This window comes from Triturus cristatus, chromosome 8 (assembly GCF_964204655.1).
Source record: "Triturus cristatus chromosome 8, aTriCri1.1, whole genome shotgun sequence".
Lineage (NCBI taxonomy): Eukaryota > Metazoa > Chordata > Amphibia > Caudata > Salamandridae > Triturus > Triturus cristatus.
The window spans coordinates 1,563,874,746-1,564,163,103 of record NC_140591.1 but is presented as its reverse complement, the minus strand read 5'-3'; the positions used below and the strand labels follow the sequence as shown (position 1 = coordinate 1,564,163,103).

Sequence of the window (288,358 nt, the reverse complement as noted above, 5' to 3'; positions counted from 1 at the left end):
CCTACCTGTGAGGATGACAAAGTGAGACTACTTAAATATACATGCTACATGTCACAGAGACACACATTAGAACATTTTGGCTGGTTTGAACAGGGCATAGTATGCAGCAGACTCATTGCACCTTTGTCATAGGGACATTATCCTCTGGGGAAGGCAAAATGCACTACGTGGCATTGAAAGTACACAGGTGGAATGAGGGGTGCGACACAATCAATGATCATGGCTCACACTGTGCATCACAAGCTACACCAAGATTATGTACAGCACCTCACAGCAGTCACATGCCCCAGGCCACTGACGAAACCTCAGCAGAGTACACAGACACACACAGGCACAGGACATTCACCTGCCATTGGCAACTGCGGGTACAAACCTCACTCTGCACATGTGCCACTTGACTGGGGGTGTCACAGGTGTTGGGCTAGCCCAGCACGTCAGACACACAGCACTGCTCCCTGCTCACATCAGATGGGTAGGGTATATGCATCCCTCATGCATCTGGGCTGCAACACTCCACATAGACACTCACCCACATGGCAGGGGACTTACACACGCACCAATGTCCAGGGGACAAACACATCATTTGGACACTCTCACCACAGGTACACTCAACTCACACACATCTGTGGGTACAGTCTCCTGTCACACTGGGGGGGACACAGAATCACATCAGGGCTGTAGAAACAACATTCCCAAGAGGATTAGCCAGGATGAATGTGGCATGCACGATCCAGTGATTGTCACAGTAAGCACTATGCAAGTGAGGAGTGCAGACATGCACTACAGCATGCTCTGCATGGGAGACATGAGGCATTCCCCCCTGGGACCCACTCTAAACAACATTGCATGTCTGTCACACCTGGACACAATGCCAGAAGTGACAGTCACAAAAAAGGGGCAAAGGCTAAGCTAGTGGAGTCAGCACTCACCTGCTCCCCTGGTCTCCCATACAGGCTGGGGTACTGTGGGAGGATGACATCCAGCAATGCCACATTCTCATCCAGGGTGAATGGCTGGGCCCTCTCCAAAGACCTGTACATGGTGCCAGAGGAATCACGAGCAGCAGCAGTGGTGTGGAATGAAAGGTTGTGCAGGCAAGTGCTCTCTCATGGGACCTGGCTGCCTTAGATTTGCCTTGCTGGCCTGTTTCATTTACAGGAGCACAGAGTGATTGGTCAATCTCATTTGCATCCTACGTTTCCTCCAATCCCTTTAAAACTACCCCAGTGAGGGGCTTTGCATGGTTTAAAAATTGAGCATGATGTCAAGTCAACAACCACTTTGCAACATAGTATATTGTCTCCAACCGACTTTTGCTGGCCACCTGCTGAAAATATTTGAACTTGAAACTCGGTCTCCATGACAACCAGCATGCATTTAGGCCCTTATACTTGTCCCTCATGTGTCCCCTATGTAATTTCACTATACACACACAGGTACGGTGCGTTCCACGCCCCTAGGGCACCACTACTCCAGTGATACGGTCCGTACACGCGTGTGTAGGGTCCGTATCACTATGGTAGTATTGCCGTAGGCATACGCCATAGGGATACGGTCTGTACACTAAGGGTGGGCGTAGTTCGCGAAGTAGGGTCCGTATCACTATGGCGTATGCCTACGGCAACACAACTATAGTTATACGGACCCTACACACGCGTGTACGGACCGTATCCCTATGGCGTACACCTACGGCAACACTACCATAGTGATACGGACCCTACACATGCGTGTACGGACCGTATCCCTATGGCGTACGCCTACGGCAACACAACCATAGTGATACGGACCCTACACACGCATGTACGGACCGTATCCCTATGGCGTACGCCTACGGCAACACAACCATAGTGATACGGACCCTACACACGCGTGTACGGACCGTATCCCTATGGCATACGCCTACGGCAACACTACCATAGTGATACGGACCCTACACATGCCCTCAGAGCGTGTGTACGGTGCGTTTCACACCTTACACTAGTGACAGGCGGCACACAGAAAGGAATTGAGCTGTCATACTTGGCCAAGGCTGGACGTCAAGTCGTTGTCAGTGCAGTCCTACATGTCTCAGGCCTAGGTGTGTCAGGCTGTGATGTGGCACATATCTCCTCATGTTTGAACCCAATAGATGTGTGATGAGCTGTGTACACTTGTCATGTGTGATGGTGCACTATGTGCCACACATCCCCTTCACACCTTTGACATGTGTGCATGTAGTACAGACTTGTTGAGCAATGCGTCACTGGCATGGCACAGTCACCAACACCCGCAACTGTCCCTTGATGCCAGGTACACGGATAATTACACCTGACATGTGACTACCGGCGTTGCACGATGTGACTATGTCATGTGTGTGTCATGTGTTCCCATAAGCTTGCTGTTTTTGTTCCGTCAAATGCATCTGCAGTTGCTGCATCCAACATGTGCCTGTGTGTAGATGGGCATGGCACACTATTATGCACACCAGGACACATGTGGAATCAGACGTAACGTGTGTATGTATGCATCGAACATGGACTTGCGAGACAAGGACATATCTGCGTAGTATCAATGTATGTGTGATCAGTCTTGACATGTACCCCTTCATGGCAAGGTGTGTGGTCTGTCCTTTTTTCAGGGACATGTGACCTATGCCTCTAGTGTTCCGCAACCTGTCTGTATGATAAAACATCCTTGTTCTGCACATATGTGGATGTCTGTCACTCCTGTAATGCGTCTGCCTGTTCACTTACACTGGCCCACAGATAGTTTCATGCCATGTCATGTTGAGTTTGAGAATCCACGTTTGTAGCTGGCTCTTGGTAGGAGTGTCACCTGCCTGGCATACGTGTCCAGGATATATTGCACAGACCTGACTCTGTATGTAGCATATGTGTATTGGCTGTTTAACATGTGCTCAGTACATTGACATTGTTGTTGTACTGTACTCACTCTTCGTTGTCCCTTCCAAATTACTGCAGGGCTTCGCCTCTCCCCCGACCAATGCCAGACTTGGCTGCCCTGAGGGAACGTGACTGTATACGCCGCTACCGCTTCACCCAATGGTTGATTGAGAACTTGACAGCAAGGCTGGCACCACACCTCCAACCGCTACACAGGTATCCTACTGCACTGACACCCATGATGAAGGTGATGGCAGCCCTACATTTCTTTGCCACGGGTATGTTTCAATATACCATAGCTCATGTTGGTGGCATGTCCCAGACCATGTTCAGCCGTGTCCTGCATGATTTTTTAGAGGCCATGTTGGTTCACCTGGATGAGTTTATTCATTTGCCAACTCCTGAGCAGTTGACAGGTGTCAAGGGTGACTTTTATGCCCTGGGAGGGATGTCCCATGTCATTGGGTCTATTGATGGGACACATGTGGCTTTGGTACCACCACAGGCACAGGAGGTAGCCTTTCGCAACCGTAAATATTACCACTCCATTAATAGTGCAAAATCTTCCTTGCGTGCTGCATGCTACACAACATGGCAGTGGAGAAAGCTGTGCCATTCATCCTGGATCCGTATGAGCAGGAACATCCACCTGTGGAGGATGAGGGGCTTGGTGACGAGGCAAGTGATGTTGAGGAGGAGGAGGAAGAGGACATCCGGAGTCGGCTCATATGCAACTTCTTTGCTTAGTGGTGAGTTGCAGTGTCTGAGTGTGAATGCATTGAGCCTTGTGTGGCATGTGTTGCAATGTGTGGGTCCATCTGCACGTATGGCAAGTGAGTCAGAGGTGTGTTTGGATGTGTCACTCGAGTGATGGTGTAATAAAAGAATGTCTCTCCTGAGACACTATTTTCACCTAGCATGTTGACAACCTTATACGTGTCGAGTACATGCCCATGCATGCGGATGTGCTTCTTTTGGCTCACTTCTTGTGTGTCTCTCGTCCCCAGGTATTTGCGCATGCTGTCTGCTGGTGGCATTGTTGTGCTCCTGCTATTCCTCATGAATACAGCAACGTGTGCTGAATCAGCGTAACATGCACGGACATGTCGAAAATTCTCCTTAGGGTAAGGGATGCAGCACAGCTTTTTGGGTGTGGTATTTGTTTGGAATGTGTGTGCACTGCTCCTGTTCATGTTTGGTTACTTTGCATACATGTAGAATCACCATGGGGCACATGACATGGAGCTGGATTCACCTGAATTGATAGTCACACTTGGTGACAGTCATCTGTAATGTGATTGTGGATTGTGATGAAGGCATCAATGTGTGTAACACTGTCCTCGGAAACATACGGGATGCACCGGGTTGACATAGTGTGGGACATCCCCATTAGAGGCTCAATGATGAATAGCAGCCTCTCCGTGAGCAGCACGGGGTGTTTGCCTCAAACCCGTCACTTGTGTACCAGTTCTATGGATTTCCTTCATCTGTGGTGCAAAGGGGTTGCCAGTGTAGGTCCCACATGTTCATCCACATGACCTGTGCATCTGTTAATATAGATGCATTTGCCTTCCGGCAAACATGACTAATAAAGGTGTCCCTCAGCCTCCAAGGTGCCTCATCTCTGTCAATGCAGGTCTCTTGCCACTGTGCATGCGGCATGTCTGGCATAGTTATCACAGGTTGTGCATATGAGTCTATGTGTAGAGTAGCAAGATGCAAGCTGTTTGTCAGGGATTATGATATGTATTGTGCATGATGTACATGGCTGTGTAGGTATTTTGGCATCTCAGTCCCCACAACGGCCACTTTGCTGCATGTGCATCCATTGTCTGTGTGTGTGCCATGTTGAACCAGACACTCCTTCCTTATCATACACCTTTTGCAGTAGTCCTTTCTGACATGCTTGTGTTTGTGTGCAACTTGTGGCATGGTTTTCAGGACATGGCGCCTGCTGCTGCAGGCCCTGCAGCAAGGGCACACAGAGTTTCTATATTTGGCCTCACACACACGCCTCTAAGACGCACCCCCCTTCCTCCCTCCACCCATTCATTTTGGTGTAATCTGTTTGTGTGTAACACAGTTGCGGTGGCAAAGGCTGGACCGTCTGCACATGCTACGTGCACATTGCACGTGCCTCATGTCCTTGCATGTGCCACATCACGCTACACCATGATGTTGAGGCCACCCACCAAGCAATGTCCATCCAATACATCTGTTGCATGCAATCAGGCATGCACTCATCGCCCACACAACACCTTTGCATAATGAGTGTGCAACTCCAACTGCCTACACAGCACTGGCACGCCTTCCAGGCCCTGTCACACCAACCAGGTCATGTCCCTCCTACTCCCCGCCGGCTCTGTGCCCCAACAAGGCCATGGCAGTGGTACTCCAGGCCTCTGCATGTAGTATGGTGTCGTTGTGGGACACATGGCACAGGTATCATGTCTCAGCGTGTCAGTCTACAATGTGTCCAGGATCCCCCTCTACACCATGACATGCGCACTGCATCTCATCATCATCTGGTTTCCCATTGACAGCCAGGTGCTCCTCACCCTCCCCAAAGACGCAGTCCTTGCCAGTTCTCATATTGGATAAAACATCGGCCACCTGATGCTGGACTTGTACACGACTGAGGTGTTCATCTGCGGATTGTCCCCTTACAACTGGGTCAACTGCTTGTGTCCCACCCACAAGGGCCCTGCACTGGCACACGGTGTCCACGCACACGAGCTGGTGTGCATCATGGATTGCTTGCTCACATGTGCTATGCTGATCACCAGCATCTGTACCTCAGGCTTCAGCACACTCTGCATTATGCACAAGATCCACAGTTCGATCCACCTCAAGGCAAGACAGACCATCCCCCAGGTCAACTACAACATCCGTGTCTAATCCTCCCCTGCACTCTACGGAGAAGTACGTTACAACTCCCATGATACTTGTCCACATCCAGGGTGCATCTGCACAGCTCTGCTTCAACATCCGGCAACCCAGCCACATCACCGTCCAACAGAGATAGCTGCAATGGATCACTGTCAGCTGCAGGATGACCTTCACAATCCACGCCCACACTCAGGATGCAGCCCACGACCACGACCCCAACACAACCTTGTGGCACTGTCATCCAAGACCCCATTGTGCCATCTCCATGCATCCAACCTTGGCCTGGCCACCATTCTCCACATCCACCTGACTCCAGCATGCAGGACATAGTTCTCCCACCTGGCTACACATACCTCGGACTCCCACCCCAGGACACTCCACATGATCCCTGACCTCTGCGCATGACTGTTGCTCTTCGAAATAGGTCTGTCGGCACAGTTGTGCAGGCACCCCCTCAGCTGGTTGGGCCCATCACGGGTGAGTATGGTGCTCCATGTCTGTATTGGATGATACATTGTGACCCATGTGTGTCCTGTGCCAGACTCAGACCCCAGGGTATGCATGGTTGGAGTTACTTCAAAACTTAGGCATGGTTTGACTTTCCAACACACACATGTTATGGAATAATGCAAAATGACATCATCACCTCGTGATTTTTAAGATTTTTATTAGTGGTGGGGTACGTGTTTGGGGGGATGTAAAGAGGTGCTCGCCGGGTGTCTGTAATCCAAAGTTCACAGGGGGAGTTGGGATCCTTGCCATTGGAAGTCATCAGAGTCCATGCCACAGTCTTTGTCAACATTGGTCAGACAGTGACCAGCAAGTCCATGTGGCAGAGAATGTCATTGGATGAGGTGCTGCTGTTGCGCCAGAGGGCCAGGTGCCAGGCCAGGTGACCTGGGAGATGGTGATGGTCCGCTGACTCTCATGGTCTTTTGCGTGGACGACCCACCTTCCTCCAGGGACCCTCAGAAGTAGGCCGTGACGATGTCGGTGATGCTCCGTCGGACGAATCCTCCTCCTCCTGATCCCTCCCTGTGGCTGGTGGTGATCTTTGCCTGGTGGCACAGGGAGGGTTGCCCATGTTTTCGGCAATCCGACGGAGTGAACGGCTCATGTCCGTTTGCACCGCCACGAGCTCAGCCTGTCTTGCCTCCATCCGTCCTTGGTGTTGCTGTTGACTGGCATATTGCTCGGCCTGCAGGTTCTTAATCTCATTGAGGGTCTCCACTACCTGGCTGATGCCCCTGGTGTCACACCGGTATGTGTCCAGGATGTTGCGGACGTGTGACATAATGGGTTCCTCAGCTGTCTGGTCAGGTTCGCGCCTCCGCCGTCCTCCACTCCCACCACCCCTGCCCACTTGAGCCTGGCCTGCCGTTGTGGGCACATCGGGTCTCCGGGACCCCTGAGGGATGGCATTTGCGGGGTCGCCTGCCTCCTCATGGGTGCCCGGAGTACCTTGTCCCTCCTGGTCAGACTGGCTGCGTTGTTGTGTGCGAGCAGGGCTCCTGTGTGTATCCTGAAATGTGGCAGGAATGGGGGTGGTGGTTGGCACAGTTGTACCTGACGCAGGTGCTGCAGGCGCTTGGGCACCAGAGGGGCCAGGTTGGTCGGGGTCATCCACGGAGTGGTGAGAGTTGTCGCTGCCGGTGGGATCATCGTCACGCCAAGCCTAGTCCTGTGATTCTACCCCCCCAGTGTTGGGGGAAGATCGACGACGTTGCCCTGTGTGTGAGAGAGAGACAATGTTAATGGTGTTTCATGTGACATCCATGTTTCATACATATTCAAGTTGGCACAGTTCCTCTGGGTAGTTGGATATGTCTAGCATTCCTCTCACAGTGCACTTGTGGATGGGTATGTTGCGGGGGACAGATTGATATGTACTCCTGGTTATTTGGCCTGTCTAATGAGTGTTGGGATGCTTATTTGGCTATGGATTGGTCTTGTTGTGTCACATATCCATTGTGGGAGTGCCAATTTGCTTTGGCTGCCCCGGGGGTGTGTGATTGTGTAAGGGGGGGGATGTGACCGGGCATGCTGTTGGGTGTGGTGTGATTTGTCATTGGGTCTACCAGGTGATGTGTCTATCCCCTCATGGTGCATGCTGGCATGACAGTGAATGTGAGTTCCTGTGGTAGGTAGGTGGCATGTGGAGTTGGTGTTTGAGTGTACAGTGGTCACAGGTTTGCCTTGTGCTTTCTACAGCAGGGCCAAGTGTCATCTACCTTGTCTGTACTTGGCAAGTCCCTGTGCATTGTGCATGGTGCATGGGTATGTCCCTTGGCCACAGCTTTCAACACTTTTCCTATGTGTGACACACTCTTTGTTGTTGCATCATTTTTTAACGCAGTAAGCAGTGTAGCGAGCGTGTGTAGCGAGCGATGCAGAATCGGCTTACGTGTTGCACTGTACGTGGGCAAATGGTGCTTTTTCATATCTATTGGAGAATGCAGGTAGGTAACTTATGCATTTGTGACTGGGTTCTAACAAACACAGTGAGTGGGTATACTGGGTGTTAGGTTAGGTTTGTGCCTGCAGCAAGGATCTACTCGTGCACAGTTTGACACATGGCCCAGTGATTTCCAAACGAATAAGGGGTGTTTCACGCACTGCCAGACCTTGTCAACATGCACACAGTCCACCTGCTGACAAGCGGACATGCCCACACCACCCAAGGGTGATTTTGTCTCCCTCTGTCTCCCTCTCTCCCTCCCTCTGTCACCCTCCTCCCTCTGTCTGTCTCCCTCTGTCGCCCTCTGTCGCCCTCTGTCTCCCTCCCTCTCTCTCCCTCTCCCTCTCCCTCCATCTGTCTGTCACCCTCTGTCACCTCAGCCCAGCTTCCTGGGCACACACACTTTGCAGGTCTTTCAAAGGCCATTGGCTTGTTCATGTGGCTTTGTTTAGAATCTCCCGGCCCCCATTGGGCAGAGTGTCTCTGAGTCTGCGCTGCTGCGGCGGTGTGTGCTGACACTCTTTCACAGTGATGCCTCTTCCTTAGCTGCTGTTATGTGCAAATTGGGCCTTCATACCCATGTCATCCTGCGACGCGTCCACCATTTGCAGGCGACACAGTACAGTGTCGGGACACACTGTTTGTACAGCTCTGCCCTAGGCCATATGGGCTGAGGGCATTGGTGTCTGCTTCTGAGTTGCACAATGTTTTTTTGGAGGCCCACCCTCCCGGCATCACGGACATTCTGTCTTGTGTTGGTGTTTTGTGTGGCCTGTGACTTGGCATGGCCTTGCTTGGTGCATGGGGCATGGAGCCGCTAGTGGCATGTGCGTGTTTTTGGAGTGTGGTTGTGCCCGGTGATGGCTTTTGGGTAGTTGCGTTCATTATTGGGAGTTGGGTTATTGATGCGGTTCCCCCCATGTGAGGTGAGTTGTTTGTGTACTCACCAGGCTCGGCGACTCCTTCTACTCCGTGTACTCCCACTGGCGGCAGCTTGCGCATCACCTTCTCCTCCCAGGGATGGTAGTGTACCGGTCTGCGGGGCGGGCCACCTCCAGTGATGTTCCCCTGGTTATATTCGTCTGTCATTTTGCGGCGGACCGTCCTCCGCAGATCGTACCACCTGGCTTGGCATTCATGCCTGGTCCTTCTGATGGGTGCAACAGCATTCACCCTCTCGACGATCCTCTGCCACATGGCTGATTTTGCTGCTACGCTGGTCTGTCTGACCAATGTTCCAAAGAGCTGTGGCTCGACTCTGATGATTTCGTTGACAAGGATCTCCAGCTCCGCCCTTGTGAACTTTGGATTCTTGTCTGTGGGCATGGTGTGGGGTGTGGGTGTGGATGGTTGTGGGTGTGTGGGTGTGGTTGTGAAGGTGTGTGTGTGAATGTGATGAGGGGGTGTTTGTGAAGGTGGTTGTGTGAAGGTGTGCAAGTGTAAGGTGTAGTCAAGGTTCAAGTATGGTGCTGTGGGTTGTCTGTGGGGTCTGGCAGCAGTGGGTCTGTTGCAAAGGCTCATGGTTTGTGTGTGTGGGCCCTTTTTATTGGTCCATTTGTGGGTGTGGCTGTGTTTGAATTTTGGGTGGGTGTGTTATAAGAAGTGGTGGTGTTTTGGGCCTCTATTTACCTGTTTGGCTGTTGCAGGTCAGTGTATTGGATGTATTTGGGCTTGTTGGACGTTTTTTGTGGTGTTGTGCGATTCGAATTGACTCTCCTTGTGGTGTTTTGCAGTGTCCTGGTTCAGTATGTGTGTTTTTGGCGTCTGTAAGGTGCGTACATCGGCCATGTTGTTGTACAGTGCTCACATTTGCTATGGCTTGGTACGACTCGTACATGCGCAATGCTGGGTGAGGGTGCTGGTGTAGGGGCCTGGGGTAGGGTGCGTACAGGCACAGGCAGGGTGTAGGGGCCTGGGGGTACATACCGTACATATGGGAACCGAGGGTACGGCGCGTACATATGGGGGGGCTGGGGGTATGGCGCGTACATACGGGGTGCTGGGGGTATGGTGTGTACCCCCACCCCCGTATGGACGGTGCGCACCCCCACCTCCGTATGGACGGTGCATACCCCCAGCCCCCGTATGTAAGCACCGTCCCCCAGCACATACCCCCAGCCCCCAGTATGTATGCGCAGTACCCCCAGCCCCCCGTATGTATGCACCGTAACCCCAGCCCCCCCGTGTGTACGCGCCGTACCCCCAGCCCCCCGTATGGATGGTGCGTATCCCCACCCCCCGTATGGACGGTGCGTACCCCCACCCCCCCTATGGACGGTGCGTACCCCCACCCCCCCTATGGACGGTGCGTACCCCCACCCCCCTATGGACGGTGCGTACCCCCACCCCATAGGTATGGAGCGTACCCCCACCTCTGTAGGTACGGTGCGGACCCCCAGCGCTACGCGCTGGGGGTCCGCACCGTACATGTGGGGGTGGGGGTACGCTCCGTACCTACGGGGTGGGGTGGGGGTCCGGCGCGTACATGGGGGGGCTGGGGGTACGGCGCGTACTTGGGGGGGTGGGCTGGGGGGGTGTTCGGCGTGTATCCAGGCACATGTTTGGACGTCTCCATGGTTGCTATGGGAGTTCGCTCCGTACGGAGTTTTTTCCATACAGTAGTGCATTCGGACAGACGGGACGGATCGTACTTGCGCGCTCGGACTTCAGTTTACCGATTCGTACCTAAAACTGTCCGGGGACGTGTCAGACACTTTTTCCGACCCGAGGACGTGTCGGGGAATTTTCCCAATGCGATTCGTATGGATTTTTTAACATACGAATCATACTTGCCAGTTTGTACGGGACTTGTACGATTCGTACGTAAAAAAATCCGGATACGATTCGTACGGGGAATATTTTTAACGGATCGGAATCGGCACCTTAGCTGTGCTGAGTATGCTTGGGATGATTTACTTGAATTTCTTCGAGATGCAAATTCCAATATAAAAAATATTGAATACAAGACACCTGGAGAATTGTGCTCTTTGGATCCTGTCAATGTATGCAGATATTTCAATCATAGATTTGAAGCTATGATGTCTTTCATCTGCAATAAAAAGAATCCTCCTCTTGGAGAAGTTGTGGAATTCTTTTGGAGAAAGGAGTATCAAGCAAGAGGTGCTCCTCCCATACATATGATGTTATGGGTCAAGGACGCCCCCAAATTTGGAACAGATTCAGATGAAACTGTTTTGTCTTTCATTGATGATTATGCTACATGTGCTCTTCCAAATAGCAGAGAAGAGAAAAACTTAAAACAACAAGTCTTACGATTTCAGAGCCATAGGTGTGGAAAATACTGTCGACGAAAGTACAAGTCAAAGGATAAGTTCTATACCAAATGTCGCTTTGGATTTCCACGTCCTGTATTAGCCAAAGGAAGAGTGAACAGTTTTATGTCCGCTGTACGACATACCATCACAAGAAAGTCTCCGAAAAACACCTACAACTTAAGAAGAAGCGAAGAATCAAAATACATAAATGACTACAATCCAGTTATTTTATCCATGTGGAATGCTAACATGGATATTCAGTATGTTGCGGACAATTCCATTGCTGTTGCTCGATATGTAACGTCTTACATTACTAAATCAGAAAAGACTGAATTGAAAGAAATGTGGGAAGAGATTTCTCACGAGAAGACTCTAAGTAAGAAATTATACAGTTTCAGTTTGAAGATGTTATCGCATCGTGAAATTGGAGCATATGAATGTTCAGATCGGTTATCATCTGCAAGTCTATATTCCAAAAGTAGAAGAATCATTTGGGTGAGTCTAGGTCTTGCAGGAATGCGAAATCGGGTACTGAAATCTGTTCAAGAAATTTAATATTTAGCAGAAAAGGACCCTCAAAGTACAGATATTTTGAAAACCAATATGTTGGACACATACTATCCAAAGAGAAGTCATCATCTTGAGAACATGTGTCTCTATGAAGTGCTGCAACACTACACTTTTAAACAGAATATTACAGAGAACATCAACAATGGAAAATATGGAGTGATTGGTCCTGAAGGATGTCTGGTGAAACAAAGGAAAGGAAATTTAATTAATCACAGAAAACTGAGTTGCGACACTGCTGACAAAAGGGAATTTTACTATTTAGCCCTTTTGCAAATGTTCAAACCATGGCGTTCTGAACTGGAATTACTTGGAGATTTTCCCAGCTATGAAGATTCATTTAATGCTTGTAAAGATAGCATACAATGCAGTGCTTTCGCAAATTACGTGAAAATGTTGAATGATGAAATTGATCAAGAAGCTACAATTGCAGCTGAGATTGCTAGAGACAGTTCTCAAGACAGTCAAAGTTCTGCTGCACTGAGTCAAGATCCACTAGGACAACCAATTGTTGAAAATGAAGCAGCGATTGCAATGAATGAGGTGGAAACAGCAATGTATCAAGCACAAGAAGATGCAATACAGTTAGGAAACTTGGAAGAGCAACTAAATGTTGAACAGAAACAAATATATCAGCAAGTGAAAGAGCAGATTGACCATGGATTACTTCATGAAAAGAGAGTGTGCTCATGTACATCATTTCAACCTATCCGAATGTATGTGAGTGGTCAAGATGGAACAGGAAAGAGTTTCTTAATTAAAGTAATTACAAGTTATCTGCAAAAAACAACTGAGTCGCATTTGTCTTGTGTTGTCACTGCTCCAACTGGGTTGGCAGCACATAACATTAAAGGAATTACTTTACATCGTTTACTAATGCTGCCAGTAGCGCATGAGAACAAATTGGAATACCACAAGCTATCTGGAGAAGCTTGTTGTGAAGTTTCAAGAGTCCTGAAGAAAATGAAACTTCTCATTATTGATGAGGTGAGCATGGTTTCAAACTTGATGCTTGCCTTTGTGCATTTAAGAATGCAGCAAATTCTTAAAACAGAGTATGACGTGTTATTTGGAGGAAAACACGTCATAGTTTTTGAAGATCTACTGCAACTGACACCGGTAAAAGGACATCCGGTATTTAAAACACTTGCCCATGAAGATACCAGAAAGTCTCTTGGCAGTGTTGGTAATGTGAACATTTGGAGTAATTTTGAATACAAAGAACTGACAACAAATATGCGACAGGCAAATGATGCTGAATATGGAAGTATTCTTCAAGATATAAGAATTGGAATTCTTTCAAAAAAAGGGAAAGAAGCTTTGGAGAGTCGATTACTTTGCAATGTATTTCCAAATGAAAATGCAGTTGCTGCAAAAGTGTAGGTGGAAATTGCTAAAAATAAGTCAGTGATTTGCTTAATGCCGACACTGCGTGAGTGTTCAATATTCAACGAAGAATTATTAAAATTGGAAAATGAAGAAATTGTTAAAATGGAAGCCATCGATAAAATACTACATGAAGGAATCACTATTATTTTGACGGGTAAGTAGAGATCAAAACTAGATTGTTTAGAAAAAAAAATATCTAAAACTGCTGGTTTGGACAAGAGACTGTGGGCCTCATGTAGGAAGCCAAATACCGGTCGGTAACGGCCGAAATTCGGTAAATATCCCCTTACCGACCGGTATTTAGGCATTTGCTATGTAGGGGGCCTATTTCTGGATTCGGTATTTACCGAATCGGAAATTAAGAAATCGGTAAAATACCGATTCGGTAAATACCGAATCCAGAAATGCAATGTAGGGAGCACTCTAAAGAGTGCAAATCAGTATTAAGAATTCGTTATTTACCACCAAATACAGGTTGGTGATAAATAACGAATACCTTGCAAAAAGCAATATTTTGCTGATTTAAGAGTGCCATGTGGCAGACATACATGCCCTTAGGGCATGTATGTGCGCCACATGTGCACCCCTGCAAGATTCAGGGGTGCAACAGGGTGTCAATGTGACACCCTGCCACCCTTGTATATGCTCCCCCCATTACCGAATCGGTATTTACCGAATCGGTAATGAGGCATACCTTCCCATTGATTCCTATGGGCCTCCAGGCCCACAGGAATCAATGGGAAGGTATGCCTCATTACCGAATCGGTAAATACCGATTCATAATTTCAGAATTTTACCGATTCGGTAAACATTACCGAATCATTACCTACATCACATTTACCGATTCCTAAATACCGAATCGGTAAAATTCGGTATTTATGAGTCGGTAAATGTGATGCTGCCTACATATGGCCCTGTATGTGTGTGTAAACTGTCAGGTAATTTTAAGGCGTAATTTGGATGTAGAGAATGGTTTAGTTAATGGTGCAATGGGTAAAGTGGTGTATTTTGTGAATTATCAGAAAAAAAGAAGGAATTGAATTTTTAAAAATTAAATTTGATCAGATTGATGAAGTTAAAGAAATTGGTCGTTGTTCAGTTCGTTTTTTGCTTGTTAAAGATTTATTTGTCCGTAGGAAACAATTTCCATTTTCTCTGGCATATGCAGTGACTATTCATAAATCTCAAGGATTAAGTGTAGACAGTGCATTGGTGAACATTGGATCTACTGTATTTAAAGAGGGTATGGCATATGTTGCTTTGTCGCGAGTCAGAACATTATCTGGTTTGTTTTGATTGATTTTGATGAGACAAAGGTTACTGCAGATGCAAACTGTGTAAAAGAGTATAATAGGTTAAGAAGGGTGTATGCTCCAAATTTAGGTCAATATCCTGTATTTGAAAAGCGTGTGGTTGGTCGAAAAAGAAGGTTAGAGAATATCTGTACTGAAGATGTCAAGAAGGGAAAAGAACAAGATAATGTTGCGATTGCAGGTAAAAAGAAATTGGACACTGTTGAAGAGATTGATGGTTATCAGTTTGAATATAGTTCTGGTGTCAACTGCAATGCTAATGTAGTGGTCAATGTTGTTTTATATCTGGAAGGTTTGCAAGTACAAATTATGCAGAATCGGGAAAAAAGATTTTGTTCTCTGTTGCATTCTGTTTATGAAACATTTACAACAGATAGAAGTAAAATACAATCTGTTTCAGATGTCCGTAAACTTTTGGATGTGTGTTCTGGTTCTATACAATTTACACGAAATATCCAACAAGATGCTCAGGAATTTTTAATGTATATGCTTACAATTTTTGAAAATGAAGGTGCAGAAATAGAAAATATTTTTGGCCTTTCTTACAAATGGGAAAATTATTGTGAAAATTGCATGTATACATGTAGCACCAATGTAGACACTGAGAGATTTCTGTATTTAACATTACCAGACTGTAAATCAGTGTCTTTCAATAAATTAGTGAAAGGTGCAATTCAAAACATGGAGTGTAGCCAATGTAAATCAGAAATGTTATCCACATTATTCTTAACAAAATATGGAAAATACATCATTTTAATGATGCAACGTTGTACAGCTGATTGAAAATTGGATACTTTAATAAAACAGTTTGTAGCAACACAAGTATCAATATCAGGAAGGACTTTTGTAGCAATTGCAATATTTTTCCATGATGGTCCTTCCACCACATCTGGACATTACACTGCCTATCTAAAATGTGACAAAGGCTGGACACTTTGTAATGATGCCCAGTTGGTTTTCAAACAACGTTTGCCTAGGGAATTACAAAATTCCTACCTAATATTTTTAAAGCCAAAGTTCTAGGAAGATAATTCACTCTCTGAGGAATTTAATATTATAATTTAATAGGACTACCATTGGACAATTTACATAAAGAAGAAGTGCAAAAATACCATTTGGCCTCAAGGAAAGGTATATTTTTGAATTATGGACTTTTTGGTGGTCATTTATTCGGTGATTATTTTAATGCGGCAACATTTACAGTTTTTATAAGTTAAAGTTATAAAATGTTGTAATCTGTAAGCATTTCATATATGTATGATTTGTATTTTCTGGTATTTTACTGAGAATAGTATGTTTTGAACAATCTTTCTGATTGTTTTTTTTTTGCCTGCTGTTAAGTGATGAGTACCATTGAAATCACTATTTCTAGTGAAATTCAATATATTCTGAGAACAGCAAAAAAGGCAAACAAATTACTTTGTGGAAATTATGTTGTGTTGTAAAAAATGTATTATTATGGTGTCGATTCCGATCATGTAAAACCCGGGTACGAATCGTCGTACGGAGCGTTTTCTCCGTACGACTAGTACCCGGGAACACCACCGTACAAACCAGCAAGTACGATTCGTACAGAAATACCATTTCTGTACGAATCGTAAAAAACACTGTGCGACTAAAAAATACATAGAAGTCCGATCCGGGACAGCGCGTACGCGACATTCGCACGGACTCAGGCAACGTTTTACGGACCAGCAAGTACGATTCGTACCCACAGCACTCTGCACGGCAATATTTTTATGGGAGCCAAAACGTGCCGGAAAAGCTAAGTACGTCGCGATGCGTGAGGAAAAGGGGGCCCGGTACGCACTGTACCCCCAGCCCTACATGTACACACCGTACCCCCAGCGCTACATGTACGCCCGTACCCCCAGCCCTACATGTACGCACCGTACCCCCAGCCCTACATGTACGCACCGTACCCCCAGCCCCCCACCGCATGTATGCACCGTACCCCCAGCGCTACATGTACGCACCGTACCCGCAGCGCTACATGTAGGCACCGTACCCCCAGCCCTACATGTACGCACCGTACCCCCAGCCCCCCCACCACATTTACGCACCATACCCCCAGTGCTACGCGCTCGGGGTACGGTGCGTACATGCTGTTGGGGGGCTGGGGGTATGGTGCGGTACGCACCGTACCCCCAGCCCTACATGTATGCACTGTACCCCCAGCCCCCCACCGCATGTACGCACCGTACCCCCAGCGCTACGCGCTGGGGGTACGGTGCGTACATGTGGTGGGGGGGCTGGGGGTACGGTGCGTACATGTAGGGCTGGGGGTACGGTGCGTACATGTAGGGCTGGGGGTACGGTGCGTACATGTGGTGGGGGGCTGGGGGTATGGTGCGTACATGTAGGGCTGGGGGTACGGTGCGTACATGCGGTGGGGGGGCTGGGGGTACAGTGCGTACATGTAGCGCTAGGGGTACGGTGCGTACATGTAGGGCTGGGGGTATGGTGCGTAAATGCGGGGGGCTGGGGGTACAGTGCAGTCGTTCGCGGGAGGAGTGGGAGGCTGGGGGCGGCCGTACGACTCGTACCCCTCGCCCAGGTGTACCCGGGATAGGGGTGGTACACAGTTCGCTCCGTACGGGACGTTTTACATACGAATGTGTTTTCGGAACACCGGTACGGATCGTACTTGTGCGCTCGGACTTCAGTTTTACGAATCGTATGTAAAACTGTCCGGGGACGTGTCGTAGACTTTTCCCGAGGTCATTCGTATGTATTTTTCACGTACGAATCGTACTTGGCCGTTTGTACGGGACTTGTACGATTCGTACGTAAAAAAATACGGATACGATTCGTACAGAACTTTTTTTTAACAGATCGGAATCGGCACCAAAGTGTTATAATTTTTTTTTTTTCTTTCACAGATCCAAATTTTAAAATAAGCAATTTTTAACAATTTATATTTGAATGAAAAACAGCAAAAAATGAATACCATTTTTTATTCCCATTACTGTGAAGGTAAGTTTAACTAAGTCTCAATATGCAGAATGAAGAGGCCTGCAAGAAGCTACAAAGTTGAAACACGTTTCTAAAAACACTCTGTTTATGTAGTTTTGAAATCTGACCATAATCAGATATCATGTGACCTGCAAAAAAAGAGATTTGAGGGGTTCATAATATTTCACGTTTTTAGCTGTTGAAGGACCGCAATCATTTCAATCATTCTTCTTTGAACATCTTTGCAGACAAAACTCTGTGCTTACTTTTATCATTCGCAAGGAAATTTAAAAACGGAAATATGTCACTTTTTGTAACATAGTTATTGTGCAAGATACTCTTTTATATTTACAAAGAGAGGAAAAGGCACTCTGTGCACTTTGTATACTCCATGTAAATACAACCTCATCATTTAGACCACTTTGTGTTGAAAGGGTGTTCTATAAGTGTTGTTGTGCATGATTGCACTTAATACTCATAGAACAAGACACATGTCTAGATTTATCAGAAATCATAAATCTCGATATGTGTCTGAATGGTGCACCATTCTACAATTGGTGTAGGAAAGCACAACAAAGAGAATTGTTTTAATTTCTCCACATTTTTATATCTTCAATGCATGCTGAAATGTTCAGCATACATTGAAGGAGAAAAATGCATTTTCTCATTGTTTTTGTGCAGGAAGGTGTGTCTTCCTGTAGAAAAACAAACAGCACATGACACAGATATCCTTGCACTATGGTGCAAGGGTGCCAGTGTCACCACATGGCTGCAGTTTAAGCAGCCGTGCAGACAGAAGCATAGATTTGCAACATATTTATGTACATATGTTGCATTACTGTGCTTCGGAAGTACTACAGCACACTGCAGTTAAAGAGGTTACTGTGTGATGCTGCAGCACTTACTTATAGTGCTGCACTTATACTTTCACCATACGCTACTAATGCATTCATTCGGTCAATTACGTACTACACATACATTCATCTAAACTTTCACACACTAACAAAGAAATTTAGCTCTTTTTTTCAACCAGGAAAGTTAGTTCTTACAAGAACTTTTTTTTTTCTTCTTTTATATTTTTTTTTGGATTTTCTAACAATTTTGTGATTTTTTTGGTTTTTCTGAAAAAAAAAATAAATAAACAAAACAGGAGAAACCAAAGAATGAACTTCAGAGAACAATAAAAAAAAACAAAAAAAAACTAGCAAATATGACTTTCTTGGCGGCGGCAGATCAGATCGATCGACTGCTCGCTATAGCACAAAGTCTTATTGCACTTAGTGCAGAGCACTTTTAAAAATTTAAATTGAGGACGGATGTCCAAGGTTTGGTCTGATGGATGCACTCTTGATGTGCTCGGCTGCGATGAGGTGTATGGCACAGGAGCAGGAGCGTTTCTCATCCTTCGGCACTCTTCTTTTGCAAGATTGTTTGGATAAAGGGTCCTCATGTGCTTCATCATACTTGCCGTGCCGCAAGAGTATTTCTTGTGAGGATCCACTCTCGATAGGACTCTTTTGCAAATCTTGCATGTGACCAAGGTGGCATTGGTTTTATTCTGCCCCTCAGGAAAAGTAAAAAATGTCCATACCACTGAAGAGAAACGTTCTTTGCATGGTAACTCCGGCAAAAATTCATCCTCAGAAGTATGAGGTGATGCAGGTGATGCCTGCTGCCCTGAAGCCATTTTTGGTTGAAAAAAGTTAGAGCTAAGTGTAAACTTAGTCTAAAAAATCTTCTTCTCTCCAAAGAGGTGGTTCTACAAAGAAGCTCAAAGAAGAATGATGGAAATGGGTTGGGTCTTTCAGTAGTTAGAACAGGAAGTGTAATGAACCAATCAAATCTCTTTTTTTGCAGGTCACATGGGATCCGCGCACCGTGCGCATACGCAGCACGCACCTAGCGCGCATCCGCGAAATTGAATTAAAAAGAAATATAGGATTAGATGTCAAAATATATTAGTTTTAAGACTAGTTTAGAGTTTGTCTTCAATTAATATTCACATGAAATACATAAATATGTTTTTTTAAATGTTAAATACTTCGCGGGATCCGCGCACCCACTGCATCATAGACGCAGATGATGCATCACGGAAGCGCGTAAACGTCGCGTTACGTACATCGAACGTGTCGCGTAAGGCTGGGAGTCGCGTACCGGTCGTATTGAAATCGCGCACTAACCACGTACCGATGCATACAATGCGCAGATGCTATCGGGTAGGGATCGAGAACGGTGCGCTTAGGGTGCACGGATCCAAAACATGGAAAAAAAATATATAAAATAAAGTTTTGCACATATAGTTAAAAAAATATTTTGAAAAACATAAAAGAATATGTTTGAAAAACCCATTAAGTTCAAATCATATTTTTTAATTTTTAAAAGAATTAATTGAAAAAATACATTTAAAAATGGTGATAAAAAAGTATTTTTAAAAAAATGTAATTAATGAAATGACACACTGAATTTTAAAAATATAGAAATCCAATCAAAATCATTAAACTTGATATCTTCAGAGATAAGTTATAGATAGGAATTAGCATTTAAAAAACCTTTGAAATTCACTAAAAAAACCATAGGTTTCAGGCCTGATATAGCTAGGAATTAGCATTTAAAAAACCTTTGAAATTCACTGAAAAAACCATAGGTTTCATGCACGTTATATTTAGGAATTGGCATTTAAAAAACCTTTGAAATTCACTGAAAAAACCATAGGTTTCAGGCACGTTATAGTTAGGAATTGGCATTTAAAAAACCTTAAAAATTCACTGAAAAAACCATAGGTTTCAGGGGTGTAATAGTTAGCTGGACATTTCCCTCGTACAAAACCCTAGAAATTCCCCTGTTATAGTTAGTTCAGCTAACTATAACTCGCGCCCCCGCAATGCACTGCTGATGACGTCACATATTACATCACTCATGACATGGTCAGTGACATCACTGATGACATCACTGATGACATCTCAAATGACATCACTGATGACATCACTGATGACGTCATCCATGTGATAAGTTAGTGCATCTTCTCACACCCTAATGTAACCTTTGATACACCGACTCAAAATTTCAGACGGCCATTTTGACAACCATAGATACTCCAATACCAATAACTACTCACCCACTTATTGACTTTTAGGTCTACATACATCTACACTCACTCACCTGTACAGTCACTCATACTTACAGTCACTCTGTGCATTTATACACCTATATAGACACTCACACACCGCCAATCATCCATTGAGGTACTGACACATCCAGTCAGTCATGCAAATAATTAATCACAGTAAAATGTACTCACCTATACAGTTAAAAACACTCAAGTTCACTTACTCATAAAATTACTAACACATTCTGTGTCTTCCTGCAGAAAAACAAACAGCACATGACACAGATATCCTTGCACTATGTTGCATACAGCCACTCCCAAAATCACACACTCTCACATATAGATAGTTATATACTCTTACACACATATACACTGCGTTTCACATATGTAGTTACTGACACATGTACAACTGAGATATACATTCAATCACAAGGCTGGACTACTGCAATGGTTTTTTTCTTAACGCTCAGAAGCAGCACCTGCGAAAACTCCAGATGCTTCAGAACTCAGCAGCTCGTCTCATACTGGATATCCCTAGACACTGCTCAGTCTCTAACGAAATCCGCAATCTTCACTGGCTTCCCGTCTCTCAGCGTATTGATTTTAAAGCCTTGTGCATTGTTTTTAAAGCCTTACATCGCATTTGTCCTTCTTTTTTGCAGGATCATTTTACATGGTATCAACCCACCAGACAGCATCGGTCCATGGGAGCACGAATACTGGCTGTTCCAAGAATTCACAAAGCCTACTGGGGTGGACGCAGTTTTTATCATGGTGCATCTAAACTGTGGAATTCCCTTCCCTTTTTTCTCAGGAATGCCAGTTCCTTTACCATTTTTAGAAAGCAATTAAAAACCTGGCTCTTTCAGCACTAGGGGCAAGGCTGTAGCGGGTCATTGTTGGGTCTAGCGTCAAGACACCTCCGGGTATATGTGCGCTTTTATAAATTCCTGTAACATAACATAACTAACACACCCATACATACACTCACCCAACCATACAGTCCATCACAGATGCACTCTTAAAAACATGCACCAACTGAGTCACCCACTCACACATCTAGTCACAGAGTCACACACACCCTACCCACACAAACACTCAGCCACCCATACAGATACACAGACAACCAATCAATAACCCATATAGACACTCATATAGCTATTCACAAAACCATGCAGCCACTTATACACCAACACACAGACACATACAGACATTCACACAGTTTAGTCACTAGTCTGCAGTAAGATACATTTAATGACTCACTTATAGACTCAGTTACGCACCTAGAAAATCATCCATTCACACACTTGTACACCCACTTATTTTTCAACAGGCCTTTCCCTATATATATTAAACATAATAAAACTGTTTAGAAACACATACTCAATGGATGATGTCATCAGTGATGTCATCAGTGGTGTCATTTGAGATGTCATCAGTGATGTCATCAGTGATGTCAATGACCATGTCATGAGTGATGTAATATGTGACGTCATCAGCAGTGCATTGCGGGGGCGCGAGTTATAGTTAGCTGAACTAACTATAACAGGGGAATTTCTAGGGTTTTGTACGAGGGAAATGTCCAGCTAACTATAACACCCCTGAAACCTATGGTTTTTTCAGTCAATATATATATATATATATATATATATATATATATATATATATATATATATATTATCTACTGGCGGTCGCCAGTAGATAGTTATAGTTAGGACCACGTTTCCATAGGAAATCCGCAACATTCTATTTGGAATAACATTGGCGCCGGTCGACGAATCCTCGCGAAATTCTCAAAATAGGTGGGGCGCTATGCTCCGCTCCTACCCTGAAAGTCTTGGGGGGATTCGTCAAGCGGGGGCTGAGAAAAAGGGGGGGTCCCAAAACGCGTTTTTCCCATGCATTTTTCCATAGGACCTTTAGACACAGCTACAGACCGAACGGCTGAACAGAGTTACTTGAAATTTGGCAGAGAGGTAGTCTACAGGTCAAGGAAGTGCCTTTTGTAGGTTTGGTGTAAATCTGTTCAGTAGATCCTGAGAAAATAGCCTTTAAATCAATATATATATCTGTGGCAGCTTACGGTGCGCTTACCGTGCGCTTACGGTAAGCTTACCGTACGCGTACGGTGCCGTGCGCGAGCGTGATTCTGATTGGCTGTTAGATCTTAGTAAACATTCGAATCGGTCGAAACCAGGAAGCGGCGGCCGCCATTTTCTATCTCGCACTCTGAGGGGGGGAGGAAATACAAAGGCAAAAACCATGTAAAGGGGCTGTTTAGACTTGTAAGGAATCTGAGGTCTTTCTGCAGGAGCGTCAGGAACCAGTAGAGTATGCCTCAATCTTCCCCTGTGGTTCTCCGACTCTATCAAACACTAGAGTGTCGGATGACTCAACAGGGGAAAACAGGGAAACAAGACAAGGGAAGAAGGGGGTCCGATTTATGGATGGTTGAAGAGGACTTCGAGAGATGGCAACACTCCGCTGTAACATAAAGAGTGGGTTAACCATGAACAACATACATCCCCCTCATATCTTCAGGAAATACATTCTGTGTTATTGCCTACCAAAGCACAGGTACTTCTGATGTGGAACAGGATGGGGCAACACTCCGCACAGTCTAGGCACTTCGAATGTCAACCAGGATAAATAGATGGCTTCACTCTGGAACATTCTATATCACAAGCAGCAGAGGATTATTACTAATTCTTCCTAAATGTATGTATTGTCCCTCTTCCCACTCTGCTAAACTCACATGTTCCTTGGAAAGGTTCTCCTAAGAAGGGTGGAGTTATTGTGTGGCTAGTGTTGCATTACGACAGTGGTTTGTAATCCTAGGAAAGAAACATCACAAATTACGTCCCCCTCTTTATCGTCCAAATGAGAATAAAATAAAGCAGCGCACTGCGCTGTTACCGTTTTCCTCTGTCGCTGAAGAGTTTGTGGCACGGTGGTCCATGCTAGATATCCCTTTGGCCAAGGGGCGACAGAACCATGCTAGCAGTAAACTACCAGGAGACAGCGCGGAAGAACAAGCTCCTCCAACTCTACTTCAACCCTCAACAAACTTGACCCGCAAGCATAGGGAAGGATAAGGACTAACTAACATAAACCAGAATAAGGGGAAGATAGGGGTGCTGCCTAAGAGCCGACAAAGAACACAAGACAGGGAACCAAACAAGGAACTAGGTTAAGGTGGATTCTGCAACGACGGAATGGCGCAGATACACTCACTCAGGTGATGGGGATGTGAGTGGATCCACGGTGCAGCAGGAAATACGTGGCAGCGGTGAAACACGGAGATGAGAATCTTGTGACACTGGGGAAACCATGCAGCTCAGGGCACAAGTGAAACGAACTGCAACGGCGTCGCAAACGCCCACAACAAAGCCGCTGAAACTTTTCTCTCTACTCGCTAGAAGAACGATACGGGACTACGACGCCTCCGGGACAGGAAACAGGAAGTCTTAGAATGGAAGTCAGGCAATGGGAGCCAAAGAGGGAAACAGGGCTTGGAGCTAGAACGCTAAGCGCGTTCGTCCGTGTTTCCAGTCCTTATTTACTGGACCTGCGCACCCGTCCGTTCTCCAGGCATGACAGCATACTCCCCCCACAACGGCCCCCTACCCGTTTGGGTTTGTCCGGATGTGTCAAGTGGAAGAGCCGAATCAATTTAGGGGCGTGCACAGCACTTGCAGGTTCCCAGGTACGTTCCACTACACCATACCCTTTCCAATGCAGGAAGTATTGGAGCACGTTCCGTACCACACGAGAGTCCACTATTGCCTCAACTTCGTACTCTTCCGTGTTCTGTAGATGAATCGGAGCTGGTCGCTTCGGGAGTCGAGTGCCAGGTTCTACAGGTTTGACCAGGGAAACATGGAACACTGGGTGAATCTTAAAAGAAGCAGGCAATTCAAGTTGTAGTGCCACGGGGTTGATCACTTTAAGTACTCTATACGGGCCGATGTATTTGGGGCTAAACTTGCGTGAACCACTCAATGCCAGATGTTTAGTGGAAAGCCACACCTTATCCCCCGGTTCATAAATGGGTTCTAATCTTCGGTGTAGATCCGCCCCTTCTTTGTACCGCACTTTAGCAGCTTCCAATGCCTCTAAGGTACTCTTGTGTATCCCCAATAACTTTATTACCAGGTCATTAGCTGCAGGAATAGGGCTTTCTTGGGAAACCCCTGCGGGTAACAACTTGGGCTGAAATCCACTAGAACAATAGAATGGTGAATGGCCTGTGGATGTGTGTGGACTGTTATAGGCACTCTCCGCTAACCACACCCACTTATCCCAATCCCCAGTAGAGTGTAACACTTGTGTTCAGATGTACTGTTCGAAGCATTGATTGACTCTCTCAGTCTGACCATCAGATTGAGGGTGATGACTGGAGGATAATCTAACGTCTATCCCAGTCAGGGAGCATAAGCACCTCCAGAAGCGAGACACGAACTGAGTACCCCTATCTGAAATTAAGACAGAAGGGAACCCATGGAGACGTACCACCTCCCGTAAAAATACTGAAGCTAGAAAAACTGCAGTAGGTAAACCCCCCAAAGGGACAAAGTGGGCGGTTTTTGTGAATAAATCCACCACCACCAGCAAGGTATCATTCTTATTCTCAGTGACTGGTAAGTCCACGATAAAATCAAGGGACACGGTATGCCAAGGACCAGGTGGCGAGGGAAGAGGTAGAAGCAAACCCACTGGATTGTGACGAGGGACTTTGGTCTGAGCACACACATGACAAGTTTTAACATAAGCTGTGATGTTGTGAAGCATATTGGGCCACCAGAACCTGTCTCTTATTGTTTGTATGGTTTTCTTAATCCCAGGATGTCCCGCCACAGCATGGGAATGGTACCACTCTAACACACGGGTTTGTAAGTCCCTGTTGGGCACTACCACACCTCCCTGCACACAAACCAACCCCTCCTGGACAGTGGTCTCTTGGGAACCCACTACCTGATGCATTTCAGCTGAAGCCTGACTCTGTCTGACCTGAGTAAGGAATTCCGCTTCTGTAAGCACCCCACCTATGAAGGCATCTCCAGAGACTATGTTAGGGGATTCCCGGGGACCCTCGGGGAGGTGAAACCCTAAACGAGAGAGGGTATCTGCCTTACCATTCCTTCTTCCAGGACGGTATTGGATAGTAAAATCGTATTCGCAGAAGAATTGTGACCATCGCAATTGGCGCATGGATAAGGCTTTGGCAGATTTCAAATATTGAAGGTTGCGGTGGTCGGTATAGACCGTTGTTTGATGTCGGGCACCCAATAGATACTGCCGCCATTCCTCAAATGCCTTTTTTATGGCAAGAAGTTCTTTTTCTCCTACAGCGTAATTATATTCCGCCGGAGTAAATTTGTGGGAGAAGTAAGCTACAGGATGACTCAACCCGCTAATAGGATCTGTTTGGCTGAGGACACCTCCCACTGCCACTTGAGAGGCATCCACCTCTACAACAAAGGGCAAAGCTGGATCAGGATGGCTGAGGACAGGAGCTCGGGTGAAGGCAAGCCGCAGTTGCTGAAATGCATTTTCTGCCTCTCGAGACCAGGTATATATGATTCCTTTTCTTAGAAGGGCAGTGAGGGGTGAAACCAAGTCTGAAAAGTTCATAATAAACCGCCTGTAAAAGTTGGCAAACCCCAAAAAACTTTGTTATTCTTTAACGGTGCTGGGTGCTGGCCAGGAAAGAACTGCTGCCACCTTACCGGGATCCATCGCCAATCCCCATGGAGACACAACAAAGCCCAGAAAGGGTACTTCTTGTGTGTGGAAGGTGCATTTGTCCAACTTACAGTATAGCCTATTTGCTTGCAGGCGTTCTAACACACTGCGTACATGGAAGGTATGTTCCGTCATAGAGGGAGAAAATATCAGAAGATCGTCAATATACGCTAAGACGTATTCGTCAAGCATGTCCCTCAGTATCTCATTAATGAAGAACTGAAATGCTGCAGGAGCATTACAAAGACCGAAGAGCATTACGAGATATTCATATAGCCCATATTTGGTGCAAAATGCCGTTTTCCTCTCGTCTCCCTCCTTGACCCGTACTAAATGATATGCGCCGCGAAGGTCTAACTTAGTGAAAAACTGCACTCCTCGTACTCTGTCAAGGAGGGAGGTGATGAGTGGTAACGGGTACCTATTCTTGATAGTCACTTGATTTAGTTTCCTGTAATCAATACAACAACGTAGCCCTCCTTCGCGCTTCGGTATAAAAAATAACGAAGAGGAGGCTGGGGAACGAGAAGGTCTAATAAATCCCTTGTCCAGCATGTCATCAAGATATTCCCTAAGGTAGGCGTTTTCTTTTTCTGTAAGAGAATATACTCTACTACAAGGAATTTTAGCTCCTGCCTCTAGGTCTATACGGCAGTCGTATACTCTATGTGGTGGTAAAGTTTCTGCTTCTCTGGGATCAAAAACCGCCTTTAGATCCATATAACAATCGGGCAGTTCTGGTTCGAGTTTTTGGGTGTGAGATATAGGTCTCTCTTGTATGCTTGCTATCATGGTCTCTTGTGTTTGTACAGGCCGGAATTCCAGGGTGGATTTCTCCCAATCAATTAGAGGGTTGTGAAGCTTCAACCATGGGATTCCTAACAGGACTGGAATTTGAGGAGAGTGAATTAAATCAAAAGACAATTCTTCTTGATGCTGAGGTTCTATTTTCAAATGGAGTGGCGAGGTTTGATGAGTGACGGGTCCCGAAATAAGAGGACGGCCGTCAATGGTGGTAACCTTGTTAATTAACTCCTTTTCTTTCACCGGGATCAGATTGGTTTTAGCCCATTCGGAATCCATAAAATTCCCAGACGCCCCGGAATCAATCATGATGTTAATGTGAATTCCATGGTGGGCTAAAGTAATATAAGCAGGGACATAGAGATGTGAGGTGGGAAATGTTTCTGGTGCAACAGAAGAGACCGTGCATCCTGAACAGCCCGAAAGTCCGGTCTCGGAAGACCTCGAGCTTTCTAGTTTCCCTGTTTAGAGCCTTGAACGGGTTTGACAGGACAGATCTCAGAAAGTGGCCTGCTTTACCACGATACATGCATAGTCTCTCTGTCCTTCTCCTCTGTCTTTCTTCCGGAGTTAGTGGGCCTCTCACTACTCCTATCTGCATAGGTTCACTATCATCTAAGTTTCTTGGAGGGTCACTCTTCTTTTCTTTGGGAAACACATATCGGGGTTCCATTCTTCCTCTTTCATGTTTCCACTCTCGGAGTCGGTGTTCAATTTGGACTACCAGATCTATGAGGTCAGAGCAGGATTCAGGTAGGTCTACTATATGGGAGAGAGCATCTTTCAAGTCATCCCTCAATCCCCTATAGAAAAGTGTGCTGCGTTTTTCCTCTGGCCAATTGGCTTCTACTACTAACCTCCTAAAAGAGGTAATGTACTGTACCAAATCGTGATTGCCTTGTCTTAATGACAATAGCTCTGTATCAGCTGCAGTCGTGTAGACATGCCTGTCGAACAATTTACGAAATTCTGTTTTAAAGGCTTCATACCTGTATAACAAAGGGTCATCCCTATCCACCAAGGGTATGGCCCAGTCCGCCGCAGAACCACCAAGATAGGAAATCACGAAGGCCACCCGGGACTGCTCAGAAGGGAAACAATGTGCCTTGCAAGAAAAATGCAACTGGCATTGACTTAGGAACGCAGCGCACCTAGCCGTGTCCCCAGTGAATCGCTCAGGCGGAGCAAGGGGAATGGATGGAGGTGTCGTGACCTGTATCACTGGTGACTGACTTTCGCCACTCCCTCCCATGGACGGCGCCCCCTGTCTAATATGAAGGGCGTTTACTCGAGATGCCAAGGCTTGAGTTTCAGCTTGTATGTTGCCTAACATACCAGCAAGATCTGCTAACGTGACTGTACCTAATTCCATGACGCTCGGGCAGAACACACCACTTAGGGCTTAGCGTTCTGTAAGGAATCTGAGGTCTTTCTGCAGGAGCGTCAGGAACCAGTAGAGTATGCCTCAATCTTCCCCTGTGGTTCTCTGACTCTATCAAACACTAGAGTGTCGGATGACTCAACAGGGGAAAACAGGGAAACAAAACAAGGGAAGAAGGGGGTCCGATTTATGGATGGTTGAAGAGGACTTCGAGAGATGGCAACACTCCGCTGTAACATAAAGAGTGGGTTAACCATGAACAACATAGATCCCCCTCATATCTTCAGGAAATACATTCTGTGTTATTGCCTACCAAAGCACAGGTACTTCTGATGTGGAACAGGATGGGGCAACACTCCGCAAAGTCTAGGCACTTCGAATGTCGACCAGGATTAATAGATGGCTTCACTCTGGAACATTCTATATCACAAGCAGCAGAGGATTATTACTAATTCTTCCTAAATGTATGTATTGTCCCTCTTCCCACTCTGCTAAACTCACATGTTCCTTGGAAAGGTTCTCCTAAGAAGGGTGGAGTTGTTGTGTGGCTAGTGTTGCATTACGACAGTGGTTTGTAATCCTAGGAAAGAAACATCACAAATTACGTCCCCCTCTTTATCGTCCAAATGAGAATAAAATAAAGCAGCGCACAGCGCTGTTACCGTTTTCCTCTGTCGCTGAAGAGTTTGTGGCACGGTGGTTCACGCTAGATATCCCTTTGCCCAAGGGGCGACAGAACCATGCTAGCAGTAAACTACCAGGAGACAGCGCGGAAGAACGAGCTCCTCCAACTCTACTTCAACCCTCAACAAACTTGACCCGCAAGCATAGGGAAGGATAAGGACTAACTAACATAAACCAGAATAAGGGGAAGATAGGGGTGCTGCCTAAGAGCCGACAAAGAACACAAGACAGGGAACCAAACAAGGAACTAGGTTAAGGTGGATTCTGCAACGACGGAATGGCGCAGATACACTCACTCAGGTGATGGGGATGTGAGTGGATCCACGGTGCAGCAGGAAATACGTGGCAGCGGTGAAACACGGAGATGAGAATCTTGTGACACTGGGGAAACCATGCAGCTCAAGGCACAAGTGAAATGAACTGCAACGGCGTCGCAAATGCCCACAACAAAGCCGCTGAAACTTTTCTCTCTACTCGCTAGAAGAACGATACGGGACTACGACGCCTCCGGGACAGGAAACAGGAAGTCTTAGAACGGAAGTCAGGCAATGGGAGCCAAAGACGGAAACAGGGCTTGGAGCTAGAACGCTAAGCGCGTTCGTCCGTGTTTCCAGTCCTTATATACTGGACCTGCGCACCCGTCCGTTCTCCAGGCATGACAAGACTGCTCCCAACCACCTAGCCTTGATGAAGGTGTCCCCAAAGAACCCCCAAGGCCAAAAATTCAATTTTATTTTTTTTTTAAAAATCGCCGTTTACCCTTTTGCGCATGGCATATGTATAATCATAATTAATCCAACATTACCTTTCACAACGAAGCGCATAATATGTCCTCCATTTGCGCACGGTGCGCGAAGCGCATCGTGCGTACATGGCCCATCCAGCGTAACGTGGGCACGCGGTGCGCGTAGCGCACCGCGTGCCCACCGTGCGTGCACGGCACTAACTGCGTAAAGTGGGCGCGCGGTGCGCAAAGCGCACCGCGTGCTCACTGTGCGCGCACACGGTGCGCGAAGTGCACCGTGCGCGCACGGAACGAACTGCGTTAAGTGGGCGCGCACGCCACGAATGGCGTAAAGTAACTTAGCATTTAAAAAACCGTACAAATTCACTGAAAAAACTGCGTTAAGTGGGCGCGCACGCCACGAATGGCGTAAAGTAACTTAGCATTTAAAAAAACGTACAAATTCACTGAAAAAACCATAGGTTTCACACACGTTATAGTTAGGAATTAGCATTTAAAAAACCTTGCAAATTCACTGAAAAAACCATAGGTTTCACACATGTTATAGTTAGCTGGACATTTTACTGATAAAAAACCAATGAAATTCCCCCGTTATAGTTAGTGCAGGCAACTATAACTCACGCGACCGCAATCCTCTGCTGATGCTAATACCGTATTTAGACACTTATTTGCCCATGTCTTCTTCCATTAAATTTTAGCTATACATATATTACAAATTTTTTTCATAAAGACACATATGTCATCAGCAGAGGATTGCGGTCGCGTGAGTTATAGTTGCCTGCACTAACTATAACGGGGGAATTTCATTGGTTTTTTATCAGTAAAATGTCCAGCTAACTATAACATGTGTGAAACCTATGGTTTTTTCAGTGAATATATATATACACATATATATTTCAACTTTTAAAAAATTCACATTCATTTAATGTAGTGTTTAATAAATACCCAATATTCCTTGTAAAATATTTGTAATTATTTTTCAATTTGAAAAAATATCACTTTTGTTTTTGAAAAAAAGAAATACATTACTTTAAATTAATTCTACAAATTTCGATAACTTCTAATACATAATTGCTATGTATAAATATTTTACTGCAGGTAGTAGTAAGTATATATTTATCAAATACTTAAAAAATATATTTACATTAGTTAATTATTTAATTTAACAGTAGTGATGCATCACTTCTAATGTTGATATACATTTAAAATACAAATATAGAACTATTATATAACATCAAAAATGTTAGTGATGGTTTAAAAGTTTAATTACCTTTTTACAATTTGCCTATATTGTAGTATAGCGATATCTCCACCCGGCCCACTCTTCCAGGGGCAGAGACTCCCACCTTTCTCTGTCTACGTGTAATGTGTCCCCTATAAGTAGTTTTACAGCCACAAATTAGACTCCTTCTTCCCCAAATTTACACTTTGAATAACCTTACTTCTTTTGTTTATTCTCAAAATATAAGTGTGGAACTCACCTGGAGTTACCGCAGAAACAAGGTGGAAGGACCAATGCTGGATCCCAAATTCCCTCACCCACCAGATCAGCCCAACAGAGTCAAAGCCAATGAGGTGAATGTAGGGAAGCGGGGAAAACAAAACAAGGAAAGGGAGAAGGAGTCGATCAAGATGGCACATCTGGCACAATGTCCTTATGGAGTTGAGTGCATACATTTCCTATGTGAAATAACATACAGTAAGTGTTTTTCATATATATATGAGGGTGGTAGTTAATAATAATGTGACACATACTTAGGAGTAGTATACCTGATAAACATCCCTCTTCCAATTCAATTGCAGATATGCAGGAACTGAATTAAAACTGTTGTGTCTACATGAATAGAAAATAATGGGCATTAAAGTTAGGCATGCGGAACAAGATATTTAATTACAAATATAGTGAACAATCCTAACCTTAATGAATGCCACAGTATATTCAAATATCCCCAAAAATAATATAGATCCTAATACTACTAGGAAAAAAAAATACATTTTCTGAAACAGGATATAACAAAAAAAGTTACACAAAAAGGCGCTGGGTCATATTAGACTAGGTGATTCCTAAGGGTTCAGGAAACTAACCTATCACTATTTTCTCTTTTAGCCAAGCTCTTGAAAAATGCAGAAAAACTAAAGAAGAAGCTAGTATCCAGTCTTCGTGGAATCCAGGAATTCAGATACATAATCTATTCACAGCATACTTAATGTCACCATCCTACAGTAACATCAGGAGGCTTGAATTCTTAAAATAAATTATTGCAGGTTTGGAAAGACAAAAAAAAACTCCAGGAGCGTTAGAGTGGTTGATCATCAGCGAACTGCCGGTGAGGGAAAGCCAAGACAGCTGAAGACCCGGAAAAGGAAAGTATGACTCAGGAAGAGAAGGCTCCTCCTGTCGCCACAGGAACGTGTCAGAGGCATCCCTCCAGGCCCTATGGCTTGAAGCAACTGGGAGCAAGGCAGGTAAGGGAAGAAACCAGGAGAGCGGGAGAGGCTAGGCGGATATCTGTGACGGAATGCAAAGATCGTTCCATTCACACACCGCCCCTTTTATCTGCACTTGGCGCCACCCTGCATGCAGACTGCAGTCGGCAAGCAGGGTCACTTAACAATAAGTGTAAGTTACTTAGAAAAGTAGTAAGTACCACACATGGCCAACCACTGGGATTGCAACAACCTCCACAGAAAATAATTAAGGTAGGGAATTCAAATAATACCACATAGGAATTAATCTTAAAATAATTTAAATGATTAAAAAATACAAATAAAATAATATAAAGTAAAAATATACATATCAATAGTACACATATATTATTGATTTATAGAACATTATTATACTCTATTTCTAATTGAAATACAATTGTAACAATATTTATATTACAATACAACCACATTAATTTTAATGAATTGCTTATTTCATTTACAATTAATGAATTATGACAAATATATTTTCTTTAGGTAGGCAGTTATTTTTTCTTTAGGTAGGCAGTTATTTTTCAATTTAATATTCTGAATAATAATTGCAATTTAATTTCATATATCATATATTCCATTAAAGATTCATTTCAAAGTAAGTTCATAATGCTGTAGCCTTAATTGTTCTACATGTAAAATAAATATATAGAAAGAATGCACATAATTCATCAACATAAAAATATATTAATATTTATTAACAAGTTAGATAAACTTTTTTTTATTTTTCCCCTTTTTTTAACCATATGGAGATCTCTGCCAAACCAACTAGAAAATAAGCATCAAAATGATGGTGCGGAAGTTACTACAGTTTTACTTTTTTAGTAGGAACTTACTGTCAAGTTACCAATCAACTGAAAACTAGGTTGTTCTTTTGGAGAGATGAGACGTTAATTCCCAAAAACTCCCAAAAGTCTATGCCAGCTCAACCATAATTAAAATACAACTGAGCATGAATAGAACCCTAGGGGAAGGGGGATTGGAGTAGAAAAAGAAAGAAAGACAAAACACACTTCCGTCTTCAGATTGTAGTACTTCTGTGGTACTCGTGTATGCAATCTTAGGCGATCTTCTATACTAGTCACGAACTGTGGAACTCTGCTTGTTTGATTGTGCAATATAATGATTATATAAAGAAATAACATTAACAATAACCCTTATTCGTTCTCAACTGTTCATATAGGAGTAGAACTCTTTATCAATGTCTTTTTCGCAATCAGTTAAAGTTTTCTTCACTTTATGTATTTCATCCTACGAACAATGATTGTGCGCATATGTTAGTCATTCGGGCCTGATTCACAGAACTAACGTAAGACAAAATCATAAACTTACTACCATTTTGGTATTCACAGAAGGCACTTACTCATTTTGGTATTCACAGAAGGCACTTACTCATTTCGATATTCACAGAAGTTAGGAGTCTTAATTTTAGGACTCCTAAATGCCTTCTGTGAATACCCAAAGTCTTAGTTTAGGAGTAGTAAAGTTAGGACTCCTAACTTTAGGACTCCTAAACTGAGAAAAACCCTAACTTTAAGACTTTCGGTATTCACAGAAGGCATTTAGGAGTCCTAAAGTTAGGAGTCCTAAATTTACTACTCCTAAACTGAGAAAAATCCTAACTTTAAGACTTTCGGTATTCACAGAAGGCATTTAGGAGTCCTAAAGTTAGGATTCCTAACTTCTGTGAATACCGAAATGAGTAAATACCTTCTGTGAATACCAAAATGGTAGTAAGTTTAGGATTTTGTCTTAAATTAGTTCTGTGAATCGGGCCCATCAACACTTATTCATACATATATATTGTCCTCGAAATATTTTACTGGCCCTTCCTTTCCTAGATATGACTTACTAAAATAAATGATTCCTTGCATTTTGTATTGGGATTCAATAACTAATTGTTACAGAGTTATTGTTGTCCGAAAGTCATGGGTTAAAGAACTGTTCACTCGAAAGCGTTCATAACGAAAATGCAAGTGATCCGTAAATCAAAGTCATAAAATTGTCAAAGCAGCTTTTCAAAATTCAAAAGGTACCTGTTCAAGTTCTTACGATGCTGCCTTCACCAGACGCGAAGGGCAGGAAATACCTTTTAACTTGTTTTTGTTTCTTTTCAGGTCTGCAATCATGAAGAGGAATCTCCAAAAGTGACGCAGGGCTTCAGCGTCGCCAGGACAACACAGGATTGCTGGAAGAGATGAGGCGTGGCCGAAGAGAGAAGATGATGGATCTGAAAGGCAGCGTTCACAGCATCTGGCATCAGGCAAGTGAAAACGGAGCGACGAGGCCAAGCGTACGCTGTCGTTTCTGGGTTCTATTTATGGGACCCAAGAGGGTGGGGTGACACGTGAAGTTGTTCGAACAACAAGCACACGGCAGACATGTACAACACTGCTTGTAGGTGCACAGGAATTAAGAAGTGGCAGTCATGTGCAACGCATGTTTTAACAGTTTACATGTTGCACAAATGTAAAGAAATAGTTTTTTTGTGCAACACAGCATTGAGTAACCCGCAAATGTACAGCAGCATATAACATCGTTTAAAATAAACAAATGTTTTTAGATGGAATTGACGGACTAGTTTGGGGGCATGGACAAAGGAAGCTTGTTCCCATGAGTTTTCACTGTTATCATAATCCTTCCAGGCTATTAGAAAATGTAAACAACCCTGAATTCTCTTTGAATCAAGAATATGTCATACTTCCTATTCTAAATGACCATCAATGGGAATAGCTGGTGGTGAAGGTTCTTTTCTTGTTTCTGGATTATGCATTTTTAATAATGATACATGAAAAGTGGGGTGTACAGGGTATTCAGGAGGTAAATCTAATTGAATTGTGACAGGGTTAATAATCTTTTTTACTAGAAAAGAACCAACATAATGAGGCTGAGGTTTTCTTGGACCTACTATGTTTAAATGCTTTGTGGACAGCCAAGCTTCATCTCCTACTTTATGGACCGGTGTGACATCTCTAGGTTTATCAGCTTGTTTCTTCATGTTTTCTTTATACTTGTTTAGATGAATTTTTGCCTCTTCTTGAATATCTAATATTTATTGTAATCGGTCTGTGACTGCAGGTATCAGGGAAGATTCAATTGAAACGGGTAACGCTTTAGCGTGATATCCAGTTAAGAAATAAAAGGTAGTACAATGTGTGGCAGAATGGACACTATTTTTATAAATGAATTCCGTTAAAGGTAAAGCCTTGTCCCATTCACTAGAGATAGTGGATATTGGACGACGTATAGACTGAAGGAGCGTTTAATTTGCCCTTTCTGTTTATCCATCTGTTTCTGGATGAAAAGCCGTAGATAAAGCTACTTCCATTTTTAAATGTTTACATAGCTCTTTCCAAAATTTAGACGTGAATTGACTGTCACGGTCGGATAGAATTTTGGATGGCAAGCCATGTAATCTGACCACGTGGTTTCCGAAGATGGTACTAAACTCTAGTGTAGTTGGTACTTTGTGTAGTGGAACAAAATGTACCATTTTAAATAAATATTCTACAACTTCGAGAATAGCAGTATACCCATTAGTTGTTGGTAAATTAGTAATACAGACTAACCTAATGGTATGCCACGGAGTTGGAGGAGTAGACATTGGTTGCAATAAACCTGCTGGAGCTTTATGTGAAGTTTTATTTCTTGCACAAGTGGGACAAGTTGCTACATACGTTTGCACATCTTTAGTTAGTGAGGGCCACCAAAATAGTTTTTTACAATTTTCCAAAGTTTTTTAAAATCCAGAATGCCCTGCCAATGCTGAATCATGGTTCCATAATAAAATGTGTCTTTGTAATTGAAGTGGGTATAAATAAAAGAGTGTCATGATATAGTAAGCCTTCTTTAATGGTGTTTTTGAACATGAGAACCATTCTTGTATGTTTTGCTTAAGATGCTCTTCCCGAACTAATGACAAAAATTCTTGTTGTACAATAGATGCCACAATTTTATTAGGAGGGATAATTGGAGGACTTGACATCTCTTGCTTGGACTCTGCTGTATGGCCATGCAGTAAAAGTATATCTGACTGGATTTGTTTTGAACCTGGTCGACAAGTAATCACAAAATTAAATCCACTGAATAAATTCAACCATCTCATTTGACGAGGTGTTAAAGCTTTTACTGAACTGAAGAATTCTAGGTTTCTGTGATCAGTAAAAATGGTCACAGAATGCTTTGACCCCATTAGATGATGTCGCCATTCATGAAGACTAATTTAATTGCTAACAATTCCCTCTCTGCCACCGTGTAATTGTGCTCGGCAGGAAATAACTTTTTTGAATAAAAAGCAACAGGATGCAACTGTACATTATTTGGATATCTTTGAGAGAGAACTCCTCCTACAGCAACCTGAGACGCATCTGCTTCCACAAAAAAGGGAAGATCAGGATCAGGATGCTTTAATAATGGTGCTGAGGTAAATTTGAGTTTCAAGTTTTTAAAAGCTTGAGCTGCTTCTTCTGTCCAATGAAAAGACTGACCCTTCTTTAACAATTTAATAATTGGTGAGACTGGGGCTGATTCACAGAACTAATCTGAGACAAAATCCTAAACTTACTACTTTTGGTATTCACAGAAGGAATTTAGTAGTAGTAAAGTTAGGACTACTAACTTTACTACTAACTAAGCCAAAATCATAAACTTACTACTTTTGGAATTCACAGAAGGCATTTAGTAGTAGTAAAGTTAGTAGTCCTAACTTTACTACTACTAAATGCCTTCTGTGAATGGAGGTGGAGATGGGCCACTACAGTGGTGATGTGGCATGAGGGCTGCAACAAATTATAACAGCAATGGAGACACTGCAAACTAACATGTTTGCTAGCGGGGGAGCAACAGAGGGCACTGATAGCGAAGTTTTCAGCCGCAGTAGTATGTCTGCTGCAGACACACCAATGCTGTGGAGGATCAGTAGCTGCCAGGCTGGAATTCCAAGTGACAGCTCTACCTATGCTGGACATAGAGGCAAGAAGTGACTTGTGAACACTTGCATGCCACTCATTGGCCCAAATGTTTTGCACATCTTGTGGTGCTGTAAACACATGACATTTATTCTTTTGTCCATTTCTGCGCTTGGAGATGGACAGGTTGTCCAGATTTTGTTTGTGCCAGCTTGCACAAAAAAGGTAAAGAATCATAGTTGAAATCACATTTTGTATTGTCTTTCGTAGAAGGTGGTGTGTCATTGGTTTGAACGTACCTTGCTGTAGAGCTTCCCTCCGTTTGCTGTTGGGCAGGTGGTCCTGGGTCATCAGGTTCTGATTCAGACATATGCATGGACAACCCACCCCTGAAAGGCCATGTTGTGGAGCATGGCACATGTTGCCACTATTTTTCAGACAGTCTCAGGTGCTTTCTGCAAGGCTCCACCACTCTTGGAAGGCACCTGAAGCATGATTTTAGAATGCCAAATGTGCACTCAGTCACGGACCTGGTGCGCCTATGTGCTATGTTGTACCATCTTTCATTTGGGTTGTTGGGTGACAAGTACAGTGTAAGTATCCATGGCCCCAGGGCATATGCGCTGTCACCTGGTAAGGTAAATATGATGGTGAGACAACATGCAGATAGACATGAAAGTGCCAATACATTTCAGTGTGGACATGAAATATGAGTACCTCTTAGGTATCCTTCATCAAAGTCACCTCTTTGTAATTTAGAAATGTTGTCTACTTTTCTGATATCACATCAATTTCTATCGCTAACTGAAAGGAGGTTGAAAGAACAAAAATAGGAAAAATAGGTTATGTCCCATTAAAATGCCAAAACTGTGTAGAACATTTTGGTTTTCTTACAATAGTATGCCTGTTCCTGAAAGCTGGAAAGATGGTGACTTTAGCACTGCAAATACTTTGTTGATACCATTTGCAGGGAAAAAACAGATGCTTTCTTCTTTAGCACGTTTTTCCAATTTATCCTCAGACGCCCCACATTTAGCTGTATTTTGGCTAATTTCTCGATCCCCTCCAGGAGAATACACAAACCCTGGGTTCTTTTAGAATCTCCAGGATGTTGGAAAAAGAGGACGCAAATTTGGCATGGATAGTTTATGTGGAAAAAAAGTGATGAAGCCTTAAGCATAAACTACCCCAAATAGCCAAAAAAGAGCCCATGCACTGGGGGTAAAACGCCCAACAGTTAAGGGGTTAAACATGGCCATCCTATGTGGTGCCACCTTGGTGACCATCCCCTTAAACAGCTCTACCCGGAAGCCATTGGGCCTGGGAGTCTTCCCAGACTGGAGGTCTCTTATTGCCAGTACTAGTGCTGCTTCAGTGAGTTCTGCCTCCAAAGATTGCTTTTGGTCGGTAGTTAGCATAGGAAGGGGTAAATCCTGCAAAAGGTACGTGCAGTCTGTGAAGGACAGAAAGCTGGCAGATCTATATAATTCCTCATAAAATTCTGCAAAGGCTTCAGACCCAGTGGTCCGAGCCCTGTCCAATCTAGCCCTAAGTTCATGCACCCAGGAGCGCTCCCTGTCTCGCTTCTCAAGCTGCCTTGTCCCCAACATCGTACAACAATTATAGCGCTGCCAGGGTATATTTCAGCACCTTCTGTTTCGCCAGTACTCTCAAGTCACATTGCCTCAGCCTCAGCTGATGCTTTAGTGCTGTTCCTCTCTCATTCACCACCCGTGCCGCCAGTTGAGCTATTTCCTCTTCCAGCATCAAACTAGCCTGTCGGCGTTCCTTTCTAACCCCACCGATAAGTGCCTGCATCAGACCCCAGAGAACTGTCCTGAAGGCTTCCCACAGCATGCACGGCAACTTCACTGACTGGAATTCTCCACAAAGTAGAATCCTGCCTCCTCCCGGAGTCTCTGTCTAATGTTCACGCCTTTTCAATGCCATGCATCCATCTTTGGGGGCAATGAGTTGTCTTTAGTGGTCCCTCCAGTGTTACCAGACTGGTGAGTGATCAGAGATACCTCTCAGATAGGGCCGAGCTGCCCAAAACGTACTAGCACTACCTATGTGGCTGCAGAGGTAGTCCAGCTGAGAAAAGCTACAGTGAGCGGCTGAAAAGTATATATACTGTTGCAGGTGTGGATACTGCAGATGCAACAAGTCTACCATACCCAGAGCCTCCAGAAAGGAACGCAATGCGTTGAGGTCAGGTCCCAATCTTGCAACAGTCTGCCTACCCAGAGCAGGGTCTAGCATTGAATCCATGTCTCCTCCCAGGACCCAGATCCCCTCTGGCAGCTCCAGAAGCAGTGCACTCACTTCTGGAAACTTTACTGCATGGTGACACGGTGGCACTAACATGGAATATTTTTTTAGGGTAAGCTCCTCCCACACCCCTGCGATAACTACAAAGCAGCCCCCGGGATCGTGTCACGTCCAGTGAACCACCAATGGCACCGACTGGTTTAATAGTATCCCCACCCCTCTGGAGTCCGTTGTGAACCCTGCATGGCCGATCAATTTATACCCAAATCTTTTTAGGGCCTTATGCTGGTTGCCCCCTGAGATGTCTTTCCTAAAGTAGTAGGAGATCTTGGGAATGTTTATATAAATTTGAAGCACTAGCATTTGTTTTATCTTATTCCCCAGACCATTGACATTTCAGGGCCATATATCCAGCCCAGCCTGTTCACCCCTACCCATGGATGAAGAGGTTGTACACACAGGGCTCTGGGTCCCTGTTCTGCCCAATGCTCACAATCATTCTTCCTAAATATAGACCAATGTGCCCTAGGACCCGCATTCCTTCTGCATATGAGCCAAAAACTTCTATTTGAAATCCAATTGGTGTAAACTGAGAACATAATGATGTGGAAGATTTAATTGAGTTCTGTCTTAAATGTCTGTCCCGGCTGTCTGGTTCTAATATCATGGAAGTTTGAGTGTTGTTCCTCAAGTCTCAACCTTTCTTCCTTCAACTAAATCCAGTTTCTCCCACTCTGATGAGTCTGATAGGGGAAAGTGAACGTGTGATGGTCTCACAGGTTTTAGAATTGGTCCCATCCACTATAACGCTTTTGTGCATCCTTCCGCTTCTCACCATTTGCTCCCAGGGCAGGTGGGTTAAGATGTTTAAATTGATGGACTCATTTGACACTTTGTGTAAGAAAAATACCCTCTGTCAGACAGGCTGTTTCCAACCATATATTGCTGTTTTTATAGGAAGGGTTTGATACAGGTTGGTCAACTTCAAAACAAAGTCTACAGTGGGCATCTATTAAAGCTTTTCACTCCCCTTGGGTGGCCTTGTCGGAGGTGGAAGGCTGGGTTTCAAGATTGTATAAGAGATTTGACACTTCAAGGTTGTGAGAAAGTGGATTAATTGTTGAGGCAGGTAGTAGTCCAAGACAAGTAATAATGTAGCTATTCTTGTTAATTTGAGTCAAGGTTTCAGTAATTTAAACCATAGCTCAACCCCTGGTAGCTGTGGCACATACCAGACAGGCTTAATGTAAGAATATGTATAAATAATTTAGGAGTACCAAAACAATTAAAAAGATGAAAACACTACAAAGTAAAAATCCCCTCCAGTTTCTAAACATGGAGAAAATTGTATTGAACAAAATGGCACTCTAACAACTAGAATCCAATAAGTGCAACAGGAGGTATCGTTTTGTAAAGTTGTAAATGAAAATTGCACCAAAAAGCGTTAAGCGACACGTTTTTCTGGTACATAGGCACGATTTAAGGCTGACTCCAATGGAGCTTAGGTCAGATACTAACAATAGATTGTCCCATTAGGAAATGTTAACCTTCTGACTTAGGGCCTGATTTAGGACTTTTATTATGGGGGATGGGATATCTGCCATGTTTGTGACAGTAAACTGGTCTGCTAAACTCTAAATCAGGCCCTATCTCTTTGAAATGGAAGTCAAAAATCCTCAGCTGAGACGGGTTCCATGAGGCAGGGATGAAGTCCCAGTGAAGCCGTTGACTTTGGCACGGAAAGCTCAGAGAGCAATAAATTCTAATTTTGTGCCCACGGGAGATCCCTCACCAGCCCAAAAGTTTTGGCACTTTCACCTGATGAAGATTTATACCTTAGGACTTACTCACTTTTTTGGAGCTTGAATTCCTCCAGTGAGGCCAGGCTGAAATCTGTAACTGAGCAGGGCTCCACAAAGCCGGATACTGTCTCTGTATCCGGCTCAAGTGGGTGCAACCAGAATCTTTGGCCATCAACAATGCACCTTTGTTGGACTGACTTGAAAGGGTTGTCCCAGTCTTCAGTCAGTTCTCGAGACAAAAAGTTTTGAAAAGGTTTCTTAGTTCCAGGTTTTAGGTTTAGGTAGCAAGATAAGACCTTGACATCAGCCAAGGATTCCAGGACCTCAAGAACAGCACTTGGGGGTCAGGACTCACTCCAACGGAAGTAAACAGGATCATATAGGGTAGGTCTAGTTGAAACTGGTCTGCTGGGCTCCTCCAGGAAAGTGGGATTCTTGCAGCTTATGTGTCCCTGTAGGTTAACAAGAGGTCTGCTAACAAACACTTGAAGGCTACTTTTTAGTCCTGGGTACAAGTGGAAGCAGATTGAGCCCTTGTGGTTCTCCTCACAGGTCTCAACAGCAGGTGCTATCCTTCTTCTGTCTTCCAAAGGTTCAGTAGTGTTCTGAGGAGGATGCCCAGGAGTGGAAATGGTATGCCTGGCACTAGCCTGTGGTTTGGAGTGATTCCTGGCCCCTCTCTGACAAGTAGGAAAAATGTTCTCAGGGGTAGCTGTCAGGATTGCCGATATCAGACCCAAGATGGCGGCCCGCCACCGCGCATGTGCGAGGAAGTTAGGCAGGTAGAAAAGCCTGACTTCCTGTGAAGACGAGGCTTCACGTTCTAGTGTTGCCCCGTATCCTGTTCCTGATTTCTTGGTATCCGAAGTGTTCTCGGATTTATCCCGCGGTGGTCTTTGCTACCACGCCCTTGCCTCCTTGTTTTCCCCCTGCTGCTAACTGGACTCACCAACCGGTGCCCGGATTTCTTAACTACCCCGTGTATCCCTTTTTTCCCCCGCTCTTGGTGTAGCCGGATTATTACCATCACCGTCAGCTAGTGGGCTGAACTGGTTGTGGCGTACTCCACCCGCCGGCCGGATTTTGTCCCATCGGCTGGCCGGGTTTCGTGGAGCCGGTCTTGTCTGCAGTGAGCTACGATAGGTTAGAGGTTCCGCTGCACTTGGAGTGTGCTCCCTTTATTATTTGACCACCAGTTACATTTTGTTGTCCTCCTTGGAGCTATGTAGTATCTTTGGAAATGGTGCTACATAGTGTTTCTGGATTTGGTGCTACGGTACCCCTGAAGCTCACCTGAGACCATGTTCATCGCTGGAGTCTACTTTTTGTGTCACGGTAACAGCGCTGCAGAATAGCATAACATAGTTGTATAACATTGCTTCTTGCCCATGCCTTATTGTTGCATATATATATATATATTGTAGGACCAGACTGCCGATTGGAGAACTGGCATTGTCCAAGATACCTGCACTCCCTATCTGTGATACTCCTGTTGGGACCCAAGTCTACAGCCATACCAAGAGGCCCAGTTCTGTGTACCCCTGATCAGAGATTAAGATTAATGCACTAGGTACTTTCATGAACAGAATAAATTCCCGGTCTCTATAGGTATGTCTTTTAGTACACTGCTCATTGTTTCTTTCCATTTCAGGGCGTTAAGGTCCTCTTACCTGCTTGTGGAGTGGTGGCTGAAGTCCAGGGTTGTTTCCCCTTTCTTTCCCTTGTTTTGTTTCCCTTCTTTCCCCTATTTACCATTGCGCGTTCTAGTGTTTGATAGAGGCAATTGGTGATAGTGGAAGGTTGAGGCACTATCTACAGAGTCCTGAAGTTCCTTGACGCTCCTGCAGAAAACTCTTCCGGTAAGATTCTTACAGAACGCGAAGCCCAAGTGGTGTGTTCTGCCCAAGCGCCATGGACCTAAATCAGGTGACGTTGGCAGATGTGGCCAACATGATTGGTAATTTACAGGTAGAAACTCAGGCGTTAGCAACCTGAGTGAATGCTTTACAGAGAGAGAGACAGATGGGTCCCGGGGAAGGAGATCCTAGGGATACACCCCCAGTGATAGATTTAGCAACACCCCCGTCCATAACTTTAGCCCCACCTGAAAGGTTTTCGGGCGAGTCAACCAGGTTTGCGGCATTCATTAGTCAGTGCCAATTACATTTTACATGCAAAGCCAATTGTTTCCCTACGGACCAGGCGAAAGTCGCTTTTGTGATCTCATATTTGGGTGGATCAGCGGCTAATTGGGCAATCCCTTTAAAAGAAAGAGACTACCCCTTGTTACAAGATTATGTGGCCTTCAAAAGAGAGTTTAAGAAGTTGTTTGACAAACATACATTTACCCACTCAGCAGATACCGAAATACTCTCTCTTAAGCAAGGAACTACAGACCTTACATCATACATCACTACTTTTCAAAGGTTGGTGGTAGAGGCGGGTTGGCCAGAAGATAAACGCAGTGCTCTATTTTACAAGGGTCTTAGGGATGAACTCAAAGACGCCTTAGCCCAAATAGTAGATCCACCTGAGACATGTAAGGAGCTAATAGATTTAGTCATGAAAATGGATCATTGTATTCAAGAGCGCAAGAGAGAGAAGGTAAAAACCCGACGTTCGAGTCATATCATTTCGAGATAGGAGAACAGAAGCTAGTTCAGCAGCCGAAGATGGAGAACCTATGCAGATAGGTATTGTAAGAGGGCCATTAACCCCTGAGGAAAGACGACGAAGACGTGAACATAAGCTTTGTTTATATTGTGGTAAGGCGGGGCACTTTCTCAGAACATGTCCCACAAAACCCATACAGAATAAGAAGGCGGAAAAGTAGGTAGCCCGAGGCCCTGTGAGGCAAGGACCCCGGGTTATTCAGGTTTAAGTGTCTCCTCTTCTGACCCTGATAAAACCCCTTCTAGTCATTTCTTTACCTTGGCAGAACTATCTTGGGAACAAGGGAAGGCCAAGGTCTTAATAATGATTGATTCAGGAGCCTCAGGAAACTTTATGGATAGCACATGGGCACAGGAACATCATATAGGAAGAAGAAGGAAGGAATGTTTTGAGAAAGTGACCACTATTGATGGCAGTGCATTAAAATCAGGGCCTATCACTCACCAGACTATGTCTGTACAAGTTACCATTGAACCAGGTCATCAAGAACTGTTAGAATTCGATCTGATTCAATCCCCTCAGTTCCCGGTTTTATTAGGTTTACCTTGGTTGAGGTTACATAACCCCCTTATTAACTGGGGGCTGTCAACTATGCAGTTTAGGCCTGAGTGTTGTGATACCCATCTCATGTCATCTAGTCAGACGGAAGACGTGGTAACTAGTGAGGAAGGGAGTACATTACCTCTGGAATATCGTGAGTTGATGGCCATATTTGATGCAGAGAAGGCTACGAGCCTTCCTCCTCATAGACCCTATGACTGTAGGATTGATTTGCAAGCAGGAGCTAAAATACCCTGCAGTCGGGTTTACTCCCTCACTGAGAAGGAAAACCTCTATCTGCGAGAATATCTGGACACTATGTTAGAAATGGGTTTTATTCGTCCTTCTAGATCTCCTGCTTCCTCATCATTATTTTTCATACCGAAACGTGAGGGTGGCCTTCGATGTTGCATCAACTATAGATCATTGAACAAGATCACTATTAAGAATAGATACCCTCTCCCACTCATCTCCTCTCTCCTTAACAGAGTAAAGAATGCCCAGGTCTTTACAAAATTGGACCTGCGGGGGGCGTAACATTTAGTGCGAGTAATGGAAGGAGACGAGTGGAAGACCGCCTTCTGTACGAAATACGGTCTATTTGGGTATCTCGTAATGCCCTTTGGGCTTTGCAACGCCCCTTCGGCGTTTCAGTTTTTTATTAACGAGGTCCTCAAGGAAATGCTAGACGATTTCATCATAGCCTATATAGATGACTTATTGATCTACTCTCCTTCTCTACAAGAACATATACCTCATGTACGAAAGGTATTGGAACGTTTACAAGACAACCATTTATATTGTAAATTAGAGAAGTGTACATTCCATGTGCAAAGAGTTGCCTTTTTGGGTTTTATCATCTCACCCCAGGGTTTAAGCATGGATCCCCAGAAGGTAGAGGCTATCTATCGTTGGCCGGCTCCCCAGAAAGTGAAGGATATTCAAAGTTTTCTTGGGTTTGCCAATTTTTATAGGCGATTTATTAGAGGTTTTTCAGGACTAGTGGCACCCATAACAAGATTACTGAAGAAGGGAATTCCTTTTCTGTGGACATTAGAAGCTAATGAAGCTTTTGACACACTGAAGAAAGCCTTCACTCAAGCTCCTGTACTGCATCACCCTGATCCTGTGTACCCATTTGTATTGGAAGCCGATGCCTCTCAAGTGGCAGTTGGCGGGGTTCTTTCTCAGGCAGACCCATTGACAGGGGAATTACATCCGGTGGCTTTCTTCTCGCACAAACTAACACCAGCTGAGTTGAACTACGCAATTGGGGACAATGAATTATTTGCCATTAAAAAGGCTTTTGAGGAATGGAGGCAATACCTGTTGGGTGCACGTCACGCAGTTACGGTGGTCACGGATCACCGTAATCTTCAGTTCTTGAAGTCTGCCAAGGCCTTGTCCATGAGACAATTGCGTTGGACTCAATTCTTTAGTGAGTACGATTTCACCATTCAGTACTGTGCAGGGAGGAAGAATGGTAAGGCAGACGCCTTGTCTCGCTTAGGGTTTAATCACCCGGAAGAACAGGTTGAACCACCCCTCATACTACCCAGGGATAGGTTTGTTGGAGGGACCATTTCGGAAGAGGAGTTTTTGGAAAAGGTGAGAACAGACTAATTGTCAGATGATATGCAAGAGATAGTCGGTTCACAAGACCTTATGAATAAATCGGGCTTTGTTTATGTGCTAGGAGGGCTTGTTCTTCCAAATCCATAACTACAGAGACATGCATTGGAGTGGTGTCATTCACACCCCTTAACGGGACATCCAGGGATTAAAAAGACCATAGAATCATTGCGTAGGTGTTTTTGGTGGCCCACTCTGTTAAGAGACGCTGAGCATTATGTAAAGACATGCCATATATGTGCTCAAAGTAAGGTGTCTCATCAAAATCCTGTAGGTCTACTTCAGCCCTTGCCTATACCTCCTCGTCATTGGCACACTGTATCCCTGGATTTTATTGTAGAGTTACCACTCACTACTAAAGGACATAGCACATTATTTGTGGTAGTTGATCTATTCACGCAAACAGCTCATTTCATTCCTCTAAAGGGTCTTCCTACTTCTAAAGAACTGGCATCCATTTTTTTACAACATGTGGTCCGTTTGCATGGTTTTCCCTCTGTGTTAGTCTCAGAAAGGGGTGCCCAGTTTATTTCACGTTTCTGGAGACATCTGTGTTCCCTTCTTCAAATAGATGTAAGACTGTCATCTAGCCATCACCCACAGACAGATGGACAAACTGAGAGGGTTAACCAGTGATTCGAACAATATATTAGAAGTCAGGCTTTACTTTCACTCACTGAATGGGACAAGGTGGTATGGGTGGCATAACTCGCTTATAATAGCAGTCATCACACTTCCACTAAATATACACCCTTCTTCTGTTCTTATGGATATCATCCTAAAACCTTGCCCTCCATAACATATTCAGATTGCACTGCTCCTGCAGCAGCTGAGTTCATTCAGGACATTCAGAACGTACACAGAAACACGCAGGAGAACCCAGATCAGGCAAAGGCCAATTATAAGAAAGGGGCTGATTTACATAGGCGTACTGAACCATTGTATAAACAGGAAGATGAGGTTTGGTTGTCATCCAAGTACATACCCCTGCGAGGCCCCTGCAAGTTTAAAACCAAGATTATTGGACCCTACAAGATAATAAAAGTGGTTAATCCAGTAGCCATGAAACTGGAACTTCCTGCTTCCTTCAAGGTACATCCCGTTTTCGACGTTTCTTTGTTAAAACCTGTTGAACCTGGCACCCGTCTCCCAACGACCCCAGCTCCGGTATTTCTGGATGATGATGAGGAATATGAAGTCTAAGCCATCATAGACTCTAGAAGAGTTAGACGTCGTTTGCAGTATTCGATTCATTGGAAGGGTTTTGGTATTGAGGAGTGCACTTGGGAACCTTCAAGTCAAGTACACGCCCCACGATTAGTTTGTCTGTTTCACAGAAGATATCCTGACAAGCCCAAACCGGTGGGGAACACTCTTGGGGGGGAGTACTGTCAGGATTGCCGATATCAGACCCAAGATGGCGGCCCGCCACCGCGCATGTGCGAGAAAGTCAGACAGGTAGAAAAGCCTGACTTCCTGTGAAGACGAGGCTTCGCGTTCTAGTGTTGCCCCGTATCCTGTTCCTGATTTCTTGGTATCCGAAGTGTTCTTGGATTTATCCCGCGGTGGTCTTTGCTACCACGCCCTTGCCTCCTTGTTTTCCCCCTGCTGCTAACTGGACTCACCAACCGGTGCCCGGATTTCTTAACTACCCCGTGTATCCCTTTTTTCCCCCCGCTCTTGGTGTAGCCAGATTATTACCATCACCGTCAGCTAGTGGTCTGAACTGGTTGAGGCGTACTTCACCCGCCGGCCGGATTTTGTCCCGTCGGCTGGCCGGGTTTCGTGGAGCCGGTCTTGTCTGCAGTGAGCTACGATAGGTTAGAGGTTCCGCTGCACTTGGAATGTGCTCCCTTTATTATTTGACCACCAGTTACATTTTGTTGTCCTCCTTGGAGCTATGTAGTATCTTTGGAAATGGTGCTACATAGTGTTTCTGGATTTGGTGCTACGGTACCCCTGAAGCTCACCTGAGACCATGTTTATCGCTGGAGTCTACTTTTGTGTCACGGTAACAGCGCTGCAGAATAGCATAACATAGTTGTATAACATTGCTTCTTGCCCTTGCCTTATTGTTGCATATATATATATATATATTGTAGGAACAGACTGCCGATTGGAGAACTGACATTGTCCAAGATACCTGCACTTCCTATCTGTGATACTCCTGTTGGGACCCAAGTCTTCAGCCATACCAAGAGGCCCAGTTCTGTGTACCCCTGATCAGAGATTAAGATTAATGCACTAGGTACTTTCATGAACAGAGTAAATTCCCGGTCTCTATAGGTTTGTCTTTTAGTACACTGCTCATTGTTTCTTTCCATTTCAGGGCGTTAAGGTCCTCTTACCTGCTTGTGGAGTGGTGGCTGAAGTCCAGGGATTGTTTCCCCTTTCTTTCCCTTGTTTTGTTTCCCTTCTTTCCCCTATTTACCATTGCGCTCTAGTGTTTGATAGAGGCAATTGGTGATAGTGAAAGGTTGAGGCACTATCTACAGAGTCCTGAAGTTCCTTGACGCTCCTGCAGAAAACTCTTTCGGTAAGATTCTTACAGTAGCTCTCCCAACTTTTGCAGCATTCCTGTGTGCCCTACTACAAACAATCCCAGAGTGCCTCTCTCTATCTCAGTGCCACAAATCAGAACCTTCCTTTTCTTGTGCAGAGCTTCTGTGCCCACAGAAATTAGCAAACCCCTTTTTTCATTCAGAACCAGTTCAAGGGGTAGCTCCGCTCCCATTGGGATTGGTGCCGTACTGGCTAATAAGACAAATGCGGGGCAGGCCCAGGTGTAAGCTACATCTGTGATTAAAAAGGTAGGCATCCTTTGAAGATAAGCAAGGGGCTTGGCACAGCCCGCATGCCATCTGGCCAAGGGAAGGCTAACTACTTCCAACACCTAAGGCCTTTTCCGCAGCTCTGGGATTCAAGTTACAACTAATGAAGGAATTATTTAGCTCCCGGGTGACCAATCATTGCTCAGACAAATGAGCTTCTAGAGGCTTTAGGCAGACTACAGATAACTTTTTTAAAGTAACTTTTGTAAAATATGTAACAAATCCTACTTCTCCACTTGGATGTGTAATATGTATTTTAAAAAGTCCAAGAATTAACTTTTAATCTGGTTCCTAGGCGCGGATAATATTATTAACCATATGAACGATCCCACTGCTTTCCTATGGAATAGCTATGCCAGCTACAGCGAAAATAGTGACTGAGCATTTTGACTGTAAGGAGGTTTAACATTACATTGTTACATATTTTACTTTTAAATCTCATGCACCCTGCCTTGTGGGAATTTAAGGTCTACTTAGAGGTGACTTATCAATATTTAAAGGGAGGGTTTAGGCCTGTCAAATGGGGTTATGTTGACAGGCTGAATTTGCAGTTCAAACATATGCAGCCAGGTTACCGGTGTCAGGACTGCAGTCATGTTTTATATTGTCACTCTAGTGGTGGCACAACATGTGCTGCAGTTCACTAGTCGCGAGAACTATTGGCTATGCCAATGCTTGTTGTGGGATGTGACAATGGCATATAACCAATCTAGAAGTAGACTGTTGATTGCTTTAGACCTACAGGAGATGGACACATCTGTTATGGAATATTTTCGTAGCATAAAGACGTTAATCGACCAATGAATGGAGCCCAATAGGTGCAAATCTTATATTGGTTAATGGTTATCTTAAACCGTAGTGCAGTGCAAATGATATACATCTCAAGTACGAAGTAGGTGCAGTATCTGATATAATTCCTAAATGTGCCCTTTACCGCAAAACGGGTCATGCTATTTTAATAGAGCTGGCTTTGAAGTTAGCTCCAAAAGCTATGGTTTCTGTGCCAGCTGGTCTTAGACTTATCCCTCTTTGCATGCATCAACAGGGGTTGGCCCAAAGAGGCGGAGGCAGTGGAATGGTTAACTTTCACTTCTGTTTGTGCCACATTGTGGAGCTTTGTGGTGCATGCGCGCCTACCCAGACCTGTAGTAAATATGGGCCCTGGTATCAAATCTGTGGCACAAAAATACCAGAGGCCCAGGTAACCTGCTACTGCGACCTTTATTAGGGTAAATCACCTTTTGCTCATATCTACGATATAATGTGGTGTCCTTTATACGGCAGGTATTTAAGGCAAATTTTAAAAGAGCCACATGTAAATGGTAGTTATGGAATGCCTACTTTTTACTTAAGGATAACATTGTGTAATAACGCTTACTGACCCTAACGAGGCGTTGAAGTTAAAAGTTCCAATGCAACGTCAGAACACAATAAATGACACACAAATTAGATACTCGTTATTGTCATTGCCCTGGGTCTGGTTGTCCAATTGGCCCGCATTGTAGATTTTATATTCAAATTTGAAATAGAAGTTGAGATGAATGTCACGAGACTTACAAGCGGCAACGTCATGGATTTTTCAAAAAAGTAATATTTTACTTATTTTAGGAAAAGACAGCGTGTTTCATAAAGCAATGCCCAGCATGTAGGTAGTGTTGTCTTGGTGCTGTAAGACTCCACCTCTAACTAAGCCGAAAGGAAATGATGAATGTGGGAGCGTAGTCCCTTTTCTGTCTCGTCAGAATGTCACCTTTTATCACTTGTCCGAGAAGGAGCATCAGCGCTGTGCACTGAAAGACGACCAGCATCCTGCCCTGGCCATTACGGTGATCTGCTCGGGCATCCTGTTTGCAAGGGTTCTAAGAGTTGAAAGTCACCCATTACGGCCTCAGCCTCCGGCTACTGGTGAGCAGAGCTCCCGCGCGCTCTTCAACTGTGAAGGTAATGGAGCAGAACAGCATCGGCTTCCAGAGAAAACATGTACCGGTGAAAAGACAAGAGAGGGCAGAGTCAGACAGACAAAAAAAGGTGGGAGAGGCGGAAGGAAGAGCTGCGTTAAAAGGAACAAAAACACACTCACGGGGCATAACCAATCCAAGAGTAAAGGAACAAAGATGACGAGCAAAGGTCTTCGTATCACCCGGCCATTAAAAACAGCAAGCATTGGCAGCGAGCAAAAAGAAACCGTGCAGCCGCGACCGGGAGTTGTGTGCGCGCGCAAAGAAGAAGGAGAGGCATAGTGAGCATTCGAGAGGCGGAGCGAGGCGCGCGCGCTTTTGCGCATGACCGCAAGCGCTAGGCCACTAGAAGCCTGGGGTAGCACTTTTAAAAGCACACTACAAAATGTCTTGCAGCGCATGCGCTGACTCAGCGAGACCTAAAAAATGAGGAGTGGTCATGCAAAAAGGGACAGAAAGGGGTATTTCCCTATACTTAAAAATGAGCTTCCTTCTTGGATTTTACATTTAATTCTAAACATTCTTAAGAATGCTCTGTTTGAATCTTTGCAGGAGGTTTCAGAGAACATCCTATCAGGAAGGTCTTATTTGGGGTAGCAATAGCATCAGGTAGATGTATGGGAAAATGTAATGCTCTGATGTGTGTACTTCCATATTTACAAATTTTCAAAGTTTGAATCGTGCTTTGATTAAATCTTAAGGTAACAGACCATCCCATAGGAACCAGGTGAGTGTCTTTCTTATTTTGCATTTTGTTCAGGCGAGGATCATTTTATTAACTCAAAAATGGATGTGATAAGAACTGTAAGATATATCTTCAAATATTCCAGTTTTTGAAGCGTGATCCTTTATTACCTTCGGGGGCCTAGAAGATATTAGAAGTCCACTAAAAACAATATTTGCAAGGCGGATCAAGAAAGTAATAATTTTGTCCTATTCTTTGTCAAATGTGCTTCTTGGACAGAATAGAGTGGTACCTCCTTTGTGGATATTTGCACTGCAGCAATATGGGCTAATGGATTTACATTTGTTAAATATCAGAGGGCCCGATTCACAGAACTAACTTAAGACAAAATCCTAAACTTACTCCTTTTGGTATTCACAGAAGGCATTTAGTAGTAGTAAAGTTAGTATTTTGTCTTAAGTTAGTATTTTGTCTTAAGTTAGGATTTTGTCTTAAGTTAGGTTTTTGTCTTAAGTTAGGATTTTGTCATAAATTAGTATTTTGTCTTAAGTTAGGATTTTGTCTTAAGTTAGAATTTTGTCTTAAGTTAGTGTTTTGTCTTAAACTTAGTATTTGGTCTTAAGTTTTGGTCTTAAAATCGGACTTTCCCATTAAAGAGGATTTTAAATGATCATTTTCTAGATACTAAACATGATATTTCTACCTGCTTCCAAACAAATGTTATTACTTATTAAATGCTATGCAGAGTGAAAGATAAGACTTACAGAAGTAAAAAATTACATTCTGTTTTTTTTTCCAATACCAGGATATGTAAAACTTAATCACGTGTCCTACTTTTTAACTAAAATGCACTCTGCACCGTGGGCTGTTTGGGGCAAACCTTAGGGGTGACTTATATGTATTAAAAAAGAAGGGTTAGACCTGGAGAAAAGTGTATTTTACCGAGTCAAAGTGTCAGTTTAAAACTGCACTACAAGCTGAAATACTTCAAAGGGCTACTTTAGTGGGTGGTAAATGGGTGCTGAAACTCACTATTAGCATTTAAATTACAGGCCCAAGGGCACATCCAGTACCATATACTAGGGACATATAAGTAAATTAAATGTGCCAATCAGGTGTAAGCCAATTGTACCATGTTTGAGCAAGAGGCCAAAAGCACTTTAGCGCTGGTCAGCAGTAATAAAGGGCACACATTCAGAAAACAGGAGCGTTGAAGGCAAAGAAATTCGGGAAAGACCATTCCTGTCAGTTCTAAAAAAGCACAAGTTGTTCAAAATCAGTTTGCTCTCTTTTTTTAAAGAAGGAAAATTATGAGACAGGTTTTTCTTTGTTGAGAACTGCATTACACCAGAAATGTATTTATAAATAGCTGATATATATCATAACTCTGGGGTAATTTCAATTTCAATTTCTTCCATTTTGCTCTGGTGAATATTTCCTTTTGTAGCAGTTTCTTCAAATTACAAGTAGCAAAAAACTTGTAAAATTATCTTGGGTCCATGATTTGCACCAGTTAAGTAATTTTGAGAACTCTCGGTAACAGGGGCCTGGCTGTAATCCTAGCTCCAGATTTACTAAAAATGTTCACTGAGTTTAGATCACAAGATGGACAGTGTTCAGTTATCTCTAAAGTAAAGCATGTCTGTATGGTACTTTGCTTTAAGAGGCATGCCATGGCTGGTACATGAGCGTAACCAAGCAGCCACTAAAGTCCTCGCTGCTAAAAAAGAGATAGAGGACTTTGTGCCAAAAATGTGCATTTCCTTCCGGCAGGCGTGACATTAGAGACGCGCTTTTTTAATCGGGATGATGTAGAATCAAACTTTAAAGGTTTTGAACGATGTCTAAGCATGATATTGGCACTGGAAGAGACTATTGTGCCAAGGTGCGTGCTGGTGCCAAGCAGTCTAACATGCACTGGCGCACTGGAGAGGCGCAGGTCCCGTGGACATGGCGCTGCTCTGCACAAGGCAGGCCCACAGTTTAGGTTGAGAACATTTGGTACACGAAGCATTGAGATGAAATATAACATTATTCCCAGACGCTTCCAAGATTACACTTTTAGGTCTGGGCAGAGCACAGGCCTTTATCTGCCCGGCAGCCGTGAGGACGGCACCTGACGTCCGTCCTGGCATCGGTCACTGTCCGCTCGCGAGCGCAGATTTCTGGGAAATCTGGCATTTCCTCGAGCACTCGGCGTGTTTACGCTTCAGCTCACTGCGCGAGGGGAGCTTTCCGCAGCAGTCAGTGCGTGCGACCCTGCGGGTCCCCTTGGAGGAGAGCGCGCGGGGAGAGGTTCCCACGCTGCGGCCTGTGCGCCAACCAGGACGTCGGGAGACCACGAGCACACTGGAGGGGCTCCGGTGCCGCCCCTGCCGGCTCAGGTGAGTCGGAACCCTTTATCAGGTGAAAGAGGGGAGGCGTACTTATCCCTGACGTTGTGTGTTTGGGGGGACAGTGGTCATATGACACCCACTCCCATCCTGGCTTTAGGGGCAGGAATGGATGGGTTAGCCAGCTTTCTGAAGTGGCTCGAAGCATCAGGGGTGCTGGGGTCAGGAAGGATCATGCAAAATGAAATAAAAGTTTTATCCTAATATTTACCTCTCTGCAGTTAGTCAAGCATCGTTCAAACGGGAAATGACATCATTTTCGCCTTTGTTTGATTGCAGATGTTACCCAGCGTCTTACTGCCCAAATTCACACGCAATGTAGGGAGAGTTGGACCTCGGAGGTTACAAATGAAACTCGGGTCAGTCCCTACTGTCTTCAATAACATACCAGTGGTCGAAGTGGGCGGGATCGGCAGGGCACGCATGCTCCTACTTTTTCAGTGTAATAGTATCCGTTCCCCACTTTGGCATCTATTTTATTTTGAAAATGCGCCCCAGGACGGCATAAATAGCCATGGCCTAAAGATAAAGGCTCGGTGGTTCCAGGGAGCGTCGGGGTATGCCACTGTCAGCTGCCCCCCTCTTTCTTCCCCTCATTTCCCCTCATCCTGTCTCGGTCTCGCTCCTCACTTGCTGAATGAAAGCCCTGACTTCAAGAAAGGACTCTTACCCTCTCTTTCCTCTCATTTCCTTCATTTCATCCCCTGTGAAATGTGGCTGCCCGCGGCCCACGCAGGGAGCCATCCCAAGTGGGCGGCCCCCTTAGTGCCATTTGGACACCAGTCCACCCCTACTTACGTCGGGACTCAGGGAGGAGTTCCCATTTTGCCTGTGGCACGCTGGGTGCGTCATTTCCAGCGCGACGAGGAGCTGGGGAGACATATATACCCCCCCTCGGCCATCCTGGCATCCTCTTTGCGCCTGAAAGGGGCGTGAGTAATAAGGGACCAATGTGTCACATGATCCTGTAAGGACGATCACCCTTTTAAGGTTTAGCACTGATTGGGTTCTCCACAGTGCTTGGCTCATCAGGCGGGCAGGGCAGCATAGGTTGGTTCAGCTGCCTGCCCTTGGATCGCCCGTAAAATAACCCACCATATTGCATACTTTTGTATGGAATAAACCTGCAGCAATAATTTTCCAAACAAAAGTTGTGTGGTGTTTTTATTTATTCAGCATGCATGCTCTGTTGTTGTTGTGGGTGGGGTGTGTTGCCAATATTGGCACTATGGATCCAAACGAGAAAGAAACACTTTTTCTGGACATGTAGTCAGATTAAGCAGCAGATTATGTATTACGTGGCAAATATGGAAGAGCCATAATTATGTGGACAACATTTGCAAACTAGGATATTTTGCCCTTCATCTTTGAACTGCTCTTGTGGAAAAAGGGAGAAGTGCTGATGACCGAAGCTGCATGGCTCACAGACAAATGGCTTGTGATTTCCACTTTTAAGTGTATTTGGGACATTCTGTGGTTGGAAACATATCCCACTTTGTGAATGTATTTTAATGTCAATAACTCATTTTAAACATTAAATAACCATGTGTATACATTTGTTGGATTAAATAATGTAATAAACCGTACCTGGTCAGTTAAATTCCAAACAAATACTAAACATTGGGATGTTTTGCTCTTTCTGGCCATACCTCTGACGTTTGAATTTTCTGCGTACCTCCTTCCATGTTACTCCTATCTTCCAGCAGGATGACGCACAAACAAACCTTCTACTTAACATCATTTGGCAGTCTTACTACCATGACCGATGTGTGATATTGTGGTTGTTGTTGGAATGAATGTATATTTGTATGAATGTAGTGATGTGTGGGACACTGAAAAATATTTTCTATGTTTTCTCTTGTGTAATTATGTATTGTCATTGTTCGCAACATTTTTTGTAAATCTATGTTAATAAAAAGAAATATGTTGTTTTGCTAACCAAGGTTGTGATCTCATGGCCTGAATATCAATTTGGTTCAGTTCCAGTTAGTGATTTAATATCAAGGGACCTATGTATTAGGCCAATGGTTCTATAATTTAGGCAGGTGCTTTTTTCCTAGTGCTCTTTTGACATACCTCTGACTCTGCCCACTGACCCAATCCTTAGGTTATTCCCCCAGGCTGATTCTCCGCCTAGAGTTCCCCTACTTCTTCCCACCCACTTCGACCTCTGTCACATTTTAAGTTGATCTTAAAGCCAGATTTCTCCTGCGACATGTGTGCTCCGGGCGATATTTAAACTTTTCAAGGAAGGTGGGCGGAGACAGGCACAGTTCCCCTTCCTGACGGGATGGTGGGTGATGTGTAATGTCTAGAAGGTGCCCCCTAAGTAATAGTTTTGAGGTCTGGGAATAGGGGAAAAATATATATGTATCAGCTACAAGAGCTACAAGAGAGCTCCTACTCGACCTAGGTCTGATTCACCATTGGCTTCCTACAGCTCACTGGGCTCCCCTAAATTGCAATATCCCAATATTCACAAAAGTTTATTTGCTCAAATCGATTCTTTTTTTAATTCAATTCAATTTATCAAAAGTAAAAAAGATTTTTTTTTAGATACAAAAGACATGGGTTTTTATAAAAAAATCTTGTTTTTTCAGATACAATGTCATTGTTTTTGATTTATCATCTCAACATTTTAACATTTCAACAGTTCAACATTTTTGATTGATATGCATTCGGTGTTTAATTTGCGAAAAATAATAATAATCCCCTATTGTGATCTACCTAAGGACCACAACTACCTCCCATCACATCACACCTTAATCTGACATACTCATACATTCTTCACACACATCCTTCAACCAGCTATAAAGGCATACACTGTTGGATCATGAGTGAGAATCCTTCACTGGTTAATCATGATTATGTTGCCAGCTGGATGTCCATAGTTTCATGGTGGATGGTAGGTGATGCGCCCTGTTGCATCCAATGCATGGGGTGAAGGGCAGTGCCAGCTGGCTGCCTTTCCTTGCAGCTGAGTGTCCTGCTGGAGAAGAGATGGGCTTTCCAGCAGTCAGCCACATTGGCTTTGCAGCAGGAGCGTGGTGTCCCCGCTGCCTCAAAGGGTTGTCTGCAGCCAGTGGTGGCCGGCATGACTCACGGGGGTGGGTATGGGGTGGTTAGTTTAGTTTAAAAAAAACGTATCTTACCGGGTCCAGCTCCTGGCGGGGTCCTGCGTTTACCTGCTGAACAGGAAGCAGCCACAGGCAGCCTCCCTCCCCTCTCCTAAGCCAATCTCAACGCTGCAATGGCAGCATTGTGATTGGTGCGGAAGGCACGTATGGGGAGGCCATTTTCTCTATGTAGGCTGTATGCAACCTACATAGAGAAAATGCAGAGTGCGCATGACTGGTTTGGTCGGCCCCAGAGGGCCGACCATACAGTCAGGGCCAACACCATTGGGCAAGCCAGTCCTCCCTGACCCGCCCGCCCCCAACCAGGCAGTGCGAGAAACAAAAACATAAAATGATACAATTTTATGCTTCTGCTTCTCGCACTGCGAGAAAGCAGTGGGGCGACGCTCCTCCGCCCTAAAGGTGGAGCCGCCCCTGTCTGTAGGCCCAAGTGGCAGTGGGTAAACACTACAATCGGTCACTTTGCCGCTACAGGCCGTACACTCCCCACTACCGGAAGTCTTACTGCAAAGGCTGGGACTTCCAGAGGAAAGTAATGGATGGTGCTCAAATAATGTGCAACATCAGTGCATGAAACGAGCCAAATTAAAAGTGCAGTTACTCATTAAAATGAGCTCGAGGTGTGTTGAGTGAGTGTGGCTAGGGGCGGGGCTAAGGGCAAGTGATAGTGATACCTAATGACTTCTAAATTAGTTGCAGCACATACCAAAACACATGAGAAATGTGTTTATTACACTCTTTAGCTCTCTATAATTTTAAGGGTGTACTTTTATATCGTCCTCCGGGGACCAAAGCAAACTTCCTCACCAACCTCAGTGTTTTAACAGAGGTCTTAGCCACAGAAGCATCTGTTACAATTATGGGCGATGTGAATTTTCATTTAGAACAGTTGGAGGATAGGGATACCGTTGCCCTCATTTCGGACCTAGAAATCATGGGTCTTAAACAACTAGTTACTGCCCCCACTCACAAAGCAGGACATACGCTAGATGGTATTTTCTCCAACGCAGAGGGCCTACATATATCACACATCTCGCCCATGCCTTGGACGGATCATTATGCCATCTTCAGCAGTTTAAAAATTAAGGAAGCAGCGAAGAACAACACTGTACCTTCTATAACATCCTCCTTCAAGGACTGGAAGAGTCTAGACCGGAACAAACTCGTAGCATTACTGGATGAAACCCACCCTATCCTATCTGTTGATCCCATCATCGCTACCAGCCAATTTCATGACTGGTTTAGCGAGGCCTCTAATCATCTGGTACCGACTAAACGTTACTCCAGGAACAGAAGCACTCCTTCTGCTCCGTGGTTTACCGAAGAACTAAGAGTCTTAAAACAGATAAGCAGGAACAAGGAAAGGCAATGGCGCAGAAACTATGACTCTAAAAGTAAAATTATCTACAAAGAATCCCTGGCCACTTACAAATCCAAGATCGTGGCTACCAAAAAAATATACTTCTGCGAGCAAATCGAAACATCCAAAAATTCTACCAGACAACTGTTTACCATTACACGAACTTTGACTGGTAATGCGCCAGACCTTCACCCACCTCCGTCCCAACCACTTTGTGACGCACTGTCAGAATTGTTCTACTCTAAGGTTAATAACATCTACCAAGCCTTTTCCTCTCAAAATCACATCAGCAAGGCCCCCCCTACTCACACCAGATCCATTAGCTCCTTGACTAGCTTTAGGACCCTTTCCACGGATCAAATAATTACCATCATGAAATCTATTAAATCAGGTTCGGCCCTGGATCCCTGCCCCCCTGCAGTATTCTCTATGGCGATGGACATTACCGCCCCGGCCATTACTCAGGTCTGCAATACTATACTGACCTCTGGGATCTACCCTAACTGCCTTAAAAACACGCTGATCAAACCTCTATTAAAAAAACCCAGTCTGGACACTGAAGAACTCAAGAATTATAGGCCCATAGCTAGTCTTCCCTTCCTAGCTAAAGTGGCAGAAAAGGCGATGAATCAGCAGCTCTCAGAATACCTAGAAACAAACCTGCTCTTGGATGACACACAGTACGGTTTTCGTAAATTCCACGGCACTGAAACAGCCCTTCTCAAGGCAGCGGATGATATTAGAACTACCCGTGATCAGGGCATGACAGCGCTGCTTGTACTACTGGACCTCTCGGCGGCTTTTGATACGGTCGACCACAAGATCCTGGTCGACCGTATCGGGAAGAAAGGCATTGACCATCTAGCCAGAGAGTTGATCGCGTCTTTTCTTGCCGATAGAAATCAGGTGGTCACACTGGGACCATATCAGTCAGCTAAGCTGTCGCTTCCGTGTGGGGTTCCCCAAGGCTCATCCCTGAGTCCGACGCTATTTAATATCTATGTGTCGGACCTTGCAAGTATAATAAAGGCATCTGGGATGAGCCTAACTTCTTATGCTGACGATACACAACTCGTATTGGCCATTAAGGATAAAGGAACGGAAGTGGCGGAACGCTTTCAAAATACCATGAACCAGATAGGAGAGTGGATGGCAGGGAACTGCCTAAAGCTCAACTCCGACAAAACGGAGGTGGTCATTTTTGGACCCCTCTCTCCGAAATGGCCTGTTCCTTGGTGGCCCCCCGAGTTCGGTACTCCACCCAATCCGACCTCCAAGGTTAGGAACCTGGGAATAATTTTTGATGATCATCTAAACTTTATGGCACATGCCAACAAAGTAGCAGCCACCGCTCATTACAAGTTAAAGATGATAAGGAAAATCATGCCAGTTCTTCCCGATGTAGCTGCCAAAACCCTGGTAACCTCCTTGGTCCTTTCCTCTTTGGACTACTGCAACTCGCTTTTTCTTAATGGTCAAACCAGAGTTATAAAAAAACTACAAACCATTCAGAACGCGGCAGCACGCCTCCTGACAAGATCACCCAAGTTTTCACCCATTTCGGACACCATCAAGACACTCCACTGGTTGACTATTAAGAATAGGATCACTTTTAAATCTCTTTGTATACTTTATAAAACCCTACACGACCAAGGTCCACGTCCTCTCAAGGACCAACTTAAATTCTATAGACCAACTAGACAACTCAGATCTTCAAGTCTTAATAATCTAATGGTCCCACGTTCTAAAACTGTTTCATGGGGTGACCGCCGCTTTACGGTTGCAGCTCCCAAGATCTGGAATATGCTTCCTCAGCATATCAGATCAAGCAAATCATTATTGCAGTTTCGCAAGAGCCTGAGAACTTGGTTGTTCAACCAGTAATTCCCCGGGTCCTTCACCATACTGTGGAGAGTCAGTCGTTCAGTCTAGCGCCGAGACGCCTACGGGTATTCGTTCTCGCTTTATAAATGCCAAAATAAATAAATAAATAAATAAATAAATAAATATGTAAGCAAAACTGGCTAACAAATCACACAAAGTAAAAGCCAAACACAATGATATGTTAACATTTACTTGTTATATAATAGGTGCACCTTCTTAATGCTATACTGTTAATTGCTGTTGTTTGGCACAATACTATATATTTTTCAGCACAGGACTAGTCTTAAAATGTAAATGCCCCCACTTCGGACCAAAGCTCTTATGGCACCAAGCAAATGAAGCAACTCCTCACAACCCTCCCTAGAAGAGATCTCTTGTCTCTTCCATCGATCTATCCATTCATCCTTTCATCCTACCATTTACCTGTTGTCCAACTGTTAACCTTTACATTTTGTCATCTATTCAGCCTTTCATCCATTATGCAGTTTTTCACCATTCCATCTGTCCTACCTTCCATATCCAAACCTATCCATCCTTTCACTCATCAATCTCTTTAGCCACGCTTTCAGTCATCCATCAGTCATTTTACTCATCAATCAACCCTTTCACTCCTTCATACATCCACCCTTTCACTCAATCTGTCCCCTTTTTACTCATCCATCTTCCCTTTCATTCATCCATCCATTCTTTCACCTATCCACCCATTTGCCCTTTTATCATCCATCCATTTATCCACCCTCTCTTTCACTCATCCATCGATTGTTTCACTTATCAATCCTTTCACTCATTCATCCATTCATCTATAGAACAACTCTTTCACTCACCCATTCATCCAGCCTATCACTCGCACACCCATTCATCTTTTCACTCGCCCACCCATTCATCCTTTCACTCACTCACACACCAACCCTCCCTTTTAAGTTATTTATGAACCTTTGTCGCCAAGCAGACATGCACATACAAAGTGCCATGCGTTTTCTTTAAAATACCTCCTGAGAGCGCCTCATTTCTCTCCCTCTTTTTCTTGCTTTTCTCTCACAAAAACAGGCCTATACCTGCAAGCAAACAAACAGACCTAAGCAGACACACAAAATACTCAGGTGTGATTACAGCCATTTTAAAATATGTTAACCCCTGCACTGCTAGGCCTTTTCCCCCCTGTGCTAAGCTTTTTTTTGCTATTTGGGGTAGTTTGTGCTTAGGCCCCTGTAACCTCTTGACCACATAGGGTAGCCACGTGAAATTTGCGTCCTTTCCTTCCAACATCATTGGGAATTTAAAGGCACCAAGGGTTTGTCTATTATCCTGGAGGGGACCCAGAAATTAGCCAAAATACAGCTAAAGTTTGTTTTGCTTTGGAAAAAATGGGAAGAAAGTACTGCAGATGAAAGTGTCTGTTTTTTCCCCTGCAAATGGTATCAACAAAGGGTTTGTGGTGCTGAAATCACCATCTGCCCAGCTTTCAGAGACTGACAGATTTTTGTCATTTTACTGGGACATAGCCTATGTTTGTTACTTTTTGTGCGTTCAACCTCCTTCCAGTTACAGGTAAAAATGGTTATGAAAGCAATAATGGATCCTGGACAGCTATACATTTCCGAAAAGTAGACACAATTATAAATTCGGCAAGGGGTCATTTGTGTAGATCCTTCAAGAATTTCTTATAGACACTAACAGTTGAAAATGGGAAAAATTGAAAATTAGTTGAAAACAACAACCATTTGTCCAACATTTTCACCTGTAACTTCTTCTAAGTATGACAGATTTTTTAAAGCAATACACCGTTACATCCGCTGGACCCTTCTTGTTGTGGGGATATTTAGGGCTTGTAGGTTCACCAAGAACTCGAGGAACCCAGAGCCAATAACTGAGCAGCGCCTTGCAAGGGTTTTTTATTGTGTACCGGGTATATAGCAATTCATATGGGAAAATATAAATAGTGAAAAATTGGTATGAAAGACGCCTATGTGTTTCTGAAATGGGAACAAAATATAGAGTTTAGAAACAGTATCTATTTGCACATCTCCGAAATTGTGGGTACCCATACTAGCATGTGAATTATAGGATTTTTTTAAAGTGATATATTTTTTACACATTGTCTTACATTTGGAAGGGAGAAATGCAGTGGCGGTTTCTCCGTGAGGGCGTTGGGGCTCCGCCCCCGTTACCAAAAGTGCTCAATCATTTTATTTATTTAAAAAAATATACTTTTTTTTACTTCTAAATAATATACTTTTGTTATGCAAAAGTTGGTTGCACACTGCTCGTCACACCAGCAAGTTGCCCCAAAGGACTGTGGTAAATGTAGTGGCGACGGCGGGTACACCTATGCCACGATGTGTAAAAAGAACAGTATGTGTTGCGTTAGCCATCCCTGGACACGTGTTTCGAGGTAGTTGCCTCTCGTCAGCAGGGAGCAGGTCAGTGTAAAGGGGTGCCGTGTGGACTGCCAAAATGTAATTAAAACAGGTCAAGTACCTCTCATGGCGCGCAGGTGCAGATCCAAGGCTCGTCAGCCCATTGGCTCAAGGGAGCCGTAATAAATTATGCAAAAGTTGGTCGCACACTGCTCGTCACACCAGCAAGTTGCCCCAAAGGACTGTGGTAAATGTAGTGGCGACGGCGGGTACGCCTATGCCACGATGTGTAAAAAGAACAGTATGTGTTGCGTTAGCCATCCCTGGACACGTGTTTCGAGGTAGTTGCCTCTCGTCAGCAGGGAGCAGGTCAGTGTAAAGGGGTGCCGTGTGGACTGCCAAAATGTAATTAAAACAGGTCAAGTACCTCTCATGGCACGCAGGTGCAGATCCAAGGCTCGTCAGCCCATTGGCTCTAGGGAGCCGTAATAAATTATGCAAAAGTTGGTCGCACACTGCTCGTCACACCAGCAAGTTGCCCCAAAGGACTGTGGTAAATGTAGTGGCGACGGCGGGTACGCCTATGCCACGATGTGTAAAAAGAACAGTATGTGTTGCGTTAGCCATCCCTGGACACGTGTTTCGAGGTAGTTGCCTCTCGTCAGCAGGGAGCAGGTCAGTGTAAAGGGGTGCCGTGTGGACTGCCAAAATGTAATTAAAACAGGTCAAGTACCTCTCATGGCGCGCAGGTGCAGATCCAAGGCTCGTCAGCCCATTGGCTCAAGGGAGCCATAATAAATTATGCAAAAGTTGGTCGCACACTGCTCGTCACACCAGCAAGTTGCCCCAAAGGACTGTGGTAAATGTAGTGGCGACGGCGGGTACGCCTATGCCACGATGTGTAAAAAGAACAGTATGTGTTGCGTTAGCCATCCCTGGACACGTGTTTCGAGGTAGTTGCCTCTCGTCAGCAGGGAGCAGGTCAGTGTAAAGGGGTGCCGTGTGGACTGCCAAAATGTAATTAAAACAGGTCAAGTACCTCTCATGGCGCGCAGGTGCAGATCCAAGGCTTGTCAGCCCATTGGCTCAAGGGAGCCGTAATAAATTATGCAAAAGTTGGTCGCACACTGCTCGCACACCAGCAAGTTGCCCCAAAGGACTGTGGTAAATGTAGTGGCGACGGCGGGTACGCCTATGCCACGATGTGTAAAAAGAACAGTATGTGTTGCGTTACCCATCCCTGGACACGTGTTTCGAGGTAATTGCCTCTCATCAGCAGGGAGCAGGTCAGTGTAAAGGGGTGCCGTGTGGACTGCCAAAATGTAATTAAAACAGGTCAAGTACCTCTCATGGCGCGCAGGTGCAGATCCAAGGCTCGTCAGCCCATTGGCTCAAGGGAGCCGTAATAAATTATGCAAAAGTGGGTCGCACACTGCTCGTCACACCAGCAAGTTGCCCCAAAGGACTGTGGTAAATGTAGTGGCGACGGCGGGTACGCCTATGCCACGATGTGTAAAAAGAACAGTATGTGTTGCGTTAGCCATCCCTGGACATGTGTTTCGAGGTAGTTGCCTCTCGTCAGCAGGGAGCAGGTCAGTGTAAAGGGGTGCCGTGTGGACTGCCAAAATGTAATTAAAACAGGTCAAGTACCTCTCATGGCGCGCAGGTGCAGATCCAAGGCTCGTCAGCCCATTGGCTCAAGGGAGCCGTAATAAATTATGCAAAAGTTGGTCGCACACTGCTCGTCACACCAGCAAGTTGCCCCAAAGGACTGTGGTAAATGTAGTGGCGACGGCGGGTACGCCTATGCCACGATTTGTAAAAAGAACAGTATGTGTTGCGTTAGCCATCCCTGGACACGTGTTTCGAGGTAGTTGCCTCTCGTCAGCAGGGAGCAGGTCAGTGTAAAGGGGTGCCGTGTGGACTGCCAAAATGTAATTAAAACAGGTCAAGGACCTCTCATGGCGCGCAGGTGCAGATCCAAGGCTCGTCAGCCCATTGGCTCAAGGGAGCCGTAATAAATTATGCAAAAGTTGGTCGCACACTGCTCGTCACACCAGCAAGTTGCCCCAAAGGACTGTGGTAAATGTAGTGGCGACGGCGGGTACGCCTATGCCACGATGTGTAAAAAGAACAGTATGTGTTGCGTTAGCCATCCCTGGACACGTGTTTCGAGGTAGTTGCCTCTAGTCAGCAGGGAGCAGGTCAGTGTAAAGGGGTGCAGTGTGGACTGCCAAAATGTAATTAAAACAGGTCAAGTACCTCTCATGGCGCGCAGGTGCAGATCCAAGGCTCGTCAGCCCATTGGCTCAAGGGAGCCGTAATAAATTATGCAAAAGTTGGTTGCACACCGCTCGTCACACCAGCAAGTTGCCCCAAAGGACTGTGGTAAATGTAGTGGCGACGGCGGGTACGCCTATGCCACGATGTGTAAAAAGAACAGTATGTGTTGCGTTAGCCATCCCTGGACACGTGTTTCGAGGTAGTTGCCTCTCGTCAGCAGGGAGCAGGTCAGTGTAAAGGGGTGCCGTGTGGACTGCCAAAATGTAATTAAAACAGTTCAAGTACCTCTCATGGCGTGCAGGTGCAGATCCAAGGCTCGTCAGCCCATTGGCTCAAGGGAGCCGTAATAAATTATGCAAAAGTTGGTCGCACACTGCTCGTCACACCAGCAAGTTGCCCCAAAGGACTGTGGTAAATGTAGTGGCGACGGCGGGTACGCCTATGCCACGATGTGTAAAAAGAACAGTATGTGTTGCGTTAGCCATCCCTGGACACGTGTTTCGAGGTAGTTGCCTCTCGTCAGCAGGGAGCAGGTCAGTGTAAAGGGGTGCCGTGTGGACTGCCAAAATGTAATTAAAACAGGTCAAGTACCTCTCATGGCGCGCTGGTGCAGATCCAAGGCTCGTCAGCCCATTGGCTCAAGGGAGCCATAATAAATTATGCAAAAGTTGGCCGCACACTGCTCGTCACACCAGCAAGTTGCCCCAAAGGACTGTGGTAAATGTAGTGGCGACGGCGGGTACGCCTATGCCACGATGTGTAAAAAGAACAGTATGTGTTGCGTTAGCCATCCCTGGACACGTGTTTCGAGGTAGTTGCCTCTCGTCAGCAGGGAGCAGGTCAGTGTAAAGGGGTGCCATGTGGACTGCCAAAATGTAATTAAAACAGGTCAAGTACCTCTCATGGTGCGCAGGTGCAGATCCAAGGCTCGTCAGCCCATTGGCTCAAGGGAGCCGGCATAAATTATGCAAAAGTTGGTCGCACACTGCTCGTCACACCAGCAAGTTGCCCCAAAGGACTGTGGTAAATGTAGTGGCGACGGCGGGTACGCCTATGCCACGATGTGTAAAAAGAACAGTATGTGTTGCGTTAGCCATCCCTGGACACGTGTTTCGAGGTAGTTGCCTCTCGTCAGCAGGGAGCAGGTCAGTGTAAAGGGGTGCCGTGTGGACTGCCAAAATGTAATTAAAACAGGTCAAGTACCTCTCATGGCGCGCAGGTGCAGATCCAAGGCTCGTCAGCCCATTGGCTCAAGGGAGCCGTAATAAATTATGCAAAAGTTGGTCGCACACTGCTCGTCACACCAGCAAGTTGCCCCAAAGGACTGTGGTAAATGTAGTGGCGACGGCGGGTACGCCTATGCCACGATGTGTAAAAAGAACAGTATGTGTTGCGTTAGCCATCCCTGGACACGTGTTTCGAGGTAGTTGCCTCTCGTCAGCAGGGAGCAGGTCAGTGTAAAGGGGTGCCGTGTGGACTGCCAAAATGTAATTAAAACAGGTCAAGTACCTCTCATGGCGCACAGGTGCAGATCCAAGGCTCGTCAGCCCATTGGCTCAAGGGAGCTGTAATAAATTATGCAAAAGTTGGTCGCACACTGCTCGTCACACCAGCAAGTTGCCCCAAAGGACTGTGGTAAATGTAGTGGCGACGGCGGGTACGCCTATGCCACGATGTGTAAAAAGAACAGTATTTGTTGCGTTAGCCATCCCTGGACACGTGTTTCGAGGTAGTTGCCTCTCGTCAGCAGGGAGCAGGTCAGTGTAAAGGGGTGCCGTGTGGACTGCCAAAATGTAATTAAAACAGGTCAAGTACCTCTCATGGCGCGCAGGTGCAGATCCAAGGCTCGTCAGCCCATTGGCTCAAGGGAGCCGTAATAAATTATGCAAAAGTTGGTCGCCCACTGCTCGTCACACCAGCAAGTTGCCCCAAAGGACTGTGGTAAATGTAGTGGCGACGGCGGGTACGCCTATGCCACGATGTGTAAAAAGAACAGTATGTGTTGCGTTAGCCATCCCTGGACACGTGTTTCGAGGTAGTTGCCTCTCGTCAGCAGGGAGCAGGTCAGTGTAAAGGGGTGCCGTGTGGACTGCCAAAATGTAATTAAAACAGGTCAAGTACCTCTCATGGCGCACAGGTGCAGATCCAAGGCTCGTCAGCCCATTAGCTCAAGGGAGCCGTAATAAATTATGCAAAAGTTGGTCGCAAACTGCTCGTCACACCAGCAAGTTGCCCCAAAGGACTGTGGTAAATGTAGTGGCGACGGCGGGTACGCCTATGCCACGATGTGTAAAAAGAACAGTATGTGAGAGGTACTATACCTGATAATTTTTGGCAGTCTACAGCACCCCGCATACGTACCTGCTCCCTGCTGACGAGAGGCAATTACCTCGAAACACGTGTCCAGGGATGGCATTTTAAACTTTTTACTCGTGGCATAGGTGTACCCGCCGCTGTCACTACATTCTCCAGAATCCTATGGGGCTATTTGCTAGTATGACGAGCGGTGTGCGACCCACTTCGCATTTTGTATTTAAAGCTCCCTGAGCTATGGGTTGACGAGCCCGGATCCCGCACCCGCGCGCCATGAGAGGTACTATACCTGATAATTTTTGGCAGTCTACAGCACCCCGCATACGTACCTGCTCCCTGCTGACGAGAGGCAATTACCTCGAAACACGTGTCCAGGGATGGCATTTTAAACTTTTTACTCGTGGCATAGGTGTACCCGTCGCTGTCACTACATTCTCCAGAATCCTATGGGGCTATTTGCTAGTATGACGAGCGGTGTGCGACCCACTTCGCATTTTGTATTTAAAGCTCCCTGAGCTATGGGTTGACGAGCCCGGATCCCGCACCCGCGCGCCGTGAGAGGTAGTATACCTGATAATTTTTGGCAGTCTACAGCACCCCGCATACGTACCTGCTCCCTGCTGACGAGAGGCAATTACCTCGAAACACGTGTCCAGGGATGGCATTTTAAACTTTTTACTTGTGGCATAGGTGTACCCGCCGCTGTCACTACATTCTCCAGAATCCTATGGGGCTATTTGCTAGTATGACGAGCGGTGTGCGACCCACTTCGCATTTTGTAATATACTTTTGTCTCCATTAGTGAACACAGCCACTGTCAGCCAGGCACTGTCTGCCCCAGCAGCCCCGGCCACTCACCAATACCGCCGCCGTGACTGGAAGCATGTCATGTGACGTGACTGACTCCCCTTGCGGGCCCAAAGAAGCCTAAGTGTTTGCCAGGCTGACAACCTCACAGCCCTGAAGGCTGTGATGTCATCAGCTCGGCAAAGACCTAGCTTCAGGGCCCAGTCTCCACCCCCTGATGGCGTGGAGGGTAAGTTATACCCGGGCGTTTTAATTCCAAGCCCGGTATCGCTAACCATCCATGTCAATCAGAGAGTGGAGAGCTTGTCACCCAGCCCTGTCCCAACTTATTACAGGGCGTGGTGTGACCCACCCTGTGATGAGTTGGGAAAGGGGTGGGGAAGGTGGGATGCCGAGGATTCGAGTCTGCGCAGACTCGACCTCAGATTGCTTCCCGCTCGTGTCTGCACTGGTGGTGGAACTTTCTGGAAGCCACTGCGTCAGACATCAACTCTCCAGGCAGCTAGACACCGTACACGGACTGCAGAGACGACTCTGACTCGAATCCCCCGAGACAGTCCATCATTTTACAGCCAGTTGCTGCTTGCCAGTGCCACCACAGCACTGACTCGACTGCAGGTTAGTCGGATACAGGACTAAAGTGAACTCGGGAGTCGGCAGTTCACCAGCAGCCCAGGTAAGGCCTAGGTAGGCATTTTCTAAAGTTATTATAGTCTAGAGCGGTAGAGCGGTGGTGCTGCTGGTAGGAATAATGCTGCAACTGCGAGTGGCCTGTATATTTAATCGGGCATTTTATGTGATAATGACCTTTTCTATTTAATCCAGTTTAATTGCATTCTAAAAGCAAGGAAGGGTTGCATTACCAGGGGAGAGTGTCGGGCACAGTTTTCCCCACAAACGGGTAAAGCTAGCATGGTCAAATACTCACGTTAGCAAGGAGCTGTTCTATTGCTTAATTTCATTTGTGTTGTGTCCAGTTCCCTCCCCTTTATGCAGCATTTGTTGTTTTCTTTTTTTTTCTTCTCATGCTGTAGGGAGTAAAAATTGACAGGGCAGAGGTACGAACAAAAACTGGGAAAATCTTACATACTAATTTGTTTCTCTGGATAATTAATTTTAAAACGATTGGTGCAAATAAACAAGCTGGAAGCTGCATGCGGTTGTTTTCTGTCAGTCATCCAATGTGTGTGTTTGCTAATCGTGCCCCCTCACTTTCTGTGCCCGTTAAACACCTTGTTAATCTGTAGTAGCCCCAGGATGCTTATGACCCGTTTTCTAAAACAGGCTAACAAAGTCGTAGAGTCCCACTGCGCTGCAACCAGCTAGCCCATCGCTGCATTTTCCTATGGAAATGGGAAATCAATACAGACATGTCTTTGTGAAATGGCTTTCCTGAGGCTACATTGGGAGGGAATGTTTTCATTCACCTATTTACCAACGGTGGGGAAGCAGACTCTACTACTGCAACTATTGCCTATTGAAAAATTATTTTTAATTTCTATGATCCAGCAGCCTCGAGGGTTAGAGATCTTTGCGGGCTTGTGGAACAGATAAAGAAATAGCTCGGGCTCAGAGAGTAATGGCAAATACTGACTAATGTTGAAGTCCTCTTGTGTCACATTTTCTTACATATAACTTTTGAAAGCAGTTTCACAAACAGGTGAACAAAATAAAGTCTGGCATCTGACATTTTAGAACTCAGATGGATAGAATTTAGGCTAACAGACTAGGGCTCAAATTTAATAAGGCTTTTCGCAAAGTGATGCAAGGTGGCGCATCATATTTACTATCAAGCTCAAAAGTGTTCTATGTTGGAAAAGTGGCATTTCTCAGCACAAGAAAATGCTTATCGCTGTTTTGACTTGCTATGTGTGATGGAAGTGTTACAAGATCAGATCACAAAAACCCAAAGGTTTTCACCCAGAGCCTAACCTGCTTTGATAGCCAGATGAGGGTTTGCATCAAAAACTAGCATCTACTTGAAGCAGCCGCAAACTAATGGACATTTGTTCAATTCTCATGATTGATGATTTCCATGTCTGCTGCAGTGCACAACACACATCCAATGTGCGGGATCTTCCAGAGTTTTTTGGGCTGATACACATATGGCATCTGAGGGGGCCTGGAACTGACAATAGTTTGAGGGGAGGCAGTGGCCTGTTTCTGTTTAGCTCAGTGGCTTCCGAAAGTCTTGAAAATGCACCATTTGCCCAATCATTTTTCTAAATTTTCTCAGTGGGAAAACCCCCCGAACACTCTGTAGGTCATTCGGGCTCGCTCACTACTCTCGCTCGCCGCAGTGTGCTCCACCACTCATTTTACGCCACACCACTATCAAATGTCACCAGCCGCCACTGCAGAAATGCATCGAAAGTCAATTGGTAATAACAGTTGCTCTACAATTCCTTGTTCCCCGATGTCTTCCGATAAAAATGGTACCTCACTTGTGTGGATAGGCCTTGTGCCAGCTACAGGAAATGGCCCAAAACGCAACTTGGACATACCACATTTTTACAGTGAAAACTGACCCTTTTTTTGCAATGTGCCTAGCTGTAGATTTTGAACCCTAGCTCTGCCGGCTCCTAGGGTAACCTAGAAAACCTATACATTTTTTAAAACTAGACACTCAGGGAAATCTAGAATGGGGTGACGTTTCTGGATTTCACCAGGTTCTGTTACTCAGAATCCCTTGCAAACCTCAAACTTTGTCAAAAAAACACATTTTCCTCGCATTTCTGTGATGGAAAGTTCTGGAATCGGGGTGGATTCACAAAAGTGCACCCACCCAGCATTCTCGAAAGTCTTCAGATAAAAAAGGTACCTCACTTGTGTGGGTAGGTCTGGTGCCCGCAACAGGAAACGGCCCAAAACGCAATGTGGACACACCACATTTTTACAGTGAAAATTGACCCTTTTTTGCAAAGTGCCTAGCTGTAGACTTTGAACCATAGCTCTGCTGGCACCTAGGGAAACCTAGCAAACCTATACATTTTTTAAAACTAGACACCCAGGGAAATCCAGGAAGGGGTGACTTGTCTGGCTGGCTCTTACCAGGTTCTGTGATCCAGAATCCCTTGCAAACCTTGTAAAAAAAACACATTTTTCTCATATTTTTGTGATGGAAAGTTCTGGAATCTGCATGGATCCACAAAATTCCACCCACCCCGCATTCCTCAAAGTCTTCTGATAAAAAAGGTACCTCACTTGTGTGGGTAGACCTAGTGCCTGCGACGGCCCAAAGAGCAACATGGACACACCACATTTTTACAGTGAAAACTGACCCTTTTTTGCAAAGTGCATAGCTGTAGATTTTGAACCGTAGCTCTGCCGGGTCCTAGTGAAACCTAGCAAACCTATACATTTTTTAAAACTAGACACCCAGGGAAATGCAGGATGGGGTGACTTGTCTGGCTCTTACCAGGTGCTGTTACCCAGAATCCCTTGCAAACCTCAAACTTTGTAAAAAAAAAGAAAACTTTTTCCTCACATTTCTGTGATGGAAAGCTCTTGAATCTGCATGGATCCACATAATTCCTCACACCCCGCATGCCCCACAGTCTTCCAATAAAAATGGTACCTCATTCGTGTGGGTAGGCCTAGTGCCCACAACAGGAAACAGCCCAAAACACAACATGGACAAACCACATTTGTACAGTGAAAACTGCCCCAGGTGAATCAAGGATGGGGTGACTTGTCTGGCTCTCGCCAGGTTCTGTTATCCAAAATCTCTTGCAAACCTCAAACTTTGTAAAAAAACACGTTTTCTTCACATTTCTGTTGAAGTACCGGGGATTTTAGGACCCCAGCGGTGCCAGGGGTAGCACCCTATGACTTCGTTTTCCATGTTGGCGTAGTATTATAAAATTCCACTCTCATGGTAATATAACAAAGAACTTGGCAAAGAAGCTGAAATATGAAAAGACATCTTTATTAAACTCAAATGAGTGAGACTACGTCGCACAGAAGCCTTAGCAACTGAATGAGGTAGTCTCCAGAACAAAAACCAGTCTTCCCTTTTTATACAGAATATTACGCTTTGGGCAACACCGCCCCTGTTTCACAAGTGGTCATTCACATATTTTGGCTTCAAAGAAAAGGCAGAGTCATGATGACCATCCCACATTCCAGTTAAGCCAGCCCGCAATTATTTACCCAGCAAGGCTCAGATCCCACATCAGATATCGATAGGCCCCAATAAACATGAGCATCTCCTGTTTAGAAAACAAGCCATAAAGCAGGAATAGTCAGGTGTGAAAGAGATTAGCTGGAGGCTCGTGTAGGATGAAAAGGCTTTATGGTGTGTCAAGCCCTGATGCTAATCACAGGTGGCCGAAGGACGGGGAGCTCGTGGGACCGGACTGACCTGGGGCAGCGGAGCCAAACTGCCCAGGTCACAGAAAAGTCAAAGGAAGGCACATGTGCTCTAAAAGGCCCGTATTTGCTTCATGATATGTAGCCTATGTGAGGGCAACCATAAGATGGCCACTGCTCTAAGATGGAACCCACGTAGTGATGTATAATAACGTATACACAGTGCATTCATAGCTAAAACGTTACACAAAGCACTTGTACATACCGCATTGACCATTCGCGGTTCGCTAATACCGGGATAGACAGGGGTAGGGCCCTGCCTCCTACGCGGTCCCAAATTGCAAAGTACGACAGACCCTCCTTTTGCCCTTACATAGGCAATAACTATTCTCATACTAATCTCAGTCCAGGTCTATATTCATAAGGTCATGAAGATGTTGCTGTAGCATCATCCTATTACTTAGCAACTCTCTCTAGGGACACGTCTCCTTACACATGTAGTAGCACATAGGCCTCATATGGCAGGAAAAAAATAAGGAATACCTCTATCTGTAGTGGGTGGCATAAGATCACACACCCAATAATTAGTGATGTTCACTACTAACTAGTGTTGATGCAGAAGCTGTACAAAAGAATTGCTTACGAATACTGATCTTTTAACCTGCTCATGTTCAGGAAAAGGGTGAAAAGAATGCAAAGAAGCAGTAGTAGGAAAGGGCATAGGTTGGGAAGCGGGTGCAGAAGTCAATTGGGTAGAGTAAAACAATCCCACCCATAAATGACAACGTCATGTTTAAAAAAACACTAGAAAACACGTTATTAAGAACATATAGGCAACGGGAGAAAGTAGTGACCACTATTACAAATGAAATAATAATTTTTCACAACCCTAAGCAGAAAGCAAGTCCTAAAATTATCTAGTAACACCTTTAGGGCTCCTATGCATTTTATATGTTCAGGTGAAACAGTGGTGACCCTCATCAATGCTCTGAGGTGAAAATACTCTTTCCACAGAAAATTGACTTTATTCTGCTTTTACTAAACAGAATAGTACTTTAAAACAATGCCAGCAAAACAATCAGTCTCCTTAACACCTACTCTATACAATCACCCGGAAACCTCTTGTGAAACCACCTATGCCCAGAGTCCGTTCAAAAAGCCTCTCTGGCAGGCTTCTATTGTCCATCAAATCTTCTTCTGTTGTTTTCTTTTGCATGGGCCTCTTCATTCAAGCCTTACATGAGAAAAGTACTGCTTAGTTGGAGTGCCCTCCTGGCAAACACCCACAGCTCACTCGAGAGTCTCAATGTCTCAAGGCAGTGCACCTGTGTCTTTCCTCTGCTGCAGACACTACAAATAATATGCTTCTTCATTGGTCATGGGCACAGATCATCTTGTGCAGACCCGGGACCATTCTCAGGATCCAACACTCATCATTCGGTGTCAGAGGACGCTCAGGCTGCTCTTTCATGGGCCCTAGAATTAGTGCCTTTTGTCAATCTTGGATCTGCCGGTGCACTGCACTTCCATTGGAGCAAAGGAAAAGAGGGGGTGTGTGTGGCCAAAAACTCAGGCCAAGGGGCTCAAGGGACTGCACACTGTCAGAGGTTACCAGCACATGACAGGCGCTCTTGTGCACAGAAATTCTGGTTCTGTGGCAAAACCAGCTCCTCCTTCTTTTCTGATGTTGAACGCCTTCTGATGAAGCAAGTGCAATGCTTTAAACAGTTCATTGTATAACAAGGGGACTGCAAACAGGTGGTCTGCGAGTTTCAAAGGAGTGGCCACACGCCATGGGACAATTTTGGTCTAGAATATACTGTCATTCTCAAAAAGCAATACAAATATAAAGACAGTAGGCAGAACAGTGTCTCTAATCTTTTCAATTTGGTTTCCGTGTGAGAGCCTCCATCATCTAAAGGTAGATAACTACACAAGAATTCTATCTAAATGGATGTCTTCACATATGGTGGCATTGTCTAACGGGGCAAACACATTTTTTTTCTGAATGATTACATCTAGGTGTTCCTAAATTCCTTATCCAGAACATCTCAATAGAGAAATCACATGGTATAAATTATCATGGGCATGTAGAAAACTTTCACATCAGGCGCAATATGCAATACACAGGCTAATAGTCAAATATGCAAACAAAAGACAAGAACTAGAGGGTCCTGATATTTGCATGTTTAGAACACATCTGATCCCACCAAAAATTAAAGCAGCAGGAACAAAAGGGTAAAAACCACATTAAAAAATAGACATTGAAAATTTGTCATGTTAAAAAAGTAAACGTAAGTTATCTCCTATTGGGATGGAAAACTTGTCTTACTATAATATAATATACTTGACAGTCAGGCTGGAAAACAGTGAAGCAGGCCTAAGGACAATTCTTGAAAACCAGTCTGGTCATACAAGAGGGGATTATACATAATATGGAGGATCCTGGTGTATCACTGAAGTCTGGAAGTGTGTACCTGAACAATACACCTACAATAATAAATGGGCTGACTGGTGAAAGGAATACGGAAAAGGGAATTGGAACTAGGACACAACTAAAATCCCCAATAACTAAACATGATGCGACATCGGTCAGGGGAGAAGCAACAAAAGAAAGGGAAAAAAAAATCTATAGGAAGACCAAATATTATTTGGGTGATAGTCAGGCATGTGACACAACACCAAGAGTACGGGTGATACACAAAGGCCAAAGTTACATACATTTTACTCTACCACTGGCGGCTACACCATATACTGTAATCTTAGGTAATGTTCCAGTTCCTTCTTCAGGGAAAAATGAAAACCTAGTTTTCTTTTAAGGAACAAAAGTCATAGGCTACTTAGGAAGCAAAACATCATTAACTAATGTAATATAGAAATTAGGCCACCTTGAGTCACAGATCTATAATTTCATCCTTAGGTCCAATCAAGGATACATAAATGTAAGGCTGCCTGTTCCTTTAAGGGAAGGGGCAGTAACGTGACTAACTACAGGTGACACACTTTGATCCTGTCTATCTCTTTTATTTTCCTTACCATTATAGCCAAATAGACATGCACTGGTGAAGTGTTGTCTCTCATGTTCACAGCATGAAATATCATTAGCTGTGGAATTTAGTAACCAGAACAAGTTCAACCAACTGTTGCGTAGCGATGGGCATCGTCATGACCATCCCCTCACAACACAGGTAAACTTGTAATAGTATCAAAAGCAGCAACAAAAACAACGAAAACATGCAAAAAATAATAAAAAGGCACAAAACGTCAAGCCATCAGATATACTTGCTGTATATCAAGCACAAAAAGCATAGACAAAACAATAGCATATGTAAATAAGCGGTGACACACAACACCATGTCATGTACTTTTATGCACTGTAAACCTGCATCCCAAACCCAATATATGGGCCTGTTTAATTTGTCAGTTTTAACATCTTTACCCTCCTTTTGACAGCAGATCACCAGGCAATGGAAATCTGCTGTCAAATATAACTTTACTGTTTCTCTTCTAACGTACAGGACCAGCAAGAACAATTCATGATAGGGCCAAATACACAAAAATAAATTTCCATTACTTAACTGTTACCCTCTCGTCAGTTACCTGGCAACATCAAGCCACCGTAGTTTTACCTTTCTGAAAGTAAAAATCGTTACATGACACTCCATATTAATTTGGCACCTACAGTTTCCACTGTGAAAAAGAAGTCTTAATTGGCGATACGTTCTCACTTAGGCATGTAGCCTTAAAAATTTTAGAAGTGGGCTGTATCTTATTTTCTGTCTAAGACTTAATGCAACACTTCATTTTCTGTTAAATAACACAAATGTATCTGTTCTGCAAAGCATTTAACATGATGTTTGGGCTTTCAAAGAAAACCCCTTTTCTATATTTTCCCTTTGGAATTAAGTTCTTTAGTTTTAGTGATGTTGTTATGGAGAAACCAGAAACCCCACCTTTAGAGGCCCGTGTAGCAAGGTCATTCTGCATTCCACAGAGGCAAGGCCCTAATTTAAACGGTCATAAATGTCAACGTGGCAGCCTACTCCATTGTTTACATTGTTTACGAGAAAACTAAAGATAGCATCTCAGCAGCGTAATGTGAGCCAGCCTCTGCAGCTCTCCTTAGCCCCCAGCTTCTGCCACTCTGAATTTGTCAAAGCCAGAAGGCCTTCCTAATTCCTCCTACCTTGCAATAATTCACTCTATTTTGTAAAATAATTTCTCCTTTTTAGGCGCTAAAAAAATTATCTCTATTCCCAGATTATTAAACTACATGTACTGTGAATAATTCACAGAACGTAATAACACACATACCAGTTTTTAGAATGAATGCTTGTTGTAATCTTATGCAATGGTACACATTTCATCAACTTCAAATTAATGAACTTCTCAGTAGGCCCAGTTGAAGTTAGAACCTTCAACCCTGATATTGAAACAAGCCGTTGTACTGGCACATTGACTCATTGAATCATAAGAAGGCACAACCTGTAAATATATATCAAACCTAAATGTATGTATTTACTGAAGCCTGAGACACTTTAAAAAGTACTCTGAATGAAAGGAAATGCAGTTTAAACAGTGTTTTTACCCAAATTCGACTTTGATATTTCAGCCATTAAAAAATGAATATCCTACAATTTTCTTGCATAATATGCATTACCAGAATGTCTATTACATAACCCATGAGTCAGGCATTGGAAATAATAACTTATACTTTATAAAAATGAGCTTGTTAGCGCCTGCGCCAAGGGAAAATTGTACACGCGAATGCTTGTCATTTTAGTGATGCAACACAACTTAAATCAAATTTTAATGCTAGGAGGTCATAGTATGAGTATTAAGCTTTATAAATATCAAAAAACGATTTTGAAAAGCACTTATTTTTTTTAAAATAATTTTTCCATGATTAATAATTTTCTTTTAAAAAAATCCCAATTATTCGTTTTTGTGATAATTCCATGTATAACAAGCAAGCTGCATCTCTTGCCTATCATCTTGGACACATTACCTCACAAGCCTAAGCGCATAAGCCCAACTTGAAACGCGTCACATTTTTGCGCCACTTTCATTTAAAAGGACGGTTATGCAAAATTCCACCCGTGTTCAACTGGGAAGGTGCTGGCTGAATGAACATTTCTATCAAATATACTGCAGCTGAAAAGTTTGCCTGTGAACATCTAATACAATGCATCTAAGGAAAATGCTGTAAATTTATTTTATTTTTGCAAAAATAGATAATTTCGTTTTTGGGGCCTTATTTATATCTACTGAATGTGTTTCTAATTTTATCCTTTAAGCATTTAACGGCAGTTTTGTATATACGCTCATTCTATAAATTAAAGAGCACCATCTAGCTATTTTAGCACATCACATGGTTCATTTCCGGATTTCTTTTCTAAGTTTCTACTTGATATTAATTAACCAGCAATTTACTTCACAGACTGAAAACATCAGAAGACCCACAAACACACATTGAGCTCATTTCAGACATAAACGGAAAGGGGGGTCAAACAGACAATACAGCGCGCTTTAGCCATTTTTCATAAATAGCGCCGTCGCAATTTACTTACAGAAGTTGCACTAATGAGAAAACCACATAGACATTTAAACACACAGTTGACTTACAAATCAATACGCATGACAGAAAGAAAGAACAGCTCACAGACTATACTTGAACCAAACCATTTGCAAATACTAGTTGTAAGTCATATTTACAAGAAACGCTTCTCAATAGTATTCCAAAAGGCTGCATAAACAGCCCAACAGACAGATGTATGTCCAAGAAGTAGTGAATGCGCTCAATTCACTAGCTTTGCCTAGCAGAACACCACACAAAATCGTTCTGCATATCTTTATTCATAAAACTGCGCAGAACGAAGGATCCTTGTTTTGTATTATGTCATATTTTAATTCACTGGGGGTACAAAATCACCAAGGAAGAAATATGTTTTCAAATCTAACCGATTTTAACTATGGTACCTTCCAAAAAAGGCAACACATTTTTCCATGTGAGCTTACAAACAGGCATGTCAAAAATACTGCGGAAAACGCAAGTATTATAATCAAAATGGTGCTTAAGGTATTTTTCGTACGTGCACCTTTCAACTAAACCAAATGGAGAAATATCTCCTCATTACCTGCCTACACAAATTGCAATTCGCATATCAAACCTATACAAACCAAAAGTTGGCCAACACAAATTTCACAGTTCCAAAGCTACATTTCAAACTTGCTAAGATCAGGCATCTTATAGCTCACTAATCTAGCTTCTAAATTCAAGGGTTTATCTCTACCAATATACTCGCAAATATGCGAGACCCTTGGGTATGGTAATTGCAATGACCAAATCAACAAACCAAGAAACCAACCCCTCGGCTTTGGTAATTGCGATAACCAAATCAAAGACAAAGAACCAAAGCACTTATACTTAATTCTTATTTTTACTAATCAAAAGGTTATCCAAATTCTAACTGTCAAGTTCTACATAACCAAACGTCTTTTATAATACTCACGCCAAAAAGGGTTCTAATCGGGAGTGACATCTTTTGGAGAGTCAAAGTCAGAAAGATCAGAGATATACTGGGCTGCAGAGACAAAGAATCCCCCAGAACCTCGGTGCTCAAAGTACCTGCTTAGTGGATTTCTGTCCTGTTCTTCCCAGTAGATTTCTGTCCTCTGACAAGATCGCTCCTCCAGATAGTCACTTGTATTGATGCCGCGCTGTCGGGCGCCAACTGAAGTACCGGGGATTTTAGGACCCCAGCGGTGCCAGGGGTAGCACCCTATGACTTCGTTTTCCATGTTGGCTTAGTATTATAAAATTCCACTCTCATGGTAATATAACAAAGAACTTGGCAAAGAAGCTGAAATATGAAAAGACATCTTTATTAAACTCAAATGAGTGAGACTACGTCGCACAGAAGCCTTAGTAACTGAATGAGGCAGTCTCCAGAACAAAAACCAGTCTTCCCTTTTTATACAGAATATTACGCTTTGGGCAACACCGCCCCTGTTTCACAAGTGGTCATTCACATATTTTGGCTTCAAAGAAAAGGCAGAGTCATGATGACCATCCCACATTCCAGTTAAGCCAGCCCGCATTATTTACCCAGCAAGGCTCAGATCCCACATCAGATATCGATAGGCCCCAATAAACATGAGCATCTCCTGTTTAGAAAACAAGCCATAAAGCAGGAATAGTCAGGTGTGAAAGAGATTAGCTGGAGGCTCGTGTAGGATGAAAAGGCTTTATGGTGTGTCAAGCCCTGATGCTAATCACAGGTGGCCGAAGGACGGGGAGCTCGTGGGACCGGACTGACCTGGGGCAGCGGAGCCAAACTGCCCAGGTCACAGAAAAGTCAAAGGAAGGCACATGTGCTCTAAAAGGCCCGTATTTGCTTCATGATATGTAGCCTATGTGAGGGCAACCATAAGATGGCCACTGCTCTAAGATGGAACCCACGTAGTGATGTATAATAACGTATACACAGTGCATTCATAGCTAAAACGTTACACAAAGCACTTGTACATACCGCATTGACCATTCGCGGTTCGCTAATACCGGGATAGACAGGGGTAGGGCCCTGCCTCCTACGCGGTCCCAAATTGCAAAGTACGACAGACCCTCCTTTTGCCCTTACATAGGCAATAACTATTCTCATACTAATCTCAGTCCAGGTCTATATTCATAAGGTCATGAAGATGTTGCTGTAGCATCATCCTATTACTTAGCAACTCTCTCTAGGGACACGTCTCCTTACACATGTAGTAGCACATAGGCCTCATATGGCAGGAAAAAAATAAGGAATACCTCTATCTGTAGTGGGTGGCATAAGATCACACACCCAATAATTAGTGATGTTCACTACTAACTAGTGTTGATGCAGAAGCTGTACAAAAGAATTGCTTACGAATTCTGATCTTTTAACCTGCTCATGTTCAGGAAAAGGGTGAAAAGAATGCAAAGAAGCAGTAGTAGGAAAGGGCATAGGTTGGGAAGCGGGTGCAGAAGTCAATTGGGTAGAGTAAAACAATCCCACCCATAAATGACAACGTCATGTTTAAAAAAACACTAGAAAACACGTTATTAAGAACATATAGGCAACGGGAGAAAGTAGTGACCACTATTACAAATGAAATAATAATTTTTCACAACCCTAAGCAGAAAGCAAGTCCTAAAATTATCTAGTAACACCTTTAGGGCTCCTATGCACTTTATATGTTCAGGTGAAACAGTGGTGACCCTCATCAATGCTCTGAGGTGAAAATACTCTTTCCACAGAAAATGGACTTTATTCTGCTTTTACTAAACAGAATAGTACTTTAAAACAATGCCAGCAAAACAATCAGTCTCCTTAACACCTACTCTATACAATCACACGGAAACCTCTTGTGAAACCACCTATGCCCAGAGTCCGTTCAAAAAGCCTCTCTGGCAGGCTTCTATTGTCCACCAAATCTTCTTCTGTTGTTTTCTTTTGCATGGGCCTCTTCATTCAAGCCTTACATGAGAAAAGTACTGCTTAGTTGGAGTGCCCTCCTGGCAAATACCCACAGCTCACTCGAGAGTCTCAATGTCTCAAGGCAGTGCACCTGTGTCTTTCCTCTGCTGCAGACACTACAAATAATATGCTTCTTCATTGGTCATGGGCACAGATCATCTTGTGCAGACCCGGGACCATTCTCAGGATCCAACACTCATCATTCGGTATCAGAGGACGCTCAGGCTGCTCTTTCATGGGCCCTAGAATTAGTGCCTTTTGTCAATCTTGGATCCGCCGGTGCACTGCACTTCCATTGGAGCAAAGGAAAAGAGGGGGTGTGTGTGGCCAAAAACTCAGGCCAAGGGGCTCAAGGGACTGCACACTGTCAGAGGTTACCAGCACATGACAGGCGCTCTTGTGCACTGAAATTCTGGTTCTGTGGCAAAACCAGCTCCTCCTTCTTTTCTGATGTTGAACGCCTTCTGATGAAGCAAGTGCAATGCTTTAAACAGTTCATTGTATAACAAGGGGACTGCAAACAGGTGGTCTGCGAGTTTCAAAGGAGTGGCCACACGCCATGGGACAATTTTGGTCTAGAATATACTGTCATTCTCAAAAAGCAATACAAATATAAAGACAGTAGGCAAAACAGTGTCTCTAATCTTTTCAATTTGGTTTCCGTGTGAGAGCCTCCATCATCTAAAGGTAGATAACTACACAAGAATTCTATCTAAATGGATGTCTTCACATATGGTGGCATTGTCTAACGGGGCAAACACATTTTTTTTCTGAATGATTACATCTAGGTGTTCCTAAATTCCTTATCCAGAACATCTCAATAGAGAAATCACATGGTACAAATTATCATGGGCATGTAGAAAACTTTCACATCAGGCGCAATATGCAATACACAGGCTAATAGTCAAATATGCAAACAAAAGACAAGAACTAGAGGGTCCTGATATTTGCATGATTAGAACACATCTGATCCCACCAAAAATTAAAGCAGCAGGAACAAAAAGGTAAAAACCACATTAAAAAATAGACATTGAAAATTCGTCATGTTAAAAAAGTAAACGTAAGTTATCTCCTATTGGGATGGAAAACTTGTCTTACTATAATATAATATACTTGACAGTCAGGCTGGAAAACATTGAAGCAGGCCTAAGGACAATTCTTGAAAACCAGTCTGGTCATACAAGAGGGGATTATACATAATATGGAGGATCCTGGTGCATCACTGAAGTCTGGAAGTGTGTACCTGAACAATACACCTACAATAATAAATGGGCTGACTGGTGAAAGGAATACGGAAAAGGGAATTGGAACTAGGACACAACTAAAATCCCCAATAACTAAACATGATGCGACATCGGTCAGGGGAGAAGCAACAAAAGAAAGGGAAAAAAAAATCTATAGGAAGACCAAATATTATTTGGGTGATAGTCAGGCATGTGACACAACACCAAGAGTACGGGTGATACACAAAGGCCAAAGTTACATACATTTTAAACTACCACTGGCGGCTACACCATATACTGTAATCTTAGGTAATGTTCCAGTTCCTTCTTCAGGGAAAAATGAAAACCTAGTTTTCTTTTAAGGAACAAAAGCCATAGGCTACTTAGGAAGCAAAACATCATTAACTAATGTAATATAGAAATTAGGCCACCTTGAGTCACAGATCTATAATTTCATCCTTAGGTCCAATCAAGGATACATAAATGTAAGGCTGCCTGTTCCTTTAAGGGAAGGGGCAGTAACGTGACTAACTACAGGTGACACACTTTGATCCTGTCTATCTCTTTTATTTTCCTTACCATTATAGCCAAATAGACATGCACTGGTGAAGTGTTGTCTCTCATGTTCACAGCATGAAATATCATTAGCTGTGGAATTTAGTAACCAGAACAAGTTCAACCAACTGTTGCGTAGCGATGGGCATCGTCATGACCATCCCCTCACAACACAGGTAAACTTGTAATAGTATCAAAAGCAGCAACAAAAACAACGAAAACAAGCAAAAAATAATAAAAAGGCACAAAACGTCAAGCCATCAGATATACTTGCTGTATATCAAGCACAAAAAGCATAGACAAAACAATAGCATATGTAAATAAGCGGTGACACACAACACCATGTCATGTACTTTTATGCACTGTAAACCTGCAGCCCAAACCCAATATATGGGCCTGTTTAATTTGTCAGTTTTAAAATCTTTACCCTCCTTTTGACAGCAGATCCCCAGGAAATGGAAATCTGCTGTCAAATATAACTTTACTGTTTCTCTTCTAACGTACAGGACCAGCAAGAACAATTCATGATAGGGCCAAATACACAAAAATAAATTTCCATTACTTAACTGTTACCCTCTCGTCAGTTACCTGGCAACATCAAGCCACCGTAGTTTTACCTTTCTGAAAGTAAAAATCGTTACATGACACTCCATATTAATTTGGCACCTACAGTTTCCACTGTGAAAAAGAAGTCTTAATTGGCGATACGTTCTCACTTAGGCATGTAGCCTTAAAAATTTTAGAAGTGGGCTGTATCTTATTTTCTGTCTAAGACTTAATGCAACACTTCGTTTTCTGTTAAATAACACAAATGTATCTGTTCTGCAAAGCATTTAACATGATGTTTGGGCTTTCAAAGAAAACCCCTTTTCTATATTTTCCCTTTGGAATTAAGTTCTTTAGTTTTAGTGATGTTGTTATGGAGAAACCAGAAACCCCACCTTTAGAGGCCCGTGTAGCAAGGTCATTCTGCATTCCACAGAGGCAAGGCCCTAATTTAAACGGTCATAAATGTCAACGTGGCAGCCTACTCCATTGTTTACATTGTTTACGAGAAAACTAAAGATAGCATCTCAGCAGCGTAATGTGAGCCAGCCTCTGCAGCTCTCCTTAGCCCCCAGCTTCTGCCACTCTGAATTTGTCAAAGCCAGAAGGCCTTCCTAATTCCTCCTACCTTGCAATAATTCACTCTATTTTGTTAAATAATTTCTCCTTTTTAGGCGCTAAAAAAATTATCTCTATTCCCAGATTATTAAACTACATGTACTGTGAATAATTCACAGAACGTAATAACACACATACCAGTTTTTAGAATGAATGCTTGTTGTAATCTTATGCAATGGTACACATTTCATCAACCTCAAATTAATGAACTTCTCAGTAGGCCCAGTTGAAGTTAGAACCTTCAACCCTGATATTGAAACAAGCCGTTGTACTGGCACATTGACTCATTGAATCATAAGAAGGCACAACCTGTAAATATATATCAAACCTAAATGTATGTATTTACTGAAGCCTGAGACACTTTAAAAAGTACTCTGAATGAAAGGAAATGCAGTTTAAACAGTGTTTTTACCCAAATTCGACTTTGATATTTCAGCCATTAAAAAATGAATATCCTACAATTTTCTTGCATAATATGCATTACCAGAATGTCTATTACATAACCCATGAGTCAGGCATTGGAAATAATAACTTATACTTTATAAAAATGAGCTTGTTTGCGCCTGCGCCAAGGGAAAATTGTACACGCGAATGCTTGTCATTTTAGTGATGCAACACAACTTAAATCAAATTTTAATGCTAGGAGGTGATAGTATGAGTATTAAGCTTTATAAATATCTTTTTGCTCCCAGAATCGCGCTGTTTTGCATCACCGGAGGACGCCGCCCTGGAGTACCCTAGTGCTTCCTTGCCGCCGCCGCTCACACCACCTACGCGGCCGCTGTGAGCAAGGTAAACCACAATACCCAGCAACCCTTGCGGGACGAGCCCGAACACGTCACGAAGAAGCGCGCTTGTAGGCGCATAAAGGCAGCGGGAGCCCCCGCGACGCGGGATCGCGCGCGGGTCGGCGCCGGGCTAAGCCCGGGCAAAGGGCGGGCCGTCTGAGGCCGTCCGAGGACGACAGAGGACGGGACGGACCCACACTACCTTGATCGTGTCTGAGTGAGTGATTATTGAACTTTGTTACATTGGGTACTGCTGTTATTTGCTCTAACACAGCTGATATCAAGCAGCAGTGAATTTGAAGTAGATCGGGTAAAGCTGTGTGGTGAATATGCCGAAATCGAAAAAAACTACAAGTGCGAACACCATGGACAATTATATGGTTCAGATCGTTAGCAAAATTAATAACGACAGAAGAGCGTCACTGGGGTTAAATTGTTCTCAAAATGCCTCTGAAAAATCTCCTGTGCCTGCATCTTTGTCTGATTCACTTTTGGCTTCCCCCTTAATGGCTAATACTAGCACCCCAACTGAAATTGATGAGTTAGAGAGTGACATTATTGAACTAAGCACTTATCCAACTGTTACCTCACAACCCATTTCTGATGTAGATTTACACATGGCCGTCGAATTTGCTGATATCGATTCTTCCATCCCTCCTCCCAGAGTCAGGCAAGTTAGAACCTGTAGGAAAAATCAGGTTAAAAGTAATGGCTCCCGCCCAGGGAAAAAAAAGGCTACCTCTGCACCCAAAATTGTGAAGAAGGCTGAGGCACCAGAATCTCATTTTGCTAAATATTCTGAGAATGAATTGTCCAAGAAAATAGCAAACATGATTGATATTAAAATTGAGAGTGTTATTACTCCTCTGGTAGCCAGAATTGATGAATTAATGACAGAGGTAGTCAGATTAAACTCCCTGATAAGTAGACCTGTGGAAGAGGTACCTAGAACTGAGTATCCGGCACTGAGCCACAGTAGTCTGATAGTACCACCTGATAGAGGGGAGCGAAGGGCAACACAAAATGAGATTGTGAACCCACAACTCTTGCAATCTACAACTGAGGGGAATACCCAGAAAACATCTAAACCAGGCCTTCCTATTGACCGACTTGCCCAACGTCCAGCGAATGACCAGTTCCAATGTATCGTCGAGGCACTTCCTACTACATTGGTTCTTGCCAATGTACCTAATTTACCCCCTGACAAAATAGAAACTACATCTTCCCTCATTAGTAAATCATTACATTGGCTAACAAAAAATATGAGAATGACTCCTTGGGGAGAGAGGCAATTAGCTGGCGAAATCATCATGGCAAGAAGGGTCTCATGGTTAGGCCATGATCCTAAAAAATATGCCGGGGATTGTGTGGTCATTAATTTTTCCAACTTGGCTGTCCTTCCTAATATCCTGTATAACATACTTCCCCCACAACGGAGACATGGCACTATCATCCCATTAACGCTGCACTATTTCTATTGCAGAAAGAAAGGGGTGGTAAATCAAGCGATGGTGAGGAAAGGGCGAACCCTATTACCTAGTATAGAGGATAGGGGTGACCTTAATAGGATATGGAATATCAACGTAGAAAACAGATTTGAGGTCCTGTCAAATCTGAATGACTGCGATTGACTTGATGGGAATGCTAGATTTGAGGCTGTTACATCTACTTTGCACGATACCTCATTTATCCCCATAGGAACAGCCAGTTGTAATGACAGTATTGTAAAAGGCAACCCCAGCTCTACCAAGTTGGCTGTACGGGAACACTGTAGATCTGCATTACCCACCCAACTAGGAACTGGAGATATTGGAGTACAGGCACTAATAAATGAATCATTAAGTAATCCAAATAGCAGGACTGATTATACGAATAGGATTGAAGATGATATCCAATACTCATTAACGTTAAATGAGCTTACTAGTCTCATTAAACCTAAGCCTCATTTGTCCGTTTTATCTTGGAACCTTGCAGGAATTGGCAACAAAATGCACTGTCCTGAGTGGTGCATTTTTGTTGACCAGTTCGATATAATTTTATTTCAAGAGTCGTGGTCAATGGACCCGGTTTATCGCTTGGGTTTCCTTAATTTCTACGTACCTGCCACTAAAAAAGCTAAAGGTCGTCCCTCAGGAGGCTTGATAATTTGGATCCGCCAATCCCTTTGCTGTAAAATTGACCAACTTAGTTCTCAATCTAGTGACATTCTGTCACTAAATATCACCTGGCCTAATGACCAGGGATTGGTTATAGCAAATGTTTATGCTAGAGGGACGGTTGGAGGCTCCTCATCAGACGTAATATCTGTCTTAGACCAACATCTCTCTGTATTACCATCGGAGAAGCCTATCTTAGTAGGTGGGGATTTTAATACGACGTTCGAACCTCTTGGCTCGGAGGATCAGTTCCTAGCAGAAGAAGAAGATAGTAAGTGGGGGGTTCCCCAGCTGGAACTACCCCCGGTCAAGAGGTGGACCGCCATGGCCATTCAATTGAAAGCACTTTGCCTAGAGAGAGGGCTTAGGGCTGCTAATGGACGCACCCGGTCAGACTACCAGGGGGCAAATACGTTCGATAATGGAAGATCCACTAGTCGTATTGATTATTTCCTAGTGGATATAAGGATTTGGCCTAAACTGAACGATATGATCATAATTAAACGAGATGACAGTGATCATAACGCCCTTCACCTGGAACTACAAACCTTTAATGAGCCCACAGAACTAGGAAATGAAGATGGGAAAACTAGCCTGGATGTTGTTGTATCAAACAACATGAGGCATGTTAAATGGGAGAGATTTATAGAGAAGCCCGAAGAATTAGCAGATTTTAAAAAAGTGGTAACTGACGAAATGGATAAATTGTTTACACTAACATCTGGAAACACATTTTTATCATCAATGGATGAGGTCCATACCACTTTCTTTCAAAACCTCCAAAAAATTTTTAAAAAACCCCTAGTGGGTGGAAAATCCAATAAGGACAAACAACCTATGGCGGGATGGTTCAACAAATCTTGTAGAGCAGCTCGCCAGAGTTTAAGTTTGGCCCTTAGATCAAAAAACATGGATAGTGTGAGATCTGCTAGAAAACTGTATAAGCATACACAGCTAAAGGCTAAGAAGGAATGGGACGAGGATCATTGGCAGGATCTGAAAGCAGCTTGCATGTCGAAGGATCAAAAGAAGTTTTGGGCGATAGTAAAATGGGACAGAGGCGGGGTTGCACCATCTCCCCAAAATAATGTGGCAATAAACCAATGGATTGATTTTTTCAAACCACAATATGCTTCAGCCTTGCAAGAAGGAGAGCACTTACCCCCCCCGGTCATTTATTTTCAAACGCAGGTGTTCACGATTAAAGATATAAACTTAGCATTAGATTGTATAACCAGGGGTCGTGCCCCCGGGATGGACGGAATACCTGCGGATGTATTTTTAACTGATAGATTGTCCTGGTGTCAGTATTTCCAATATCTAGCAAATTCTATCGCTATGGGGGCGCCTGTACCCCCCTCATGGAAAGGGGCTGAAATAATCCCAGTTTTTAAGAAAGGGGACAAATCATTACCCAGTAACTATAGACCTATCAGTCTCATAGATTCCGCCCAGAAACTGATAGGTCGATTAGTGCAAAATAGATTACATACCTGGATTGAAGAAAATAACATTCTTTCTCCCTTTCAGGCTGGGTTTAGACCATGCACTAGTTCGGTTGACCAGGTATTTTATTTCTTAGCACTCTATTGGAGGAATGTAAAGCTAACCAATGGGACCCTTTATGCGGTTTTTATAGATTTAAAATCCGCATTTGATTTGGTGCCTCGCTCCAAATTATGGAGGGTTCTCGACGAAGCAGGGATTGCTCCAGAATTACTAACACTACTCGTCCGCTTACATGAAAACAATTATGCACGAATTAGGTGGGGAACGCAGGGGGAGGTTACTGACACATTCCCTGTAGAGCGTGGTGTTCGGCAGGGATGTGTCCTGGCGCCCACGTTGTTCTCCCTGTTTATTAATGGTATTGTAAAACACCTGAGTCGTTCGCCCACAGACGCCCCCGTATTGGCTGGAACCCGCGTACCTGTTCTCATGTTCGCGGATGACACACTGATAGTTTCACGGACACCTAGTGGCCTGCAGAAGGCGCTAAATGCATTCGGTGAGTTTTGTCGAGAACGTGGCCTTGAAATAAACACCTCCAAAACAAAGTTCATGTGCCTAAATAAGAGGAAAAATTTTAGAGGTGTTATCAAATTCAACGACACTCCGTTAGAACAAGTAGAGGCATTTACATATTTAGGGATATCCCTCCAGAGTAACATGAAGTGGACAAACCATATTGATATGGCTGCCCTAAAATTCCATCAGCTAACGGGGGCAATTGTCTCAAAATATAAAACATCCCTGACTAAACCTATCACTCCAGCCTTAGAGATTTATAACATGAAGGCTATTAGTGCCGTATTATATGGTTCAGAATTATGGGGTTTTGGCAACCTGAAACAACTAAGTCTTGCTGAAAACAAGTTCCTACGTTGCCTAACGGGAGTTCCCCGAAGTACCCCAATGATTCCATTAGCCTATGATCTGGGCAGGAAAAGATTTGAGGATTTAGCACGATTGCGCCCACTCCTATATTGGAGACGTATCATGGTCACACCGGAATTGGCACATTATGCTACAGCCCTAAAAGATATCATTAGGGCCGACCAATTTCATTCTATATCATGGCTTAAAGAAATCAGAGACTTATTAATAAAACTAGATTTGGGGCATCTATGGGATGATTTAAATGGGCTAAAATTTCCTCCCAAGTCTGCACTCAAAAAAATGTACTGGGATATGATTACAACATCTGTTATTATTACTGGCCAGAACACCAATCTAACAGGACGATATCTCCACATCAAAAGTATTCCATCTTGTGAGGCTTTCTGGGATTATATAGAGAGGCCTTTTGATAGAAAACTGTATTTTCAGTTTCGAATTGGGACCCTCCCTGTTAAAACATTTACACAGAATTGGCTACCCAACGATGATAATTGTTGTCCTCACTGTCGAGATTTGATTGAAGATGCTGGTCATTTACTATTTGTTTGTCCATTATATGTCACTCCACGTCGTAGATGGATAAAACCAGTATGTTTAAATTTGGGAATACGTAGATACAAGGATGCCTTGAGAATACTCGAATCTGATTGCACTCAATATTTGGTCATTGCTGTAGCAAAATTCTTGGGGTGGGCATGGGTTATACGTTCACGCACCCTAAAAATGTTAGAAGAAGGATAAAGAACATCTGACACCAAGGACATTGTTCTATTTTTAGCATAAATTTGTTTTTAATCGATGTTATCAATTCATCGGAACTATTCGCCAGCATCATGGTTTAATGTATTTTTAAGATTGTATATTGTTTTAATATAGTATTTATATTTATTGTTAGGATGTAAATATGCTTTTATGACAATGCTGTCGAATAAAGCTTTGAATTTGATTTGCTTTATAAATATCAAAAAACGATTTTGAAAAGCACTTATTTTTTTTAAAATAATTTTTCCATGATTAATAATTTTCTTTTTAAAAAATCCCAATTATTCGTTTTTGTGAAATTCCATGTATAACAAGCAAGCTGCATCTCTTGCCTATCATCTTGGACACATTACCTCACAAGCCTAAGCGCATAAGCCCAACTTGAAACGCGTCACATTTTTGCGCCACTTTCATTTAAAAGGACGGTTATGCAAAATTCCACCCGTGTTCAACTGGGAAGGTGCTGGCTGAATGAACATTTCTATCAAATATACTGCAGCTGAAAAGTTTGCCTGTGAACATCTAATACAATGCATCTAAGGAAAATGCTTTAAATTTATTTTATTTTTGCAAAAATAGATAATTTCGTTTTTGGGGCCTTATTTATATCTACTGAATGTGTTTCTAATTTTATCCTTTAAGCATTTAACGGCAGTTTTGTATATACGCTCATTCTATAAATTAAAGAGCACCATCTAGCTATTTTAGCACATCACATGGTTCATTTCCGGATTTCTTTTCTAAGTTTCTACTTGATATTAATTAACCAGCAATTTACTTCACAGACTGAAAACATCAGAAGACCCACAAACACACATTGAGCTCATTTCAGACATAAACGGAAAGGGGGGTCAAACAGACAATACAGCGCGCTTTAGCCATTTTTCATAAATAGCGCCGTCGCAATTTACTTACAGAAGTTGCACTAATGAGAAAACCACATAGACATTTAAACACACAGTTGACTTACAAATCAATACGCATGACAGAAAGAAAGAACAGCTCACAGACTATACTTGAACCAAACCATTTGCAAATACTAGTTGTAAGTCATATTTACAAGAAACGCTTCTCAATAGTATTCCAAAAGGCTGCATAAACAGCCCAACAGACACATGTATGTCCAAGAAGTAGTGAATGCGCTCAATTCACTAGCTTTGCCTAGCAGAACACCACACAAAATCGTTCTGCATATCTTTATTCATAAAACTGCGCAGAACGAAGGATCCTTGATTTGTATTATGTCATATTTTAATTCACTGGGGGTACAAAATCACCAAGGAAGAAATATGTTTTCAAATCTAACCGATTTTAACTATGGTACCTTCCAAAAAAGGCAACACATTTTTCCATGTGAGCTTACAAACAGGCATGTCAAAAATACTGCGGAAAACGCAAGTATTATAATCAAAATGGTGCTTAAGGTATTTTTCGTACGTGCACCGTTCAACTAAACCAAATGGAGAAATATCTCCTCATTACCTGCCTACACAAATTGCAATTCGCATATCAAACCTATACAAACCAAAAGTTGGCCAACACAAATTTCACAGTTCCAAAGCTACATTTCAAACTTGCTAAGATCAGGCATCTTATAGCTCACTAATCTAGCTTCTAACTTCAAGGGTTTATCTCTACCAATATACTCGCAAATATGCGAGACCCTTGGGTATGGTAATTGCAATGACCAAATCAACAAACCAAGAAACCAACCCCTCGGCTTTGGTAATTGCGATAACCAAATCAAAGACAAAGAACCACAGCACTTATACTTAATTCTTATTTTTACTAATCAAAAGGTTATCCAAATTCTAACTGTCAAGTTCTACATAACCAAACGTCTTTTATAATACTCACGCCAAAAAGGGTTCTAATCGGGAGTGACATCTTTTGGAGAGTCAAAGTCAGAAAGATCAGAGATATACTGGGCTGCAGAGACAAAGAATCCCCCAGAACCTCGGTGCTCAAAGTACCTGCTTAGTGGATTTCTGTCCTGTTCTTCCCAGTAGATTTCTGTCCTCTGACAAGATCGCTCCTCCAGATAGTCACTTGTATTGATGCCGCGCTGTCGGGCGCCAACTGAAGTACCGGGGATTTTAGGACCCCAGCGGTGCCAGGGGTAGCACCCTATGACTTCGTTTTCCATGTTGGCGTAGTATTATAAAATTCCACTCTCATGGTAATATAACAAAGAACTTGGCAAAGAAGCTGAAATATGAAAAGACATCTTTATTAAACTCAAATGACTGAGACTACGTTGCACAGAAGCCTTAGTAACTGAATGAGGCAGTCTCCAGAACAAAAAACAGTCTTCCCTTTTTATACAGAATATTACGCTTTGGGCAACACCACCCCTGTTTCACAAGTGGTCATTCACATATTTTGGCTTCAAAGAAAAGACAGAGTCATGATGACCATCCCACATTCCAGTTAAGCCAGCCCGCAATTATTTACCCAGCAAGGCTCAGATCCCACATCAGATATCGATAGGCCCCAATAAACATGAGCATCTCCTGTTTAGAAAACAAGCCATAAAGCAGGAATAGTCAGGTGTGAAAGAGATTAGCTGGAGGCTCGTGTAGGATGAAAAGGCTTTATGGTTTGTCAAGCCCTGATGCTAATCACAGGTGGCCGAAGGACGGGGAGCTCGTGGGACCGGACTGACCTGGGGCAGCGGAGCCAAACTGCCCAGGTCACAGAAAAGTCAAAGGAAGGCACATGTGCTCTAAAAGGCCCGTATTTGCTTCATGATATGTAGCCTATGTGAGGGCAACCATAAGATGGCCACTGCTCTAAGATGGAACCCACGTAGTGATGTATAATAACGTATACAAAGTGCATTCATAGCTAAAACGTTACACAAAGCACTTGTACATACCGCATTGACCATTCGCGGTTCGCTAATACCGGGATAGACAGGGGTAGGGCCCTGCCTCCTACGCAGTCCCAAATTGCAAAGTACGACACTGTGATGTAAAGTTTTGAAATCTGTGTGGATCCATGACACTCCACCCACCCAGCATTCCCCAAAGTCTTCCGATAAAAATGGTACCACACTTGTGTGGGTTCGGCCTAGTGCCCGAGACAGGAAACGGCCCAAAAAAACTTGAACACACCACATTTTTAAGTGAAAACTGACCCCTTTTTTGCAAAGAGCCTAGCTGTAGATTTTGAACCCTAGCTCTGCCAGCACCTAGGGAAACCTAGCAAACCTATACATTTTTGACAACTAGAGACCCAGGGCAATCCAGGACAGGGTGACTTGTCTGGCTCTCACCAGGGTCTGTTACCCAGAATCCCTTGCAAACATCAAACTTTGTAAAAAACAAACATATTTTCCTCACATTTCTGTGATGAAAAGTTCTGGAATCTGCGTGGATCCACATAATTCCACTCACCCCGTGTTCTCCAAAGTCTTCCGATAAAAATGGTACCTCACTTGGGTGGGTAGGCCTAGTGTCCATGACAGGAAATGGCCCAAAATGCAACATGGACACACCACATTTTTACAGTGAAAGCTGACCCCTTTTTTGCAAAGGGCTTAGCTGTAGATTTTGAACCGTAGCTCTGCCGGGTCCTAGTGAAACCTAGCAAACCTATACATTTTTTTAAACTAGACACCCAGGGGAATGCAGGATGGGGTGACTTGTCTGGCTCTTACCAGGTGCTGTTACCCAGAATCCCTTGCAAACCTCAAACTTTGTAAAAAAAACAAAAACATTTTCCTCACATTTCTGTGATGGAAAGCTCTTGAATCTGCATGGATCCACATAATTCCTCACACCCCGCATGCCCCACAGTCTTCCAATAAAAATGGCACCTCATTCGTGTGGGTAGGCCTAGTGCCCACAACAGGAAACATCCCAAAACACAACATGGACAAACCACATTTGTACAGTGAAATCTGCCCCAGGGGAATCAAGGATGGGGTGACTTGTCTGGCTCTCGCCAGGTTCTGTTATCCAGAATCTCTTGCAAACCTCAAACTTTGTAAAAAAAACACGTTTTCTTCACATTTCTGTGATGTAAAGTTTTGAAATCTGTGTGGATCCATGACACTCCACCCACCCCGCATTCCCCAAAGTCTTCCGATAAAAATGGTACCACACTTGTGTGGGTTCGGCCTAGTGCCCGAGACAGGAAACGGCCCAAAAAAACTTGAACACACCACATTTTTAAGTGAAAACTGACCCCTTTTTTGCAAAGAGCCTAGCTGTAGATTTTGAACCCTAGCTCTGCCAGCACCTAGGGAAACCTAGCAAACCTATACATTTTTGACAACTAGAGACCCAGGGCAATCCAGGACAGGGTGACTTGTCTGGCTCTCACCAGGGTCTGTTACCCAGAATCCCTTGCAAACATCAAACTTTGTAAAAAAACAAACATATTTTCCTCACATTTCTGTGATGAAAAGTTCTGGAATCTGCGTGGATCCACATAATTCCACTCACCCCGCGTTCCCCAAAGTCTTCCGATAAAAATGGTACCTCACTTGGGTGGGTAGGCCTAGTGTCCATGACAGGAAATGTGCCAAAAATGCAACATGGACACACCACATTTTTACAGTGAAACCTGACCCCTTTTTTGCAAAGGGCCTAGTTGTAGATTTTGAACCCGAGCTCTGCCGGGAACTAGGGAAACTTAGCAAACCTATACATTTTTAAAAAACACACAGGTCTGTTACCCAGAATCCCTTGCAAACCTAAAACTTTGTCAAGAAAACACATTTTTCTCACGTTTCTGTGATGAAAAGTTCTGGAATCTGTTTGGATTCACAAAATTCCACCCACCCAGCATTCTCGAAAGTCTCCCGATAAAAATGGTACCTCCCTCGTGTGGGTGGCTGTTAGAAATGGGGGTCTCTAGTTGGCAATGACTGGCCACTGTCCAAGTAGGGACCCTTCTTCCTAAGTCAGAGTAAGCGGGCCACCCCCTTTGATAACCCCTGCTCAACCCTGTGGTAACGTAGCACGAGCAGCTAGGCTTATCTCAGAGGCAGTGTGTGAAGCATTTATGACCATACACAGTAACACAGTGAGGAACACTACAAAGGGACACCACACAAGTAGTTTTAAAAAAATAAGCATCTTTATATATAGACTTAACACAAGACCAATAACAGTAAAAAGCCACAATACTAGAAAAATATGGTTACTCTTGAAATGCTGCAAAAATAGTTCAAAGTGTGCAAAGAGGAGTTCAGTTCAAAGCAGTGGTCTCTGCGACCCTTTTACTTACAAAGTACCTGGATTCTGTAGCAAAACAACCAAAAAGCCGCTAAGGAGTTGTAGCGATGATTTTCCTCATGCGTGACCAGCGATGCGTTGAATCCTTGACGCAAAGGAGGATGATGCGCTGATCTGTGTGCAGGACAAAGTGACAAACTTCTCCACGCTAAGCCGGCGATGTGTTGAAATCCTTGCCGCAAAGGAGGATGATGCGCTGAGCCTGTTGCGTGCCCGATCTTGTTGCGATGAAAAGAAATGGCGCTCCGCGAGGAAGCGACGATCCTGATGCGATGCGATGAAAATGGCGGACGCCCGGCATCCGCGCTGCGATGTCGTGAAGCGATGAACTCGATGCGATGATCTTTGGATAGCAAGCACTTGGAGGCCCGCAAACGTGCGATGCGATGATCTTCGGGTTAGCGAGCAGTTGGCAGCCTGCAACCGTGCGATGCAATAATCTTGAGGTTAGCGAGCATTTGGCAGTCCGCAACCGTGTGAAGCGATGATCCCTGGTAGCGAGCAATCAGCGGCAGCAGCGCGATGATTTTTCGTACGCGCTTCAGCTGCGGCGGCTCGCAAACGGGCGGTAGCGACGATTTTCAGCACTCTCTTCTCTGTAGTAGAACTACAGGCCCTGGAACTCACAGGAGCCTCACCTGCAGATAGAAATCCTCGCTGGGAGGACACAGGAGGCTGGTGGTGGAGTCTGATGTGCCTGAGACTCCAGCAGGAGGATAGAACTCTTCTAGCCCTTGAGTGATTGCTTTAGCAAGTTGAAATGAAAGTTCTCTTCAAAGTCCTTTTCCTCTTCTTCCAAGTCCAGTAGTAACCACTGCAGGCCAATCCAAGAAACAGCACACAAGCACAAGGACAGTCACCTCCTGCAGATTCCTTCAGTTACACGGACAGAGGTTCTTCTTGTTGTCCAGGAGCAATACAAATTGTAGGGGTTTCAGCACAGATATTTACACCCCAAAAGTCTTTGTTCTCAGAAGCTACAAGTCACTGAACCCAGCCAGAACCAGTTCTGCCCAGTCCTGGAGCACTTTGTTTACTAGGCTACATCCTTCCTTTCAGAGTGCAGGGCAGAGACATCAGACGCACCACAGGAGGTGGAGCCAGCATTGTGGAGGGAAGGCACAGCCCTATTCAGGTCCCAGGTGCAACTCCTCCCACCCATCTAGATGCAGATCTCTCTATTCACCACTGGGACACCTCACCCTGTCTCCTGGAATTCCCCAGCCCTGTCACTCCGGAACCAGACAGCCAATACACATAACAGCAGAGCACACTGGAAGGCTTAGGCAAGAAAATACCTACTTTCTAAAAGTGGTATTTTCAAACACAGAATATAACAATAAACCTCACTAAAAGATGTATTTTAATAGTATGAGCTCAGGCATACTAAATTCGTTTTTCTACCATGTTCTTTGGGTCAGTTAGGACTATAGAATGTAATAGTCAAACTGCCCATTCTGGCCTATGGAGAACAGGTAGCCTTACAGTAGTGAAAAACGAAATTGGGTGTAATTCACTACCAGGACATGCTACATTCATCAGGGCATGTCCTACCTTACACATACAATGCATCCTACCACAGGGGTGACTCACATGATGCCAAGGGAAGGTTCAGGGGCTGGGATGTGGGTGCACTTCACAGCCAAGATGACAGTTCTGGACTGCACACAGACTCTGCAGTGGCAAGTCTGAGACACACTTTACAAGCTGCTTCTGTGGGTGGCGCAAACCAACACTGCAGGCCCACCAGCAGCATTTGGTCTACCAGCCCTGGGGACACACCGGCCACGCTACTAGGGTCTAGCAGGTAAACCAAATAAGCCAATCATGGATATACCAATTCACATATCATATTTACACAGGGAGAGCATATGCACTTTAGCACTGATCAGCAGTGGTAAAGTGCCCAGAGTCATAAATCCAACAAAAACAGGTTAGAACAAATCCAGGAGGAAGGCAAAAAGCTTAGGGATGACCCTGCAAAAAGGGCCATTTCCAACTGTGGCCCAAGTACCCGCGACAGGCAAGGGCCCAAAACGTATTGAGGAGACTTCAAAATGACCTATCACAAAATGACCTGGTTTTGCAAGGGGGATACCTGGGTTTTTGGCCCCGGGCTCGGTGGCCATCTAGCAAAACCTAGAAAACACACACATTTCTGAAAACTAGACACAGGGGGAGTCCAGGGAGGTATGGCTTGCATGGATCCCCCAACATTTTCCTAGCCAGAATCCCCTGCAAACCTCAAATTGAGCTAAAAAATGTGTCCTACCACATAGCGTTACCCTCAGTCTCTCGAGTAAAATGATACCTCACTTGTGTGGCTGTCCAATGCAGAATTGGCTAAAAACATATATATTGTTTTAAATGTAGCGCTTAGAATTCGCTGTGCTACACCCTTAATCCCTGCGTTTTTGTCTCTTCCCAGTCACAGGCCCTTGCTCCACTCACACAAGTGAGGTATCATTTTACTCAGGAGACTAAGGGGAACACTGGTAGGACATTTGTGGCATCTTTTTTGGGGGGTGTGGTCATTGGCATACCCATTCTTGGCAACCCCACCCATGAATTTTGATTTATTTTTTATCCCTGGTGCCTAGTTGGCTTTCTGGCCCCTCAAGGGGGCAGATGAGGGGCTATTGCCCCATCTACCTCCGAGGGGGGCAGAAAGACCATGGCAATTGTTTCTTGGGACGGGGGCATTTGCATGCCCATTCTGGGCATCCCCCACCCCTACGTTTAAAAAAAAATAAGAATAATCCCTGGTGCCTAGTGGGCTTTTTTGCCCCCGGGGGGGGGCAGATCAGGGGCTACTGCCCCATCTGCCTCCTGCGGGGGGGCAAAAGGACTGTGGCATTTTTTGTGGGGAGGCATTGGCATGCCCATTCTTGGCAGCCTCCACACCGAACTTAAAAAAAAAAATCCCTGGTGCCTAGTGGGCTTTGTGCTCCCCGGGGTGCAGATAAGGGGCTATTTCCCCATATGCCTCCCAGGGGGGGAAGAAAGACTGTAGCATTGCTTTTTGGGGGGCAGCCGCCACCCCTAAGTATTAAAAAAAAAATCCCTGGTGCCTACTGGGCTTTCTGTCTCCTCCTACCCCCGGGGGGCAGATCCGGAGCTATTGCCCCCACCTGCCTCCTGGGGGGCAGAAAGTCTTTTGCCCTTTTTGGGAGCAGGGTGGGGGCATTGGCATGCCCTTTCTGGGCAGTCCCCATCCGTGGCCTATATAAAGAATCCCTGGCATCTAGGGTGCTTTCTGGGACAAAATTAAATGGGGGGAGCAAAGGCCCTTGCCCAAGGGACCGCTCCTTCCTCCCTGGCGGTTAGTGGCTGGATCCCTGCTTGGGGATCGCCTTCCTGGGAGTGGTACTGTTAAAAAGGGGAGATTCAGCTATGGTGCCCGGCTGGAGGTCTGCGGTGCCTTCATCTGGTCGGGATGAGTTTTCTATCTTTCCTCTGCACCCAGCTGATTGGCCTGCGAGGCTCTCTATGTAGGCCAGGGCAGGTGTCCCGATTGAGGCTGCTTGCCTAGGGGCACAGACTACCTGGTTGTTTTTGCATTTTGTTGTGATGTGGCACACATATAGCAGGCCAGAGGTTATGGTCTCGTTTTTCAGTGCCTGTAGGTGCCAGCTGGCTACAATTTGCTGCATTGTTTGAGGTTGCTGGTGTTCCTTCGGCATGTTTCCTGCTGTGTCGATTGCTTCGCAGCACTGACGGGTCATGGCCCTGGTTCTGTATTGTGGCTTCACTGTTGCTCGTACCTTCTTAGGCAGTACACAGAGGGTTGATACTATGTTTTCTCTGTCTGCATTTGGTGTACAGAGCCACTGGGGTCCTAGAGGGTTCTGCTTGTTGCTGACTAGTTCATCATCGTCGTGCGAGGTGGCAACCTATATCTGGGCTGAGAGTGGTTTTTGGTATATTACTTCTCCACTTCACTTTGCCTAGGAGATTACGGCGGTTTTATACTTGTTGCTCTTTATCTACGTTTCTCTTTTTGGTTTGACCTTCATGCGACTCCTTGCACCTAGGATTGATTGTACCCTCTGGTTTTTCAAGCTGTTGAACAGGACGTTTGTTCAGTTAGTGCTTGATTTTGAGGCTTCACTATTGTTTTCTTTAACAGTCAAATGTCTTAGTTTCTGTGGCTTTCATCTGTGACTCTTGTTTTCCTGTATTCTTCTATGTGTTGATTATGAAATGGGGGACCTGTGCCATTTCTCTGGCTTTTCTCCAATTTGTGCCCGCAGTCACTTTATAATTCTGGTCATGCCTGCAGGACGTTGGCCGTGTGTCTTCCTTCTCCATCATTACTGTGCTGAGTGTTACTGTGTTCGTTTAGGCCTGGTGAAAGTCACTTCTGGCCTAGTGGGTTAGGTTTTAGACTCTCGATCTGATGGTTTATAGTTCCAGTCCTGCTTAGTAAATGATTTTGGCCCTGAAAGATCACCCCAAGGGTTAGGGTGGTTTAAGGTTCATAACTATTGGTGCTGAGGGCTCTTTGGGGCCCCTTTTTGCTTTTCATGGGCTCCTGTTATGCCCTACTGCCATTATGCTGTTGTCAATTGGCTGCATGTTCCCTGTGCTTTGTTGCATTCTATGGTTCGGATTACATTTAAGCTCTGTCAGCCAATGTTGGTTCTGCAGCACCTCATCTACTTGGTGGTGTCCTTGCCATTCAGATTGCGGACCGTAATGCATTTTTTTACCCGTTGTTGTCACAGGGGGCCTTGAAGGGGAGTCATGATGGTCTGCCGTGCTATGCTGTGCTGTCCAGCTTATCAGTCTTCAGTGCCTTGCTCCCTGTGCTTTTGGGATGTGGGCTTCGGTGTACAGTTGTGCTGCGCCATCTGCCCTGACGGTCTGTGGGTCTTTCTTGCCAGGTATTCCTAGCTATTGGCATCTGGTCTTGGAGCTTCTTTGGGACTGCATTGTGGTCGCAGCGGGCACATTCAGCTGGTGTCACCAGGAGTCTTCATGGCTACAAGTGATCTTCTGGTTCATGTTTTCTTTCTTGCCCTGGTTCTGGGCATTTTTGCATTCTCAGACTCAAGGCTGTTTCAGTTTCGTTCGCATCTGAGGTTTGTTGTATGCATGTGTTTGGGTGGTGTCTTTCTGGATATTGGTGTGGGCATTCTGACTGTCACGGTGTCCTTGGCGCATTGTGGTTTGGTGGCATCTCCCTGTCCTCGTACGGGTCTTTCTGACTCACTGGGTTCAATTTGCATAGGACTGGTGTCAGGGGTAATCCGGAGAGTACTGGGCTGGTAGCTTCTGACTTGCTACTTCCTGTGGAGGGGTCTTTGCTCGCTCCGGTCCAAGTGTTGCTCCATTCAGGATACCTGAAAGTGTGGTTGGGGGCCTAGTCGGGATGGGGGGTTCTGCGAGTCTGTGGCCTGGGGGTTGTCAGCTGAAGGTGATTTGGCTGGCCCTCCTTCACTTTTCCCCTCAGATCTTCTTCTTTTGACCAGCATACTGAAACTGGCAGTCATTGGGGGATGGCAAGGCTCCTCTGCTTGCCAGTTATGGCCCTCACTGTAAGAGCTTGGCTTGCTGCATAAGGGGTGCCAGCTAGTTTGGCTATGACTCTGTACACCTCTGTATGCTAGTTTACTAATGAATCTTTATTGCAGCCCTGGCGTTCCTTCGGCTAGTGGTGTCAGGGTGATGGCTTGGACCCTCCTTCTGCTTTATTTGATGTGATGGTGTTTCTGCAAACCAGTGCATGTTAGGGGTTGAAGGTTGCCACCCGTAGACTTCAGTGGGATGCTATTGAGGCTTTTGAAGGTTCTTCGTGGACTCTGTCAGGTGCAGACAGTTTGGTGGGTTGTCTGTTCAAGGGTTTGTAGAATGTTCTTCCTTCTCCTAGGATGATTTCCCTATTTGGGATCTCTCTTTGGGTCTGTAGGCATTGAGGGATCATTTGTTTGAGCCCCTGGTCTCCATTGCTATCAGGATGGTGTCCCTTTCAGCGTTCTTTTTGTTTGCTGTTTCTTTGTGTGAGCTGGGAGCTTCATCTTTGAAGCATCCTTTATGTCAGGTTTTTGATGATGGAATGATTTGTAGCCTATTCTCTTTTCGTCCTGAGTTGATTCCCAGTTTCATAAGGACCAGGAGTTGTTTCGCCCTCCTTTTTTCGAGTCTCCTTCTTCTGGGAACTGAACGTGGCTGCATTGTCTAGATGTCATAAGGTCTCTTCTTATTTATTTGGATAAGACAGCTTTTCTCAGGCTTTCCGATTCCCTGTTTGTGATTTTTGGCACTGTGTCTAAGGGGTCGAAGCCTTCCACTTCCTTTTTGAGTCTGTGGGTTCAGACATTGTTTTCTCTGGCCTACAAGGCTTAAGGGCAGATTTCTCCTTTAGGGGTTCAGGGTCGATTTATGAGACCTATGTCTACCTCATGAGCTGAGATGCATGGGGCTTTCATTGCTTGGATGTGCATGGCGGCCACCTGGTCTTCCCCACTGTCTTCTGCTTCTCATTTTTGGATTGTTCAAGAGCCTCAACTGTCTGAGGTGTTTGGGTGGCAGGTGTTGGGCACTATGTCGTTTTTTTGGTGTTTCATTGATTTGCCTTTTGAGTTTCACATACACCAGTTTGTGCGTTGCCGTTTTGGTTGCCCTGTTTGGCTTTGTACATCTCAATGTCGTAATGAAGGGAAGAGACGATGAGGTAATGTGTCAATTACTTACCCGAAATTGCATTACTCTGAGTCGTCTTTCCTTGCTTCCATTCATTATATCCCTCCCTCCCTCAGCCAGTCTTCCACTATATAGCACACAAATGATAAGGTGAGGAAATAGGGTTTCTCTGAGTATTTATCATTTGTGCATCAGCTAGTCAATCTCTTAATCCTATTAAAATCTCTGTTTCCAGCACAATTCAGAATTACAAAAAAAGTGCTTCGTTCTTGCTTTCCTTACTGCTGAATGCATACAGTTTATTTACAGGTATTTACATTTTGGTGTATATTGCAGAAAACAACATCCTACCTAGTTACATAATTCCCTTTAAAATCACTTTGCACTCAGAGAAAGAAAAGTAAACACCAATCCCCGTGTTAAAAGGATAACACAGCCCGACCTCTGTCTGAATCACAAGTTAAACACAGAATTTGAAGGCATCTTTGTTTATTGTCTGACTCTCCCCATCAGGCGGCTCAAGGCCCACGGTTTGGGAAACAATGAGTGAGAGAATTGTCACTGATTCGCAGACTGGACCATAACTTACATGTGCTGGACGCATCGAGGATGTCCATGCTGATTGTTTCTCTGGTCCCTCGGAGTTCAGTCCACATGAAACCTCTCACCTGACTGTAGATTTATGGAAAACCCTTTCTACTGCAGAATAACTAAAACAGTGATTGGTGGAATGCTCTTTTCCACCCTGCTGCCTCCGTTAGTTGCCCTGTTTAAAGGCAACAATAACAAATACATGAGACAAGAAAACATGCTACCTTGAAAGGGTTTGTACTTGTGATCTCTTTCGGCCACTTCAGATCTTTTCAGATTTTTCAGAAGCAACTCAACACCCTCCGCTCCCCCAAGTGTTCTCTCCTATTTGACTTTATCCCTCAAGTTGTCTGTCAACCCCCACCAACCTTCCTTTGGTCAAATCCAATTTTGTTATTGTGTTTTTAAATTTTTCTTAGCACAGTTGAACCTTGATGTCTCCTGTGAAGAGCCAGCCTTGCTTAGCACACCAAGAACTTATACAAATATTTCAAATGTGCTGTAAAGCAACTACGGTTGTCACAGAAGGACGGACTTGGTCCTGAATCAAAGAATCCATCATTTGGGAACAGGAATCTGTATCAAGGAAACATATGCAGTCTTTAGGGTAATGGTAAAGAGCACGGTTCTCCAAAAGACACGTCCAGAGATTCCCAGGAGGATTGGTCTCCTGTTATCTAGCTAACTGTCTCAAAAGAAATCTATATCAAAGTTTTCGCAGATTGGATCACTTTGTGGTAAGCCCCCTTCTCCTCTCTGCGGATTGGGTGGTTTAAAGTTCCCTCCTTGAATCCCATATTGGCACTTTCCAAATATCTCTCTCTTCTACTCCAAGATATCTAGACATAGCATGACATGACCTTGGAACTATACAAAGTATAAGTCTGCCTGCAGATATTGGCTTTGCCAATGTTTGCAGCTAATTTCTACAGCAATTTGCAAAGGTAGTAGAGTCTGGCGACCATCTTGAAAAGCGATACAGTATGCTTCCAAGATGGCCACCACGTTGTGTATAGAGGGTTTGATGGGCATGAGAAGCTGGGAGGGCAGGGAAGAAGGAAGAGGCAGGAAGGGGGCGAGCTGTTCTCTGTGTTGTTAGAGGGAGGTGGTAGGGAATGACAACTAGAGAGTGTGATACAGAGGCAGCGTAAAGGGGTGATACGAGGATAAGTTGTTGGGTGAGAGAAAAAATGGGGAGAAAAAAGAGAGAGGAGGAAGGAGCAGGATAAGAACTCAGATTCAGCTGCATTTACATAAACATGCTTCAAGTTAAAGGCAGTCAAGTCCGACACTCTTGATTGTACACCTGGATTTAAATAACCAGTGTGAATTACACCTTTTTTGGAAAATATTTGGATGCAGCTTTAGAATCTTTACAACAAAGAGACCTGTGGGGTCTCCCTGCTACATTTTCAGAATTTAAAAAGAAAGTAAAACAAGCATTGGTATTGCCAATAGGTCTTGCCTTTGGGACCATATAAGTGTTTAGCCATGCAGCAGTTGATGTTATTGCACCAAGGATATTGTGCTGCATAATTAAATACTTATAAGGTCCCAAAAGCAAGACCTATTGGTTATGCCAATGCTTGTTTGAGAGGGTCGGCTGAAAAGGGTGGGTGGTATCTCTTTATGTTTTGGAAAGCAGGTATAGTTAGCAGCTGTTATAAGAAAGCAATTTAATTAACAGGCATGCACTGGCTTTAAAAATGGCCTTTTATGTTTGTTCCTTCTGCCTTTTCTGTAATTCTCTGCTAAAGAGCACTGTCATTCTCTGTGCTGGGTTGAAGTAACATGTTTGTCCTTCTATTTTGGGAAATGTCCCGGTTTTGACTTTCAAATTCTGCTCACCCTTGCTCTGGTGTAGCGTGCTACTTGCCACAAAGTGCTTCAACACCTCGTCAGGTTTAGTAAGCGCTAAATAAATGCAATTTACAATTACATTTTTCCCACTATACTTTAGCTCATTTGGGTGTTAATTACACCCAACTTTGCACCGTTGAAGATGCATCCCACGTGCAGCCAGGAAGAAACCTTGGCATCCTGCTATAAACTTGCGTTTCACGTGACATTTAACTGGGCTTCCTTCGCGTGAACGGTATTGATGAGGGGCGCGACTGGGAGGACCGCCTCCGGGTGCTCGGAGTGTTCCACTGAGTGCGCGCGCCACCCGGCCCCTACCGGCAGGCAGCCACTGAAGAGAGGAACACAGGCTCCTGCCAAGCTGACAAATGGAAGCCAATTCAACATCTTTCTCTGGCTTGCACCGAATAATTTAGAGCCTCCTTCAGTCAACAGACAAACCAAACAGAAATCCGTGTTATTACCCCCAAAACACTGTGCACCCAGGGGAAGCATGACGTGAGGAGAATGTCACACTGGGGCGTGAAAGAATTGTAAAACGACGTTGGCGGGTCGGCTGCAGATGAGCAAATAAACCCAAACAAAAATGCCTGCACTACGAGAAACACTTTGCGGGGCTCACGGAAGATAACTCCTTGGAGATATAAAATGACCCTTTACCGCCCTTTTTCAGGTTTCTTAAACAACTTTTATTTATAGCAGGGGTTCTCCGCTGGTGGAACTATGACAACGTGTGTTTTGGGGCAAAGGCTGGAGAGTGCATGTTTGAAAGGCTTTGACAGATAAAAAAACGAGGAACCACGAAAATGTTTATAAACACAATTAGATATGTATACATGTAGCAGAACACAGTAACAGTCCTGACTCACTTCGAGCTCTCTTGCATTTTAGAACAAGTATCTCATTAAAACAAGCGCGCGCGCCTCGCGCTGAAAGTAAAAAAAAAGAAAGGTTTGACGAGGAGCGGAGGAGGCAGCAGGGGGAGAGGGAGAGAGGAGGGGGCCTGCGCCGGTTTCCCTTGCGGGAGCGAGCAGGAACCATCTGTTAATTACAAAGAGATGGTTTCAAAGCTCGCTCCCGCAAGGGAATCGCCAAACGTACACGCATTGCCATTGAAAGCACGTTTTTGGCAGAAAAAGGGAATCGATTACTAAACGTCTCCTCCTATGCAGCGCATGCGCGCTGCGTATGCGAGACCTAAAAAGCAATGCAGCAGTTGTCAGGAAGGCAGGACAAGGATCTTCTATCAAAACGTTCCCATGCATGGATGATTTTAAATAATTATACAGTCCAAAATAGACAGACCCATCTGGGAGTTTGTTATTCAATTTTCTTGAAAACTAAGTTCATGCTTTATAGAGCCTATCAACAAATGACTTTGCCCCACCTTGGATCAAATCTAAGCAATGTGATGTCTGCAGCAAAGACTATTATTCATATTGCCTGTATTTGTACCAGTTTACAAGTCAAACGAAGATCCCTGTTGAGAAAACTGCTAAACCAAATAGGCTATGCCCTCCTGCAGGCAGGCAGTTATTGCATGCCTGGACCCAAACACTTTGCAACTTAGCATTGCTTTTATGAACTTTATGATGTTGGTGGGAAACAGATAATCCAAAGCCAGTGAACAGGGCATACAATTCAATCAATCAATCAATCATGGTTTTTTATAGCGTGCAACTCACCTGTGAGGGTCTCAAGGTGCTGGGGGGTGGCGCTCCGGATCAATTGAAGAGCCAGGTCTTGAGGTCCTTCCTGAACGTGTGCAAGGTCGGGGAGCGTCTTATGTTCACAGGGAGCTCGTTCCAGGTCTTGGCTGCGATGTGGGAGAAGGCTCTCCCACCTGTTCTGTTTCTGCAAATGCGGGGGACTTCTGCCAGGGCGGGGTCGGCAGGTCGGAGGTTCCTCTTGGGTGCGTGGAAGGATAATCTCTTGTTAATGTATTTGGGTCCGATGTTGAGTGATATGTAGGCATGGGTGAGGAGTTTGAAGGTGACCCTCTTTTCGATGGGGGGGCCAGTGGAGGTCTTGTAGGTGTTGGGTCATGTGTTCATGATGTGGTGTCCCGAGGATGAGTCTGGCTGCGGCGTTCTGGATGGTTTGGAGTTTGTGTAGAAGGGTTCTGTTGATACCGGCGTATAGGGCATAGTCCAGTCTGTTGGTTATGAGTGCGTGGGTGACGGTTCTTCTGCAGTCAGGGGGGATCCATTTGAAGATCTTGCGGAGGATGCGTAGGATGCGCAGGCAGTTGAAACTGGTGGAGGCAACGGCGTTGATCTGGTGGTTCATGGAGAGGGAGGAGTCGAGGATGATGCCAAGGTTTTGTGCGTGGTCTGTGGGGTGGGTGGGCTCCCGAGGGCAGCGGGCCAGCATGTGTTGTCCCAGGAGGAGGTGCAGGATCCGAGGATGAGGACCTCAGTCTTCTCAGAGTTGAGCTTCAAACAGCTGTCTTTCATCCAGGCTGCCACATTCTTCATTCCTTCCTGGAAACAGAGTCTGGTGTCTTAGGGCTTCTTCCTGAGTGAGAGGATAAGCTGGGTGTTGTCGGTGTAGGATACAATACTGAGCCCATGCGGTGAGGGGGGTCATGTAGATGTTGAAGAGCGTGGGGATGAGCGATGATCCATGGGGTACTCCGCAGATGATATTGGTGAGTTTGGAGAGGAAGGGAGGGAGTCTGATCCTCTGGGTTCGGCCAGAGAAGAAGGATTGTATCCAGTCGAGGGCGGTACCTTGTATCCCCGCGTCGTGAAGTCTGGCTGCGAGTGTGCGATGTGAGACGGTGTCGAAGGCTGCAGAGAGATCCAGAAGGATGAGGGCCGCGGTGTGTTCCTGGTCGAGTAGCATGCGGATGTCATCAGTGGTGGCAAGGAGGGCGGTCTCGGTGCTGTGGTTGCTGCGGAATCCAGACTGGGAGGCATCCAGGATGGAGTTCTCTTCGATGAAGACAGTCAGTTGGGTGTTTACGGGTCTCTCAGTGACTTTGACAGCGAAGGAGAGGAGAGAGATGGGTCGGCCGTTGGTTTCTTGAGGAGGGGTTTAATCTCCGCCTGCTTCCAGTCATCTGGGAAGATGCCGGACCTGAAGGAGGTGTTGATGGTCCGTCCTGATTCGGGTGCAATGGCAGCGGCGGCCCTGTGGAATATGTGCGGTGGGCAGGGGTCCGTTGGGGCTCCCAATTGGGTTTTCTTCATGGTTGCGGTTATGTGTTCTATGGTGGCGGAATTCCAGGTCATGATGGATGGCTTATCGGCAGCTGGGGGGGTGTGGTGGTGTCTGGCGTCTGTTCGTTGAAGTTGTCGTAGAGGACCTTGATCTTCAGATGGAAGTAGGAGCTGAGCTTTTCGCAGAGTTCTTGGGAAGGTGTGACGTTCGTGGCTTCGCTGGGGGGTTTTGCAAACTGCTGTATGACTTTGAACAGTTCCTTGGCGTTGGTCACGTTGGTCTGGACATTTTCTCTTATGAAGGTCTGTTTGGTGTCTCTTATGCGCTGGTGGTATTCCTTCAGGGCGCTCCTGTGATTTTTCCATCATGCAATTGGCTGATAACAGCCAATTGCATGAAATATAAAATTTTCACGTGATGGGTTTTTATGTTTTATGATGTAATGCTTTATTGAGCTACTGTTGTCCTGCTGTTACTTCATTAATTAGTGTTCATTTCCCCCAAAAGACTGGCTTTATTGCTTTTTAGTCAATGTTTTATTAAACGGTTTATTAAGCTATTGCTGCCCCGCCATTGCTGTATTAATTTTCACTAATGTTTTGGACTCCAAAAGGTGGAAGATGATATGAAATATTTTGCACTGACCGACATTTGCCATTTTAATTGTTGAAGTCATTTTAATATGAAAATGTATTATATCATGCAGCTGGCTGTTGGGCCATTAATAATAATTTATTCAACCCTTCATTTCTTAATTGGACAGATTTCAGTGTTTTGCAATGCTGCATTGTAACAGGTTTTATTAACCACAAACAATGAAGTTATCACTCAGTGTTTACATTAACACCTTCGCTGCTAGGCCTTTCCCCCCTGTGCTAAGCCTTTTTTTTTGCTATTTGGGGTAGTTTGCGCTTATACCCCTGTAACTTTTTGACCACATAAGGTATCCATGCCAAATTTGCGTTCTTGTCTTCCAACATCATGAGGATTCTAAAGGTACCCAGGGTTTGTGGATTCCCCTGGAGGGGACCCAGCAATTAGCCAAAATATAGCAAAGTTTTGTTTTTTTGGCTAAAAATTGGAAAAAAGAGCTAAAGATGAAAGCGTCTGCTTTTTCCCCATGGTATCAACAAAGGAGTTGTGGGGCTGTAATCAACATTTTTTCAAATTTCAGGGACAAGCAGACTTTTGTCAGAAAACCAAAACACTTTACACAGTTTGGGCATTTTTCTGGGACATAGCCTATTTTTGCTATTTTTGTGCTTTCAACCTCCTTCCAGTTAATGGTAGAAATGGGTATGAAAGCAATAATGGATCCCGAACAGCTATGCATTTTAGAAAAGTAGACAACATTCTGAATTCAGCAAGGGGTCATTTGTGTAGATCCTTCCAGGTTTCTTTATAGAAACTAACAGTCGAATAAAGGAAACATTTTAAATTAGTTGAAAAAAAGAGCCATTTGTGTCAATGTTTTCACCTGTAACTTCTCCTAATTATGACAGCTGTTTAAAGGCAATATACCGTTACATTTGCTGGACCTTTTATGGTTGTGGGGATATATAGGACTTGTAGGTTCACCAAGAACCCGACGAACCCAGAGCCAATAACTGAGCAGTGCCTTGCAATGGTTTTTTATTATGTGCCAGGTATATAGCAATTAATTTGGGAAAATATATACATGGAAAATTCGGTATGAAAGACACCTATGTATTTCTGAAATTGGAACAAAATATAGAGTTTAGAAACAGTAGATATTTGCACATTTCGGAAATTGTGAGTACCCATACTAGCATGAGAATTATAGGTCATTTTTCAAAATGATTTCTTTTTTACACATTGTCTTTCATTTGGAAGGCAGAAATGCATCAAAAGTCAATAGGTAATAACAGTTGCTCTACAATTCTGTGTTACCCTACGTCTCCTGATAAAAATGGTACCTCACTTGTGTTGGTAGGCCTCGTGCCCGCGACAGGAAACGGCTCAAAACGCAACATGGACACACTTTATTTTTACAGTGAAAACTGACCCTTTTATTGCAAAGTGCCTAGCTGTAGATTTTGAACCCTAGCTCTGCCAGCACCTAGGGAAACCTAGCAAGGCTATACATTTTTAAAAACTAGACACCCAGGGAAATCCAGAATGGGGTGACTTGACTGGCTCTCACCAGGTTCTATTACCCAGAATCCATTGCAAACCTAAAAATTTGTAAAACAAAACACATTTTCCTCACATTTCTGTGGTGGAAAGTTCTGGAATCTGCAGGGATCCACAAAATTCCACTTCTCCTGCGTTCCCCAAAGTCTTTCAAGAAAAATGGTACCTCACTTGTGTGGGTAGTCCTAGTGCCCGCGACAAGAAACGGCCCAAAACGCAACGTGGACACACCACATTTTCACAGTGAGAACGGACCCGTTATTTGCAAATTGCCTAGCTGTAGATTTTGAACCCTAGCTCTGCCAGCACCTAGGGAAACCTAGCAAACCTATACATGTTTGAAAATTAGACACCCAGGGGAATTGAGGATGGAGTGACTTGACTGGCTCTCAACAGGTTCTGTCACCCAGAATATATTGCAAACTTAAAGATTTTTCACAGAAAACCCAAATTTTCCTCATATTTTTGAGGTAGAAAGTAATGAAATCTGCGTGGATCCACAAAATTCCACCCACCCTGCATTCCCCAAAGTCTTTCAAGAAAAATGGTACCTCACTTGTGTGGGTAGCCCTAGTGCCCGTGACAGAAAACGGCCCAAAACGCAATGTGGACACACCACATTTTCACAGTGAAAACTGACCCTTTTTTTGCTAAATGCCTAGCTGTAGATTTTGAACCCTAGCTCTGCCGGCACCTAGGGAAACCTAGCAAACCTATACATTTTTGAAAACTAGACAGCCAGGGGAATCCAGGATGGTGTGACTTGTCTGGCTCTCACCAGGTTCTGTTACCCAGAATCCCTTGAAAACGTCAAAATTTGTAAAACAAAAACACATTTTCCTCACATTTCTGTGGTGGAAAGTTCTGGAATCTGTGTGGATCCACAAAATTCCACCCACCTCGCATTCCCCAAAGCCTTCCTAGAAAAATGGTACCTCACTTGTGTGGGCGGGTCAAGTACCCGCGACAGGCAAGGGCCCAAAACCTATTGAAGCGACATCAAAATTACCTATCACAAAACAACCTGGTTTTGCAAGGGCGGTCCATGAGTTTTTGGCCCTGGGGTCAGCGGCCATCTACGTAAACCTACCAAACCCACACAATTCTGAAAACTAGACACCTGGGGGAGTCCATCAAGGTATGGCTTGCATGGGTCCCCCAACATTTCCTGACCCAGAATCCCCATGCAGACCTCAAATTTAGCTGAAAAAATCACTTTTTTCTCATATTTGTGTGTGGGAAAGTTCTGGAATCTGCGTGGATCTACAAATTTCCTATCACCCAGCGGTCCCCCAAGTCCCTCAATAAAAATGGTACCTCACTCGCGTGGGTGGGTCAAGTACCCGTGACAGGCAAGGGCCCAAAACCTATTGAGGCAACATCAAAATTACCTATCACAAAACAACATGGTTTTGCAAGGGGAGTCCCAAGGGTTTTTGGCCCCGGGCTCGGCGGCCATCTAGGGAAACCTACCAAACCCACACATTTCTGAAAACTAGACACCCGGGGGAGTCCAGCAAGGTATGGCTTGTGTAGATCCCCCAACATTTTCCTACCCAGAATCCCCTGCAAACCTCAAATTTTGTTGAAAAAATCATTTTGTTTTCAAATTTCTGTCTGGGAAAGCTCTGGAATCTACGTGGATCCACACATTTCCTATCACCCAGCATTCCCCCAGGTCTCTCGATAAAAATTATACCTCACTCGTGTGGGTGGGTCCAGTACCCGCGACAGGCAAGGGCCCAAAACGTATTGAGGAGACATCAAAATGACCTATCACAAAACAACCTGATTTTGCAAGGGGGGTCACGTGGGTTTTTGGCCCCCGGCTCGGCGGCCATCTTGGAAAACTACCAAACCCACACATTTCTGAAAACTAGATACCCTCGGGAGTCCAGCGAGGTATGGCTTGTGTGGATTCCCCAATGTTTCCCTACCCAGAATGCCCTACAAACCTCAAAATTTGCTGAAAAAAAACACATTTTTGTGTAAAAACAATCAATTTCAAAATGCTATCCTTGCAGCAAGTTATTCCTTTGGTACCAAAAGGCGACTTTTTGCCCACCATCGATCTTTAGGATGCCTACCTTCAAGACCCCGTTTACAGACATCACTAGAGATTTCTGCGGTTTGCTGTGGGTCCCTTGCACTTTCAGTTTCGGGTGCTTGAATTGGGTCGATAATCAGCACCAAGGGTCTTCACCAAAGTCATAGCTCCTCTGGTGGGAGTTCTGCGTCAAGATGGCATTGCACTCTTTCCATATCTCGTCAACTGCCTGGTATTCTCATCCTCTCTGGAAACCTCTGTGGCTCATGTCATGAGAACTCTTTTCGTTCTGGAACATCATCGGTTTCTGATGAATCAGAAGAAGCCCTATCTGATGCCTGTTCAGGACCAGACTTTCATTGGTGCAGGTTTTCTAACCAGCACAAGAGTGGTTTCACTGACAGAGAAGAGGATCAACAAGATTCACTTTCATTTGTCAGAATTGATGGGGCATGCCAAACCCACTGCAGCAGACTGGTTGCAGATGCAGGGAGACCTTGCAGCGACAATTTTTCTGGTACCTTGGCCAGGTTCCATCTGAACAATGTGGTGAGACTCATTGTGGGTCATTGGTCCCCGGAATCTCAGGATTTGTCTGTGAGGATTCCAATGACAGTGGTGATGCGAGAGGAGCTTTCGTGGTGGATGGAGTGTCCACACTTCAGAAAAGGGTTCAGCTTAATGCCCCAGACGATTTGTCTGGCTCTGCTGGCATTTGTGTAGGAGAGTAGGACCTGCTTCACATGTTTACCCCCACTTTTTGCTGGTGTTTCACTGTTTTTCGACTTTAGTCTGGCTGAGAACCTGCTATTCAGGGCCCCAGCCTAGCTCCTTCCTCTCCAAATTGATTGCATGTACTTTAGGTACACTCCAGATTGGATTCTGGGGTACCCTTGTAAGTCCCTAGTATATGGCATACTATGTACCCAGTGCATAGGTACCCCAGAGGCCTACCAGGGGCTGAAGCATGTATTATTCCACCCCTGGTAAGCCCTCCAAAATGACACCATAGGTCTGCTACTGCAGCCTGGTTATGGTGGTGCATGCACCCCTTACTGAGGTATAGGTTCACTATACCTCACCTATCAATGCACATAGTAACCTATCAGTTACCCCTATGGCAGGCCTTATCAATCCGGAAGGCAGGGTGATTAGTTGTATTTGAGAGGGTGCCCAGGCATGAGCTGAGCCCCTCTGCAGCCTTCGGAATCTCTTCTCCGGGGTTGGCAGTGGTGCAGCCTGACCATATACTCTTAAGGGCATTATATCTAAAACTCTTAATGTTAACTTTGGACTGGCTGCACGGAAACATGTCGTGTTTGGTGTCAAACACCTTGGAATCATACCCCCACATCAATTCCTGATGTGAGAATATGATCCCACCCTTCTAGAGGGAGAGACATGGCAGTAGTAGTATACCTGGTAGAAAGTTAACAGAGCCCTGGCATCACAAAATGGATGCTGCAGCCACAGACACGGGTCTGGCCTCCTGCTGCTGATCGAAACTCCAGCAGGGGAGACCTGGACAATAGGTTCCCTGTCACAGGGAGGTGTAACCACCTCCCAGACAGGCTGATGTGTATTGGAGCTGGGTGGGAGCACCCTCAGAGTGCTTTGAAGTCCTGCACTGGGGGCACAATTGGTGTCCCTGTGCATAGTCCAGCTCAAACCGGTTCAGGGGCTTCCAGCCCCTGCTCTGGTGTGAAACTGGACAAAGGAAATGGGTGTAGCCACCCCTCTTTCCAAACCCTCCCATAGGTGGGTCTGTAACCAGAACTTTAGATATCCCTGGACTATACTGTGAAGCTCAATCCTGGAACTTCGACGCTCTACTAAAGATTAGAGGACTGAAGAAATCTCCCTTGGTGTCAAGGAGTGACTCCCCTGCTTGGCAGGCACCAACGAAGCATTTTGCCAGTCTGCATTTCCGAAGTTCCCGCCGGCCTCCGAAGTATTTGCAGCCCAGGAAGAGGATTTCCAGCCATCTCAGAGGCTGACCCAAGTCCCCAGCAAAGCTGAGACCCGCAGCCCTCCTGAGTAGCGTGGAACCGGAACTCCTGTTCACCGTGCACTTTTGCAAGTGCATTGACTTCTCGACGTCTCTTGAAGTCCTGCTTAGGGTTACTTGTAGCCCTCACCTCGAGCAGAGAATCCACCGAAGATTGTCAGCCTAGTCCCCCCGAGTGACCCGTGGGCCGCCATTTTGTGTTTCCTCTCGAGGCTCCTTCGTGATCCCTCGTCCGTCGACTGGTGGGTCCCTGTGAAGGCAACTTTCATTTTCCTTGGGCTTCCCTGGTTGCTCCAGATGTGCCCTGACTCCCTACCAAGTGGTGAGTCCCTCAGATCTTGCTGGTCTGCATCGAAGCATCTTTCTCCTTTCTGCATGTGTTGCTGTTGCAAAGGCTTGTTGTGTCCAATCCCGGCACCGACGCTGCAGCACTCGACATCCTTTGTGGGACAGCTCGAATCCAGCTCCTGGTCGTCCTCAACACGCCTCCTCGTCCTCGTGGCTGAAGAGTCAAGCTTCACCTCCTTCACCTGAAATCACCCGACATCGGTGGGCATCCACCTATCGTTTTCCTGGTCACTGGCAAGTGACCCAGACTCTGTCCCCTCTGCTTTCAGGTTCTTCTCTACTTCTATCCAGGCTTGGATCTCTTCGGACACTTCACATCTTCCCGGCAGCAACACTTCTTTGCCAGCTCCCATTGAAAATCGATGACGCGACCCGACACCATTTGACACCTATGCATCCAGTTTCCCTGGGTGAGGTAACTTGAGTACTCTGGTGCTCCCTTGGGTGTTCACCCTAGAACTTCCTAATTCCCAAAGGGTTTGGTTCTGACTCGTTTCTAAGTGTCCCTAATCTTTAAAAATCTAACCGCAACTTTCCCCATAGAAGCTAACGGGAGATCGCAGCTGTGTTCTCACACTGCACACGGCCCCCGTTGGTCCCTTGTGTCACTACCTTGGGTGGTTCCTTAGGGTCCCAGTGATTCTACAGGCTCTAGACCTTGTGTCTATTTAAGTCGTGGTTCTTATACCTCTATTTTAGTATATGGTTTGGCTCGCCCCTAGGGCCTGACGTGTATTTGTGCTTATTACTGTTCTATTTGAAGTGTAACTTATGTGTTTTGACCTCTAGCCTCATAAAGAGACTAGGAGGGTGTGTTTAGAAATAAATACATATATTTTATATATGTACCTGGTGTGGTTGTCTTTCATTTTGCCATTCAAGAGATTTAGGGCCTCATGTAGGTAAATAAATTTTACCGTTTCTTAAATACCGAGCCGTACCGAATCGGTAAATTAGAATCGGTAAGTTATATGTAGGTAAAAATTCGGTAACAGTTACCGATTCGGTAACATTCGGTAATCACGAATCGGAATTCACCGAATCGGTAAATACCGAGGTGGTATTTACCGAATCAGAAAATACCGAGGTGGTATTTACCGAATCGGAAAATACCGAGGTGGTATTTACCGAATCGGAAAATACCGAGGTGGTATTTACCGAATCGGAAAATACCGAATCGGTATGTACGGAATCGGTAAATAAAATCACATGACTTGACGAAACAGCTAATCCTGTGCAACCACAGCCCACCCAACCAGGAAGTGGCCACACCCAGGCAGGTGTACATAATTAGCCGACCCTGGAGAGGCTTGGAGTGCAGAGGAGAGGCAGGGAGCCGGTGCCTGTGCGAGCGGGAAAACGAACATCATGTCCAGCCAGAGAACACAGAGAGACGGAGGGGAAAGGAGGAGGAAGCTGAAATTTAGCCCCAAGGAACTCCAGGTGCTGGTGGAGGAGGTGGTGAAGCAGCACCAGAAGCTGTTTGGAAGGCAATCCCTGCAAGTGCCTGAGGCTGAAAAGCGCAACATATGGCTGGCCATCCAGGCCCATGTGAATGCTGTGGGAGTGACCCACAGGGACATAGAGGTCCTAAAGAAGCGCTGGTATGACCTGAGGATTGTAACCAAGAGGAAGATGGGCGACATCCAGAAGGAGGCCAGCCAGACTGGAGGTGGAACCAACAGGGCACCTGCCCTCACCGAACTGGAGGAGCTGGTGGGGGCCACAATCGAGCAAGAGAGCGTCGTGGGTCTTGGGGACGCCGACAGCTCTGCCAGAGCCGCCACACAACAAGGTAAGACGAAAGCACAGCAATGTAGCACCCCCTATCCCTATCCCACATCCCCCATTGTGAAACGAGAATCACACTGCAGTCCACACGTGTCAGTGCAGACAGGCAATGCATTCCGGGAGATGTAGTCAGGGAAACACCAACCATGACGTAAATGTTACAGGGCAACAAGGCATGTCACGCACTCGAGGCACAAGGAGACAGAGGACATTTTGGAATGTGAAATTATTTATTGTGACGCTTTCAATGCAGCCCTTCGGGGACACTGAGCCAATGTTGTATTTCTGTCCACAGATGTGACATCATGCAGGACAGGGCATGCTGCAGGAGAGACGGCACACCGGCCACAAATATCACCTCTAGCCAGCACAAGTTCAGACCAGGGAGCAGGCCCACTGGCAGCCGCACCACCGACACAGGCAGCCTCGCCGCAGCCAGAGCCAGCATCACCTCACCCAGAGCCAGCATCACCTCACCCAGAGCCAGCATCACCTCACCCAGAGCCAGCATCGCCACTCATGTTTGAATCACCGGCCACATCTCCGCTTGCAGGTGTGGGAATGAGGAGGCGTCCAGCAGCCAGGCTACGAGCCTTAGACACCTCGTCAGACGACAGCATGGGCCCTGAAGAACTCACCAGGCCCCAGGAAGGGAGCCATGCCACTGTGCCCCACACCTCACAGGCAGCACAGACGGGAGCAAGAGGGCGCCGCAGGTCGCGTGTCCAGAGTCCACCAGCACCCATTGACGGCCATGGTGTCTTCTTGGGTCTCGAGGGCCAAATGTTGAAACAACAGCGCCTGCAAACAAAGGCAGTCATGACAGTCCAGAGGCACATGCGGGTGATGAAAACTACATTAGTCAACATGGACAATAACATCAGCGGCATGGCTGCGGGCATTCGGGACATGTCCCAGTCAATCCAGCAGTTGTGCAGCAAATTAGATGCTGACATCGAGGCACGGCGCCGGGAACGGCAGAGAAGGGACACTACCAACAGGGCACTCAACCGTCTGGCAACTGCGACTTCTCTACTGTGCCGGCGCTCTGTGACGATGCAGGAGGGCCTAACACACTGCTGCAGCAACCTGTCTCGGGGGATGGTGCAGGTGACAAGTGCACTAGGGGTGCTATTTACTAGTCAGGCGTCGACAACTGCTGCAGGGGATGCTGCGGAGAGCATCGACACCAGCAGCAGGAGCAGCATCACACCCCCCGTCCCAGAAGGACGCAGGAGCAGCAGGCGGCTTGGGGTTGGCTCTAGTGAGGATGCACAGGCCGTGCCATCCACCACTGCAGCGCGTATGCGCAAACATTGATGTGGCCCTGCTTAGCCACTTCCCAATGGGTGACGTAACCCTGGACATACTCCTTGTATAGATGGTATATTGCCAGATTGGCTTGTTCATGTGTTCATGGCGTGGTGCCACATTAAAACTACGTCATGACTAATCACAACTGGCTGTGTCCCCTTACTTACTCAGAAATAGTTGCATGTGATCTCTGTCCGTCTCTCTCTCCCATCGATTGCAGTTGGCACTCTAGCTGCGTTGCCCTGTGGCTGGCCTGACTCATCCTCGTTGTCCTCAAAATATGTTAGTTCCACATCTGTACCTTTTTTCGTGGCAAGGTTGTGCAGCATTGCACAAGTGGCAATAATCTTGCAGCAGGTGATGGGTGTGTACTGGCGTGCGCCTCCGCTCTTGTGGAGGCAGCGGAACCTGCTCTTCAGTAGTCCAAACGTGCGCTCCACCACATTGCGTGTTGTTTTGTGTGCCACGTTGTATCGTCTCTCACTCTGGGTTGATGGGTGTAGGTAGGGAGTGAGGATGAATGACCGGCATGCATATGCACTGTCGCCTAGATGAGTTAAAGGGAAACATCAGTCACATGCTTCTTTACACTATGATTTGCAGGTTGCAAGGGGCGTCACTGTTACTCACCTAGCAGGTATCCCTCTCCAAATTCTCCGGCACTCAGTCGTGTGTAGATCCCACTATTCTGGAAGATGTACGAATCGTGGGTGCTCCCAGGAAACTTTGCAACAATATCTGTGATGATGTTCCCTGCATCACAGATCACCTGCACATTGATGGAGTGGGTGGACTTCCTGTTCCTGTAGATGTGCTCTGTGTCAGCTGGTGGACAGATTGGGATGTGTGTACCATCAATACAGCCGATGACATGGGGGAACTGTGCCATGTGATAAAAGTCTGTTTTTGTTTTCTGCAGTGCAGCCTGTGTGTTGGGGAAGCTGATGTAGTGGTGCATTCTCTGCATCATGGCATCCAGGAACTTCCTGAAGAAACGTGACAGGCAACTCTGGGATACACCACCCACCGCAGCTATCACCACCTGATAACTGCCGGATGCCAGCAGATGTAGGCTGCAGAGCACCTGCACATGTGGGGGTATGGCGTGCGCCCTTCTTATTGGCTGGTCCAGGAGTGGGTGAAGGTCCCTGATTAAGTCCATGATGGTTTCGGGGTGTAGCCTGTACCTCTCATGTATCTCTGCATCAGTCAGGTGGAATAGTGTGATGCGCTGTCTGTAGATGCGTTCCTCCCGTCGCCAAACCCTCAGTCCTGCTGCCTGTAGACGTAGGCGCCTTGCAATGACATACATAACGGCCATGTTGTCCACGCTGTTGCATTTTGGGATTGCTTATATGCACTGTTGATGGTTACCACCTGCTTTCAATCCGTGTTAATTACCGACTCTTATTTACCGATTTTCTTGGATTTCTTAATTACCGAGTGCTCCTACATGTCATTTTCATTTTTACCACTTCATATTTACCACTTCATATTTACCGATTCGTTAAGTATGTATTTGGTAAATCTGATTCGGTATTTTAGAATTCGGTAAATATGATTCGGTATTTACCGCCTCATATTTACCGAAAAGTCGTTTTTGGACTCCTACATCTCACTTGTCTGAATACCGGTCGGTAACGGCATATTTACCGAAAATCGGCCGTTACCGACCGGTATTTGGCTACCTACATGAGGCCCATAGACTGGTAAAACAAGCTGCTTTACATTCCTTCAAGACTTAGCCTGAAGGCTGCCCTCCGTAGGTACCACTAGGATAGCTTTCAATAAAGGTTGTCTTTAACCTATAACCAATAAAGGGTTGTTTGGACTGGTACAGGGTGCCCACTATAACTAGTGGACAGCATATACCAGGCCAACTTCTCACAATTTGCTCCTAAGTTGAAGGGAAAAAGTGTCCAGGTAAGGACAGACAACAACACAGCCAAGGCCTTTCGGAACAAACAGGGGGCTACATGATCTCCAGCATTGTCGAAAATCTTCGGTCAGATCTCTCTTTGGGTATAGGACAACTTACTGGAGCTGACAGCGATTTACATTCAGGGGTCACTGAATGTCAGACCGGACAAATTGAGCAGGGAAATTCCTTCCTCTCAGGACTTTTGGCTGATCTAGCAGGCTTTTCACAGGATTTTTCAGGAGTGGGAGACCCCAGTAGCAGATTTGTTTGCATAGGCTCAGAATAACCTTCTTCCCCTGTTTTGTTCAAGGGTGAGGGAGGAGGGATCTTGGGCAGTGGATGCCCTGTTTTGTTCTTGGCCAAAGGAGATCCTTCATGCTTTTCTGCCTTTTCCTCTTCTTATGCGGTTCCTAATCAGGTTGAAGCGAGAGGATTCGGTGGTGATACTGGTAGTCCCAGCATGGCACCTCTCTGCTTGGTATGATCTAATAATGTCCATTAGGACCAGTGAGGGGTTCCTTCTTCTAGTAGTTTCATAACCCCTAGCATTTCCCTTCCTTCAGTTCAAACCACTGAGAACCCTCAGGCTGACTGCTTGGAGGTTTAAAGGGCTGGGTTACAGGTAAAGGGGGTCTCTGAGAAGGTGGCTTCCTCCATTCAAGCTTCTAGGAGAGCTTCCACTCTTTCTGCTTATTGTAGACACTGGGCCACTTTCCAGAAATTGTGTATAACTAAGCATTGAGTCCTTCAGTCAGTTGAACTGGTGAAGGTGCTGGATTTTCTGCAGAATGGTTTTGCTCTAAAAGTTTCCACTCTTAAGATTCCATGGGCAGCCATTAGGGCTTTCTAGACATCTTGGTTTAATTTACAAAATGCAGATGGGCTCGTCGAGAGGTTTTTTAAGGGGTTTCTTAACGTCAAGCCTCCGGCTAGGCTGGTATGCCCATCTTGGGATATTTCTTTAGTCCTAGAGGTGTTGCAGATGTCTCCTTTTGAACCTCTTGAGAAGTTGAATTTGAGGTTGCTTACCGTGAAAACCGTCTTCCTGGTTACAATTATTTGCACTGGGGAGGAGTTTGAGGGAATTAGGATCCTTTCTTTAGGGTATTCGTTGACAGGGTCATTTTACGTCCTGGTCCTTCTCTCAATTCCTAAGGTTAATTCAGTATCTCACAGGGAGCAGGAGGTTATTTACCAGTGTTTCATCCTAATCCTTCCTTCCAGGAGGAGGTGAAGCTACATTCCTTGGATGTCAAGCAAGCTATTCTCCTTTATTTGGACGGAGTTTCTTCATCTTTGTGAATTTTGGACCTGCCAGATCAAGTCTCTTATTGCATTGGCATATAGAGAGGTTGGAATTCCATGTCCAGTTGGGGTGGAAGGTAGATCCACCAGAGCCATGTCTACTCCCTTGGTAGAGGCTCAGAGAGCATCTGTGGTTGAGATTTGTAGGGCTGCAACATGGGCTACGCATTCTACATTTGAACGGCATCACAAAGTTATGCAGGAAATTGACCTGTTCAAATAACTTTATTCGATTGTAAGATTTAACAATCATAAAAGCACAATACATGGATAAACATTTCACAGATAAATTGTTTAAAAAAGCTGTCCAATACTTATGTATGATGGGCGGACTATGTAAACAGAATTAGTAAAGGCATCTAGCAGAATAATCAGGTTTAAGAATATAAATAATTTGTTCAAAGTTAAAAATCATTAGGGAATAGGACAATAAAAACAGCATAATTATCCCTCCATACTTTTCCTGAAAGTAATAGCTAGTTTTAAAAAGCTGCTTACATATAAAGTACAATCACAGTTCAAAAGTTGAAGGAAATAAAGTGCTGGTTTAATCTGTGTAAAATTTAGTTTCTTTAAACAAGGCTTTAGATATAGCCTTCGAGGTACTGAATAATACGGACAAAAGAATAAAAAGTGCTCCAGATCTTGCGGAGACTTTCCGTCGCAGCCGCAAGCAGGTAGCACTTGTCCACGATGGGACCCTCTTGGTACAGCCAGTAGGAGGTGGAACAGGTCAAATCGGAACCTGGTCAACAAAAATCGTTCGTAGCCAGATATAAGCCACGAGAGATATGGTTCCAAATGTAAGCATGTTTTAAGTAGAGCGTGTTTCCTGACACTACATTTCATAAACTCGGCCTCCTCCCGGGCAAGGTACCTGGTTGTAAGAAATGCTTTTTTTACAAATGTGACATCAGCTTTTGTTATAGTGGATGGGGTTAAAAACAGGGCTGGCCGTCCAAGTTCGGTAAGACAATCTTTTATATATTTCAGCCATGGGACCTTGAATCTACCATCCCAGGTTAAGGCTTCTCTTAATATATCGTTGGTAAGGGGTATATCATTATTCAACCAAGAATTCATCCAACAAAGTATGGGATTTGCGGCTAGTCTATCGCTTAGAAAGGGCAAACCTAACTCCTCGTGAACCGAGAAGTTACCAGTGCCCCTAGGCAGCCTTAGGATCTTCTTTAAGAAATTATTTTCTGTGACCTCTAGGTCTCGCGTCTGGCTATAGCCCCAGAGTTCACTACCATAACAGGCAACTGCAATGCTCTTTGCTTGGTATAATTTAAGCAAGGCCGCCACCGGGCTGTTGCCCAATTTTCTCGCAAATCCTAATATGGCTGCGTTGGCCCGAGTCATTTCGCCCTTTTTTTTATGGACTGCTGGGCCCCAGGATAATTGGTCATCAAGAAGAATTCCAAGATATGAGAAAGTTTTAGATGTTGGAATTTTTTCCCCATTTATAGTAAAGGAATTTGGTTTTCGCGAACCATGGCCAATTTTCATGACAAACGACTTGGAGTTATTGATACTGAGGCCTCGAGACTCCATAAAAAGATAAAATGAATTTAAAAGTGTCTGGAGACCGTTCGCTGTCCTTGAAATCAGGACGGCGTCATCTGCATAAAGCAGAACCGGAACTCCTCTTGAACCTACATGAGGATAATCCGTACCTGATCTCAGCAAATAGTCCTCTAGCTCGTTAATGTACAGGTTAAAGAGGAATGGGGCCAAGATACACCCTTGTCTAACACCCCGATTAATTCTTATGTCCCCGGTCACTTTCAAATCTTGGGTGTAGCGAACGTTCGCTCTTGTGTCAGAATGCAAATCAGCCAATAGATGGATTAGGTTTTGCTCGACACCCATCTTTAACATGATATCCCATAGTTTACCCCTGTCCACGCAATCAAAAGCGGACGATAGGTCCATAAAAGCCAGATGAATAGTTCCCTTCCGGGCCAAAGTATATTTACCTGTAATCAAGTATAGATTCAGGCATTGGGTCACAGTTGAGTGACCAGGTCTGAATCCATATTGTATTGGAGACAGAATTTTATTCTCTTGGGCCCATGTTGTCAATCTGGTCAGGATTACACCCCCCACTACCTTTGCTACTGAGTTTATCAATGAGATTGGTCTGTAACATGATGGGTTGCTGCGATCACCCTTTTTAAACACGGGGACAATTGTCGAATGCCCCCATGACTTCGGGCAACCCAAAACCGTTGCAGCATTTATTACTTTAGTTAGTACGGGGGCCCAAAGTGATGTACAAGATTTAAAAAGATCCGGAGGTAAGCCATCCGGTCCAGGTGCCTTATTTCCAATTAGCCCTTGAATGGCCTTTTCTACCTCGTTATCCAGAAAGCACAGAGAATTCGCCCTTATAGTTAAAAAATCATATTCTGCTTGTTGCTTATTACTCTTAAAGATTACACTAAAATGATTAACCCAGTCCTCCTCTGGGATATTAGTTCCTAGATCTGAATCACTGGGGTTGTCGAATAGGGGTTTATTTATAATTTCCCAGAATTTACTGCTGTTGCCCAGAGTTGAGGGGTCAAGCAAAGAATCCCAGGTAATGGCCTTGATTTCCTTTTTACGACCAGCAAGTGCTTTCTTGTAAGTCGCACGTAGATTTTTAATTAGGCCTGAGTCCCTAGGTATGATTTTCAATGCTTTTCTTAGGTCTTTGCTTGCCTTGGAGCAGGTGTGGTCAAACCATTTAGGGTAATTTCTAGTTTGTCCCTTCACAGGAACTAGCAGCATGGAACCTACGATAGACACCACGACCTCAAATGAGGCTAAGGTTTGTTCATGGGAAATAGATGTTGATACACAAGCCGCAAGTTCCTGGCCACATAACTTATTAATTTCATTATAAAAGTTATCATGGTTAACTAAATTCCACTTCAGTCGACGTTTTCCATTAATACATTTTAAGGTTCCCCGGTCTTCACGGAGCCCACGCAATACAAAAATTCCACCACCCAATATGATAGTTATGGGGTTATGATCACTAAAAATATTTGATTGAATAGTGAAACTAAAGGCCTGGGTGGTAAGGTCAGCGGACAATATCATATGGTCTATAAAAGACCCGTGAGCACAGCCTTTAAAAGTTGGCACGTCATATACCTTGTCCTCCGGTACTAAAGACATAGCTACATACAAATTATTTTCATTTAACAAATCATTTAAGAGGGTTCCACATCTAGTGTGGTTAAAATGAAAGCCGTTCGCGTTGTTACAACCTAGAGACCCCATAGGGGTATCTCGAGGGTTACCGCAGGGGTGCACATTAAAATCTCCAACTATTAATAAATTGCGTGACATCACACCTGCGCCTTCTGCCAACGTATCTTTCAAAGACATTATATTACAATCCCCTTCACTGGATGTAGCATTATAAAAGTTGATCAAGGTCAAATCACGTTTGCCTCTCTTAAAGTCAAGTATTTGGACATTTCTGTTTGCGTGATATAGGTTACGTATAACACAGGAAAGAGCCAAATTTACAAAAATGGCCAGCCCCCCCTTTGCCCTGCCTCTAACTGAGGGAACTGCTGGGCTGATAAAGCTTTGATATCCTTCAATACATGCGCTGTTGTCTTCCATCCATGTCTCTTGAAGGCAGATGATGGTGTATTTTTTAGCATATGCCAACCAGGCAGGATCACTTATTTTATCGGCCAATCCTGCTACGTTCCAGGAAACTAAAGACACATTATGAGCATCGTATGACTCGTGGCCAGGGTAAACATCAGTAGAGGAAAATTCAGGTGAGTATTCTGGTCGATCAATATGTATACCTCCTGTGTTTTCTATATCGAAAGAATTTAATTCTACAGGAAGTAAGTTAGAAGTATCAGTCATGATAGGGGAATTATCAGTCATAATTTCATGGTTGGGGAGTCAATCCTGTTCGTCCAGTCCTGATAGGATAGCATATCTATTTGATGTTGGAATGGTGGAATAAGATGTCTCAGTGGTAACCCTCGGTGGTGGATATGAGAGTGGAAGGTTTGACAAGAGGGAGCGAGGGTAGAAGTAGCTGAGATCTGCCGTTGTAATTCCCAGACTCCTACCCGGGGTATACCAGTCCGCTATGTAAGGTGACACCCTACGGTCTCGAAAATTGACTATGATGACATCGCCCTGTTTGTCCTTAGGTCTAGGACCCAACCAGTTCAGTCTCCTAACATGTAATATTTCACCGTTAATTTCAGGAGGGAGTGGTCTATTATGGGTCAACCAGTACACTACTTTGTTTTTAAGTTGTTGGTGGCTCTCAGTTTTACCCTGGGCGAGGACAGGAACCCCCATTAAGGTCACTACATATGGAGCCGCTTCAGGGGGCAGGTCAATATGGGAACTTTTATCCAGTTTATACTCTGGGGGGGCTGCCTGTTTCTATTGTTACCCGGGGGAGCTGCGGAGTTAATAATTTGGTCTTCTCTCAGGTCCCTCTTGGCGGTGGGTTGATTCTCTCGTATTGGTTGGGGGGCTTGTGTGTTCTGTTCATGATTCAATGTGTTAGATTGAGTAGTTATTTGAGTTAAGGGAGAATGTGTAATAACCTCAGTAGGTTTTTTACGCAGGTAAGAGTTCAAATCAGTATTTAGTGAGATAAGGGAGGCATGAGATGCTTCTAAAGATGTTAATTGTGTCTCAATGTTCTTAACTCTCTCTACTAGAGGTAAAAGTAGAGCTCTCACCATGCGCTCGACATCTGACATTGAATTAGAAAAAGGAAACATGGGAAGCTGTGGCGGTGGAGTTGCTTGCTTAGTTCGCAGGGGAGATAATATAGGTTGGGGCATGGCTTTAGGCGCATCCAAGTGGCGTACTTTTCTCCTTTTTTTTGTTGGTGCGGTATATGTTTTTTTTGCCACAGGCTTTGAAGTAGAGGACCTTCTTTTACCAGGATTCCCTTTAGAAGTCGAGGCGATATAAGTAGGGGAAGAGTCCACAGGAGAAGTACCCGTTAAGGGACGCAAATTAGAAGAGAATAACCCAGTTTCATTCGAAATAGATATTACATTCAGTGTATCACACAATTGCGCGGGAAGACCACAGTCGGCAGGTCGTTCAGGATCCAAAATCCTGATTGGCGGAGAAGAAACCTGCTGAATTTGACCCAAGGAGGAACGCTTCTGGAACACTGGGTCTAAAGAGAGACGGCGTTCCGTGATGGCAATCTCTTTTTCTAACACGGATGCCGCCCTAGTAATGAAATTATCCAGAGTCCCCCTCACTGAGCCACCTAACAGGGAAGACCTTGTTTTTGTGGATTGTGTAGCCATAGTGAGTTACTATATGTTCTATATCACAGATGTAAAAACACTAATGAACAATTAAACCCAAAATTAGCTTGCAAATGAAATGGTAAAACACAAGAAATGGAAAACAGTCAACGGCTACAAAGCGCAGGCATCTTGTGCCCTTACATGGAATTGAACAAAAGACAGTCACCTGGTTCTTAAACGAGTTGTAAAGTTTGAGTAGCCAACGAAAGAGGGAAGGCCCAGCCCAGCCTTGTTCGGCCTTGGACGGCCCGCCCTTTGCCCGGGCTTAGCCCGCGACACGGGGAATGGTTCAGATTTTAAAGCCCCTCTTGGCGCAGCTTCCGGGATGTTTGGGTCCGGGGAGTCTGGGTAATGTAGTTCTTCCCCCGTTACTCCACACAGCGGCCACACAGGAAGGAGCGCGGCGGCGGGAGCGAGGGGGCGCCAGGCACAGTAGTCTCCTCGCCTCTCTGGGAGGCACAAGGTAAAGCTCAGCAGGGACAGCCAGGGACAGCCAGGAACAATGCTGTGGACGGCACACCCGCTCCACCGAGAATGGTTCAGATTTTAAAGCCCCTCCTGGCGCAGCTTCCGGGATGTTTGGGTCCGGGGAGTCTGGGTAATGTAGTTCTTCCCCCGTTACTCCACACAGCGGCCACACAGGAAGGAGCGCGGCGGCGGGAGCGAGGGGGCGCCAGGCGCAGTAGTCTCCTCGCCTCTCTGGGAGGCACAAGGTAAAGCTCAGCAGGGACAGCCAGGGACAGCCAGGAACAATGCTGTGGACGGCACACCCGCTCCACCGAGAATGGTTCAGATTTTAAAGCCCCTCCTGGCGCAGCTTCCGGGATGTTTGGGTCCGGGGAGTCTGGGTAATGTAGTTCTTCCCCCGTTACTCCACACAGCGGCCACACAGGAAGGAGCGCGGCGGCGGGAGCGAGGGGGCGCCAGGCGCAGTAGTCTCCTCGCCTCTCTGGGAGGCACAAGGTAAAGCTCAGCAGGGACAGCCAGGGACAGCCAGGAACAATGCTGTGGACGGCACAGGAAATTGACCTGGAGGAGGTTCAGGGGTCAAATGTGCTGTCTTCTATGAAGTAATAGGAGGTTTGATCCCAGGATTAAAAACCTGAGTGGTGCATAAATAATCAGTTGTCCTGGGCCATGTTATTGCTTGCTGTGTCTCATTAAGTAATTAATTAGGGGGTAAAACGTAACGAGAAGGTAATGCTTCAATTACTTACCGGTAATTGCATTACTCCAAGTACGTTTTACCCTAATTAACTTTTCCCTCCATCCCAGTTGGGTGGCCTGCTTCAACTAAAACAGGAGGTCGTGAGGGTTTAGGGGGTGCTTTTCAACTTTTTGGAGAGGGAACTGGGTTTGTCTGTGAGGCGTGGCAGGCTCATTAAGTAATTAATTAGGTTGAAAACTTATTTGAAGTAAAACAATTACCAGGAAGTAACTGCAGGGAAACGGACAATAGAAATTCAACTCAAAGGGTGGGAAGTGGGTGCTCCAGGAGGTGGTTAGACTCAAAGTTTGGGACCCACAAACATTTACGTTTCCAAACCCAGATTTGACCATTTCCCACCATGCAAATGGTTGCAGATCTACTCTAGTAAATGGCAGGAGTAATTCTTGTTCCACGACGGCAAGAGGAATGGAGGGGGGAAATAGGGAAGGGCTTTGTCACTGGGCATTAGGTTAAAAATATATACTGTGCCTCTCCATAGCAATCTCCATTCCCTCCTCCACATTTCTATGCAATGTAAAATTCTGTACACAGCAAATAAACTGCTGCGGGGTATATCCCATGTCATTCCTAGTAGCAGGCATACTACTGAGAATGTGTGTGAATTGCAAACAACTATTAAACCTGCACCCGTAGTACGAGTACTTTCAGCAGAGCTGATTTACTTTCCTTCTTTGCGGACAGGTCCCATAATGTCTACATATAGTTTCGGATATGGGAAAGGGTGAAGGATACAATATCAGTGGTCCCATATTCAGCAACTCCTCTATTTAAAAATGTGTAATGTGAAACCCAACCTTACTTGGTATATTCCAGTAATGTTACAATGCAATGTTGTTTTTCCTCACCTTCTCGTGACAGTCTGATATTTGTAAAGTGATTTCCATATAACAGCACTCAGACAGCATTTTTCTACGTAGCACATTCCAAATTTGAGACACTACTGCTAACATTAAAATGTTCTCTGCGCCTTGATTTGGTGCTCCTTGGAGATCAAGCAACAAGAAATACATACATTCAATTATAATCAATTTGAGTAGTGAAAGAGAAACACACACAAACACGTACTTGTGCAGAAGCTGGATTAACTCATCAAGCTATTTTACTGGCAGTGGAAGGTGTGGCTTACGGGTCATACGCATATCGCTGTTGCATAAATGCAAACTTCTCTCATTAGCAATGAAGTCTGCAACCTGGAGGTGCAACCTCACAGCTATACCACTCGCCACGCTATCTTTTTAAAGGCCCTGCCAAGTGCCACGCATCACGGGTTAAAGTAACTCATATTAATAATTTCCCTGCCTCCCCACATGGGTTGGAAATTGTCACGCAAATGTGTGACACTTGGCAGAGCTTCAGCACAAAAGCTGATTGCACACAAGTGCCCTTTGTGACCTGCTAACAGGTGAGGTTTGGCTTCGTGCGTGACTAATTTGAAGTTGCAGTCAGAGAGTCGCTCTGCCCTCATTGGACTGTGCTGGCGGGCCTCCCATTCTGAGCACAATCATTATTACTGGGCCTGTGGCAGTGGCCCACGTGTACTGATCAGTAGTGCAGCCTGCGACTCATGGGTGAGGAAGTACCAATGAGGGGGCACTCCTGCAGTGCCCCACCAGGTAAGCCAAAGACAATGTCTGTCGGCATAGCCACGGAGACGGACTTCCTCGTGGCTGAGACAGGCCCCCCAGGAGCTGCGAGGGGGAGCAGCTGAAACCCCCACTGCCAGGCATTCCGCCAACGCGCTCACCCGTGACCTGTGATTGGCTCTGACCCTGCGAAGGTGAAAGGTGCTGCCCTAGTGCAATAAAAGAGGGAGGGAGCGCGGACTGTGACTATCCATTACAGCGGCGTGACGAAACTGGAGGGGGCCTCCTTGCAAAGTATATGTACGGGGGCCACAACGCTCCGGAGGCCGGAGCTCAGGGCCCCCCGCCCCACGGGAGCTGCGGGGGCTTTTGTTACGCCACTGATCCATTATGGAAAGGCCATGCTGGGAAATGGGCAGCGGGTGTCTACACTATACTTGAAGCAACCCTTGCTTTATCGCGCAGCAACACGCCTGCCTGTCTGTGATGAAGAGACGGTGTTTGTAGACCGAGAGAGAGCACATGGAAGTAGGGGGGCAGAGAGATTATTGGGGAGCAGGTGTAGGAAAACCTCTCTTGCGCACAAAGACTTTCGTGTCTGGAATGCCGGATGCCACGTCTGGGTGCGTCAGCCGCACCGCTCCACTGTTTGAACCTGCATTTACGTTAGGATTTGCAGGGTGGCGCTGCACAGCAGACCTCCTTAGAGTGTGTGTGTCTGGACTGAAAGATGGTGGGAGTAGCAGACAAGTGATGAGCCGCAATGCCCCGTAGCTCCAAGCGAGCCTCTACGATAGCTCTGCTCTCTCTCTGTGTCTCTGCACTAAGGTTAAACACGGACGGGCCGTGGTATACAGCTGGATTCAGGAAGAGCGGGATCCTTAAGCAACTCATATCCCATGCATATATGTGCTCCTTGTCCTGTGAAGGCCGGGTTCAGGTGAATTTGTCGTAATGTCGTTCACCTATAGTCCATAGAATGATCTGTGATTCACAACTTGCACTTTCGGTCCTCTCCATTAGTCCAAAAGTACCATATTGCATTGACCTTGCTGAGAACACATTGATATTTGCTGGTCTCTGGCATTTTAGTGATATTCTAAACAGAGCAAATTGCATTTCGTTTTGTCTGTGAGTGTGTGTGTGTGTGGGGGGGGGGTGTAAGGCGACTGTGACAGGATAAGGTCTGAGAGAGCGGCAAACTCCTGCCGTATCCATTTAGCATCCACTTGACTTGTCTCACATACACCTTCCGCCGAATTTGATACTTTTTCCCCCACATAGAGCAGGTCATATCATGGGATAAGTTAATTTTCTTGACCATTACATGACCAACAAAGGGTCATTTCTAATATTTATCTAGTGATATAGGCATAACTCCTCCGTTTACTTGAAATGAAATATATGAGGAACTGAAATGTCGCACATAATTACACAAAAAACATAGAAATGTCACGTGTTAATTCAAAACTTGCCAGCTATGCGGATGAAGTACATCTAGAGAAAACTTTTTGGAGACGGAGGAAAGTTTGCAAGACCTGTGACCCCACCAAAGTCCAAGGGACTAAACATACCATAGGATGAAATTGATTCCAAGGTGAGAGATGGCGAGCTGAAGGGCACACAGCCAATACAATATGTAATACTTCCTGTAGCCTGCTGAAAACACAAGTGTCACTCCAAGTGTCACTCATTTGTATATTGAGTGTCACTCATAAGTATGCTGAAACCATGGAAATGTCATACATAAACATTCTGAAACCTTGGCACCTGTGTGGGCTCTGTTGTATCACAAACAAGACTTTAGTATCCCACACCAGCATTATCAGACCGCGTTGAGAGACTATTGCTGCACAATATGTGAAAGGAACTGTGGAGGCCGCGTGCGGCTTCCCTGCATGGCAGGTGAGGGTGCTCTGGGGTTGTTTCCGCTGAATCCCAACCCTGTGTGTGCGTAGGCGGGGAGCCGGTGCTAAGCGGGTAAGATATGCGTTTCCCTGGCGGATCAAGTTTTGCTGCTGCACTTAACATTAACGCTACTCCGACCTCCAATCTTAGAAGTGACATTCGTAAAGTCTAAGTTGTTGATACTGAATGCGACATGTCTTTACCTCAATCATGGGACCTTTTTAGGTCGTTAAATCTCATATGTGGCATTTTTATAAGTAAGCCAGTAGAGTGCAAACAGTGTTGGCATTACATCTAAAGTTCTATATGCAAGTCTGCAGAGAAACATTACATCACTTGCTTCAAAGCATGACCTGAGACGCAGGCGTGTGACGCTGCAGGCCAGCCCTGGATCTCCAAATGCAAACTAAACCAGTTCCTGCCATTGAAAAACTGGATTTAAGCCTGGGTAAGCTGACGGTCACTATGTCGTGGACCACTTAAGTCTAGGCCAGTGCGTACATCTACCATTTTACTTGGAGACTCGGTTTTAAATTGAATTAGGTGCATTGTTACAGGCGAAGCAGCATCGCAGTGTCAGACGCATGAACATGTTTATCGCTAACTTAAGTTTCAAGATGGATTGAGAATTCATTCTCCTGACACACAACCATTGAAAATAAACACATCAGCATTTGTGTTTTATATTACAGGTTGCAAGGCCGACTTTGACACTGTTGACTTATTCCTGCGCTTAGGCGACAGAGTTCGACCTGGGAGTCTTAATCTTCTTACTCTGGCTGAACCCACTGCTGGTCAGCAGTGATGATTTTTATAAACCCCATTTCCCTTTCCTTTGAAACCTCACCCACACATATCTGCCCTCCCACCTCAACCTGACCTAAAGATTTCCCAGAACACAAGGCACCAGGCCTGTCCCTGCCATTGGTATTGACAACTCCCTGCCGAGGGGCATTTGCTCCTGATCATCTTCTGCCAAATTAGATTTTTTCTTCCACAGAGAGCAGATTACATTGTGAGATAAGTCATTTTCTTGACCATTACATGACCAAAAAAGGTTAATTTCCAATATTTATCTTCGTTTACTTCCAATGAAATATATGAGGACCTGAAATGTCACACATATTACAAAAACATAGAAATGTCACATGTGTAAATTCAAAACATGCCAGCTATGCAGATAAAGTAAATCTAGAGACAACGTTTTGGAGAAGGAGGAAAGTTTGCAAGACCAGTGACCCCACCAAAGTCAATGGATGTGTGCCAGGATAATGAAATCTCAGTCTGTCTGTCAGTCCTGTCTCTGCCATCTGTCTTGACAACTCCCTGCCAAGGGGCATTTGCCCCTGATCAGAAGTCTCCCTGGGCAGAGGTTTCTCTTTCCTTCTGTCTTTGCAGACTTCTGTCACGTGAAGTGTGGCACTGATCACAGCAGAGTTCCACCACAGACTGCAGCTGCCCTTCTGATTTGACAACAACGCTGCACCACCAGACTCCTTCGAAAGAACAGGATTCTGAGATTTAAAGGAGCTTAGAAAAGGCAAGGGTGCCATAGATATGGTGGGGCTTGCTTTGCTCTTCGAGGGGGTGGAGGAGGTTGGCTATTGGAGTAAGAGTGAGAGAGAGAAACTTAGACAAAGCGCTGTACTTCTGTTTCGCAAAACTAGGTTATATAGCACTGGGTTCATTTTTATGGTCTGGCTCGGCAGCACAGCTGTCACCAGACAATGAGGTCACCATCACTAGAGAGGGGCTTTGGCTCCACCCACTAGTTGGGATACAGGAGTACATGTTTTGATTGGGCAGAAGTTGTGTGCTTCTGTCAATCAGTCTTTTTCTCAGGCAGTGAGTCTCTTTCCCTCAGTCAGTCAGTCTATCTCTCTTTCTATCTGTCAGTCTCTCTATCTGTCAGTCAGTCTCTTAATCAGTCAGTCAGTCTCTGTCAGATTCTCTCTCTCTGTCAGTCTCACTCGCTCTCTCTCAGTCAGTCATTCTCTCTCTCTCTCTGTCTCCCTCTCTCTCTCTCTGTCAGTCAGTCTCTCTCTCTGTCAGTCAGTCTGTCAGATTATCTCTCTCTGTCAGTCTTGCTCTCTCTCTCTCTCTCTCTGTCAGTCAGTCTCTCTCTGTAAGATTCCCTCTCTCTGTCAGTCGCTCTCTCTCTCTCTCTCTCTCTCTCTCTCTCTCTCTCTCTCTCTCTCTGTCAGTCAGTCTCTCTCTCAGTCAGTCTCTATCACCCTCAGTCAGTCAGTATCTCTCTCCTACTCTCTCTCTCTCTCTACCAGTCTCTCTCTCTGTCAGTCTCTCTCTCTCTCTGTCAGTATCTCTCTCTCTCTGTCAGTCTCTCTCTCTCTCTATCAGTCTCTCTCTATCAGTCTCTCTCTTTGTCAGTCTCTCTCTCTCTGTCAGTATCTCTCTCTCTCTGTCAGTCTCTCTCTCTCTATCAGTCTCTCTCTCTGTCAGTCTCTCTGTCAGTCAGTCAGTCTCTCAGCATCAGTCTCTCTCTCTCTCTCTCTCTCCACTCTCTCCACTCAACTCTCTCTCCACTCTCTCACTCTTTCTCCACTCTCTCTCTCTCCACTCTCTCACTCTCTCTCCACTCTCTTCTGTCACTCGCACCAGCAAGGCAAGTAGCAATGAGTGCTCATGCCTAGTTTTGTGGTGAAATGATGAGAAGCTGGGGGGCCATGGGTACCTTACCTGCAAGGTCCACGGGCCACAAAAGGAAGGCCTGGCGGGCCGCTGGCGGCCCCTTGGGCCGTACTATGAGTACCACAGACCTACATCGATGTTTTGCTGTGGCTTGACATGGCAACTATCGCCTGGCCTTTTAACCAACACAAATATTATTCTACTGTTCTTTGTTTCTACACGAATACATATCCGTTCCCATCCTATTTGCTTTCAGTGGTTCACATTACCGTACAACATTCCATTAAACCAGACCTATTGGCATTGCCAATGCTTGTCGCACTATGTTAGTGCTGTTTAAGCAGGAACTTTATATGTAGTGCTGAAATGTAATGGATTGGAGTGCGCAGGAATTCAAATGTGATTCACTCAGGGAGATCCATTAATCACTCTATCATTGTCCTGCACTTCACGTCAGTCGCTATATTATACCACACCCTGTGCCCACAAACTACCACTGAAAAAGAAATATACTAATGTTCACAATTCTGCCACTGTCACTACACTCTCCCAACGTCCCACACTTGACCACTGTCCCTACACTCTGCTACTGTCCCTAAACTTGACCACTGCCCACACACTTTACCTCTGTTCTCTCTCTCTAGTTTCCTCCACGTAGCCCCTTGTTCTGCCGGATCGCTCTCTGCCAGGGCACATCTCCATGGCCACTGCCGCAACCCTCCACATATGTGTCTGTCCCACGGGTGAAAGGTACCTCTGCCTTGTCTGTGTAAAATGTGGCCATAAGAAGACTGCATGAAACATAATACGCCTGCTTAAAATGTCACTCTGCCATGCATGTTTAAGTAAGACAGCCTTCTGCCCTGCTAGTGTCAAGTGTGTCCTCTTGTTTATAATATTGGTGTCAATGAATTTGTTTGTTATTACATTTCTGTTGTCTCGCCCTCCTGTCTTTAGTTTCATTTCCTCGGTGTAACGCACAGTTTCTTCACCTTAATAACTCAATGTCTGGGCACCCCGACAAGTTCTCGTTTAGTTGTTGCAGTGGAATCTACAAGTGCCTCTTGCCACGGTCCCGATCACCATTTTGCTGATACAGAACTTCTCCATTTAATGCACAGTTATTTTTCAACAGTTGGTAGTGGACCTTTGTACTCCTTTTGACACATGTTGTATGGCAGACCCCCACAAGCCTTTAGTGTGTAATTTGGTATGCAGAGGGCTGCTATTTTATTTATTTATTTGTTTATTTATTTACTTGAGTTTTATATAGGGCTGGCTAGACCCGGAGGTATCAAAGCGCTTTACATGAGGAGAGTTACATAGGTTACAAATTACACATTGTAACAGAAAGGTACAACAGTTACAAGTTACATCTTAGGAGGTTAATGGTGTGTAGGGGGCAAGGGGGTAATGTAAAAGGGAGAGGGGAGGGAGAATTAAGCGGAGACTGGGCATAAGGATAGACAAAGCAGGCAGGTGGAGAGGAATTCAGGGGAGAGAGGAAGGGAAAAGGGGAGGTAGCCAAAGAATGAAGGAGGGAAGCGGAGGTGGAGGGGGTAGGGGACACAGTGTGGAGACGGGGAAGTAACTGTGTCTGACTTCCGGCTGGGTGGGACTGGGATCATTCTCAGTCCTCAGTTTTGTGTGATTCCCATTTTCACGGTGGACTCTCTCAGGGGGGTCGCTGAGACTCCATGGCATATGATGCTGGATCCCTCCCCAACAAGGGGAGAGGAGTGCTTTGCTATGCAGATACTATTTGATGTACATGTGATACCATTTTGCTGCAGTCTTTTATTCTGTATTTTGGTGATTTTGCTTGTGAATCTCCGCAGGCACCATCCTTTCTATGTATCTCACTAAAAGTGATGAAATGCTACTGTCCTAAAAGACAAAGTCAGTGTGTGTAAACAAGGGAGGAAAAAGAAATCTTTTCTTTTAAAGACGAGAACCCTCACTCACCCGAGGGTGACATGCTTCATCATTGGGTCCCCTCTTGCACACTGCAACCGCAAGGTATACAGTGTGGGCTACAACTCTCAAAAAAGAATAAGATAGGAGCGTGAGGTGTTTTAATGAGGATACCAAAGTTGGCAGGGGGAGTAAGGGGCAGAGTGTGAATTTAAACAAAATGTGAGTAAATAAAACTAGCTACAGGGTAACAAAATTTAATTTAATGATAGTTCCCATCAGCTAGAGTTAAAATGAGGTGATTTAGGATTGCAATAATATCCTAGTTATTGGTGGTCGACATGTTTCTGCCAGGTGACATGTCGACCACCAATAACTAGGATATTATTGCAATCCTAAATCACCTCATTTTAACTCTAGCTGATGGGAACTATCATTAAATTAAATTTTACTCACATTTTGTTTAAATTCACACTCTGCCCCTTACTCCCCCTGCCAACTTTGGTATCCTCATTAAAACACCTCACGCTCCTCTCTTATTCTTTTTTGAGAGTTGTAGCCCACACTGTATACCTTGCGGTTGCAGTGTGCAAGAGGGGACCCAATGATGAAGCATGTCACCCTCGGGTGAGTGAGGGTTCTCGTCTTTAAAAGAAAAGATTTCTTTTTCCTCCCTTGTTTACACACACTGACTTTGTCTTTTAGGACAGTAGCATTTCATCACTTTTAGTGAGATACATTCATTTGGAGTTAGTGATGCTTGATGCTTTATTTTACTCCACCGTTCGAACCCTTTAGTGTGATACACACCATCCTTTCTATGGCAGTCTTCTTGCAATAGCTTCTCTCCTCTGGAAGGTGGAACCATCTGCCTCTTTCTTTCTTTCTGTGGTAACTCTTGCAATTCCTTCCCTCCTCTGGTAGGTGGCATCCTTTGCCTCTGTAACTACTCCATCCTGCCCATGAGCATAATGACAAGGAGACCCCTAAAGGATCCAGCTAATGCTCCTGACATCAATTTTTCTTTTCTTTTTTTTTTAACACCCAAAGACACAGATCTGGAGCTAAGCTCCTACCTATTGTTTTTATTTCTTCAAAAAGCGGCAAAGCTATCCACATAGTTCCATGTCACACAATTCAACTCCACACATTTGCAATCCACACCACATAATTCAATACCTAAACACATACTTCCAGTCCACACCCCAGAATTCCACATCATGCCATAAAATTCAACAGCACACCAAATAATGAAACTCCACTATGTACCTCTCCACAACACAAAATATAATTCCACATAATTACACTCCATAACACACAATCCCACTCCACATAATTCCAATATACTCAATATCACATAATTACTATCTACATATTTCCACTGCACACCATGCCACACAATTCCACTCCACTCCACACCACACAATTACATGCCACACAGTTCCACATCTAAGAATTCTTATCCAACCCACATAATTCCACTACACGCTGCATACATGCACTCCATAACCAATGGGTAAAATACTTGTCACTTAACTAGCCAGCTCTAACTCTAGCAAATGCGAGACCTATTGCACTTCCAATGCTTGTTTAATATAGTGCCTAATTGTCACCATGCGACTGGTGCAGAGCTCTCAGAGACACTGTAAGCATGACAAACTGAAAATGCTACAGGGAATTCTTAAAATAATGTCACTGGAGGAATTATATTTTATCAGAACTAGCAGGCATGGTTTTATTATTAGTAGATGTGTTAGCGGACAGTCTCACAGGCCGCTACTGTGTTTTGCCGCAAAAGCTGGTCAACGTAATAATTTTTGCACTTTGATGAAACTGCAAAGTCATGCCTTTTCCTCCTAGTAAATGCAGGTGGAATTATAGGATTCTAGGGGTAATATTTACTCATAACAGTCAATTGGCATTGGAGTTTTAGAGAAAGTAGGTGAACACAGCTCCAAGAATATTTTACTTGTTATGTCTTAAAATAAAGCAGAAGAAAGCCAGTTCTTGCTTTGTTCATCTGTCTTTGTGTTTTTTTTTTTTAACTTTATACATTTATTGCATTTTTCCTCATAATTTCACCCCTAATTTTAAGTTCCTCCAAATAGTACATGAAAGCAATCAGTTCACAAGACACACCCCAGCTGCCCTACTAACCACTGAGTTGAGCACCAAATTCAAGGATGATTTCTCACCTAGACAGCACATGTTCATTGCATACAGTGGGCTTGAAGCCCGCCTATAGCTTACCATTTGCTAGCTTCAAGGTTGCTCTCATTTCCTTTGATCCTGTTTGTCACAGTGTGCAAGTGGCATGTCTTCCTCATGTTTTCTTTTGGCCCTCCCCTGGAGCAAGGACCAAACACTTGTGTCCTTCCACTGCTCCCATTTTTGGAGCTGCATTTTTAATTGTGTTCAAGCACTGCTTGTGTTTTCAGTCTGTCTCCCGTAGCATCTTCTCCCTCCCGCTCCTTACCTTGTACTCTACGCCACTGCACTCTACTCTGCGTCACTGCACTCTCCTATATGCCACTGCACTAGACACCACTGTACTTTACTCTGCACCACTCTATGCCAATCTACTGTACAGTACTGCACTCTACTCTATGTCACTGCACTCTACTCTATGCTACTGCACTACACACCACTGCACTTTACTCTGCACCACTCTATGCCACTTCACTCTACTCTGCGCCACTCTACTGTACGGTACTGCACTCTACTCTATGTCACTGCATTCTGTGCCACTGCACTACACAAGACTGCACTTTACTCTGCACCACTGCATTTTATGCCACTGCATTGTACTCTGCACCACTCTACTCCACTCTACTCAATGTCACTGCTGTCTATGGCACTCGGCTTCTTCTCTGCACCACACTATGCAATTGAAATCTATTCTACGCCACTCTACTCCTTCAACTCTACTCAATGCCACTGCAGTCTATGACACTCTTCTCTATGCCACTGCTCTCTGCGCCACTGCACTGTACGCCACTGCACTCTGCACCACACCACACCACTCCACTCCATGCTACTCCTCCCCACACTTGTGATCTACTGCACTCCATGCTGCTGTACAACATGGTGAAAAACCATTAGCAAAGCCAATAGTTCTTGCGTGGGCGAAACCTATTGGCTTTGCCAATGCTATATTTTTTTATTCACTTCGATCACTGGTTCACCCAGTGCTTTAAATGGGCAGGTACTGTCCAGTACTCCGTACCTGCAGCTTTCAGCAATGCTTCAATGGGAGAGTACCAACACTTCTCAGGAGCAAACAGGTACTCTAAAGAGTGAGTACCTCACTTTCACACTTCCGTTGAAAGCACTGGGTTCAGCCGAAAGATTGTGTCAGGTTTTATGTTTATGTGTGATTAGACTCGGTTCTCCAGGGCGCAAGCATTCTGCTGCTAGAGTGTGTTACTTTTTCTGTCTGCGCGTGCGTGCACAACTAGACCCCCCTCCGGTCCAGGACAGCCTTGCAGTCGCCGGTTCTAATCCTTTGGTCATGGAGCCAAGAGTTAATTTCCCGTGACGTTGTGGGCAAGAGTGATTTGTCTCTGGATGTCGCTCTAGCCGGGGTCGCGAACCTTGGCTCACCGGGTCCAAATGTTCATGTAAAACACAAAGGGTGTCGTCAAGCTTTAAAAACAATAACTTTTTTTTTTCCTGGACATAATAGAAGGGGAAATGACGCATTTCTAATGCTTACATTAGGGTGATTTAAGAAGGGCACATTGGCCTCGCGTTATTGACTACGAGCACTTCATGTTCCATTTGCGCACGCGACTGGGCCCACCTCACTTCTCACACAATCAGCAGCGAGGGGCTGAGTGTTATTGTAACACCGGCGCCAGGGCATCTTAAATCAGGGCTCGCGGCGCCGAGCGTGCCAGGGACTCCACACACACTGCACTGACGGCCGCTTCGGAGCCAAGTGTGCAAACTGCGACTGAGGACCGAATGCTGCGAGGGATTCTCAAATCCGGCCTGCGCTGAGCCTCCAGCAGAAAAATCAAATGATTTAACTTTTACTTTGTTATTATGCAGCCGAAGAAACATGACAGAACAAGCATTGGCATAACCAATAGGGCTCGCCTTTGGGACCTTATATGTGTGTGCCAAAGCGATTGGCTCTGCCAGTGTGTGTAGCTGTGTTGTGGAGCAATGTGTCTCCTGTGCAGCATGTTGAAGAGTTATAATAATAAAGTGTTATAAGTATTTTTGCTAAGAGAACAAGAGAGTGTAGGTTGGGAAATAGTACCGGAAGTACAACACGAGCAACGGAGGACACTAGGGCAGAATCAACAGATGCCAGATTCAGAGGGCAGACTGAAATGATGCTGAGTGATGCTGAGGTATGGTGTACTGGTGAGGAGGTGATGCTGAGGCAGTGGTGCTGCACTGATGCTCAGGTGGTGCTGAGTGACCGTGAGTTGGTGCAGTGCTGAGGTGATGCTGCATGGATACCGAGGGGTGTGCTGCGCTGTTGCTGAGGTGGGGCTGCGCTGTTGCTGAGGTGGGGCTGCGCTGTTGCTGAGTGGGGCTGAGGTGGTTGTGTGCTGGTGCGGAGGTGATGCTTAGGTGATGCTGAGTGATACTGAATTGGTTCTGAGTGATGCTGAGGTGGTGCTGAGGTGGTGCTGAGTCATGCCGAGGAGGTGGTGCTGCATTGGTGCTTAGGTGGTGCAGAGCTGGTGCTCAGGTGGTGCTGAGGTTATGCTGCGTTGATGACAAGGTGGTGCTGTGCTGCGCTGATGCTGAAGTGGTGCTGCATTGGTGCTTAGCTAGGACTGCTCTGGCACTGAGGTGGGGCTGAGCTGGTGGTGGTGCACTGATGTGGAGGAGGTGCTGTGCTGATGCTGAGATGGTGCTGTGCTGATGAGGTGGAGCTGTGCTGATGTTGAGGGGGTGCTGAGGTGGTGGTGAGATGGTGCTGTGCTGATGTTTAGGTGGTGCTGTGATGGTGTTGAGGTGGGGATGCACTGGTGGTGCTGCACTGATGCTGAAGTGATGCTGCGTTGGTGCTGAATTGCTGTTGAAGTGGGGTTTCTCTAGTGCTGAGATGGGGCTGTGCTGGTGCAATGATGCTGAGGTGGTGCTGCGCTGGTGCTGAGGGGGTGCTACGCTGGCGCTGAGGTGGTGCTGAACTGGTGGTGGTCCACTTATGAGGAGGTGGTGCTGTGCTGATGCTGAGGTGGTGCTGTGCTGATGCTGAGGTAGTGGTTTGCTGATGCTAAAGTGGTGCTGTGCTTGTGCTGAGGTGGTGCTGCACTGGAGGTGGTGCTGTTGAGGTGATGCTGAGTAATGCTGAGGTGGTGCTGAGTGATGCTGAGGTAGTGCTGAGTGATGCGGAGGTGGTGGTGCTGCTCTGGGGATTGGGTGGTGCTGATTTCGTGCTCAGGTTGTGCTGAGTTAGTGTTGTGCTGAGGTTATGCTCCGCTGATGCTGAAATAGTGCTGCGCTGATGCTGAATTGGGGCTGCGTTGGTGCTAAATTACTGGTGAGGTGGTGTTGCGCTGGTGCAGAAACTGAGCAGGTGCCCGGGCCTGTTGCTGCCTCAGTCTATGCCAACGAAGAGACAAGTAGATAAATAGGCGCAGCGTTGAGTGAAAATATGTCAAGGCTTATGCAAACTTAATAAAAATAGAGGTGGGTGAGCCGTGCTGTGCAAAACAAAAGGAAGGCAGGGCTGCCATACTTAAAGATAAAGCGCAGCGTGAGACACAAGGACGGAGAGTGAGGAGAAGAGCAGCATGAGGCACAAGGATGGAGAGTGAGAAGAGCAGCTGGAGGGAGAAGAAAGGAGAGTGAGGAGGAGAGCAGCGTGAGGCACAATGAAGGAGAGTGAAGAGAAGAGCGGCATGAGGCACAAGGACAGAGAGTGAGAAGAGCAGCGTGAGGTATAAGGAAGGAGAGTGAGAAGAGCAGCGTGAGGCACAAGGAATGAGAGTGAGAAGAGCAGCGTGAGGCACAAGGAATGAGAAGGAAAAGAGCACTATGAGGCATAAGGAAGGAGAGAGGAGAAGAGCAGAGCGAGGCACATGGAAGGAGAGTGAGAAAAAAGAGCAGCATGAGGCACAAGAAAGGAGGGTGAGAAGAAGAGCAGCGTGAGGAACAAGGAAGGAGAGTGAAGAGAAGAGCAGTGTGAGGCACAAGGAAGAAGAGTGAGGAGAAGAGCAGTGTGAGGCAAAAGGAAGGAGAGTGAAGAGAAGATCAGCGTGAAGCACAAGGAAGGAGAGTGAGGAGAAGAGCGGTGTGAGCCACAAGGAAGGTGAGTAAGGAGAAGAGCAGCCTGAGGCACAAGGAAGCAGAGTGAGAAGAGTAGCAGGGGGTAGAAGGATGGAGAGTGAGGAGAAAAGCAGCATAAGGCACAAGGACGGAGAGTGAGGAGGAGAAGAGTCATGTGAGGCACAATAGAGAGAAAGGAGAAGAGCAGTGTGAGGCACAAGGAAGGAGAGTGAAGAGGAGAAGAGTCGTGTGAGGCACAATGGAGAGTGAGGAGAAGAGCAGTGTGAGGCACAAGGAAGGAGAGTGAGAAGAGCAGCGTGAGGCACAAAGATGGAGTGAGAAGAGCAGTGCGAGGCACATGGAAGGAGAGTGAGAAGGAAGTGCAGCATGAGGCACAAGGACGGAGAGTGAGGAGAAGAGGAGCATGAGGCATAAGGAAGGAACGTGAGGAGGAGAAGAGCAGCATGAGGCACAAGGATGGAGAGTGAGGAAAAAAGCAGCAAGAATCAAAAGGACAGAGAGTGAGGAAAAGTGCAGTGTAAGGCACATGGACGGAGAGTGAGGAGTGCGCGAGATAGAGATGTGTAAGTGATGGTACGAGAAAGAAAAAAAATCCATATCCTCCAAAAAATTGATAAAACTATAAAAACTAGACACATTCTACAGATACATTATCAAAATGTTATAGTAATTGGTGCCCTAGTGTATTCGACCCCAAAACAAAGACACTAGCCTCACAGCAACTTTTCACCACCAGTAATAAGCTCTCAAAAGTGTTGCCAGTGGGAGATCTTAAAGACACTTTTGAGGGGAAATCCTTTCAGATCTCACTACCACTGATCAGCCTCGGCCTGGTACCAATCAACCCATGTCTCATGAGACGTAATGCAAGATGCCACACTAGCGGCAGAAGTACAATGCACAAGCAACATGAAATCAGTTTGAAAGTTGACGACCATGAAAATAGGGTCACTTTACCCTGGCCGTAGTCAAGTGTGCGCCACTGCAAAGAGTGTTGTTTTGCAGGCTGTGATAATTGGGTTATTATTCTTCAACAAGGCCAACTTGGAAAACATTGTTTTAGGGTACACTGTTGTAATCAATTAGTTTTTGCATTTGATTACGAATTTATGTTTGTGGTGATGTTTAACTTGCTCATTTCTTTTTTTTTTCTTTTTTTTCTTGTAACTTTAATTTTACAAAAAACAGATACAGGCGGACTCATTCAAATACCTGCAAGCGCACAAAACGCTAACAGCAGGGCACAGATTTCATAACTTTAACATTTGTATATGGGTGGCATTGAAGCAGTAAAATCTTCACGTAAAGACAGTGTATTCCTAGAAAACGCGTATATATTGTGCAGCTACATATACCCATTGAGGGAGTGCTCATTGACAGCCCATAGAACCAAGAGGGTGCTCATTGACGGGAGTGTTCATTCATGGCCTATAGACCCAAAGGAGGGCTCACTGATGGCCATGGAACCAAGGGAGTGTTCACTGATGGCCATGGAACCAAGGGAGTGTTCACCGATGGCCATGGAACCAAGGGAGTGTTCATTGAAGGCCAGGGAACCAAGGGAGTGTTCATTGATGGCCATGGAACCAAGGGAGTGTTCACTGATGGCCATGGAACCAAGGGAGTGTTTATTGATGGCCATGGAACCAAGGGAGTGTTTATTGATGGCCATGGAACGAAGGGAGTGTTTATGGCCATGGAACGAAGGGAGTGTTTATTGATGGTCATGGAACGAAGGGAGTGTTTATTGATGGCCATGGAACGAAGGGAGTGTTCATTGATGGTCATGGAAACAAGGGAGTATTCACTGATGGCCATGGAACCAAGGGAGTGTTCACTGATGGCCATGGAACCAAGGGAGTGTTCACTGATGGCCAGGGAACCAAGGGAGTGTTCACTGATGGCCAGGGAACCAAGGGAGTGTTCACTGATGGCCATGGAACGAAGGGAGTGTTTGTTGATGGCCATGGAACTAAGGGAGTGTTTATTGATGGCCATGGAATGAAAGGAGTGTTCATTGATGGCGAGGGAACCAAGGGAGTGTTCATTGTTGGCCATGGAACCAAGGGAGTGTTCACTGATGGCCATGGAACCAAGGGAGTGTTCACTGATGGCCAGGGAACCAAGGGAGTGTTCACTGATGGCCATGGAACCAAGGGAGTGTTCACTGATGGCCATGGAACCAAGGGAGTGTTTACTGATGGCCATGGAACGAAGGGAGTGTTTATTAATGGCCATGGAACGAAGGGAGTGTTCACTGATGGCCATGGAACCAAGGGAGTGTTCACTGATGGCCATGGAACGAAGGGAGTGTTTATTGATGGCCATGGAACGAAGGGAGTGTTTATTGATGACCATGGAACGAAGGGAGTGTTTATTGATGGCCATGGAACGAAGGGAGTGTTCATTGATGGCCATGGAACGAAGGGAGTGTTCATTGATGGCCATGGAACGAAGGGAGTGTTTATTGATGGCCATGGAACGAAGGGAGTGTGTATTGATGGCCATGGAACGAAGGGAGTGTTCATTGATGGCCATGGAACGAAGGGAGTGTTCATTGATGGCCATGGAACGAAGGGAGTGTGTATTGATGGCCATGGAACGAAGGGAGTGTTCATTGATGGCCATGGAACGAAGGGAGTGTTTATTGATGGCCAGGGAACCAAGGGAGTGTTCACTGATGGCCATGGACCCAAGGGAGTGTTCACTGATGGTCAGGGAATGAAGGGAGTGTTCATTGATGGGCATGGACCGAAGGGAGTGTTCATTGATGGCCATGGAACGAAGGGAGTGTTTATTGATGGCCATGGAACGAAGGGAGTGTTCATTGATGGCCATGGAACGAAGGGAGTGTGTATTGATGGCCATGGAACGAAGGGAGTGTTCATTGATGGCCATGGAACGAAGGGAGTGTGTATTGATGGCCATGGAACGAAGGGAGTGTTTATGGCCATGGAACGAAGGGAGTGTTTATTGATGGTCATGGAACGAAGGGAGTGTTTATTGATGGCCATGGAACGAAGGGAGTGTTTATTGATGGCCATGGAACGAAGGGAGTGTGTATTGATGGCCATGGAACGAAGGGAGTGTTTATTGATGGCCATGGAACGAAGGGAGTGTTTATGGCCATGGAACGAAGGGAGTGTTTATTGATGGTCATGGAACGAAGGGAGTGTTCATTGATGGTCATGGAACGAAGGGAGTGTTCATTGATGGCCATGGAACGAAGGGAGTGTGTATTGATGGCCATGGAACGAAGGGAGTGTTCATTGATGGCCATGGAACGAAGGGAGTGTTCATTGATGGCCATGGAACGAAGGGAGTGTTCATTGATGGCCATGGAACGAAGGGAGTGTTTATTGATGGTCATGGAACGAAGGGAGTGTTTATTGATGGCCATGGAACGAAGGGAGTGTTTATTGATGGCCATGGAACGAAGGGAGTGTGTATTGATGGCCATGGAACGAAGGGAGTGTTTATTGATGGCCATGGAACGAAGGGAGTGTTTATGGCCATGGAACGAAGGGAGTGTTTATTGATGGTCATGGAACGAAGGGAGTGTTCATTGATGGTCATGGAACGAAGGGAGTGTTCATTGATGGCCATGGAACGAAGGGAGTGTGTATTGATGGCCATGGAACGAAGGGAGTGTTCATTGATGGCCATGGAACGAAGGGAGTGTTTATTGATGGCCATGGAACGAAGGGAGTGTGTATTGATGGCCATGGAACGAAGGGAGTGTTCATTGATGGCCATGGAACGAAGGGAGTGTTCACTGATGGCCATGGAAGCAAGGGAGGGCTCACTGATGCCAGGGAACCAAGGGAGTGTTCACTGATGGCCTAAATAACGACGGGAGTGGTCATTGACGGGCCATAGAGCCAAGGGATTGTCGGTTTTTGTCAAGATGATGCTTGCCAGCAGCTGTACTAGAGAATACCACACACGCGCCACATTATGCAGCATTTCAGGCGAGCTCATTCTGGAGCAGAAGATTTAGCTCGGTCCACTTTATCGTAAATGATATACTTCTTGTCAATCATCGTTTTGATGCAAAATGAACATACAACATTGAAGAGTGATACTTAGAGGCAAATGAACGCTCACTTCCTCCACTCTCTCAGAATTAGAATCATTCGTTTCATGCAAATGTCAAACATAAACCCACAAAAATAGCTCTCCCTGGCCTATTTCACTCTGCACAGTGACTGAGGTGTTTACCGCTTATGGAAAGAGAATTTGAAAGGTGTTCGGGTAGGGAGGGCGAACCCAGGCAGTGCTGCGTGGAACATTGGCAGCAATCAGAGTCTTCATCGGTCTTCCAACTCTCAAGTGGTATTAAATATCACTAACCCGACCCCGTGATGTTTTTTAAATGCACCTTGCTGTCCAAGTCAAATTCCTGTAGAAACGTTCATGTTCGTATCTGAAGTTGGCACGTTTATTCTTCTACTTTCTGTAACTGGTCACCAAATAATGTTAGTATCTTATCATGTAATTATCAAATTACAGCCTATGTCAGGTGCATTTGTAAGCAACCACGCGTGTCCAAACTGAGCCCATCTGCCCCGCTAGGGGCAGCGGCTGAACAGGGCACTGGTTGGCTCTTTGCTCTGTGGCTGTGCAGTGACGTGTGGTCTTACGCAAAACCTCTGAATGAATACAGGCTTAAATAATACCCTCATGGGTGGATCAACCCTGGGGGTCCACCCCAAGTGCCTCAGTCACTGAACACTCTCTTCTGAGGTCTGCAGTATGGCACAGTGCATTCTTCCAAGGAGTGGGCAGAGCGTACTTCCCCTGCACTCTGCTGCACATTTCACTTTTGAACATAAGATCTCACCCCCACTTCAGTACATATGAGTCATGACCACTTCAGCATGTGGGCTTTCGCCTCACAACATTACACTGGTGAAGAGGGCAATTGAGCCCACCATGCCCCAACGCCATGTTTCCAACCTGGTACCTCACATACTGCCCAGGGTCGCACTGAGGGCTCCGGACATGCCCTGGAAGAATGCTGTGACTTGGCGGTGAGCCGGACTGATGCAACCTCTAGTGAGGCCCTCAAGGGGGAAGGAGGGGCTCACAAGACAGCCCGTGAAGAGGCGGGGCACTGGTCTACCAAGGAGTGGGAGAATCCCTACTGTGCTAAGATGCTGTGTTCCAGAGGACTATAAAAGGACAGGTGAGACCAGGTTGGGCAGGAGGCCCATACTCAAGCCCCATTGCAGAACGGCTGACACCCGATGTCTACCCAACCTCACAGGTCCACACCCTCCGACTCACCGACCTGCTGAGGCCATGCGGGAGCAGCCCACCTCTCTGAATGTAGCGGGCCTGAGGTCTGCAAAGGAAACCTGGGACGGGAGCAGTGAGCCCTGAACGTCCCCTAGTGGCAGTCTGACACCACAGCAGGAGGAACGGAGACTGGTATGCCTCCCGTGCCTCTTCCACAGCACCAGCAGTGCTCTCGGCATTTAGTGGGAAGGAATGCGAAGAGGCCAGAGAGGGGCGAGAGTGGGCCATGGCATGACAGGTGGCCCCACATATTATATTTTGCTGTTTTATATAACGCAAACTTGACCCAAACAGGCCGATTGCCGACGCACATGCATGACAGCCAACACCCTGAGTAGAAGGACAAGAAGATAAAGGCACAAGCAGCATGCGTGTAGCTGCTTGCTGACGTGTTAATACCCCATGGGGCGGGGGCAGGCTCTGTGCATCTGAAGGGAGTTGATTGGTGTCAGCACACCAAAAATATAATCAGGCAGAAACAATTAAGAATATACAGGCACGGAAGCCGTTCCCGAGCCAATGCTCCTTGGGAGTTAACTTTCAAGGAAAAGGTGGGACATGCAGCCACTAGTAGCCAATTGCAGGCTATGATTTCTGAATGACACAGACATAAGCCAATCCATACCGGTGGGATGGGTCAGACCCCACAAAAGTACATACAACAGATCACGTGACAGCTGCGCTGTCTAGGCTCGACCTAAAAAAATACTAAAAAAGGAAGCGAGAATATACAAGCATTGGCATAGCCAAAAGGTCTCGCTTTTGGGACCTTATAAGTGTTTACTAGAGCTATTGGCTTTGCCAATGTCTTTAAGCTATGTTGTAGAGCAGTTTGGGTGCTATCGTTTACTACTAAAAATGCAGTCAAAAGTGCAATTGCCATGCAGGCACTAGGGTCATGATCTGAATGCTGCAGCAGGTGCAGTAGCTCAGTGGGCAATAGGTTTAGGAAATCCACTGAACAACGATTATTGCTATATTACTCTAGTAAACAAGCAGTCACAAGTGCAATTGCCCTCAGGCACTAGGGTCATGATTTGAATGGTGCAGCAGGTGCAGTGGCACAGGGGCCAAAAGGTCTAGGAAATGCACTGAACAGTGTTTATAGCTATATTTTACTACTAAACAAGCAGTTAAGTGGAGTTACTTTGCAGGCACTAGGGTCTTGATTTGAATGGTGCAACAGGTGCAGTGGCAGGTGGAGTGGCATAGCATTATTAAATCTTTGGTCCTAGGGTATTTACCAATGGCGAGAGAGTTTTCACAAAGTGCTGATCGTTCACTTAGGAGAGAATTCCAACACTGGCTTTCAAGCAACCACCTAAAACTCAATCAAGACAAAACGGAAATACTCCTCATCTCCAACAAAGAAGAGAACCCCCAAATTGCAGAATGGCTAAAAGCTATTGATGCGCTCAACGGTAATCTCACCCTGGCGGACTCTGTATAATCACTAGGTATCACCCTAGACCCGAAACTTGACATGACCAAACACATTAAGAACACCTCAAAGAGTGCCTTCCTTAACTTGAAGCTACTTAACAAAATAAAACCCTTCACCCGCCCAAGGATCTCAAACAAGCCACTCAAGCATTGTTGCTGTCTACACTAGACTATGGGAATGCAATCCTCTCAGGCATCGTAAAATCTCACCTTGCTCCCCTAAAAACAACTCTCAATGCAGCAGACAGAATGGTCACGGGAGTTAAGAAATTTGATCACATCTCACCCACACTCAGAGAACTAAAATGGCTCCCAGTTGAAATGCGTGCTAGCTTCAGAACAGCCTGCCTCACCGCAAAGCCCTTCACACAAGCAAACCAGAATACTTGGCTTCCAATCTAAAAAAAAACGCCGGTCAGACCAGGAACCTCAGGAGCTCCAACACTCTACTACTCGTCCCGCTGAAAACACGCAAACAAAAATACGCAGCCCGGTGCTTCGCTGGTAACGCGCCCAAAATCTGGAACTCCATTCCCCCCACATCAGAACTATCCCTTCCTTTGTAAAATTCAAAAGACAGCTCAAAGACCTTCTCCTCAATCGTTCCCTAGTGCACATTGCAGCAGTTCGACTCTGTGACCTCCAGACCACTACCTCCGCCACCTCCTGGACCCCTACTTCTTTCCCTCCTCCCAGAAAGAGGAGCTCAGCCCAAGCCAACAACACTCATCTAAGAGATTTCAGGACTTCAGTGCCCCAAGGTTACACAACGCACTGGGACTTCCTTACCAAGATCTATAATATTACTGTATTCTGTGATTTTCGCAGTACGACTGCTGTAAAGCGCTCCGATACCCTCGGGTCTAGCCAGCGCTATATAAAACTTCATAATAAATAAATAAATAAATAAATAAATAAGAATTCATGTGGCTTAAGGAGTTGTTCTTGTTATAGAATAGGAAAAGGGATGTCAAGGAAATGAAGGTGTTAGGAGTCGGCCCAATGGCTGTTTGAGTAGAACTGGATTCCCAGACAAGTGTGAAGGGGAGCATTTAAGCAAGAGTCTATTTATGGAGCGTGTCAGAGAGAGATGATGAACTTTTGCAGGGAACGGTAGGTACGCAGGGTGCGGCATGCAGTGATATGTTTTGAAGAACAGCAGTATTTCAGAGATGAAAGGGTGCACTTGCCCTTTATGGGTATGGAACTGCATTTAATGGAATTGCAGGATACACTGGCAGCATTTCTGGGTGTGAAGTGTTGGAAAGGGAATAAGTGGAGGGTGTGGCAGAAAAACATCCCCAAAAAAGAATAGTATTTTGGTCTGGGTGGCAGGCTGGAGGAGTCTTAGGTATGGGATGCATTCATAGATGGTCTTGTTACTAGTCGAGACAAAAATCTTGGGGGAACTGGGGCTTGAGAAAGGTCCAGCATACATGCCCCTATGTTAAACGAGCTAAACAAAGAGTATGCTGTTCCTGAGGGGAAGTCTAGGTCTATCAAGAATGGGGTTTCTCCTTATAGTAGCAAGGGCCCTCACCCATCCCGAGGGAGGGAGCGTCATGCTTCATCATCAGGCAGCTCCTTGTTGGGCCAGCGCTGCAATGACCTACGGGCCCCACAGGGGCCTCTTTGCTGAAGGTCTTTTCTTTTTGCCGATGTGAATGGTGTGGCGTGGTGGTGCGTGTGGTGATTGATTCTGAGCAGAAGTGGAGGGAGGGTGTGTCCATAAAAATAATTAAAGGAACCCAAAGGACTCTTTATTCACTGGGTTCCTTTGTTATGGTTAAAAGTAAGAAAATCGAGACGAGAGCAGGTTGTGATGAACCTCTCAAAGTCTTAGTTTATGTGTCGGAAAAGTATGGGGGTCAACATGTATCATGCCTGGTATTGTCCGAAGGATCATGGCATTTCATCAGGTCCAAAGGAATCCTTATCTACTCATGTAGGGGAGGTAGATGCATGCAAGTGGATGATACCATACCCTAAAATATTATAATATATAGTATACCTTCTGGGGGGACCTAACTGAGCGATATCCTGGCCCCAGTCATAAAGGCAAGGATGTACGCTCGCTGGCATTTCAATGGTTAGTTTAGCAGTTCATTGCTGCTCATCGACCTACCCTTTGTCCTACCAAAATGGGAGAGCCCTCCTACAGGGCCTGTTGGGCATTGCAGCGCCAGCCCAACGAGGAGCTGCACTATGGTGAAGAATGACACCTCCTGGGGTGTGAGAGGGCCCTTGCCCCTAAAAAGAGAAACCTCCTTCTTCTCAGACCTAGACTCACCCTTAGGAACAGCATACTCCTTGTTTTGCTAGCTCCTCGTTACAGGGTGGACAGATCAGCTCAGAAGAGGGTGCAGGGTGTGGAGGGAAGTTGGGAAACAGTTATGGTCAGTTAAATAAAGGTTGGTTATAAGCTGTTGCGCTTGGGAGCCGGGGTCAGAATAGGAATTGAAATGTGAGCAGAGATGTTAGGATTTTACATAGAGCTGTTAGAGGCCATAATGCGTGGGGGAGTATTAGATGTACATTAATGTATATTAAGGTCATGTGTTTAGCATGTAAGGTAGTTACCAGGGTTTGCAATATATTTTTTGATACGCATTTTGAATTAAAAGATTTTGCCACGTTACACTGGTCCGGTTCGTGTGTGCGCCATCCTGCTCGAAACCTTTTAGGAAAAATCTAGTAGTTTTACCCTGCAAACTAGAAAGATGACAGGGCAAGCAATAAACGGCCTTTATAATTTGACATAGCGATTTGAAAGACAGCTGTGAACAACATTAGACCAGTTGCTTTTTACAGATATTAAACTCACCATCTGGTATATTGGTCTCACAATTCACCAACATTTCATAATCTTTCTACTCTGGTAGATGGAAGAAAGGAAGTGAAACTACTTCCCTTTTAAAAAAAAAATCTGCACATAAGTATTGTGCCTAGGAACACATGCAGAGTTGGGAAACGGTTGGAGGGACAACCAGCAAACAAACATAATAACACTAGCCCAGTAGATTCTGAAGCAAAGAAACGAATTACCAGATGGTTCATGGATGGCGATGAAGTACAAAACACACTCTAAAAAAGGCATGCTAACAGACACTCATGAGACCACAGTGCTAAGAGTCAGATGCTTAGCCTATAAACACATTAAAGACAATGAATGAAAACATGTCCGTTCTCTTATAATCAGCTCATCCGTATAACTGCGAGAAAGAAGTTAAGCCTTTCTTCAACACTGCTCAGTGAAGGAATGCACCTCAGACTTAGCACAATAAATGCTGCTCCTGCAAGTTCCACAACACGTGACTGGCAAGTATTATGTGAAATATACTTGCCCAGAGGCGGGAGTATGTAGCTAATGGGGAAAGCCAGTTAAAGAAATGCAATTTAAACATACATCGTAAGTTAAAGTGGGGGCGCTTTGATGATGGCAAAGAATCAATACTACATGCTCCTTTAAATGTGGTCATTCATATGATTAGAAGCTACACACACATCCCTACAGTGAGTTGAAAGTTTATACACATGCACAGAAGCAGCCTGCGAGGATTAAGCAAATGAACAAAGATAGCGTCAACATAGGTGCGAGTATTACTTCAAACTGAAGCAAAAAGTTAAAAAGATGTACTAAATAGTGAAGCAATAATGTTAAACAAGTGAATAAACAAAGTGCAATTATTTGTGGTGCCGTGACCCTTCCCATAATAAAGTTGAATTTATGTATGTGGGGCCCATATGAACTGGCAAGAGATTCTTATTAACAGCTTCTATGCTTCCCCAGAGCCCGGCGCCAAGTCAAAAGAACATGCACAAAACCCTTCTGTATTTCATTTAACTCCCAAAACTTGCCAGCTGCATCTGGACATTTTTTCATGAATAACATTTATATCTTTTTTGGCATCTCGCCCTTGCGTGACAACAGAGAGGGGTTTCACAGCAACCACAGCGGGAAATCTCGGTTAATGTTAGGCTCAACTTAGAAAAACAAGAATGGGGCAGAAAGGCTGAGTCCGGCGTATGTTCAAATAGTCGCTGGTGTGTTGGAGGCTATGGAGATAGAGGTAGGACTATTGTATGGTCCATACCCGAGTTAAAAATCGGTCGCCATTGCAGTCTGGTAATATAGAGTAGTAGCTTAGGTTAGGGCAGATGCCGAAACCCCATTAATAGGATTATATGAATTATTAATAGGATTATACGTTTTAAAGTAAAATTAATGATCAATCACTGCTCGCTGTGCTCTGGAACTATAGCATAATAATGTTAATCTGTCGTTACAGGGTGGACAGATCAGCTCAGAAGAGGGTGCAGGGTGTGGAGGGAAGTTGGGAAACAGTTATGGTCAGTTAAATAAAGGTTGGTTATAAGCTGTTGCGCTTGGGAGCCGGGGTCAGAATAGGAATTGAAATGTGAGCAGAGATGTTAGGATTTTACATAGAGCTGTTAGAGGCCATAATGCGTGGGGGAGTATTAGATGTACATTAATGTATATTAAGGTCATGTGTTTAGCATGTAAGGTAGTTACCAGGGTTTGCAATATATTTTTTGATACGCATTTTGAATTAAAAGATTTTGCCACGTTACACTGGTCCGGTTCGTGTGTGCGCCATCCTGCTCGAAACCTTTTAGGAAAAATCTAGTAGTTTTACCCTGCAAACTAGAAAGATGACAGGGCAAGCAATAAACGGCCTTTATAATTTGACATAGCGATTTGAAAGACAGCTGTGAACAACATTAGACCAGTTGCTTTTTACAGATATTAAACTCACCATCTGGTATATTGGTCTCACAATTCACCAACATTTCATAATCTTTCTACTCTGGTAGATGGAAGAAAGGAAGTGAAACTACTTCCCTTTTAAAAAAAAAATCTGCACATAAGTATTGTGCCTAGGAACACATGCAGAGTTGGGAAACGGTTGGAGGGACAACCAGCAAACAAACATAATAACACTAGCCCAGTAGATTCTGAAGCAAAGAAACGAATTACCAGATGGTTCATGGATGGCGATGAAGTACAAAACACACTCTAAAAAAGGCATGCTAACAGACACTCATGAGACCACAGTGCTAAGAGTCAGATGCTTAGCCTATAAACACATTAAAGACAATGAATGAAAACATGTCCGTTCTCTTATAATCAGCTCATCCGTATAACTGCGAGAAAGAAGTTAAGCCTTTCTTCAACACTGCTCAGTGAAGGAATGCACCTCAGACTTAGCACAATAAATGCTGCTCCTGCAAGTTCCACAACACGTGACTGGCAAGTATTATGTGAAATATACTTGCCCAGAGGCGGGAGTATGTAGCTAATGGGGAAAGCCAGTTAAAGAAATGCAATTTAAACATACATCGTAAGTTAAAGTGGGGGCGCTTTGATGATGGCAAAGAATCAATACTACATGCTCCTTTAAATGTGGTCATTCATATGATTAGAAGCTACACACACATCCCTACAGTGAGTTGAAAGTTTATACACATGCACAGAAGCAGCCTGCGAGGATTAAGCAAATGAACAAAGATAGCGTCAACATAGGTGCGAGTATTACTTCAAACTGAAGCAAAAAGTTAAAAAGATGTACTAAATAGTGAAGCAATAATGTTAAACAAGTGAATAAACAAAGTGCAATTATTTGTGGTGCCGTGACCCTTCCCATAATAAAGTTGAATTTATGTATGTGGGGCCCATATGAACTGGCAAGAGATTCTTATTAACAGCTTCTATGCTTCCCCAGAGCCCGGCGCCAAGTCAAAAGAACATGCACAAAACCCTTCTGTATTTCATTTAACTCCCAAAACTTGCCAGCTGCATCTGGACATTTTTTCATGAATAACATTTATATCTTTTTTGGCATCTCGCCCTTGCGTGACAACAGAGAGGGGTTTCACAGCAACCACAGCGGGAAATCTCGGTTAATGTTAGGCTCAACTTAGAAAAACAAGAATGGGGCAGAAAGGCTGAGTCCGGCGTATGTTCAAATAGTCGCTGGTGTGTTGGAGGCTATGGAGATAGAGGTAGGACTATTGTATGGTCCATACCCGAGTTAAAAATCGGTCGCCATTGCAGTCTGGTAATATAGAGTAGTAGCTTAGGTTAGGGCAGATGCCGAAACCCCATTAATAGGATTATATGAATTATTAATAGGATTATACGTTTTAAAGTAAAATTAATGATCAATCACTGCTCGCTGTGCTCTGGAACTATAGCATAATAATGTTAATGAAATGTAAACAATGGTGTTACGGCAGATACATGCCGATCCTAAACAAAGTAATGAATGCGGGGACGAAACCAAATTCATTCATAATATCTAAAAAAAAAATGTTCTTGTATGCCTAGAGCATAACATTTGTAACAACATTTAAACAATTCTTAAATCAAATTAAATGACAATGGACAACAGGAACAAAATGAGTGAAAACTTGCATGCTGGTGTCACGGCCAGAAACCAATACAAAAAATAGTGCCTGAAACTATAGTAAATAGACAGAAGCAAAATTAGACATGTAAGAGGGTCTGTAGTCTTGGGGGGGCACAAGTGAGCAAAAGGAGGGACAAATGGCAAGGTTTCACCTCTGAAAAACAAGGAATTTGGAAGGTCACAGAAATAAACCAATGAGAAGTGATGGGCGTGCTTAAACCCCCCAGAGCAGATACAGCATGTCTCGAGAGACACCACATGTTCAGCCTAGGTTCAACCTAAAAATACACCAGAAGTGTGGAATTTACAAACAGAGAGCAAAGGTGAGTAAAACTGAACTTTTTTGGAAATGTAGAAAATAGTTGAGATTGATATAGCTTTTGTAAATCTAAAATAATAATCTGGATTGCTGGTGTCAAAAAACCCATCGGGTTATTTGTACTTTAGAAGCCTCCAGTAGGTTTCTTTTCTATCTCTTCACACGCACCAGGCTTTTCTCCAAAATATTTCTCCTGTTGAGTTGTCATGATTGGAGCACATTCAGAAGGGTCTTCTTCTGGGGGGCATGCCCTTAATAGGGCCAGATCTACAGGTGATTTGACATGTCACAAATCCTCCTATTTTATAAATGAGCATGTTTGCATCCGGTAAAATCCTAAACTATTTAACACAATATGAATGTTAACATCCCTGAAGAGTAAAGTTAAAGCAGCGAAGCAGTTAATAAAGAGTGAAAACAACAGAAGAAAGTTGTCACTGTGCTATCTCTAGGCACTATGCTTGTTCTAGCAGAATAATTAAATATTAAACCTACTCTTTGAGTTGCAGAGGTGGTGCACATACCTGATTTGGGAGAACAGGTCTGCTCTTCTGTCTGCAACAGCATGCCTTCTATTCCAGGCACAGGGGCAAGCACAATTGTGTCTATTCAACAACACTACTACCCCAACACCTGTCAGTGAAGGGCAAGAGGTTAGCTGGAGCCTAGCAGGGATCTTGCCTTCTGTCAAGGTGCAAGCTGGAGCCTTGCCCATCCTGTTCTCGATCACCAGTGTGAAGTTCTGTCCTACCTAAAGCCTGATTCCCAGGGTTTTCATTGTATTTGAGCCTCAATCTTATCTTTTAAAAATAAATCTGGGACTAGGAGCATGGATACATGCATAGGGCTCAGACATTCCTAGCCTTTTTACACATTTCTGAAGCTTTCAGAACTATAAACAATAACATCTCATTCTATACTGTGAACACCCATGATGTTAGGACAGCGTCCATAAGTGGAAACAATGAAATATGTCAGCCTAGATCATTAGGAGACATGCTGCCAACATTTATAATAATTCCACACTTTCTAAAAAGAGATAGAAAAGTCTGAAAGTGATGAAAATAGAAGAGTCAGGCTAGAAAAATGAATGATATAGTCGTATCTCAAACGGTCATAATGTTGACGACCTCACCAAAATAACTCCTGAACTAAACAATAAACATAGTGTGTCTGAGTGTTCTTGCAGCTATTGGTTGAATATCTCTAAACAATCACACAGATATTTAACTATTAAGAATATGTTTTATTTAAGATTGATTATCACCAATTCATGACACACTTGCAGAAGAGAAGAGTATGCTAGAAACATGCATTCAATAGAACCACTGTTATTCTCTAGTTCAATGTTCAATAACACGTTTCCCTATCGAAATAAAACACTCTCTGCATTAACAAAACACAGTGATTACAACACAGTGAGGATGACCCACCCTTAGAGACAGGCCCTTGAAAGTCTGAGACCATTATTTTCACCTCTTTCTGTTCCTCTAGAGGTGAGAGGGTGGCCCTCCAAAAGAACTCTCTATTTTCCTGTCTCTTGTAGAAGTAGTAGCCCTAGCTAAGTGATGGGGTGTTTTAATCTATCTTTGTTACTGTATCTCTCTTTAGGGAGACTGAGCTGGGCTTTTCTCTTCTGCCCCCTTGATGGGCTTGGGAATATTGCATCACAGTCCCTACCCTAGAATATGAATCTTCGTCTTTGCTGTTGGTCTCCCTTGCTAGATAGAAACACTTGCATAGTCCAGTAATGTCTGCGCCACATTGTTATGCCTCTTGTTAGACTTGTATTACACTGCTTCATTTCCCCTTCCTATAACTTAGCTGTCATCTGTTTGGTGCCACACTGTACCGCTGGTGCTGCTGAGGGTATGACAGGAGTTTGCTGCTGGCTTGTTGTGCAGCCATAAAAATAGACAGGAGATGTAGCAGTGCTTGATGGGGGTGAGGAGAGGAGCAGTTTGTAATTTGCCAAGGCTTGTTGTGTGTCAGCAGAATCGACCAGAAGTACAGCCTTATCCAGGTGATGTCACTTTCGGAAGGCATCTTCAGGAAGCAGTTACCGGACACAGGAAGTGGAGTTGGGACATCTAGAGATGTTCTTTTGAGCTGAAGCACTCTAATGGGGGAGACGAGTGGGATGAAAGTTGAGTTCCTCACTCGTGGATACGGATTGTTGTGTATTGCAAGTTTCTGTGCCATGCTGATTCAGACATGGTCTTCCAAGTAAGAGCTTACACAAAGACTACCATCTAACTAACAGGAACCACACTGGGTAAACAACCATTACCACAAATCTTTTATCCCGCATACCATTACCCCGCATACCATAACAACGCAAATACCATTACTCGGCAATGCCATTATAACGCATGGCATTACATTTTATATGCTTTTACCATGCATGCTTTTCAACGAAATTCGTTGTAAATGCATGCATGGTAAAAGCATATGTTTTTTAAATGTATAAGGTAAGTATAGGGTTTGGGGTTGGGGTGTGGGGGTTTATGTTATGGGGGTTCAGGGGTAATTTTAGGGCTATGTGTATGTTTGGGTTTTGGGGTGCAGAGGAATTTTAGGGGTCAGGGTGGGTTAGGGTTTTGGGGCGTAAGGGCAATTTTTAGGATTCAGGGTGCGTTTAAGGTTTTGGGGTGCAGGGTTTTTTTGGGGGTGCAGGGTGCGTTTAGGTTTTGGGGTGCAGGGGTATTTTTGGGGTTCAGGGTGCGATTAGGTTTCGGGGTGCTGCTTCCACAGCACGCTGACGGGTACAGCCTGTGCTTGCACACCAACGCTGTGTGGGAGCCAGTCTCCGCAGTGGTCAATCCAGTGTCATGTTAGTTGTATCACATTGTCCTCCCACTTGTGTAGTACAGGCAAAGCATTGTTAAATATGGCCTTTACAAATATGTCCCAACCACCCCCTTTCCTCAATGAAGTGGGAGAGCCCCTGTTACCATGGAAACAATTGTTTGGACTGTTGGAGTCATACCTAATCGCAATTGGTGAGGATAAATTCTCATCTCGGCGTAAATTACATACCCTACTTCATAACTTAAGGATCGAAAGACGCAAAACCTACGATAACATTTCGGCTTCTGCAGAAGTGGACGAAGATAGCAACGATGATGACAATGTGTACTTAGTCACAGTTAACAGTCTAGAAAAGCATTTTGGTAAAACTATTAATGTTGTACTAGAAAGGCACAAGTTCTTTTTCGAGAGTACAGGGCAAGAATGAATAAGTTAAAACTTACATTGCGGCTTTGAAGGGTTTTGCAAATACATGTGAGTTTGAAGCCTTACAAGACTCCCTCATTAGAGATCAGTTGGTCAGATGCACCAACAACACTAAAATACAGGAGAGGCTCCTGGTCGCCAACCCAGATCTTAAACAGGCCATAGAGATAGCAGTTGGAATGGAGCATACTGCAGATTGTATGGTAGCAAAGAAGGAGGATGGGGACAAACATGCAGAGGTTAATGCTATAAGTAAACAGAAAGTCAGCAAAGAGAGCAAGAGCGAGGTACCCAATGGTATTCCCGCGGGCACCAAGCTTAAATGTTACAGATGTGGGAGCCCCAGTCATTTGACTAACTATGTAGCGTGCCAAGCCAGATCAGTCATGTGTCATAAATGTAGAAGAAGGGGTCACTTGGCCAGGGTCTGTAGAGATCAACGTTCCAAACCCGTACTTTCCATTGAACAAGAGCCTCCCCAAGAAACTAAACATGTATTTCAATTGCAAAGCTCTGATAAAACTACTGATTTCCCTTATTGTACTATCACTTTGGATAAGAGAGAGGTTACAGTCTTTGCAGACTCTTGCTCACCCTATTCTTTGGTGGAAGCTGAGATGTTTACAAAACTGTTCCCCTCGTGGCAACAAAACATGCAGCCCCCCGACATTCATCCAGGTGGTTATAATGGTGACCCCATACCCTTGATAGGTATGACTACCATGAACATAGGATTTAAAGGAAGTAGTACTGTTAGCAAAATTTACATCACACAGAAGGGATCCAACTTGTTAGGGTGGAAACACCAAAGAGAACTTGGTATCAAGCTAGACCCAAATAGTCCCGACCAGGTTCTCTTAGTGGATCCGTCAGTAGGGGGCACAGAGGTTTGTAATGATTTCCCCAAAGTCATCACTGACAAGTTAGGGCTACTTAAAAACTACCAACACTCCATCAAGCTTAAAACCAATCCTCGCAGATGATCTCCCGCCCAGGGCTCTGACCGACGAAGTTAGTGCAGAACTGGACCGTTCTTTCTCGGAGGACGAGTTGGGTGCTGCCCTCCAGGAGTTGCGGTCGGGCAAGGCGCCGGGTCCTAATGGTTTCACAAATTAGTTTTTTAAATGGTGCTTTTTACAGCTAGGTCCTCATTATCGTAAGGTGGTGGAGGAGGCCAGGGAGCTTGGCCGTCTGCCCAGGGACTGGCGACACGCTGAGGTAGTGGTTTTTCACAAACCGGGCAGGCCTCCCGAGCAACATGCATCCTACCGTCCCATTTCTCTTCTCAACGTTGAGGCCAAGGTTCTGGCCAAGGCGCTGGCTAATCGTCTCCGTCCTCATATCTCGTCTATAGTTCATCCAGACCAAGCCGGGTTTATGCCCCAGCGGGCGACCCGCCACAATATCCATAGAGCACACACATCGATTGCGGCTGTCGGGAGTATGGGGGTAAACGCGGCTTTAGTGCTTGCTGACATGGATCGTGCCTTTGATTCCTTGAGCTGGGAGTATCTCTTCACACTTCTATGCCGATTGAACTTAGGACCTCGCTTCCTGTCCTATTTGACTCTACTGTATACGGATATAACGCCATCTGTGCGTGTGGCGGGTTGTGTCTCGTCGGTCTTCCCTATTGGTCGAGGCAGGTGTGCCCCCTCTCACCATATTTGTTCGCCTTGGCGATGGAGCCACTAGCCGCATGGGTACTTATCGAAGCGCAGGTGGGTGGTCTCGAATGGGCTGATGGACTGCCAGATCGCATAGCTTTATACGCGGACGATGTGTTCTTACTCAGCTGGACAGGACCGGCCCGTGGCTGCTGCGCATCATGCAGGTGTTCGGAGAGACTACTGGCCTCTTTATGAATGAGCGGAAGTCTACTTTGTGGGTCTTGGGCAATGGGGCTGATCCTGGCACCTGGGCTTCCACGGTACAGGTGGTGCACGGGGGGCTGAAATATCTAGATTTGTTCCTCTCTGACTCCCGGTCGACAGCTTGGGATAGAAACCTAGCGCCGGTGTGGAGCAGGGTGCGCGAAGATATAAAAATCTGGTCCCACATTCCCCTGTCTTTATATGGTCGTTCGGCCATCTTTAAAATGGTCTCTCTTCCTCATCTGTTATACCAGCTACAAAATCATCCCTATCCCATATCTTCGGGATGGTTCTACCAGATCAATGCGGCCGTGAGCCAGTTTTTATGGGGTGGGGGGGTCGCCAGGGTGGCTCTCCGTACTTGCTTCCAATCCACGTATTGTGGGGGGCTTGCGACCTCGGACATTCTTTCGTATTATCTGGCCTCGCACTTGTTGGTCCTTAATGAATGGTGGTATGGGGATAGGGCGGATCCGGCATATGCAGTGGAGCGACGGTTGATGGAAAATCACTCGCTACACACGCTCCTCTATTCTGTTCCCCTGCTGCGTTCTTTACCAAGTGTGACACAGTTGGTGTTCCAGGTATGGTGGCAGGCGTTGCAGAGGATGGGTTGGTGGCAAAATGGACGTCTGCCACAGTTGGCGGCCTTGCCTGGATTCCGGGATTGGGATACGATAGGGATCACTACCATGGGGGATGTAATGCGGGAGTCGGTCTTGAAATCGTTCCAGGGCCTTCAGAAGGACTTTCAGATGTTGTGTACACAATATTTTTAATATTTGCAATTTCGGCATGCTCACTCCCCTAGCTTGGTGGGACTGGAGGAGGCGAAGGTTTTCATGGGGTACCTGCAAGACCACAAAATATCTCAAATTTACCAATCCCTGGTTAGGCACTGTTCCCCCATCTCTGCAGCGTCTTCGTGGGGCATGGGAGGACGATTTGGGCTCATTTGAGGAGGAGGACTGGACGGAGGCCCTCGCCTCCCCTCGCGGGGTGGCAATAGCCATGAGCCTTCGACTTATCCAGTTGAAATACCAACATAGGGTCTATTTTACAAGAGTCAGGCTATACAGCGCGGGCTAAGTGGCTTCCCCAGAGTGCCTTCGCTGCCTGCATGAGGAGGGCACTCTGCTACATACCATATGGGGTTGCTCTGCGCTAGCTAGGTTTTGGCGGGGTTTACTGACATGCCTGTCAGAGGTGCTGGGTTGGGATCTCCTTCGTTCCCCTAGGCCAGTGCTCCTGCATGTTATTGATGACATTGGTGGTAACATCTACAAATGACACCTTATGCTTCTAGGCTTTACCCTGGCCAAGCGCAACAAAGCTGGGCCCCCATTTTTATTGCAAGGGGGTGCCTGCGTAAACATTATAAGATCTGGAAGCACTGGGCAGATTATAGGGGATTGGAATTGGAGCCTGTTCCAGTGCAGGGATCGCAAAAGTTTTAGTCTCCCCTTCCCCTCACTGGGGGGTCCATACTATATATGTACTGGGTGGCATAGTGTTCTCTCCAAAATACATTACACTGAGTGTAGGAATGTTGCTCCGACTCCGCATGTTGTTTCTGCAAGGATGACAGTGCAATGGGGTGGGGTATGGGGGGTGGTGTATGTTATTTGTTTAGGTTTGTTTAATTTTATATGCATGTCATTACATTATTCCTACTTTTTTCTTCAATGAGAAACATCTTGAAGTCATAATATTGTATATTGATGCTACGGAAGCCTCTGGGTTACAGAGCTCCGCTCCTTTTGCATTTGACAAATAAAATATGTTTAAAAAAATAAAACAATGCTCGGCCAGTGGCTCACAAAGTCAGGCCGATACCACACATGATTCAAACACCCCTACAAGCTGAGATAGACAGACTCTTGACCCAAGGGGTTATTGAGCCCATAGAAAGCTCACAATGGTTGGCACCCATCGTTCTTACCACCAAGGCATCCACCAAGGAGATCAGATTATGTGTTGACCTGAGGGATTTAAACAAGAACATCTGGGTGGACAGGCATCCCTTGCTCCGGATACATGAGGTTCTTACCCAAATCAAAGGTGCAAGTTGTTTCAGTGTGCTAAATCTCTCATCCGCCTGCCATCAGGTAGAGCTGCACCCTGACTCCCGCCACTTAACCTCGTTCATAAATTCCCTTGGGGCATTCCAGTACATTTGCATGCCCTTTGGTTTGGCTTCAGCAGCTGCTGCCTTCCAGAGGATCATGCAACATGTACTTAAGGATCTCCCATGCACCGTATGCTTTCAGGACAATATCCTCATTTATGGGAAGGATTTGAAAGAGCATAATACCATTCTAAGGAGGGTGTTGGCCAAACTTGAGGTAGCAGGCCTGACCTTGAAGAAGGACAAGTGTCTCATAGGGGTGGGATCCGTAGAATACCCAGGTCACACTATTTCTCAAGATGGAATTAACCCAAAGGTTGACCTGGTTGATGCCATTCAGAATACTGCGTCCCCAACATGTGTTGAAGACAAATATATGACGTGATCCCGCAATCATTTACCCTGCATACCGTCACCGCGCATCTTTAACAACGCGGATGCAATTCCTCCGCAATACCATAACCCCGCAAACTTTTACCCCGCATATGACTTTACCACGCATGCCATTACAATGCAAATGCATGCGTGGTGAAGGCGTAAACTTAGTAAAAGTACTTTACCTAAATATATATATATATATTATCTACTGGCGGTCGCCAGTAGATAGTTATAGTTAGGACCGAGTTTCCATAGGAAATCTGAAAATTCTATTTTGAATAACTTTGGTGCCAGTTGACGAATCCTTGCGAAATATTCAAAACTAATGGGGCACTCCGCTCAGCTCCTACCCTGAAAGTCTCGGGGTGATTCGTCAAGCGGGGGCTGAGAAAAAAGGGGGGTCCCAAAACGCGTTTTCCCTATGCATTTTCCCATAGGACCTTTAGTCGAAGGTACAGCCCGAACGGCTGAACAGAATTACTTGTAATTTGGCAAAGAGGTAGTCCTCAGGTCAGGGATGTCCCTTTTGCATATATGGTGTCAATCTGTTCAGTAGTTTCTGAGAAAATTGCAGTTAAAAGTACATAAATATCTATAGGCGCGCACCGTGCGCGCACCGTGCGCGAGCGTAATTCTGATTGGTGGTTAGATGTCAGTCAACATTTGAATTGGTCGAAATCAGGAAGTGTCGGACGCCATTTTGTGTGTGGCAGTGAAAAATAAAGTTGGAGAACGTGAAAAGGGGGCAGGGTAGAGAGTTCCTGACCCCCTAGCCTTTGTCAGGGGGTCCCTGAAGGACCACGAAGGGTGAAAAAAACATTTTATTTATTTTTCAAAAAATCACGGGGTGCGCGCACGGTGAAAAACCCTTAAAAAAAAAAATACATTTTAAACGAGCCATTCCATATTAAAGGATACAGTCAATCTATAACTATATACATAGGTAGTTTATTGTAAAATAAATATATAAAAAATATAATAATACATGCATAAATTAGCATTTAAAAAACCTTACAAATTCACAAAAAAAAACATAGGTTTCACACACGTTATAGTTAGAAATTAGCATTTAAAAAACCTTGCAAATTCACTTAAAAAACCATAGGTTTCACACACGTTATAGTTAGGAATTAGCATTTTAAAAACCTTGCAAATTCACTGATAAAACCATAGGTTTCACACATGTTATAGTTAGCTGGACATTTCACTCGTAAAAAACCATTGAAATTCCCCCGTTATAGTTAGTTCAGCTAAATATAACTCGCGCGACCGCAATCCACTGCTGATGATGTCACATATTACATCACTGTATTCACTAAGATAATGTTAATAAGTCAGTTATACAATTAATTTTACCAAAACAAACATCCATTTAGACACTTATTTACCCATTAATTCTTCCATTAACCTTTAGATATATATATATAAAAAATATTTATTTTTCAGAAAGACACATATTCACTGGATGATGTCATCAGTGAGGTCATCAGTGATGTCATTGACCATGTCATGAGTGATGTAATATGTGACGTCATTAGCAGTGGATTGCGGTCGCGCGAGTTATATTTAGCTGAACTAACTATAACGGGGGAATTTCAATGTTTTTTTACGAGTGAAATGTCCAGCTAACTATAACATGTGTGAAACCTATGTTTTTTTCAGTGAATATATATATATATATATATATATATATATATATATATATATATATATATATTATGCATATTTATATATTTTAAAATATATTAAAATTATTTATTTACATTTTTATTATATATAAATGTGTGTATATATATCATTTATTATTTTTTTTAATTACCCTTGGCACCCTAAAAACCATACCCACCCTGATCCCTTAAAAGTCCCCTGCACCCCAAAATCCTAACCCACCCTTACCCCTAAAAATACACCTGTACCCCAAAACCAAAATAAACCCTGAACCCTAAAAATACCCCTGCAACCCAAAACCTAAACCCACCCTGACCCTTAAAAGTATCCCTGCAACCCAAAACCTAAAGCCACCCTGACCCCTAAAAATACCACAGCACCCCAAAACCCAAACCCAACCTAAAAATGCCCCTGTACCTCAAAAACCTAAACCCACCCTTACCCCTTAAAATATCCCGCACCACAAAACCTAAACCCACCCTGACCCCTAAAAATACCCCAGCACCACAAAACCCAAAACCACCGTAAACCCTAAAAATGCCCCTGTACCCCAAAACCGTAATACCTCCTAAACACTAAAAATACCTCAGCACCCCTAAACCCACCCTGAACCCTAAAAATATCTCCTTTAGCCCAAAACCCAAACCCACCCTAAACCCTAAAAATGCCCCTGTACCCCAAAACCCAAATACCCCTAAACCCAAAAAATACCTCAGCACCCCAAAACCCAAACCCACCCTGAACCCTAAAAATATCTCCTGCACCCCAAAAACCAAACTCACTCTGCACCCTAAAAATATCTCCTTCACCCCAAAACCCAAACCCACCCTAAAAATGTCCCTGTACCCCAAAACCTTAATACCTCTAAACCCTAAAAATACCTCAGCATCCCAAAACCACCCTGAGTCCTAAAAATATCTCCTTTACCCCCGAACCCACCCTAAACCCTAAAAATTCCCCTGTACCCCAAAACCTAAATACCCCCTAAACCCTAAAAATACCCAAGCACCCCAAAACCCAACCCCACCCTATACCCTACAATTAGCTTGTGCACCCCATAACCCAAACCCCCTTAACCCTTAAAATACCCCTGAACCCCAAAACATATACCCCTACACCCCAAAACCAAAACCATATACTTACCTTAAATATAAAAAACATATGATTTTGCCATTCATGCATTTACAACAAATTTCGTTGTAAAAGCATGCGTGGTAAAAGCATATAAAATGTAATGCCATGCGTTATAATGGTATTGTGGGGTAATGGTACTTGCGTTATCATGGTATGCGGGGTGATGGTATACGGGGTAGAAGTTTTTGTTTAAAGGTTGTTTACAGTTGAAGACCTAAAATCATTCTTGGGTTTATACGAGTATTATGCTAAGTTTGTCCGTAACTATGCTAGTATTGTGGAGCCATTGAGAGTGTTACTCAAAGCGAGAACTCCTTTTGTATGGAACGAAGATTGTCAGGCAGCATTCATCACAGTGAAGGAGAGCATTGCTTCCGCCCCATCATTGGGCAGATTTGATCTCACCAAAAACCACTGTTTTATGCACTGATGCGAGAAATAAGGGTTTGGGTGCCAGTCTTACCCAGGTTGTCAACGTGTAGTATCTTCATATAAGGTTAACTGTTCTCCTGTATCTTGTAACTAGCTGCTCAGCCAGTGTGAGTGTTCCATGTAGAATGATGACGTGACTGGAATGTTGGTGTGGTGTGAGACAGTTGAGAGGATGGGCTGAGCAGCTAGCAGGCTGCTCCTGGTGGGGCTATTCTATGGACTTTACTATCTTAATAAATGCTGTGTCACATCAACCTATGGAACCAGGTCACTTCAATTGGCGACGAGTTGGACTAAAGAAACCATGTGTGTAACCTGTATAGACTGGTGTGTAACTAAACAAGTGTGACTTGAAGAAACTTGATTTAAAGAAAAGAAACTCCTCATCTGGCGGAACCTCCTGGCACCGTGAGCCCCACCAGTGACCACTACACCGGTCGCCCAAACCTCTGTGTGCCAGTTAGAGTGAGGAGCGGAGCTACAAGTTGTTTCTTAGTGCAGCACAGAAGTTTGCCTCAGTTCTGTTTCAACTACAAGGTGTTGTCTCCCTGAGCTGTCTTCATGACCACGTTGGCTGTTTTATGATCGCTGCTGGCCCCAGTGACAGTCATGTAGATGTACCTGCTGGTCTGTGGAGGGTCAGTACAACTACCAACGTCTAGCCTCCAGTACTTAAGGACAACGTGCCTCTGTGAACAAGGTAATTGGTGACTGCCTGTCCAGTTTTGCTGTCTTGGGAGTGTGTCTCCATCGAGAGGAGTTTCCCAGTGGACCCACAACTGAAATGGTTAATCATCGAGTGCGTGATGTTGTGTTGGGAAAATATGTTCGGGGGCAAAAATCGGGCCCCGGTGTTAAACTTTGGTGTTTTGCAGTACCATAATAACGTTTACTGTGGTCAGTTCAAGTTTTTTAGCGCTCCACTCAGTCAGCGCTATAAGCGAACCGTGTTATTTGGAAAGCGATGCCTTTTGAGAGGACCTGTGTTTGTGCCAAGTGGAGTAACAAGCGTAAACCTGCTTGTGAGTTTCCATCAACTGGTGGCTTGTTGCGGAACGCTGCAGTGTTTCCGGTTTTTCAGTCAAGTGGAGATACACCGTGTCATTAGCAGAGTGGTAGAAGGTATTACATTTTTTTTTGGTTTGCACTGAGAAAGCATTTTGACTATGGGCAGTTCAACCGCCATGCTTGGTTTTAAAAATGAGGCGAGTGTCTCTGCCTGTGCGCGCTCTTACCTTTTGCACATCTGACGATCTTCGTTTGTGACGTGCCTCATTCCGATTTCACGAAGGCGACTCTGTGTCCTGTATCCTGAGGCGCACACATTCACCTTGGCACATCCGGCACCAGCGTGACAGCGTGCCGCCATCTTAGGAATGGTTTACGATCGCATACTAATCTATTGCTCGTTCAAGACTGATTTGCCAACCACGTTGTTTGCTATCAATAAAGTTTTGGAAACCAGTACCAGAGTCGAAATGTGAGGATCGTCTTGAGCCAAACCGTCATCTATAGCGGAGTAAACTTTCAAGTTTTTTCGTATTTATTGTGTTTTTACTTGGTTGGGCATGAACACTTCACGAGTCAGGTGGTGAGTTAAAACTGACAAGTAATTTGCTGCAAAGTATTTCTTCTGCTGCCTACGCCAGTTTTTCATCATCCCAGTGACAGGCACACCAGTGACATTATTTTTGGAAATGTCATTCGTACACAACATACTTCAGTGTGTGATTGGTCTTTTTAAAAAAAAAAAATAATGTTGTGTTGTTTTTATGATTTAAATGTTGGAGTTGTTGCTCAAGTTTAAGGTCCGATGCAAGTGACTGTGAGTTTTTTTTCATCTCATTCAACAGTGGCGTGTCTCTAAGTACAGTGGCACGCGCACCTCTTGTGCGGCATTCTCCGACTTGTTACGCAGCTATTTTTTCACCTGGTGCTACATGTGGTTTTTGTAGTGTGTATGCACTAAGTTGGCTTTGGGTTGTAGTCTCATTTCCAAGCTGTAGCTGCATTTTCCTTTTAGGGGTTGGTTAAGGGTTTATTTTTTATTTTATTTATTTATTTGCAATTTATTAAGCGCGTACGTATGCCCTTGGGCGTCTTGGCGCTGAGACTTTAACAGAATCCAGAACTTATCATTAATAGAATGGAAAGCAGGGGGTTAGCAATAATTATTGATTAAAGAGCCAAGTTTTCAATAATTTCCTAAACTGCAGCAGAGTGTGACTTAATTTAATGTGTAACGGTAGCACATTCCACATTTTTGCGGCCGCTACCACAAAGCGTCTATCTCCCCAAGACACGGTTTTTGTGCGCGGGACCGAAATTTGGAAACTTGTTGTTGAGCTCAAGGATCTTGGGGGTTGATATAGAATCAGTTGGTCTTGAAAAACTTGTGGACCTTGCTTATTTAAAGCTTTAAACGTAAGACATAAGGTCTTAAATCTAATCCTATTCCTGACAGTAAGCCAGTGAAAGTCCCTAATAGTTTGGCTAATGGGATCAAATTTAGATACTTTGGAAAGCAGTCTTGCCGCTGCATTCTGAATTGATTGCAATTTTGCTATCACCCGGATTTGGGCATTAGCAAAAAGACCATTGCAATAATCCAAGGAAGATAGTACTAAAGTGCTCACAACTATTTTTGCCACATTGTCAGGTAGGAACGGGATGACCTTCTTTATAGTCCTCAATTTCTGGAAAGCAGATGAAGCGGTCTGATTTGCATGTAAGGCAAAATTGAGTTTATCATCAAAGATGATACCCAAGTTCCTAACTTTCGATACTGGAGTCGGTAGGGCGCCCATGGAAGGAGGCCACCAGACGGAAGACCAATCAGGCACTAGTTTTCCAAAAATAATCACCTCTGTTTTCTCCGAGTTTAATTTGAGGCAATTTCCTGCCATCCAGTCTCTAATTGCGAGCATACCTTCCTGGAACCTTCCTGCTACCTCCTTCCCATCGTTCTTAATGGCAAGCACAAGCTGGGTATCGTCCGCGTAAGAGGTCAGGCTCATCCCATGTTGTTTAATGACCCTAGCCAGGTCAGACACATAGATATTAAATAGTGTCGGGCTTAGGGATGAGCCCTGCGGAACCCCACATGGCAATGCCAGGCTTACAGATTTAAAAGGGCCTATTGTTACCACCTGTGTTCTGCCCGATAAGAAGGAGGTAAGCAGGTCCTTGGCTTTTGCTTGAATGCCTAGATTTCCAACACGGTCAATCAAAATAGAATGATTGACCGTGTCGAATGCTGCAGAGAGGTCCAGTAGTATTAAGACTGCGGTCCCCCCTTGATCTTTGATGACTCTGATTTCATCAGCGGCTTTAATCAAGGCAGTCTCCGTACCGTGTAGCTTCCGAAAACCAAATTGAGTGTCATCAAGCAGTTTATTTTGCTCTATATATTCTGCCAGTTGGAGATTTATGGCTTTCTCAAGAACCTTTGCCAAGAAGGGTAGGCCTGCAATAGGTCTATAGTTCTTAAGTTCCTCTTTATCCAAAGAGGGTTTCTTCAGCAATGGTTTGATTGTCGTTTTTTTAAGGCTGTCAGGATAAATACCAGTTTTAAAAGTGGTATTACAAACTGTGGTGATGGTCTTTATAATTGTTTCCATAACTGGGAGAAGAATCTTTGGAGGGCAAGGATCCAAGGCCGATCCTGATTTTATCTGTTGAATAATGGTCCTCATAAATGCAGTGTCTATATCTGTAAATTGATCTAGAGAGCAGTGCAACATTCCCTGATTAGCAATATTCTGGTCAGCATTAATTTTTGATGAAAATTCTGAATAAATATCGTTAACTTTTGTAAAGAAGAATGTTGCTATGGAGTCACAAAAACTCTGTGAGGCGGGGGGTGCTAAATCTACCACTTTGCCGGCCAACTGCCGTACTACTCCGAACAATTGTTTACTGGAGTTTTTTGCATTTTCTATTTGGTGTGTATAGAACTTTTTCTTTGCCTCATTAATCATCCTTTTATAGTCATGTAGAGTATTTCTATACTTTTCTCTGCTCTCACTATCATACGATCTGCGCCAACAACGTTCCTGCACTCTGCATTGTTGCTTTTTTTTCCTCAGATCCTCATTGAACCAAGGGGCAGATGGTGTAGATCTATTTCTAGATATTGTTTTTATGGGCACAAGAGTGTCAATCGCATTTCCAATCCAAGATGTGTATTGAGCAGCTGCTGTGTTAGCTTCAGGGGAAATCACGGGACGCGATCGTTCTAGGTGTTGTTGGAAGGCAACATAATTTAAGTCTTTCCAATTCTTGAAATGTTCTTGAGTTGTAGGTGCGTGCTTCCTACCATACGCAATGTTGGCAACAATCCCAGCTAATATAACATGGTGATCAGTCCACTCCAATGGCAGAATCTCAAAAATCTTTAGCCCATTAATGTTGGAAAACATAGAGTCCAACGTGTGGCCAGCCTCGTGTGTGGGTGTGGTGATCTCCGAGGAAAGGCCAAAGGCATCGAGATCTGCCAATAACATTTGCGTGTCTGTATCACTTATGTTATCGAGATGGAAATTCCAATCCCCTAGTATCATACATTCATCCTCAATAGCTAGGGTTTCCAGCATTGAACTAAAATTAGATAGAAAATCATTACGGGAGCCCGGTGGTCGGTATAAGAGTATACCTTTGAGATTGAATGTAGGTGTGAGCAAGATGTTAAAGTATAATGCTTCACAGAACGAGGACTGAATAGGGTTAGTCCTGGTAGGGAACTGTGACCGCAGTATTATTGCTACACCACCCCCATTTCTACCTTGCCTATCCATTCTCTGTATAGAGTAGTTTGGTGGGACTGCGATAATTAAATCTGGGTCTGAAGAGTCGTTGAGCCAGGTTTCTGTCATGAATAAAATATCTATGTTATGATCCAAAATTAGATCTGCTATTTCCTGTCTGTGTCTTCCAACAGAGCGCGCATTGACTAATGCCACTATAATGTTTTTTGTTTCCTTTCTCGTTGTTTCGTACCTTATATTATTCATGAATGGTGGGACACACTTACATTCTGGGCATATGATTAGACCATCTCCCCATCTTACCAACTCAGGGTCATAGTGGGTACAGCCATTAGTGTGTGCTGGTCTGTGAAGTAGCAACGCGTCCGAGGAATAAGTAATCAGGACCCCCTGCGTAAGTGAGCCAGGGGTTCTGGCCGACGGGTTGTTTTTTTTCCTTGTATGCAGGATTTTGGTCCACTAGTGTGTGTGTTTTTTGTCACGTTATGCTGCACATTGGTCATTCTGAAGGTTGTGCTCCAAATTTAGTTATTTGGAATGGGTTTTAGCCCTATTTCCATGTTGCAAGTCACTGTTTAGTTACTCAGGTGTGACTTTTGAAGTTGGGTGTCAGTCCCATTTACCCAGTTATGGGGGGTGAGTGTTCCACTTATTAAATTAGTTATGGGTGTTAATCCTATAGTGTTTAGGGGGTGTTAGTCCCACCTAGGTCATGGTTTATGGTTTAAGTCCCATATACTTAGTGTTCAGGGGGTGTTAGTCCCACCTACGTTATTGGTAATGGGTGTTAGTCCCATCTACCCTGTGTACAGGGGTCCTAGTCCCTCCTATGTTATTAGTAATGGGTATTTGTCTTTTTTTACTAAATTTTAAGGGGGTGTGAGTCCCACCTTTTTCATGTTTGTGTTGGGTTTTAGTCCCTTCATTTAAATATTAGCTGTTGTGTGTGTTGGTATCTGTCTTGTGATGCCTCACTGTGCTGCAATTCTGTTATGCTTGCTGCACTAGTCTGTGGGTTTTAGTCCCATTTCTGTATTCTGTACATTTGGGTGTTAGTCCCTCATACTCAGAGTTTAGGGGGTGTTAGTCCCACCTACGTTTTAGTGATGGGTGACATCCACCCATTGTGTATTTGTTTGGGAGTGATTCTTCCTGTATGTTTCTACAATTTCTAGAGTATCTTTTGTCGTTCTCTATTGTGATTCTCTGTGTTTTCTTTCACATGTATCTTATGTGGTGTCTTTGCAATCTCCGTTTGTTAGTTTATTGTTTTTTGTGTCTCATTGAAGGAGGAGGTTGGTGATAGTGTGTGAGTTTAATGTTCTCTTTTGTGTCTTAATATAAGAGGAGGATGGTAATAGTTCATTCTTATTTTTCATCCTTTTCTTATCCTTTTCCTTCCGTTTTATAGTCTGGTTCCCTTTCGTGGTATATTTTATTCATCTTACCCTTGGGATTTGGACTATTTATCTCTTGTTTATATTTTGTGTCTAGTTGCTATGTACTTTTAGTATTCCTTGTTTTATTGTCAATTGGAAAGAAGGGAGATATTGTAGTATCTTCATATAAGGTTAACTGTTCTCCTGTATCTTGTAACTAGCTGCTCAGCCAGTGTGAGTGTTCCATGTAGAATGATGACGTGACTGGAATGTTGGTGTGGTGTGAGACAGTTGAGAGGATGGGCTGAGCAGCTAGCAGGCTGCTACTGGTGGGGCTGTACTATGGACTTTACTATCTTAAAAAATAACCTAAAGATATATCCTGGCTACGTCTGCTGTGTCACATCAACCTATGGAACCAGGTCACTTCACAACGGCAATGAGCAGGTGGTTGCCTTTGCTTCCCACGCCCTTAAAGGAGCAGAAGCTAACTACGCTGTGGTGGAGAAAGAGGTACTCGCTTGTGCCTGGGCCATTAAACGCGTCCGTTTCTTTTTATGGGGTATTCCTTTCACTGTGAAGACTGATCACAAGCCTCTCATGTATGCATTCACCACAAAAGGTTCCGCAAAAACCACACAGAGGATCGCAAGATGGATCCTGGGACTGGGGGGGGGGGGTACAATTTCACTGTCAAATACATGCCAGGTCCAAAAAATGTGGTAGCTGATTTTCTATCTCGCTCACCATCTGAGGGTGATGATTGTGCAACTTTGGTTGAATCAGATGAAGTGATACTTAAACTGACTTGCCTTACCAAAGAGGAATGGGACAAGTGCTTACACACAGATGAGGAAATGAAAGCACTTAAAAATCTCATAGTCAATGGTTGGCCTAGTGAGAAAAAGGATGTTGCCACACCATTGAGTAGCTACTGTGATGTGAAACTGGAGTTAAGCATTCAAGAGGGAACGGTTTGTAGGGGAGAAAAAATCGTTCCACCTGTAAAATTGAGACAAAGAATTGTGGACCTAGCCCATATTGGTCACTTAGGGCATAGCCTTACAAAAAATAACAACAGACTGGACTACTGGTGGCCGGGGATGGATGTTAAGGCTGAGCATACGGTAAAGGACTGCCTAGAGTGTAGCCACCCTGGCAAAATACATCAAGCCCGGAAACCCCCTCTGTCTCCAGTGGTGGTGCCAGATCGTCCATGGTCCAAACTAGCCCTCGACATCATTGGTCCCCTCAACCTCAAAACCTTAAATGAACGTTTTATACTGGTTATGGTGAACTATCATACTCGCTGGGTGGTTTACAAGTGTGTGCATCAGATAAACACAAAGGTACTCATCAGCTTTCTGAGGGATGCATTCTTCGATGAAGGTATCCCAGACACCCTGGTTACTGATCATCGGAAAACATGACAGGCTTCCTATCCGAAATGGGCATTACTCATCACAAAACGGCTCTATATTGTCCCGTGCCAACGGGTTAGTGGGACGTATGAACCGTTTAGTGAAAGAGTGTCTTCAGCTAGCAGAGATCTTAGGAATCTCGGCAAAATATGCCTTGCAAGATACCTTTTGGGCCTATCGCTCAACCCCTAATTTAGTCACCGGGGTTTCTCCTTTTAGGTCCTTGAAGGGTAGAGTCCCCAAAACAAGACTCTCACCTCCTTGGAAAAGAACACCTGTGTAGTAAATCGTGACAAGATTAACAAAAGTGTAAGCGATCATCAATCCAGGTAGAAAGACAGGTATGACGCAACAAAACATGTCAAATCTCGTACATTCAGAGAAGGTGATTGGGTTCGCATAGACCTTCCAAAACCTCAGAGAAGGGAAGCTACAAGATTTTCAGAACCCATAAAGGTAACTAAAGTGTGCAGAAATGTAGTTCAACTTACCAAGGGCAAACTTGGAGCATGGACAGAATTGTCCCTCATAGGCAAGGAATGGTTCCCCATGATGATGCCCAAGGGGACGAGAGGGACAGGGTTTCACCTAGGAGATCCTAAAGAACCAGGTCCACGCCTACGTGGACAAAAGACTATTGTACTACATAAGTGTTATATATTCTGTGTTCTATTGTTACTGTATCCACTCTGTTTTCCTTTTCAGGATGTTATCCACGCTTGGGTATTTCGTGGTCTCCCTCTATTTGCAAGTTGAACTGTTACCTCTCTTCTTTCCCTGGCTCACCCCTTCCCTTCCTTCCCTTCCCTATGTAAGGCGATGTGTTATGATCTGTACTTCGCATGCCCCGCCACCCCTCCCTCCCCTCCACTTGGTATATGCCTATCTGTAGTGAGATGAACATTCCACAGCTGACTCCAGCTGACTGGAACCTGTGATGGTGAAAGGAACAAATAAAGAAGACTCTTTACCTGATTACGCCTCGTTCACTTCTTTGTAACAGATATTCAAAGTTTATCTCAACATTTTGAGAATTCCAAGGCACTTCCCTGCAACCTTCCTAGCGTGTGTCTCGAAAGAAAGAGTAGAATCCAGCCAGACTCCTAGGTTTTTTACCTCTTTTCTAGGGGTAGGAGTGAGACCCAAAGTCTGTGGCCACCATGCTGAGGACCAAATGGAAGGGGATTTCCCCACAACCAGGATCCCTGTTTTGATGCCATTCAGTTTGAGGCAGTTATTTACCATCCAAAAGGCCAGGTCCTTCAAGCAGGAAGAGAACTTGTTGGCTGCTTCCCGAAGCGGTTACTCCTGTATTGGTACTGGTATCATATCCTGCAAATTTATGATCAAGTAGTCCCGAGAGCCCTTCTAAAATACAGGAGACTACGGGGTGTCACATAGAGGCAGCCCAATGGAAGGACTACAATAAATGACCCACCAAGGCCATTTATGGGGTGAATTTTAAAAGAATGGCACTCTTTTCCAAAAGGCAATAATACTACACCCCTAATAAATTGCTCAAAATGTTCCCAGAAACGTCATCTGATGGCCTAGTTGTAATCATTTAAGAGGGGACTGGTTTTATATCTGCTTCTCTAGCCCTAAACTGACCAACTACTGAACTAGGGTTTTTCAGTCTGTTAGTCAACAACTCAAACATATCGAAGATCCCAATCCTGTGGTTATTTTATTTGGGATTTCCAATTCAACTTTAACGGTACGACAGAAACAATTTGTTTTTAATGCTTTTTTAATAGCTAGATCCTTTATTTTACAAAATTGGAAATCATCGGATCCACCAAAATTTGCAAAATGGGTAGCTAAAATTAGAAGCACGAAAGAAGGAGAAAAACTATATTCCCTTAGGAAAGGGGCTATCCAGAAATGTACATAAATATGGGGAGCAAAATAAAATCAGAAGCGGTAGTCACTGTAACAAAGCAATAAGTGAAAAAATAGATATGGATAACTGGCGGTAGCTACTAGAACCTTTAATATATGTTATAACATTTTGTAGAGCGCACAGCTGCCCCAGCGAAGGGGCGTCCCGGCGCTAAGCAACAGGAGAAGCTGCTGAAAATTGAGGCCTACTGAGAAGGGAAAAGATGGGTCTTGATGGCCTTACGAAAAGCAAGGTAGTTGTTAATGCTGTGGATGGAAAGAGGCAGTGAATTCCAGAGTTTAGATGCAAGAACACGGAAGGAACGCCCACCAGCCCGCTCCCTCCTTACCCGGGGAACAACCACCAGATGGTGACCAGTCGAGCCGAGCTGGCGAGTTGGAAGATAAGGGGACACCAGATTGGCCAAAATACCAGGGGAAGAGAGATTCAGGATTTTAAAAGTGATGCAGAGGGCCTTGAACTCAACGCGTCTAGCCACCGGCAACCACTGTAGCCGACGGATAGCATTATTGGTGGAACAAATTCTAGGAAGGCCGAGAAGAATTCTCACCACTGCATTCTGGACCCTCTGCAATCTCAGATTTGTTGGTTCCCAGGTAGAGCGAGTTGGCATAATCCAGTCTCGATAGGACGGAGGCTTGGACAATAACTTGTCTAATGGGCGGATCAAAAAAGCCTAACAGCGGTTTGAGACCCTGCAGTATGCCAAAGCACATCCCTGCCACTTTTTTGGTTAGAACTTGAAAACGTAGGGCCGGATCTACCAAGACTCCGAGGTTTTTTTACCACCACTTTAGGGACTGGCGCACAACCAAGGGCAGCAGGCCACCATCGCTCACTCCATAGCTCAGGATTTTTCCCTACCAGCAAGACCTCTGACTTGCTGGCGTTGAGCTGGAGACAGTTGCCAGTCATCCACTCAGCGACGGCGGCGAGGCCGCTTTGAAACTTTTGGGCATCCCGCACAGAGTCGTCGGAGAGTGCCACCGCCAGCTGTGTATCATCTGCATAAGACACAACTGTAAGCCCTCTGCTTCTGGCCACTGCTGCCAGTGGTTGCACATAAAGATTGAAATTGAAAAGTGTATGGCTAAGGGATGAGCCCTGTGGCACACCTCGTTTGATAGGATGGACCGTAGAGGTGAAAGGGGGGCCATTACCTGGAAGGTCCTATCTGAAAGAAAGGAGGTAAACCAATCCAATGCAGGACCCAAAATTCTTGTCTCCTCCAACCTTTGCAGCAGGATCTAGTGGGAAATGGTATCAAACGTGGCACTGAGATCCAGAAGGATCAGTGCCAAAGTGTTCCCCACATCCAGTGCTGCCCTCAGATCTGCTGTCACAGCTAAGAGAGCAGACTCTGTGCTGTGGCCAGGCCGGTAGCCTTTCTGAGAAGGATCCAGTATGTTGTTCTCCTCTAAAAAGCCTGTCAGGATTGAATTTATGTAGGCCTCAGAGATCTTAGAGGCCCAAGGCAAGAGAGAGATAGGTCGAAAGTTCTCAGGTTTGGCTGCATCGTGGGTTGGTTTTTTTAACAGAGGAAAGACCCTAGCTTGCTTCCAGGTCCTGGGAACGATAGCAGTGGACAGAGACATATTGATCACCTGACCCAGTGGTGTAAGAAGCAAGGGTAGCAGTTTAATCAATTGATCAGGCTTCATAGGGTCAGCAGGAGAGCCCGATTTAACTTTGCTGCACAGAGCACGTAGCTCGTCCTGGGTGATCAGTGGGAACGTAGCCAGCGTGTGAGTAGATAGAGATCGACACGTAGGGGCAGGGCACGTCGTGGCTTGAGGAAAGGTTTTAAAGATGTTTTCCACCTTGGTGACAAAAAAGGTGGTGAGAGCCTCACAGTGCTCATCTGACGTGATCAAGGGCGCTGCAGATACACCTGCTGATTTCAGATCTTTGAGTATAGAGAAAATACTCGGTGGGGTTCCTGCTGCTCCTAATCTTGTCAGAAAAGTAGGCTCCCGATCGGACTGAATAGCCCCATGGTATTTTTTAATGGCTGCCTGATAGCACCCCTTCCGGATCAAATCATAATCCTGCCTCCAAGTCCGCTCCAGCCTCTTACATGCTTTACGCATGGTGGCAAGTTTGTCATTATACGAGGGACTGGATATAGTGTTGCGACATTTAGACCATTTTGTTGGAATTAGTGCATCCAGCAGGCAGAGTAGCCAATCTGACAGTGTGTTATATGCAGTGTCTGGATTATCTGACAGACTGGGCGTGCTCCTCATAAGGATGGCAAGGAGGTGAGCGATGTCTAATTTATGCCAGGGGCGTTTAAAAGAGAGGTTGTGGACCGCCCTCCGTGGGGGTTCAACCTCCAAGAGTATCATGGAGATTAAAAAGTGGTCAGACCAGATTATAGAAATTGGAGTAGCAACTAAGAGATGAGGGATATTGGAGAAGACCGGATCTAACAAATGGCCGGCAGAATGGGTAGAGCCATGAACCATTTGGAGCAGCTGGCAAGCCGCTAGATCCGCGGAAAAATTACCAGCTTCTGAATCATGGGGATTTTAAAGGTGCAGGTTCAGGTCGCCAATAACGCTGAAATTCGCAGATCTCATGGCTAGAGAACTCAATTAATGCGGCCCTAAACTCCTTCAATGGTCCTGGTGGACGTGGTGAAGTTAGCATTAAAAGAGATCCCAAAGCGAGCACATTTGCAGCCCACCAGTGATTCTTTAACCAAAGTGCTGGTGTAGTGGGATTTAAAAACAACTGCAATGCTTCCCACTCTAGCCTCTCTATTGAGAATCACAATACTATAGCCTGGTGGGAGTGCCAGACCTGGCTCAGCCACCATGTCAGCTGACAGCCATATCTCCGTCAGAAAGAGAACATCAGGAGACTCATCCATTAACAGGTCATTAACATCAGGAAAATGCTTGGCTAGGGAACGACAGTTAAGGCGAAACAGCGCGCTACTCACCCGTGAGGGCCTCAAGGCGCTGGGGGGGTGGGGAAGACAGCTCTGGATCAGTCGAAGAGCCAGGTCTTGAGGTCTTTCCTGAATGTGTGCAGGGTCGAGGAGCGTCTGATGTTCACCGGGAGCTCGTTCCAGGTTTTGGCTGTGATATATGAGAAAGCTCTTCCTCCGGTTTTATTTCTGCGGATGTGGGGGACCTCTGCCAGGGAGAGGTCGGCGGAGCGGAGGTTTCTATTGGGTGCGTGGAAGGAGACTCTCTCGTTGAGGTATTTGGGTCCAATGTTTTTGAGGGCTTTGTAGGCGTGGGTGAGGAGTTTGAAACTGACTCTCTTCTCAATGGGGAGCCAGTGGAGGCCGCGTAAATGTTGGGTCATGTGCTCGCGCCGTGGAGTTCCGAGGACGAGTCTGGCTGCGGCGTTCTGGATGGTTTGGAGTCTGTGTAGGAGAGTTTTGTTGATTCCGGTGTAGAGGGCGTTGCCGTAGTCAAGTCTGCTGGTTATGAGTGCGTGGGTATCTGTCCTTCTGCAGTTGGAGGGGATCCATTTTGAAGGTCTTACGGAAGATGCAAAGGCAGTAGAAACTGGTGGAGGCGATGGCATTGATCTGACGGTTCATGGAGAGGAAGGAGTCGAGTATGATGCCAAGGTTCTGGGCGTGGTCGGTGGGGGTGGGTGGGTTCCTGAGGGCAGACGGCCACCAGCTGTTGTCCCAGGCTTGGGAGCAGGATCCGAGGATGAGGAGCTCGGTCTTCTCTGAGTTGAGCGTCAGACAGCTGTCCTTCATCCAGGCTGCCACATTCTTCATTCCTTCCTGGAAGCAGAGTCTGGTGTCTTTGGGATTCTTCAAGACGGAAAGGATGAGCTGCGTGTCGTCAGCGTAGGATCCGATGCGGAGTCCGTGTTGTCTGACGATGGCGGCGAGGGGGGCCATGTAGATGTTGAGGAGCGATGAGAGATGATCCCTGAGGGACTCCGCAGTTGATATCGGTGGGTTTGGAGCGGAAGAGAGGGAGTCTGATCCTCTGTGTTCGACCGGAGAGGAAGGATTGGATCCAGTCGAGGGCGGCTCCTTGTATCCCTGCGTCATGAAGTCTGGCTGTGAGTGTTCGATGTGAAACGGTGTCGAAAGCCGTGGAGAGGTCTAGCAGGATGAGGGCCGCAGTGTGTCCCTGGTTCAGTAGCATGCGGATGTCCATCATTGGATGCTAGGAGGGCGGTCTTGGTGCTGTGGTTGAGCGGAATCCAGATTGGGAGGCGTCTACGATGGAGTTATCTTCGATGCGCAGCCTCACCATTGGCTAGGGAACGACAGTTAAGGCTAAACAGTTTAATAGTTGGCCCAGCACAAGGAAGCGAAGTGGCAGGTAACGGAAAACTTGCACAGGAGTTGAAACCACAGTTCCCACAGCAGAACGGGCCATCCAGTATGCTACATGGAGAGGAACGGCAAGGGATCACTGCCTCTCTAATGGCAATAAGCTCATCGCAAGTGTAGGCAAGTTTACCGTTATCTGAACCAGCAGCATGTATGACGTCCAGGCACGGACGGGCGCAGACCAGCTTGCCTTAGGCACGCCCCTGCGCGCGTCTGTTGCGCGTTCCTGGCATGCCTAAATACAGAAGTGCCTCCACACAAATGGCATATACAGCCACGGTGGACTGGAGCGGTAAAAAGGTAGAAAGTAGGTGACAGTGCGCAATTAAAAGATTAGCAGAGTTAAAAATTAAGGGTTAAAAGCAATTCCGTAATGACGGTAGAACTTGTGGAGTGAAACGCAGCCTCACCATTCATGTGCTGCGCATCCACGTCCCCGGCATGCCTAAATACAGAAGTGCCCAAGTGGTGCCGCGACCACTGTCCCCGGAAATGCGTCGGCCCAGCAGTAAACAATCAAACAACTGACCGCCCTCCCCACAAACGGCATATACAGCCACGGTGGACCGGAGCGGTAAAAAGGTAGAAAGTAGGTGACAGGCAGCCTCACCATTCATGTGCCATATTATATATGCCATTATGGTCTATTTATTGTATTCTATATATATTCATCCTCGGGTATAGAAGCCCACCCCTAAATATTCAAGAACTACATTGTATATTATTACTATTTATTGTATTGGATTTATGAATTGTTGAGTCATTGCTTTTTTGTTTTCTCTTTTTGTTTTCTCTCTCCTTTTTCAGAAAAATGGTCTGTGAACTATTGAATGGTCTGTGATTTATTGACTAAATAAAGAGGTTTTTTTTTAAAGTATCCCTCTGAATCCTGATATTTGCAAGATCATGCTTGCGGAGCGGACAGATCTACATAGGGTATTTGGCACTAGATACTAGGCTCAAATGCATCATATAGTAAAGTTTGATGAGGGTTTTCTGCATACTGATCTTGTATCCACTTTTATGTCTTGTATCAATTATTGCATCCAAAGATTCTGCTCCTTCATGTCCTACAGATAAAGGGGTTGAATCCACACTCACTGTATAACCCGCGCTCACCCTTGGGTAGCCTGGCACTGGGCAGTCAGGCTTATCACAGAGGCAATGTGTAAAGCATTGACACAGCACTCTCCCACAATAAATACACTGAGCATCACAAAAGAGACTTCACACGGGATGTATGTAAATAAAGTTTGTATTCAACACACACATTAATTAAGACAATATAAACATCATGTCTTTCTGTGCATAAATCACATTTGGAAATATTACTAGCAGTACTAGGCCCAACAGTGTATGCACACTTGGGAAAGGTCTTACTTTACCCCCCCCAGCACCCTTATGCGGTGCAACACGTTGTCAGAACAAGGCCTGCCCTGGCAATAATTACAGCTCAATACCACACAGTTACAGGGTGCTACCCCAAATCATAAGGATATCAGAAATGTAGACACACAGATAATTACAACAATTTTAAACAGCACCATGAACCACGGTCGCAGGGGAGAAAACCAATGTCAGCCGTAGTGTTCTTTTGGCAAGGGATCAACGTGTAAACCGACACCACTGTGCGATGTATTGCATAACACACGGCCCCCCTACATTCACTCCCACACACTCGCTCAGCACCGATATGCGGTGCCACAGATATTAAGCAGGTCCGTATGGAGCGCGCACACACGCACACACACACCGCCATAACGTTATGGATAATACACATACAGACCAGTGACCCAAGCCCTCCTCTACTGTTCAACTAACCCCGACTACCCCATGCCCACAGGTTGGAGATAAACCACCCTCCCCCTGATACTAGGCCGATTGCTGCCAGAGTTACTCTTGGTAAGGGTCCCAGGGAAGAAGGTGGGTTGGGATAAGTAGCAGGGCTAAATAGATGGCCCTAACAAATGGGAGTTTGGCTTCCACTCTGGAAGTTCACCCACAGGATGCGTAGCGGAAGCAGGTTGTGGGCGATAGTCCTTCAATGAAAGGACTTCACAATAAGCCTTCCGGCACCAGCCCAGTTCTGCAAAGTATGGGGGTTGCTCAATCTCTTTATCCACTTCTGATCACTCTTAAAAGCGTTCCTCCGCCCAGTAAATTACTCTTTCCTCCCAGGCCAGATCCGGGCAATGTTACCTGGCAACACAAATTTAGCGTGGCAGTTGGTCCGCCTCACTGAGGGCATAAAAAGAACAATCGATAAATGGGGAATGAAACAGTGCAGCCTCTTAGAAGAAGGAAACACCTGTCATTTACACACTGATCAATACAAGCACACCGGAACACAAATCCCCTCCTCCCCCGGAAAAGTTGGAAAATCTGGTCATACACAATGAAGAGTCGCAAACCCTGGAAGTGAGGCACAACGTCTGGTGCACGTTAATCTTGATTGACACCAGACAGTCCCAGTCATACACTACGAAGAGTTGTAAATCCATACCTCACTGGGAAATGAGGCTCAAAACCTGGTGCGTGTTCTTATGGGTCGCACCAGACGATACCAGTCACGCCCAGAGGTGCAAGTTTAGCAGTGCCGCATCAGGTAGGATAAGGCGCTGCTATGGGTGCGCCCCCATCTCTGAAGATTGCAAACTGTGACTCAGACACCACACGCAATGAGCATGCAGTCAGTGTGTTGCACGGGAGAGATGCGGCTTGATCGACGAAGCTGGACACACTGGATCCCACAACCAGTAAATCCGCTCACCACCAACAAGACACTTATGCATGTTGAGGCTCCATGATGCAGGGGCCACACTCTTTAGATGCGGGCTGAACTATTGGGGCTCTGCACAAGGAAAACCAGTCTCCAGGCACAATGCTTAGTTCCATGCTCACGCCGTCCTACCAGTTGAGATCCAACAGATGATGTGGCCAAGTAAGAGGGCACGATCTCAAGGTGTCACAAGTAGACGGTGTGGATCCTTCACGAGAGGTCTTTGATGTCCCTGAGCCCTCCACAAGAGAACAGGGGGAAAGCCAACAAGCCCTTGAAGATCACACTTCAGGGTGCCATACAGCAGCAGGTAGTCAGCCCAGGCCAGCCACTATTGAGGAAGGGTGCACGGTCCCTTTCAATAGCAGTAATCCCCCTTGTGCACAACAGATTGCTCCGCAGTGTGCACCGCGCAGTCCAGGATCTCTGGTACCGCCTCCCCACAAGTGTATCCTCCCCTGCTGAAGTATGGCACTAGTAGTTATACCGAAGTGTGCCTTTGAAATTGGGAGTGGCTAAGATGGTTTCCCTTAGAACCACAGATGTCTCCCCTAAATTTCTGTCCTACCTGTCATGAGGCTTTGAAATGCAGATCTCAATCTTTAGTGAGGCAATGATCTTACTTTCCAGAGACCAAGTGTCAAAACCTCTCCCTTAAATCTATCCAGGCAGGCCTTCAAATGGCAGAGGTCTGTCATTTGTGTTGCATTCCCTGTGTTTATAGCTGTTGTTGAAGAATGCACAGATGTGCTCCTCCAGTGCGGACTGATGTCCAACTAAAAGGCACACAAAGAACTTTAAAGCAGATAAATGTCCACTTTATAGGAGTGGCATTTCAAAGCTATTAGTGATAAAACCACCTTTACCACAGGAGAGGGTTTGTCATTGTGACTCCAATGATAGGAAACATTATGAGGCTGCTCCACTGCAAGCCTCTACTGCAGCTTGAAGTAATTTCAACCATTTCCCCTTGTTACCCCATGACAAGATCAAACCTTGTATGTAGTGAAAACACACATGGGTATTCTTCACTGCCTGGGCAGAGAACACACGTGTACCTACCCGTCCTTTCACCTACAGTGAAAGGTCCCCTCTGGATTGCGCAGTGGTTTAGAAAGGCCCACAAAACCAAAAATGTTATTGTACACCCACAGACCTGCCCTGGCAGGCCCGACATGTTTAAAAACACCATTGGTGCAAGTGCACGCACACAGGCCTGCAATGACAGGCCTGTAACATGTTTTTAAACATCACACAGGCATGTGCGCACACTCAGGCCTGCAGTGGCAGGCTTGTGGCATGTTTAGAAACATCAGGTAAGCACTATCTCCCACTGCATTTGTAGTGGGAAAATACCCTGCGCCCTTAGGTCACTAAAAGAGAAACATCAACAGCGATGGGAAGAGCCGATCCTCCTAGGTAGGGAAAACCCACATGGGGGTTCTTCAACTACCTGGGTATGGAACACCCATGTGTACCTGCCCTGCCTTTCACCTACTAATGTCTCCCCCCCTCAGGGCTTCCCCGAGAGTTGTGCCAGTGGTTGTGGAAGGCCCCCTCAGGGTTGGCTAACGAATTAGAAATGCCAAACTGAGCCTAAGCGCAACTGCGCACCTACAGGCGTGCAATAGCAGGTCAGATACATATTTGACAGGTTACTCTGGTGAGTGCCGCAATCAGTGTTGTGTTTCACTAGTAGTCATTGAAGTACCTGCCCTGGGTTCATGGTGTACCTTTTTACAGGGCACTCATGGGTACAACACATAAACCAATCAAGTAAGCACCTCTTCCTAGCATGCGTAGGAAGAGTGCACACGCTTTCACACTGCATTATAGTGGGAAAGTGTTCAGAGTCCTAAGGCCACGAGAATAAAAATCACAAAAATCAGGAGGAAAAAGACAAAAACTTTTAGGGAAATCCCCTTAGAAGGGCCATGTCCAACACCCTGTATGCAAATTCCATAGATCTCTAAAATAACTGTGCTGGATGATTAAACTAACCTTGGGAACAAGACGGACAACATTGAAATGAATGTAATGTGATCAGATCTCCTTGGGTTGCCGTCGGCATGGCAGCAAAGCACGGCATTGCCGTTATCACCGAGGAAGGGAAATGACAAATCGTTTCCAAGACATGGTTCTTGTAGTGTATCCTAGAATGCAACGCATCTGTCAGACCCGATTTGGGGCACTATCAAGGTGTTTGTTTGCTGACACCATAGGCCAAGCAGGAGCTAACAGGCCACAGTCATGGGGGTTGGAGTCATTTGCCTTTGATGTCCTGGGCTCATCCTCTTGTTTCTTTTGCAAATTGGGCCAAGTACAGCCCTTTACGCATTGGATTCTCAGACTAGCCAGGGCGAGCAGTGACAGGCTCTCAGACAGCTAATGTGGTAGTACTCAAGCACAGAGCTTAACAACCAGTCAACAACCCAGTAAAGGGAATGTCCAGCCCAGTGCTGCCTTTTCAACAAAGTAAACTACTACCCAATAATACTCAATACTACGCACTACTAGCAGGCGTAACCAAGAGAGTGTTTCTTGATGCTGTTTTGCGGCTTCCATCTCGTGGTCCCCAGTCCTGCTGGCCGCTCCCTGTCCCAGGTAACTATCCCTTGTACCCTTTTCAAAGTACATGTGCGTCTATTCATCCACTGGCACTCTAAGTGGCCCTGAACTACTGCTACATGCTTCTGCCGGCTCACTCTTTCCTTCTTACGTTCCTATAACTTCTCTCACATTCTGTTCCATGAGAAACTGCACTTTTTTCACTCCGTCCCATCTGTTCAAATGCTGAATAGCTGTGAATGAATTTCTGCTATACGAGTTATCTATCTCATTGTATTGAACTGTATTGTAGTTGTATTGATACAGCGCTTACTACCCCTGACAAGGTATTGAAGCACTTTATGGCGAGTAATACGCTACTATAATTGGCTTTTCCCCACTTAAGCACCATACACAAACAGAAATATGCAGCATATCCCTCTGTATATAAACATTTATTTGTACCATAGATATGTACCTATATATGTGTATTGCTTTGTATAATTTATTTATTTTTTTAAGTACAACACTTGAAAACCAATGTTTATCGAATGCATCTTTAATCTACATATACTTACTTCCTTTATGCATTTATGTACCTTCCATGTACTCAGATATATATACTTTTCTCAAAAAAAAATAAAGCATATTCAATGTACTAACCTATTTCTCACCCTATACCTCTATCAATATCTTTAATCTACAAATACTTCCTTCCTTCATGCATCTATACATTTTCCATGTACTTATGCAACTTTTGGCTCTATATATTTATTACTTTCTTCTAATTCAGCATATCCAATGCACTACCCTATTTCTCACCCTATAGCTCTCTCAATATGTCTTTTGTGAAATGGGGGTGCGCAGATCATAAAGTCCAATAGCCAAGTAGTGAAGTGTAAAATCAATTTCTTTATTCCAAATGTGTAAAATTCAGCAAACTGAGAAACTCCAGCCAACGCATTTCATTCCCATACTGGGAACTTCATCAGGGCAGTGAAAAAATGACAACTGGAATGTACCCTCTCACAACGACCAATGTAGGCGTTCTGTAATATCTGGAAGTGCAGTTTTTCCCAAAGTTAGTATGCGTCCATTTGAATCCCTCGTAGACTGTAGGTTTCTTGCAATGCTTTCTATGTGTGGCGGTCCCGTGTATTACACTGGAGCCAAACAGAAAAGTAGCAGGTATGATAAATCCTGCCAAGCGGGATCTGGACGCCGTATGTGTGGTCCTCCTTCCCCATGTACACGGGACCGCCACACATAGAAAGCATTACAAGAAACCCACAGTCTACGAGATCCCGCTTGGCAGGATTTTTCATACCTGATACTTTTCAGTTTGGCTCCAGTGTAATACACGGCACGCCACACATAGAAAGCATTGCAAGAAACCTACGGTCTACGTGGGATTCAAATGGACGCATACTATCTTTGGGAAAATCCGCACTTCCAGATACTACGGATCGCCTACATTGGCCATTGTGAGAGGGTGCATTCCAATTGTAATTTTTCCACTGCCCTGATGAAGTTCCCAGTATGAGAATGAAACGCGTTGGCTGGAGTTTCTCAGTTTACTGAATTTTACAAATTAGGAATAAATATGTATTTTTAATTTTTTATAATCAATTTTATTAGCATTTGTAGAAACGAAACATAAGGACAGCAAAGGAATGCACGATACATCAAAGTCCATCATCAGCAGACAGCAGGAGGCCTGGTCTAAATATAAGGCCCTTGAACCAGCCTTCTCGTATGAAGAAAATGAGCAGCGATATAAGAGGAAAACAAGCATAAAGTTCAAAACAGCATATTTAACCATTTGCCCACACCTTCTCAAGACACCCTCGGGCCTCAAAGAGGGGTTCTTCTTGGGCCACGCACCAATCCACCCCTCAGCGCCATTTACGTACAGTGGGAGGCTTGGCCAGTGACCAGACCGCTGCAATATCTCCCTTGGCCACCGCCACTGCCGTGCCCAGGAAACGCTTGTCAGCTCGAGAGCCGTCCAAGCCATCAAATACCACTAGGAGGAGGCGTAAGGGATCATGAGGGACCTGCCACCCCAGAGTGCATGTGATTTCAGACTCTACACCCGTCCAGAAGGAGGCGAGACCAGGGCATTGCTAGACCATGTGGTAGAAATCGTCCGGGGCTTGGCCACAATGTGTACAGTCCGGTGAGGGGCACAGAGCCACCCTGTTTAGGCGTGCGGGGGTGAGGTATGCCGTGTGGAGGTAGTAAAGTTGAATGAAGTGCAGTTTAGAGGAGGACGTCAGAGTTTTGGGAGCCATCAGGGCGTCACGCCAGTCTGCCTCTTCCAGGGGACCCAACCATCCCTCCCAGCGGGCTCACAGCGCATCTAAGGTGGCAGGGCCGTTGTTCACTAGGGAGCTGTATATCTGTGACACTCCCCCTCCACCCAAGTGGCCCATCATGACCTGGCCTTCCAGCTGACTAAATTCAGGGAGTGAGGTGCCTAGTGAAATGTGTAGTAAGGGCGTGACGGAGTTGCAGATATTTATAAAATTGAGTAGTGAGAAGGGAGTAGCGCTGCTGCAGGTCGGAGAAGGCCTGGATGTGATCTCCTACCCAAATGTCCCCAAGCAGTGTAATCCCAATCCGATCCCACTGTTGAAACCCTCAGAGTGCCGATGCTTCATGCAGCCATGTGCCGTGCCACAGAGGCGTGTGTTGAGTGAGTTTCTTGTCCCATTGTGTGTAGCGCAGAGCAGAGCGCCAGCCCATTAGGACCGCTCTGGTGATAGGTGGGATGTTCTGCATAATGGGTGTCCCGTACAGGTAAGCTAGAATCCGTGGGAAAAACATAGTTCAGAGCTCGGTCCGATAGACCGGATCAGACCAGCCTCCAGCGAACCAGTTGTGGACGACAATGAGTCGGGTGGCCAGATAGTAGAGATGTAGGTTGGTCACCCCCATACCCCTGTCAAAGAGAGGTATCCGACAGCGGGCCAAGGCCATATGTGGTCTCCTATTCCCCCACAGAAACTTAGTAACTACCCCATCAAACTCGTGGAACCAGCTACCCGGGAGATGAAAAGTGATGTTTTGAAGGATGTATAAATAAACAGGGAAGAATCATCATTTTAAAAAGTGCCCCTCTTCCAAGGGGGTTAAGCGGGAGGAACTGCCAACGCTTAAGGTCGGATTTGGCTTTTGTAACCAGGTTTGTGAGGTTAAGAGCCCACTCCCGTTCATGAAGCAAGGTTATCCAGCTCCCCAGATATTTAAACGATTGTCTCTGCAGGGGGATAGTAGACTGCCAATCAAAGCAGGCTCTCAAGGGGTGGAGGGGGACCAAAGTGGACTTCGCCGGGTTGAGCCGTAGACCCAAGACATTCTCAAAAGTCCGAAGCACAGCCAAACAGCGTAGGCAGGAGCTCTCCATTTCGGCCAGGAAAAGCAGAACGTCATCCGCATAGATTGCAATTTTGTCAATCTGATGGGGGTCCCAGGACCACCCTCGGATCTGGGGATCACTGCGTATGAGGCATGCCAGGGACTCCATCGCCAGCACGAATAAGAATGGTGAAAGAGGGCACCCCTGACGAGTGCCCCTGTGGATGGAGAATGCTTCAGAGAAGGAGCCGTTGGTCAGGACCCATGCCTTAAGGCTCGAGTACAAGACTCGGATGAAACGTCAAAAGTGAGGGCCGAAGCCCATCGTGGCCAGAACGTCCTCCAAGTAGCACCAATCAACCGTGTCAAAGACCTTCTTGAAGTCGATTAGCAGCAGGACCAAATATGGGGTGAGCAGGTGGCGATGGGCCAGGGCAAGATGGAGGCGCTGTATACAGTGCTGAGTGCCGCGAGCGGGCATAAAGCTACACTGATCCGAATGGATCAATTCATGCAGCAAGGGGCGAAGACGTTGCGCCAAAGCAGTAGCTTTATTTCGGTGTTGATAAGAGAGATCAGGCGGTAGTCCGCGCAAGAAAGAGAATGCGGTTGAGTTTTCGGAATGACCACGATAATGGCTACGTCAGTCTCCGGAGGGAAAGAGCCCGTCTCTACCACATGTTGAAAGAGATCAACCATGTGAGGAACCAATAAGTCTCGGTATGTCGCATAATATTCCTGTGGAAAACCATCAGGCCCAGGCGTCTTCCCAGGGCTCAATAGGGAGATAGCGCCTTGGATCTCCTCCAGAGTAAAGGGAAGGTCAAGGTTCGCCGAGTCGGCCTGGGCTAAGCAAGGGAGATGAACCCCCGCTCGATCCAGTAGGTCGGCTAGAGAGGCCCCAGGTGGCCGGGCTGAATAGAGCGGAGCATAGTAACCCGCGAAATCCTGGGCGATAGCTGACGAAGTACAGTTATGGGTACCAGCAGCATCTCGGATATCAGGAATAATTCTGTTGGCCCTGGGGTAGGAGACCAGATTATGAAGCAACTTACCTTTTTTGTCACCCCATCCGTAGACACGGGCCACAGAGGAGCGCCAGAGTGTCTTGGCCAAGTCCAGGGAGATCTGGCGGATCTCTTCGCGCAGCATTGCAAGTTGTCTAGCTGAGTGAGTGTCTTCTGTGTCACCCGAGGTCACCTCCAGCCGCGCGACCTGTGCCTCAAGCTGAGTCAAGCGGGCAGTTTGTTCCACCCGTTTCGTGTGGACCAGACCGCTGGCCACTCCATGTAGGGTGGCCCTATCGGCTTCCCACAGTGTGCCTGCAGAGGGAACTGAGCCTTTATTGGCCAGAAAATAGTGTCTCAACTCTACCGCAAGTGAGTCCTTAAGCTCCTCGTCTTGCAAAAACCACACGTTGAACCGCCAGACCGAAAGCCCTCCCCCGGTGGTGTTTCCCAGGCGGAGAGAAATAGCAGAGTGGTACGAGATTCCCCGCGGAAGAATAGAAACACCGGAGACCAACTGGCAGTCGGTGGTGGGGAGGAGGAGCAGGTCAATACGGGAGTGGGTATGGTAGGCTGCTGAGGTGTGAGTGTATTGTTTCCAACCGGGGTGCCATATCCCCCAAGCGTCACATAGACTGAGGGCAGATGACCAGTCCGAGAGTCGTTTCGAACAGGTGAGGCGTGATGAGGAGGGATCTCCCGTGGCGTCGAGGGTCGTCTGCATTACCGCGTTGAAGTCCCCCCCAAATATAGTTTGGCCTTGGGACAGGGTGGAGATTACCTCCGTAAGGTGTGGAGAGTGGAGGGGAGCATGGCTGGAGGAATATACACTGAAAGGAGGTTGAAGACCTGCCCCTCGAGCCTACCGGAGAGGGCCATGTAACGGGCCTGTGTGTCAATCGTCACGTGTAGGGAGTGAAGGGGAGCCCTCGCCGAGTAAGTATAGCCACCCCCCGGGAGCCCCGTGTGAAACCTGAGTGCCAGACCCTGTTGAATCCAAGGAAAGAGCATTGGGTTCCCAGGAGGTGTGTCTCCTGGAGGAGGAGCACATCAGGAGACTGGCGTTGGGCGCTCCTGAGGATGGCAGTGCGTTCGATGTGGTCTAGCAAACCATTGACGTTCAACGACAAGATGTGGAGGGACCTTCCGTGTATGGACATCTGGAAAGCAGCTGGCACGGGGAGAGAAGAGCTGGGTGTGGCCAAGGCCCCGAACGAGATGACACATCGCGGTAATGATAGAGAGATGGGGCTGGCGCATGGTGGTATGCCCCGTATCGGTGAAGATGGCGTGTATGTGCAGTGGGCTGTCATAAAGAACAAAAAGCATCAGTGCAAACAAAGCTGAGAACAGTGACTCAAACAGAGTCAGCACGAACAGAAGACGGAGGGCAGCAACCCCCATCCCCAAACCCCTCCCAACAACCCTCACCCTATACTTCCAAACCCGAAGCATCTGTTGCCCAAATCAAGAACAAGAAGCTACACTAAAACGGTTAGCCGGGAAGTTGTGGTGATGGTGATGGCGATGGACCCCTCCATATAGACGGATAACTCAGTATCAACAGTTGAATATTACTGCCACGAGCCCCAAGAGTTTTGGTTTAGCTCCACTTCCATGGGGCCCCACAGTTAGAGTCCGGCATCCTCCCCGGACTCCCGGAACATGGGACCTCGAGACAGGTCTGAGTCAGAGAGGGCCAGGCGCAGCGTCGAAGCAGGGTCATGTTCATGGTTCAAGTTTATCATTGAACTGGCTCGGCTGTGGTCATCCAGAATCAGAGGGGCCTCAGAAGAGATCATAAACTGTGATTCAGCCCCGGGTGATCGTGAGCGTTCCCCCTGCCTCTCCCCTTCTTACGGGACCGGTTGGGCCTCCGTTGCTGTTTGGGATGAGATGGGTGTGACCGGGAAGGGCCTGACAAGGGAGGGGGGACGCAGGTTGGGGCCGCAGAGGCCGCTCCTCCGTGAGCCAGGTCCATGCTGCCTTTGGTGTGTCAAAGAAGAGTGCCTTGTCATCGAGGATATTTCTGAGGCGGGCCAGGAAGAGGAGCCCGTAGCGCAAGCCCAGTTTACGGAGTTTTTGTTTGACCTCTGTGTACGTGTGACGTTGGGCCTTAACGTCCCTTGTGTAGTCTGGGAAAACCATTATGGTATTGTTCTGATACTTTAGGGGACCATGGACTCGGGCTTCCCTCAGGATAGCGTCTCTGTCCCGGAAGTTGAAGATCCGGATAATAATAGGACGTGGTGAGGCCCCGGGGAGGCTTGGCTGCCAGAGAGCGGTGCGCGCACTCGATTGCGAACCATGGTGAAAGAGCATCTTTGGGTATCCATGCCCTGACCCAAGTCTCCACGAAGGTGTCTGTGCACCCCTGTTCGGCATTCTCGGGAAAACTTATGAGGCGTAGGTTGTTCCGACGCGAGCAGTTCTCAGCATCCTCAGCTCAGCGGTGCAACTCTGAGGTCTGAGTCTGCAGGCGGGCCACCTGACTCTTCAACTGGCCCAGTTCGTCTTCAGCGATAGAGATGCGTGACACTGCCTCCGACAATCTCGCCGTGGCGTTGCGGAGGTCCTGACGGATAAGGGCCACATCGACCCGCACCTCGCCGATCTTGCTCTCCACTGAGGCCTGAGAGGTGCCAATCACCTGCAGGGTAGTCGAAAGGTCTCCCCCAGCAAGGGAGGGGCCACCAGACGCCCCCCTTGGCAGACTCCAGTCAGCAGTAGTGAACTGGTCCATTTTGGTTTGGGTTTGCGGTGCAGGAGCTTTCGGGGCGCGATCTCTGCTCATCCTGGCTGCCAACGCAGGACCCGGACGTCCCTCCAGATGTAGATGGTCGGCTTATGGGCAACCGGTCTCAACCACGGGGGGGCGAGCGCCCAAGCCATCGATACTCAGGCCCGGGCGCTGGACCCACCCCAGCAGGAGCTCCCGGGTCTCAAAGGGCACAGACACACCAGGGACGTGAATCTTGTCTCCTGCCGCCCGAAGTGATGGCCGAACCAGCGGGGGATCCCCTTGCATCCGCCGGGGGCAAGCACCACCAGGTCAAAGGGAGGTGGGGGGATGGAGGACCCGGTCCGCAGACCCCCCGCCACTCGATGAGTGCAGCCGAACCCGCCCCACCCCCACGGAGTTTAGGAAAGATAAAGGCAGCCCTGGAGACAACAGTCCAGAAGCAAGAACGGAAATTATGTGGTCGAGGAGCGGACCAGGGTGGCCCCGCGGCCGAGGCGCCAAGCGGTAAGGAGATGGAGAGGGCAACTAGAGGAAGCATCCTGCCACCCGATATATGCGGCCAATGTAAGAACGGCAGCAGCGAGCCCCTGAAGTACCCCACACCATTCGATGTGTGCGGCCGAGTTCAAGCGGTGGGCGTCATCCCCGGGTGCTATCCCAGGTCAGGCGCAGAACAGGGGTCCCTTGATGATCAGGGTCAAGCCTGTTGGGCAGGAGGCAACATCCCACCAGGTCCCAAACTGCAGGGAAGACGGCGTCGCAGTCACTGGTGCAGCGGTTGCGCAGGTATGTAGAGGCCAGGCAGGGGCAGAGAGTCGGTGCGCCAACCGGATGAAAGCAGGACAGGCCAGGCCCGGACAGGAGGCCTTTGATGACACTGGGGGCGAGACGGGGTGCTACCATTCGGGTGTAGCTCGAGGGGGGCTCCCGGGCCAAGAAACCCCCACCAATCCCCACCACCGATGTCCGGCACTCACCAACCGCCTCACAGCAAACAGCGACTGCCGGGCCTGAAGCAGGGAGTCAGGAGACAGTGCAGGCTATCACTGCAGCCTCACCACGGGTCAGGAATCCCAGGAGCGCCAGGGTCCAAAACACAGGACACAGGGCAGGCAATGCAGCAGCGACTGGGTGGATCTTGCACTCCCCAGGCCTCAGGAACATCAGGCGACAACTTGGGGAGGGCACGCTCTGCAAGTCCCAGGCACGGGAGGCAGCGGTGCCATCTACGAGGAACGCCGGGCCGTCCCCCCGCAGCAGTCAGGGGACCGGGCCAGGGTCAGGCCCAAGCCTGGGCGGAGCAGCAGGCAGCAGGTCCCGCAGCCCCTGTCGCTTGATTCAACGGCCGACACAGCAGCAGCAGGAGGCAGGATTCAGTGCCGCTCGCCTCACCTCACCTCGTAGGCCGGATCGTGGATGGTGGAACACGGCCAGGTGGGGGGGGGGGGGGGAGTGGTGGGCGCCTACACAAGCAGCACGGCGTGTAGCGGAGTGAGGGGCACAGTCTTAGTAGGCAGGATATACACCGGCTGCGTGATGCTCCGGAAGGCCGCCAATCCCACTACAGTGAGGCCGATAGAGGAAACCAGAGTCAGGGACACCAGGGCCGGGAGCCGGACGCTGCCATCTTAGGGTCTCAGAGGAAGGCGCCCCAGCGAATTCACCCCACAGCAGGCCGCTCCGTTGAGAAATCGGCACGTAGGAAACTCCTCTCCCCTGTAGAGACGTTTAGGAAGCAATGGAGGTCTGAGGGGGCACCGATGGCAGCGGATTACAACGCGGATGACGGAGGGGTCCGGAGCACTATCAAAGTGCGACCGCCATCTTGACGCATTGGCCACGCCCCCAAAGAAATTGATTTTACACTTCACTACTTGGCTATTGGACTTTATGATCTGCGCACCCCCATTTTACAAAAAATAACTCTTTGACCTGGAGCACAGAAGTGTCACACAACAGCTGGCGTAGGGGTTGTTTGCGCAGTAAACTTACTTATTGGAACTGGCATGAGGTGTGGAACCAGAGGTCCGCCGTTGCACCACTGGAAAATTATCTCTCTCAATATATCTTCTACCTCAACTCTCTGACTTATCTCAAACCTCTTTCTACTACCCTTTCCAATGCACTACCCTATTTCTCACCCATACCTCTATCAATATATCCTCTACATCCACTCTCTCATTCATCCCAAACCCCATACCACTACTATGATCCCCAAAATAGTCCTTTCTAGACTCTCCCTTACTCTACCCCTCCTTGCACCATCTGACTCCTCTTTTATTATACCAATTCCCCAATACAAGCCTTTCTAAATTCTTCCCTCTGAATTTTCCCCTCCACATCCCTTTTCACTCCTCCCAAGCCTCCTACTACGGCTATGAACTTCAAAAGAAAGTCTAAATCCTTCACTCTGCTATCCATCCACTATCCTTTTCAATAAAAATAACAGACTAATATGTCCACTTCTCAAATGTAATATTTCACTATACTAATTCACCACTAATCCTTTATGGGTTCCAGAGCAACGTGCTACTGGCCAAAAAAAGCGCTTTAACACCTCATCAGGGGTAGCAAGCACTATATAAATGCAAACCTTTTTTCCCTCTTCTATCCCTCTGCTACCCTTCTCAATCCAAATAACTGACTAACATATCCACCACTCAAATTACTTTCATATTTCACTATACTAATTCACCTCTAATCCTTTAATGTGTTCCGGAGGAGCGTGCTACTCACCAAAAAAGCGCTTCAACACCCCATCGGTGGTAACAAGCACTATATAAATGCAAACCTTTTCCCCTCTTCTATCCCTCCGCTATCCTTCTCAATCCAAATAACTAATATCCACCACTCAAATAACTTTCATATTTCACTATACTAATTCACCACTAATCCATATGGATTTCTGGAGTAGCGTGCTACTCGCCAACAAAGTGCTTCAACACCCCATCAGGGGTAACACCCGCTATATAAATACAAAACTTTTTCCCTCGTCTATCCCTCCGCTATCCTTCTAAATCCAAATAACTGACTAACATATCCACCACTCAAATTACTTTCATATTTCACTAATTCAATACTAATCCTTTAGGGGCTCCGGGGCAGCGTGCTACTCGCCAAAAAAACGATTTGACGCCTCGTCAGGGGTAGTAAGAGCTAGATCAATGCAATTATAATACAATACCCCAGAACCCAATATTAGTGGTCGGTCCAGCGCTTATTAGCTATAAGATTTAGTCTTGTGCTCTCAGCTAACCCTTCCATTCATTTACCATATTTTCTTTGAGGTAAATTATATAATAGGGTATTAGATGTCATCTTTAGTAGATGCTATTTGAGTTCAGGCAAATGATTGGATGAATCAATAAATGGCTAGAAAAGTTTAGGCAGTGTTGGGTTGCAGGGGGATAGCTACAGAGTTTCACAATAACGACAAGGGTGGGATTTATGAACTGAGGTCTGGGAAATTGCGGTAGAACAAATTTAGAAATAAAGGCAAACGAGCATGTGGCTGAGTGACATATTAACAGGGAGATTAGGTGATGAATAGGAGCAGGGCTTTGAGTGGGCCGGGTCTCACTGGGTCTGAGCACCGGCAGTTATTTAACCCCTTCAGCGTGGCGCGGATTTCCGCACTGTGCTGAAGGTTCTGTGCGCGGGCGGGGCCATGACGGAGCGGTTCCGTCATGCGCACAGTACAACCGACGCGCATGACGGAACCGCTCCGTCACGCGCATCGAAAGAGTTAAAGGGGGCCTTGAAACGGGTCTCCATCGGCTCTGTTTTGTGCCTGCTGTCACTGCAGTCCGGTTTTTCCCGGACTGCAGTGACAGCAGGCACATCAATGTGCGCTTCTCACACTGCTCTCTTCTCACTAGTGGAGAAGTTACGGCATGACGTCATGACAGGTGAGCGTTCTAGGGGAAGGGAAATCCTTTACAGAGTCATTTTCTCTCTGGATTTCTCTTCTCTTTTTGAAACTTGGGAGCAGCAACACTGTCCTGGTGTCACCAGGGCTCTAAGAGGAAGCTTTTTCAATATTATATACAACAAGCCACAGTTGATGCTTATTAATCTAATGCAACTAACAACCATTGACAAAGAAATAGTCCTGAGTTGTTGTAGGTATGATGTTACTTGCTGTATCATATATATAGATGCAAAGACAGAAACAGCAAAATACAAGTCGGGCGGCACACTATGCTAAGCACAGATTTTTAGGTATTGCCTGACCCAGCGCATGCGCTGGACTGGCGAGACTTTTAGTGAGGGCTTCAAAATATGCTGACATGGCCGGCCTAAAGTTAGCGTGCATGTGCGCGGGCGAGCGCTTACGAGCAGAGGCGCCATATGGCTTTCCTCTCGCTCTCCCGCGTGCGCGCCTTGCTCTTCCTCTCTGTCTTGCTCACCCCTCCCCCTCCACAGAGCGCGTCTCGCGGCCGTGCGTGTTGCGAAATCACAATCGCGGTCAATGCTTGTTAACACAGGTTTTGCCATCATATCACCTTCCAAAGATGCTGAAAATCCAGTATCTTCCCTAAAGGCATTTAGGAGCAGACCAGCACACATCTTTATTTTATTTCATTTAAATATTGTCCTAGATTATGCAGGCACTTCTTAACGGTGAACATGCTATTATTTCCCTCCGGTTGAACAATCACGCATGGTCTTCCCTTTCCATCAAGTCTTCATGACCCTAGTACAAAATTCCTGCTTCTAAAGCAGACCTTGAGATGCGCGTTTGCTAAGTTCTGTGCCTCACGCTTTTCTTGTCCCCTTCAACCTAGTGTCTGTCTCCCCCATCCTGAGGAACAGACAGGAGGCACATTCTATAGACAGTGACCTTTTTCTCCTCCATCTCACTGCGTGCTGTGACAGCTATTCATGCCATCCCGACTGATTAAGGCCAGAGATTTCTTGCGGCCATATCTATGTATTATTTTTAACCTTGTTTTGACATTTCCCTCTCCCTAAATATCCCTTACTCCAATGAAAGTCGATGGATAAATACAATTCTCTTTATGCTGTAAGATGTCTGCCTCCCGCACAATGTTGGTTGGCAGCATCAGCCAAGCAACAGCTTAGGCCAGGCATCAAGAGTGGAAGCGTGCCACCAGCCAACAGTTCCTGCCCTCTAACTGCAGGATGGGCATCTCCCCCTTAAGGCCCCTGTGAGGCTGTTCAGTTCGGTGCCTTACCCTAGCAGACTTATAGGTAAAGAACTGCTCTTTTGGTCGTATTGTCCGTCTTTTTTCCAGGGACAGGGAGGCTGCAAAGGCAGACTTTGCAGTTCTGGCACGTCTACGCGGATTCCAGCTGCGTTCGAGCAACTTCAGCAACAAGCATTGGCATAGCCAATAGGTCTCGCTTTTGGGACCTTATAAGTGTTTAGCCATGCAACAGTTGATGTTGTTGAGCCAAGGATATTGTGCTGCATAACTAAATACTTATAAGGTCCCAAAAGCGAGACCTATTGGCTATGCCAATGCTTGTTTAGTTGAAGAGTTTAAGCCACGCCCTTAATTACATCGACCACGCCCCTGTGAGAGACCCTCCAGTTTTTCCATCCCACTTAAAGACCTGAAGTGGAAGGTAGGAGGGGCTTTATGGCTCTTCCACACTATCCCCAATAGGCCCTGCACCTCTCTCTTCCCCACCATTTCATACTGAAATTCACTAAACCGAAATCGAAATCCCTTATGATTTAATTATCCTCCCACTTTATCCCAAAGTATCTTTAACACTCCACACTCTCGACCCGACCCCCGATGGGTCACTAGGTCTAAGACTGGGCGACATTTCGTTCGCACTGGTGTAATCTCCTGTCATTTCCGGCATTTTGGTTTAGCGCGAACGCGACCCGAAGGTATTGGAGCGCTTTACAGGCGCACCGTATTTACATTACACATTCAGGCACGGGAAGATTAAGTGATTTGCCCAGATTCACAGGATGTGGACGCGACCTCGAGGCTCGAACCCTGGTTTCCAGCACCAAAGTCGGCAGGCTAGCCGACGGACCACATCGTCTCCCCATCCCACATCCTCACCGGTTACGTTACACAAGCCAAGAGAACACATTTATTTTTTGGTAGGCACGGGGAGATTAAGTGATTTGCCCAGAATCTGAGGATGTGGAGTCGACCCCGATTCTCGTACTTACTCAACATCATGTAATTGAGACAAGATGCTGTTCAGTCCTGCGGGCGGTTGTGGGCCTGAACAACCGGGGGCTTGCTATGCGACGCTCCGCCCCGAGAGGGGGGGCGTGAGTAGAACTACCAACGGCACGTGATCGTAGAAAGAATCACCTGGAGGGCAGCACTTGCGGGCATCGCTCCCGCGCTGCCCGGCTCATCAGGCGGGCAGGCGACCCAGATGGTTGCCTGCCCTTGGATCGCCCGTAAGATAACCCACCCATTACATATCTTGGAATTATGTAATAAACCTGCAGCATTTGTTACCCACTTACAACTGTTTCTTGTGTGTCATTGGGTAACCTAATTTGGGGGAGGGGGAAAGCGGGGTGCCCCTGGGGGTACTATGTCGCTGACCGCGGCCCCCGCAGGGGGCCACTCGGCGGTTGGCGCCTTAGTGGCCCCGGGGCCCCGGTCACCCCTCCCCACCCCCTCCCTCCGGGGGGGCGGGGACACAGACTGGAGCCCCCCTCCGTTGTCAGGGACGGAAGTGACGCGCAATGCGTGTCACTTCCTGGCCCAGGTGTGAGGGGGAGGCCATTTAGCCTTCCCCCACCCTCACTGGCGACCTCTTTTGTCGCCCACCTCGCCTTTTCCCTCCCTACCGCTTACCCGGCGTAGGCGTGGTTGGGGGGGGGGGGTTTCTGAGCGTTGTAATGTTTTCCTTTTCGTTGCAGGCGGAGTTACAGGGCGATCTGGAAGCAGGCCGGTACAAAGAGTACCTCTGCGCGGCACCAAGGGGGTGCCTGAGCCAAAACGAGGAGCCTCCAGAGAGGTCCCGGAAGCCGTGTCGGCGCCCCGCTAGTCCTGCGGGCGGTTGTGGGCCTGAACAACCGGGGGCTTGCTATGCGACGCCCTGCCCCGAGAGGGGGGCCGTGAGTAGAACTACTAACGGCACGTGATCGTAGAAAGAATCACCTGGAGGGCAGCACTTGCGGGCATTGCTCCCGGGCTGCCCGGCTCATCAGGCGGGCAGGCGACCCAGATGGTTGCCTGCCCTTGGATCGCCCGTAAGATAACCCACCCATTACATATCTTGGAATTATGTAATAAACCTGCAGCATTTGTTACCCACTTACAACTGTTTCTTGTGTGTCATTGGGTAACCTAATTTGGGGGAGGGGGGAAAGCGGGGTGCCCCTGGGGGTACTATGCATTTTGCTCTAAAAAAAAAAAAAGTAACTTACAGTGCCACTCTGGCATTTTGCATAATGTGCATTTGCCCACTAACTTTGTGTTTCTTCACTGGGAAAATATTTATCCCGTTGAGAAAATTCTTTTACACTCTAGGGAATTCCGGGGGAGGGGATCTGTCTCTGTCCCGTCCATCCCCCCTTACAGCTCCCTTCGCTCTTTCCTTGTATGTATGTGTGCTTGCGGGTTGCAACTTAGCTTCAAAACGTTTGTGATACGATATCCCCTCTTTTACAAAGAAAACTGCACATTTTGGGTGTTTACTACATCTCGCAGCGCACCTTTGTGTAATACGACAGCCCCATTTCACTCACCTAACCCTTAAGTGTATGGTGGAGCGAGCCCCACTGCCCCCACTCCTCCTACAGACATCTCGCTGTCGTTTTAAATACTCACTAATCCTGACTGAGGTGACATTTCGAAAGGCGAGTGGCTTTTGTTTGTGAACATTTGTTGAGGTTTACCCACTGCACAGACCCCAGCATAGGCGTTAGAGCGCTGTAGAGAGCAGCGTGCGCGCAATAGAGCGAAGGCAAAAATCATAACTAGAAACAAGCATTTGCAATGCAATAGGTCTCGCAGTTACACGAGTTAAATCTACTGGCATTGTAAATGACAATGCCAATAGGCATTGTTATTTGCAATGTCAATAGCACGAACTCGCGTAAATGCGAGACCTAATGCATTGCAAATGCTTGTTGTCTTTGGGAAGTATTTCTGACTCGGGGGGGGGGGGGGGGGGGAGGGGCGGTGACGATGGCGGGATTGCGTTCTACACTGAAGGGCGCAGCAGGCGACCTGACTGGAAAATGTGATCACACAGTGAGGCGTGTGCTCGCAGAGGGGGGCAAACTGTTAGAATAAGGTGCCATAATGCACGCCTGGCCAGGCTCCACTCCTGCAGAGAAAGGTCAAAAGAAGGGTCAAGGGACACAGAACCCAGCAACTAGGCTACAGAGGTGTGTAAGAACCACTAAAGAAGCTGACGTCATGGGGACGTTCGCGTGAGGGACAGACTCCAGACTCCAACCTCCAACTCCCCATTACATGCTTTAGATACATGGGGCCTGCGCGACGCACACGCCGTTAAAATGCATTTATATTTTGAAAAAAGTAACCCACTATTGAGATGCTCGATAGAGTTTAACAGTACCTCGTTAAAACGTATTAAAAATGTTTCATGTACTTTATTTTATGATTTAAATCAGGTATTACATGACTAGTTATAAAATGCAAAACCCTGCTATAAGTTGACGAGGAGGGAGTGGGAGGGGGAGTGGGGGCGGAAAGACAAGCGCGCACTGAAGTTGACGAGGAGGGAGTGGGAGGGGGAGTGGGGGCGGGCACAGTGGTGCGGGACATCAAAGGGGCCCCGAAAGTGAAAGAAAACGAGTGCTTTCAGGCTGCCAAATGGTGCGCGCGCCCGGGGCACATGCACTGTAGTTGGAGGCCTGAAAGCACTCGTTTGCACTTCCAAAACGCGCTTACTATAAGTCTCGCCAGAGCCAGCGCTAAAGCGCTGGTCAGGCGAGACCTAAAAACTCAAAGGGGCTGGGTGTGGCCTAACGGCTAGAGCTGCTGGCCTTGGAGCAGGAGAACCAGCTCGCGCTTCCTGTGATTCTGGGCAAATCACTCGTGCCTTAAAAAAAACCGCGTTCGTTTGTAATGCAACCGGTGCTCATGGAACGCGCTCCGGTTCCTTCGGGTTGAGTCGTGGCGTGTATATAAAACTGCACACAACAAACATTTTTTACAAGAGTTCAGGACGTGATGGGAAGTGCACAGAGGTGGGCAGAAAGTTTTATTAACGGGTATTTCTGTGTATGAACTCCCTTTTAAAACGAATTACTGTCCGGGGCGTTAGTGGTGTTCCCCTCCAGGGAACAAGATACATACAACTCCCACAACGCAGTTGTTTTGACTGAATTGTATGCCTTGCTGACATTCAGTCCCATGTATGCGTGATGTCTCGTGCCGGACCTCTGGACCGCTTTCAGCAAGTGCTCGCTTTGTGGCCTGTCTCTTCACTTTGTTTCTCCATCATTTAGAGTGGACCACAAACGTGTTCGTGCTTTTGCGGCTTGCTTTAAATCACGACTTCTGATAGCTGCGCTTGTGAGAGAGTCCTGTGAAGTTTTACCGAGTGGGGGAGGGTGTGTGGGGTCATCACAGAAGATGATGGGTTTGCAACAGAAACGAAAAGTTGCCAATATCAGCCGGGGAGGGGCAGTTATTAAGAAGTCTCCATCAACAACCCATTGCGTCTCCCGTGACGTCACTGCCCCCAGCACGGCTCCAATCTTCACACGCTTTCTTCTGTGTTCACTCTGCTCGAGGGGAGGGGAAGCCCTGTTTGAGAAGGGGTCTGCGCGAGGCTCAGGGTAGGGGGAAGGGCATCCTTTAATAAGTAATTTACAGACAGGAATTCTCTGTGCACTTGGCATGCCGTATTTTCGAGCAGGTAAGCTGAAGAGTTAGGAAAACACTCAGGGAATTACATTTAATTAAAATGGAGTAACTTTCAAGATGAGAACATTAAAAACAAACAAACGCCATTTTGGCCTAAACAAAACCTTACAGTCTCCTGCCGAAATTTGGTGAGTTGGTAACTCTGGTAGTGCGCCCGCGGCTCTGCCCTGGAGTCTGCCTGCAGATAAGACCCCTCAGTGCCCCGGGCGTGTCGCTGCCGGCAGCCGGGCAAGTCTTCAAGGGTAGCCTGACTACTGACGTAATAGGTCACAAACACCGCTGACCTGCAAGTCAAGGGGGTTGTGCAACTTCCTTTCCCCAGCCTAGGCACCTCCCTTCACCAGTCTGGGTGCCTCTGGGTTCACCAGCCGGAGCCCATCCCTTCACCTCCCGTCCCCAGCTGGGCACCACTGAGCCCCTCGTCTTCAGCCTGGAACAGGGTGCCAACACTCCCGGCTCCATAGAGAGTATGCCCTAGTGCAGGTTGGGAGGGGCCCCTGCGCTCCGTCCATCAGCGGAAATGGCCACGTGCAGGCGGAGTTGAAAAAACGCAAACTGTGCGGCATACCGGCAGCATCATTACAGGTAAAACCTTTTCTTTTTTTTGTTATTGCAATCATGATGAAAGTCATAAAACTGATTGAGTGTAAAATATTACAAAAAGAAAAACTGTGCATTTTGTTGTTAAGTTTAAGAAATGTATGCGGTGCTTTAAGAAAGTCCGCATTATGTGCGGCGTAATGTGAGACAATTTGGGACAATCTTACTTTATTCTTTTGTCCTGTTCTGGTAACACTGCCGGGAAAAATATTTCACCTCATTAGTACCAGTGTAAGCAGCATACACAGCACTAGCACGTGAAAGATGGCCAGTCAGCGTTTGCGAAGGACCTTCCAGCGCGTGGTAGTAACTTTTGATATTTGTTTTAAATTAAAATTTGAAGACTATGCACCAGTTGAGTTATGTGGCAAACTCAGCATATTCCTTATTATGTGGAAAACGCCGTACACTCAGAATCAGGCAATTTAAGTGGCACTGTATATACATTGTTTTTACACCGTTGTCTAAAGAGCACTATTTGCTTTTGTTTGGTTGCATTTCTAAAACCAACTCCGCTCTGAAAAACAACAGGATGCGTTTCACTCGGTTGAATCACAGAGTTTACAACTTCCCCTAGGTCACGTTGAACACCTCCAACCATTCACAGATTTAGCCAAAATTAGCGCTTTTGAATGCTGAGATCTGTGGCTTGTGAAAAGCTAAACTACACCTCCCAGAATGCAATTGAATAATTCATTGAGAATCAAGACCAGCTGAAAGCCCCACAGACGAGGCATTGCTGGGGAACCTTCCTGTTAAGCCTGGGCAAAGCACTACACTACGCTCGCGTAGTTTGCGAAGTTTGCGCTACTTCGCACTACGCGAACTGCACGTAGCACAGTGCGAACACGCGTAGCGGTCATTTTTTGCTTGCTCGCGGTCCTCAACGTCAAGTTGGCGACCGCGAGCAAGCAAAATGACATCCCGGCGAGACTTTTTCCTTGTTCGCGATCAGCAACATCAAGTTGGCGATCGCGAGCATGGAAAATAAACCTCCCGGCGAGATTCCCAATGCGAGGAGGTCAGGTTTCTCATTGCGAGTGGTCGCGTATGCTCGCGACCGCTCGCGATGAGAAACTACCAGTTTGCGTTGAGAAAGCTGCCGCTCGAGTAAAAATCTACTCGAGCAGCAGAAAACTACAGCTCGCACTGTGCAAGATGCCATTTTCAATGATTGCACAGTGCCGGTTGCTTGTCCGCACTGTGCAATCATTGAAAACGACATCTGGCACAGTGCGAACAAGGTACTTCGCAGTTCGCGAAGTGCTACGCGTTGTTCGCGTAGTGCGAACTGCACTTTGCGTAGCTTCGCAAAGTGCTACTTCGCGAACTACGCCCAGTGTTACTTCCTGTATTGAGATGAGTGTGATGCTGCTTGGGCTGAGAGCACAGGCATGGCACTGCTGAGAGAGATCTTGCTTTGCAGGTAGTGCTGGTGGACTGAGTCTAGCCGCTGAGGCCCAGGACAGCTTTGAAGATGACAGCTCCATGCACAAGTGTTTCATCCAATCCTGCTTCTCCTTTGTGTTCTGTGGTTAATAGTCGTGTTAATCGCATTAAAGGAACTAAGGGGCATATTATCCAGCCAGGCGATAAAATTATCGCCTCTTTAGCGGCAGAAAACTGCCGCTAAAACGGCGATAATGGGCTTGATAATGTGCTCTATGGATTTCCAATTGAAGCCCATGTTAGATGTCCTTCACGTCTAACATGGGCTTTAATTGGAATTCCATAGAGCATATTATCAAGCCCATTATCGCCGCTTTACGGCAGTTTTCTGCCGCTAAAGCGGCGATAATTTTAACGCTGTTTCTTGATAATATGCCCCTAAGAGTATTACCACCTCGTCCATCTTCCTTCTCCCAGTCCTTACTGGGTGAGAGATATCCTCCCCGACAACAGAATAGGAACTACGCCAACAGAAAACATCTATCAGAGTAAAATAAACATAAACAACAAATATGGCCCGCTTCCTCTTCTTGCCTTTTTTTCTGGATTTAAAATGGGTTCTATCATCATTTGTTAAGAGCTTGTTGGATATTTTTTTATGGATATTTCAGTTTCTGAGCTTTGCTGAGTAAGCTCCTGCATGATTGGCTCACCCCCGTGATGTGGCCCCTGGGGGGCGTGCCCTAGTAGAGGGCGTGGCCGTTTCCTCACTGCTTGCCCAGCGGCAGTAGCGCCTTAGCTGTCCGCTTCGCGTGAGGCTCTGACTTTGTGAGCCGGACGCTTGTCTGGCGATGTGCTTACAAGAGCCGCAGGGCTGCAAGATTGGACATTGCGTTGTCTGTCCTTTGTTTATTTCTACATCTTCCCCCTCCTTATTGTATTCTAGAATTGTTATCAGATGTGTACTGAGTGCATGCCATAAGCTTTTGTTTACTTTTAATATATGGCCCGTGACAGTGTTCTTGTCCAGTGTGTTAAGAATGCTTCTGCAATGCAATTGCAGAGTGGAAGACACCATTCTAGGACGCACTCCTGTGGGCTCCTGTTATACTTCAAATAAACTAGGAAGTTGTAAATAAATATTTGTTGGAAAGTGGGTTATTGGTGGTGGTAAATATATTTCTACCACTGGCTATAAGGCCTCTAATAAAATATAGGGCTCGGAACAAGTATTGGAAAATTATTCCCATGCTCAACCCTTACTAGCTTGGCTGCGAGCAGACAGGCTGAACTTCTACGACCGGTATGTAAAGCATTTAAAAACAACAATTCAGTAAATAATTAAGACTCGACTCACAATAAAAATCCAGCACCAATTTATAAAGATAGGAAATGTTTTTATCTTTAAAATGACACCAAAACAAAAAAAAAATCCAATGTAGGGAACCAGAGATATGAAATTTTCAGTATTTACCACTATATAGCTCTTTGAAACCTATTTTTGGGACATCTGGTCGCGCCAGACCGGTACAGATTCAAAGTTTCAGGTAGACTGTGATGGAGCCCTGCGCAACTATCCCTCACGGTAGGTCTCGGTCAAAATATTTACCTTCGGACTTAAAAACTTTTCTGGAGCTTTTTTTCCCGGGGTCCGTCGAATCTCTCAGCCAGTCCAGATTCCGTGAGGGATCGCCGGCTTGCCTTGCGATGAGCTCCCGGTCAAACTTGTGGTAGTCAGACCTCTGGAGCTTTCCAGCTGGGTGTACCAGGGTTCCAGGCCTCTCCTACGTACAGACGTAGAAACTTTTACAAAGCTTTTTCTTCCGGGGTCCCTCTCTGCTCTTCAACAGACTGGCTTCAGTGATGCTTCGGTTTCAGCCAACTCCCTGTCAAAATCTAGAAGTTGGACCTCCGGAGCTTTTGAGCGGGATGAACCTTCTCGCTGGTTGCGGGATGCTGGCTTGGCTGGTCAGGTTGAGTCGGTCCACTTATAGAGCTTTTTTCCAAAGTTGCTCTAATCGTCTGGAACTTCTAACTGAGGGTCCCAATGTGTCCATAACTTACTCCAAGGGTCTGGAAGCTTCAAGATGGTCCTTAAAAGTTTTGGACTTAAGTTCCCACAATCCCTTTGGACAAACCCTTATAACTCCACTGGTAGTATTCCAGACTGAGGATTCTTGGTGGTGGTGTTCCAGGTGAGATCTGTTAACCTGTTGTTTGCGGGGAGTCCACTTTTGAGTCCTTTTGAAGCAAGGCAATCCACAGGTCTGTGGTGCTAGATTTTGTAGTAGGCGCAGTCTTCAGAGTGCAGGGCCTGTTTGGTGCATATCAAACTTCTCAGCATGGACCCTTCTGCTTCCTTGAGTTTCAAGCAGCAGATCTGATGGGCTCTGCCCCTCTCAGATACTTATTCCAAGTTCTCTGGGTCAAACAGGAGGGCACTTCTGTCCAATGGGGTTTAGGGCAACACCCAGTGTGTGATCGCATCCTCCACAGTGGGGCACTATTTTCTCCCAGAGAGGACCATTTCTCCAAAATTCATCATGGCTGATTTTCCAGCTTGGAGAGAAGAGCTGGCTGAACACACCGCCAGGATGGTTAATCTCAATAGTATCTCCACCTTGCATCTGCTCATTCCTTCCTTAATCCTACCTTCTGGTTGGGTTCAAAGAGTAGAAGTGTAAATGAAACTGACTTATCATGCCGGTCTCCTCCTTCCACTGAAGAATATTGTTTACGACCCCTCCCCCTGCTCTAGCATTTCTATGCAGCAGAACCCTGCCCTCCCAGAAGAGCTAGTTGACTCCAGGGGCTATGTATCACCTCATCAAAGGAGCCTGGCTAATACACTTAACTCTGACCAAGCTGGACAGACCACTAGAAGGCTGAATTTTGGCTTACAAACATGAGTCTTATAACCTCTTGTCTGTACACTTTAGGAGAAATTCAACAATACCATATTGTTTGATTTATCAGTACCATTCTAGGAAGTCCTTCTGTATTTCCTCTGGGTTTCTTGTTGCTCTGGAGAGTGCCAACGGATTTCACCAGGTGGTGCTTTGAAGAGATTTGTGATTTGACAGTGAAGGGTTGTCACACTGACTGTTTTTGAGCTATTTTGCCATGTTTTCTTGTTGAGGATTTTGCACTGTGGCAGACCGGTGTCTCGCAATCTCATCAATTGAGCGTCCTTTGAACTGGATGTCACGCTCCTACAGTGTGTCATGCGATCACCTTTGCTACGTCTACATGCATGGAGGCCATCTTGGATTGGCCTATTTTGCATTCTTTGGCATTGTAACAGAGGCATTTTGATATTTAAAAAAAGAAAATGCTTGCGAGTTCAAAAGCTAAAACACGCTCACTCAACAATCATTACAAATTGCCCTGGTGTTGCTGTGCCGTGTGGCAGATGCAGAGTGTAATTTCCACAAGGATATTTATATATCGCTGTGACATTGTTCTGTCTATGTGGTAGGTTCATTGACTGTTTCCCATTGTCTTGACTTAAGTGGTGCTAATTCTTAATATGGCTTCTTCACAACAAATTCTTCAGCTTGCATCATTTTTACCAGACAAACCTAAGATATTATGGAAAATTGTTTTTCAAGTATTTGAGAACTTTGTAGTAGCAATTGATGCAGAAAAATATTTGCCCAAAAGGAAATGAGCATTGCTCTTCAGTTATTTAGGCAGTAAAGGTCCACACATTTTTGGCAATCTACCGGTGTTAAATTTTCCTTCTGGTTACGGATATAATGTATACACTGAGGCAGCTCAAAGGTTGAGTAAGAAAAGTTCAGTAACAACCTAGCGTCATGTTGGAACGTTTACATTTTATGAAGAGGAAGCAGGAGCTAGATGAAACAGTTGGAAAATACATATTGGCGCTAAGAAACTTGGCATCTCATTGCAATTTTGGTACTGCATGAGATACATATATTAGGGAACAATTTGTTTACAGTTGTAATTCTGAAAAAAATACAAGAGCGTATTTTGAGTTGACGGGACCTTTCACTTACTGAAGTGATAGATATGACAAACCGAATTAAACATGCAGTAGTTTCATCGAAATTTATTTTGAATTAGTCAACCAGATATTCTACTGTTAATGTGATAAATGATGAGGAATCGACTAATGCTCTCTCTTAAAAATAGGTCTAACAAACCTCCTCAAAAGAGGTCAGGTACAGTGCGTTTTAGGTGTGGTTTGCGCTTACATTCAAGTGAATGTGTTAAATGCCGCAAGCTAGGTCATTTTCAATTTGTATGAAGAGGGAAAAGTATTGTGCAAGTGAGCAACGTACAGGCGAATGATGTTCAAGTTAAGGATGAATGTGCGCATGGTGAATGTTTACAGAACACATTTCAAAAGTTGTTCTTAACAGTTGATACAGTGTAACACCTCACTGGACTCACTAGGCAAAAGGACCTCTTTGCCAGGTTTTGCTGGGTGATTTGAATCTGAACACGATGGCAGACTCTAGTGCTCCTGTCACCATAATTTCTAATCGATTATTTACACAACAGTGGTCCTCTAAGGTTCCGCTTCAGCAAACGGATATTATTCCCAAATTGTATGGAGATCATGATCTTGATATGTTGAGCTATTTCCAAGAGAATTTAACGTTTATGGGAAGACCTATTAACCCAAAAGTTTTGTAGCAATAAAGAGCAAAAACATTGTAGGGTGGCAGGATCTAGCTCAAATAGGTGTGAAATGTGTTCCCGGTTCAGAAAATCCTGTGCAATGAAGAGTCCCAAGTTGCCCTTGTGACAGATTGAGATGAGTTTTGCCAAGATTTTCAAACGGTTTTAGGAAGTTTTCCTGAAGTGTTTGAGTCTAAGATTGGTAAAATCACAAAGTATGAAGATGTTATAAAGCTCAAATACAAAACATTCCAATTGCTCATAAGGCCAGGCCACGACCCTTAAGTGCAAGGGATGATCTCGAGCATTTATTAGACAAATTAGTTCATGAAGATGTGAACATCTCTACAGATTCTTCAGAGTGGGTCAGCCCCATCGCTTTAGTGTGCAAAGAAACGGGGGATATTTATGTGCAGACTTGCTCACACTCAATACAAATGATTACGCTAAATGGCACCCCTGTCTTTCTCCTAACTATTACGCTCAGGATCTTTTATTTACCTACTAAACAGTTTTGGAGGGGAAAAAAATAAATTTCATAACACAATGACAATATCATACCTGAAAGTACCACATACTCCGACTTTAGATTTGTCCATTTATTATAAGGCCAAGAATAATAAGAGGTAGACACATCGTAAGATTAGCATATACAAGAATATCAATACAGAGCCGATTCTACGGATATATATTGTGGAGAAGTGTGGCTCAATGGTTAGAGCGGCAGACCTCGATGCAGAGCACTGGTCCGGGACCAGGGTTCGATTCCCGTCACGGCAGGGTCTCGGGCTATAAATTCCGCGGACCGGATATTCTCGCCTCAGTGCCTATTCTAGTCATGGGTCCCACGCTGCAACTCTGGGCAATAGCTTGCTTAATCTCCACAACGGCCCCACAGCGCTGGGGATGCCTGGCTTCACCCTGGGATGCCCAGGAGTGGACATTTCACAGGGAAAAAGCCAGGAAGGGTTCCCTAGCGGTAGGAATACAGCGCCGGGAGACCCCGGTCCGCTATACAAGTACAAATACATTTACATTTACATTTATAAGTAATTTGGCATAACAAAAATAAAATGGTAAATTCGAGGACTATGATACAACTCAAAATAGTCAGAGTCTAGGTCCCTTTTCATCAGAAATAAAACAAATCTGTCCCTACACTATACTAAGAGGAGATGCTATCTAATACCCTTCCGTCTATTCCCAAAGGGGTCAGCACGTGTTGACTTCCTGAGAAGTACTCACGTCAAATGGGTTAAGATGCTTAAGGCTAGGAGCGAGTTCTAAGATGCTCCCTTCTCTCCGAAAGCTAGCAGAAGTCTGGGGTCTCTGTCCCTGCGCATCATACAATCTAGCATTCGATTCCTTGCTTCATCCTGGTGAAATTTTTCATTGCAACTTTTTCTGAATGGGGAGGTTCACGCCTTTTAATTAAGACGGCTTTGTTCGGTGTGGTGACCTTGATTCCCAGAGCAGCTAGACACGAAAGGTATCCTCCCTTCTCGCTTCCTTCTGTCTTCAAAGCATTCCTTGTATCTTCTCCAATCTAAAAATAACGAGTTGGCATTCCGATACCTGCAGTAGGATGAGAACACTGCCATTTCTTGAAAACAACATGCATTTCATTATTTATTTCTCTAGAAGCCAAGGAGGTGCAATAACAAGTACAGTTTTGGGCCTAGAAAGTCGGGCTATTTAAACAGCAAACAGTTATCATATATGTGTATAATCTGTCCTGCTCTCTGTATATGCAGGCATGACGATACATACATGGGCATATTATAACATTGCACTAAAATGAATATATATATATGAATCTACTGAGTACATATTCATGGTTATAAAACACTGCGCACAATACTTGATTGTGGGTGCATGGCAATTATGACTATAATGCACCCATACAAAATAGAGTGCTGGAAGCGCTCTGTCAAAAATATTGTGGTTGACTGCCTCCCACTCCCCAAAATTCAGGATCTACTAGCCAGTAATATGGGTTCTAAATACTTCAGTCTTTTGGATTTAAGCTCTGCATACCACCAAATCCCTTTGGATCCCGAGTCTTGTGACCTTACTACCTTTATAATCCCCATTAGGGCGTACAAATTCCTTGGGTTACCTTTTGACTTTGCCTCAGTGACCAATGTGTTCCAGAAATTAATGGATCACAATCCTAAGAGGGATTGTTCATGTATAAACCAATCGGGACGATGTGCTGATATTTTTTAAAACGGAATTGGATCATATGACAATTATAAAAAACAAAAAAACAAACAAGTGTTAAAAATCTTTAAAGATGTTGGAATCAGTCTCGGGTGTGAAAAATGCATATTTTTAACTGACAATCTTGACTATTTGGTTCACACCATCACTTCTTCAGATGTTTAAGCCAAAATTTGTACTCACTCAAGCAATTTCAGAAGTACCTTCCCCTAAGGACAAGGATACGCGAAGATAATTTTAGGGGCTGAGCGAGTATTATTCTAGGTTTGTACTGTTCTATTCCCGGGTAAGGCCCATGTAGCGAAGCAGCTTATTTCCTACATTGTCCTCACAAATAACATTTCCAAGACATTTGCGTGCTCAACAATGTTGGATTAGTTTCCCTGAAATTAAACATGTTTACACATCTAGCTTCGCACAACATTTTCACAATGCCCTGAACATCATGGACAAGGTCTCTTTTCACACTACGTACAAATGTCATCTCTATCTTCATCCACGGGGTGACAGGGCAACCTACATATCCATAACATCACTAATCTATATGCACATCGCAAGGCTGACTTCTTTTATAAAATATGAGCATCTTGATAGAGTGGTAGAGGAGGCACTTTAGCTAACACCGAGAGTCCCTGCATGCTGAGACTTCACCATGCAGCGGTCTGACATCTCGTGAGGGGTGTCCAGTTCATGACCAAGACAGGGTTCTTCATTCTCTCCCATCTGTTAAAGGGGCTGGATTGTCCCATGGGGGGATTCTTGGCTCTACACCTACACACACTCTAGATACACTTAGAGAAGGGTTCACATAGTGGGAGTACGCTTGATTACTGCCTTGTTTTATATTTACAGTGTTTTAGCACCATGGTAGAGCCTTATCTCCTATTTATGCTTTTGGTGCTTGCAATCTCTTTCATCTGCTTCTGTCTATTAATCATTGCAGCACATGTTATTTATACAAGAATAACATTAGTTCAATAAACTCATTGAAAACGCCCCACTGTGTATGCTCTGTATACTTCTCTGCGAATAAGTGAGCACGAGAGACTGAGCAAAAGGTTCTGTAATGTTTCCATGATCCCTGAGGGGTCAGGGTTGTCATGTTCAGTGGTGGCCAAAAACCGTTTGCTCCCTGATAAAGTTAGGGGTGCTTACGGTGGCACTGTGAGCTAGCTGGTCTATAGGACAACATATTCTGCAGGGGTGTCCAGAATCAATCTAGGCACCAAGCCCCTAGTTTATGTTGTCCAAAAAACACGCAGATCCTATGGATTATTAGGAACTACTCAACAGTACATGGGTATGCTCAGGTTGTTCAGCCTCTGCATACTCTACTTAAGAAAGGTGTTCCTTTTAGTTGGCAAACTGATGCCAATTACTCATTTCAGGAAGCAAAGAAGTTAATTCTCAGTGCACCTGTGTTGTCATCTTACATTAGGCAAGTATACGGTTACATTCCTTTCCAATGGTTCAAGATTTTGGCTTTGGATGTATGTATTCAGCTCCTGAAGTGTGACTGTTTCCTGGCCTCTATAGACCTGAGGAATGCTTACCTGAATGTTCCAGTTCATAAGCATTCATAGTGATGGGTAAAAGTCATCTAGAAGGTATCGGAGTGTTTCCTTATCTGGATGACTAACTTATTGCTCTCTTCCTTTTTCTATGGCAACAGAAGACTTCCACATTGTACTCAAAACACAAATGAAATTTGGCTTCCTGTACAACATGGAGAAATCCAGTGACCTCTTTGTAAGAAAAAATTAGTTCAGCAGCATCAAGTTCGATAAGACGGTGGGGAAGATTTTTATACTGCACTAAAGGAAAATCAAGCTACAGTCCCATCTGAGGATTCTCCTGGCAAATCTGACAGGTAGTGGTTGGTGGTTTAATAGGGCAAGGCATCAAGTACATCTATAGTTCTTTGGAATCATGCCCACTTGTATCCCCTAGTACATAACGTAGTGAGCCACTGGGTTCCTCTATTTCAGAACTAGTTTTCTACTTCCTATTCTTGCACAGGTAACTCAAAGTTTGCATTCATTGCTCCAGTCAGTCTTAAGAAGCAGGGCTCCCTTCCTTCATCCCTTCCCAAGGTGACTACGACAGATACCAATGGGAAAGAGTGGCGGTTCAGTCTTGAAGAACAAGCAGATTCAAGGACTGTGGGATTCTGAGCAACTTTCAAGGTCCTTCAGTTGAAAGGAATCAAAAGCTTTTAATTGAACCCTTTTGCATTCCACCCCAGAAGTGTTCAGCAACTCAGTCATGATTTGCACGCACAAGGAGTTATAGCAGTCATCAAGGAGTAGAGTTTATTCCCCCTAGCTCTCTTGATGCACAAGATTTGCATATGGGCAAATGCTCATTCTCGCTGTCTATATGAATTCTATCTTCTGGGGAAAGAGAACTTGCTTAGAGACCTGTTAAGTCACCCAGTTACGCTGCCGACACTGATGATCCTTCATCCAAAGAATTTTCAGCAGATAACTCAGATTCAGATGCACATGGCGGGATCTATTCACCTGCAAGCAGAATACCCCTGTTTTTATTATGTTTTACAGGCCCAGTCCATTGACCAGGACTTGGGCAATAGATACATTGCCAATGATGAGGCCCAAAAACTTCTATATGTTTTTTGTTTGATTCCCTTGATCCCAAGGGTGCTGCAGATGATCTTGATTGAGCAGATGGGTATTCTATTAGTACTTCCTTGTTGGGCCAGACATAATTGATTTCCACTTTTCCAGCTTTCATTATCACATCATTGTGTTCTTCCTCTAGATCCTTCACCTCTGTTAACTACAAACCTCAATAGATCTGTCCTATCCCATCTCTAGCTGTGGATCTGGAGCTTGATACCCAAAGTTCCATCTGACTTTTATATTTCACAGGACTTGGTGCTCACTGTCTGTTTTCCATTCCTGTATACTCTTGAAAAGGAAAGACTACACACTCTTGATTTGTAAAGAGGAACTAAAAATTATGTTGCAAGGATGGAGACCTTTAGAAAGGTGCAAGCACTTTTTGTTACTTTTGGTATTTCTGGACCAGGTTTGTAGCCTGTAATAGGATGAATTCAAGGAAGGTTGACCAGGGGCATGTCAGCTTCCAGGGCTATGTTGGAAGGGGCCTCCATAAAAGATGTGTATGGCAGATACTTCATGAACCACTACAATCTCCAGGTGGAGGGAAGAAGTTTCTATAGTTTTTGGCGAAAAACTTTGGCCTAAGTTCTGCATAACCCTTACCTTTTAATGTTCATACGAACAGAAAACCACCTCTTCATAAATTCAGTGTCTTGTGTATTTTCTGGGTGCTGTTACTGCTTGGTTATAATCTCACCCTTAAAGATTAGGAAAAGGGCGATTGAGGAGGAGGTAATGCCCAGGTTACTAACCGGTAATCTTCTTTAAGCCAAGTTCAGGTCTTTCTCATCACAGTCCTACACTGACCTGCCAACTCTCCCAGGGTTGGAACTGCCGCCAGAAAGGATTTTTTTATGGTTGTTGGGTTGAATTATTACCTTGATAGTTACAGGAAGTACTGTCCTGCATATATGGTCCAGTCAGAAAGAGGAAAGCAGACATGTTTGTAGTTTGTTTGTTATTCTAGGATAGAAAAATAGAAAACGAATCGGTTTGTGAGATACCATCTCATCCAGTAAGGACATGATGAGGAAGAACTAAATTCAGAGTAATGAAGATTTCTGATAGGTTACCCAGGAAGCTCTCTTCATTCACTCATGGAATAGAAGAAGGGAACCCGCACTGCTGGAATTCTACAGCACCAGCAGGCTATATATAGTATTTGTCTAGCACAGGCCTAGCTTCTAGCACAGGCCTAGCTAGTGATCAATGAAGCAAAGAAGAGAAGGATTGAGCCCAAAGATATGCCTCAAGAATGTTTGCAAGCGTGGTAGGTTGTACGAAGGTGCTCATTGTGAGTGGAAATAGAACACAAAGAGAGATTGTGTTGTCCATGTCCGGTGTGAGGTTGTTGTGCTTTTTGTATGAATCCTTGTATGGCTTCACACACTTAAAATAAGGAAAAGCAAACTAGACTGGGTGAATTGATTGAAATAGGACATTGTGTGATTAAATGCCGTTATTTACAATTTATCTTCACATGCATATCCATACTCATACATTTTGTAGTACTTACTTCTCAGGCAATGCATCTACAGGGACAGGAATGGTTTATTGCTTGCAAAACAGTATCTCTCAAGCTCCCCCTACGCTGAGGAGGTATAATCCCACCGCAGCCCTATGTTCTTCATAATTTCCCTCCATGCACCAACCAATTCTAAAATGCAGGTATATGTGTAAGGAACGTGCCAAACTAATGCCCTAAAAGGAATATTGATTTACAGAGAGTAATTGGGGTAAATAACTCTACATTATCCCCTCTTCTCAGGATAGCAAAGCAGAACATTTCAGTCTAATAAGAAATATATACTCTGTCAGAAAGTACTTCAGTGTTGCATTTATGCGTGTACCCTATGAGTCAATATAAGTCATTCACAAAGTAAGGTCTCTGTGTCTCTGCAAACAGAACCAAATGTGGATGTTGAGGAGTCTGCCATCCATAACCCAGAGGGGTCTACAAATGTCTGAGGTTGTGCCAAAGTAGTCCTGAATATATCAGCAAGAGATCCCTTCAGCCCGAAAGGCTGACACTCCTTAATATATATCTGTATCTCTCTACTCCTGTTTCTTGACACAACTAGAGGTTTCTAATGGCTCAATTCTGTCTTGCACACATCTGTCTTCAAATGTTCTTATTGCTCCTATTCTCCAATACTCTAACTGCTTTAATCCTTAAATGCTGATGACCCTGTTATCAAAAAACCTCCCATTAAAACATATAGTTCTAGGCCTAGGTTTTTGAAGAAATCCAATCATGGATGAAACTCTACCATTTTAAATGTATTGAATCCTGCTTAGTGCAGAGTGTCTAATGAACGGCCATCTAACTGCTCTATTCCAGCTCTGCGTTGGACTGCAGCCTCTCCGTTGGGGAAAGTGCTAGCTCACTAGGCTTTATTGTAAACAAAAAACTCGATGGCCAAAGAAGGATTTGGTTGTATGCCCCATTTATATAGCACAAAACTAGCCTTAGTACAGTGGAGCACTGGTCAAAGGCCACGACACAGTCAACGTGTGATGAGAGAGGTACCTGGGTTGTGGATTGCTACTGTATCTTAATTCCGTGTTCTTTAGATACGTGAGTCTTCAGCTGTTTTCAAATTTGAAGCCGGGTCAACCTAGTCCTGGCAGGTATGGGTCTACTGTTCCAGAACATAGTTGACTAGGTGCTATGCGAATTTGTAGAGCACGGCTAATCACCCGTGAGAGTATCCAGGTGTTAAGTAGCACAGGCCTGAGGGGGAAGGAGGAGATCTTGCCTGTTTTGTCTGGATGAGCCATGTCTTGAGGTTCCTTTGGAAGTCTGAGAGGGAGATTCTGAGGTGTTTTGAGAAGGTTATTCCAGGTCTTGGCTGCGAGGTCTGAGAGGGAGCGTCCTCCGCTTATGGTTTTCTTGATCCAAGGAAGGTGTACCTTTGCCTGGGATGCAGCTTGAAGGTGTCTGGTGGGTTGGTAGAAGCTGAGGCAGGGGCTGAGGTAAGCTGGACTGGTGTTATGGAGAGCTTTGTAGGCATGGGTGAGTAGCCTGAAATTATATCTTTCCTGGACTGAGAGCCAGTGGAGATTGTTGAGGTGCAGATAGATATGGTTATTTCACGGGATGTTCAGGATAAGTCTGATTACAATATTCTGGGTGGTTTGGAATCGGCATAGGTTATGGGATGAGATTCTGACTCATTTCCATAATCCAGTCTACTTGACATTCGAACCTGGATGACTGTTTGAGTGGCGTTTGTTGGGATCCGCTTGAGAATCCTGTGTAGCATATGCAGGATGTGAAAGCATGATGAGGAGACAATGTTGGTCTGTCTGCTAATGGAGAGGTTTTTTTCCAGGATTATCTAGATGTTTTTGACATGGTCCACACTGATGGGTGAGGGACCATGTTCAGAGGACCACAAAGAGGCATCTCAGGGGGAGTCGTCGTGGCTGAAGATTTGGTCTTCGTTTTTTTCTGTGCTAAGCTGTAGGCAGTTGTTTGACATCCAAGCAATGACGTTGCTCTTGCAGTTGGTAAAGTTTGCTTTGGCAGTGCTGGTTGACTCGGTAAGGGAGAGGATGAGCTGTGTGTCATCATTGTAGGATACAAAGTTGATGCTGTGTGCTCTGACGATGTTGTCTATAGATGTTGAAGAGTGTTGGACTGAGCAACAATCCTTGAGGAACTCTGCAGATTAGTGTTGAGTTCTGAGGTGCAGGGGGGAAGTCTAACTCATTGAGGTCTGTCCGTGTGAAAGGAAGCTATTCACTTGAGAGCCAATCTGCAGATACCCAAGTGCTGAAGCTTTCTAATGAGTGACTTTTGTGAGACCATATCGAAAGCTGTGGTAAGGTCAAGGAGAAAAGAGTGTCAGTTTCTCATTTGTTGAGGATGCTTCTAATGTAATCGTCGGCCCCAATGAGGTCCGTCTCTGTGCTGTGGTTAGTGTGAAAGCCTGATTGAGACTTGTCTAGGTGTTGATGGAGTTCTAGGTGGTCTGCATGGTGGATATTGAGGGCTTTCTCAATGACTTTAGCTGGAAAAAGGTAGGAGCGAGATGGATCTGTAGCTGCTGAGCTTGTTGAGGACCACTGTTGGTTTTTTCGATAGGGCGTTGACTTCTGCATTTTTCCAGCAAGATGGTAATGTGGCGTGATTATGGAGGTGTTGATGATAGCGGTGAGGGCGGGGAGATGGTTATTCCAAGGTTGTGTATGAAGTGGGGTCATGGCTGTGAGGGGGCTCCTGAGTGGATGGTATTAATCAGGACAGTGGTTTATTTGTTCGAGCGTGGCTTCCAGTTCCTTAGATACTGTTTGGCAATAAAGGAGGTGTCCAGCTGGTCAGGAGAGTGTGTATTGCTATGCGGTGGGTCGAATGTGTTGTAGATATTGGCAGCCTTCTGTTCGAAGAAGTTTGAGAGGTAGCTGCACAGTGCTTCTTATTGGATGATGTCATTGCTGGCAGCTGCAGGATTGGAGAATTCCTTGATGATGGAGTTCACCAGTCTTAGAATTAGGGCCTTTTTCTTTGTATTTCATAGTTAGTGGTGGTAGAGGTTGAGGGCGGCTTTGTATGTGGATCTTGCAGTTGTGTTTTTGTTGAATTTTCATTTTCTCAGAAGATGTTTGCAGTGGCGATTGTACTCACTCTGGTCTTTCGTGTACCATCTGGGTTGTTTATTGTTATTGCAGGTCTTGTTTCAGGTGGGAACAGTATAGTTGGCACAGTTGGCGAGCCATCTATTGAATAGTTTGGTGTTGACATTGTGGTTGGGTGGACATTCCTGTAGGGTCTTGGTCCAGTTTTCATGGGATAATTTGCCCCAGTGTCTTGATGGTGCTTTGGGTTTTCTGGTGGGGTGGCTTGGTGGGCTGGTATCTTGAAATGTATGATGTGGTGGTCAGACCATATGAGCAGGGTCGTGTGGGGGGTGGTGATCCTGTTGTTCAAGGAGAAAATAGGGTCAAGGGTGTGGCCTGCAATGTGGTGGTCTGTGGATGAGCTAGGTGAGTCCGAGGTTGCTGAGGCTGTCGAGAAGGAGCATGGACGTGGGGTCCATGGTGTCTTCCTCTTCTAGAAATAGAGTTCCCTAAGGAGGATGTAGTTGGTTGAACTGATGGCAAGAGGAGCGATGAAGTCTGTGATGTGTTTGCAGAATTCCACACAGGGGACTGGTGGATGGTAGACGAGGGTTCCCTTTGAAGGTGGTGCTGTAGTCCATTTGTATCTTGAAAAGGTGTTCCATGAGTTGGGTGTATGAATCCTTGAAGCTGGTGCAGTCAATGGTGTTTTTGTAGCTGATCGTGAGTACTGGGTTATGGGTTCCATCCTGGTGTATGATTTTGTAAGTGTGCTGGATGGCTTCAGTGGTGTCTGGGTTGAAGGCTAGGTTGAACCATGTTTCGGTGAGGAAGAGCAGGTCCGGTGTGTTGCTGCTAAGGAGGTCACAGATTTCGGCGGAGTGTTTCCAGAGGGGCAAGATGTTGAGTACCATGGTGGGAAGTTGGTGCGAGGTGGTGATGGTGGTGTTTGTTGGTTGTTTAGAGGTGGTGGTAAAGATTTCTGAGGTGTCACAGGTGAAATCGAAATGGGTGCAGGAGAAACGTCCTAACGTGGAGCTGGGGGTTGCTTGGTAGCAGCGTGTTTACCGGTGTCTCATTGAGGTTACGGAGGGTGGTGGAGGAGTAGTGGCAGCGTTGTATGGCTCCGATGGTGCTTGTGGTGGTGCATTGGCTGGATGTGGGGCCAGGGTTCTTGGTGCTGGGGGTGGTCCAGGCTTGACTGGTTGCATACAAGCTTGCCCCTGGTGTATGCTGCACATCTTCTGCGTGGTCCGCTGCGGGCTGCATTAAGTAGATGCTAGGGTGGGCGGGGGTTCTGTTGGTGTGACGAGCAGGGGCTGTGTCACTTCATCAACAGGCGGCAACTGGATCAGACTGGAACAACCAGGAACTGGAGGCCACTGCCAAGTGGCAAGCTAAGTGCCCAGGTGTGGTTGTACTGCTGTCTGCATTAAGTATGTTCTGGTGTGGGCGGGGCTTCTGTTGGTGGGAACAATGGTGAGTGGGAAAATAAGAAGGAACATTTCTGTTGCTTTTTTTTTCTTTTTTTTTACTGCTTCATTTTCAGTCTGATGATGTGGGTATGCCGACAGCCATCAGATATGATTAACTTTTCATTGTTTGCTAGGTACGTTGGGTTCTGGGTCCTAATGACTTTGTAGATGATGCAGCTGGTATTGAAGATGGTGGGCACTGGCAGGGGAATATTGTGAGGTACATTATTGTGGGGGTGATGTGGTCATATTTCTTCAGGCTATTAACTAAGTGTGATGTCACATATAGGAAGCCCAAAATGGGGCACATTTGGAGCCTTGAAGGCCATTAATCAGGGCATTGCCATCTTACAGATGTGAATGTACAAGGCTTAAATGGAAGTTCTGAGGTTACTTTGTGGGAGGAATGAATTGTCTTTAATACTGTTTTGGTATGTTAAGCTTCAAGTAGGTGCTTTACCTCAAGATCTGGCTGAAGAGCAAGAGAGGTTTAAAGCTTTGGATGTCTGGGCCAGAGGAAACTGTCATATATATTTGTGTGTTCTTGTCATATTGGTGACATTTGAAATAGTTTTCTGTGAGTAAAGCCTCAAGGGGCTTCATGTAGTGGTTGAAGATGTTGAGGAACAAACTGGAAACTGGGTTAACTCAGGCAAACAGGATCTTATGAACCTGGTGGTGCCCATATGAATGAATTGGTGTCCGCTAGATAAGTAGGAGAACCAGTAAATGAAATTTCCTGTGAATCTCATTCAAGACTTAAGGGTGTAAATGAATCATGCTGAAAGTGTCAAATGAAAAAACAATAAGGTGATGGATGGAATGCTGGAATTAATATCAGCCCCTGGCAGTCACATCCCAAGGCATCATCTTTTGCCCTCCGCGCCATCTCAGTTTGGACCCAGCCATATGCAAATCAATCTTGACCCTGTTCCTCATGGGAACAGTCAAGCCCAAACTGCCAGGCCAGGTCCTCCCTGAACCGAAACACAAGCAACCCAGAACCTGTTTCGCTGCCGTTATGGGTTCTTCATCTGGGTATAGCTTGGTTCCAGTGGCACAGTGAGCCCGACACCCATATTGGGGCTTACCCAGTGCACTTATGGGGTCAAATAGAAAAACAACAAGGTGATGGACGGAATGCTTGAATTAATCTCAGCCACTGGCAATCACTCAGGGCTGCATCCCAGTCCATCGTTTTTTACCCACCATGCCACCCAGCCATGTGCAAACCAGTCTTGACCCTGTTTCTCATGGGAACAGTCAGTCCGAACTGCCGAGCCAGGACCTCCCTGAATTGAAACACAAGCAATCTATGTCTGGTTTCATCCTAGTTAGGGTTGTTCAGACAGGTATAGCTTGGTTCCAGTGGCACAGTGATCCGGGGACGCTTGCATTTGGTACAGGACCATGAGGACTTAAGGTGTCCAAAAAAAGGGAATAGGCTGGAATGCCATGCTCTTTGTCACCAGACTGGGTTTTTTTCCTCCTCCCTGCTAACATATTTGTTGAAACTGTGCTAAAAAAACCCACAAATTTCCTCTCAATTTATTTTGCTGCAGTGTTCATGCTTTGTGTAAGTTGGAACCTAGGGAACTCTACCAGCCCTGGGCAATATTAAAACTGAGTAACGTAGAGGATGTGACAAGTTGGTGTAGTTTGCATGGATTGCAGCAACATTTCTTACCTAGAATGCCCTGTGCACATCAAATCTATGCCTAAAAACACACAATATCCAGTCACTTTCTGTTGGTGGGGGGTGGGGTGACTTTAGGATGTTGACTCGAGGTCGACTAGCACCCATAAAACCTTAATAGCAATGGGATAGTTTGGAAAATAAGAGTATGGAATCCAGAATGGTGTGGTGTATGTGAATCTCAGCTCATTTCCATAAATAGAATGTCCAGCAAATATCAAAGAGTGTCAAAACATATAATTTCTCCATATTTTGCAGAAATGTATGGGACTTCTAGTTAGCAGCAAGGGGCTTACAGACATGCATTGCAATATCTCCAATAAAATATGTACCCATACTCCACAAATAGATATTATGGAATGCAAAGGTAATCACTGTAGCATCACACTGTGCTACTTTAAAGTATTTATATTGAGGTGTTTTGACCAAAGCTAACCATAACCTCAATTAAACTGTTTTTTAGATAACATCCAGGACTCTTTATTATATATTGTATCCAACCTCTATGAAAGCAACCTCATTAATTCTGTCCCAACCCTGCTGTGCACGGCCTTTGTCCAAGTACAGAAGTTTTCTGCAGGGCCTGGACTTCAGTCTGGACCTGCGCACAGCCCTCAACTGGCAGGTAACCTCGGCTGCATACAGTCTTTGGTCATGTGTAACAGTAGTTTTGCTGGAAGCAAACAAACTTCCATACAGCTTACCACCAGCTATACATGCAGTTTGCAAGTTAAATCCAATATTGGAATCTCAACCAGTAGCAGCTGGAATCAGGGAAATGTGGTGAGGCAGTGAAGGGGACAATAACAAAAAGCAAAATCTTTTTTTACCTGCGGCCGGCTTAGCCACTCTTCTGCTCCTCTGCTAAAGCACAGGCTGAGGCTCCCACTCTCTTCTGGCCAATCCAGACACAGCTCTCATGCTGATAATACTATTACACAGCGTGAGAGAAGTGCCGGGACTGGCCTGAGTGGGATGTTTTGTGCTCCCACTGGGACTGGGAGCTTGTGCCTGCTGTTCTCCACCTGCCAACACAGTTCGGGTTGGAGAGATATCGGCGCGCATGTTGATTTGGCCATCCTATGAAAGCCGGCCAAACCAACATGCGCACTTGCAGCAGTGCCCATGACTCCCCCCTCCGTGCTTGCTGGTTGTGCTGGCGTGAGGATGTCCCCACCCCAAAGACGTGGCTCGGTGAAGAAAAATTATATGATAATAAAACTGTTTTATTATCATTTTTTTTTTCAAGTTTGCATCGGCTAGCTGGGGGGGTGATGCTCCTTCGCCATAACGGAAAAGCCAGTGCCAATATTATTAGCAGATTAATACTTTGTTGACCCTTCCTTAAAGTTCATCTACTGCAGATCTGTCAAACTGTAGCAAAGCTATAAGCAAAACAAAATTCAAAAATGTTTTTGTTAGCTTGGGAAACCTTGCCTCTTAAACAAGGCTGAACCTCACGTCATCAGATCTATTATGAGAAAGAATGAATAGGACCCGGTTTAATGAATGTTGCTGGTAAGAAATCACAGCATTTCTGATAAAAGTTGCCATATTTCTTCAGATATCTTTGTCAAACTTTTTTTGTGGTACTGGGTATGCAAAGCCTGTTCCCAGAAAAGGTGAATTCCTCATGCACTCCTTCAAGCGATCGCTCTTATTCATCGCTTTTACAAGTATGCTCTAAAGCCCGCTTAAAAATGTAAAACCTGACTCATGAGCACCATCTTATCACCTTCATGGTAAAGGGGAAAAAATATTTAACATCTGGGGATTTCTTTCTCGTAATTCTAAATGATGACTGTTTTTATTATCTTCTAGGCTGCATATCTGCAAAATAACTGAAATTAAATAACTGATAGTAGTTTACAAGGTTTTATAAATGGTGAGCATCAACTTATTAATGTGCAAAAATGCACACCTTTTCAGGTAAAACTTTAGAATGTATGGTTTCTAAATTCTATTTCTATTTAAGATCGTTGGTCCTTTTATATGTGATAAGCCTATATTCCTATTGGGATGCTTGGGCTGTTGACATGACTGTGACAACCTGCCTGTTCTGCAGAGCGTTCTTCTACAAGAGCTTTGTTGGTACAGTGCGGGGAGGGGGGGAGGGGTTTGGTATGGGTATGAAATTCTGAGGTTTAGTTGATAAAAGTTCAAAGTAAATTTCAACTAAGGATCAAAGTAGTGCGATTCAAATGATTCCTATATAGGAATTGTTTGCAGGCAGAGTAATTGGGTTCACAGTATTATTATTCTGGGGAAGAAGTTTTTTTTTTTTTCAAGAGAAAACGTAAAATGAGAGACCATGTTAATGCACAGATTAACAAGAAAGAATGTTTGAGCTAGTCATGTTTAAATTTGTCTTCAGCTCTTTATACCATGTGGGCAAGCAGGCCTTGAGAGCCTTCATTAGCTGGTTAATGTCAGAAAGTTTCTAGATGGATTGGTATTTGACTCATTCTAGATTTCATTACATTTCATGGGACTTGGATTCAGGGCCTTATAATGACTTCGGCTGCCCTCCTTAGGCACCACCACCGCTCCGTCCGTAGGAGGACGGCCAAGGCCATTGTCCTCTCGCCGGATTCAGAGTTGAATCCAGGTCTGGTGAGGGTGCCGCAGCGGTCTGGTGTTGCTGTGGCGGTCTCACGGCAGCAGTTTAAGGCTCATACGAGAGACTGAACAGCAGACCACTGCCATGACTGCGTCTTCAGGACATTCCTGCACAGTGTGGACTGCATCATTTTGGGCATGCCACACCGTGCAGTAATGGGGATGCAATTCCGGCGGTACACAACATGTACTCGCCTGCATGCACCTCCAGGCCAGGAGCGTCAGGGCGCCCTGTTAGGACCCCCTTAGTTACCTCCCTACCATCCTTTTCATGGTGGGCTTACCGCCATGAAGAGGGCAGTGAAAAGGCATCTCGTAATATGCTCGGCTGTGCCGGCGGCAGCACCGCCAGCATATTGATGCCAGTTTCAGACTGCGGGCCCAGCGGGATCATTGATCCCAGAGGAGCTGGCAGTCTCGCGGAGGTCGATTGCTACACTGAGAATACTGAGGGTGGATCAGCAGTATGCCAGTGGTTGGACCGCCACCACGAGCGTACTCGTAATAAGTCGCTCAAAATTGTTGAACATTTGTTTCTCACCTTAATAAAATACATCTCTTCATTCCTTTGTGAATTTGTATGACTTTTCCATAATCTGAATATTATACGAACGCATCCTGTTGCAGAAATACATCCTGGCTAAACGGCAAAGGATTTTAAAAAAATTGTATGACATTAGTTTAACTTCTGTAAACACAAACTACAGTTTATTTTCCTGTTCTTGGTGTTAGTAATTGTGCAAATTAGCCGCTTGTAATTTTTCTAAGGCAACAATTCATTCACATTTGTCGTGTTTTAGGTGTTTGCAGCATCTTTGCTTTAATAGTAACATTTGTTTCTCGTTTTCGAGCGTACAGATGGAATTGAATCATAGCTGCAACCAAAACGTTTTGATAAATAGGACTAAAGGTTGCAGCATGTTATGTTTGTTTCTGCAAGAGTATATTATATTTCTAAAATGTAATCTGAATTTATACCAGCCAAAGTAATACATGTCATTTTCGACACTACTGTTACAGCGTCTTTGTGTTACACTTAAAGGAACAAATCGCACAGCTGCACTGGAAACAAAATAGACAAAATGCCCTAAGCAAAAAGTTGTTAAAACAGTTCGCAACTAGGGCTGGGTGGAACTTTTGGAATCTGACTGTGGAATTCTGCGGAGTTACAGAAAAACTCAGCAAAAGTCTGTGGAGTTCCAGCAGAAATAGGCACGTTGTGCAGCTCCTGCCGTGATTAAGAGCCCGAAGCAGGTTTCTCGCTGAAAAATCAGCATGAGGGGCTCCGCGCAGCACGCCAGAGGACGCAGATATTCAGGTTGACTTTACTGCCACTCTAGCAGATTTTCTACTTGAGCAGCACCCTTCAGATCTTTGGAAAACTCTTGCTGGATGTCTTCGTAGAAACCAAAAATCATGCTAGGGGACACCAAATCTCGGTTGCACTCGCCAACCTACCGTTTTGGCGCTCGTGTAAGAAGAAATTCCGCCACGTGGCGACTGGCAGAATTTGGCCACAACTGAGTCACCAAAATTCTGCCATTACCTACAGTGGAACTGAATATTTCACCCACCCTCATACACAACACCAAAACATTAACCGTATTAAATCTGCAAGCACATATTGTGTAGGATGCCAGCGCTGATAACATCTGGAGAAGCCTTAAAGACCTGGCTCTATGCACATTATCCTGTTTTTCTGTCTTTCAGGACGATTGTTTCCCTTTTGTGCATCAGTAGGATATTTAGGCTGAGTCTCTTGGCTTCAGGACACCTTACTGGTATTTGAACGCTTAATAAAATCATAGCCTAATAAAACATTTATAACAACACAAAACTTACTATGCTAAGTACTCCCTCCACATCAGCTGTGTAAGAATGCAACACAGTAACCAATCGCAAACCTAGTGAAAGAGCTAGGGAGGGACAAACATGGGCGTCCGCAGACATTTTTCCGGGGGGGGGGGGGGGGGGAGGGGGCAAAATGTTAACGTCGTCACCATCCTCCAACATGATGTGTGCCAGGTGGGGCACAAGAAACACTGGGGCGCAGGAGGAGCCATGGGGGGCAGGAAGCAGGCCGCATATGTTCTCATACACCATAGGGTTGTTGTGCCACAGCCATCTCTTTGTTTTGTGGCACCCCAAAATTCATACCCGCCCTGGTCCCTAAAATTACACCCTAGCACCCCTAAACCCATACCCACCCTGAACCCTAAAACTACCCCCTGCCCCCCCAAAACTCATACCCACCCTGAACCCTAAAATTACCCCCTGGCACCCATAACCCATACCCTCCTTGACCCCTAAAATTGTCCCCTGGCAACCCAAAACCCATACCCACCCTGAACCCTAAAATGACCCCCATGGCGCCCCAAAACCCATACCCGCCCTGACCCCTAAAATTACCCCACTGGTACCCCAATACCCATACCCACCCTGAACCCTAAAATTAAACCCCTTTCACCCCAAACCCTAACCCACCCTGAAACTTTAAAATTACTCCCTGGCACCCTAAAAACCACACCCACCCTGAACCCTAAAGTTACCCCCCTGGCACCCCAAAAGCTGAACACTACAATCTGATTGTTTATCGCGCCGTCTCCCTGCTCAGGAGGACTGCTGGTCCGGATCTGCTCGCCCTGGTCCGGTTCTGCTCGCTCTTCTCTGGAGCTGTTCTGCCTGCCCTGTCCCTCTTCCGGACCCACCGAGCCTGCCTCCGTGCACACTGCCTGGACCTACTCTGTCTGTCCTGGTTCTTTCTCCTTTGGACCCGCTGTCTTCACTGGCGGAGTTAGGACACAGGTTTCACTTCTCTGAAGCTGCTCTCCCTCACCCAGGTACCCCCACCCACCCCTCCACTTGCTCTCTCATCTTCCTTCCTCGCTACTTCTCGGTCTCTCTTTCCCCACTGCTTCTCTCTCTTTCTCTCCCCCCCCCCCCCCCTCTTCCTTCACTCTCACCCCCCACCGTATCCGTCCCCCGACCCCCACCAAGTCTTCCAGCAGGTAGAGGGTCAAAGGGGGCTCTGGGTCTGAGAGGTGAGAAGGGGCAGGGAGCAGCCTGAGGACAAAAACAACACCAGAGCAAGAGGCAGATGCTTCGCGGGGAGCCTGGTGTTGTAATATGAAGAAACACACACTTCTTAGCACAACAAAGCAGCCGAAGGGCGCCTTTCACTTGAGCCAAGAACCATACCCATCGCGAACAAACAGCAGCCACCTGAGAAACCAGCGGTGTCATGAAAACAACAAAGGACAGAGACAGACGAGTGCCACTGAAACCTGAAAGTAGAACTTACACCTTTAACAAAAGGCAATTCCTGATGCAAACACCACACACCAGAACACTATAAATATATAAATCACCAATCAATGCACACCCGAGAGTGAATAAAAAGATGAGCAGCAAACTAAGGCAGTGACAGACAGACACTAAGCATGGGTGTCTGCAGGGGGGGCAAGGAGGGGTGCTCCGGGGGGGGGGGGCATGCACCCCTCCTTGCCCCCCCCCTGCGGATGCCCATGGGGACAAACATTGCAGATACGTACAAGCAACAATTCCAAAGCAGAGTATCGTTATTTCTTCTTTCTCTCGATCTAGCCCATACACCTCACCAGCAAGAGCTTGTAAGCTTTCCACCTGCCCGCTTCAATCTTTTGTTTTAATGTATGTATGTGATGATATGGCAGCTACAGATTGCCACATGGCTACTCGCTACCCTGTCTGTCTGGTGCTCCTCTCACCTTCTGTCTTCCGCTTAATTTTTCATCTATTTTATAGCTAATAAATATGCGATGGTCCACCAGCTGAATAATCCTACAGAGCTGTAAACTCCTTTTGCTTTAAGGTTGCATTGCGCAGATACTTCCTCTAAATTCACACTTCTGAAATGGATGCTCATCTAAAATGATTGTTCTGAAATGGACATTCTCGAAAAAAGAAATTAAGCTTAAAGAAATGTCAGAATGACCCCTGTGCATCACAATGCATTTATGTGCAGGGTGGCCATCTTGTAACACTGTTTTCTTTTATTTAGATTTTTTTTTTTCAGATGGCCACTATTAGAAATGGGGGTCTCTAGTTTGCAGGTTAGTACCCTGTCCAATTTGGAACCCTTCCTTCTAATCAGGGTAAGGGGAAATTACACTTCTGAAATAACTTGTGCTCACCCCCTTTGGTAGCTTGGCATGAGCAGTCAGACTTATCTCAGAGACAATGTGTAAATCATTTGCACATAACAAACAGTAATACAGTGAAAACACTATAAAATGACACCACACCTGTTTATATATTTTATATATATTTCAATATTTATCAGTGTAAAACAAGACCAAAATTATAAAAATCTAACATGCAGTCATAAAGATATGATTTTTGAAAAAATAAACTTAAAAGACAGTTCCTTGAAGTCCGGGGCTATCATGGTGCCATGAATGAAAAACCGTTCAGGCCGACCGTGTCTGGGAGCCCTGCAAACAGTACCTTGGAAATGTAGGGTGTCATGGACCTTGTGATGAGCTCTGAAGAGGCGTAGTCAACAGGTGTCCGTTCTGGAGGTCAATGCAGGAGTAGTTGGGCCCTTGAAGTCACACATGTTGCAGATCGAACTCTGAGGTTGAAGGCAGGAGTGCTAGTGTCGGCAGGCACCTGGGTTACGGTACGAAGTGGAGTGGTGCAGCGTGCGGTGCTCTCAGGTTGCGGTGCAAGTACAGCTTGGTGACAGTGTCCAGTGGCTTTGGTGAGACCAGGGCTGTGATGCAAAGTGGGGCGGTGCGGACGGGTCAAGGTGCAAGCAGCAGCATCGTTGTTGCTGAAGCGCTGTCGTTGATAGACGATCTGGAGTTGATGATGCTGGCGTCAGCGTATAAAGGCTGCATTGTGGGGCGGGGGAGGTGCATGGTGCAGGCAGTGGCGTTGAAGTCCTCTTGGAGTGTTGTTGTCGGTGAGACCAGGGCGGCAAAGTAAAGCGAGGCGGTGGGATGTGCGGTGCTCTCAGGTCACATTGCAAGCAGCGGCTCGGTGACAGAGATGGGCTTCATCAGTGAGACCAAGGTTGCGGTGCGGCAGTGAGAAGTGCAGCGGTGCTCGTTATGGTGCCTTTAGGTCACGTGGTACAGCAGCATCATTGACGGTGTCTGGGTGGTTTTCCTTCTGTTGCAGTACAAAACACACAGTTCCCAGTGCTGTTGGCAGATGAAGATGAAGTCTTTAATGTTCCTGAGACTTATAACAGGAGGCAAGCTCGCTTCGAGCCCTTCGAGATACTTAGGGAATACATTGCAGGAAATTCCGTCCAGTCCTTTTATTTCCTAAGACAGACGCAGCAACTGCAGGAGAATCCAACAAAGCAACACACCGCAAAAGGGCTGTACTCCTCCTCGCAGCTCTTCCAGCTTTTCTTCTTGGCAGGTCCTTTAGTCCAATAGAGTTCTAAGGTTCTGGGGCCAGGGCACCAATATTTATACTACTTTTCTCTTTGAAGTCGTAGACAAAAAGTCCCTCTTGCTCAGTTTAAACCAGCTCTGTCCTCCCTGGTCCAGCTTCACTACTGGATGTGGAGACAGCATTGCGCAGAGCAGCCACAGCATATTCAGGTGTCAGTGACCACTCCTCCCACCATTCTATCCCACAATGGTCCAGGGCACAGCTCCGCTCCCTTTGTGTGAGTGTCTGGAGTGGATGCACAAACAGCCCCTGTCAGTCAGACAGACAGGTAATCTACAAGCAGGCAGAGGCACGCAGGAAGGTTAAGCAAGAAAATGCCCACTTTGTAAAAATGTGAAAAAAAGGGGGGATGACCTGGACCTTAGTAATTTTTCTTGATTTTCAAAAATGATGTGAAAAAGAACACGATACAGTCATATACAATTTTCATACATCAATACAATAAATCATTACATTCATTCCTGTACATTTACAAAGAACATTTAACAATACATTAACAGGACATTACCAAAAAGACAACATTGCTTTCTATCCCCAATTTGAAGGGTATAATGCATTTTGTTGAGCCTGGACACTCTTGGAGAGGTACAAATAAGGTCTTTACAACAAACAAGGGGAGCACTTTAATATCTATACCAGGGGTGGATAGAATAACCCTCTGTTGAGAGTGAAATTAAATTCACAATCCCTCAATGTTTGTAATTTTGCCGCCAACTCATTTCGAGCCCCCGGGCAAAAAAATACAGGGGCTCTCATCAGGGCTTCTGAATTTTATGGGTAATGGTGTTGCCTGAAAACAAGTATAAAAGAAATTTTTATTAATGCTTAACGCAGCTCCCAACCTTTTCATTAATTCTTGTTCTTCAAGGAACATGTTGCTCTATTTACATAATAAAATGTACCTGGCAGAAGATATTCTTTCTGTCAAATTATAGCTTCAATGGAGGTTAATAGAAATAAATTCTGTTGGTAGTAAAAAGAAAACTTGTAAGGGTTTGCGGTCAAAAACTAATTATTTTCCACCAAACGCCTTCAGCCTGAAATATCGCCTACCTTTTAAAAGGTGCAAGTTCAATCCTATTTCCTTGTCTGTTTCTTTTTGTGGAAAATGAACTTTATTCAAAGGCATGCTTGGAATTCGGGAACAAGAATTAATGAAAAGGTTGGGAGCTGCGTTAAGCATTAATACAAATTTCTTTTATACTTGTTTTCAGGCAACACCATTATCCATATCCTTGTTCTCCTTGGGCCTAACTCCTATATTGAATGCACTATCTAAAAATGGCATTTTCAAACACACAATTTAAAAACCGCCTTTTCTAAAAGATGTTACGTTTTGAGCTCAGGGAGCCGAAACATAATTTCTTTCTTTTTTTAATTAGAAATTACACTCGTAAAATGTTACAAGGCAGTTCCAATGATCAACTACGGGAAAGACAGCCTTTCAGTAGTGAAAAACTAAAATGCGTAGTATTTCACTCTCCGGATAAGTAAAACGCACCAGCACATGCCTTCCTTTCACATACACTGCCCGTTGTCCATGGGGCTAACTTGGCTCTACCTTAGGGGTGACTTACATGTAAGAAAAGGGAATGTTAGGGACTGGCAGGTGGGTGCTCTTGCCAGATCGACATGGCAGTTAAAATTTTGCGCAGACATGTTAGTGCCGGTCTGAAACGCCTTTGAATGGGTACTTGTGTGGGTGGCACAACCAGTGCTGCAGACGCACTGGTAGCACGTGATTTACAGTACCTGGGCACACCTGTGCACTTTACGAGGGATTTATTAGTAAATCAATTATGCCAAATATGGATACATCAATCAGTAATACAATTTACAGTAGGAGCATGTGCACTTTAGCCCTGAATAGCAGTGAGAGTGTGCAGAGACACCAAACCATCAAACACAGGAGGTCAGGAAGGAAAAAGACAGGGGGGACATTCCAAAGGATGCCAGGTCCAATAGCCGTCCATGAGTGCGCATGTGTAATAATGCACTAGGGGCTATAATGGAATGCTGTTTTTATTTGAAAAAGAATTCCAAGAGTGTCGCCTGTGTATGTGGAACCACCAAGGGCGATCTTGGAAAGTTTTTTTCTCATAAAGGAAATGAAAAGGCATTTTAGGATGCACATGTATAGTCGCACACTAGTGGACATTCTTAGAATGTCTTTTTGCTAATCAGCATCAGCAAAACCAATATGTTGACAATGGTTTCTAAAGGTGATGTGTATTGACTTTACCAGTGCTTGTTTTACCTGGGCCTAAATATGACGTCTCTCCTGCTCAGCAATTTAAATGAACTCTAACCTTCTATGTTTAATGTGCATATGCGGCCAGTCTGTTTATATTTAAATATGTATTTATGTGGAACGGGTGCGTGCCAATAAATATGATTTTTGCTCTGCAGTTAAGACGCTCCCATGCATCAAGCGCAGACCATGAGATCACAGACAGTTGGGCGGGAGCTTTTTATTGACAGAGCTGGAAGTGGGAGCACTTTATGTGAAACATTTATTTCTAGCCCACCATCCTGTCTTGCTGGCCTTTGTGTCCCTAAACGAACCCCAAAAGGTCTGTTTCTTTAAGAAAAACATTGTCTGTTATATGCTGGAAGTTTTCTACTAGGCACATTGTAGGGTCATGAGTATTTTTTGTTTACAATTGCCATGGTTTGTGCATCTGCCAAACTCTACACAGCCCAGGAAGAACCAGAGTAGTCAGATTATGAGTTGTGACGTATTTCCTGGAGACACCCTTAATGAGTGGCAAATCCGAAGACGGGACACTGGATTGCAAGCTTGTTCTGGGTCCTGTTTCATTGGATTTAACGTTCTTTTAAATTGTTAATGAAATATTTATCCATGCGATCTTTTTGTGCGTTAAAACTGGCCGGTATTACCACACTGAAAAGAGACGCATGCGCAGAAAATGCCCATCGACAGGAAATTACATACAAGAACAGGAACTATGCCATCATTAATCAGTTTCCTTCTTTCTTATCTTTGCATAGCAGAAGAACGTCTTGTAAGTTTCAATTGAGATTAGTATCTTTTTGGAATGTTTAAATTCTGCTGATCATCTTTGGCTTCCATCTTTGGATTTCCAGTCCAAAAATAATTGTGAAGCCAGCCACTTAACATGTGTTTATCATACACTGTGGCCTCTGGACGAACATTTGCAGGACTATAACAGCGAGCGAAAGAATAGAAGGGGGGGGCCATGCGGGTGTATGTGAGGAACAGGGTAAGTGTCTCACATACCCTTCTCATACCTATATATAAACTCATGCATAACTCGTGCATAATACACATGGTAGTTTTATACTTTATGCATAAGTTATAAAGTATAAAATAGCAAAGGTTTTGGGATGGTAGTTAATGAATGTGCCTTTGACATGTATTTTTTTTTTTAACAAGTATTTTTTATAGATGGACATATGAATGGAGTTGTTCTTTAAACAGTTCTTGTAATTGCAGGTGACACAACACAAGAGGACACAGAACAACCCTCTGCCAGCTGAGCTCCCCTACCTACTAGGAAATCAAAGGGCAGGCCATGGGCAGGGATACCTGTTAGCAGGGCTTTAAGTCGGATAAAAAAACTGGGGCGTGGCCAATTTAATTAAGGGCGTGGCTTAAAACACGTAAGCTGAAAATCCGTGCTTAGCATAGTGTGCCGCCTTACTTGTATTTTGCGGTTTCTGTCATTGCATCTAGATATATGATACAACTTAGTAACATCATACCTACGACAAGTCAGAACTATTGGCTTTGTCAATGTTTGTTAGTTGCATAAGATAAATAATCCGCAACTATGGCTTGTATATAATATTGAAAAAGCTTCCACTTAAAGCCCTCGTGACCCCACGACGAAGTTGCTGTTCTGCGTTTCAAAAAGAGAAGGGAAATCCAGAGAGAAAATTACTCTCTTGAAAGGTTTTCCCTTACCCAGCAACGCTCACCAGGCATGACGTCATGCCGTAGCTTCTCCACTAGTGAGATGTGAGCAGAGTGACCACGCGCACATCGATGTGCCTGCTGTCACTGCAGTCCGGAATAAACCGGACCATGTGCCAGGGCACAAAACAGAGCCCCATAGAGACCCATTTTAAGCCCCCCTTTAAAAACTGTCGGTGCTCAGCACCAGTGAGACCCCGCCCACTTAAAGCCCTGCCTGTTAGTTCTCCGTCCATAGTGACAATCACTCCACTGGCTGAGAACAGTGTCTGGTAACCCCTCTATCATCACCAATTCACTGTGTCATGTCCTGTCATGAGCACTGTTATTAGGATCCTTACCTTGCTGATTGCTTTCATTCCCCTTCCACTATCCTCTGAGGCAACAAGCATTCAAGACTTTGAGGTGGAGGAAAAAAAGGATATAACTTTGCTAGTCCTCTCCAAGAGGCGAACACTGCGTAACCAACCACTATACTACGAAACAGTGGCTATAGCGGAAGCAAACTTGTTACAAACATTGGAACTAATGTTGCACAGAATCTCTGCTATGGAGGCTGTACATGGTGACCAATTCTAGAAGATCCACAAAGGCAAAAGGGGCTTCCGATCTGCTGCAAAATCTCATCCTAGCCCCAGCGTTTAATTTGTATAAGAATAGGTGCCGGTGCACAAAGGTCTGCTCACAAGCTGGTGGCCAGCACCAGGGCGCCAAATGCCAAAGCTACATAGTCTGGAATCCACCTCATGCCTCCTTAATTGACTTCCAGACACTACCTCCTTTTATCTCATTCTTGCACGTTACTTCTTTCACCTTTTGTGACAGCTTTCCGTCTGTCCTGTCTAACGAAAGGGGGTGCACTGCCAAAATTAAAGTGAAACCGCGGTAGGGGTACTTTTACAAAAGAAGTATTTGTTTGTAAAGTTGACAAATGTTTTTTTTTTGTTGTTGTAAAAGCACCCCATGCTGCGATTTCACTTTAATGGCAGCATCGCACCCTCCCTTAGACTTGACTCGTCTAAGGAAAGGAGCATGGGGCAATTAAAAAAAAAATACAAAGTTAATAAATAGTGAAAAAAAAATAAAAAAAACGTGCAGGCACGTTCGGTGCTGCAAATAAACCAAAGCAAAAGACACAAAGATGATGGACCAAATGCAGAGCACTGGTTTCAAGCTATCTTAGCTGATGAAGGGTGATGCCGTGAAACCAGTCTCAGGATGCTTGTTTCCGGTCCAGGGAGGACCTGCCTTGGCAGTTCCAGCTGGGCTGTTCCCATAAGGAACAGGGTCAAGACTGATTTGCATATGACTGGGTCCAAACTGGGGTGGCATGGTGAGCAAGGAGGTGAATGTCTGCACTGTTCTGCATTCCATCTATCAATTGTTCCTTTTGAATTTGTTTCCCTTAGTGGGAAGAGTATGCCCAGACATGAAAATTAGACGCTGTGATGGACAACATTTAGAAGGTGATGGGATCGCAGCAGCAACCCACTAGCTTTCTCTGTGTGAGCCTTGACACTGCTTTTAAGCTCATTGGCCCGGGACATCCAAAAAGCAGTAGCAGGAACTGAAGAAAAACTGGGCTCTTATGAGCCCTGTTTTCTTTTTTCTGCTTTTCCAAAACGGGATGCTTTTTAATTTATTTGCTTGTATCCTCACTGTCTCTAGAAAAGTTTTTTAGGGGCACAGAAGAAGACCACAAATAAAAGTGGTGGGGCCACCTACAACGCCAGTCCTGAGGATATTGCACATGTGTATTTATATATGATAATCTCTAGATTTATAAACTCCTGCAAAATGTTTCTAAAGCAGATACAAGATACACATCTATTTTTATACCATATGCAAAAATAGAGTTTAGAAAACGATTAAATTATTTTATTTTCCTTTCACTTTGGGCCTGATTCACAGAGGGCCTCTGCATTCGTGGTGGAGGCCCGGCAGTCGCGGGGGATTCTCCGCACCCTGGTGGAATCTTCGTAATGAGAAAGCCCTTTGTGAATCAGGCCCTTATGTTTAATCTTTCATTAACTCTTGCTTTTTGGAGTTCACTACCTTGATAACAGTCATGTGGTAACACCATCTCTCACATCATCAGGGTCAAAAAGTCATGCGATGTCAATATCTGTGAGAGAATCCATGGCTGAAAATTTGGGTAATATCCATTTCGCTACCTTTGGATTTTTGGTGAATCAACATCAGTCAATCAATCAAATAATTTGTAAAGCGCACTACTTGCCCGCAAGGGTTTCAAGGCGCTGAGGGTGGGGAGTGGGTGGGGGGAGAGGTGCTGATGCTACTGGTCGAACAGCCAGGTCTCCTGAAGGTTAGAAGGTCTTCGGTTTGTCGTAGGTTAAGGGGGAGGGTGTTCCAGGTCTTGGCAGCGCGGTGGGAGAAGGATCTGCCTTCGGCTGTGGTTCTACGGATGCATGGGACGGTAGCCAGGGAGAGGTCTGCGGAGTGGAGTTTCCTGTTGGGTATGTAGAAGGAGAGTCGACTGTTGAGATAGGCTGGGCCGGTCTTGTGGAGTGCCTTGTGTGCGTGGATCAGGAGCTTGAAGGAGATTCTTTTGTCGACGGGGAGCCGGTGCAGGTTCCTCAGGTGGGGGGTGATGTGGTCGCAGCGCGGGACATCGAGGGTCAGGAGTTCAGAGGCATTCTGAATTCTTTGCAGTCTGTTGATGAGCTTGGTCGGGGCTCCGGCGTAGAGGGCGTTCCCGTAGTCGAGTCTGCTGCTGACTAGGGCCTGGTTGACTGTTTTCCTTGTGTCTGTCGGGACCCATCTGTAGATCTTGCGGAGCATACGGAGGGTGTTGAAGCAGGTGGAGGAGACAGCGTTGACTTGTTTGGTCATGGTGAGTTTCGAGTCGAGGATGACTCCCAGGTTGCGTGCGTGGTTGATAGGTGCGAGGGTGTCCCCAGCGATGCGGGCCACCAGGAGTCGTCCCATGCTGAGGGGTTGGGCCCGAGGATGAGGATCTCCGTCTTGTCTGTGTTCAGATGAAGGCGGCTATCCTCCATCCAGTCGGCGACAGCCTTCATTCCCGGGTGGAGGATGGATTTGGCGGTGAGGGGGTCCTTGGTGAGGGAGAGGATCAGTTGCGTGTCATCGGCATAGGAGATTATGTTGAGGTCGTGATGTCGGGCGATGCGTGCGAGAGGCGCCATGTAGACGTTGAACAGCATCGGGCTGAGGAAGGATCCCTGCGGGACGCCGCAGATGTTCTCGGAGTCTTTGGATCGGAACGGGGAGAGGCGGACTCTCTGGGTTCTGCTGGAGAAGCAGGAGGAGGTCCAGTCCAGGGCCTTGTCTCGGATCCCTGCGTCGTGTGCGGTGGCAGACGGTGTCGAAGGCGGCGGAGAGGTCCAGAGGGATGAGGGCCGCCGTCTCGCCGTTGTCCAGTAGGATCCTGATGTCATCTGTGGCGGCAATGAGGGAAGTCTCGGTGCTGTGGTTGCTGCAGAATCCTGACTGGGAGGGGTCCAGGGTGCTGTTGTCTTCGAGGTAGTGGGTGAGCTGGATGTTGACTATCTTCTCGATGACCTCAGCTGGGAACGGAAGCAGGGAGATGGGCCGGAAGTTTTCGAGTTCGCCATGGCCCGCCTTGGGTTTGTTCTGTAGGGCGTTGATCTCGGTGTGTTTCCAGCACTCAGGGAAGGTCACGGTCTCGAAGGAGAGGTTGATGATGTTGCGCAGGTGGGGTGTGATGGAGCTGCCAGCTTTGTTGAAGATGTGTGTGGAAAAGGGTCAGATGGCGAGCCGGAGTGCATTGTGCCCATGGTCTTGATTGTGTCTTCGATGCTCACTATGACCCAGGTTGTCAGGGGTTCGTGGTCGGTGGGGTGTGGTGGGTCTGGCGTGTTGGGGCCTGTTAAGGATCATCCGGGGGTTGAAGCTGTCGTGGATGTTGGTGATCTTGCGGTGGAAGAAGGTGGTGAGGGAGTCGCACAGGGCTTGTGACGGCGGGATGTCGTTGGAACTGGGGTTGGAGAGTTCCTTCATGACGTTGAAGAGCTCCTTGCTGTTGTGTGCGTTGTTGTTGAGGCGGTCTTTGAAGGAGGTCCTCTTGGCGGTCCTGATGAGGTGGTGGTGGTTGCGGATGGCATCTTTGTGGGCTGTGCGGCTGCCCGGCGACTTCTCGCTCTGCCATATGTTCTCCAACTTCCGGCAGCTGCGCTTTGACGCTAGGAGTTCCGGGGTGAACCAGTTGGCTCTCTTCCTGGTGTCTCTGAGGGTTTTTTTTTTTCAGCGGGGTTAAGGTGTTGGCGCAGTCGTCCATCCATCATCTGAGGGGGCGCACACCATCATCTGGGTTGGTCGTTGGGTTGAGTGCGAGGTTTGTCTGTAGTTGTACTTCGGTGATTTTGCCCCAGCAGCGACGGGAGATCTGTAGGGTGCGGTGATGTGTGACGGGTTTCTGGAAGGTGAAGTGGATGCAGTGATGGTCGGTCCAGGTGGGTTCGGAGACGTGGCTGAAGGAGACATGGGGGCTTGAGGAGAAGATGGCGTCGAACGTGTGTCCGGCGATGTGGGTCGGCGTCGTGACGAGCTGTTCCAGTCCGAGGTTGGCAAGGTTGTCTATCAGGGTGGAGGAGTTGCTGTCGTTGTTGTTCTCCAGATGGAAGTTCACATCTCCGAGGAGGATGTAGTCGGTGGAGGTCAGTGCATGCGTGCTGATGAAGTCGGCGATGGCGTCGCAGAATTGTGGTTGGGGTCCTGGTGTTCTGTAGACTAGGGTGCCTCCTAGGGTGGTCTTGGGGTCCGTGTGGATCTAGAAGGGCATGTGTTCGGCGGTGCTGAGAGTGTTGTCGGTCTTTGTTGAGACCCTAATGGTCTTTTTGTGGATGATCGCGATTCCTCTTCTGTTTCCGTTGGTATGGTCTCTGCGGGCGATCTTGCATCCGTCAGGGATGGCTATGGCAATGTCTGGAGAGGAGGCTTCATTCATCCAGGTCTCGGTCAGGAAGGCGACGTCTGGTGATGCGGTGTCGAGTAGGTCCCAGAGCTCGACAGCGTGTTTGCGTGCGGAGCGGTTGTTGATCAGGATGCATCGGAGCTGGTTGTGTTTTGTCGTGGCGGGTGTCTCGGCGTCTTCGATGCAGAAGAAGCTGCATTTCCGGCAGGCGAAGGGACTGTGGGTGTGCTTCGGGGCGGCCCTGAAGCAGGTGAGGGTCCGTCCTGGGTTGAGTGCGATGAGGGTGCTGGCGTTGTATCGGAGGTGGTCTTCATGGCTAGTGTGGGGGCCAGGGGTTCTGGCGCTGGGCACGGTCCAGGCACGGAGGGGCGCAGACGGGCTTGCCTTAGGCTGCCATTTAAGGGGAGGTGGGAGGGTGGAGCAGCTGGGAGGCTGGTGGCAGGGGGCAGCGAATGGGCACGGATGGGGGAGGGGCCGCAGGGGATGCAGCGGCAGGAACGGGAGCAGGGGGGCGAAGCAGGCACATCAGGGGGCACGGGGTACAGAAGGCAAATCGGGCAGCGGGGCACAGAAGGAGCAGAGGGCACACAAGAGCACGGGGAACAGAAGGCAAAAATGGGCAGCGGGGCACACGAGCACGGGGAACAGAAGGCAAAAATGGGCAGCGGGCAACAAGGGCACTCGGAGAACGTAGGTGGTGCTGCAGCGGGGGGAGCGACCTACCTGGCAAGGTCAAGGGTCGCTGTGGGTGTTGCAAGGCTTGGTTTGCCTTATAAAGGGAAACCTAACCCTTTCCTATCCTGGAAATGGTCAGGAAGTCACTTCAGTCATTGACTAGGTTAACTCGCCTTCCAGGATGAAAGTCCTAGGCTAACCTCCCAGATTTGCAGGGGGCCTAGAGAAAGGACTTTCCCTATTAGAAATGTTTTTTTTTTTCCTTTTGTGAGAAAAATTAAAAGAGCATTTTTTTCAGTGGGCCCCAATCATACTATGCTGAAATCTGCGCTATGTAGATATACGGGAATAGGAGCCGACCAGAGACATCACATGACATTGGCAATTGTATGCATAGAACCCTACTCTGAGTGTAGAGGTTTCAGACTTGCTTCTGTGTTAAAAAAACAAACAAAAAAATGCCCGGCAGAGATTTAAGACTTCACCCTCCACCCCACCCCCCCCCCCTTAATATACAGACTTGTGCAAAAATTGAGCCCATATACATTTTATACTCTTACGTAGAATATTTTTTTATTTTAATAAATATATTTATACATCTTTGTGCCCCCTAGAGACAAAAGGGAGATGTCTAACCTCCTATCTCCTGAATTAAAACTGCCTTTCACTCATAGATGTCAATTCCCTAAAACTCCAGGCATTGAAATTGACATCATGCCCTATTTGACCTCCAATGAAAACTTTAGCCTCTCAAAAGACGCCTATTTTCTGCTAAGTCTCCAAAGTCTCTAGGGAAGAGCAGGGAGTGAAAACTACAGAAATGAAACGGACTCCTATGTATTCCTCCTTCTGCCTTTAAGACCCACTGATACCAGGTTTAGAAAAGGCAGCACCATAGAGCAAGTCATGAGTAGTAGTAGTAACACCAAATTGATAACGCTTTACCAATGTATGTATGCTATGGGTATCAAACAACGCTCTCAAGTGGTGGAAAGGCAACATGTTTGATGTTTTTAAAAAAATACCACAATAATGAACTAAATAGGCTTTTTTTTATACGAAGTCTTCCTGAAATAGAAGCAGGTTTGTATAGTAATTGTGAGAATGTTTCAAAATAGAACCATAAATACAAACTTTTCCTAACTAAAGTGGCATGAATACTGAGTTTACTTTTCAAAAAGTCTGGTTTAAAAATAAAAAACCTACTCCTTATGGTTACGCAAAGATAGGAGCTGACCGCTCAGTAACTGAGGCTTTTCCTCAGTCTGTGCTGAGTCTTATTATTTTATATACACATTACTTTGCTCTTAAGCCTTCATAACATTTTTCCACATAAGCAATCCATGCCAAATGCTTTTCCTTTTTTACCCACATACTGGAGATCCTAAAGGTCTACAGAGTTTGTAGTTTCCCCTGGAGATAAGTGAGAAAATAGCAAACATATAGGCTAATTTTTGGTTAATGTAAAAATAGGAAAAAAGTGCTGGGCAAGAAAGTGATGGCTTTTTTTCTAAAAAATGGCATCCAATGAAAGGTTTGCTGTGTTACGATTGTCATCTTCTCAGGTTTTAAGAACAAGTGGAGTTCTATAAAGAAAATTGCCATTGTTTTTGCATTTTCTAAGAGGTAGTGCATTTTTCATTAATTTTGTGGTTTTCAACCTACTTGAAGTTTGTGGTAGAAACTGGTGCAAAACCCATGGGTGATCCCAGAAAGCTATACGTTTGTGAAACATAGACAACATTTTGATTTCAGAAAGGAGTTATTTGTGTAAATGCCTCCAGTTTTTCCAAAGAAACACAGTTGATATAAAAAAAATAATGAAAAGGAGTAGGAAAAAGTAGCCATTGGGACATTTCCATCTGTAATGTTGTTGACACAGTGGCTGATTTACAAAAACAATACACCAGTAAATGTGATAGACCCTTCTAGTAACGTGTATATATATGGTTTGTATGTTATCCAAAAACATGTGCTATCCAGAGCCAACAAACGAGCTTCCCCTTAAAATGATTTTTTTATTGTGTACCAACTATGCACTAATTCACCTGGTAACTTAAAATCAATGAGAAATGAGATTAAAAGAAATCTATGTATTTCTAAAATGCAAAGAAGCTACTGAGTTTAGGAGCAGTGGCTATTTGTAAACCTCTGAATTTGTGATTACCCATACTATAATGTTGTTTAGAGAGCATTTTTCGAAAATATTGTGTTTCTTGCACACAAGCTTACATTTGGAAGCCACAAATACAGAGAAATCTAATAAGTAGTAAAAAAATCTTCTACTATTCTCTGCTCCTACACATTGATTAAAAATGATTCCCCATTCCTGAAGGTGGACATAGTGCCTGAGATTGGAAAGGTCTCAAATGCATCATAAACAGACCAAAATGTTCAACTCAAAACCAACTGTTTCTTTTTTTTTTTTTTTTAGCAATGTTTGTAGCTGCAGATACTGGGGCTGGTCTCGACCACCACCCAAGGAAATAAAATAAAAATGCATGATTTTAGCCAAAGTTTGAGATTTCCAGGGCTTTATGGATAAGAAAACATGTGGGATCTATACAAGGCACAGTACTCTGGACTTCCCTCTGTATCTAGTTTTTAGAAATGTCTGGGTTTGGTAGGTTTCCATTGATAGAGACTGAGCACAAGTTCAAACACCACAGCTATCCCTATAGCAGATTTCTTATGTTAAGTTCTGGGGCCTTTTGTGTCACACGCACTAGGCTCAGCCCCTGAAATGCATATCACTTTTATTGGGACAAGTGGGAAAGTGATGGGTGATACGAATGTTGTAGTTGCCTGCAAATTCCAGAATTTCTGTCACAGAAATTTGAGGAAAATGCTTAATTTTAAGCAAAGTTTGCTGTTTGCAGAGCATTATGGGTAAGACAACATTGCGTGTTCCATGCAAGGCTCATCACACTGGATGCCCATACGTGTGTGGTTTCAAAACTCTAGTTTTCCCAGGGTGTGTGCCCAAATAGTGAAACAATTCAGCATGGCAAGTAAGAGCTAATTTGGATTTACCCCTAATCTGCTTCTCAGTATGTCAAAACTATGGAGAAAAAAAAAGTTAATTTTGCTTGTCTTGAGACTGGGAAAGCCCTTTACCCCAGTGGACAGAGACTGTTGGGGCTTTAGGGTGGAAGGATAGGTCGAACACCAATGCGGTCTTCCCACACCCCATATTTGTTTTCTAAAACATACCCTCGTGTCTTCTGGGCTTTTGGTGTCTCCTATTCCTGAGAGCAGAATTGTGGTATCTCCCCCAGGAAGGCAGAAAGACTCTTGCGCCTATTCTGGGCTTGAGTGTGGACGGAGCTACATGCCGGAGGTTGGGTTAATTTCATTTCTACTTTCAATGCTAAGAGAATCCTTTGAGGATCTTGAGGAACAAAGAGGTATATTTGAAACCTCGGTTTAAGGCCTAACACTTGTAGCACCTTATTGTTGTGGATAGGTATCCCACTTGGATCCTTTTATTAAATTGAAGATCCCAGTAAGGACCTAATTTATCACTGGCTATGCATGATCCATCGTGTCCTATGATACGTCGATGAGGATTGTGTGTTTTTTCCTGACTATCTTGATCAGGCTGTATTCTCTCCCTAGTCCTGAGGAAAACCCGTTTTGATATTTTTATGAACACACTTGGTGAACAGGGTCAAAACTTTGACGATAAGAATAGCCGTTTGTTAGAACCGGCGGTCTCTAGTTGGCAGAGGTATACACTTCTGACAAATAGGGACTAACCAACTCTAGTCAGGGAAAGGGGATTACACTCAGATAACCCCTTGGTAGCTTGGCAGAGCAGGCAGGCTTATCTCAGAGGCAGTGTGTTAAGCATTTATGACCACATACAGTAATAAAGTGAATACACTACAGATGGACACGACACAGAAGTTATTATAAAAATAGTATTTTTATATAAGGCTTAGCACAAGACCAAATAACGACAAAAATATACCACAGTCTTAATAAATACTCTTTGGAAGGAAAAATAATAGTTCAAGTAAGGTTTCTTCTTGGCAAGTAGTTCTTTAGCAACAAAATTGAGTATTCTTCTGAAACACAGTTCTTTGGCAACAATGTGACCCCCACAGGAGTCACACGACGTCGAGTCTACAATATTCCCAAGGTTCGGCGTCTACCGCGAGGAGTGCTACGTCGAGCCTGGAGTTGCAACAGACCCCACAAGCAAAGTACCTTGAGAAATGAAGAAAACGATGATCCACGGCGTCGAGATGTCGGCGTCGAGGTCGGCGTCGATCGTGCCTCGGAGTCGGGTCGATCTGCAGCGGCGTCGAGGGATGACGGGCCGGAGCAGCGCTCACGGCGTCGAGAAGGGCGTCGAGTCGATGCGATCAGCAGCGGCGTCGGGACGGGGTCGCTTGGAGGTGGAGCCGATACTCACTCCTCACTGGCGTCGATACCGGCGTCGAGACGGGGTCACTTGGAGCCGGGGCCGATACCCACTGCTCACTGGTGTTGCTGCTGGCGTCGATCGGGCCCGGCGGCCGGCGTCGAAGGCTCGGGACACTGGAGCCGTTACTCACGATGTCGAGCTGGATTCGGCGGCGTCGGCGGCGTCGAGACTGCAGATTTTCCCTTGTGTACTGGAAACAACACTTTCCAGCAATTTCAGCAATTCAGTAGATGGTGAAGTCCTTTGGCCCTGTGATTTCAACAGGAGACTGGCACTCTTCCAGCCCTTGGAGATTTCCTAGCAAGTGTTCAGAGAGTACACACCAAGTTCCTCTCTCCTTGTTCCTTGGCAAAAATAAAGAAGCAGCTTTCACGTTCCTCCACAGCAAAACAGCACTCTGGCAGAAAGGGGAGGCAAGTCCTTAGATCAGCAGGCTTCTTGTCCTTGGTACAGGTTTCCTTGTCAGAAGTGATCTGAGTTCTTGGTTCAGGGGTCCTTCTCTTATACCCCTTTTCTCCTTTGTTCCCTTTGTCCAAGCAGGGAAATTCCCCCCCATCTCAGGTTCGTTGTGGGTGTTGCCAGGCAGAGGCACCTGGCCTATTCACTGAGCAGGGCAGAGTCCTCAGCCGCCCAGCAGGAGGCGGAGCCAGTATTGTCACTGGCAGGAGCAGGGCTATCAGTCGCCCAGCAGGAGGTGGAGCCAGTATTGTGTCAGGCAGGGCAGGCTACTCTTCCCTCACTCTGTGTAAATGCCTCATTCACCCCACACTGACTCATTCAGACCTCTGGAGCCACCCAACCCCTGACACACACACCAAACCAGCAGAGACCGGTGGATAGTTGGACAAGAAAATAGCCACTTTCTAAAAGGGCTATTTTCAAACATAGAATTTAAAAACCATCCATCCTAAAGGGTGTGTTATTAAATTCTGAGTTCAGGGATACTAAACTCGACTTGCTACCATGCTCCCTGAGTCAGATAGATTATAATGGAGTTAATAATCAGTCTGCCCAGTCTGGCCTATTGGAGGCAGGTAGCCCTTCAATAGTGAAAAACGAAAATGGCTGTAATTCACTATTAGGTCATGCCACACACATAAGGGCATGACCTACCTTTTACCAGCAATGCACCCTGCCCTAGGGCCTACCATAGAGGTGTCTGAAATGTGGTAAAGTGAAGGTTTAGAGACTGGCAAGTAGGTTTCCTTGCCAAGTCGACATGGCAGTCAGGGACTGCACGCAGGCGCTGCAGTGGCAGGCCTGAGACACATTTTACATGCTGCTTCTGTGGGTGGCACAACCGGTGCTGCAAGCCCACCAGCAGCAGTTAACTTACACGCCCTTGGCACACGCCGTGCACTAGACTAGGGTCTGAACAGTAAGTCAACCAAGCCAATCATGGTAACACCAATCAATGTAACAATTTAACATGGGGAGCACTTGCACTGTGGCACTGATCAGCAGTGGCACAGTGCCCAAAGCAATAATCCAGCAAAAACATCGTAAACAGAGGAGGCAAACAGAAAAAAATGGAGGAGAGACTCATGCCAATGATGCCAGGTCTAACACGTGTCCCCTCCAGCTGAAATGTGGGGAGAACTACCCTTCACCCAGGGAGTCCTCATCACTAAGGCGGAAAAATCTGGACAGACCATCAGCATTGGCGTGATCTGTACCAGGGCAGTGTTCCACCGTAAAGTCCATCCCCTGTAGGGAAATGGACTACCTCAACAGTTTTGGGTTCTCACCCCTCATCTGCATTAACCATCTGAGGGGCCTGTGGTCTGTCTGAACCCGGAAGTGAGTCCCAAACAGGTAGGGTCTTAGCTTCTTCAGCGCCCAGACCACAGCAAATGCCTCACGCTCTATCGCACTCCACCTTTGTTCCCTGGGAAGTAACCTCCGGCTGATGAAGGCTACAGGTAAGTCTCGGCCCTCCTCATTCATCTGTGCTAGAACAGCCCCCATACCATGCTCTGAAGCGTCTGTCTGGACAATGAATTCTTTTGAAAAGTCGGGTGCCTGGAGGACCGGTGCTGTACACATTGCAGTTTTCAGGGTGTCAAAGGCTTTCTGACAGGCGTCAGTCCAGATCACAAGTCTCGGCTGCTTCCGGGAAGTCAGCGAGGTCAAGGGGTGCACAATGTTGCCATACCCCTTGACAAACCTCCTGTAGTAACCCGTGAGACCCAAGAAGGCTCTCACCTGAGTCTGGGTTTTGGGCAGTTCCCAAGCCAGGATGGTATCTATCTTGGGTTGCAGGGGGGCCACCTTGCCGCTCCCTACTTGGTGCCCCAAGTACACCACTGAACCCTGCCCAATCTGGCACTTACTGGCCTTGATTGTGAGGCCTGCTCTGCGCAGGGCCAACAACACTTCCTGGAGGTGGCGCAAGTGTTCCTCCCAGCTGGCGCTGAACACTGCTATATCGTCCAGGTAGGCGGCGCTGAAATCTTCCAGCCCGGCCAAGACCTGGTTAACCAACCTCTGGAATGTGGCAGGGGCATTCTTCATCCCAAAGGGCATCACACGGAACTGGTAGTGCCCATCTGGTGTGGCGAATGCAGACCTCTCTTTTGCCTCATCAGTCAAGGCGATCTGCCAGTACCCAGAGGTTAGATCAAACGTACTAAGGTACCGGGCAGCCCCCAACCGATCACTGAGCTCATCAGCTCTGGGGATGGGGTGCGCATCAGTCTTGGTGACCGAATTGAGTCCTCGGTAATCCACACAGAACCGAAGTTCTGGTGAAGCACCAGGCGCTGCAGCCTTTGGGACCAAGACCACTGGGCTGGCCCAAGGACTGCTAGAGGACTCAACCACCCCTAAGGCAAACATCTTGGAGACCTCCTCCTTGATATATGCTCTGACCTTGTCAGTCACCCTGTAGGCCTTGTGCCTCACAGGAGTGCTGTCCCCAGTGTCCACATCATGGACACACCACTGAGTGACACCAGGGATTAAGGAGAACAGATCAGGGAATTGTACCAACAGATGGCGACAATCTTGCTGCTGCTCAGGGGTCAGTGTGTCAGAGAGGACGACACCATCCACTGACCCATCTTTTTCTTTTGCACACAGGAGGTCAGGAAGAGGCTCACTCTCCTCCTCCATCCCAGCATCTGTGGCAAGGAGCATGCCCACTTCGGACCTTTCTAAGTGGGGCTTTAACCGGTTGACATGCAGGACCCTTAAGGGGTTCCTGGGAGACTTCAAGTCCACCAAGTAGGTGACATCGCTCTTTTTCTCCACAACCTCAAATGGTCCAGTCCACCTGTCCTTGAGCGCACAAGGTTCCACAGGGGCCATGACCCAAACTTTCTGACCAGGTTGAAGCTCAACCAGAGTGGCATTCTGATCGTACCACCGCTTCATCTCTTCCTGGCTGGCCTCCAGATTTGCCTGAGCAAGATCTCTGAAGCGCCGAGTCTGGTTCCTAAAGGCCAGCATGTAACTATATACATCCTGGGGAGGTTTCCTGGGAGATTGCTCCCAGCCTTCTTTAACCAGACTCAAAGGTCCTCTTACCGGGTGACCATACAAAAGCTCAAATGGGCTGAACCCTAGAGACTTCTGTGGCACCTCACGGTAAGCAAACAGCAGGCATGGCAAGAGGACGTCCCATTTACGCCTCATTGGTTCTTCAAGACCCATGATCATGCCTTTTAGGGTCCGGTTGAATCTCTCAACCAGCCCATTACCTTGAGGGTGGTAAGGAGTGGTAAACTTGTAGGTTACCCCACACTCCTTCCACAGAGACTTCATATAATTGGAAATGAAGTTGGTGCCCCGGTCTGACACCACCTCTCTGGGGAACCCCATGCGGGAGAAAACACCCATCAGTGCCCGTCCCACCACGGGGGCCGTCACTGTTCGGAGAGGGATGGCTTCCGGGTACCGGGTGGCATGGTCCACCAAGACCAGGATAAACCTGTTGCCCATGGCTGTCTTGGGGTCCAGTGGCCCCACAATGTCAATCCCCACTCGCTCAAAGGGGGTACTGACGACGGGAAAAGGTTGGAGGGGAGCCTTCTGCTTCCGCCCACTTTTCCCACTTGCCTGGCAAGTTTGACAGGTCCTACAATGGATATCTGAATCCCTTCTCATCTGAGGCCAATAAAAATGGGTGACAAGCCTGTCATAGGTCTTGTCCTGCCCCAGATGTCCAGCTAACGGAACGTCATGAGCCAACCCCAGTAGGAAGGCTCTGAAGCGCTGGGGTACCACCAGCACACGGGCTGACCCAGGCTCAGCAGCCTTAGGCTCGCTATACAGGAGGTCGTTCTCCCAGTAGACCCAATGTGATCCTGACTGATCACCTGTCGTTTGGGCTGAGGCCTGCTGCCTCATACCCACAAGAGAAGGGCACACTTTCTGTTAAGCACAAAATTCCTCCCTGGAGGGACCACCATCCTGCTGCCAATGGGTCAGCTCGGGCAGGTCTCCCAGTTCGGCCACTTGTTCTCCTGTCGGTTCCAGGGCATCCCCCTCAGGGTCTGCTCCCTCCTGGACCGCGGGAACGATGGGGGACGGTTTTCCCGCGCCCCCTGCCTCTTCTCTTCACGGTTGGGACCTGGGCCGTACTTTCAGGCTCCAGGGCCCCATCAACACCCTTACTGACTGACATGGACCGGGTGGTTGCACACACCCACTCAGGCAGACCCAACATTTCCAGATGCGATTTTCTCTCCACCTTAGCCCAAGGGGAGTCCTCCAAATCATTGCCCAGGAGACAATCAACAGGCATGGCGGGCCTCACAGCAACCTGAAGAGTACCTGAGACCCCCCCCCCACTCAAAAGGAACTTGAGCTACCTCACACTGACTCTGTGAGTTGTCAGCAGCTACAACGGGGTAGAATGCATGAGGGACCACCTGCTCTCTGGACACCAAGTGACACTTGACAGCTGTCACACTCGCTCCGGTGTCTCTGAGAGCTTCCACCCTATGGCCATTAATGGTCACCCACTGCCTATATTTCTTAGTGTTACTAGGCAGAGGGGTTGGAGGGACCATTTCCATGTCTCCTAAAGAGACCAGGGACATTTCTGCGGGACCCCACCCACCGGGGGCACCCATCTCATTCCCTCCCAGGGCTACACTCGCTACCTGACGAGGGGGTGCACGTGGTGGTGCATTGGAATCCTTCATGGGACACTGGGGATCATAATAACGGTGTCCCACCTGCTTACAAGCGTAGCAGGTCATGGGGCCCCTTGGAACAGGTTTACCTGTCGGGGCCTCTGGCTTCTTCACAGGGGGAGGCTGGGAACCCTTCCCTTGGTTCCCTTGGGGATTACTTTGGGGCCCTTTCTGGAACTCCCTCTGTTTACCCCTGTCCCCCCCACTCTTCTGCTGGGGACCCTGCCCACCTTTGGCTGAGTCTCCCACTGGACCCTTGTGGACCCTGGTACTGACCCAGCGGTCCGCCTCCTCAGCAAGTTTTCTAGGGTTAGATATCTTGCTATCAACAAGGTGCTGGCGTAGCTCTGGAAAACAGTTATTAGACAAGTGCTCCCAAGCAAACAAATCATAAAGAGCATCATAACTATCAACCTTGCTACCCTTTATCCAACCATCCATGGCTCTGCAAAAAAAAGACACATATTCAACCCACGTAGTACCAGGCAACTTCTTACATTCTCTAAAGGTTTGTCTGTACTTTTCTGGAGTTAAGCCATATCTCAGCATTAAAGCATTTTTCATATGAGTATAAGATGCCCTTTCCTCTTCAGGCATGCTCAACAAGGTATCTCTCCCTTCATTTGTAAAGCGGCTCCACAACCCCGTTCCCCAATCTTTCTCAGGGACCCGGTGGGCCAACAATGCTAACTCATACGCTTTAAACCATTGGCTAATATCTTCATTCTTACTGTAATCCTTGATCACATCTTTAGGAAAATAAAACCTACTTTCTGCAGGCACGGATGGAGCGCTGCCACCAGAGGGATTCAACTCTAAACTCTTAGTTTTAAGCTCCATCTCCCTCAACATCTTCTCACGTTCAAATGCTAATTTCTCTCTTTCAAAATCTAATCTTTTGCTCTCCATCTCAGCTTCTCTCAGGCTCTTTGCTTTTTCTAATTCCAACTGCCCTCGTAATTTAAGTTTTGCCATTTCTAACTTGTACCCCCTCTCCCTCTCCCGGTCTTCTAATTCTTCAGGGGAAAGGCTCCTAGAGGATGCACTACTGCCTGGAGATGACACTGGCCCACCTGTGGGCTCTTCCTCTTCCTCTTCTTCTTCCTCTTCCGGTACCACCACCGGATCAGAGGGATTTCTGGCCTCTAGCCAGGCCTTCAGCGCTTTGAGGAAGCCGTCTTTCTTTGTGACACCTGTGGTAGGAACTTTAAACTGCTTGCAAAATCCTTTTAGATCTTTTAACGTGTAGGAATCTATCTCCCCCACAACAATCTCCACAGGTGTAGTAGCTCCGGCATTCTCCATGGTCAAAACTGGCAGTGTTTAAAAAAAATAAGCTCCAGGAAAGCGGAGAACAAAAATAGAATATCCTACCAAACAGACTGTGGCTGCGTTATGGTCTGCTTTCACTATGTAGCGTACACTAATCACTGCACATGAGTCGTAAATGCAAAGTTCAATCCTCACCGCTGACCACCAATGTTGGAACCGGCGGTCTCTAGTTGGCAGAGGTATACACTTCTGACAAATAGGGACCAACCAACTCTAGTCAGGGAAAGGGGATTACACACTCAGATAACCCCTGCTACCCCCTTGGTAGCTTGGCAGAGCAGGCAGGCTTATCTCAGAGGCAGTGTGTTAAGCATTTATGACCACATACAGTAATAAAGTGAATACACTACAGTTGGACACGACACAGAAGTTATTATAAAAATAGTATTTTTATATAAGGCTTAGCACAAGACCAAATAACGACAAAAATATACCACAGTCTTAATAAATACTCTTTGGAAGGAAAAATAATAGTTCAAGTAAGGTTTCTTCTTGGCAAGTAGTTCTTTAGCAACAAAATTGAGTATTCTTCTGAAACACAGTTCTTTGGCAACAATGTGACCCCCACAGGAGTCACACGACGTCGAGTCTACAATATTCCCAAGGTTCGGCGTCGACCGCGAGGAGCGCTACGTCGAGCCTGGAGTTGCAACAGACCCCACAAGTACAGTACCTTGAGAAATGAAGAAAACGATGATCCACGGCGTCGAGATGTCGGCGTCGAGGTCGGCGTCGATCGTGCCTCGGAGTCGGGTCGATCTGCAGCGGCGTCGAGGGATGACGGGCCGGAGCAGCGCTCACGGCGTCGAGAAGGGCGTCGAGTCGATGCGATCAGCAGCGGCGTCGGGACGGGGTCGCTTGGAGGTGGAGCCGATACTCACTCCTCACTGGCGTCGATACCGGCGTCGAGACGGGGTCACTTGGAGCCGGGGCCGATACCCACTGCTCACTGGTGTTGCTGCTGGCGTCGATCGGGCCCGGCGGCCGGCGTCGAAGGCTCGGGACACTGGAGCCGTTACTCACGATGTCGAGCTGGATTCGGCGGAGTCGGCGGCGTCGAGACTGCAGATTTTCCCTTGTGTACTGGAAACAACACTTTCCAGCAATTTCAGCAATTCAGTAGATGGTGAAGTCCTTTGGCCCTGTGACTTCAACAGGAGACTGGCACTCTTCCAGCCCTTGGAGATTTCCTAGCAAGTGTTCAGAGAGTACACACCAAGTTCCTCTCTCCTTGTTCCTTGGCAAAAATAAAGAAGCAGCTTTCACGTTCCTCCACAGCAAAACAGCACTCTGGCAGAAAGGGGAGGCAAGTCCTTAGATCAGCAGGCTTCTTGTCCTTGGTACAGGTTTCCTTGTCAGAAGTGATCTGAGTTCTTGGTTCAGGGGTCCTTCTCTTATACCCCTTTTCTCCTTTGTTCCCTTTGTCCAAGCAGGGAAATTCCCCCCATCTCAGGTTCGTTGTGGGTGTTGCCAGGCAGAGGCACCTGGCCTATTCACTGAGCAGGGCAGAGTCCTCAGCCGCCCAGCAGGAGGCGGAGCCAGTATTGTCACTGGCAGGAGCAGGGCTATCAGTCGCCCATCAGGAGGTGGAGCCAGTATTGTGTCAGGCAGGGCAGGCTACTCTTCCCTCACTATATGTGTAAATGCCTCATTCACCCCACACTGACTCATTCAGACCTCTGGAGCCACCCAGCCCCTGACACACACACCAAACCAGCAGAGACCGGTGGATAGTTGGACAAGAAAATAGCCACTTTCTAAAAGGGCTATTTTCAAACATAGAATTTAAAAACCATCCATCCTAAAGGGTGTGTTATTAAATTCTGAGTTCAGGGATACTAAACTCGACTTGCTACCATGCTCCCTGAGTCAGATAGATTATAATGGAGTTAATAATCAGTCTGCCCAGTCTGGCCTATTGGAGGCAGGTAGCCCTTCAATAGTGAAAAACGAAAATGGCTGTAATTCACTATTAGGTCATGCCACACACATCAGGGCATGACCTACCTTTTACCAGCAATGCACCCTGCCCTAGGGCCTACCATAGAGGTGTCTGAAATGTGGCAAAGTGAAGGTTTAGAGACTGGCAAGTAGGTTTCCTTGCCAAGTCGACATGGCAGTCAGGGACTGCACACAGGCGCTGCGGTGGCAGGCCTGAGACACATTTTACACGCTGCTTCTGTGGGTGGCACAACCGGTGCTGCAAGCCCACCAGCAGCAGTTAACTTACACGCCCTTGGCACACGCCGTGCACTAGACTAGGGTCTGAACAGTAAGTCAACCAAGCCAATCATGGTAACACCAATCAATGTAACAATTTAACATGGGGAGCACTTGCACTGTGGCACTGATCAGCAGTGGCACAGTGCCCAAAGCAATAATCCAGCAAAAACATTGTAAACAGAGGAGGCAAACAGAAAAAAATGGAGGAGAGACTCATGCCAATGATGCCAGGTCTAACACCGTTCCATACCATTATCTCACACTTCTATCAACAAGAAAAGAGGAAATATGTTTGAGTATATTGAAGAGTTGTAAACGGAAGCCCAATTGAATATCTCTGTGTTTTTCTGTTTTTTGTCATGAGTTTTGTATTATGTTACATGTAAAGCACACTTTTGTATGGCACTCATTTTTAAGGTCCTCTAACAGTCCTGTGTTTTTGGATATGTAACATTTGTGTTTTCCTACGATATATGAAAAATTAATATATCTAAGTATGTTAATTTTTGCGTCTGTATCAAGTTTTTTCCTTGTCAAGATGTTTCATTCCATTCATTGGTATTTCCTAGTTTACCAGGATATAAATGATCTAAAATAAATTCTACACTTCCCTACAGAACCATTCTTTCTTGTGTACTTCTAGTTCACCAGGTTCTGTGGGTCACTGGGTCACCCCATTAATATTGATATTCTAGGCTGAGGCCACAGCCTGATGCCTGGGTGGGAGTCCTTCAGCCCACTACTTCTTTATTTGTTGGACCATTTTTTCTCTGGTGGTCTAGTACTCTTTCTGCCCCTTGGGGGGTATACTGGGTATATTCCCCAAATCTACCCCCAACAGGGCAGAAAGATTGTCAGGCCCTGGTTATGGGGAAACACATGGCCATGGGGTGCCCCCCCTACCATACACAAAGAGTACAGCTACCATACCCAGGTGTCTAGTAGTCTTTCTGCCCCTGGGAGGAGGTTTGGGGGCATACACTCCCTTCCACCTGGGGGCAGAAAATATGGTATGGCTAGGAGTGAGGAGAGCACAGGCGCCTGTCCAGGGCCCCCCCCCCATAAAAAAATATGCTGTTTTGATTCCTTGGTGTCTAGTGACCTATTTGCCCCCATGTTGAGCAGATTGAGGATAAACACCACCTCTCTGCCTCCCAAAACCGTAATGGCTAGGTTTGTGGGGAGCACAAGCCCATGCACTTGGTGGGGCTGCTCTCCCCCAAAACACAAGTAAAAGAATATTCCCTGGTGTCTGGTCGGCGTTCTGGTACCCCCTCTTGGGACAGGTTGGAGGTAAACACCACCTATCCACCCCCAGGGTAGAAAGACTGATGTGGCTGGGAGTGGGGGGAAAGCACGGTCCCATGCCCAGTGGCACACCCACCCCCAAAAAATATGTTTCCTCCCCTGGTTTTTATTGGTATTTCTTGCACCCCAGGAGGGTGGTTTGAAGGTAAACACATATCCTTCCCATCACAGGTACAGAAACACTAATATGGTCAGGCTGAGTAGGAGCCTCCCCCTCCGGGAAATGGAGGCAATGCTGATTTACATAGTGTCTAGTGACCATTCTGCCCCCCCAAGTGTGGGGGGCAGATTGGAAGTAAATACCCCTTGTCCACCCTGGGTGGCAGACACATAGATTGATTAACCTGGGGAACGTTGAAGCACAGGCCCATGCCCATGGGGGCTGCTCCCCCACAATGTTCTCTGGTGGTCTGTGGTCTAATGGAGCAGATATCTGCTTGGGGATTGTGTCCCAAGTGCAATCACCAAGCAGTGATCCACTAGGGAAAGTCAATGCTGGAAAGGGGGCATTATCCTCTTCCCTACTACCGAACTCAAGGCTAGTCTACCGCCTCCCAATTCCTGCTTGAAAAAACCTTATTCCTCGCAGGGCTTTAGGCGGGACGGGTCTAGTGAGAGTCGTAGTATTCACTGCCAGTGACCTGTTCCTGCAGTTAAGTGCGCAACATTTTTCTCACACAATGTAGCGCTTTCTTCATGTGCTAACAGATAAGGGGAAAAAAGCATCTGCATTTCTGATATCCAATCCTGCAGCTGCACACTTTAAAGTCCCATACAGGACAGTAGACTCGACTCAGGCCTCGATAGAAGTCAATAGGAGAAAAACAATCTCCCTTTCCGCTTCTAAAATGCCGGCAGGTATGAACTCTGCCTGTCCCCTCTTGATTGGTGCTCAGGGACAGGGTTATGCTCTCCGAAACAGATCAAAAGGGACAGCAGAGCACACCATTAGCGTGGTCCTCTTTCTCTTTTGCTTTTTTTTCAGCGAACTCTGCATTTTGGCGTTACAGGGGGGGGGAAAACGAACTCTGGATGCAAGCAAAGCTGTTCCCCCCACATCCAGAGTTTGATTTATGCACAGATAATGCTTCTGATATTTTTTTTCCCCCAGAAGCATTTTCTTTTCATTCACAGAGAACGAGGTGTGTCATCCTCTGCGCTATGAAGGTTGGGTGGAGAACTTTAATGGGTCTTTCTATGCACTTAAAAGGTTAAGGGGAATTAGTAAGAATAACTGGAGTCCTGCAAACAATTGACAACTGTCGGACATTACATGGAGTACTCTAACGCATACAATGTGCTCAACTGAGTTTTCCAAGAGGTGAAAAATCTACGTATAATAATGTGGATCAAATATTGTTTTTCACATTTAACTACTTATTTTCTCTACCGGAAAACCCCTTATTTTTTCTACAGAAAACTTCCCTATTTTATCCCTTTATACTACATCCTCTTTAAATACGATAGTGCTTCCCCTCCATGTGAAATACTTACCTAAGCTTTTACCAGACAAATAATTTAAAGAGATTTCCAGTAAGAGAGAATGATCTAAATTCCATCAAATTAGCAATTTGAATATGTTCATGTAGTTTTGGAGGGCCCCTCAGAAATTCCAACGATTTCACCTCTAACCCTAAACTTTAAAATGTGATGTTCCGCCATATACATGGAATTTTCAAACTTGAGTTTTCGCCTGTTTCTGGAATTTAAACTCAAAAAGTGTTTTTGTGTGAACATAAATTCAGCTTATGTTTGCAAAAACATTTGTGAAGTGACCATATACTGAGTGATTTATTTACTTTTTTTTCCACATTCATGCGTCTTGATTTAATTTTGATGTCTCTGTTCATTACATTGTTTATTTTCAATTGCAGAAGAAGCATGAAAATTTGACCCTCCATTGAACAACAAGCAGGCGCAATGTCGGATAATATGACCAACACAAGCACATCCGTCTTCATCCTCAACGGTATTCCTGGCCTAGAAGACCTCCACATTTGGATGGGATTTCCCTTGTGCTCCATGTACATCATTGCAATATTCGGAAACTTGCTCATCGTCTTTGTCATAAAGACTTCACCAAGCCTGCATGAACCCATGTACATTTTTCTTTGTATGCTATCCATCGTTGACTTGCTTCTTGCCACTTCAACCATGCCTAGAATGTTGGGCCTCTTTTGGTTTGATTACACGGAAATTGCCTTTGACACCTGCCTGATTCAGATATTTTTCATCCATTTCCTATCCGCCATGGAATCGGGAATTCTAGTGGCCATGGCTTTCGATCGCTATGTTGCTATCTGCCACCCCCTCCGATACACCTCCATGCTTACGAACACAATGATTGGAAGAATTGGGCTGATGATACTAACTCGTGCAGTGACACTCATGGTGCCCCTGCCCATCCTCCTGAAGCGGCTGCCATTCTGTGGGAGCAATGTTCTTACCCACTCCTACTGCTTACACCAGGATGCCATGAAGCTGGCATGTGCAGATAACCATGTTAACAGTGTGTATGGTCTTTTTGTGATACTTGCTGTGATGGGCATCGACTTGCTGTTCATTTCCTTCTCATATGTGTTGATCATCAAGGCTGTGCTATGTCTCTCCCCGGAAGAAGCCAACTTCAGGTCGTTCCGTACCTGTGCTGCTCACATCTGTGCAGTTTTAGTGTTCTACATTCCACTGATTGGCCTGTCTGTGGTGCACAGGCTTGGCTACAACAGCATGTCACATGTCCCCATTCACATGGGCAATGTATACCTCCTGGTCCCACCACTGTTGAACCCTATAGTTTATGGCAGCAACACAAGACAAATTCGTGTGAGGTTTGCCAAACTTTTCCATTGGAAGCGAGCTACCTCTACAGTTTCCACCAACGCCAACCCTTGAAATGTACTGTAACAAAAATCAGAGTACAGTTAAAGATTGTTTTGGACAAGCCGATATCTTCATTGCACTCATGTTAATACTTTAAACATTTCATTGTTGCCATAGACTGTAAGATGGTGATGACTTTCATGTGGTAGAACATGGAAAACGTTTTGACTGTCCTGTTTCTCAAGGAAAATAAATAGTGTTTTATAACAAGAATAACTAATTGAATGCTACCCTTACTTTGTTGGAATTTGTCATATGGAGACTCGGCTTTTCTTTCATTGCTGGTTTAGGCAACCCCTAAAAATAGTTGACATCACTTCTCAGTCTCATATTTGATTACAAGTCTAAAGTCAGCTCATCATCTGAAAATGAATGATAATTGAATATGTGCATTTTATAGAACAGCTCAACATGATACAACACATCCATGTGCTCTTCTTCAGCATTACCATTTACGCTGACCAAGCGCTCTGCTATTCCAGTTGGATGAACAGAGGAGAGTGTATCTCCCCTTCCTACTTGTCCTTCATTCTTTCCCATGAAAATCTCCCCCTCCACAACCCTTTGCCGCTGTTTACTTCTCTGCATCCCCCCATATTTTACATCTTGCCTTTTCACCTTATCCACCATTGTCCTGTCCTTCATATCATTTTTCGATTTATATTCTCTCTATCAATGTCCTCTCTTCTCCTATAAATCTCCACCCTCCTTATTTACGCTTTCTCCCCTCGTTTCTCTGTCCTATCTTTTCACTCCTTACCCTCACCTTTGTCCTCACTCCAAACCTGCATTATCTTATAGCCTCTCTACCTCATATGCTCTGTATCCTCCTGCCCTGTTCATTTCTTCTTTCAATGTATAATCTCTTCCCCCTGCATCAAGTTTCTGCTATTGCTTAATTCTACACTACACGCAAAGAATCAATAGAGAGTGGACCACTTGTCCTGTGTAGCCAGGGTCTATTTGCTCTTGGTTCCGTCAAAAAAGAACCCTCACAACTGTACACAGGCGCGAGGGCGGTATATACTGGGTCACCGCTAATGTGTACTAGTACAGCATCATCATAGGGTCTTTTTTAGTATGTATGCTGTCCTCCGCCAGGAGGAAGACCAACTGGTAAAACAGTAGCGTCCAGACATGAATATGAGGGAGGGAAGGTGTGAGAAGTGCTCTTGATAAAGTGAGATAAAATTCTCTTAATCACTTTTTCTAATAGGGCTTTATTGAGAGAATGTTGAAAAAGAGAAAAATAAAAAGGTGAAGTAAGGGTGTAGACCGAGTTACTGGTCTGCCGTACTTTCAAGTGTCAAGGATCAGGGTCAACATGTTTCAGCCTTCTGTAAAAGTCTAAAGGCTTTCGTCAGGACCAATCAGAAGGAAGGCGCGTTGTGGCTCCTTGGGTAGTGAATATTATTCACTGATTACAAGTAAAAGGGGTCAGATCCATAGTATCTGTACCTAATAGAAAAAAGGAAAGGCAACAGCATTGGGTATTGCTAGGGATACAAAATAGAAATCGTATTGTATTACAATAGTTTTGTGGACAGCTACTGTCCTGTTTGGAAAGGAGAGGTTAGTGGCTAAGTGAACCATTAAAAGATTTCGGGCAAGTAGCGAGAAGGGCGGCTATTCAGAATAGTAAATAGGTTAAAATAACATCTTTTGGTTGTGGTGACGCGTGGTTGCCTGTAGAAGGCGCATCTATTAGAGTGCTAGATATTATGCTCTTATGAACTTCAAGTATGTTTGTAAAACAAGCGAGTTAAGCTGTGCGTGACGCGGTGCAGAAAGAAAGTAAATATTGAAGTCTGCGAATACGTTTAGCAGGCAGTGCCCCTCGTGTCTATACGCGTGTAATGGTCACGTACTGCTCAGAGTGTAACAGACATCATACACAAACATCCTAACCCACATTGTAACGATAATCTCAATATTACCTCATACGGGTGCAAATTGCACTTCTTGGTGGTACCCGAGAGGCATTCATGGAACTATCTTCTAAAATAAAAAAGAACGTGAAGGAAAGGGTTAGATGCGTCTTACTTTTTGTTGCGCGTTCAGGCATGCGTGGCGGCCATCCGTGCTTACCGATTCCATGAAGTCAAGGACTTGTTCTGCCTCTGTTCGCGGTATCCCCGGTGACGCGGGACCGCTCAAAGTTCCGGTTTAAGTAGAGTAAAAGCATGGAGATGGGAAAAAGACTAATATGTATAATTCCCGTAAGTCCATTGACGTTAAGACAAAAACAGAAATCGAATAAAGGTTTAAGTTACGTCGTAGTTAATACAAATAGTCGATGTGATTACACTATGAATCTAAGGTCGTGTTTTGACTGGTGGGTGTAGAAAAAGCATTCATTTGGCTAATGTAGTGATCTTATGACGCCAGAACTTAGTGAATGATGGTCGTGGTCAGATCATGAAATTCATCGTCATGCCAGTGTGTACCACGGGATATTATCGTTCAGGCCCCGTTGGTCTGTGGCCAAGCGATTGATCCAACGTTGTTCCTTTTCAAAAAGGACACGTTCAGCATTGTTGCTTACAGTTCTTAAGCTTTCCAAAACCACCCATTTTAGCTTGTTGCTGGAGTGATTATTTTCTATGTAATGTCTGCTCATTTTGGTGGTCAGTCTTTTACAATTGACATTGCTTTTATGTTCAGTGATCCTTAATTTGACTTTTCGGCATGTTTGTTTTTAATTCTACACTATCCATAGCCTACTCTAATACTTGCAGCTACACAGTTCTATTGAGAAGTACTTTACTCAGACTGAGAGTGGCTGAAATGAAACAGGGATGAAGAATCCTGTGAGTGATTGTCCCAAGTCTCTTCATTTAAGAAATAATCAAACTATGAACAACAGAGTTCATTAAACAAATCAGTAGATTTTCTACAAATAACCGTGAACAGCTGCACTCATCCCCTTCCTGTTCCTGAAGGTGTGAGTGTCCTGTACGTTTTGACAGTTTCTATGTTCTCTAACACTACAAAGATAAAATCCTGGTGTAGACTGTGAGTGTTGAAATATTAACACTTTATTGTTAGAATCGTCCATGCTTTCTGCTTTCAGCCACCCACAGAACAGAAAATATCCCGCTGATTTGCTGCATCATGAAATCGCTGCCGAATAGAAAATGGCTAAGAAACGTATCAAAAATGGTTGAGAGTTGTCTCCCAAATATGCCTAACATATACGAAGCCCTAATTAGACCAATTTGTGAGCCTTCTGAGTCTGTGGATTCCAAACTGCAGTCTCTTCTATGTTGATTCATTCATTAATTCAAAATATCCACTAATATCCCCTTATGTGCCTTTGAAAATAAGGGGTCTGCAATATTATTTTCATCAAGATGTATATAACCTCTGCTAGTATATACTGTATAATTTGTGCATCCTTGTCTAATAACCCACTTCTTAACCAAACACCACAAAAGGAATTTGCACGATCCTGACACAGTAACAATTTTTTTTTAGTTTCCTTCCGCTGTTTGTCTTAAATGCTATGCTTTCCTTCTGAAACGTATAATAAATTGGTTTTACCCTGTCAGCCTGTTTAACTTCCCAGTGAGTCCATGGATAGTTGGGGTGGAAGTAAAATGGCAAATGCCCGCTCCACCAGAGAGCACCATTGTCCTTAGGCTGGTGTGCGGTTTAAAACTAATGCAGTGGCCATGGCAAGGAAAGTGCTTTGCCTTGTAGGAACACCTTTCATATATTAGTTAATTCATCCCTAAGAGGATCTTGTGGGACAGCAGGAAAAGGTGTTAAATTTGTAAAAGTGAGGCATGCTAAATATTAAGGAAAATGAGTGTCTCCAAAGTCAACAGTTGTTTGACACTTTTTAGAGAAATCTAAATGTTTGACTACCAAGCCTAGTTTTGTAACTTCACCCGAGAGAATATTATGAATATCATTAAAAATTATTTCCCACTTGTTAGTAAAAATCTAATTCAATGGTGAAAGTAGATTTTTTGATACATTCAGTGGAAGCGTAACTTTTCAAAGCTGTCATCTTTACTGCCTGCATCAGAGCAAATTGAGTTTGGAGGAATTTACCCGGCAGGTCTGCTCCATAGACTGTAAAACTCTTTCCAGAGATGCGTTTAACATCTAGCCTCTTTGAGGACATTGGAATTGTCTCTGAGAGCAGGAAGGCTTAGGTGGTGTCAGCAGTGACCATGTGTCAAGGATTAGTAAGGTGGGATGGAAACAGGAACAGATGGAAACCATTCCTTTATTTTTTTATGTGAAGATCCCAAATGGGTATCTTAATAACTGGAACTGTTCATGGCTAGCACCTGTCCAGGCTTTCCATCTTGGAAAAAGGAAAAACAGTTCCAGTACTGGTAGAGGTACCTCTATTCTGCGTGGAAGCGGATGGAACAAAGTGCAATCCTCCTGCACGTTGAGGAAGTCTAAGGCAGTTTTGGAGAAGGAATGGTCTCTCTCTCTCTCCTCCTCCTCCTCGCCGTCTTTGTCCACGGAAACCTCAACATTGTACATTTTGTGCATGTGCACGTGAACGACCTACAACGTAAGGCTTTTCATGGATGAGGACGGTGAGGAGAGAGAGACCATGGCAAGGAGGAGGCAGCCTGGAGACGGCCCAGCAGGTAAGTGCCTTTTTTGTTTTAATAATTAAATTAGGGAGGGTGGAGGGCAGCGGAGCAGAGTTCCACAGAGTTTTTTTCAAACTCCTTGGAACTTTGCAAAGCAGCACTATGCCAGCTCCACCCGGGCCTGCAAATGACACACATTTTGCAAAAAGAGAGTTTTAGATAATTAAGAGAAAGTCATGGTTCCATGGTGTTGACATGGGAAACTGGGAAAGAATTTAAAAGTCTTATCTTACCCTTGAAAGGCTATTGTTGTGCGGGAAATTTTACCAGAGTGGACGATGGTAATTTGTGGAGTTTGAATAATGTTGTTAAGTTTGACCAGTGGTAAACTGATGCAGTTTCAGTGCACAAGTGTAAGCTCGGTGATCTTTGAGCCCCCAGTACTGGAAAAGATTTGTTGGCTTTTTCACAAGGAAAGCAAATCATTACATCAATGTAAATTGAAAAAATATATATCTGAAAACTGGAGCCTATGGAGAACAGCAGTATGCAGCTAAAGTCACAAGGTGACATGGTGTATGCACTGTGCAGGCTGCAGGTTCCAGAGTCCTGTCTGGGATGAGAAGGAGCTCTGTACCTACCAAGAGGGTTCCTGGAACCCAGGCATCTGAGGAATTGTAATGGGCCCACTCAGGTAGCAGAGAATAAGTATAAAATGCTCTTAAATGTTCGCATGCCTGGTGGTGGAAGTGTGTGTGTGTGTGTATCAGACAGCCTGAGAGCATGTGAGTGACAGTAAAAGAAGCACTGTTTGAGCATGTGATTGAGGTAGTGTGTGAGCGAGACTCTCAGTATAAGTAAGAAAAAGGGCATGTTTGAGCAAGTGAGAGACTGTGAGCTTGTATATGTGACCGTGAGTGAGCAGGTCAGTGAGAAAGTGTGTGGGAATGTGAGAGTAAATGAGGGAGCATGTGAAACAATGTGTGTGAGACTGTGTGAGCCTGTGAGTGAAAGATTGAAATTATAAAATAATATGTGATCATGTGAGTGTAACTACATTTTGGAAATTGGATTACTGGTTGAGTAGGGGGTGAAACCTAACTCAAGCAGCAACCATTATTCTTGTCAGTGTGAAATACAAGCAAATCCCAAATTAACCTGTGCCTGACCTTTTGGTAGCTTGACACAAAGCAGTAAGGCTTAACTTGGAGGCAATATGTAAAGCCTTTGTGCAGCACTTTAAACAGTAATAATGTGAAAACACAGCACAAGAAAAATAATACAGCACATTAGAAAAATAGAATAAAATAGAATAGCAGCATTTAATTTAAAGGCTCTCGTTACAAGTAGTAACACTTTACTAGGGACTTACACGTACATTAAATATGCCAAAATTGGGTGCAAGCCAGTTTCACCATGTTTAAAGCAGACAGCACAAGCACTTTAGCAGAGCCTTACGGCCAGCAAAGTAAGTCCGCATAAACAGAGGATAGAAGGCAAAAAGATGGAGGAAACCATGCCAAGCATGTAAGGTCTAACACTGAGCATGTGAGTGAGGAGGTGAGTTTGTATGACAGTGAGTGAAGCATGTGAGTGAGATAGTGTGAACATAGAGGGGAGTAGTGTGTGTGTGTGTGTGAGAGCATGTGGGTGAGACTGAGAGAGTGTGCATACAAGACGGTATGTGAGTAATATACTTGTACATCTGTCGCTGGTCCTGGCATACTGGAAGTAATTCTTGGATTACAGGCCACTAATGACAACATGAAGGCCCAGGCATGCTATTAGATAATTCTTGGTATGTTCATGGGAAATGCTGGAGTTGACATATTGGATATAATCCTTAGCACAATGGAGGAGAACAGCGTCATGTGGTATGGCAGAGGAGGCAAATATAAGGCTATTTTATGCATATTGGGAGCACCAATAGTGTATGGGGGTTGTGAGGGCATTCATGAGAAAATGATGGCTCTGGCACAATGGGGTTAATTATTGACGTGGGGGACATCCATACCACATTTTAGAAATAATTGGTTCAAGTGGTTGGCACTCAATGAAAGTATTAGAATATTTAATGTATGGCCTATTGGAGACTAAGAACCTCTAGCAAATGTGTGTGGTATTTGTGCTTTAAAATTCTCTCTTTCCCCCACTTAAAAAAAAAAAAAAAAACTCTCAGAGGGAAAACTCCCTATGCTACACCCCCCAACCCTCATTGAAGAAGTCAGGTTTCCTCTCTTTGCTAACTCGTTTGCTGAAATTCATGGCCAGTAATCGCACTGCTCCACTTGCAAAGATCACTTGCTGCGATGACCTTAGGCAATTTTCAGTAACCGGTTAAAACCCTTGGAAATAATAAAACGGGGACGTGCCAAAATTTTAACTTTGTACTCTTCAACTGGGGAACGGCCGGAGGGCTTTCTAACTCCATAAACCTACCACCAGTGCTGCTGTCTGACTCCCTGGTTTTGCCGTGAGTGAAACGGCTGTGCTTCGCCTACAACTCCCAGGGGGCTTTGCGAACTGACGCCGAGCGTCACTAGAGGGCGCAGAGGACCATAATGTCCGGGAGCGCCTCCCGCAGCGCGGGACGCTCGCGGGCTCGACCGGGCAAAGCCCGGGCCAAGGGCGGGCCTGTCCTTGCCCATCAGTGCAAGGAAGAGACTGGGCTGGGCCAGTCCGCTAAGCTGTTGGGTACGGCTAAGGTTTGAGATTCAAGATAAGTCTCGGGCACAGAAGCATATGTACCATTGTGGGGCCCATCAAAATGCTGTATATTTAGAGATGGTTCCGAACCTTGTTCTATTTGCTGTTTACCTGTTCTCTTTCTGTAGGTTGTTGAGTTGATATCTGGGGAAGGTGGGTTGTTTTTGCTTGGGGTGGGCCTTGGAAGTTTCTTCAACATGACCAAGAGGAAGGCTGGTGATAGGGTGGGGGGGACTTTAGATGATTATCTAATCAGGGCAGAGTCGGCATTCAGTCTTGAGATCCAAGCAGTTGAACGTAGACTCTCTTTAGAACCGGCTTTCTCATTGCCCTGTGCCCAGCCACAGGTAGCCCCACCTGCCATCAGCAATCCCTGTATTGATGACAGCACCCCCCTCCTCCCCTGCTTACTTCACCTACAACGGGTACTCCTGACAAGTCCCAGGGGTGTGATAGTATATTGAGCTCACCTAGGGTCACAACCAGAGGGAGGATGGCTCACAAAGGTAAAACGAAAGAACCACCTAGTAAAAAAAGAAAAGGGCAAGGTACCAGCAAGCAATCTATCTTGCTGGCCCAACCAGAGCCTAGAGGGTCTCTTGTAAAGGGGAAGGGCTTAGATTCTAAGGGTAAAACACTGACGCAGGCTTCGATCCAGCCCCTCTTGGATTCCCAAAGCGCTGGTTTTAGGGACCAACTAGTTGCCCTTTTAGAACCCGTTTTACACAGATTGGATCGGGTGGTAGAGAGGTTAGACATGATTGAAGCTAAATTTATTAGTAGTAAGAATTCAGCTGTGGGGCTACCTCCACAGTTGAATGGGGAGATGTCCGATAGCGTTATCATAGAGGACAGTATTGTTAGATCGACTATGACATCTAGGGCCCCGTCAGCTAATCCTCCTAGACGGGAAGTGAAGGATCAAATCTTAGCTACGGAAGTGGCTTCTAACAGGGGTAATAATCTCCATGTTGAGCAAAGTTGCCATCTATTAGTTAACAGGGTAAGAAATGAGGTGGAGGGAGCTGGGGTCTCTAACACACTTCCCAATCTGCACCTCCCCCCCCCCCCCGAAGCCACCCCCTACTCAATAGTTTTAGCAAATGTCCCACCTCTTACTGATGGGACTTATGAACATTGGTCTAACCTTAAGAATAAATCCCTGCACTACCTGGGGACTAGAGTAGGGAATTGTAAGGCCTTGTTTGATGAATTCAAAATGGTGAGGCGTATCAATTGGATAGGCCAGTCTTATAAGTCCCTACCAGGTGATTGTGTGGTGTTGAGTTTCAGGTCTCCGACACTGGTCGAATACATATTAGATGTTGCTTCTCAACAACCAACTGTGCCCAATGTGATCAAAATTCTCCCACTGGGTTTATTTTATAAGCCAGGAAGTATCCTGTTCAAGAGGGATTGTCGGGTTTTGCCGAGCCTCCCCACAAGGTTAAACCAGTCCATCTTGACATCTAATCGCTTTGACATTTTATCCACATTGGAGGATAATGATTGACGCAGGGTTAGTTTTGATCATCCCCTGCCGAAAGCACTTGGGGTTTCGGTTCCCTTATGTCAAGTGGGTTCGGATAGTGCCTTGCTATCACCTCCTAGAGAAATTCTTTCTCTGCCTAATTCCCCCATTACCATACAGCCTCCTAGGGTCAGTTTAGTTTACCCCTTGAATGAGCCCTGTCAGGTGGTGGCAACTGGCCCCGTTAGCTCGCTCTTGAAAATTGGTTCATGGAATATTGCTGGCCTGGTATCCAGGCTAGATATTCCTGACTGGGTAAGTTTTATTGACGGCATAGATATTTGGTCGTTTCAAGAGACTTGGGCAACGGTCCCACTATTCCGTACAGGTTTTTTGAATTTTTTCTTAGGGGTAGACCGATGGGAGGTTTAACCACGTGGGTTCGCCAACGTGAGGGTGTTTCAGTGGTAGAGGTCCCAATTGATAGCCCAGATATACTGGCTATTAGGGTCCAATCAACAAAAGGCCTTAACCTCCTCATTATCAACATCTATGTGAGGGGTCTCCCGGGTGGGAGATGCTCTCCAACCTGTTTACTTTTGGAGAGCCTTTTGGGGTCAGAACTGAAGTCCATTAACAAGTTAGTGGCTGGAGACTTTAATACTTGTTTTGAGCCCTTGGGTGTAGATAGTGGGGATCTAACTGAGGTTGAAGATTCTCTCTGGGGTGTTCCCCAGTTGGAGCTGACTCCCATAAGGAAATGGACTCAAGCTGCACTGTGTATGAAGGGCTTATGTTTAAACCTGGGCGTGAGAGCCGTTAATGGGAGAACTAAATCAGATAGGGTAGGGAGGATGACTTTTGATAATGGTAGAACTGGGAGTCGTATTGACTATATTTTAGTTAACCCGGACATGTAGTCCCTTATTGTTGATATGGTGGTAACAAGCAGAGTAGAGAGTGACCACAATCCTCTTGTCGTTTCCATTAACGACAATAGTTTCACTAGCTCCCTCATGATCAATGATGCTTGTGCATCTGCAGATGTAATTCTTACTAATGATCAAAGAAGGGTGCGATGGCCCAAGATCGCCACAAGTGAGGATACTCGGGTTTCTATTAGGAACCTGGTTAGTAACACCATGGTAACACTTAACTGCTTGAAGTCCCAGGATATGATAAAGGGTAATATTCGGGAAATCCATAGTGCACTATTTACAGAACTCAAATCTTTCTTTGTTAGAGCTTTACCTCCTACTGGCAAAGGTAAAGATTTGAGATCTTGTACCTGGTTCAATAAAGACTGTAGAAAGGCCCAAAGTGCGTTGATTCAGGCCATTAAATCCAGGCTACCTGTTACCATCCAAAAATGCAGGGCTGCTTACAAATCCGCCCAACTAAATGCTAAGCAAAGTTGGGATGAGTACCGTTGGAGGGATCTGTACCAGGCTTGCGACGGTCGTAATATGGTTCAATTTTGGCACCTTCTTAAATGGGGCAATCGTCCTCTTGATATTCAGCCCACTACTCATTTAGAGCCCCAGCAGTGGGTTGCGTATTTTGAGGAGCAGTTTAAGGTCCGTGATAAGCCCGTTTTTAATTCATTTTCACCCGTTTTTGAAACCCCCTTGGAATTTACCCCTTGCGAGGTGAAGACCGTATTAAAAAGTATTAGTAGTGGCAAAGCCCCGGGACCTGATTGTATCCCCGCCGATTTATTCATCCAAGAGCAAGATGTATGGGTCCCGTACTTGACGATGTTAGCTAATGGCCTTGCGGGTGGAGCTGCTGTCCCTGACTCGTGGCTTGGGGCAGAGATATTGCCGATCTATAAGAAAGGCGATCGCTCTGCCCTGGCCAACTACCGGCCGATTAGTCTTATAGACGCAGTTCATAAAATCATAGCTCGCCTAGTATTGGGACGCATACAGAAATGGATGATTGAAACCAACGTGTTGACCCCCCTTCAGGTGGGGTTTCGATCTCATATAGGGACCCTGGATCACGCTTTTAGGGTTGTCCTTTTATACTGGAAGGAGGTTTATCTGGGGGGTGGTATGCTCTTTGCGGCCTTTGTGGACCTACGGTCCGCGTTTGACCTTGTGCCAAGGGCCAAGTTATGGGATGCTCTTTTGGAGATGGGTATGCCTAAAGAGTTGGTGTCGTTTCTGGTAAACATTCACGACAATACGTATGCCCGTGTCCGATGGGGTAAACCAGGGGAGGTGACAGAAAGATTTAAGGTTTCGAAAGGTGTTCGTCAAGGGTGTGTGCTTGCCCCTACCCTGTTTTCTCTATTTATTAACAGGGTTATAAGTTATTTTTCCAATCATCCGACTGATGCCCCCACCCTGGCTGGTATGAAGATCCCCCTCCTCATGTTCGCAGATGATACTCTCCTGATTTCCAAGACAAGACAGGGCTTGCAGTTAGCCCTGTCTCGTTTTGAGTTATTTTGCCGTGAACATGAGTTGGAAATAAATGTAGGAAAGACAAAGTTTATGGTTTTTCGTGGTCCTAGGCGTGTTAGTGCGCAGGTTTGTTTGGGTGGTGTTGGGTTGGACCAAACGGCTGTGTTTACCTACCTGGGGGTCACTTTCAGCGAGAATTGTAGCTGGTCGCACCAGCTGGACCTCCTTGTTCTTAAACACGCCCAACTAGGTGGTGCCCTGTTGAAAGAGCATAGTCATTCTTTAACTAAACCAATAGCTCCCCTGATGACGATTTATGGTTCAAAGATTCTTCCTGCTATTTTATATGGTGCCGAATTGTGGGGATTTAGCAATTTGTCCAAATTAATGACTGCTCAGAATAAATTTCTTAGGTCCGCAATAGGGCTTCCCCAATCATCACCCTGTATCCCATTATTATATGATTTAGGCTTCCAGTCCCTAGAGGATATGGCAAGGTACAGGCCCCTGGCGTTTTGGCGTCGTCTGTGGACCACACCTGAATTGTCTATTTACGCTAAAGCCCTTCTGGAAGTTAAAGGGCTTGAGGGTTCACATAGGATTACCTGGCTGTCTGGAATTAAATCCTTGCTGACTGATCTTGGGATGGGTGATCTCTGGGTCAATCCAGACACAGCTGTTTTCCCTTCGAAAATCGTTCTTAGGGACGCCTATTGGTGTAGGATTAAGGCCAGGAGATTTGCTTCCCTTATGGGTAGCTCCATGACAGCTACATTTCTTGCTCTCAAGGACGAGTGCGCTTATAAAGGATATTGGGACACTATTATGAAGCATTTTGACCGTAAACTGTACCACCAGTTTAGAGTGGGCTCCCTACCACTGCGAGGGCTAACAAAAAGTTGGAGCCCTCTTGGTAGTGATAAGTGCCCCTTTTGTGTGGATAAGGTAGAATCTATGGATCACTTTCTCTTTTGTTGTCTGGCATATCTTGCCCCACGACGGGTGTGGCTCCGTCCTGTATGCCAACTGATGAGTACTTGTTCTGCACAAGTTGCCAGTAGAATCTTGAAATCTGACACATCTAAACCTGTTGTTATAGGTGTTGCTAAATTCATCAGCTGGGCTTGGATCCTCAGGTCTCGGAAGGTCAAATCCTAATCTGTGTCCTACATGTCATTTCGTTTATTTTAACTATTGTTATTTTTATGGTTACAGGGTTAGGTATCACGCGTTCTTTATACCATCCTACTACGTATAGTTATCATGCTTTATAATATGAATATCAAATGATTTTTATTGGTCTCATCTTTTAATCATGTATTGCTATGTTGTCACTAATATTCTATATGAATTTTTACAATGTATAGTATGTCTTTTATGATGGAAATCGAATAAAGACTTTTTTGACTGACTGACTGAATAAAACATGTGCCTGCTGCAAAAAGCTGTATGTAGCCGAAATGAGGACCAAGCAAGCGGCCCATTTTCACTGTCTGGGGAGCTACAGTATGCTCGAAGAAACAAAAACATCATCAGGGAAGTAAAGTAATGAAAGCAGACCTATAGGAAGAGAAAATGGAAAACTAAAGAATGTCCCTCCAGTCTGTTCACTAACATGCACTCATTTTCAGGAAGATGTGCACATGTGCCTGAAAAAAGGGCAGCTGAGCTTGCATAAAGCCATCGGTTGTTGTGTTCATTTGAGGAGATCAACCTGAAGAAGTCTTATAAATGTCTTGAACGCATACGGCGTAAACTACAACTCTACAGATAAAGATGTCTATCGCAAGGCTTTAAAGAATATCATGTCTTAATCCGACATACGCAAAATCAGTTTTATATCCAAAAGGTTGAGCTCTCAAGAACTCTCCATGAGAGATCTTCAGGTTAGTTAAATCGTTATCTTCTTGGAGCGTATCTCTGCAGTTACTACCTCTTCTGAGAAAATGTACATTGAATTTGCTCAGTTCTTTTCTGAAAAAATAGAAAAGATCTACACTTCCTTTCCAAAAGTAGTTGGCGAAGCATCACCATGTGTTCAATGGTCTTCTCCATCTGACTGTCTGGAGAATTTTTCCCAAATAAAACTCTTTACATTCCAAAACTTCAGTCTCTCAACCCTAAAATTAAATCGGGTTCCCCTTTTTATCCGGCCTCACCTATTAGATTAGAAGTAGGTATGGAAGCTATCCTACCTGTTCTATGTGAACTACTCAATCAATCTTTCACAACTGGCCAATTTCCCTCTCAGTTGAAACATGCAGTAGTGGTCCGTCTCCTCCAAAAAAACGTCTTTCGATCTGGCCAAACATGAAAATTTCAGACCTATTTCTCTGCTTCCTCTTTTCGCTAAAGTATCTGAGAAGCATGTTAATCAGCAAATAATATAATATGTGGAGAGAGAAAAGATCATTCTCAAGACTCAATCAGGATTTCGACCTCACCATAGTACTGAATCCACATTCTTACTTGCAGAATCTTTAAGACTCATGGCTGATGAGGGTAAGACAGCTGCTTTCATCTTGTTAGATTTGAGTGCAGCTTTCGACACAGTATCTCACAGCCTTCTTCTTGAACGGCTGTGAAGTTTCAGTGTTGAGGGTGTAGCCTTAATTTGGATAGCAACATTTTCTCCAGAATCGTACCTTTCAAGTGATCCAACAGCCTTTTGCCTTAGATCATTTCATCACGGCAGGGGGTGCTACATGGTTCTGCTCTTAGCCCGACCCTTTTCAATTTATGTATGCGCCCTCTAGCAGATGAGATGGAGGGCTTCGTGTCAAAATTGTGTATTATGCTGATGACAGCCAGTTAATTGTCTCCCTATGTCAGGATGAGGACCATTCTGCACTAATTTGAGGAACTGCCTTTCAAGTGTAGCTGATTGCATGGACTGCAGTTGTCTTAATTTAATGCTGGAGAAACAGAGGTGTTGATTGTGGGGAAACAGCCCACCTTCTGGGCCAATGTATGGTGGCCTGATGCCCTGGGACCTATCCCTAACCCGAAATCCAAGATCAAAAACCTAGGAATCTGGTTTAACACTATCTTGCTTTTGATCATCAGATAATCAACCTGGTAGGGGTATGTTTTAGCATGTTAAAGATGCTTCATAAGACCATGGGATTACTCCCAGATGTGGCCAAAAATATAATGGTCCAAACTTAATTTGTATCTAAGCTGGACCACTGTAATGTGCTATGCCTGGGGGCTTCCCAAGGCAGCATGAGAGCTCTTCAACTCATTCAGAATGCTGCAGCTAGAATGCTGCCTAATGCCCCTAGGTTATCCACTGTGGTCTGTGCCCTAAGACCTCTTCATTGGCTCCCGATGACGGAAAGAATTTCTTTTAAAGCACTTTGCTTTTGCCACAGGATTATTAACTCAAGGAGCCCCTGTTACCCAAACTCCCCGATTAAACCTTACCAGCCTACTACTCACCTGAGGATAGCGTGTGCCACACTGGTTACAGTTCCCAGAATAACCAGAGCATGCATAGGAGGGCGCTCCTTCAGCTATCGGGGTGCAAAACGGTGGAGAACTCTTCATGCTGAGCGAAGGCAAGAACGGTTGTTAACTATCTTTCGGAAAAAGTTAAAAACTTGGTTTTTCAGACAACTATAATATCTCTTGTTCATTCGTAGCTGACTCTTTTCCCCAGTGTACTGTGGAATTTTAGCACGGGGACACTCCGTTGGAGTAACCACTGTGCTTTACAAATTAGATAACATAACAAAACTTGTGATCAAAGAAATTCTGTTACTCAAAGTGCAAAGATAAAATGGCCTAATTGGCTTGTCCTATTGCCCCATAATATACACTGTCATGGATGGGAGCAAAGTCTAAACATGACTCATATAGACCAATATAGAGAGAGAGACAATATGAGAATGAATTTGAGAATTATTTTAGTGCTTTTTTGGTTACAAGATTATGGCAGACAACTAAGCCTGTATGGTCTTCCGATGGTAATCTTCAAAGAATTATTATAGTCAAAATGTTCTCGCCCCGATTTCCCCCCCCCTCCCCCCCCGGGTTTGTCAGAGGATGTAATCCACACCAAGATTATTGCCTGCCAATGTAATCTGTGGGATTTCATGTAACAAAATACTTCTCTACAGGCTTTAACACAGTGCAATACCATTCCATCCTTTCTTTAGCTTCCACTGAGACATTATTCTTTCAGTTATGTAATACAAAAAAATTAAGTGGTACATTGAACACTCTTGAATATCATTAAATTAATACATTAAAAAAAAAACATTATTAAATCTTGTTATGTTTCATGTGTGAGGAATAAATCAGAAAATCATGTTTGAACGCAAGCTTCAGCCCTGTGCTTCGTATGTGTGCAGTGGCTTTTTACAATTGTTAATCAATAAAAGTATAATAATGACAAGGAGTAAATTAAGAAAGTAATTCATTTTCTATATATGGTCCATAGAAATTACACTTCTGCATTTGCTCTTTGATTTATCAGTACTTTATTTTGCTTTGGTTTACACTAGACTTAGGAAATGTCACTTATTGTGATGTCATGAGAACCAAGGTCATGTTACATCACTTCCTGAGATTCAGGGTTGCAGGTCATATGATGATACTTCTGTTGATGAATTTAGGTAAAAGGGTGTACGATTCCTTTTCTGCTTCAACTGAACGTTTGATAAATCAGTGTCCCTCTAAAACTAGCCAATGAGATCCAGACCCCCAAGCAATTGGTACACAGAAGAACCCAGGCTGATGAAGCACCACTGAAAACAACTAGAGTGCAAATGGAAAATTAGCTAAGATGACGCAGACCGAGAACCTTCAAGTCCATCTTTAGTCACTACCACCCATTCATTTGGATCACCAGATTCACTGTCATGGTAGAGCGCATCAATGCCAGCTCCCACAGAAGCAAGAAATTCTTCACCATAGTGAAACGTTTCACCTCACCAGAAGCTACATCCAATTCCACCACCCCATCCCAAGACCTCTACAACAATCTCTCCTCTTCATTAGAAGCAAAGTCACCATCATATATAGCAACTGCAACCCAAAACCGGACCCAATAGAGCTTGCAAATTAACTCCTGGCCTCATCCAAAGAACCCAATTTTTTACCACATGCCACTCCATCACCCCAGAAGAAACACCAACCACCATAAAGTCCATCTGCTGAAGGGGCTGTCAGACCCCTATCTCCACCACTCCTACTCCACAAGAGTTCTACCCATCAGCACCATTCTCAGACCTATCCTGAACACCTATCTCTTCCAGACACCTGGAAAAACACTGTTTCTCCAACACTGAAGAAACTCTCTGCGGACCCCTCAATACTTGAAACTTACAGACCAATCACCCTGCTTCCTTACCCAACCATGGTACTGGAGTATGTCATCAACAGATGTTTCACTGATTATCTCAACAACCATCAACTCCTTGGCATCACCCAGTATGGCTTCAGACCCAGGTGCAGCGCGGAAACGGCCCTCATTGCACAACAGACATCTGCATGATCCTAGACGGAAGAGACCAGGCAGCCCTCATTCTTCTGGACCTCTCTGCAGCATTTGACACAGCCTCCCACCCCATCCAACTCCTACACGTCATGGAAATCCAAGAACCCTATCTCAGATGGATCTGCTTCTTTCTGACCATCAAGACTTCTGCAGAGTCCTGTAAGGATCCTTCCTGAGCCCGACCATGTTGAACACCTACATGACCCCAGGAGTAAAAATCGGCAGTGTGCACGATACCAACGCCTGTCCCTATGCTGACGAACACACAACTTATTCTCTCCCTCAAGTGCAAGACACTCCACACCCGGGGCAACTTCATAACATGCATGACCATAATCGCTGATTGAATGAGGACAAACTGCCTGAAGCTGAAGTCAAGAACCAATCTCTGTGGGACTCAATCTGGTGGCCAACAGAACACGACCTTTTCCCACCACCACACACACACTACGAACCTCTGGATCATCATCATCGACTAGAAAGTTGACGTGACTGCACAAGTCAATGCTGTCATTATCACACGCTTCCACACTCTGAAGACATTAAGAAAGATCTTCAAGTGGCTACCAATCGACATCCAGAAAATCATCACCCACGTCCTAGTCTTAAGCAAGCTGGACTACATGTACACAATTTACACCGGAAGCAACTCGCCAGGAGTCTGCAGGCCCTTCAGAACTCAGCAGCCAGGTTAGCACGCCACCTCCCACAAAACAAATATATCTCACTTCACCTCACCAGAGTTACACTGGTTGCCCATACACAAAAGAGCACAATTTAAATTCTTCACCCACACTTTCAAGGCGCTACATAACTATGGGACAGCATACCTCAATAATAGCATATGCTGCCACAAAACCCTCCGGCAACTCCCTTAGGTTATACTCCTACTCGCTCACATCCGACACATACAGAGAACTAGATCTGGAGGTTGTGACTTGGACACTTTGTTCCTAAAGAGTGAAACGACCTGCCACCACATATCACAGTCTCCTCGTCACTTCTTAAATCCCACAAAAACTTGAAGACCTGAAGTAATCTATTGTGGCACTTGATGGGGCTAGTCTCTCACCTGCTTGGTGGTTCCAGGGCACCCTCCCCGGTGAAAGCGCGCTTTACAGATCTGCATTACAGAACATAACTGGAGGCAAAAGGCGTGAAGAAAGAAACAGGATGTTGTCAAATGGATTGTGGACAGAAAACAATATCCCAAACCAGTAAGAATTCAGAGGACTACAGCATTGCTCGTGAGTCATGCCCAGCCACTCCCTGCCTTGTATTGTGGGCTGTGCTTTGCTTCTCCGTCCGCCTGCCTCTTTTCTTTAGAGTTCCTTCCAGACATTCTTTCCTCCCCCTGCTGCCCACGGGGTGAGTGTTTGCAGTAATGTCTCTTCTGCCTTGGAGAGGCTGCGCTTGGGTCCAAATGTGGGATTAGCAAGCATGGGAGGCGATCCCTCTGCTCCTCTGGGGGATCAACGCCATCTGTATAAACCCCCCCACATCTGACCACTGCACCTACGGGCATCACGGAGCTGGACTCCGGAGCGCCTTCTCTGCATCCCCGCCACAGAGGTGGGTCCCTGCAGAGTCCTGGGCAGTTCAAACTAGAAGCACTGCAAACCCAGCCCTGTATATCTCAAAAGAAATCGCTTTTGTTCTTCAGTCTGCGCTTTTATCGGGTTTGCGTTAGGCTTGGGGAGCGATCTCATGTATTCATAAATATTTCTGTTCCATCAGATACTGGGGCGCGCCCATGCACACCCCAATCTGTTGGTTTGGCAGCTTTGGGACCATTTCAGAGGTGCCTAAACACAGGCTTTTGGAGCAGTGTGCGCTCTAGCTTCAACGGCTTTCAAATACTGAAATGGTATTAAATAGTCTGCTCGTCGATTGTGTGTATAAAGATACCTTTGACTTAGCCCTGTTTTAAATGTGACTAAAAAAACAGGAAATTAAAATGGTGGACAGCTTGTCGGTAAATTGTGTATACTGATTAAAACCCTGCAACATAGTCAATAAACATAAAACAATTCCGACAAAATGAAGGCACAAGAACTTGTCTTGAGTGCTCCTCCAGTCACCCCCCTCTAGCTGACGATTCTGGTTAAGATGGGCCAAGCAGCGCCACCGCAGGGTACCAGTAGGAGGCGCCCTGATGAGGTTTGAGTAGATCACGAGACCACACAGCACGGGACCTTTGTCTGTGCTGCTTCTCATCCTGGCCTTTGCTTTTCAGTCTGTTTACTATTTTGTCCCTGTAAATTTTACAAACGAGTAAGTGCAAACAAACAGAACATTGTTCGTAAATGTGAGTGGCAGCACCGGAGGCAGGGTGATTTCTGGTCGGATCCGTAGTCTCAGTTCATGCAGGTGGTTCTACTTTATTTTGGCCGCGAATCAATCTCTCTGTGTAAAATGGCGTTGATCCTCAAAACATTCTGAAAACTGTTAATCTCCAGGAAATAGAATGTTAAATGCAGATGTTATGATCTACTAGTGTTAAGCAATAAGTACTCGGAGGTTTAGGTCTGGCCTTGGAGAGAGCTTTAGTTACCTCATTAGACTATTGATTTTCTAAAAGACATTCAAGCATAATATACAGACATAGAGTGGCTCATGGTCAGCGGCTTCATTCTTTGCTTTGTTAATTTGTCATCATGTTGCTTCTATTCCATTTTCTTTTATAATTTATATTCCATTTCTTTGTGCCACCAATATTTTGAAAGTATTTAGTGTTTACAACATGCCAGCAGTTCTTCCCATCTGCATGTAATTACCCCCTTTCGGTTACCTTGCAGAATTACATAATAACACATTTGTTGTGATGGACTCCTTTGCACCCGCATTTGTATGACGAGTCTGCAAGCTTGCCAAATTTCCTTTCCTCCTTTTCTTATGAAGGGACATGAGGGGGTCAGGGGCCAGGCACCTCGCTGACCCCTTATTTTGCTGGTTTCCACCTACACTTGAGTATGCCAACAATGTTTGCCTCACTTTACTACGTGTTTAAAGAGCACAACCATGTACTGCCACCACACTGTACTGCCAAAGCTCTATTCAAACTTCCAGAACTAGAACAAAACACCAGGGACACACGGCATTCATTACATGTCAAGTGAACGTGCCTGCACTCGTATCGGTGGCAAGTGCAGAGAACTCGTGGGAACCAACCACTGGCCAAGCGCCACCTTCCTGGACATAGCATGCATTGACCACTCGACTGCTGTGTTTGTACCCGGTTGCCACCATAGAGGGTTTCATCGGCAATAGAAAACCCACTGCTGGTACGCCTTATCCCAGATAGGTGTTGCCATGGGCGGCACTTTGATGAAAGTATGTGTTTACTGTATTCTTCTGCAAACCTCTCTTCTGACTCCTTCTCATATCTCTCATCTGTGAAGTCCTGCTCACATCTGCTAACGCCACAAACTTCCAACTTCCATATTGTTGTAGCCCAAGGTGTTGCTGATTAAAGGAATTTAAATTTTTTTCGCGGCTAAAGGCACCGACCAAGTCACCCAATTGTTACCAAACACACACATCACAAAAATCCAGAGATATTCGCTTTTCCAAAGCTTGATGGGTTTGAAGCTAATGGAGGTTTTTTTGCCGTTCATGGCAGCAAGAAAGCAGTTGGGTCTGGTATGAGAATCGTGTAGGATTTGTGGCAGGTGTTTGCTGAGATTGTGAAGGAGCAGAGGAGGGTACTTGTGTCACCCTTTCTGGAACATTGGTGTTTATTTCCAAATAGCCTCGCTCGTGAGGGAGCCCGACATTTGAGGCACTGGCCTGTGCGCGTTTCTTCGCTATCCTGGGCGAGTGCTGTGTGCCTTTCATTAGAAATGTGTGAGTGTGGAATTGGGTTGGGCAGTCGTTTGCTGTGCGTGTGGAAATACGAACTATTGCAACCGGTCTCTGAGTACAGAAGGGATCACATGACTCCTTTTTTTTTTCCAGACATTTCATTATGTTTTAAAACAAACCCGCATTACACTTCTGTTACCGTACAAAGTATGAGGGGGTTGTTTATAAAGACCACAGTTACACGCAGCTTAAGAAAGACCACACTGTCGAGTAACAACAAAACCTGCCTTAACCGGAAGGGCGAAAAAACAGTGTGGTGAATGAAACCGCATTAAAACCATAAAGCCAGAGCGATGGAGACCTCTGTCGGTCCGAGGCAACCGACGATACATAACCGAAGCATATAATGTATTCATGAGACATCTCATGGGGAAGAGAGAAGAAAAGCCCCGAGTAAAACGGTGTGAGAGGACAACAAAAGACAGAAGAGAAAGCTGCATTCTAGTGCTCTGACAGGACCCCCAGCGCCATATCCGGTGATAACTGTAAGAACACCACCGGTCTCCTGTTAATGATACCGAGGCAGAGTGTTAATACTGGGAATGAACAGCAGACTCCTGTGTCTCCTGGGAATGATACAGTGTATCCGAATAACAGGAGCGCTCAAAGTCTGCTAAGGATATATGTATTACATACAGTACAGGGATTACAGTCTCAGGGAGCTTTGTTACATGAAATGACTCAGCAGAGCTTTGCCTTTGAAGAACAGGCGTGCGTGCTAAGCAAAGTGGCTCGGCGCTACAGAACCCCCACCGCCACACCGACGCCTATCCCGATGGAGCCTGCCCCCACCCTCTATTGTCCACCTTTGCATGCGTCCCACAGGTGAAATATTTTGGGTGACTGGTCCGTGTTAGCCTTAGTTGCAGAGAACCCAGGCTTCCAGTAAAAAAACGAAACCCCCACGATTGCGCTCTGGTCCTCCCAGTGAGAGAATAGCCCCTAGTTTCTTCCTCCCTATTCAAGATGCACTTTGAATGCCAGACATACTAGGGCGTGGGTCCTCTGATTGGTCCCCAAACTTTGTTCGCCATTTCCCTGCTTTTGCTGATAGAGAGCGGAGGCCTCTGGTTGGCCCATGGACTCCTGTGCGACCAGAAGCACTTTCATCAAATTATACAGAGTAGATATGCTATAGTGCATGCACGAGAGACTGGACAAAGCCAGACAGGCTTACACTGCACCGGCAGACACCCGTGTCCACAAACTCCAATACACATTCAATGAAACATGAAGACATCAGTGCACACAGGTGCAACGTCATGTACTACATGGTACAGCTTGCGACAAAGTGATCTGCATCAGGGACCACAAGGTGATGACCCTCAGGAGATCCCTGCACAACATCTGTCCGGAGGTCAATGATGCATGTGAGTCCTGGATCACGGAGTGATGACCTCATGTGATCACGGGTCCTCTGCATCAGGTGAGCACTGAGTGCTGTGCATGGGATGAGTGCTGAGTGCTGTGCATGGGGTGAGTGCTGAGTGCAGTGCATGGGGTGAGTGCTGAGTGCTGTGCATGGGTTGAGTGCTGTGCATGAATGAATGAATGAATGAAGTTATATTTATATAGCGCGTAACTACCCGAAGGCCTCGTAGTGCATGGGATGAGTGCTGAGTGCTGTGCATGGGGTGAGTGCTGAGTGCTGTGCATGGGGTGAGTGCTGAGTGCTGTGCATGGGATGAGTGCTGTGCATGGGATGAGTGCTGAGTGCTGTGCATGGGGTGAGTGCTGAGTGCTGAGTGCTGTGCATGGGATGAGTGCTGAGTGCTGTGCATGGGATGAGTGCTGAGTGCTGTGCATGGGATGAGTGCTGAGTGGTTGATTTCAGGGATGACTGGAGGATGAACAGAGCAGGAGGACGAGCTTGTTGTGCCCCATATCACTTTAGAAATGAATGCAACAAATCCATCAACTCATTTTACTACTAGGATCTCCCTAATCCGTTTGTAGAGACTCTTCTCTCCTCCACCTCTCCTATTACTCATCCCAAACCTCCTCCTCCTACTACTATAATCTCCCAATAAACACTTTCTAGACTCTTCCCTCTTCTACCCCTCCATTAGCCTTTTCACTCCAAATAACAGACTCGCATGTCCACCGTTCAATTTACATATATATTGCCCTATACTAATCCACCTTTAATGCTTTTGGGTTCTGGAGTAGCATGCTAAAAGCGCTTCAGTGCCTCATCAGGGGTAGTAAGTGTAAATTAGCATCTGGAAAGCTGTGATAGTCATTTTGAAACAGTGATCACCGCCCTTGACTGGTCCTGTGACAGTTAACTGGCATCCATAATAGGGGTTTTGGGAGAGAGATATGATTCAAAGAGAATATTTGTAATGTTTGGTTAGGCATTGGTGTGAATTATGTATAACACTATATAGAACCCTCGCGTCTAAGATGAAAACAAAGAAAAGAAAGAAAACATCCAAATTAAGCCTTTAGTGTCACATGGGGTATCCCTTTTTAGGACAAAATCTCTCCCCCACAATAGATGGCATGTGTCGTCATTGGGATTCTCCTCGTGACGGAAAAACCTAGTCCCGCCACAGGCTACAACCCCCTCACTGAGAGGGAGGAGCTCAGGGATGTTTTGTTCCTAGTTTTGGATGTACTAATTCTGACAGTGATGAGTGGAAAACTAGGTTGGGTGAGATACGCAACGCAAAGAAATATAAAGAGGGTGAGAAAGTGAGATAAAACTGGCTACCAGGTACGTAATATCCCTTTATTAGCTCGTCCTGGGGCCAGGATTCAAACCAAAGTACTAGCAGAGGTAACATATACCTGCGAGATGGTGACAAAAAAGAGGGGGGTTGCAGCCCATGGCGAGACTAGGTTTTCCCATCATGAGGAGAATCCCAATGATGAAGCATGCCACCTATGGTGGGTGAGGGATTTCGTCCTAATAAAGGGATACCACAAGTGACACTAACTGCTCACCTTGGATGTTTTCTCTCTTTTCTTTATTTTCATCGTAGTCCCGAGGGTTCTATATACTGTTATGGTTAAAGATTGGGGAGTTGGTGGCGTGGCCAAGATGGCGACCTGAGAAGTCACAACCTAAGGAGCTCAGTGTCCCGACCATCAACTAATCCTTTAATAATGTCCTTGCAGTTTAGCTGAGACATCCCAGAGCAGCTACCCTGACCCTACAACACATAGGTGGCGTGAAGGGGAGCGGCGGCACTGAAGAACGGCTGGCAGATACTGGGAGATCAGATAGACTGCACCACTGGGTGTGGCCTACCATTGGAGAAGCAACCTGCATCGGCGCCCTGCGCAAGGGTACTCTCTGGTGCATCGGGACCGCTGCCTGGAGTTGGGGTCAACCGTGACCAAGGACACTACAACGTGTTGACTTTGACAGCTCTACCCCCTCCTGGTGAGACGGAAGGTACGGGGGGCGTGCAGGAGGCTGAGCCGGCAACCCCGATGGGCGACAGGGAGTTCAAGCCAGTCGCTCAACACATTTCAGATGTCCTGGTTATGTGAGGGAGCGGCGGATGAGGCGGACTCTTACTCCCCAAAAGCATAGGGGGCCTCGCCTATAGGAGTGGCCAGAGACTGGTGTTCGCCCTGCCGCTGCCTATCTCAGCTACAGAGGTGCAGCTGAGAGGCCGTGGCCAGGACTGGAGGATGAGGCCTGTGTGGATACTCCAGATTGGGCCACTGGGTGAAAGCTGTGTGGTTAAGCCTGCTGATGCGCCCTGAACATTGGAACTGAGATGGGGTGGTAACCGCACCTTCCCTGTGAAGCGGCCCATGCGGCTGGACCCGGGAAGTGGCCTGCACTCGCAGGAGGGCCTGTGTCTGTCTTGCGGCCCACTCTGTGGGAGAGAACAAAGACTACCTCAGGGGCTGCTAAGTGCCCGCTTGCACAGTTTCTGCTGTCTGCAGCCCCATTAACATGGCGGCGGGACTGCAGGTGTTGCTAAGTCCTACAGGTGCAAATTAGACGTGAATCAATGGAGTGGGTGAGTTGAGTGCCCCCAACTGCGTAGGAGCCTACACATCATTAGCGAGAGCGGGATCCACACCACGGCAAGGCCCAGCAGGAGGCTCCGGAGGGAGCTGCAGAGAACACCGGAGAGACCACAGGGGTGATTAGGGCCCACACATACTGGACCACAAGACACCTACCAACTTTAGGACCAATCAGAGGCTGGCTTGATTGCCTGATAAGGGCCCTGTGGCACAAGCATTAACAGTGGAGAGGTGTGGTGCAGCGGCCAGGGCAGCTGACTTTGGAGCACAGGGTTCACGGTTCGATCCCCGGCTCTGGCGGCAGCTCAGCACCGTACCATGTGACTCTGGGCAATAGCTCACTTAATTTCCACGACGGCCCCCAGCGCCATGAGACCTGTAAGGGTGAGTAGCTTGCGCTTTACAAATACGGATTTATTATTATTATTTATTTAAAGTCTGAGGATATCAGGATTATAGACACCATTAGGAGGTGGCAAAAATGGTGAGTGACACATTGCCCCCCCAAAGTCCAAGCTTCATTCAGTGGAACCTCATAGCACATGATAAACTGCAGTAAATTATCCAACCAAGCAGGACAGGCTAACTTTGTATATGGGGGCATAGAATAGCCATGGGATGGCTTAACCAGCTCAAATAAGCCCGAGCCCATATTGCATACTTTATAGTAAGCATAAAGACCTGGCTTAATTATTTCCTGCACCTGGGGACAGGGGACTCCCCTGATCCACTGTACGCTCTAAGATCAGGAGCAAGTACTTTGGCCCACTGGAGCGAGGGGACTAACTCGACAACGCTTAGCCCCCTTCATACCCCCGATTGAGGTACCTTGCAACGACAAATATGGGCAAGGAAAGGCCATAAAGAGGGTATCAGCAGACGAAAATGGACCAATATACTGCACGGGGGGGCACTACAAAACCGGACCACAAGCGCAAGGCCCCTGCATCGTACCCTGAAAATTTGCAGTTGGGGCCTTCAAGGGGCTCATATCCTCACGGCCATAGAGGCCTGGAGCACAGCAGTCCAGGTCAAAATCGACGCAATGTCACTGGAAATCGGGTTACTGAGAGTTGACCTCCGCACAGTGGCCAAGAGATCCCTGGCTACAGAACAGAATGTAACTAAGCTAGAAAAAAAAGAAGTCTCCACACTAAAAACAACCCTTGTAGACTTAGCTTCAAAATCTGCCACGCTGGAATGTAGAGCTGAAGACCCAGAAGGGAGATTGCGAAGGGCAACCTCAGATTTTTGGGGTTCCCAGAGGACGCTGAAGGCAGGACCCCAGAACTCTTCCCGGAACAATGAGTCAGAGACACCCTTCAAATGGCCGAATTGTCGACCTTCTTTGTGGTCGAGTGGGCCCAAGAGCACTCATGCCAAAGCCTCCTGCTGGCATGCCTCCCGGAACACTCATCCCCAAAGTGCTTATCTACAGAGACAAAGACTGCTTACTAAGAGCGGCCCGTCAAGAAGGTGACCCCACATATGAGAACCATGTCACCCGTATCTTCCCGGATTATCTGCGATTAACAAAGCAACAAAGGGCACACTTCGGTGGGGTAAAGCAGAAACTCAGGGCGATGGGCCTACAATATGCGCTACTCTACCCAGCCAAACTAAAGTTGATGCACAATGATCGATCACATTTCTTTAACACAACTGAGGCCACTTGAGATTGGCTGGAAGTTTGATGAGAAGCCCGGACGATCTACAGAGTGAAGGAGAAATCGAACATGCAAGGCTCGGGAACAACAAAAAGAACTACTGGCAGGGGGAAGGTCCAGACAATCATCGAGATCAACTCAGAGAGGGGTGGTCCACCAAGATGGCTCCCTAGACATGGAAACTGCAGACACCAGTGGCTGCGGCCAGAGACTACCCCGAGTAGATTCCTTCGAGCAGCAGGTGGACCAAGAGGCAGCGACAGCCCTGGTGGAGGTAGTCACGGCTTCCAGTTCCAATGCCATCGCAGGCGATGTGGTGGAGGACACGCTGTAATCTAACGAACATTGAACTGGCTACAATCTAAACAAGATAAGTATAATTCCTAATGGAAACTCCGATTGCAATGATGGTTAGAAAGTCTATCATGTGACTGAGAATGAGGCGATGGGCGAGTAAATTCGTAAGGCAGATGTAAGAACGGATGTGGGAGACAGTTGTACTGGTCGTTAATACATGATGGGCGAGGATGCGTCCTCTATCTACTTTCCACCTTGCCTATCCTGTTTCACTATTTTCTATCTTCCCTACAGTGTTATATCTCACCTAGTCTCACATCTATTTCTTTACCTGATGTTAGTGTGGTCATCTGCGTATTTGCGGTATAAGTGTGTGGAATGAAATGATTGGCAGATGAGAGTCTGGCGGTACGCATGGTGGCCAGGAGATGAAGTGATGTTCTGAGCGATCCACAGTTGTGGCCTGAGGCACTTAACTCACTCTGGCTGCAATTTTGATATTGGATGACTGATAGTATAGTATATGTTCGATAGCTGGAAGTACTGATTAATGTTCCTGTTGCTAATAGCATATCATCAGACCATAACAGCAATTGGATATTTTGTGACCAGGGATGTATGATACAGATGTTGATGTGGATTTAATGCTATTGTATATTGGTTAAGGTCTGGGAAGGGGGGAAGGGATGTCGGGGGTTATAGCAATTGGGAATGCACAAATTGTTGGGATAGTGTCTACCCGGGGGGAGGGAAAAGTTAAAATGTTACAGAGGGGGAATTTGAAGGTTTTAGCATCAGTGATGGTGGAGGACCAAAGAGGGGAAAGGACGAGACCAGGGGCAGATATCCAGCTACATGGGACAATTTAAGATAATGACCTGGAATGTGAGGGTGCTTAACTTGTACACAAAGTGATTTTGGGTACAGACCTATCTGCGCAGACAAGGGGCACAAATAGCAATGCTCTAAGAGACCCATTTATTAGATCTCAAAATTCAACAACTGTATAAGAAATGGAGGGGGAAAATATATGCTTCCACATAATCCACATATGCAGGGGGGTACTAGTGTGGGTCGCACCCCAAGTTCCATTTCAGATGCATAATTACACAGCTGATATAGAGGGTATATATATAATAATACATGGCACGCTAGATGGAATGGAGGTATGCCCTGTCAACTTATATGCCCCCAATGTAGATGATGGTGGCTTCTTCCTAGAACTGGAAAACCTCCTCATTACATATGCAGCACCCATTATCTGGGCCGGAGACTTCAACTGCATAATCGATGGCAGAATGGATAGACACCCCCCAAAAATGCACACCAAGCCTAACATGACTGCTGCATTGCAGGACGTGATGGGTTGCCTGCTGTGTGTGGATATCTGGTGAGAGACTCAGGAGCTGCCGGGATACACCTGCTATACACTGGCATGAGAAGTCCACAGTAGACTAGATAGATTACTTCTCTCCAGCGAGGCCGTACCAGCTACCATACAGAACTGTATCCTGACACGATTCCTTTCAGACCATGCTCCTGTCCTGCTCGAGTGGGGTCCAATCTCAGCTAGACCGAAGCAGCAGGTTTGGCGGATAGGACCCGATGTGACTAGGGACCCTAGGTTCGGTACAGAACTTAGAGAGTCGATTGTTGGATTCTTTAACTCGAACTGGTCCACCGCTAGCACTAGAGGAATAGAACGGGACACACTTAAAGTGGTGATCCGAGGGGAGTGTCTCTTTAAAGTTGGGGGGACAAGACACAAGCTAGAAAGAGAACTAAAAGAAGTGGAAGAGAGCTTTCCTGGTTGCAACATGCACTACAACCAACAACGCCATAATGACTCCCTTCTACAGGTCCACCGCCAGGTGAGTGAAATATGGGACAGGCTCGACTATCTCACAAGGTGGGAATATTGCCAGCTGCTACACAAAGAAGGAGACAAATTGGGAAGACTCCTAACATGGTTATTGAAGAGGGAATGCGCTACCCACTGATCCTTACGTTAATGCACCCGAATGGGAGCATTATAAATACACATACAGGAATTAATGGCCGCATGTACGAACACTTAGGCGCAGTATACCTTGAACCCGCAGAAACTAAAGAGCCCACCAATCTGGATTTCCTCAGGAGCATACCACTCCCTCGAATTGCGGGAGAACAGGCACAGGCCTTAGAGGCAGCGATTCAGTTATATGAATCATGCGAGGCTGTGCAGACGATGGTGCGGTGCAAAGCACCAGGCCCAGATGGCCTACCAATAGAACTCTACCAGATGTATAGCGACTTATTACTCCCTAGATTATTGGAGACCCTACAAGAAGCTGAGGTAAATGGAATCGTCTCACAATCTATGAGAGATGCTCGCATAGTTATGCCTCCAAAACCAGGAAGGGACACGCAAGAGGCCGGATTGTATATGCCCCTGTCAATGCTGGGAGTTGATGTAAAAATAATGGCTAAGATTCTAGCCACTCGCCTCAGCTGTGTGGTACTCCATCTCGTCCATGAGGACCAGTGTGGATTTATATCCGTAAGTGGAACGCACATGAACATACGCTGCCTCTCACATGTGCTACACTCGCTGTCAGGTGGAGCGAATAGGGCAGCAGTAGTCACCCTCAACATAGAGAAGACATTTGACACTCTACGGTGGAACTACTTGTGGAAGGTTCTCAAAATAATGGGACTTGGTGACAAGTTCATCACTTGGGTGCAGCTAATATACTGAGGGCCACAGGCTCACATTCGTACAGGGTACCAAATATCAGAGTGCATCATTATTGAAAGAGGCACCCGGAAAGGGTGTCCTCTCTCCCCTTTACTCTTCACCCTGGCAATGGAGCCATTGGCGATCTGGTTTAGGAGAGATATGAACAAATGGGGAATCACAGTCGATGGCCACACTCATGTGGTGCCCTTATATGCAGACAACGCATTACTCTATATCTGGCAGCCACAGGAGGCGATATCAGCTCTACTGGGGGTACTACGCTCATTTGGACAGTCATCGGGCCTCCATGTATATCATCGTAAGACTGTCATCCTCTTGTTAGCACTTTGACACAAGTGGCTGCACAAGACCTCCCACCAGTAGAGTTCAGCTGGGAAATTGATCATTTTAGGTATCTTGGCATATAAGTGACACATAGGCCTGTGGACTAATATGCCCTAAATATAGGGACAGTAATCGCGAATGTGACGGAGTAAACCTGGTTCTGGAACAGGTTCGCCCTCTCCATTATGGGGCGTGTTGCATTAACTCGAATGGATATGTTGCCTAGCTGCCTGTATATCTTACAAAATACACACAGCCATATCCTGATTACTACGTTTGCTATCCTGAATACATTGTTTGTCTCGCTGGTATGGGCTGGAGGTCGCAGTACGGTGAAATTAAACTTACTCAACCCGGATAATGACATGGGTGGGCTATGCCTTCCGGACTTTAGACTATATTATTTTGCTGGACTGCTTCAATATGCTGCACAGTGGTGCACGGTGGGGTACAATATGGAGAAAGCATTACTAGCGAGCCGCAATCATGGTTCCAGTCTGCCCAAATATCTGATGATGGGCACTCTGGTCCCCAGCACATGGCCATTTATAATCCATCAGTTAGCGGCGATCTGGGAACAGGTGGTCATCAGGGTTTTCCATAATGCGCCTTACATGACCTCACTACCCCTGTAATGGTTGCAGGGGTTCTGTGAAATCCAATCAGTTATGGACATCTCTAAATGGCATGAAGATGGATGCTCGTCGGCCAGGGATTTATTAGCTAACGGGACCTCCCTGACGTATGGGGATGCGATGGAATGGTACCAAATACCTGAAGGACACTTCCTACAGTACACTAAGTTTGCCCATACAGTCAGGGGAATGTAGCCCTCCTTTCCTGATGAGCCGGCAGTGTCGCACACACTGGCCCTCCTGTCAAACCCAGGGTCTACTAGAGACCTAAGCTCCCATATATATAAGGCCCTCAAAGATGACCGTATCATTGAGACGTCACAGATTAAAGACAGGTGGTCAGCTGACCTGACAGACCCCCTTACGGAAGGGGAGTGGAAAAGGGCGTTGCACAGGTGCAGGAGGTGGCTAGCAACGCTAGGTTTAAACTTACCCAGTTCCACTACTTACATCATACTTATTTGACCCTTCAGAGGCTAGCTCACTTTAACCCAGCACGCCCTTTCCACTGCCTCAGGTGCGGCTCAGAACCAGCCACTTTCCTGCACATGACTTGGGCATGTATCAGGTTATAAAGGTACTGGCATCAGGTTATCCAGATACTCCGTGCTACCACAACAGTTCGGATAGAACAGACGGTTAAACACTGCCTACCGGGGGTACTCCCGACACCAAAAAAGGGAACACGCACCAGACAAAAATGTGCCCTCTTAGGCCTAGTATTGGCAAAATGGCCTCAAACACTCCCTTCAAAATTTGATACATGGCTGTCAGGCTTGCGGGAGTGGGGGGTGGCAGAAGACAGTCATGTAAAAATAGTACCCACAGACGAACATGCTGAAAGAGATCAAGAGTACTGGGGACACGGGCTGGAAGGGTTGCGAATGCCGGACTCACAACTAGATCCGGAGTCATACAATGCACAAAGAACACAACCAAACACCTCTTTGCCACATACAGAGAAAAGGGATAGTCCGGACACCCATGCGCGGAAAAGTCAGATATTGCTAAACAGTGGGGCTCCCTCTTACCCCGATCAAATAACCCCTGAATGATGGGCAGGCGCCCGGTCCCATGAAATGAATGATTAACGCTTTGGTAACCTCAATATTTAGAGCGAATTCTGTCACCAGTCGCTGCTGCACAGTGTTATAGTTTTTGGTTCTTCATACTGTATGATTCTCATCACTGTAATTACTCCAAGTGGACTGTAAGCACACATGATGATTGGGTGAGTAAACCCTGGTGCACTACACATATCGCAATGTAATCCTTGTTAATAGCTGATGGGCGGATTACGAGAAAATGTAAAATGTACCAATTTCTGAGGCTCACAATGCAATATTATAATAGAAATAAGTTTAAAAAAAAGATTGGGGAGTTAACCCTCACAGGTCTTAAAATGTCCTTCTCTGATCCTCTCCTCCCTTTTGTATTTATTTATAGTGAATTATTATGTGTCTATCGGCTTTTTTAATTCCTGCCATGTCAGTGAGGTTGGGGAGAGGATGTCTGGGAAGAAACAACACTTTATTAAATCTACAGCAGCAATTATAAAAGGTATGTTGTATGGACAACTCTGTAGTTTTATTAAATCGAAATTGGTAAAAAACATATTACTTTGAACAAATACTGTTTTATATTTGTATAATTTTTTTGTTTTAAATTAATTTTATTATATGCAACTGAACAATCAACACTAAGAAAGTCATGTATGGTACAGTAACAGAAGTAGAGCTCATATCGTTGCAAATATATTCATTATCATTGGACCCATTTCCCTCTCCCGTCCGTTGATCCATTGAACACCAGTGCATGCCGGTGGCAACTGTCCTCATAGTGAGGGGACTGTGTCTTGGACCAAGAAACGGTTGTTGGTAAGTTAGTGGTATAGTCTTGTGGAACGTTATAGACTCAGGTCTCTGTCTAAGTCTCCTGTGTCGTGAGACCGGCAGACTGCTGCGTATCGCTCCC

At 45.6% G+C, this 288,358-nt stretch overlaps 1 protein-coding gene across 3 annotated transcripts; it reads left to right on the top strand.

Annotated features, from left to right (window-relative positions):
- The first annotated feature begins 54,182 nt into the window (after positions 1-54,182).
- LOC146806161 (olfactory receptor 51E1-like) lies at positions 54,183-259,651 on the top strand. Of its 3 annotated transcripts, XM_085623477.1 has the most exons (3): positions 54,183-54,351; positions 84,948-85,260; positions 255,206-259,651. In XM_085623477.1, the coding sequence occupies exon 3, from the start codon at positions 255,252-255,254 to the stop codon at positions 256,221-256,223; it is 972 nt and encodes a 323-aa protein (XP_085479603.1). In that variant the 5' UTR covers positions 54,183-54,351; positions 84,948-85,260; positions 255,206-255,251; the 3' UTR covers positions 256,224-259,651. The 3 variants fall into 3 exon arrangements, with proteins under 3 accessions (XP_085479603.1, XP_085479602.1, XP_085479604.1); XM_085623476.1 differs by lacking the exons at positions 54,183-54,351; positions 84,948-85,260 and adding an exon at positions 201,768-202,624; XM_085623478.1 differs by lacking the exons at positions 54,183-54,351; positions 84,948-85,260 and adding an exon at positions 201,910-202,031.
- The last annotated feature ends 28,707 nt before the right edge of the window (positions 259,652-288,358 follow it).

Coding starts and splice junctions, on each gene's coding strand:
- LOC146806161 (XM_085623477.1), top strand. CDS start 255,252: ATGTCGGATAATATGACCAACACAAGCACATCCGTCTTCATCCTCAAC.